This window comes from Gobius niger (assembly GCF_951799975.1).
Source record: "Gobius niger genome assembly, chromosome: 5".
NCBI lineage: Eukaryota > Metazoa > Chordata > Actinopteri > Gobiiformes > Gobiidae > Gobius > Gobius niger.
The window spans coordinates 19,312,838-19,556,630 of NC_136856.1; the positions used below are offsets into that span (position 1 = coordinate 19,312,838).

General features: G+C 41.1%; 2 protein-coding genes across 7 annotated transcripts; one reads left to right on the forward strand and one right to left on the reverse strand.

Moving 5' to 3' along the window:
• Positions 1-71,380: 71,380 nt before the first annotated feature.
• Positions 71,381-100,591, reverse strand: tsc22d3 (TSC22 domain family, member 3). Of its 3 annotated transcripts, none has more exons than XM_079556866.1 (3): positions 99,924-100,591; positions 73,172-73,223; positions 71,381-72,737 (listed from the first exon to the last, which is right to left on the reverse strand). In XM_079556866.1, the coding sequence occupies exons 1-3, from the start codon at positions 100,253-100,255 to the stop codon at positions 72,477-72,479; spliced, it is 645 nt and encodes a 214-aa protein (XP_079412992.1). In that variant the 5' UTR covers positions 100,256-100,591; the 3' UTR covers positions 71,381-72,476. The 3 variants fall into 3 exon arrangements, with proteins under 3 accessions (XP_079412992.1, XP_079412993.1, XP_079412994.1); XM_079556867.1 differs by lacking the exon at positions 99,924-100,591 and adding an exon at positions 76,667-76,890; XM_079556868.1 differs by lacking the exon at positions 99,924-100,591 and adding an exon at positions 73,665-73,992.
• Positions 100,592-115,532: 14,941 nt separating this feature from the next.
• On the forward strand, positions 115,533-242,702 carry mid2 (midline 2). Of its 4 annotated transcripts, none has more exons than XM_079556377.1 (11): positions 115,533-115,894; positions 174,513-175,399; positions 199,731-199,793; positions 201,329-201,424; positions 213,009-213,116; positions 218,765-218,913; positions 220,387-220,514; positions 221,408-221,551; positions 227,901-228,062; positions 240,372-240,579; positions 241,134-242,702. In XM_079556377.1, the coding sequence occupies exons 2-11, from the start codon at positions 174,569-174,571 to the stop codon at positions 241,567-241,569; spliced, it is 2,325 nt and encodes a 774-aa protein (XP_079412503.1). In that variant the 5' UTR covers positions 115,533-115,894; positions 174,513-174,568; the 3' UTR covers positions 241,570-242,702. The 4 variants fall into 4 exon arrangements, with proteins under 4 accessions (XP_079412503.1, XP_079412502.1, XP_079412505.1 ...); XM_079556376.1 differs by lacking the exon at positions 115,533-115,894 and adding an exon at positions 153,816-154,060; XM_079556378.1 differs by lacking the exon at positions 115,533-115,894 and adding an exon at positions 154,156-154,296.
• The last annotated feature ends 1,091 nt before the right edge of the window (positions 242,703-243,793 follow it).

Here is a 243,793-nt window from a genome sequence, read left to right on the forward strand (position 1 = left end):
AAAGCCAATGTAACCAGAAGAACGGAGGGTAGAATTTGATTACTAACCTTGAAAAAAACTCTTCCTCACCCTCCGCGGGCGGTCTCTTTTTCCTCCAAGCTCAGGTCCTCTACCAGAGGCCTGGGAGCTTGAGGGCTCCGCAGTATTTTTGCTGTTCCTAGAACTGCACTTTTCTGGACCGAGATGTCTGATGTATTTCCTGGGATCTGCTGGAGCCACTCCTCCAGTTTGGGGGTCACTGCTCCGAGTGCCCCAATGACCACGGGCACCACTGATGCCTTCACCCGCCAGGTTTTCTCCAGCTCTTCTCTGAGCCCCTGGTATTTCTTTAGTTTCTCTTGTTCCTTTTTCCTGATGTTGAAGTCGCTTGGTTTTGCTATGTCGACCACAACGGCTTTCCTCTGCTCTTTGTCCACCACCACAATGTCTGGTTGGTTCGCCATTACCATTCTGTCCGTCTATATCTGGAAGTCCCACAGGATCTTGGCTCGGTCATTCTCTACCACCTTTGGAGGTGTTTCCCACTTTGACCTTGAGGTTTCCAGCCCATACTCTGCACAGATGTTCCTGAACACTATACTATACTATATATGTACAAACTATACACTTGGTTATGGCGCTCCATGTAAGCTTTCTCTGCCAGCATCTTACACCCTGCAGTTATGTGCTGGATTGTCTCATTGGCCCCTTTGCACAGTCTACACCTGGGGTCTTGTCTGGTGTGGTAGATCTGGGCCTCTATTGCTCTGGTGCTCCAGGCCTGCTCCTGTGCAGCCATGATGAGAGCCTCTGTGCTGTACTTCAGTCCAGCTCTGTCAAGTCATTGGTAGGGTTTCTTGATATCCGCCACTTCAGTTATGTTTCGGTGGTACATCCCGTGTAGGGGCTTGTCCTCACATGACGGAACCTCCAGCACCTCATCTTCTGTTCCCCATTGTCTGAGACATTCACTGAGCACGTCATCTGTCGGAGCCTTGTCCTTGATGTACTTATGGATCTTGGATGTTTCATCCTGGATAGTGGCTCGCACACTCACTCGCCCTCGGCCTCCTTCCTTACGGCTAGCGTACAGTCTCAGAGTGCTGGATTTGGGGTGGAACCCTCCATGCATGGTTAGGGAGCTTTTGCGTCTTAACATCTGTGGTCTGTATCTCATCCTTTGGCCAGTTTATTATTCCTGCAAGGTATCTGATTACTGGCAGGGCGTAGCTGTTTATTGCTTTTGCTATTGGGACTTGTTCTTGCCATTGAGCTGGCTTCTTAGGACCTGCCTTACTCGTTGGAGGTATTTGGCCGCTTTCCTTGTCACCTCTTCGAGGTTGCCATTTGCTTGTGGGATTCCGAGGTACTTGTAACTGTCCTCAATGTCTGCTATTGTTCCTTCTGGGAGTGAGACCCCTTCTGTGTGGACTACCTTCCCTCTCTGAGTCACCATCCGACCACACTTCTCTAGTCCGAATGACATATTATATATATATATATATATATATATATATATATATATATATATATATACACTGCTCACAAAAACTTAGGGCACACTAAAAAAACACATCCTAGATGTCAATAAATGAAATTTTTCAGATGAAAATCTTTATTCATAGTGTAGGGCAATGTGTTGAGAACAAAATAACATAAGAATGATAAATGGAAATCAAATTCTCAGCCCCTGGAGGTCTGGATCCAAAATTATAGTCAAAATCAAAGTGACAAATCAGGTCACTGGTTGATCCAAATTCTGTAGAAATTCCTCCAAACGAGTCTGTATCATCCTCAGTAGTGTGTGTGGCCTCCACGTGCCTGAATGCACTCCCTACAACGCCTGGGCATGCTCCTGATGAGACCACGGATGTCCTCCTGAGGGATCTCCTCCCAGACCTGGATTAGAGCATAAGTCAGCTCCTGGACAGTCTGTGGTGCGACGTGGCGTTGATGGATGGACCGAGACATGATGTCCCAGATGTGCTCTATTGGATTTAAGTCTGGGGAACGGGCACATCAATACCTTCATCATGCAGGAACTGCTGACACACTCTTGCCACATGTGGCCTGGCATTATCAGGCATCAGAAGGAACCAAGGGCCCACAGCACCAGCATATGGTCTTACAATAGGTCTGAGGATCTCATCCCGGTACCCAATGCCAGTCAGGGAAATGTGGCTCGCACATGGAGGGCTGTGCGGCCCTCCAAAAAAATGCCTCCCCAGACCATCACTGACCCACCACCAAACCGGTCATGCTGGATGATGTTGCAGCAGCAGAACGTTCTCCAGGGCGTCTCCAGACTCTGTCACGTCTGTCACCTGTGCTCAGGGTGAACCTGCTCTCATCCGTGAAGAGCACAGGGCACCATTGGCCAATCTGCCAATCGCTGTGTTCTCGGGCAAATGCCAATCGGGCTGCACGGTGTTGGGCAGTAAGCACCGGCCCAACTTGTGGACGTCGGGCCCTCATACCACCCTCATGGAGTCGGTTTCTGACCGTTTGAGGACCAACATGCACATTTGTGGCCCTCTGGAGGTCATTTTGTAGGGCTCGGGCAGTGCTTCTCCTGTTTCTCCGTGTACAAATGAGCAGATAGCGGTCCTGCTGCTGGGTTGTTGACCTCGGTCGGCCCCCCCCAGGTCTCCTGGTGTACTGGCCTGTCTCCTGGTATCTCCTCCATGCTCTGGACACTGCGCTGGGAGACACAGCAAACCTTCTTGCCACAGCACGAATGGACGTGCCATTTTGGATGAGCATCACTCCCTGAGCAACTTCTGTGGGTTGTAGATGCTCCTCATGATACCTCTAGTGGTGAGAACACTGGACAAATGCAAAAGTGTTCCAAAAATACGGTACAAAGGATGAAGACAGGGAAATGGTCTGTGGTCACCACCTGCAAAACCATTCCTCTTTTGGAGTGATCTTGCTAATTGCCTCTCATTTCCACCTGTTGTCTGTTTCATTTCCACAACACCAAGTGAAACTGATTCACAATAAGCGTGGCTTCCTAACTGGACAGTCTGATATCCCAGAAATTTGACTGACTTGGAGTTACATTGTGTTTTTTGAGTGTGCCCTAAGTTTTGTGAGCAGTGTATATATATATATATATGTATATATACTGGAGGACGAAACTGGAGGAGGGAAAATGATATAATTATGCAGTCATTCGCTTAAAATATTTAATTGCAGTTAATCTAATGCATGTCATAATTAACTCGTGATTAATGACTGATTAATGAATCGCACATTTTATCTATTGTAAATGTCCCTTTAATGATCATATTAATACTCTTTTCAACCTGGAAAAGTAGATTGGTTTGTTTTGTGCTGTCAGCTCAGCACACACTACTCGATGTGTGTGTGTGTGTGTGTGTGTGTGTGTGTGTGTGTGTGTGTGTGTGTGTGTGTGTGTGTGTGTGTGCGTGCGTGCGTGCGTGTGTAAAAGTGAATTTCATGAGACAAAGTGGGCATTCTAAATAACCCTGTCCAGTATCTTGTCCTGGAAATGTTTTACCATAGTTATTGCCAGGCGTTCCTGAATGAGTCTCTTGTGATGCAGTTTTGATTGAGTGCCCACCGAGGTCCCATCAGATGCGGCTTAAAGGAATAAAGGATTCATTTGAAAAAGGGTGAGAAAGATTACATACACTTCTCACGTCTATCCAAATCCGCTTCCAAATCCCTCTACATCACACTTATCAAACCGCGAGTGGCACAGTGTACTGCGACTCCCATTGGAATTATCACAAGACCGACATATCGTCTGAGGGAGGTGCAACTACAACAAAATATATTTTGGATTATCCTCAGATGTAAGTGGATGTCCAAGTCATCCTGCTTTAAATGTCACACTGATACATTGAAATATTCTGGATGTGTGGCCCCTTTATTTATGAAAGATATTTCAAAATGTTGAGACAGCGATCCAGTCCAGCTGCATATGCATGAATAGATTATTTGCCAGCGTCATGCCATTAAACTCTTCATTATTGACTTTTGGGGATTTTTTGTGTCGGACCCCGACAAGTGACCGGGAGTGGGTGGGACTGTGGAGCTCTATAGTGCAGTGATATTTAAATAGATAGCCCTTGCCCAGACTTCACGTTACAAATGTAGCAGATGGGATAGTAGTTGAAGTAGAATTTAATGTTACCACAACACCACCCAGTATAACCAAGAAAATAACTTTAGCAAAGGTCTAAGGCACAATGGTTCATTAAAAGGACCAAGTAGAGGCAAATGGTTTACAAAAGATACATTGTTTTATGCTTTAAGTTAGGAAAAACGGTTCATCATTTGACTTGGTTTTGATTAAAAGTTCAGTCCAGAGCATACAGGTCGTAGCAGCAGGCAATCAACACAAGAGGAAACCATGGGGCTGCCAGGACTGAAAATACCACGTCCAGCTATACGGCACCACTCGGACCCGCATCTGCGCTGTCTGAACAGTAGGAACTTAGAAATTAACCCACATTGACACTATACCAAATCATGAGGATGTGCTTAATGAGGCATGGAAGTTGCATGCAAAGTTGCAGGCCTCAAGCCTCACGTTTGGCTTGACGCTCCAGACACAACACACAACTAGAAAACTAAGTCCTGCAGCAGATGTGACTTCGTAGTCCCTCTGGGGGTAATACAAGTGTTGATAGTATGATTTCATCTCATCTCTATCATCCCCTCCTGAAAACCATGCTTGCAACTTCCCCTGCACCGAGCCAGAGGCACAATACACACTAATGGAATGTAGACGAAGCTAACAGGCTAACAGGCAAAGCTAACTGTGGGCTAGCACCACTTTAGCAGTGTTTACAGGCAAGTTTGAGTGATTAAAATGATCTCCATTGTGTTATTGGGTTGTGGCACAATGTACAATATTCCTCTCACCATACTCTTAATGAGTAAAACAAAAACGCAACATGCAACACTACGACCCCTGCAGTGGCGCTTATGGCCTCTTGGGGCATGAGTTACTTAGTTCTGCTTTAACACACATTAGACAAAAAACATGTCATGCAGGCGGAAGGGCATCTTTAAACTCTCCACTCCCAATGCAAGGGATAAAGCTGACAATAACTCCACACCATTGATGCAATGGCCTGACCTGGACCACAGTTATTAAAACGACAACAATGGCCGACACTACCGACCAAAGTGTCCATGCAGCCAAAGTGCATTGCTGCTGTCCCCAACTCCTTTAAACACAGACGGTGATCTGAAACAGCCCAAATGACACCGATGCTATGGTGTGCACACCTTTTACCACTCTGCTTATCAGAGACAGGGGTGGGGCATTCACGGGTACACCAATGTAGGAAACTACTACTAACTGCCTGCTTACACAATGTTAAAGGGGGGGTATTTTGCAAAATCGACTTTTTCAAGCTTTACATCAATTTATTATGTCATTCCCTCATTAAAAACATGCCTGAAGTGTTGCCTTGGCACATTCACGTATTTTTGAGTAATCTGTAAAACTCTGATGCAGCCATTTTAGGGATAGGTTTGCCTGAGTCCTCCTAGGAACGCCCCCACATCCTGGAGACGCCTCCGAGCTTTCGTCACCACCGAGTAACCAACCACTGCTCCTCAGCAGAACCCCCTCCCCACTGATGCCACAGACAGCGTGTGGAGGGGGCGTGTCGGAAAGGGTCAGAGGTTCTTAAAGAGACAGAGGCCTATTTCAAAACATTTTTAGAGAGCAATTTTATACAAGGCAGTAATTCTAATTTACTGCATTTACAGACCAAAATGCACATAGAATTAAAATGATTCAAGGGGAAGAGATCTTTTCACAAACCTAGCGGTCAGTTTAACCAACAGTGTCCTGATGTGCAAAGTGACAACTGGCTGGCCAGGCAGGTCGAACACACAAACCAACAAACAACTAACTGCATCGCTGAGTTGGCCAGAGGCAGGTTCAGCTCCAGAACAAAGTGGACTGAGCTCAATCAGGCAGAGGTTCAGTGTTCCAATGTTATGGTCCAACGGCGAGAGATGACACTGACTGGACAGTTCACAGCGGCACCAAGCAGCCTGGCAAAGGTGAATGGATAAAGTTGGCCTTACGCTGGGGTTGGTTTTCAAAGCAAGCCTCAGGTAGCAGGTGAGTCTGGCACTGGCCCTGACTGGTGTTGTGCGAAAGAAAGAGTATAGTTGGATTAGACAGTCTTTTCAAAGTAGTCATTGGAAATAACAGTGATGAAATAAATTGTGCAAAAGAGAGAAGGTCACCCAGAACCAGTTGGCTGAAAGGACATTTAAATTCAGGTCAAAATCTGAAGAGGAAACTTGTCACATGTGCCTTTATAGTTATATTAACACATTTTAGAACATTAAGCCAAAACGAAGATTCAGCCAATTTTTTATTTAGTAATCTGATTTGGATCACTCCAGAGCCCCTTTGGCATTCATGGTTTGTATCCTTAATGAGTGGTCAAATGAAAGAACCATTCACAGATTGTTTGATTTGATGGAAAGAAACAACTTCGACAATCACACCCTTAAAGTTGCCAGTTTTTAAATCCAGTATGGGAGTTGAAGAATAGCTTTGCACTCCAATGTTGTATCCCATAGAGAAAACAGATTTTTGTTAATACAGCGCCACTTAAGCGATTATTAGTTTGGTCCAAATACAGAGCTCTGAAGATGAAGCATGCTGTTGCCATGGTAAGCGCAGAGGATAACGCAATGCGCTGCGACTAATACAATATTTTTTTTTATTTTTTTATCCCACTCATATCCACATTGTTTCCGCCTTCAATCACTGCCTTTTGACTCTCAAGGTTGTTGTATCATAGTGGCATTGTACGACTCTTCCCTTTCAGTCTGCGCCGCCGTGTAGGATTTATGCTTTTATTCACACAGTCCTTTGAATAATGGGAGCATGTAGATTTCACCCACCAAGGCTAATCTACTTCTTATTCTCTATCGAGCATCACACACGGCGTCTTCAGATCGTTGAGTTGTGCTAGGAAATTATGTTTTGAGAATGATTCATATAAACTATTGACAAGTGACGAGAATCAGTCACTGGTTTAATTCACATAATGTGGCTGTCTGTCGGTTTAGGCATGCACGGATGGAACGGTCGGATCAGTGCTCAATAGAGTTACTTCAACTTAATTGCAAATGGTCAAAGTAATTGCAAAGTTACTGCAACTGGTATTATATTGCTATTTGAACAATCAATATCAGTTGCTACCAAACACTTCCACTGTTTTTAGTGCAGTAGTTATTTGTTTCACCACTGCAACCAACACTTAAAGCTTGGTACAACTTTTATAGCAACCACTAATTTCCTCAGTATTTTAAAAGTAGCAACCTCCTGAAATGTTACATGTTTTCGTAGCTTTAATGAAACCTTTTTTTTTTTCTTTTTATATTCGGCGAAAAGAAACAAAACCTTGGTCTGGCCTCGCCGATGTGGAAGATAGCACACACCTCCATGCATCGTCAAAGAGGAAATGATTCGAAATGATGAGGCCGTGCGTGGGCAACGGCAGGATGCTTTTTTTTTCTCTCTCTCTCTCTCTTTCTTTTTTTATGCATTAAAATTTACTGTTGTTTGAAAGGTCAGTGTCTGGTGCTGGTGAGCTGCTGGGAGTTGTAAACGAGCCTCCTTATCAAATGTTAATGCTGGCAGACCTTATGGCAATAGGAATATGCCTTTGAGCGACCCAGGTGCCATGGCAACCAGTCATTTCATTTACATGCGGAAATGCTGGACGGCTAATTGCTTTCGGAGGAACATCAAATGGCAGTGGGAGAGCAGTGGCGCAGGGCTGAACATCGGGGCAGATATGCAAGCCCTCCCCAGGGTAGGTGGGTTTCTGTCACCATATGTGTCAGAGGGCTGATGAACAGCGGGTCTACAGCCAGAGGCAGCGGTGTGTGAAGCTAACGGGGGTTGTTTTATAGAGGGTTTTTTTTCTTTTTGTTCAGACACAAGAAGGGTCAGACAAGCAGAGACTCATTATTGTGGCAAGAGAGGGCAAAGAAAGACATTGTTAATCTGGTTAGTTTTGTAGCATGTGTGACCATCCAGTTCAAAGTTTTTCTGAAGACAAACAAGTGGCTTACAGTGGTAGACAAATAGACACTCAGAACAATGATTCACAATAGTTTACATTAACTTCCAGACAGTTCATAACTTTTTCTTGTTGAATAATAGGCTTATAGTGCAATATTTGAGCTTTTCATTGTATTGATGGAAGGCAAACACCGAGGTGACAGACTCAGCTCGTGTCAAGTGCAGTTTGCAGTTGTGAGTGTCGGGGTGGAGATGATTTCAAATCATATTTATAATGTGTGTGGTCAGGGGAGAACAGGTGACAAGTGACAAACATGTGGAACTGCTTATAAATAAGCAAAAATGTATGTAAGTTCATTTAAAGCAGTACTAGTAACTCATGCCCCTAGAGGCCATAAGCCTCACTGTAGGTGTCGCAACCTAACCCACAAATTTTCTGTGAGAGTAAATACTATGTTGACAGAAAAGACAAAAGGAGAGAAGGATAATGAATATAAGGATATTGTGCCATAACTCAATGACACAATGGAGATCAAACTTGGATGTAAACACTGCTAAAAAGCCACAGTTAGCTTTGCCTGTTAGCTACTTCTTCATGATTTGTGTATTTTGCCTCCAACCCTGAGGCAGGGAAGTTGCAAGGGTGATTTTCTGGACAGAGACACCGGGGGAGATAAAAGACCCCCAATCATCCCCTTAACACTTGGATTACCCCCAGAGGGACAACGAAAAGGATTTATTAAGTTACAGTTCTTCTTTAATTGTTCACTTCTCAATTCAAATTTCAAACTCTTTTTATTTCTTCCCCCATTTTGAGTATCAGTGTATATAGTATTGTTTTCTTTAATGTGCTTCTCTAAACTTGTATCCCTTATTGCTTGGCTCACTTGCTTGAAATAAATGAGAAGATTTAAAAAACCAAAACAAGTGTTCCACTGAGTTTGCCTTGAAAAATCCAGACTCACCTTACCAGCGATGGAATCTTAGGGTCGGCATCAACTACATTTCCACAGCGGAACATACACAAGCAAACCGGAAGTGGAGTAAACAAATCTACGGTGGGCAGTGAATGGCATTATTAGCGGTTCTTTGTTAATATTTGAACAGAGTTATGAATCACAAAACTCACCTACTGTTGATGTATGTACTCTCGCTCCCTCCTGTGCATCGCCTGTAGATTGTTATTGAGGGGAGTACCGCATCCGAAAGGTCAGCACACGCTACACGATTTTAATGCCCAATTTTGATACAATTTGATACAAAAAGTAGTGGATAGTCGAAGGCGATCGCAGAGACGCAGAAAGACCCGACTAGACTACAGTTGTAGGAAAGCAAACATAGAGGAAATACAGACAGAAAAACAAAGCAGCGCCTCCCTTTTCATTTCAGTGGTACTGACAACTAATTTCATGGCCACAACTTTATATCACCTCCATATACATTACAACGGCAAACACAGTTTAGCGGCGCTTACCGAGTGTGGAAGCGAACTATTCAGCTACTTCTCACTTGCCTCTCTCCGCTGCCCCCACTCTCTCTGCTGTCTCCTCTGTCTCGGGGCTGATGTCCATCTCCTTTTTTTATTAAATCCACTGGAAACATGTCCCACTTCTTCGTGTCGCCGACTTTTATTTCCATTTGACAGAACTATAGACAGGTTGAAGGCTTGTAGCCTGCAGCATTGAACTGTGTTGTTGTGACAGTGATCACATGACACTGTTGACCAATCAGGACACGCATGTGTTTCCCACACTCACAAACAGAAGCCTGTCTTTGTTGATCTGGGGACAGTTTTTGAAGCCAGAGGAAAAATGAAGTCATAGAGAGGACAGAGGTGCTGTGTTATAAAACATCAGCTGTTTCACAGACTTGTGTAGTGTGTCCGCTCTTACGATTCTCAGTCGCTATGTGTGAACCCCCAATCGTGCAGTGTGGACCCCCCATTCTTTGTAACATCTTTGAAGACTGGAAAAATCGTGTAGAGTGTGCTGACCTTCAGAGTGACGCCGCTCACAAACAACACGTGACTGCAGATAAACCATTCTGATTGCACAGGCTCGGCAGCAGCGGCAAAAGTGGGCGCATGCCCAGACTGATATCCCTGTGCATAAAATATATAGAGGGGTATCATTTTGGATGCCAGGTTACCTGATCTTAGTATCTTGCCTATCCCCTGACCTACAGTATTTTTATAGACTTGGGGCAAGCACAAGTGTGCACTGAAATTTGAAATGTTGTGGCTGGATTTGGACATAATCCCAGTAACTAAATTCCCATGCAAACTCATTCTAGTTTGTTATTCATAAAACTTTATTTGTCCATTCTAAATAATAAGCACAAGGCATGTCTCAGCGAACAGTTGTGGAGTTATGGGGAGATGGTTACTTAGAGCCCTTGATGTGCCGCATGTAAGCAGGCAGGCTGCATGGAGATAACACTTCAGTAATAGGCTGTAGCTCGGAGCCAGGCCGCCTCTAAAAGCAAACAATAGAAGATTAAAAGGCCTTTGTTTGGAATGGGTTGCAGAGCTGAGCTGCTAGCACCAAAATTCACTCATGTTGCATCTTCAGTGTTGGGCTGTGTGCTGTTTGACCACAACATTTTACACGCAATAATGATTGTAAAAGTATGCACAACATTGCAGTAATGTAGTCTCGGGGCAATGGTGTCATGACCTTCTTATGTTTCCACTCGGAAAAAGTCTTGATCTGAATATGATTTGAAACTACAAGAATTCTCCGTTTGACCAAAGAGTTAACCTCACTGAGAAGTCTGATCCTGATTTACATATGCACTTGCATTTCTGTATCAATTTGAACGTCTGATATGTGTTAGTATGTGAAGCCTGCCTCATTTCAATTCAGTTGAAACTGAGCTTTATTATCCGTAGTTAGAAAAATGAAATAAAGACAATACAGTTTTCATCTTCACCTCTGAGGAAACATTTTTCTTTGTTCAGAAACTCCAAAACTATGATTATATAATTTCGAATTCAGAACTAAGCAATTGTGTTATTTTTATACAGGCGTCAGTTTGGGGCTGTGACAGTTATTTCTGCACCTGTAACATTTTTCTTCCCAACATGAGCTTCTCTCAAAGACTTGTCATCGCACTCAGTGGGCACTGTACTGATTTAGTACTGCAGCACAGACGCACCGTAATTGATTGTCATGTTGCTTCACAGAACATGTCTGTCTGAAATTCCATTGAATAAAGATGTTAACATTATTAACCTGAAAGTTATTTTTCAGGATCAGGTACGCCACAAATAATAACAACTTAAATCATTATGCTTTTAAGAAAATCATTTTATATTAATGGCACGTCTCTCGCCTTTCGTCAGACACTCACTCTTTTCAGCATATAGGGTCAAGTGTGCTGCCCAAGAATGCAACAGAATGCTCCGTGTCACTAACAAAATCAATCTACCTCACTTTGTGTTGTTTTGAAAACGGTGTTAAAAATAGAACTACCAGTACTATGCCCAAACCTAAAGTATTGCATGTAAAGGTCAGAGTACCTTTCCAGTTTTTTAGGAGCAGTACTTAACTGTACCTGGTTCACAACTCTGGATGACATGCAATCATTGTAAAAATTGTTGTTATTCTTCTGTATTTGAGATTTGACACAAGCAAATGACAACAGTTGTTCAAAATAAGAAAAAGATTGTTTCACAGCAGTCGTGCAACGTTCCTGATGTTCACTTGTGTTGATGTTTTTTTTTCTGCCTTGTTGCCTTTATGTCATGCCTGGCTCCAGCTCCTCATGTGTCAACACAGAATGAATAAATCAATATTAGCGGTGGTAATGTTTGCAACTGTTTTTAGCGTTCTCGCTTGGCAGCTGACCATGTGAATACTGATGCACATGACATGTCTCGGTTGTAAACATTATCAAGCAGATAGGCATTTATTACGGCGCGTGGTAAAATGCCTCTGGTCCACAAGAAAGATGGCACTAAGGCACTTACTGTCTGTTTACCATATCTAAGCTGATAACATGATGTGGCGGAAGCGGGCAAAATTGATTTAATCTTGGCATGTGTGGCAATGAATGCTAATTTTCCCTCGAAAATGCGATGTGTGCCGCAAATGGTTTGTTATAGACATTAGGGTAAACCCTTGTGTAAGAGGGAATGTGGCAGCTATCATTTCCCCTTTTGTCCCAGCTGAATGGGAGATCAAATGATTTGTGATTACGCTTACAGTGCAATGTGCTATCCTCCCCAAAAAAATGGCAGAATCCAGGAAATGTAGAGTACAAATCCCCCCCGAATTATGCATAAATGTTATCATCTCCCGCTACTTGGATATTCACTTCTGGGGTTCCCACAGCACATCATCCTCATGTTACTCTTTAGGCTTTGGCTCCAGATGCACTTGCAATTATTTATCCATGCTGTGAACTGACAACGTGACTGCACGCTTGTGGCAGGGCAAAATTAAAAGAAAATGACATGAAAGACATACAAAATCCAGCCAACGGAATTCAGATGATCAATGGGCAAAATTACACCAGTTTACTTCTTTACTTTTTTTTTTTTGCATTTTAGGTTTGGTCCCAACTTTTTCTGAATCAGAGCTGAGGGAAATAAGACTTAAATGTAGATCCATTTTTGTCCTCGCGAGTTATTTCTACAGTAAGTTCACACTAAATGGGTATGGAGCAATATAATACAAAAATATACACTGCGAACACACCGAGGACCTGTTTTACATTTACGAGTGCCCCGGAGACGGAGCGAGCATGCTAATCACTGAACTTGAGTCTGCGGGAAAAGTAACCGTGTCAGTGGTAATTACACATTTGGAATAAGGCTTGTCTAAACACCACTCAAATGTCAAACAAAGGCAGAATATAGCCACTCTGCTGTCCTCCCATTGGCACACCGCTCTGTTGTTGCAATGCAGCATCCACTTACTCTCATCCTTTATGTCTCTCTCTCTCTCCTTCTCTCTATCCTCCTCCATTCTCCGGCTCCAGACAACCGCGTGCTGCAGCCCCATCACTCTGAAAGGACAAAAAGTCACCACTGAGTCATACCTCATTTAATACTGCCCCCTGTTGGATGATAGCGGGAAGGGCGGGCTGCAGACAGACGAAAGAGGTCGGGGTGGAATAACATGCTTTGGAATGTGGGGGTTATCGGAAATGGCAACTCTTCATCAGACGCCTTCCAAAGTCAGCCCGGGTCGAGGATTGATTTGGTCATCGGTGGAAGTTTAAGCTGTTTCTATTTTTTATTTTTTTTTCATTTTGGCAAAGCCGTTTTTGCATCAAGGTCCAAGAGCTCAGAGCAAGTGTTTGAAATTCAATAATTCATCAGCTCTGGAGTCCAGATCCGGACCTCCGGAGGATTTTGTCCAGACCCCAAAGCTTTTTCATCCTCTCAATATACTTAATTTCTAAGGCTGAATTAAATATTATGAACAATTTGAATAACACTGAAATACAATGGCAACATGATTGATTAATTGATCAGCTCTGGTATGTAAATAGACAACTTGTGTTAAAGTTTAAAAACGTTAAAACTAAGTACTTTCCTCCCCCTACATGTTCCAGCCATGTCCTAATGTGTAGAATGAGCCCCGATCTATTCACCACAACTACCTCTAAAATCCAAAAAGGTGTTACTTCGAGTCCAAAGTGCTGTCATGCACAAGCTTAAAGGAATAGGCCACCGTTTTTACATACTGAGATATGTTGTACCCCTTTTTATCTGCTTATAAAATCGACATGCTACATTTCTGCGTAAATATACTTCGGATGAAAACACTTCACGTAACTATATTTCAATAGGGAACACGTAGAAGAGCTTGGTAGCTTCTATCGTGAGCTTTTTTGGAGCTATATGACATGTGGGAGAGGCTGCGTATGTGCTCCGTTTGCGTGACAGAGCGCACGGACCAAGGCCAGACGGGGATATATTAACTCGGCTAAGGTTAGGTAAGAACATATCTCAGTATGTAAAAACGATGGCCTATTCCTTTAATACAGAAGCTGCAATTACGTGTAAGACCTGAGGTGGCAGCAGAGAGCATAAAATGACCAACTTGCATTTAGTGTCTTTAATGTTTTAACATAAATGCAATGACTGCATATGTCCGGACCCTGGATCTATCTTGAAAGTTTATATAAGAAAAGTTTGCAGACCTTGAGCTGATTTAGTTCGGGACCCCTGTTCTAGCCACTCTGTAGCAGCAAAAAAAAAATTTTGAGGCATGTGATATTTGCAATAGCATGGTCAAATACAGGTGGACTACAGGTGGAAATTAGTGCTATAACCTGGTACAATGCATCTCTCCCTTTGAGGTTAATGTATATTGTACACTGTCCCTGCTCAAATAAATAAATACACTAAACTAAATGGGTGAGACACTGGTGCCAGGAGAAAGCTTCACATTTTCAAATTTTGGCCCCCTTGGTACTTCATTAAACAGACTGTTTTGTCTAAATGACTCCAGGCCATTATAATTAGTGCTATTTGAGATCTAAAAAGTCAAAAAATAAAAAGGAAGAGAACAGAGTGAGGGGGTCATGGATGTGTGAAAGGAGGACGGAAGAAGAAGAAGTAAATCATTAAAGCAGACTCGTATAGATTTTCTGTCTGTGTTCCATTATAATTGTACAGACTCTGCCCTGTCTCTCTCCTGTGTATTGGATGTAAATGAGAAAACCGGCTTTTGAAAACCACTGTGCTGCTTGTGAAATGAGTCAGATTGTCTTAGAGCCCTTGACAAATGCTGCTTTTCTTTAGCAGCCTTGCTTAAGATAACAGTGTATACATCATGATATATGGCACATTTTGCTCATTGGGAAGGGGATTGGGAGCCACAAAAATACTTAAATTCTAGATGAAGTAAGACGACCAAATATGTGTTTTCCTCTTGTGCTATAAAAGACAGGGTGTGAAGGAGAGTTCAAGCGAAACAAGCATTTGCCAAAAAACAACAACGCAGGATTGTTGCTCTTCTGTGGATCTTCTTCCTTCAATCCCAATCGCAGGCCCTTGTCTCTTAACCTGCACTCCTTCAAATGATACTGTCCAGGAAAATGAACGATCTGCAGGGGCCCGCCGCAGCGTGGTGTCAGATTTAACTCAGGCCGTGTTGGTAAGATGTTTTAAATTGTATTCCCCCCAAAAGGTCACAGTCTTCTTTCTCACACTCTCTGCTTGTCACCTCGGCTTTTGTGGGCGGAATCCACCAATATTGATCCCGGGGCCGGCTGACGTCCCCGCGCGCAAATCACAGCAGGTGAGCGTTGGGGTGTGTTTGATAATGGGAGAGGGGTCAGAGAGCAGAGGAGGAAGGTGAGACGATCAAAGAGAGCTGCAATAGGTTCATATGATACAGAAGAAACAGGAAGCGGGTAGCCTTCGAGCGCAGTAAATTGCATATTGACTGAGAACGAGTTTCACAAACACAGCCCCGTTTTGTTTGTCCAGGCTTGAAACATCCCGTGCACTGTCTGTTCGGATTAAATGGTAAAGTTTGTGCCATTACGAAAAACAAATATTTGGAGGACAAACATGACAAATGCACTTTCTGTTGTCACTTGAATTACCATTATGAGATCAAATAAAATAGGCTATATACAAAAAGATCAGTCAAGAGTCAGGCATTGAAACAAACTGAAACACAAACATTGATCGACTACAGAGATGTTGCTCACTTCCTGGGAGTTTTAGAGCAAAGGTAGACTTCAAATTCTGCAGTCCCTGTGTCAGGTGAGTCGAGAGAATCAAACCAACACAAAATGGATCGAGTTAAAGCAGTACTAAGTAACTTGTTTGCCTTAATAAATCCTTTTCGTAGTCCCTCTCGGGGTAATTCAAGTGTTAATGGGATGATTGGGGGTCTTTCGTAGCCTGGCACGAGCCAGACTGATCCTCCCTATGAAGAGATCCTGGGGATACAGTCTGGAATTGTGCGATTTGAATCTCCCTGAATCCAGCAAAAAACCAAGATGAGCCAATCATTGAACGGGAGGCGGGAGTTAACGATGTGTTATCTTCCGGGCCGTGACCAAAACAGTGATCTTTTACCGGTGCCCTTTCTTCTGTTTTAAATTAGCTGGACTTGTCTGCTCTGAGGGCTTTCACCAGATCATTTACTCGATTGCACGTGTGGACTACAAACAATCATGGCGGAGGACGTGAACGCAAAGCCTAGGTCGTTTCGTGTTTGATTTGTTCGCTCTCGTTCAAACTGTGATCGTTGGCCCCGCCTCGAGTCTCGATTTAGAAATTGCGTCCTATCACCACAATTCCAGACTGTCTTTAATATGTATTTATAAATAGACAAGATAAGATAAGCTTCATTGTCTGTCCCCGAAGGCGACAGAAATTCGTCTTTGACAGGCTCAAAACATGCGCACACAACAATAACGAACAACATGACAATTATTTGTGACCGTTCAAACTCCAGATTGCCTTTGGCACAAAAGTCAGTCTGGCTTTATGCCTAGATCTTTCGTCTCCCCCTGGTGTCTCTGACCAGAAAACCCTTACAACTTCCTTGCCTCCTCGAGTTGGAGGCGCAATACACACTAATGGAATCACAAAGAAGAAGCTAACAGGCTAGCCGGCAAAGCTAACTGCGGGCTAGTGCCACTTTAGCAGTGTTTACAGCCAAGTTTGAGTGAAATAAATTATCTCCACTGAGTAATTGGGTGGTGGCACAATGTACAATATCCCTCTCATCCTTTGTCTTTTCTGTCAGCGTAGTATTTATTTTCACGGACAATTAATGGGTAAAAAAAAAAAACATGCTACGACACCTGCAGTGGCGCTAATGGCCTCTTGGGGCATTAGTTACTTAGTTTAGCTTGAAGTTGACACATTTGTATTTTATTTCATCAAGAAAATCAACAAACACAAGGAAGCACAATACTCAGTACATACACTACTATACATCACCAATTATAACTTGTCACCCAGTCAACACACTTACACTGAGATAGGGCAGTATAAGTTCCAAAGTTGCATTTTTTACAGTTTGTTGCCAGGACAAATTACAATTTTGCCGGCCCCTTTTTTTTCCCCATTGTCTTTTCCCCCATCCATCACTTAGGCCCCTCATCCTCTCCTCCCACTGTTCATCATGCCTCCTCGCTGACCTTTCCGCAGGTGTGCCAGTTCACCGAATGAAGCACATTTTCACTTACCATGACAAATTAAAGGATCTTTTAAAGCAAGCAAATGTTATCTTTATTTGGCGGTCCCTATCAATAAAGCCAGTATCGATCCACGTCTTTTTATCCAGCCGTCCAGTCCGCCGTACGGGAGACATTAATCACCGCGGCCAGGATTTGTGTGGTCAGGGTGGATCTTTACAAACAGCCGCCTGGGATACAAATAGGCCCCCGCGCTTGTTGAATTAGTGCCTTTGAGTTGGACGGCTGACTGAAGATTCCTGTCCACTTGTGTGTGTGAATTAGCAATTGATTAGCGCCTAGTGTGGAACTGGGGGGACAGCTAATGCCACGGTATCGAATGCTTAAGTGTGCGAGGGGCCAGCCAAAGATCATGAATGGATCCTTGATTGGTAAAGTACGCCCAAAACACCAATGATCAAGAGAGAGCAGGGGTTTTTAAGAGTAAAAGTAACCGCTTTAAAGAAGATATTCACCTAATCAACTGAGCGCATCCTTTATAGAGGAGTCTTCAGAGACATGATCACAGGAACGGTTTCAGATGTCAAAGAAGAAGCGTGTTGAGCTGGTTGGAATCATTGGGTTAAAGCCACATTCCAGAAAGGTTTGTGGCAAGAGAAAATAAAAACTTGAAAAACTGCTAAAATAGATAAACATGCCAAGTGATGCCCGAATTCACAGCAAGGCATACCTTATACTTTATTGAAGTATAAAGGGTAATGGTCAGAAACACCTGGCATCTCTTAACCACACACATTTTCTCCAGTTTTGGCATTACCCACATTGAAAAGCGTCTTGAAAAAAAAAAGCACGGATGAAAACACGATAAAAAAAAGTGACAAAAGCGAGCCAGAAACGCAACAAAATAACACAATAAGCAAGTGACCAAAACACAAGCTCCTGACAAGAAGCGTTCAGATTTGGGTAAAGCTGAACTGGAATGATCCGGTCGCACGTGCGCTCATGACCTGGAGTTCAACCGTTACATAGACTTTCAGCAAAAGGAAATTCAAATTCCATTCTCTTTTCAACCACTTCTGAACACCGTCCGTCCTCAGTCGTCGGCTCCAGTCCTGGCTCTGACGATTTGCCGAATGTCTCTCCCTGCTCGTCACTCTCTTTCATCCCGTGCTGTGCGGTGGATAAAGCCTACGGGCCAAACAAATGTTTAAAGAAAAGCTCCTCTGAACAGCGCACAAAGCAAAAAAATGAACCTCTTTGTTCCCTTGAAACTGCAGAGAGATACGTCATACAACACTGACATAGAGACTTTTCAATATTTGACCTCTTTGACAATATTCCAGTGTTGTCATGTCATTGTCTTCACCATCTTAATGCACAATAATGTCTGATTTCCTGTAATTAGCTTCATTTGTCATTACGGCTGCTCTGTAATCCTGCTTCATGGTTAAATATACACATTTAGCGCTGACATTTCTTGGTCAAATGAGGCATTGTGTGTAATTTATAATCTTTCCCCCGGTGCACTACAGTATAGTGGCTGCGCTTGCCGTAAATCAGAGCACCGCCGCCGCTGTGACTCTCTCTTGGAGGTGAACATGGCAGAGATTCAGAATGGAAATGAGGCGGGCGCTGGCACAAAGTGTTGCTCGCTACTGCCATCATGTGCCAAAGGAAGGAACTGCAGATACATGCAAAAGGAATCCGGTTATACGTATTAAAGATAACGTGATTTGCGTACATTTCAAGGATGAGTTGAGTGTTTTGGTGTTTTTTTGTTTTGTTTTGCTTTCTTATAAATTGGCTACATATATAACGGAGATTGGTATTGGGTTATAACCGCGTCAGATGAGTTAGTGTGTTGGAAGAACTGAGATTTTAAGTGAAGAAGTGCATTTATTCAGTGTTTTATTTGCCAGTACTGACCCTGCATGTGAGTTTGTTTTGTTAAAGGGGGGGTATTATGCAAAAATGACTTTTTCAAGCTTTACATCATGTTATTAAGTCATTCCCTCATTAAAACCATGCCTGAAGTGTTGCCTGGGCACATTCACGTATTTTCGAGTAATCTGTAGAAACTCTGATGGCAGCCATTTTAGGGATAAAACGCCTGATTCCTTCAGGAAACGCCCTCGACCTCCAGGATACGCCTCCGACCTTTCGTCACCAGCCGAGTAACCAACCACTGCCCCTCAGCAGAACCCCCTCCCCGCAGTGTCTAGCCCTAAGATGTAAACAGAGTCATCATGGAGGATTAGCTTCATGTGTTGTGAACCGGAGCCACAGCAGACTTTTACAAAAACACACATCAGTGTTTCTGTTACCGAAACACCCAGGATTAAAACCGGTGACAAGAACACTTATTTCAGTGTCTGGTTCTGCGCTGGGCCTTGATGATGCACAGAGCCTCCGGAGAAAGCTAATGCTAAGCTAAACCTCGAGTCATCACGTGAAAACGAGAAATATGCACAAATAAAGTCAATAAAACCACCACACACATAAAGAACCGTTTAACAATGATCACACACGGAGCCTGGCTTGTTGATTTGGAAGTTTATTGCTCACATTTCATCTACAATGGGTCATAGACGAGTGGCTTTCTCCCGGAGCTAACAAGCTAGCCGCGACAAGCTAACGGGAAAATTCACTGAATACAAGCAGCATATTATGCATTGAAAACGTCACTAAAACAGGCAACTGCTTGAAGCAGCCTTTATGGTGATCACACATGGAGCCTGGCTTGTTGATTTCGTAGTTTACTGCTCACATTTCATCTACAATGAGTCGTGGCCGAGTGGTTTTCTCCCGGAGCTAAGGCACTATTAGCCGCGACAGGCTAACAACCTTCACCTTCACAACATTCATTGAAAACAGGCAGCATACTGTGCACAAATAACGTCAATAAAGCAGGCAACTACTCGAAGCAGCCTTTACGATGATTACACAATGAGCCTGGCTTTACACATTTATGGTTTATTGCAGACTTTTCATCAACAATGAGCTGTAGTCGATTATAACAAGCTAACGGGTAACCTCGAAAAACCATTGTCCACCTGCGGAGATAATGTCCGTCTTTTGAATCGTATGGGCTCCTGCAGATCCTGGTGTCGTCCATGGGGGTATAGTTAGAGATCCATAGGGCATGGCAGATGCAAAGAGATAGCCTCCAAACAGCAGTTATTTTTCAGGCAAGAGCCCCTTCCAAGCGTCCGGTGTGCTCCTTTCCAACAATAATAATTAAAATGCACCGATCGTAGTTTCAATACTTGAGACAACGAGCGCAGTGTTGTTGTGATGCCACAGACAGCGTGTGGAGGGGGCGTGTCGGAAAGGGTCAGAGGTTCTTAAAGAGACAGAGGCCTATTTCAAGTCATTCGCTAACGCCATTTTGAAAGAGCAATTTTATACAAGGTAGTTATTCTAATTTACTGCATTGACAGACCAACAGAAGGTTTCGTCATCATTGTAGTGTGATATAGACTGGTGCTATGTGGCTGAAAAAAGCATAATACCCCCTCTTTAATGTTACTCTATGGATAATGGAATTATGGATAAAAATGGCAAATTTAGACCATTTTGTTCAATTTCAAACATACAATCTCTATCTTTATTAATTGTATTGTATTGTCAGAATTTCATCAATAGTGCTGCCACTGTACAAAAAGGATGCAGAATTTCATAGGGATGTGCAGCTTATATGAATGTCTTCTTTTTCCATGCCAATCTTGTCATCTAATTCTAGAACATCTGTAACCAAATGATTTTTTTTTAGTTTGGCTTTACCCAAATCAAAACTTTTTTTGGCTCATTTGAAAGCTAAGACCTGCAAAACTGATCGTAACCTTTTTGTCATGTTTTTATCCCATTTTGAAGCTCTTTTGTCATGTTTTCGTCTCTTTTTTAAATCTCTTTTTTGTTGTGTTTTCGTCATTTTCTTGTTGAGTTCGCGCTTTTGTGGCTTTCATGTTGCCTTTTCATCACTCTTCCGTCGTCTTTTTGCCGCTTTTTTGACACTTTTTTTGTTTTGCGTTTTCCTTCTAGTTTACGTCACTACTTTGACGCCTTTTTTCAAGAAGCTTTAGATCTGGGCAAAGCCAAACTTGGAGAAAATGTGCTCGGTTCAGGTGGTATATATATATATATATATATATAGACTGCTATATGGACAAGAAGAACATTATGCCCACTGCACACATCAATTATTAACACAGTAAGAAGCAGTGAACCTTTACCTGCAGCATTCATTTGTCAGGAACAGGCTACAGACGAATTTGATTGTGTTTATCAAGTGCCGATTGTAAAGTTTCAACGGGCCAGAGAATTCGACAGCAGGTTGTCTCTCAGGTCTTTCCAACACTCTGAAGATATTTACTCTAAGTGAACCCAGACATGTTGGCATCCCCAGCACCAGCAACTCCTTAGCAGTCGGCCAGTGCACAGATAATCACTTCTGTAATGACTTCCCAAATTCGAAGAGCAACAGTGTGCCAGATCAGAGCTGAGTGCACAGCCAACATTCGAACTAGGCAAGAGGAGTGAAGTTTTTTTGCAGTGTGGAGAACAGAGCGGGGAAGCGGCTCACACTGAAATGGAGATAGGCGGGTGGTATGGAGCTGTGGTTTGGTTCCTTAATTACCGGACTTGTTAACCCCTCTGAGCAGACAGGAGCAGACAGGAGTGGGTCAGAGAAGGGCAGCGCTGGTTTAATCCTGCTTCCCCGGATTTGTCCGCAGATACAAGACGCTCCCACTCCCACTGTCAGGCTCACCTTACCGAGTGGGAAAACTCTATAAAGAAACACACACAGAGTTCTGCTCTTGTCCGTTCTGATCACAGAGGAGTGCCGATGCTTCAGCCGCCTCAGAGTCTTCCCAGGGCTGCGTTTCTGTGTCTTTCCATTTGGAGACGGTTTTTCCTTTTCAAATAGTGAAGGTGAATTAAAGTTTTATCCAGCTTTAACCTCTTCACCCGCTTAATCAAGTGCATTTTCTCCAGTTCTGCTTTACCCAAATCTACAACACTCATCTAAACAGATAACTTTCCTCGCGTTATTGTCACTTTTTAATGCGTTTTTTTTGTCCCATTTTTGTTGCTCATTAGTGGCTTTTTTGTTGCCTTTTCATCACTTTTTTGTCATTTTTTCTTGGCCATTTGGTCACTCTTTGTCGCTCTTTTGCTACATTTTCATTCTCATTTTTGTCTTATACTCGTGGGTTTTTTGGGGGGTCATTTTTCCATTGCTCTTCTTTTGGGGCTTTTTTATTGTGTTTTCGTTAAAAATTGCACCACATTTTTGTCATTTTTTCACTACATTTCTGTCACTTTTTCCGACACATTTTTTGTCTTTTTAACCACATTTTTGTCATTTTTTTCAGCACATTTATGACATTTTTTCACCACATTTTTGTCATGTTTTCATCACATTTTTGTCAGATTTGGGTAAAGCCAAACTGTGGCTCAGTTCAGGTGGGGGTTAAGAGGTTAAGGAAAAACAAAATATTCACTTCTCACCTGAAAAGCCAAGTCAGAACTAAAAATGTCCAAATCATTAAAAAGACATCTCACTTGAATGAATTACTAAAGCGTGCTCTTTCTCTATATCTTCTACTATTATCTCTTGTTAAAATGAATAAAGTCTAAAATGGTCGATCAAGTATCGCTTGAAGTGCCACCACTGCCTGGCCTACATTCTTAAACACTCTGAGTTTTTACTTGAATACCTGAGAACTAATATCAACCGCCACATATTGTTGAGATTGTTGCTTTGAATTGCAGATGCCCGCCCCATGTTACACAGCCCTCGCTGCTTTTGACAGAACTGAGCAGATTGCGTTTGACAGCGCATGAAAAGCTTTAATTTGAGTTTTTTAAAAAGGCCTTTTGGAACGGTTCGTACCACCCTAATGTTTAACTGAATCGCCAGCGCTGGAGCTGGAATGAGTAATGTGAATATATTTCCTTTGACAGAGCTTCTTTAAAGTCTATTTATTGCTGTGTATATTTCATGTGTCCTTAGAGTCAGACGCGGCTCCCACAGCAGTCTGAAGCATTGCGCCGTGAATGGCTTGAAAAATGAGTTCAGTGCATGAGGACACTTTGTTGCATTCAGCGCCTCTTTAATGTGCAGGTCCCAGCGGACGACTGCAAATATCTCTCTTAAATGGAAGTACGCCGTTGTGTGACATGGGCCGCAGTGTCACAGCAAACGGCCGTCGATGCTGAATGACAAGGCCTTTTAATTCAAGCTGACACTCCGGTATTTGTCAAATGGGGATCACTGTGTTCTATTCTGATGTGAACACGACTTGCCCTACAGATTATTGCATTGATGTTGTGAAGGCGATGCTCGCTGTCATCTCTCACAGGCGCGCCGTACAAAACTGCTCAGTGTGATGGAAGAAATGCGGTTTTGGTAGAAATGTTCAACAAGCACAACATGCGAATTGCTAGCACTGGTTAAATTTAAACTCATGTTAAGAGAGTCAGATTCACCTTAAAGGGGCCAGATGCAAGTTTGTCATTTTATACTCACTACTGCCACCTCAGGTCTTGCTGCACCTTCTATATTAAGCTTGTGCATGACGGCACTTCGGACCCGAATTAACACCTTTGTGAGTGACAGCACAGTATTTTAGAGGGAGGTGTTGTGAATAGGTCTGGGCTTATACATATTAGGACATTGCTGGAACATGAAGAGGGGGGAAATACTTAATTTTACATTTTTTAAACTCTGCATAGTCCCTTTAATGAATGAATGGCTCATTAGTCTTCAAAGCCCTCTGTAAATTGTTGACAAACCTCGCCTGCAGCCATTTAAAAAAAAAAAAATGCTAATATGCTTAGTTTGTTAGTTTTTTCCCCATTATTGTGTTTTGTTTCACTGCAAACTTGACTTTTGTTCCACACACACAGATACACTACACCCAGTGGCCAGCAGGAGGAGACACACGCTTCTCCCCATTTGGTCTGACCTCATTTCAAAGCTTCTGGTACATTGTGTTATTCTGTCTCGTCTATCCCTCCGCTTCCTCTCATAAGTGCACACAGTTTAAGAGGCTCCGGGGCCAACCATTCAGGAGTGACCTGACAAATCGCATTTATCTTCTGGCGGAGTATGAACTACTGTATAATTTCAGTGTCCTTGCTATGCACCTCCAATTTGTGTGTGCTCAATGTGATACCTGTACAAAAAAACAATTGGGGGGACGGTGGGGTACGCTAGGTGGGATTTTAACGGTACTTTGAGTTGCACTTGAGTGTGAAATGCATTTATAAGATGAAAAAAAAAAGTCTTTATTTAAAGGAGCTATACCTGACATTCCTTTCCTTTTTGTTTGGTAAAATGATATTTGTCCCATAAAAGTATGTTGTAAAAGTAGTCATTTGTGAAAAGATCTGCCTGATACATGAAGGTTGTGCCATATTATGATTTGCTAATGGTGTGTATAGTCAACCCAAATAGTCAATATGTGACGAAATGGGGTTTACCTTTTTCGTCACATATTGACTCCGAAGGACGGCAGTGACGGCAAAAATACCTGTTTCGTCACATATTGACTAAAAGGTTGTTAATTAGGTACAGTATATATATAAGAGTATACTTGACTGGCTGACTGAATTTAGAGAGTTGAGGTTGAACATCGAGTTACAGAGGCATATGTGCCCCATCACGGAAAGTGAAGAAACAGCACGGTTTTGGTGTTGGACATAGATTCAGAAAGTGTAGTCTCCGAGCTTTCCAATGATGTGTAACACATGGAAATCTGATAATATTGGGAGAACTTGTGGCCATTTGAAGCTAAGCACTCAGAATATCTCTAAGCAGAGAAAACGGCTTCTAAAGTTTGTGCAGTTGATAACAAAATGACAACAAATAAAGGCTATACATATCTCACTTTGCATGTATGAGTCTATCATATATCAGTTTCACAGTTTAAGTTGAATAACAGAAATTAATGCACTTTTTAACGATTATTCTAATTTTCAGAGTTTCACCAAGCTTAAAGGTACACTGCGTAACATTTTGGACTGTACTGTTGCGACAAAAAAAAGCATGTTCCTAATGACACAGAAAATGCTATTACTGCAGTGTGTAATAAAAGAATGGACCTGGATGAGAAACTAACCTGTTTATATCTCAAATTCTACTGCCTTTTGTCACATCTCCATGGAAACGAGCTGGAGACGTACCCACTCCCAGTAAAGTTTACAGTCATCCCTTCGGAGGGGTGAGCCTCATAAATGTGTGTTTGTACATTTATGGGGTATTTTTCAATGATGAAAATATCTGTCATAAAATAAAGGCTTATATTTCAATTTTATTTATAGGGTAAAATTCTACACGGTGTGGCTTTAAATAAAGATACATGGGTTTGTCCTCTGCTGGCACAAAAGGGAGTAATGCAGTTCTAATAAAGCTAAACACATTTTGAAAAAACTTGTAGGTGTTCATTACATTACATACATCTTGGTCAGCTCTTACACAGTATTGACTGACTGAACAGACTGTTTTACTCAAACATGCATGAATGAACAAAACAATTTAAGCTGAGGTAATCAATTTATTTTCTTGTAGTAGAGTAAACTTTATTTGGCACCATTGATCTACATTGTAAACGTTGAAAAAAACAGACCATGTGCGTTGTGTGTCAAAATACAGCGTATTTTCCTCCAGCGCGAACCAGGAAGTCAGAGGCTTAAATTAGCATAGTGTTAGCATTGTTAGCACTGTTCACGTTTCAACTCTGTCTCGCTGTGAACGCCGACTGAGACGTGCAGGGCCTGTGAGCGCTAGAAAGGCACTTAGGCAACACCTGAAAGATTTTACACCTCCGACTTTCACGGTTGGATTCAGGTAGTACAGCTTTAATCTGCTTTTCATGAGAGACCCGCGTTACGCCGTAGCTAAAGCTCAAAAGTCTCTTTAACGTAATGGCCTTTGTTGAAGTCTTCACCTTGTGACTTTCTTTTTTGTTCGTGTGCTACGTGCCAGGCTCTATAATAAGAATGAACAAGCGCAGTGTTGCATATGCAGAGTCTACAGCCATGTTTGTTGTGGACACACTGACTGTCTAAATCCCTGTCTCTTTCCGACGACAGGACTCCTCACACACTCTTTACACGGTTCAGGGAAAGTGCTCAGGGAAGTGTATTCCTGTTGAGGATTACGTGACTTTTCTTGGGGTTTGATGCGGGTGCGTATCAGAAGTGATGCGTGTTATGAGGGTGGCTACGTGTTCTGTCGGCACGCTATTGAATTTCATTGTTTAGCTAGATAGTAACAAAACCTTGGTAATTCAGCATCGATCTTGTAAACCTAACATATGCAATCATTATGTGTTGTTTACTACTTATTCAAATGCAGTCATATTGAAAGGTCGAAAGGTCATTAACATCACCATTCAGGCTGTACTATCAAGTGTCTTGCTGCATAACATATTGAGTGTTGAGCGAGTTTGACCTTTTTTTTTTGTGGCTCAATACAGAGAGATAGCAGTTCAGAACACCGCGTCCTTGGCTGTTTTCTATGCAAAAGAGGAAGTGGCTAAAAACCATCTCGACTCTACTCAGCGCTGACGTTTGTCACCATTGGAGCATGTAAACAACTCCTGTTTATCACAGTAGATAGACATAATGTGGAGTGTATAGTATAATTCAGTTGCTTCATACAGAAAAGAGGGCATAATTGCAGTATACTTTTCTGCAGAATCAAATCAATTGTACAAGGATGCTCTATTCAAACTGTGATTCAAGGTAACTGACAATTCCCTCTTGTTACAAAGTTTGACACTGCCATCAGGGAGCACATGTAAGAACAAAGCAACAAAAATCGACAGTTAATGTTTTTGATCATCAGCCTCACCTTAAATGTCCTTTGCACTTCTTGATAGACTTGGTTTAAAAGGAGGTGAGTTATGTGTTTTTTAGATTAGTCGATCTGTTTACTGTGTACTAAAAACTCCCCTCTCAAATATTTGGCTGCAAACATTATGGCCACTTAATGAAGTATTACTTTCTACCAGTTCCAAGATATCCAACATTTTGGTTTATTATGCAGATAACATTGTTGAATCAAAGTTAATGCAAGATGAAGGCCGCAGCGCCGAATTGTTGACTTAAAGTTCTTATAAGATAACATATACTTGTGCAAGTTTTGGCAGTGTTGTTCGAATCGATGCAACATGGGTTGCTCCCTCGTCTCCTACAAACCTGCCTTAAGTATTTGATGTAATCACAAAGAACAAAAAATAATAACTTCCAGAAGTCACTGTTTTTTGTTTTTAACTATAGGCTTACAGATACATGTTTTTGCTTCATTCTTCGTGGCAAAGTTTGTCATACTCAGCCATAATTCAAATACATCTCGCAGGGGTTTATTTATGTGTTATTTTTCTATGCTAGATGCATTATCTGTCTTGGTCGAGGCATTTTTCCGGAGGGAAATGGGAAGCAATATAACGGCACAAACATTGTTCTCTCGATTTAGTAAATGCTATGCAAACGATGGCACTTAGTAACAGTCGCATTGTGCAACATTGTTCTTAAAAATAGCTTGTGGATAGAATTATGTGTTTAGTAGTTCTGTGCTGTGTTAAAGTGAAAATAAGCCCTGTAGAATGAGGTCGAGATGATGAAAAGCTCCTGTGGGGACAATAACAGCGCCAGCTCCGTTTCACTGTACACTCTGTACTCTGCAGAAAACTTTTCTCATGTTTTTTCGCACCTGGCTGTGACATCACGCAACCGCCAAATCTGTCCAATCACAGACGATGAAGTTTGTGGGTCACAATGGAGTTCAGTCTTGGGTTTATAGACACTTTGATATCAAATTACTTCAAGTGGAGGTGTTCTAGTTCGTACTTGCAGTATCTTCTGCTCTTCAATGGCCGAGGGTGAATGTGGTTCCAAAAATGGTTACAGGTATTATCGTACTGCCAGAAATCGAGTAGATCGGCTCCAAATAAAGCAAAGCCCTGTATTAGGGTCCGGTGCACAGGCACAATCAAACTACAGCGGCACATTGCACTACTTTTCTTTTTTTTAAAAGGTCCTAGCCAGAGTATCCCAGTGAGAGAGAACAAAAGCTTTCCCTACTACTACTACTACAACTACTGCTTCTACACCTATGTTAGTGCTACTACAGCCTAATTAACTTAAAGGTACACTGCGTAACATTTTGGACTATACTGTTGCAGAGAGTAATAAAATAATGGATTTGGATGAGAAACAAACCTGTTTAAACCTCAAATTCTACTGCCTTTAGTCACATTTCCATGGAGACGAGCTGGAGACTTACCCACTCCCAGTAAAGATTACAGTCATATCTTAGGAGAGGTGAGCCTCGAAATGTTTGTTTGGACATTTATGCGGTATTTTTCAATGATGAAAATATCTGTCATAAAATAAATGCTTGTATTTCAATTTTATTTTTAAAATTCTACGCGGTGTGGCTTTAAATAAACTACGGTAATTAACTTCAATACTGAGTCAGGGGGTTAATAGACAAAGAGTATGTTTCCATCTTAAGTATACTTAGATAAGTTAACTATGATAATGTATTTGAGGTTATATCAAATAAAACATTTTACAAATGTATGTTTCTCTATGTATCAGTGTAGTAATGATTTATGTAGTCCGTATTAAAACATAACTCAGTTTGTCCTTGTATCTAAATGCACGTAATCAGAATTTAGACAGTGCACATTCTTCTTGGCGATAAGATAGAGTTAGTTACGTGAAAGAGGAGCTCAGCGAGATGGCCCAGTCAGCTAAAAGACACACACAAACTGCAGTTAGCAGCCCATGAATCATCCCATTTTCTCCTCAGAACAGATGCAAATGAGGCCAAACAGAGAGGGTACGCACGCAGCAGCCACCTGGGCACCGCGCCAAAGACACGGCACCGTGGACAGCTGAGGTCACTCTCCTGCCCGCTCGCCCGTCCACTGAGTTTAATCGTCCAAGGAAAGTACTCATGTAATGCATCACATTTAAAATAAAGTCGTGGTTTGGCAAAGTCATTATATTTTACATGCGTACAGCCCAGTTTCCAAATGCAAAAAGATTTGTGGTAAGAAAGCTGCACATGAAAAACAATGTGGAGGCCAAACATCCATAATAAAACTCCAGATAGGACATCGCCATTGTAATTCATTGGAACTAATGTCTGACTCTGCCGGCCATAATGTGATTGTCCATTCTTCTCAAGAATAGTAACATTTCTTGGGGGGAAAAAAAAAAAGTTGTGACCCAGTTTGTGAACCATGCATGCACTGATATATATTTGGAGAGGGATTCGCTCATTTTACTGCTTTGGAATGTCCTTGAATTTTTGGTCATTAAACTAACGGTAAAAAAGTAGATTTGATCACTTTTTTGACCGTACTAGCACCACTCTGATTTGAAAAAACACCAGATTCGACCTTATAATTCTTATTCAAAGCTTGTATAACCTTATAATATTATGTTTGAAGCATCAAAAGAGGACGCCCGTTCTTGACACCTTTTGCCGTGAGCTAAGGAGTTAGGTAAGAGAGTGGGGCAAATATGCACATATTAAATCATCTTTGCACGTATGTGAGCTCTATCTAATCTGTACCAGGCCTATCTCTAAGGGCAGGCGGTTACAAAACCAGAGCGCAGTGATTGATGTGGATCAGTAGGTAACATATTTGCTGACACCTGCACTAAGATGAGGTATGCGTTTAATAAGTCTCACCTTTTGTTGCGTTTGTCAGAGCTGAGAGTGTTGCGCTTAGGTAACAGACACACTGGCTGGCAGTGGGCCAAGCTGTAGTTATGGCTGAAGGCCTCTAGGGGGCTCATGAGTGCAAGTATCCAAGTCTGAGGCAGTCTTTGCAGCGCCATAGGAGCTGAACAAATGAATTGGACAACCTGTTATTCACTTAACATAAATCTTAAGAAAAAAAAAAGTTGTCGATTTTTATAGTTCATTTAATATTTAATTTGACCTTAATAACAGCTTGCATTCTTTGTTTTCTGTGTTTTTTTTTCTGTTCAGGAATAATGCAAATAATGATAATAATGATAATAATGATAATAATAATAATAATAATAATAATAATAATAACAATAATAACAATAATAACAATAATAACAATAATAATGATAATAATAATGTGCTTTATTTCTTTTTTTTTCTTCCAGTAAAATCATGCATAACAATATTTAGCATTAGCATTTACTTTGTTAGTTTTAAGTTATATATAGTATGCTATAAATACGGTAATTGAAAAACAAATATTATTGTACAAGACATGTACGACTAAGAGCCTTTGTTATTATCTTGGTGACCCAAGCAGCTGTGGAGACGAAGACTAGAGCAGGGACAAAAGGTTAGAAGTCAGGAAATGGGGGCCTCTAGTACACAACACTGCCTCATATGTATATATATATAGTATATGTTCCGCTGTATTCACTCCAACAGCCAGCTGTAAGAGTCAGGGTGAGATTATTGGAATCAATGCACTGTCACTACTCTCATGCCACCTGTGTGTAGTGCACAAAACACCATTCATTCAGTCAACTAGCACCTAATATGAGAGCATATAAATGTGGATATTTTAATAATACCAATGGTGCTGTTGGCTCAAATATACATCCTGAACTTTGGATGTTTCCCCCGGATATGTAAAAGTTGGCAAAACATGAACTTTTGGTGGCATTTGAAGTAGGCACATTGAAGTCGTGTATTTGTCAGAGGAGACGCCAAGAAGAAACTCGCAGCATTACCTCAAAATACAGTCAAAACTGTATCCAGGAAAATGGGATGAAAAAGGAAATATTTTCTCTCAAAATCTGTGGACAGTAGAGTGAAGTTGTTGGTAGAATGCAAACTCTAACATATCGAAGCATCTCAAAAATGGGATCTGCTTTTAGAAGACAGCATCATCCTGGAGAAGAAAGGGACTTAGATTAGTATCATTTGCGACTATAAAGCAAAAAAAAAGTACCTTGTAACAATCAAGGACTCCTTAAAATATGAGATAATTCTAATTGAGTGCAGCACATTTAAATTTGAAAAGAACGGGGTATGTTTTTTTCTTCTGTATTACTAAAGTGTTGCTGAGGCCTGATGCAGGAAAATGTTTAGTGAATGACTTTAAACGTACAGTAGTTTGAGTTATTCGATTGTCGTGATTCAATCAGTCCTAATTCAATCAGTCTGTGTTTATGCTTCTGCATCATGGTCAGGACTCTTGCAAAAGAGATGTATCGCTAGATAGATAAAGGCTCAAATTAAAACTTGCTCATTGGATTATTTGTGAGTAACAGCTAATTCAATTCCAGTTTAAATTATTAGTGAGTTTATTTATGACGCTGTGCTTCACATTGTGCTTGTTACTGGCATTCTTGGCTGACTGGATGGTGTTATTGTAAGTCAAAATTGCTTTTCTCACTCTGATATGGAGATTTAAACCGATTATTAGGAGCTCATTTGAGCATTATGTTTGTGGTTTCCCCTGTTCTTCCTCCTTCCAAACTGATCAATAATGTTGCAGCTCATGTTGCGACTTGGCTTGTGTCTGCACAACAAAACAGGACTGACTGCCAGCCGGGCTACTGTCTCCAAACACACACGGCTTGGCTGCGATTTCACAGCTCCCTTATAAAGCTGCTTTTTTTTTGGGAGAATGGTAATCTCATACAATATCTTTTAATTGGTTTGGCTTTCAACATTCCCATAGGACACTCCTCCAAGCACCCTCCCGCCATGAGCGTGAGGGCGCCAAACTGCTCTAAGTAAGAAAAAGATGTGAAAGCTTAAGGAGCCTATTCCTGTAAGCCTAGGGCCTGATAAGAATGCACTGCAATATCTACCTCATTTCCCTGTAGATTCTCTTTCACTTTGCGCATTATCAGCTAAGTATATTATGTAGCCAATAAAAATCTGAACATTCAATTTGCAGTTCAAGTCTTGGCTTTACTCCAAGAGGAAAACATTAGTTCAAGCCGTTCACTTCAATTATAACAAAGGCCCCAAACAGGCATAACATAAGGCTTAATGATCACGTTAATGTAACTATGGCCATGTGCATAGATTGTGCACTTTGATAACCTGTATATGCGTCACATCTGTTCCTTCCAGGATACATAGGATCGATACTGACAAATGCAGACCTGGAACACACCACATATGCACTAAAAACATTTACTATTTCTTCCCAAAGTTGACAAGTTTGTATCATTTGATTTCCACACCATGGTCATTTTCACTGAGTCCTGACACATCAAGGAGTGCATATTAGCTCATAGGTCAAAATTTGCACCATAAATATTAAGACAGACTGATGTGTTGCACAATACAACGATGTTCTCATTTATTTACTATGATCACACATGTTTTATTTTGACCTTTCTTTAGATTTGATGTGATCTGTATTAGAAGTCACAGGAAGCAGTGCCACCCTGGGGTTTGGCCTCTGGGTTAGGGTCGTTGCACCACTGCTCTGGATTGCTGCAGCAGATAAGGGAAGTTTGCGGTCACACCGAAAACTCCTGGCCTGGTACACCACAAACTCATTCGCAGGGCGTGATGGGAACAGAACTTGTGAAGATGTCACATCCGTGTCACATGACATTCTTCTGCCTTCAGAGGTATAAAACGTGTCGGAGTTATTCTTGTGCACTTGTTTGTGTGATGGTCTAGTGGCTGCGGCTCTACCATCGCACTGGAGAGTTTTAAAAAATGAGTCTTTTTTAAGTATTGTGGAGAGAAAAGAGAGTATTTACTTAGTGTAGAGGGGGAACATTGAATTACTTTATTTTTATATTTATATTTATGTTTATGTTACTTTCAGTGAGATGCAGAATTTTGCCCAAGAATACTGATTATACTGATAACATTTGAATAGTACATAATATGACTCCCTGGATAATTGAAATTCCTCAGGGAGAACCTCCACTCATAGGCCAGCCAGACTCATGGTGCTCCCAGGATGACCTAAACAGACTGATTTCATGTGCTTGATGTACAGTAGTATACAATGTTCTTCTCCTACAAACGTTTAATGCACAGCATCATGAGGAAGGGTTTGATGTTGCGTGTGGCCCACAAACAACCATGTTTGGCATAATGTCAGTGTACAGACTGTGCCCACTAATTATATAGTGCTATGAGACTCCGTCCTTAACCCCATAATATGGTGGAAAAAATCAAGTTACATAAACAAAAAGTGCGGCTCTTAAAATCAAGACTTTTCATTCATGTTTTGCACAAACTTGAACAAAAAAAGAGAGCTGTTAAAATCCATTCACTTTTAGTGGACATTTCAATACAATAAATAAAACTGTTTTATGTTTTCCATTGTGTGTTATGAGCTGTGCATGTTCCTAGTGTTAAAAGACATGTATTCACAGCCAGCTGACACATATTATTTTAAGCACATTCAATGACCTGTTGTTATTATATGTGTGTCAACCCTTTTCAGTCAAACCTCTGTGAAATGTCAAAGCATCAGGCTGCTGGAGCTGGGTGTTAGCGCACTAGGCAAGCCGAGTGAGGACACATTAATGTGTGTTATGTAAGCACCATAATGTAATGTTATTAAATTCTTATACTGCCATGTACTTGACATTATTGACTTTGCCATTGACTTAACTGATATAACGGCTAATAGGAGAGTAACGTATTACATTAAGCCTCCTCTGAATCCTGAACTCTCCTCTGAATCTTAAACTGAACTGAAAGGTGAGGGTAGGAAAGGAATTGAACAGCTCAATATAAAAAAAATATATATTTCCACTTTGTTTTTTTAATTTGAAAAATGTGGTCTACACATAATACCAGTGGAACAAAATTTGAGTCAATTTGATCAAGGAGTGACATGACAGTATTTTCACTGCACTAAAATAGATTTGGTTGCAACATACAAAAAAAATTAAAGGCCATGTTTTGTTTGTTTGTTTGTTTTTCCAATGGGACCTATCCGTGCTTGCAATAGAACTCTTCATTCTTGGTAAAAATCAGTTTCTTGTGATTGACGGCACATTTACATACTTGCTTAAGAGCAAAGAAATAAAGCAAATATTGCATCCACATCATGTTGACTTTATGTTGAGATGCAGCTCCAGAATGCAGACACTTGCTCTTAAACAAACAGCCAGTGCTCGCCTGCTGACACCGGCCTGGACTAGTTGGACATGTTGCAGAGCCAGCTCTCCAGGGAGAAAACATTAATTGGTCACTTGTTTTTTCACCTGTCTGAGGACTTATGTAAGAGCTGCAAACTGGCAACAAAGTCACCACTTGAGCTGCTGTAGAAAACTATTCTTTAATCGTCCCCTCTGTTTACAACAGGCCCTCTGCTGCTGCAGTTATGAAACAGGCCTTTTGTGTTGTGGGACCTTTATGAAGGTGTAATTACAGGAAGTGTGTACCGACGGCAGAATACTATGTAATTAGATAAGGTGTGTGCACTTCATGTATTTATCAGCCTGTAGCATTACCACCTACGAGAAGACATACTATAGGCTCTCCAGGTGGAAATGTGCTGGAGCGATGGAGCCAGTCTAGTCCAGTCAACACAATAGATAGAATAAGAACTCAGCAGTGTCCTCTAGATATTTGATACTTTGATCGAGGCTGCCCCATTTGGATGAGTTCAATAATATAATCTCAAACATTGACAGACCTTCAGAGTGTTTGCTCACTGTGTTCTGTGCAGTCCACAGAAATCAGCAGAAGCCTCTGGAATGGATCAACTGCCTGTAGAAGTCCATATGCAAACATGAATGGGATATTGTCAAATTACTCATTAGTTTAGTTTTTTTTCACCGTGTTAAAAAAAAAGAAGAAGAAACAGTTGGCTGATGGGAATCATTGTTGAGCAAACAAAGAGTCTTTTCCCACACCCTAAAAGGCCTTTCACAGAGGCATTGCAAAATAATCCAGCACAGTTGAATGGAAAGTGTTTTTAGGTATGTCTTCATATTGCTATAGTATTTCCCAACAATGTTACGCATTTGTGATTTAGTTCTCATGTCTTAGATCTCGCTGAGGACAAAAACATCTTGAGCAATAATGCAGATCCAACAAAAATCAAATTCAAATAAAACATTAATTCGAAAATTGTTCATGTTTTCAGTTAGATCTAAGCGGCACCTAAAGGTAATTATTTTCATATCTTTATATGTTCTTTCGCATCTGGACAAAACAAGAAGGCGAATCGAGTCTGCCCCCATGTCGCTGCACTCATGAGCCAAACGGGACATTGTGCTCTTTGTCTCTTACTGTCTCCTACACCCCTCACTGAAGCCCGAGTCCATGGGCTTCTCGTTGGGAATTATTTGATGACCACTGTCTTTTCACAATAGCTACAAAATACAGGGAACACTTGTTTTTCAAATGTTCCCCGTAGGAGGCAGTGGGAGAAGCCCGTGACCCGTAGCCAGTCATAAAGTGTTGTGAATGGGTGAACAGCTTGTACTGGACACCTACAGAGTTGTTAGCTTGTCTGGAAGGCAGGGAGACTTTAATCCGGGCACTGGCAGGAGTTAATAAGGCTTTAGAGGTGGGAGACGGATGATTTAGGCACGACTTAAATGCCCCGGTTGACATGGCTTACAGGAATGCCCATGTGCTGGAACACGTGCGTTTCAAAAGGTACACTATATTGTTCACCATCTAGATTCATTGTTTTGGCAACTTTTGCATACCATGATGTTAAACAGAATATAAAAATGGGACTTAGCTTTAAGAATTGGCTCTGACACTGGACACATCTTTGTGAATTTACCACTGAAATAAAGGTTTGTTTACTGTATGTATTTAAAGGAATAGGCCACCGTTTTTACATACTGAGATATGTTCTTACCTTAGCTTTGACGAGTTCTTTAGGACCTGTCTGGTCTTCACCCGTGCCTTCAGTCACGTAAACACAGCGCAGACGGCGTTAGCATTTAGCCTCTCCCTCTCTCCTATAGCTCCAAAACAGGTCAAGATAGAAGCTACCAAGCTCTTCCACGTTTTCCCTATTTAAATATGGTCACGTGAAGTGTTATACTACAAAGTATAATTACACAAAATTAAACAATGTGGATTTTCTAAGCGGATAAAAGGGGGAACTATATTGTAAGGCCTAATAATACCAGGAGTAGTTCAAAATCCGCGCAGTAATCTTCACTTTACTGCGCAGTAATGTTCACTTTACTGTGCGGATGCCAAATTACTCCTGGTATTATTACGCCTTACAATATAGTCCCCCCTTTTATCCGCTTAGAAAATCCACATTGTTTAATTTTGTGTAATTATACTTTGTAGTATAACACTTCACGTGACCATACTTAAATAGGGAAAACGTGGAGGAGCTTGGTAGCTTCTATCTTGACCTGTTTTGGAGCTATAGAGGAGAGGGGGAGAGGCTAAATGCTAACTCGTCTGTGCTGTGTTTACGTGACTGAAGGCACAGGTGAAGATCAGACAGGTCCTAAAGAACTCGTCAAAGCTAAGGTAAGAACATATCTCAGTATGTAAAAACGGTGGCCTATTAATTTCAGGTGATTCCAATTGTGAGATCATTGAGATAAGGCCCTAAACTAGCAGAAAAGGCAGTGGCTCACGTTTTCTTCCCAAAACTCACTTCTTCCACAGAATCTCCTTCTCGTGCCATTTGACTTAGTGAGTCATGCTAAGCCCCATTGTCCTGCTGCATCTGTAATACAGCACACTGCTCTGATAGAGCCACTAACTGATATAATGTGAGTCATTGAACCTGCCCCAGTCCTGCTGCAGGGCCTGAAAACTTCATTGTGTCACCAAAACATGTTTTCAAGAAGGTCGTTCGAATGCTGGTTGTAAAAACAGATAGTGTTACATTTAACCAGAGTGATTCAGTCAGCTTTGTTGTTCTGCCATTGGCCCCAGGTATGATGATCAGTGTGATGCACATTAAAGTATCTGATTTGTTCGCACATGTGTCCCAGATTCGAATGCTGTTGATGACAGACAGTCCATTTGGGCAAAGTTCAGTAAATTGGCGAATAGTCAAAATGTCGCTGGATCACGAGGCACACATGGCATCAGCAGGCTGGACAGCGCGAGGACAGACACTAGAACAAAACTTGGGACGTCTGCAAACTTTGTCCTGCACTGTGGAGTCTGACGTGAAAAGCACGGACAGTACACGAGCCACACATGTGTCCGTAAGACGAGCAGTGTGCATTTGGCGAGAGCACACAGCAAGATGCTCTCCTAGAATAACCGTGCAAAGATATCACCAATGTGTTTGTGAAGAGCAGAGCTAAAGCCAGATGTTAATTAGTAATTACTGGTTAATGTTCTTTGCTGGTCAATTACCATTTTATATACAAAATACAATGATCACAAAAGTACATGGATGACAAACCTAAAACTACAACTAATCTTTATTATTAGTGTTTTATTATTATCATTTTGTCTTCAACTTTAAGACTTAAACGAGGACATTTTTTCATGTCATACTATTTAGCATTATTTTTGCTATTTATCAATAATGCAATTATTCTGTACAGAAATATAACCAGTGAAGTTAAATCCATCAAGCAGGATGTGAGAGGGCAGAGCTGACTTCCTGACTGAAACCTCATTGAGTTCTGCACACCTCTGTTGAATTAGTATTTTCCTTATTTACTCATTAGAGTGAAATGTACTGCCGTGTTGTTTGCACAGTTTTAGGTTGACTTTACCCAGGCTGCCCTCAGGGTCACACAGCTGCATCTTAACCAATGTGATTTCTTCACATTAAACTTAGTTCAGCCTGCCTTAACTATGTCTCAGATTCTGTGAAGATAGACACATCGTTCCCATTGGCGTAAAAAAAAACATGCGATCAGCCATGGCCTGTACCTGTCAGACAAGTCGAGACAGTTTGGCAATGCACTGGTGTAGTCACGTTCCAAACCAAAGTAAGGAGTCTTTCCACAGAATTGTTCAGGCTGTGTGTGTGGGCCTATGGTCACATGACTGGACAAAGTCATGAAGCACCTGCACTGGACGTTCATTTAGACATTCTTCAGTTTGGATTGAGACAAAATGCTTCATCCCTATGTAAACCAAATGGATATTAAGCAATCTATGGTTGCACCTTGAGTGACTTGTGGCCAGTGTTTTGGTGTAATCCGACTTAGTAGCAGGTTAGGTAGTAGCAGCACTCAAATAACAAGAACCGCAACGCCAAAGTTTCACGTAATCTTTCAAGATATCTTTCAACACAGTAACACATTAGTTTGGGTCATTTCCCTTCTCGGTCTCACCTTGGTCCCAGTGCGGCGGCCCTGGAACAGCTGAGAGGAGAAGCTGGAAGTCTCTTTGAGCACGTTTACATAATAAAAGCAGGTTATTCACCTTATGTTGCTTGTAACCTGTGTGCTTTACAGTAGAGCAGTTACGTAATAAGATGCTTGTCTTGAGCAGTAACAAAGTAACTATATACTTTTAAAAGTAACTCCACATTGCGCGTGACTTTGTATCTGTTTACAAAAGCACATTGGAAGACACAACTGTCTGGAGTTAGAAGTGTGCTGCTGAGTTGAGAAGGAAAGGTCTTGAAGACACACAATGGAGGGTAACATAAGTTTGTTAGGCCACGTAATCAACTTAAGCATGACTAACAAAGTCTGCACAACCCTCGGCTTCCCACTCAGATTAACTCCTCTCACGCTGCTGACTTCACATTGAGTCCTGCTTGAATGGCCTAGTTCTTATGCAACATTCCATATGACCACTTCACGTACTGTCCTGACTCCTTTTGTGATCTTGTAAAAAGTAGAAAATCTCTAACTTCAGATTTCCCTCCTCGATCCTTGTACCGTGGTGACTGGATAGGACATCAACAATCTCATCCAGCACTGGCAAGGAGGAGGCATCTCTTGCCCAGACAAAGTTTTGATAGTCTGCTGCGTGACATTATATCTGCCTGTCGTGGTGAGTTCCAGAGACATTCTGTTTGCCTAAGTTTGGCAGTGCTTCTGAAGTGGCTGTGGGTGTTTGTGCTCCTGGTTCTACGCCAGTGACCGTACTTTGAACCAACAGGAACAGCAGCTGAGTCGCTCCCTCTCCCTCTCTCTCTCTCCCTCTCTCTGGTTTGCTAATGGAGGGCAGATTTCCTCTTTTCCAGATGTCATGTTTGTTTTGCTCTTACTTAGTAAGACCAAGGAGCAGCAGAAGAGACACATAAGACAATTAGAAAAGTACCATTTGCATCACCTGCACATAAAAAAAAGAGAGTGGGGTTTTGTTTACTCTTGTCTAATAGAAATTCTTGTCTTTTTTTTTTTCATCATCCAGTGTACAATCCATTTTGTAGGATGAATAGGACCGTCCCTGCTCTGTACCCTGGGTAAATGATGCCTTCCAGTTCTTTAAAAGATCTGTATCATGCTATTTTAGCCATTTCAAAGTAAAGTATAGGCATTTATATGATATATTGTACCACTACCACTATGGAGTACTAATTTTTGTGAGAAATATTTTTACAACATATTTTCCAACCCGGAAGACAAGACACTTGGATTCAGTTAACTCTGCCCCCTCTCTCCGCCCATGCAACATTAGCAGTAGTAGAAATATATATCACAGCAAAAAGTGAAGTTACTTTACAATGCAGTTATAAGGGGTTGACGTGCAACACAGCTTCATAAATGACTTACACACTAACACGCATTTTGATTTACTCACCGCTCCATCGGGTGTTTTTGTTGTGGAAATCGCGCCGGTTATAAGAGTTAATCCACTTTGATTCTGGCCAAGGTTCACCAAAACATCCATCAAGTGACGGTCACAGATAAACACTATTTTGGCTGATATTTGCTGAATCCCGGAAAGAAATTCCAACTTCTGGCGAGTGGCCTCTTCTTCAGGAAGGTTGAATAAAGTCTGTCCTCTTGTACCCAAACGCGCATTTTCGCCGTGACATTATCATTAGGTAAGAAAAAAAACAGGTGTCCAGAGTAGGTTAGAAAGAGCTCCTTCTTCACAACTTTCGGTGCAAATATAACCTGTTCGAACACTCAGGTGCTTTTGTTTACACTGCAGGGGCAGCACGGCGCTGACACCCCTCGGGCACTTCTTTTTTATTTTTATTTTTTATTTTGACAGAAATAATGAAAAAGCTGTTTTACAAATAAAAGTCAGGCCGTAAGCCATCGCATTACAGACGTCGAGCACTTCCTTGTTCCAATCTGACGTCAGATGTTAGTCGTTCACCAGGAGAGGGCGGAGCAGCTACTCAGAGAGCAGGATTCAGGAGGATTGCTGAGAACTGCATGAATGAAGCCAAAATCCATTATAGGAGTGTTTTTGATAAGGATGATCATGTATGATATAGGACCTTTAACATTTAGGTTGTGCCTCAATGAATGTGTCGTTAAAATACATGGGTAAACTAAGAAACTATAAGCAACAACTACAGAATTCCCTGTTTTCTCATGACACACAGAAAAGACCAGGTCCACTTGAAGCTGGTTTGTCACTTCGCTAAGCCCAGTGTAAGAGTTAGGTTAGACTTATCTTACCCCGCTGGTGCACTCGGCCCATGGAGAGTGTAGTCGACCCAGTGGTGGTCCTGGCCTGTTTTATGCCCTGGATGAATTATTTTGGATATGATGGGAAAGTGTCAACAACTAACAATTTAAAATGAACAAGCACTTTCCTTTTATTGTTTAAAAAGAGGAAACAAAACCCATAGTAGCACAGTACACATGCAGGTACATTGTCATTGTTGTAAAAAACGAAGCACGTCTTTGCAGCTCCTGAGCACTTCCAAACAGTATAAATAAACAAACGCTGGAGAGGTGAACACTTGAGTGTAACGATAAGGAAACACTTAAGGATCTTTGGTGGCAGGATGTGTGTAAAGGAGATTTCTCTTGACAGTCGTACCATTCATGAGCTGGCTAACAGGATTGGGACTAAACCGTGTCGAAGGCCTGACATTTATCTGGCAGGTCTGAAGACAGAGCCCCTGCTCATCTTGTTAAATGAAGCCACTAGAAGAGCCTTAAGCGTTTGGTCATGCCTTGCTGCCCCATGTCCATAAGAGTCAGTAAATCAATCCTAACTTTCATTGAATAGGTTCTGTTCACGTAAGGAATTTTTTATAAAACGTCTTTAAAAATATGGCCCATAATATGAAGAGTCCTGTGATCTACATTAAATCCCGTAAGACCAAGCCTGTGCAGTGACCAGTGGCTGACCCATTTGTGCCACGGTCAGTCTTTTTAACACTTTTGTAGAATTAAACTGCTGACAAGGCATCGCTTCTAACATCTCTATGCTATTAAATCTGCTCCAAAATCAGAGCTTATACTGTCTGACTATTTGCTTTTCCGAAGTAAAAAGCTCCAGTTTTATGGTCCTATGCCCATTTGGAAATATTATGCCTAAAATAGACACACATCAGCGTGAGAAGGGGCTGACTCAGATAGTGGGGAAAAGCTGAGGCTTGGGCTATACAGCAGAATGCATGTATATGGAGGTGAGGTCATTGGAAACAGACGGTCTGAGGTCTTATATTTTTGTATCGGCTAATAATAGATATGTCGTTATGTTTTTCTGAGCAAAAATGAAGGAAATTAGGGTGGAACACACTTACATGTTACTGTTATCTATAGCTTTATCTAGCTTTGATCTTAATCAGCCTATTTATACTGCTGTTGTATAACTGACGTCTTCTTGCACCAAATATAGAGAATTCCAGCATGGGGTGGGGCGCACTATTTCAAGCTCGTTTTTTTGTGTTAATGAAGTTAGAGCAATTTCCAAACCCAAACATGTAAAGGTCACTATATGTTTGTGCTGAAAGGAAGGGGGAAAGAGCATGAATGAAAGTCTTATACACCAGTGTGCATAAACAAACCTATAAGAGTGGCCAGTGTGTGAATTTAACACCAAATATAGAAGCACCAAGACGTAATGTACCCGCCTTAGGAATGGCTGATTGTGACAAAGCAGTGGTATGACATCTTCAACAGCCAATCACTTTGGCCACAAGTCACACCAGTTTTTAGACGCACTTCCTCTTTACTTGTCACTGTTAATAGTAATGCTTCAATGTCATTGCAACTTTAGTGGCAAATCAGAAAATAACATTGCACACTTGCCTCTCAATTTGCTTCTGTTGCCATGCTGTTGCTATGTTATGACATCAGAACGAACCTCTATAGACTGAAATTGCTGATTTTGAATCACTTCTCAAACCATGTTGCACATTATGTGGTCATATGTAAGTGTTGTGTTCTGCAATAAAATGTTGACAATATGGCTTTGCACAGAGCAACAAAACAGTTCATTTTTATCTCCTTTTGTGCTGCAATCATGGGTGAGAAGCCAAAAACAGAAGACAAGCAGAACCACAGTCTCTTTTATTGACACGATCATGCTGAGAGCAAAAATTGTGAGTAAATTTAACTCATTTACTCGTAAAGTGTTCTATAACTGCAGCATAACATAAGCAATCTTGCGATTAATGGGTTGAATGCTGCCTTGTGCACAAATACAAACAAAGGTATAATGCCTAAAAATAGAAAGCAACTTTCCTCCATGTCTCAGACTAACTGTTCGTAGACACTATTTAACACAGCAGTTTTCCCTTGTTACAGGGGCTGGTAAAGTGTTTAGGTCTGTCTGGTCTGACTGCCTTCCGGAACATGACTCAGGCCCAGGGGGGCTTTCCCAGTCAGTCATCTACCATATCCCTGCTACTCGAATGTTTTCTTCTGAACAATGATTTTTCTCCAGAGTGCATAGTTTCTCTGTAGGAGTGGACTGGGGTGGGCTGAATGTCCTTAGAAGGCCTTCTCTGGGGTCTGGGGACAATGGGCCAGCTGTTCACATTCACTTGTTTCTCTCTATCTCAGTAGGTGTTTCCCGATGTCCCCGCTGACAGACTCTGGCACAAAGGCAGGTAAACAGGAAGCAGATAAAAACACAGGGAGACTTACAAGGCTGACATCATCATCTGTTTTTCCAGCCTCGTCTCAGACTCGGGGGGGTTGAGCTTGTTAGCTGTCTGCAGGAGAACTGTAGAAACCAAAACTCAGCATAAAGGCCTATGTGATGTCATGCCCCTATTCTGTCCTGTTCTTGTTTTACAATACAGACATAACAACAACTACACAGGGGCCTCTGACTGAGCAAGAAGAGCATAATTGGCTACTATATATGTATATTTAAATTAGCAATGAAATTCAACAACATATTCCATGTAAATGTGTGATTTACCAATTATCCGCATAATACCTGCGTTGTGGTGTATAATATATTAAGCATTTGTTTATTTGTTTATCATTGTAGGCCATGGCAATGGTTTGCACATCCCTGGTTCCTCTTGTCGAAATATCGAGCTCTACTAAGCAATAACAAAGAACTGTTTGTTTGGAAAGAAGGTGAATATGGGCCTTCAGTCAAAGATAAGTCAGTTTTGGGGAAACCACCAAAGCATTACCTGTGGACAGGTGTCTCGCTCTGTTTTCCAGATACTATTTTTCTGAACTATTTTTGTGAAGGTCAATGCGATGAAATTTCTCCAGCTTGATCCTGACACACGTGCCCTGAATAATGTCCTAATACAGTACAGTCCAAATGTGCCCTGGGAAATCCCTCAAATCCTCTAATTATCTTCTATCGACTCTCTGGAGTTAGCAGTGTGCTGCTGAGTTGAGAATGAAAGGTCTTGGAAGTATTAAATAGAACAGGTTGCACTGGAGAGCTGACCTTCTCAGATGATGGGAGTGACCCAGTTGTGGTGAAAAGATCCCACAGTGGGACGAAGCTGGAATGGAGAGGAACCAAGTCTCTGGCAGGAAACATCGTTTTTCACCATTACGTTATACTGCTTACAATTATGAAATTATTATGAAGACACAGTGAGTAATATATCCTCCTTGATACGTCATAGGACAGACAAAAATGTTCATTCATGCACAGAAATATTTTTGGTTGAGATCAAAACTGTGAGAATTGATTGACGTTACATACTGTGCATTGGGGGTTATATTTTATAACAAGCGGTCAGATTGGTTATATATACATGTAGAGATAATGGTCATTAATGTTCTTTCATTAATCTACAAATCTCTTTTATTGAAGCTGATCTCTTGTCCAGAGGGTTAATGTTGAAAATACAGTAGAGTTACATGTGTACTTGTACTAAAAAAGCAACTGTTGCATCCTTCTACACATGGTGGGGAAGATCTTTAGATAGCCTCAGAAAGTCACCAGTTTGAGTGTGTGCCGTGCACCCAAGTGAACAGGACGTTTAGTTTGGGTGGGGTCAATGGGAGAGGGCTGATAAGTCCAAATCGGTTCTGGGCTATGTGCTGCAGGATGGAGGACATGATAAGAACATTTCACACAGGGACGAGACTGAGAACTCAGGAGACTGGACACTCAGGAAAACTGGCATAATTTTACACTTTGCGTGACTGTATGATACCATGACAACGGCGTGGTCTGTTGTGGCTGTTGTTGTTGATAGTGGCAACAGGGCATACCACACAGGAAGTCTGACGCACACACAGTCATTGCAGTAACTTCAGTCACACATAAATGAAACTGAAACAATTGTCCATTTGTGGTTAATCTTAAAACATCACCATGGGAACAGTAGTGGTGTCACACTGACGGGGATGCATTTTTGATGTAGTGTTCACTAGTTGAGTGTAGAATTATTGCGCAAACACCACTTTTTGGAGACTGGGAATGGAATCAAGAATTCACCAAAAATCTGAACTGATTGAACTCTGCATTTTTTTATTTACTCATCCATTCATTTACAGGACTATACAATTTGCAGGGTCCTTATTTAAAAGCCTAACCTGTTGACACTACCTTAGACGCTTATGAAAGGTCACTGAAATATAGCACTTACATGTCAACACTAGTGCCGCGGAGTAAACAAAGCCAGATGGCACTGACTACACAGCAGCAGCAGCATGGGCCCAGTCACCTCCGCCGCTGAGAACACTTAACGACATATTGAGACGTGAGAAGGAAGCAGCCTCTTAGACCCATAGGTCAACCTGCCACAACACACGGTTATTACTACCTTGAGCCGAATCACCAACACTCTAACACATGTTGGCCTCTCTGTGGGGATTAAGAACCTCTCCAGGTTTCTGGGCATGGCACAGTGGATCATGGAAAGGTGGACGAGGCAACTGGCAATAACTATGACTAAATTTTGATTTTTCACATGGGTCAGCATTTTGGAGGTTTTTGGTGAGGACATGGTGGTGAAATGAATTTGACAGCTGTTTTGTTTTGGTTGTCCCTTCAGACCTGATTTTTTTTCTGCTGTGTAAAAAAATATATGTATTTCTGATTCGAGCTTTGTACAGCTATTCCACACATCCAAAGGTTTGAGATTGAGATCCCAGCTCTGAGACTGTTTTCGTGTCCTTGGGCAGGACGCTTCAGCCAATGCATGTGTGACTGTGACAGCCTCACTTCCGTCAGTTTGCCCCAGGGCAGCGGCGGCTCCAAAAGCAGCTTAGCACCACTGTGTATGGAGTGAGTGAATAATGACTACGTTGTGGCTCTTTGGAAAGCTTGTCAGGTCTGGAGCTGTCAACATTCTCAGACTCTCCATTTACCATTTAAGATCAAGAAATACTTTTCAACTTTATATTTTACTTTAAAAACAATACAATGCATGTAAAATGTTATCATATCTATGAATCAAAGGTCAGTGGTAACATGTTTGACCTATAAAAGTTTACTTTAATAATATATATTTTTTAAAGATGTTGATTCTCTTAAGAACAGATTGAAAGAGACAAACTTTGAAAACATCCTGCAAACAAATAATTTATGATACTTTCAAAAGTACTTTCAATATTTTAATTTGTCCTCCCTCTTACCAGCCTTGGAAGCTTGCTGCTCTTGTCTGGACTCTGACACTCTCTCAGGACACACTGGAAGTTACATTGCCTGACCAATAAAAAGTCACTACCTGGATTTAACTGTTATGAACCGGGGTTTGCTGCAGTTGGTCAGGTCTGGGTTCTGCCCGGAGAATGAGATCAGCTGACCTGAACATCCTGAATGACCAGGTTATGCCATCAATGGATTTCTTCTTCCCTGATGGCATCTGTGTGGTATTTGAGTATTTGCACCATAGATACCTTAAATAAAAGGGAGAAGTGATGTTCGATCCTATGCCTTAGCAAGTCAGCTAGTCCAGGCAACTTTTCAGAGTCCGTTAGCCTGCTCAATGTATTGTTCCTATTATTCCTATTATAAAAGAGAAGATATTGTTAAGGTGTTAGTCCTGAGCCGCTGCCACTGAGTCATGCAGGCCATTAAGTAAATTTGTAGGTCTCAAATGGGTTTAGCTTTACTTTTAAAAAGCTACTTTCTTCAGGACCATCTCTGCAGCAAAAAAATCCACCTAACCCCACAAAAGAAAAACGGCAAAGACGTACAAAAGTATCCAGTAAAACTTTGTGGAGCACAGCAACCACAAAGGCAGAAAAAGGCTTCCTGTTATCACATGGTTGTTCTATCAACCATTTTCAGATGAGGTCAAAGGCTAGTTAGAGGTGATTAGTGAATGTACAGACCTTCTGAGATTTGAGATTTAGATACAAATTGACGGATATAAGTGGCCTCTGAGCTAAATGCTAAATCATACAGAGTCAGGTTTCTGCTTTTTGTCGGCTCGGATTTATAGGAACAGGCTCAGATAGCTAGAGGCATCTCTATGATTTCTATGGTTTTGTAGCTTTAGGATATACTGTGAGTTCCTTTGTGTTCCATTAGTTAAATAGAATGTATTTGTTACAAAATTATGTTCTTCATTCATTTAGAGTTCATCAGAAAATATTTTAAACCTCTGCCGAGATGCCTTTATGTTCAGTCCATGAGATACAGGTGTTACATCTATGTAGGGAGTCCTCCAACAAGCACCCGCCGACTGTCGGACAGACCCAAATCACAGATAGTTTAAGACAATGATGGACAGTGCCTAAGTCAGCTGGGCCTTGAAACTCATCAGAGCCCACTGTAGGCCACTTTTTTTTAGTAAGGACACATCCACGGGACCATCTGGGAGCCGCAAACCCAATCTACTGCGAGGCTACAGCGTTACGCGCTCCCAGGAAGGGACCCACAGCAACACTGTCTCGGACAGAGCACCCAAGCGCCAGCACCGGGTTCAACAGGATGCGTAAGTTAAACAGGACCAGAAGACAAATAATACTAAACTAGGGCCTTTTATAGTGTGCCCCCCAGCGGGCACGCTGGAACAACACTACAACAAAATACTCGCATCACCACAGTTTGCACTCTTTCCTCACAGCAAAGGCACCAATCCCGGTCTGTGTGGGGCGTTTGCATGTTCTCTCCAATCCTATGTGTCCTCCTGTTTACAGTTTCCTTCAACGTAAAGCATGCAAAACACCAAACTTCCACACAGGTTCTTTTGATCAAACCTTGCACAAGATCAAGAGATGGGCCCCGAGCAGACCACTGCAATCACTCACACATTGCTCCAGCCGGGTTGGAGGCAAAATATATCCCTGAGAAGACAAAAACCTGCATCGTGGTTGACTAGTGATGTGGACAGGCAGAACAATGCCTTGACTTACGTAAGATGCCATGAAGGAGGCACCGTTGTATTTTGTCTCGGGACCACTGCGCAATAGTTTCTTTTTATTGTTTTCACTCACCAGAACAGTTATACAACTCTATGATTTGTGTCTGCCAAGTGTCCGTTTGCTCTACTCTCCAGGCCAGGATTCAGTTTCACAACTGAGTTTCAAATTGATACAACTTGTGAAAGGGAGCTCGTTCCCTTGTAATGAATACAGTATATAGCATAAACATAAATGCTGTGTATAGTTTTCAATGGTATTCAAGAGATAAAAAAAAAAAAACAGGTAATAGTAAAACAATGACCTAATTACGTAATCGTGAATTATTTGATCTAATAAAATGAGCAGCTTTAGACTTTGCTTATCTCAATAGTTTGCTTATGTGTTAAGTGACTGTAAGCACCTGTGAATACTGCATTTCCCACCCAGGGCAGAGGCTGAAACGGCACAGACCATAATGAGAAGTCTGTGTGTGTGTTTAGCTGCAAACGTTCTGCTATGTTTACATTCCCATCGAGCAGCCCCTGCTCCGCCACACACACGCACACACACACGCACACACACACAAAGAGCAGCTCCAGGCTACGCACTCCTTACTGTGTCAGTTGCATAACCAGCGGCATGCTAATATAGCCTAGCCACTGAACATTAGCACACATCTCAGTATGGCAGGTGCCAAACATCTTTCCGCTCGATTTAAGGCGATTGTGTCAGAGTCCTGGTGATATATTGTGTAGCACAGATACAGATACATAGGCCACACTTATCTGGCATTAAAAGGTCACCGGATAAAGAGAGCGCTGTATCTTTAGCATGGTTTGTCAAGGATTAAGAGGCATAGAGAAGGAACGACAAAATAGTCTGGAGATTATCTCTGGTATTTCAAGAATTTATGGTCAAGACGTAACATATAAGCACTTATGTTTTTGCTAAACAGCCACATTGTATTCTAAAAGACTGTAAAAGCCTGCCACTACACACAGATTTTTTGCAGGGTTCAATTTTATGACTGATCAACACAACTCTAGACGGCAAAGATCTTTCGATTTACATTCAAATGTGACTAGAATGTTTATATTCTACCTTGTGATGCTTATTATACTAGAGGGCATGGTTTTCCTGTAAAATGAACAACGACCACATACTGCTTTTAAAAATCACTTAAGGCGAACTCCTCTTTCCTTTTTTTGCATTGAATGGTGTTGCATAATAAACAGCATATGATATCTTTTATGTGCTGTTTTTAACCTGCAGGGTGCCTTTGCTTGTCTGAAGTCTTATAAATGCCAAATATGAAGATTAAATAAAACATGCACAATCAATGCTGCAGCTTGATTTTTCTTTTCTATTTCTTACAATAGACTTACGCACAATGACCTGTAAAGGCATTAATACACACAAAAATGTTTATATCTCGGGAAAAAAAGCAATGATCTCTTCCCAACCAGCTTCAACATGCATCTCAACACACTCATCCTTTTCCTTATCCACACCTAGTTTCAACTGCAGCTCCCTAAGCTATTTTAAGCCTGCTGACTCAAGCTGGGATGTGTCCTTTTCTTTCCTATCCAGCATCGTTTTGTCTGCGTAACTGTGGTCGGCTGTGTTTGTGTGGTGTCACCAGCGTTTGTCTCCATGGAAACGGCTAAGGAGGGAAACCCGCAATTAATTTCAAGCGCCGGAGAGTTTAGCGCACAACAAGGAGGAAATATGGGCAGAAGGGAGAGGGCTGAGGCAGCGCGGGATTTGCTAAGTGTTGTTTTTAACTTTTGGATGTAATTCAAGTTAGCACTTTTTCCCAGGCTCGCGCCAAAGGGGGAAAAAAACGGGTCACGCCCTGATCAGCTGTTAAAACCCTACTGTAAGCTCATGTGTGTCGCGGAGAGTCCTGGAACGGCTTATTTCTGAGGAAAAGTCGTACAAACAGTGCCGAGTGGCTATTATCCAAAGCGTGCCCACCAGTGCCAGTAGCACAAGTTCTTATTGTACCACATCGCAGGACTAAGCCTATTGCTTTGTTCAAAAGATGAAATGTATTAAGATCAGATGTTTGTTATGTAATAAACCATCCAATTGCATCTGATTTGATCATATCTGCTGTGAGTCAAGACCGGCTGATATGTGCAGCTGTCAAAATAGCCACAGTCAGAGAGGGGTGCATGGGAAGAGGACAGGGGGTGAATCATTGCATTTATTATTATTATTTCCAGCGAATTTGTGGGTCTTGCATAATTATCATCTTTGGTGCTTTGCTGCATCTGTAAACACCATTAGGTTTAGGTTTAGGTTTAGGGTTAGGTTTGGGTTTGGGTTTGGGTGTAGGGTTGGGACTATTCCCAAATGTGAAACAAAACAACCGAGCCAGAATAAACAGACTAGTAGAGATTAGTTAGAATGGTAAATCAGAAACAGAAATGTACAGTTTACACAAATGCTCAGTGCGACCATGGGATTTAGAGGTATTACACCCTGTGAATGCAGACCTGGGCGTCTTACAGAGATCTCACAGCTGACTTCAATCAAACCTGAAGCAGATTTTTGTAGATTACGAAAAATTAGTTTCTTAATTCTGGCCAGATTAAATTGAAAACAGTTGTAAAATGGTAAATGGTGCAGGACAATGTGAGGGTATTGTGCTGTACCGAAACACATGCATTGGTAATGTGGACCTATACTTGAGCTAGCGCGCGAATTAATTCATACTTTGATTTGATTTCCCCATCATACATGTTGTTCAGCGGTTATCTGGACCACTGGCATAGTGTTGGATTGCTGCGATTCACGGGACTGCCACATCATCCCAAAAAAACAAACCATTTGTACCCAAACGTTAGCATGTGGTATTTAGGACAAGGGCACATTTCATACATTGTCAGCCAGTGTGTCACGGTGGCTTACGCAAGTGGATCTTTTAACCGACATTCAACAATATTAGGCCATTAGAAAATAGTCTCCATGATGCAGCCATGGACAAAAGACCCCAGTGTTGTGTTCTGATGGCTCTTCATGGGAGTCGAATGCCATTTCTAACAAGCTCCCTGTGTGTTTCTCCTGTTACAATTGGGTCATGAGCGAAGATGCTCTGGATCACAACACGCACATTTAAATGAACTGTTTTTGACTTACAATTTAGGTTATGAGAGCAAGTATACAGGTTCTTGTTGCTGTTTTATTCCATTGTAAAACTGGTAGGAAATTAAAAATCGTCTGTGCTTAAACCTGGTGTGCATATGCGGGTCCAAGACTAGTAAAATGTAATTTGCAGTTTCAGCAGCTGTTTTCATTGGCTGGCTTTATAGGTAGTATGTAACTGGAACATGTCAATGTGTTTAGGGCTTTAAAACTACCTCACAGTCAAAAACGTCTTTGATCCAATATCCAATAAGAACTGCATAATGTATTAACATCTGCTGTGTCAATTGCCAAGCCGAGGGTATTGTAAAGGAGCTGCCACAACCACAAGACCCATGCTTTATAAATTGCAATGCATTACAGTTACCCCCTAAGCACCATGGGAAAGTGGTACATTTATCTACAAATGAGCCTAGTAAGGTAAGCGGCTTATGAATTGTAACCATGGACTTCTGTGGACACAATCTAATTGGTCCATTAGCGTTATTTATGGGGCTCAAAGACATGATTGTATAATTAACAATGTTATGTTATATTATCTTTAAAGGAACAATTGAGGTAAATAGTTCAGGTCAATTTACACACTTACATACAAATACAATACAAGTAGCTCTCACCAACCTCAATATACCAAGTTTTCTTGTCAATTTCACCAGGTCAGGATATAATGCATTTTGCAGCACTGTTTCCATAATAGTATTCAGAAAATACTGATTCTGGGTAATTGACAGTGTTTACTCAGTCAGGATTAGTCCATGAAATCTATGGTCTAATAACTCTAATCCATTGACATAGGGCCTCATTTCCCAGTTATCCAGAGTGCTGTTGATTTCTGTAGATTTTTTTTTAATTCATAAAATCTTTATTTTTGAAGAGTTTCATAGGGCTAGGCTAGCGCATTTCTACGGTATCAGCTAGTCTGCATTAAAAACAGTCTGACCCGCTCCACAGTGCACCTGAAGCAAATCACTTATAACGCCAGACCAACCATATAAATGTCTGTGCCGAGTAATTTTTGAAATATAACTGACCTTGCACCACATGAATTATCGCATTTTGAGGGACTATTTTCCAGCATGTCACTTCGTGTGACCTGTGATTTGCCTCAGGTGCACTGAGGAGTGGGTCAGACTGTTTTTAATGCAGGCTAGCTGTTACCGTAGAAATGTGCTAGTGTAGTATACCGAGGGGGCAAATTACCAGATCACAAGGTAACACAAGGTAAGTTTCTGATAAAAAGGACAAAGACGTTGACTTCCAATTCGAAGCAGTTTATTAAAAAGTGATCTAGAGTAAAATCTTCATGATTGGCTGCAACACCAGTTAAGGCAGGACACTAAATTAGGAAAAATAGGAATTTAATTATCTACAACAAAAACAAGTTTAATTACAAATTCATTTTATTTAAGATGAAAATTTGAATATTCCTATAGTTTAAAAACGCTAAAAGCGAACCCAGTTGGCTAACAAAAAATGGCAAAGATTAACTAGGGAAAACCATAAGTTACATCAAAAGGAACAAAGGTAAACTAATGGCAAAACAGCAGCAGGTTAGCCTGTAAAAAGGAGATTAGTTGTTAGAAAGGCTCAGCAGACCAAAGTATGTTCATGGCACTCTAACTTACCACCCTTGACGGTTCACAGGACCCTGAGGGTAAACCAAAACCCATTTAATTTAGTTTAAGTTTTTAACATACAGATTAAACAGGGACTTTTCAATACCTCCTTGTTAGGAACTCATGGCCACCACTCGAACCACGTTGCAAACGGGGCACTATGGTAAGCTAGAGCCAGCACCAAGGAGAAATAGTTTTAGTAGAACATTAGCATTTTTCTTTTAAAGAAAACAGGGGCTTTGATACCTCAATGCCAGGAGTGGAGACAACCAGAGAACACCCAGCTAGTCTCAGCGAAAGAGGGCACCATATTGGAACCAGGTGTCTTAAATAACCTTCCTAACTAGGGGGTGGGCTAAAGGGCGGAGCCAGGGGGAGCACTTCAGAGGCTAGAGGAAAAAGAAACCACCCCACTACACTAGCCTTGCACTAGCCTAGCGCCACGAAACTCTTCAAATATAAGGACTGAAATCAACAGCCCTCTGGATAGCTAGGAAATGAGGCCCTATGTCAAAAATCCTGAAATATCGCTTTGATATATGAATAAGATGAGCCTTAACTGAATGTCTCCAATGTGAAATTGATAAATGCTTATCTTATCTTAAATTAGGTGTGTGTCCTGTTTCCATGTAAGTACCATGTGTCACGCCGTTTACATCCAATTGCGATATTATTACTGAGATGTAACATAAAAAGTATGTAGTAAGAATCAGACGTCCCCCTCACACATACCACGTGCTTTGACAAAAGACTGTGCCCCTGCTATGGTTAAATGGATTATCTTCTTAAGTCTACCTGTCCCCTCTTCAAGTGACCCACTAATAAGAGGACACTAGACGCCTGTTATGAAACCATGACCTTAATCTGCCTTTTGTGTTCCTCCTATACAGACCAAACATACGCCGTGGTGCCTTCAAACGTATTTGTACCAACAGTGGTCAGCAGGAATGTTGGGGGCCTCATGACCCCAGCCACAAAGCCATGGAGCACACAGTTAACGTGAGCACATATAGGTCACTGGATCCATCGCTGTACGATATCACATGCCAGAACTTATAGAAGGGCAGACAAGTTTATCCAGGGTTTGTGTTTGCTCACAGAGTGGGAAATTCACAAATATGTAGGCCAACTTTTACAGCAACTGATCTCAAAACATGTCCCACTGACCTCGACACAAATTAATCACAGTGTCTTATCACATGATGCACAATGTAAGAAACAAACAACAGAATCAGGCTTTTATTGATGAAAATGCTCGTTATGCTTCTGCAATTTACGAAAGCTGCCACGATCACTAACAGAATTATCAAACTATTTGCACATTATATATTCCAAATCATTTCCAATTATTCCAGTTCATATTTGTGCGTATTTGACCTTGCAGTGACCCAGTACGGGTGGTCGGTATGAAGTCTTTACTGGTCTCTACAATGCTCCAGGATCAATCGTTATCTAGGTTTTCTGGTGAGAGGCTCCGTCAACAGTGAAAACCTTCCAAACAATTGATCCTGGAGCGTCATAGAGATATAAACTACATAAAAAATTGCATAATGCACCTTTAAATATCAAAAGTTGCACACAGGATCAATCTAATTAGCTCTTTTTTAATCTTTATTTAATCTTGAAAGTCTGAAATGTAGCTTCTTGTGGTGAGGCAGGATCACTAATAAGACTGTGTGTCTGTATGAGTTTGTTTGTTCCACTTTCAGGGCGTTGACTTTGAATAGAGACACTCAGGGCCTAAACAGAAGCAGTAGAAGATGAATAAATGTATTTCCCTTTTTTCCCAATTTTTTTGTTTGCACATTCAGGAAAACAAGGGCACGTGCCAGTTAACTGCATGGAAAAAGCACACCATGACAACTCTTCAGGTAGTTTAGCTTCACTTACGTAACACATTGAACTCCTATTGTAACAGAGTGAAAACAACTCGTTCTTAGAAGTGGGAATACCTCACCCTCAGCTGACACGTGGGAATGACCCAGTGTCACCGAAAACGGTCTGTGGATCTTTTTTTTAATGCCTCAACACACCTCTGCATAGAAAAGAAATGCACGTACACCTCTGTGCAGCCCTGTTTGTGCTGTCAGTTTGCCAGAAGCAGCTCTACTCAGGAAACTCTGTGAAAGTGCGCTGTCAGATCTCTGCAAAGTCCCCCATTGGAGGCGAGATAGGATCAGAAAAAACAGGAGGATTGCAACGTTTATTTTCAACTCTCTGATACTGTGGGAAGCCATTGTTATTCCCTGGATCACATCACTGGAAAGAAATATCAAGTGAGACCCTTTCATAATAATCACATGGAAGAAAACAGGTTGGACAGTCAATGAATTGCCTCCACTGTTACAAACAAGCAGATGTGTTCATGTGATTTCACAACAAGCCAGCATATGAATACTGAGGTGGAGGGCAAGTAAGGATTATACTGTATATACTGCACTTTTTTTTTTAAATTCTATCAGCAGAAATGAATTAGAGCAAAACAATCTTCAACAAAAGGGGTGGCATAACTCAATCACACAGAAACACTTGTTGACAGTTGACTTTAAGCCATATTATTAACACACAAAAAACAGGCCACCCCCCTCATGTTACATTGCGCCCTGCTTTCTAGTTGTTGTTTCAAGAATGCAATGTAAACCAAAATTACAAACAAACATGAGATTGGTATGGCCTCAGGAAGTTTTGTATGACCTTGTCTTGATGAACAACGTGGACAAAAAGCTCCATAGAAAAATACAATATCCATTGTGTCTCAGGTCATTTCATGGTCAACTGTTTCCTGTTTTATCAATACAAACAAACTCTATAAGAGTAGCTTCCACTGATTCAGTGCACTTTTCATATGGAATGTAGCAAATTGTTATTTCAGATCTCCCCCCCCCCCAAAAAAAAAAAAAAAAGTATAGCTTTTGTGAAACAGGACACCCAACATAATAGAGTTTTAATGCATTCAATTTTGGGACAATGAGCAAAAACAATCATTTATTTATTTATTTATTTGAAAAGGAGGGACAATACATATTAATGAACATTTTTACAAATGTAAATATGCCAGATTATAGCCTTAGGCTAATTTCCATCTGCAGACCCCCTGGCAGGTTGATGTTACACACAAGTTAGTAAAAACATACAGAGACACGATATACAAACTATATACAGACTATGTACAGACAGGAATGAGAACAGTGATCACATCATGTTAAAACAAATAACAATAACAAGAGTGGACAGAGGAGAAAATAGAAAATAGTAAATGCATCGACTGTATTGCACAAACCTCAAAAATGCACATGCCCTGACAGACCTGATATTGCACTGACCCATATTGCACCATTCTGTATTGCACTGACCCATATTGCACCATTCTGTATTGCACTGACCCGCATTACACTGACCCCTATTGCCAACCCATGTTATGGGACTCTTATTGCACAACCCGTATTACACTGATAATTGGATCTCTTTTTTTTTATAATGCACTATCATGATTAACTAAACGTGATCACATGTTTGTGTGCCCCTCAGCCACACTTTTAAATGACTCCTGAATGTAGGGAGACTCGTGCTTTCCCTCACTGACAGTGGAATACTATTCCAGAAGCTCACTCCCTGATATGACAGGACGTTCTGTGAGAAGGCAGTCCGCTTAAATGCCAATTCACAATCACCTCTCACAGTGGCTCGAGTCACTCGAGACCCCGCAGCACTGCTAGATTTTTGTTTAATAAAATCACTCAATGGTGGAGGCGCCAGACCATGTATAACCTTATAGATTAAACAGGCTGATTTAAATAATTTGAAATTAGCAAAGTTTAAAAATGTATATTTATCTAAAATTTGACAATGGTGGTATGACGAAGGTTTCTTGTCTAATATTTTCAATGCTCTTTTGTAGCATACTTCAATTGGCCCAATAGCAGCATGACTTGTATATGACCAACTTGTTATGCAGTACTCAATATGAGCCAGTATCATAGAGTGCAGGAATGTAATCGCTGCTGTATCTGTTAATGATGTGCGAATATGTCTAAAGTTCCGTATATTAACATTTACAGTTTTCACTACTTTTTTAACGTGTTTTTTGAAGGATAGTTTTGAGTCTATTAGCACTCCCAGATACTTAAATTCCTCAACATTAGTTAACTCTTGTCCATCCAGGCAAACTTTTACTGCGGCCACAGTTGTTTTAGGTTTACTAAAAAACATTGATACAGTCTTTTTCACATTAAGGCATAGGCATGAATCATTCAGCCATTTTTGTAGGTCATTTAAGGCTAATGAAAGCTGATGGGCTGCATCATCAGCACTTTTGGCTTGTGTAAAAATTACCGTATCGTCGGCATACATAATTGTGTCCACATTTTTGCACACATTGGGCAAGTTATTTACATAAAGTGAGAATAGCAGGGGCCCTAAAATTGATCCCTGAGGGACACCTTGCGTATAGTGAAGATAGGGTGACTTGCTATTCTTTATTTGCACACATTGTTTTCTATCTGATAGGTAAGACTGTATCCATTCAACGGTTTGATTACTAAGGTTAAATGTTGACAGTCTAGACAAGAGCTTAAGGTGATTCACGGTGTCAAACGCACGCTTAAAGTCAATAAAAACAGCCGCAACATAACTGTTTTTGTCTAAATAAGACTTCACCTTCTCAACAAACACACAGACAGCTGTTTCAGTTGAGTGAAGAGATCTAAATCTGAATTGCATAGGGTGCAGGCCTGGATTGGAATCATTAAGATGTTCAATAATAGAGTTGGCGACCCACTTTTCTGCTATTTTTGAAAAGATAGGGAGTATGCTAATAGGTCGATAATTAGCAGGGTCTGATTTATCTCCCGATTTATAGATTGGTATAACTTTTGCCACCTTCCAACTCAGAGGAACGACTGCCTGCGTAATAGATAAATTAATTAGATGGGTCACAGGCACCAAGATACAAGGTTTATAATGTTTCAGAAAATTAGTATCAAATCCAAAATCATCCCTTGCTTTAGAACTTTTCAATTTAGAGATTATGTTTTCTACTTCATTTTCTGTAATTTTTTGGATATTAAACTTTGAATTTTGAGTTGAGGGAACCATATGAGAGTTGGTATTGCTAATATTTTGTCTAGAGTCACAAGAATTAGGAAACAGTTGTGCAATTTCATTAATGGTACTTTGGAAAAAATCATTTAATTTAGTTGCTAGGCTGAGAGGCTCCGATACCAATTCATTGCCAAATTTGAGTTCAAGGTCTTTATCAGCATTGTGCTTACTTTTACCAAGGAGTTTGTTAATATTTTCCCAAATTAGCTTACAGTTTCCTTTGGCACTATTAATTGTAGTCATAAAGAAATTTGCTTTTGCCATTCTCAAAGTTTGTGTGACTTTATTCCTTGTAGATATAAAATTTAATCGATCAGTAGTTAATCCAGATTGTAATGATTTTTTAAGTAATTTGTCTCTGAGTATCATGAGCTGTTTACACTCTCTATTGATCCAAGGCAAGGAATAAACTCGTTGCTTTAAATGACCCTCTTTCTGAAACTGAGACAGAACCCCTTTAATAGAGGAGTATAGTAGATCACAACATTTATTTGTGTCGTCACAGGATAGTATGCTCGACCAATCAAGATTATTTAGAGCTGCAGTTAAACGTTGTTCTTGGCTCTTTGGAATAAATGTTTGGTTTGTATTAGTGCTTTTACTGACATTTCTCAGTCGCTTTTTAGTCAGCTTTCTCGAGAAGAATATGGCATTATGGTCGGACAAGCCAGTCAAAAAATTGTATGTTTTTATCATTCTATCTGGTTTGTTAGAGAACACCAGGTCTATTAGGGTTTTACAGCGACTTGTTATTCTAGTGGGGTCACTGATCATTTGTGTTAGACCAAAATTATCTGTAATTTCTTTTAGTTTCTTTCTGTCACTTTTGTTATCCCAATTTACATTTAAGTCTCCTATTAGAATAACTTCATTGTTGAAGTCACAACAATTCAGAAGTGCCTTAAAATGGTCATAAAAATCTACTTTTGCTGAAGGCGGGCGATAAAGACATAAAACAGTAAATGACATTTCTGCTGAGAGTGACACTTTAACTCCAACACATTCAATTGGGATTGCATTAGGCCAAATTATTTGTGTACATTTTAGAGAGTCCTTCATATACAATAACACCCCTCCCCCCTTTCCTTGATGCCTATCCTTTCTAAAGACATTGTAGCCTTGTACTGTTACCACTGCTTGTGGGGAAGAGGGTTTGAGCCAAGTTTCTGAAAGTCCCATAAAATCTACATTTGAGTTAACGAGAAGATGCTCCAATTGTTCCTTCTTAGGGGTCATACTGCGTATGTTCAGATGGCCACCTAGGAGCCCTTTGTTTTTACACTGTGGATCCCATATAGTCCTGGCTTGATTAAGAGTCTGAAATAACTTACACAATCGATGCTTCTTGAATACAGGGTTCCTCCGTGTATGCAGGGGTGTGATGGGTTGTGGTGACCTACTGGGCTCTGTTGTAATGGGGTCCTGCAGTGGTGGTGTTAGCCCAGGGAGCTGCTGTAGCCTGGGCAGTAGAGGTGGTGTTAGCCCAGGGAGCTGCTGTAGCCTGGGCAGTAGAGGTGGTGTTAGCCCAGGGAGCTGCTGTAGCCTGGGCAGTAGAGGTGGTGTTAGCCCAGGGAGCTGCTGTAGCCTGGGCAGTAGAGGTGGTGTTAGCCCAGGGAGCTGCTGTAGCCTGGGCAGTAGAGGTGGTGTTGGCCCAGGGAGCTGCTGTAGCCTGGGCAGTAAAGGTGGTGTTGGCCCAGGGAGCTGCTGTAGGCCAGGTAGCAGCAGTGGTGGTGTTGGCCCAGGGAGCTGCTGTAGGCCAGGTAGCAGCAGTGGTGGTGTTGGCCCAGGGAGCTGCTGTAGGCCAGGTAGCAGCAGTGGTGGTGTTGGCCCAGGGAGCTGCTGTAGCCTGGGCAGTAGAGGTGGAGTTAGCCCAGGGAGCAGCTGTAGCCCAGGTAGTAGTGGTGGTGTTGGCCCAGGGAGCTGCTGTAGGCCAGGTAGTGGTGGTGTTGGCCCAGGGAGCAGCTGTAGCCCAGGTAGCAGCAGTGGTGGTGGTGTTAGCCCATGGAGCTGCTGTAGCCTGGGTAGTAGAGGTGGAATTAGCCCAGGGGGCAGCTGTAGGCCAGGTAGTAGTGGTGGTGTTAGCCCAGAGAACTGCTGTAGCCCAGGCACTAGAGGTGTAATTAGCCCAGGGAGCAGCTGTAGCTCAGGTAGCAGTGGAGGTGGTGGTATTAGCCCAGGTAGCTGCTGCTGCTGCAGCCCAGGTAGCAGTGGTGGAATTAGCCCAGGGAGCTGCTGTAGCTGTCGCACAGGACTTGAAACAGGTCCAGGGTTTTGCTCAACATCACCAGCCAGAAGTATTATCATCAAAAGATTCACAACCCCCAGGAATGATCTAGATGCTGTTTGATCATGTATACCTGTGGGCGGCCTAGCATGTCCACAATCCAGGATTCTTGCATACAGAAGATGTTGGCTCCTCTTTGCTGGGTAGAGAGTTAAGTTATTCATTTTCCTTGGACATGTTAAACTCAAGAGAAGGTAGAAGGACAGGAGAAGACCAGATAAACATGGCAAAATCCAAGGGTTATTGATATATTTTTGTGGCAGATACACAGGACCTGCCAGACTCTGTGGCTGCACCCTGGCGGCCATCTTTGTTTAAAAGACTCTTTACACCAGATTTAGCTATGGCTAGTTTGCATCCGAGGTCACTGATTGGGTGAGTTAATACTTAACTACACAATACATAACATTTACACCGCCTGTTTATGACCACCACAATTCTGCAACACAGTCCTGTATTATAAACCTAAACAAGACCATAATATATAACACATAAGATGCCACAGTATTACAATTCCAAATTGGTTAAAGTTATACTGTACCATTACAAATATGTTCATGAACAGAAACATGCTTAAACTAGTACATAGTATATCTCATTGATTTTTTTCTGCATTTCACACGCTTTAGTTTCTCTGAACAGATCAGAACCTTGAGTCCCTGCTATACCTGGAAATATTGTGTGAATTATCATGTGACCACAGAAAAAGTTCTTTCCCACAAGAATGCTATGAACTCATCGTCACTTTGTTCAATATGTATTTATATGTTTGAGCAGAGAAAACTTTGCTGAAACCATACCGTGACTGTTGGAGGCAGGAGAGCAAGAGGTCCAAGGTAAACTGTGTACAAGAATAGAATAGAGTTTATCAACATGGACAACAGCAACGTTTCAATTCACTATTCACAATTCACTTCACCATTTAAAAAGACAGGTGAAGTCATGTGACAAACAATTAAGACACTGTACAGAGAAATATATTCACACATTATGTACAAGAACACTCTGACAGAGTTGTAATGCACAGAAACCTCACATGATCATGTTTAAATAGGGACAAAAGTCTGTGACAATAATGATAATGATAAAACTGTTTGCAACAGCACTGCTGAAGGAACCAAGATTCAAGTTCTTTATTTACTTATGATTAATGACTATTAATAAGTCCCTACAGCACAATATTCCATGTATTAAATCATCCATTCTAAGTAGCATACTTCATATTCATAATGAAGGTAAAGTTCAACAGGTGGGGCCATAGACAGACATTCTTAAGCGCATGCACTTAAGCACACAGCATTGTGTACACACAGACAGACAGCTGAGTGGTGTTGCGTGTGAATCCTGTAGCGTGTGCAGACGGCTTCTGTTCATGCCTCTGTCTTAGACGTTATGTAAGTCACAGGAGCGGGCCTGATTGGTTTTCAAAACTTCATTCATTTCACTATCGTTCCTTAAGGCCTTTTGTGTCTCGCACAGAGAGTCTTTCATTTTTACTCCTTAACTCAAAGGTGCAGCCATTTAGAAAATACTCAGGTTCATTGGTATTAAGTTGTGTATTGTGTTCAAAATAAAGCACCCTGAAATTCAAACCTTTAACAAGTTTTAAAAAGTCATTTTGCAATTACATTCCGTTTCACCTTCTTTTTATATCTGAAATCATTTTCACTGCCTTAATGGACAGACGAGTGAACGATCCCGATCTTTTTTGGCAGACACGTAACACATTGAACCGAGTGAACTGTAAGGAGACAAGAGGAGTGGACTTGAGGCTAAATCAACAGTAGCCGGTCTGGTTTCACTACAGTGTAATCAAATATGAGAGGGGCGTGTGCCTCCAAAGCTCAGTAGGCCAGACATGAAAAGTGTTTCTTACATAAGTGATTAAATTCCAAAAGTGTGCTATGTGTTGCCGTGAGAAAACTATTTTCTTTTGACCTTATGATCTAAATATCTTGACCTTGACAATAGAGCGATCTCCTTGGCCTTACCGTGCAGTTTGAAGCAGCACCAAGCTAAAAAAAACAAAAACATGAAAGGCTTCAGGAGATATTTCATGCTGGAATTACATTTTGTCTGAACGAGGAATCCTGCAGAATCTGAAGCCGAGGACATAGCAATATTTTACTGAGCACAGCACTTTGCACAAGTAATAGTGAGTAGAGTGTGAATGAATAATGACATTTAACATTTAAGAAACTTGGTAACACAGGTTTGTAAAGCACAATACAAGAGTAAACCATTATTATTATTATTATTATTATTATTATTATTATTATTATTATTATTATTATTATTATTATTATTATTAGGTGGAGTAAGGTGAATCGTGAGGCCGCTACCAAGCGATTAACAGCTACATATCTTCAAAGCCTCCTCCCGAATAAGTGCACTTGTGTCGGTGTCCATGTTTGTGTTTATCGCGCCTCGCTGCACACGCAGAGGTAACAGGCCTCATCATGTCCTAATGCTTTTTATCCCAAAGAAAAAAATATGTTGTGTAACCAAATAGTGCCAGTAATGAGTTCAAAGGAGGGCGCATTTGAAGTGACCGGGTCTCAATTGAGAAAACAAACCAAAATCCTATAGCAAACAAGAGTCTATTTTAATCAAGTCCTGCTTCATCTGCGGACGAAACCCTGCCAATAAATTCCACCTTGGTTTGGGGGCAAGTTTAACACCCTTAAAGGGAAATTTCAGGATTTTTGACATAGGGCTTCGTTTCCTAGTTATCCAGAGTGTTGTTGATTTCTATACATATTTAATTCATGCAACCCTTGCTAGGCTAGTTCTAGGCTAGTGCATGTCTATGGTAACTAGTAGCCTGCATTAAGAACAGTCTGACCCAAGCACAGTGCACCTGAGGCAAATCACTTAAAACAGTAGTTTGGCCGGCATTACTACACGTGGAATTCACAAAGGAGCTTTCTACAAATCAGATATGGCAACGTTTGGAGGACTACCCCATGATTTTGAAGAGGTTTTTAATGCAGAATACTAGTTACCATAGACATGCGCTAGCCTAGCACTAGCCTAGCACCACTAAACTCTTCAAATATAAGGACTGCATGAATTTAAAAAAAAATCTCCAGAAATCAACAACTCTCTGGAGAACTAGGAAATGAGGCCCAATGTCAAAAATCCTGAAATATCCCTTTAAGAGGATCTTTAAAACGTTTTTGTTTGTGTTTTAGTTTGAAACACCTGGAAAAACGTAAAGATCTGACTTTCCTTCTAGTACACAGCAAACAACTTACTAAAACGTTTGTACTAAACATCATAGTCTTTGAGCCCAAATCTCCGGCTCAGATGGCGCCAAGCAAATATCGACTCTAATCGGACACTGACCTATCTGGGCACATCTTATCTCCATTCAAGGCTGTGTCCGTTGCAGAGTTTAATAATTGTAGCCTATTGATTTTCAATGTGTGAATGCAGGCCCGGTGTGTTACAGTGATCCTACAGGTGTGAAAGAGCAGCTCTGTCTTTCATCACCCACACAAACACACGCTCTCACGCTACGCACTCATTTACACCTGTCAGTGCTGTGCCCGAGGCTGGAGTCATTCTGCTCACAAGTTCATCGGAGCTAAGAGTTTTATGGGTTTAGCCAAAGGTAACGGAACAAAATGTATCGCAAAGTGCTGTCAAGTGAGGTGTTGGAGCAATTACTCAGAGACTTTTTTTTTTTTTTACTTGATAGAAAATTGTCAGGAAGGATTTTGAAAACTGCTGATGTCACTGCCAGAATGTGTTTCATCGACGGCCGCTGTTTTGAGGGCAGACAGACAGTGTGACACACATCACAAATGTGCACAGTGGGAGACTTGTTCCTTGCATGGCTGTGGAGAACACGATGCAGCCGAAGGGTAAAATAGTGAATTTATGTAAGGCTCGCATGAAGCCCCAAGCGCCTGCAGTATTTGTGCGTGTCGTGTATCACTCAGCACAATCTGTTCTCTCTCTCTCTTTTAGCATTTTTTTGGAAGCTAGACCCAAAACACTTCACACAAGGCCTGCATGCTTACCTTTTATGTTTTTGTTTTTTTCTCATTGGACTATTTGACTTCATTCATGCTTCATTTGTCTCCCTTTAATCTGTGGGAAGACGCAGTGGCACCGCTCCGACACCGAGATCATGTCTGCGTCTCAAACTTCAGGGTCGACACAAAGGACGGCGCTGAAGTTTCAATTAGAAAGAATCCTGGATGAAGAACAACATAAGTACACAAACCGTCAGATATAGTGCAAGTGTAAAGAGTGGGTCTAATAATTGTGTAATGAGAAAATGATGCAGCATAAAAAAAAGTATATATGATTGAATACTTCATATCTGAACAAAATCATCGATCACCATGGAATGTTTGGTAAACTATATATTAGGAATTGCATGAACCTCTTAATCCCCGCCCTAACCAATTTTCTCCAATTTAGCCTTACTCAAATGTGCAAAACTCATCTCAACGGATCCTTTTTTTCACTTGTTCATCTTCAAGTTATGAGGTTAATTTGCCATTTTCAAGTTTCTGAATGTCATCACATCATTGCGTTTCTCTCTATGAAGAATGAACAGATCTCTTTCGCAAATGAATCAATAGTTTAAAATAACATACTAGACGCCAAGTTTCATTGTAATAACCACATTCAAAACTGTCTGTAGGATGTGAAAGCTTCTATTTGCAGCCCTTGAAAGGGGCGCATTATAATCTTAATTCATCTGTGTCATCAACAGTGCTTCATTCATACACAATGAAAAAGGCTATTTGACACTGTTTGGTGTGTGATTGACACAAAGCACATTCGGTATCATTTTAGTCAAACCTCTAAAGAACGAGGTGACAGCTCTTTGACATTAACTGTCAAATACATGCAGGCAAATAATTAGCATTGACAATCAATTCATAAATTTGTCAATACTTTTAATAGCTGCGCTTTTAATGCAATATCTGATTGGGGATTCGGAGTCAGAAAATCGGTGCAATTAATTTTCCATCCTAAATGTACATTTTTATAAATGGCAAAATGAAGCTTATACTGAATAAGGTGCAGGTCAGAAATGTATTATTGTTTGTGTATTTATTCATATTCAGATTATTTATTTTCTGCAGATATTTTTCCTATAAATGTCTCAAAGTAGAGTTAAAGAATTAGCCTTTTTTTTTTTTTTTTGAAAATCACATACAACTAAACCTCTCTGCCCAGGCTCACATGTGCTCCTGTGACCCAGTGACAGTGTGGGCCAAAGCACTCACACTATGTTCTGTATGCGCTCCTTATGTCACAGGCGTCCTTCGCGAAAGCTGTGGGAGACGGGCCGTGTGTCTCACTGCGTGCTCGCTGACTTCGCCAACTGGTCGTAGCCCCTTTTCAGCACATGTCACCTGAGCCCTGCAGCTGTGAACGTCTCTACTGAAGAGACTGCGCATTGAGAACCCAGAGACTGGAGACAATGATTTAGTGCTGGAGAAGCTGAGAATTGTGCGAGCTGTAAGAACGGTCAGATATAACGAGTTTGTCAACAACTTTAAAAGACATGTACAATTGCAACAGGATTCCAACTCCTAAATTAAAGCAGTACTAAGTAACTCATGCCCTAGAGGCCACAAGCGCCACTGCAGGTGTCGTAGCATGTCACGGGTTTTTACTCATTAATCGTCCATGAGAGTAAATACTACACTGACAGAAAAGACAAAGGGAGAGAGGGATATTGTACATCCAATTACACAATGGAGATCATTTTTTTCACTCAAACTTGGCTTTAAATACTGTTTAAGTGGCGCTAGCCTGCAGTTAGCTTTGTCCGTTAGCCTGCTTGCTTCTTCTTCATGATTACATTCGTGTGTATTGCGCCTCCAACCCGGGGGCAGCGGAGTTGCAATTGTGGTTTTATGGCCAGAAGCACCGGGAGAGATGAAAAAAACCCCAATCATCCCATCAACACTTGTAAGGATTTATTAAGGTAAACAAGTTACTTAGTACTGCTTTAATATATCATCAATTGCACAAAATTTGCAGGCGGGAAAGTTTCATTACTCTTTAGTATCATATAAGGCAAATAATGGGTCATGGGACGTCTAATTTGACATATGACAATGGGATAACAATAAAACGACAAAGATTTAACACTAAATATAATCAAACAAAATGCTTATGGCCAGACCAGTCCACACAGAAACTAATTGAAAAAAAAAAAAAATACTGTTGGTCTTAGAAACTACAGTCAAAGTCACACAGCCTCTCACTCTGCTGTGACAGTTCATGCTACTGTCTGACGCCCCAAGGGCACTTATGGAGTCTGTGCATTTACATTGACGTAAAGCCGGTCACCTGCAGCGACAAGTGCATACCAATATTACATCCCATTCAAGTGACAATTCAAGCTGCTGCAAAACCATGAATAAGAGACATTTTAAAAAATATCAAAATGTGTTGCCCTATCTGCGGAGAATCAGGCGCACATATAAAGATGAAGATTGCCTAACATGTGGATGTGACATAATAATGGGAACATTGGGTGGTAAATGCTGTGTGATCTACAGAGATTACACACAGCTAAGGGCAGGTTAAAGGGGTTGTAAATAAGGCTTTGTAAAGTTCACGAACCCGGAAAACCGGAGGGGGTTGTAAAGCTCTGAGAACACAATGTTCACTTCAGGAGAGATAGACAGAGAGGCAGGCGGTGTTTACATTTCTCGGAGTGAAAAAAAAAAAGGCAATACAGGATTTTGTTGTTGTTAGTGTTGTTCTTCTTCTCTGACTGCACAACTCCTCTTTTGTATGGTCCCGCTATAGAGTTCTGAGTATTGACGCTAAAATATTCATAGTAATACTGATAAACTTTAGACAAGCTTAACATGAGGTTAGTGGCGTTCTCAAAAACTCTACAAAGACACTCTATTTAAATAACCTATTCATATAACAAGCCAAAGGGCAACATGTTTTGTTGCTGAGCTCGTCTGGAGTTCATTTCTCATTCTGTGAACATCCTCCAAACACTTCCCTCGACACGAGCCAAAACTACAGAGGAGATGTTTACTGCTCGTAAGGCCACAGTCGCTCAAACTCACCACAATGAAGCATTACACCAGCACAAGCTCACCACCGAACAGCGGCGGGCTTACGTTTGAGCTGCATGGAAAAGTGTACGCTGAGGAGTTGTATACAAGCAGTACAATCCCAACAACTTCTATTACAACCTCCAGAATTCAAGAGACAACAAGAACAAAAAAATCTTACTTGCCCAACCTCTAAAGTCTTTTCAGAAGATCAGAATCGCAGTATTACGAGATATAGGTGGTAGACTGTAGCATAAAATTGCAATTATATGCTACTCAAGTAATCGAGATGAGAAAACCTGAAGTAATCAATTCTGAGCGTTCCCTTCACACCTATGGCCATGTTTTTGTGTGACCAGAGGATGCAGATATGGCATGTTTTCATTTTCAGCGTATTTATTTTTTACATTCAGCTTGTGTAACTGCGCGTACCCTGTAACCCCCTGTATGGCACATTCTCTGCTGGGTTCCTGAAGAGCTGCCTGTAAGTAATGTCCAGGCTCCCGCTGTGCCACCATGCCATGAACTGGGGTATCACCATCAATCTGAAACCGCACAGGTCATGACCTTTTGTCTTCAGGAATAAGATGTCCCTTCAGCTGCATTCCAGCGGCCCCTCAGATCAGCTGCAAACAAAAGCTCAAGTTCAACACTAGATAAATAACTGGCACACATAAATTAGTGGGCTTACTGCAGTGCGAAAGTACAAAACGAAAGATACAAAGAAAATAAATTGTAAAAATGCTGAATATAAAGGGCTTAGGCAGCTCTTATCATTCAGACATATTCACAATATTTAAAGTAATAATCATTGCAACTTTTTATGCAGAATAAAAGTTGATATTTGTCCGTATTTTACCTTGTCGTGACCCAGCAGCTGCATGAGTGGTCAGCAGCACTTTCCAGGATCAATTGTATTGTAGATTTTCTGGTGAGAGGAAAGTAAAGGTGCCATAATAACCACTCATATAGCCACTAGGTAACTACAAGGTCAAATACACAAACATACACTTTTTTTTCACTAGAAAAGTTACATAATGCACCTCAAAACATCCAAAAACATTTTAGTCTGTCCACGTAAATATTTGTTTTGTGTTTTCACTTTTGTAGGTGACGCTATTTTTTAATATACCAAGTATGAAGCATATTAAAAAAGAAATTTCAATTTTGGCAAAAACTGCTAAATAGCCTACTGTATAGGAGGTGAAATTTGTGCTCAAGGGGTAGAGGGAAAAAAAGAACAAAAAAACATTTTGCCTAAAAATATATAGCCGTGGCAACAACACTTTATGTTTTTTTTTGTTTTTTTTAAGCTTTCAAGGAGTCCCACACAACCGTACTCCACAAGACAGTTGGCCATTGACTCCCATTCATTTTCCTGCAATAGAATGTATATGTGGTATCGAACAGGGTAGTTATTTTTTATCGTGGTGAGTTGACCTGTTAATGGGGGACAGTTCACCAATAGGCCCTTACCCTCAATAATGAATCCTATTTATAGCACACTCAACAATAAATTCAAAACTAAAGGTACTCATGTATGTATAACCATTTTATCTAATAAAGAAGAACTTGGAAATGGAGGATAGATATATTTGGTAATTAAATCTACTCACCTATACCTAAACCTACCTGTATTTAGGATGCCACAAGCCAGTAATACCATAATAAAACCTTTGGCAAGAGAAAATGACTTGACTTGATCCACATCTGAAGGGCCAGGTTATGTTGTTTTGGTAGAGTAGATCCTAAAAGACAAATATCTGACAAGACTAAACATTGCCTTGAGGTAAAATGCCTCACATCAATGCTTGTCTGATGGGTTTAATCTGTGGAATGCCGACCACGTCAAATGTGAACAAAATGTCTGAGGCTGTTTCGTAGGCAGGTACAATAATTTAAAAAGTGTCACTTTTGTTTGGGTTGTGCGTCATGTGAACAGAACTTTACCAGAAAAATGGGGAAGAGCATTTGGTCTTTGGAGATATATTTATATAACAGTGTTATTATTTTGTTTCCTTTCTTATGTAACCAGTCGTGCACAATTTCCAACCCATCAAAATATTTTAAGAAAAAGCAGTATGCAGTTCAAAAAGGAGACCAAGTGTGACATTTGTGCCCTTTCGCTTGCATTTAGTTTGACACATTTTGATAGTGCCAACTTTGAGGGCACAAACAACTTGTATATGTGCATGACAAGAAGTCAGACCAAATTATACTTGTGCATGCAACGCTGACCACATTTAGACCCAGCCTGGATTTTCCAGCACAGCTCCCGAGGTTTTATCTAAACCAGATGTTTTGCCGTTGCATAAGGTTTTAATCCAAGACAAACTTCGACTGTGCACTGCAAGAATCCTCTTTTTTCCCCCCTCCAAGTTTTTGAACCTTCCCACACTTCAATGGTAAAGCTAATAAAAAAGACAGGCACGACACCTGCCACTGTAGAAATCCATATATGGTCGTGTCTGTGTTGGCAATAAAAAGTCTGCACATAGGCTGGACATATATCTACGAGAACAAAGATGTGATTGGTGTTTCGGGGATATACCAAATGTAAGACGTAGTGATTTATTCCTTGTGTTATTCTTTGAATGTCGCGATGAATGAAGTGTAACTATGCAGACACATAAGCCTATATCCAGCAGTTTTTCTTGACTCTTGCTGATTAGTTGCAGTTATGAACTATGCCCTGGACAGAGATTTCTAATGTGCTGTTTCCAAATAGAAGCCTCATGCAGAGAATAAACTCAAGAGCACATGGTTTCAACCCAGTCCTGAAATAGAACAACAGTGTCTCAGGACAAAGCCATAAATCAGGCATTAGAGAGCCATGTGTAAGGATGTTATCTATTACTTTTGCAGAACAGTTTAACCCTCGATAAGATGTCGCCATGATTTGAATGTCATGAATATTGTGTGATATCGGTGTGTTTTGACATATAATTTACTACTCTATTGCTATTTATTATTACTGTAGTTATTACAATTATCACTACTTACATTATTCAACAACAAATGTCACCACTATTATGGAACGAATATTTGCAATTGCATACAACTGAGGCTCAAAGTGCTGTTTTATCTTCCTCCTTACTTTAATCAGGGATCGATGCAGAGACGCTCACTCCCTCCTATCACGCACATTTCTACCAACTCTTCCCGGAGAATCCCAAAGAAATCCCTGAGACATATCGTAGTTCCTGTGTGTCATAGTGCCCAGAGCCCCTCACGCCAAAGCTGCCTCGCTTTCTCCTCTCGACATTGACGACCAGTTGTAGTTCTGCAAAGAAACTCTCCCTTGATGACTGAGCTGACTTCTAAGCCCAGCTTCCCCTAATTTCCACTGCTTGTGTCTGGGATCTTTTTTTTAGTCATAACCTGTATCTCATGTGATTCAAACATCATTAAAACGTATGCAACTGTCAAGTTCTTCAGCTGCCTTTCCAGCTCAAGAAGACTTCAATTCAGAAGTGTCGTTTCAATGAGTAGAAGCAACGTTGAACTCTGAGGTTTTGATGTAACAGAAGGGCTAAGCAGTAGGGGGAAGATTTAATGTACTGTTTCTGATTTTAAGGCCAGCGGGTGTCCATAGTGCTCTCTCTCCAAAGTGTACTCTGCTTTATAGGGAAGCCACAGCATATCTGGTTACACGCAGACTACTGACTGTCAGCCAGAACCATCTGAAAACAACCAAGAGTGTTATATTTCTCAATGTACTTCTCTATTATTAGTGGTCATACACTTTTGGAGAAAAAAAAGCATGTGATGTTTCATTGGAAATGGGCGCTCACTGTTTTTGCAAAACAGTTATTAATTTGTTCCAGTGTCTGAGGAGTTGCCACCCAAAGTTTTTTAAAAAGCACCCGCGTCAAGTGCCCAAGTGTAAGTTTAGATCGAGCTTGTAACCTGAAAACAAATTCGATAACCAAATATTCAAGTAACAGAGACTTGTAGGGTACTGTCAAGAAGAGATTTACGTCAGGGCGCCTTGTCATTCTATTCTGATTTGAAAGCTAGGGATACTTCTAGAAACATGAGCATTACTGGGCATAAAAGGAGCAATTAAAAATATAACCAGCATAGTATTTTTCAACATACTTTTTACTTGCATCTACACAAGAATTAAAACTTTAAACTTTAAAATGTTCCTGTCATTTTGTTCATTTGTAAACTCCAGTAGTCGTTGAAGTAACTCTGATTCTGGTTTATCAGCCAACTCCTAGTAGGCATCACACAGACAGCAGCAGAAGTTACTATGTCTGCAGTGCAACTTATTCATTCTCAGGCCAAATGATTCACAAAGTCACCTGACCTTGTAGCAGTAGTAGTTCCGGCTTATGGTCGGAATAATATGTATCTGCAAACAGCGTGGGAAAATCGCTGTAGAACATTGGAGTAAAAGTGTTGCATTTACATATTGATTGTTAACACATAGGAAAAATAAGCACTTAAGGACACAATGTTATATCATGTAAACATAAGGTTTATTGCAATTGTGCAGCTGTATCCAAACATTGGACGCTTTATGACAACATCACCATTATCTTTACCAAAAAACATAGAAAATTTAGCACTTCTCCCTGTGGTTTATACACATGGTCCTGGGTTGTATCTGCCGTTGTAGAAAGAACTAACAGTCTTTGGTAGCTAGCGAACAACAACAGATTTCAGTGTGAAATTCTCTCTCTTCTGCTACGACAGGCACTGTTGTCATGCCATTGTTATCAACACACAGAGACATGCAACAATCAGGAGTGCATCTGAAGTGGAAACTGTTCACTAGCTTCTATTACATCAGGACGTTTCATCATTATATACAACATAACAACCTTTTTACATTTGAGATCAATAGGCCAACGAGGTGGACATCTACGCCTAATGTTCCCAGGAATTTGTACAATTCTCCTATTTAACAATTGATTTTTGTTCATAATCAAACAAAAACCTGACAAAAAGCAGGATTACTCCCCCATAAGCAGCAAGCCCCAACTGCAGAAAATACAAAATTACTCATTATGGATATTTGTGAAGGCTGTCTCCATTGCAGCGTTGTTAGCATGTTTACTATAGTGATTGCATGAAACACATTGCGGTTTTTGCGTATTTGTTTGCGCTGAAGTGCAATGAGAGTTCATGACACTTGTAATTTTGATCCACACGTTGGAGCTCTTCTGAGACATGGAGGACTGTCTCGCATGGTACTCCCCTACCAGTGATCGCCAACATTCCAAGATGGCATCTGCGGGGCCAGCCCAGTCTGCACCCTTCTCCTTGCACTGGAGAGGGTTTGGCTAAAGGCTAATCAAGGAGGGCGCCCCCTTTCTGTCTGGACAAAGTGCTGAACTAGTCTAACAAGAGAGACTAGGTATCTGAGGACGGGTTGGACACCACCGTGTGTGCCTCCGGGCAGCTCCAGTCCTTGTGCTTTTCATCAGTTCATTCAAGTCCCATCTAGCAAGTACACGATGCATTTCCTTCGTGTGTAGAAGGATTCATCAATAAAACACGGAGGTCCGTTACTGTACTCGAAGGCTCTGCTCGCCCCAAAGCAGAGCCACTTATACAGCAGAGCCGGAGCTGTGGGTGCACATTTGCAGTTGCTGGTGGTCCATGTTCACCTGCATACTCTGATTGTCCAATTGAATGTCTGAGGGGATGCGGGACTGGAATTTCTCCAGCTGTTCAGGGCTGGCCAGGTTCTTGAGCAGGTAGTTCTCTCTCTCCAGCTGGTTGTTCTTCTCAGCAAGCTCCTTGATCTGCTCTTTGAGGATTTCTACCTCCTCCCGGACGGCGTACATCAAGTGGTTTTTGACCAGGTCCTGGGGAAACAGAAAGTGGTGAGACCTGAGGCACATGATAATAAAAACTAACTAACTACTTTGGCCGTCTGCTACTACTCCAAAAGTGTGTTCTGCGGCAAAGCTGTGTCTTTGACGAGAGCGTGTTTTCAATAATTCCATGCTAAATTGTTATGAGTTTGTATTTTTCGTCTTGTCTCCATCTGCTCCACTCTGTGTGCATGTGACTCTATGCCGCTTTTACATAACAGGGACTTCCCAGTGTAGTGACAGAGTCTAACTGCATTCATGCAAACATATATGCATCCTTTATTGTATAAAGACTGTATGTTCTATATTTGCCCCCAAACTAAAATATTACACTGTTAATAGAATATACTTTGAAGCGTATAATCTGCAGTGGTTCTTTCTGTGTCCTATTAATGTGTAGTGCAGAATGTATTGTGTCAGCTTACCATTGCTTGTTCAATCTTGTTGTCAATGGCCACAACGCTAGCACCAGAGGCACTGCAAGAAAGAAGCAAAATAACATCAGTCACAAAACTTCAATTGAACATTAGCTTTGTGCTCAGTAAAAGTCCACCGTGATGTCCTCCCTACGCTATAACAGTATAGTTAGCCTGTATTGTGTGTGGGTATTACACTTTGAGCTTAGAGAATAGAACACTGGCACATTGGCACACTGCCCCTGCGATTAGTACAACTGAAAACATACACTATCGGTTCAAAGTGCAACTCCACAGCAGCCGAGACAAATACCAAGGCAGGACATGGGACAAACAGCACAACTAGACTATGAAAAAATCTTGTTTTGTAACGCTGTGCCTAAAATGCATAATGCATCAGAAAGCACACAAGGAGAACAATGGATCTACGCTTAAAATGCTCTATGTCGCATTCACATACCACATTGCAGCGCACCAAATGCATCCATAATAAAATAAGTACCTGTTGTCAAGTTTGACCGATACTACGTCCCCTCCGAGTAGCGAGGAAAAGAACGAGATGGAGAAGTTATGTAGCTCGTAGACGGCCACTTCCATTGGCGTTTTAGCGAACATCTCTGTGCTCATGTTGAGTACTAGACTCGTCTGGATATAGCTTTTCGCCACGTTTGCGACTGGTGGGTCACCTAAGTGAAGATAAAGCTTGTTGTTGTCCTGTAGTTTGGTCGCGACGCACTACTTCAGAGCCGAAGGCTGTGTGCAGTGCTGTGTCAGTATGTTGAGCTTCGCCTCGCTTTGAACAAGCGTTTGTCTGTTGCTATTTCTGCCAGCGGCTGCTTTATATAAGAGAGCCGCGTGACGTCACCTGACGCGTGCATCTCATTATGCAAATGTGCCCTGGGGTCAGGCAGCCTTCAGTTTTCTAGGTACAAACTGGAGATGGGTATGGTGAATATTTTGTTGATCACTTCCTCTCTAACTGTCTACATAACAGGTCTGGATGGGGGTAACAACGTGTAGGAATAACAATGCAAAGCACATGAGGCCAAAACAGCACAAGTGCAGCATAACAGATGTGGATAAGATACATTGCACACAGGACTTTATTTTACCACAGATAAAGCACAGAGCATTGAGTCTCGAGATGAAGAGATCATTTCATCAAAACCACGCACAACAACGCACGAGCTCATGTGTGCACAGTGCACAACATGGTTTCTGCCCCTGTACATTTTCTGGACCTGTGGCCACAGAACGACATTTTCCAAAACAGCAGGACATCTACTTGCATGAAAAGTCAAATGCTCGTTGAGAAACAGACAAAAAGTCAGGAACAAACTTTTATAGTGCAGTAATTTCATTGTTTAAAAATGAATGAAATTGGGCTACCATTCTATGACAGGCTGTTTATTTCACCCAACATTAGCTGGCTTTCTAAACGGTATGTACTGAACCCTCATTAACCCATATTTCATTGAACACGGTGTTCCCTGGCTCGACTTTGTTATTGTTCCTTCACCATATGGCCACGTGCATGTCTCCACCAGTGCGCGTACTTTTCCACAGCCTCATTCTGGTAATTTTCCTGAACCAGAACTCTAACAGCCTCTGGTGGAGAAAATGTAGATTGCAACTGCGCGGGTGGTAAAGCAGTTTTCTCGAGGTTGTTTACTGAGGGAAATTTCCGTGCACTTTCTCCACACATTTTTAGAAGAAAATGTTCCGGCAAACCAAGGTTGTTTGTACTGCCTAGAAAGCGCATGGGAAACACATTCCCATTGGCTTCACTATGTTTTATGCAAAAATATGTTTTATTTTGTTAAACATTAATAAGTTGTAAACATCAAAGAAGGCATGGATTTATTACAGCAATGTTTGGATTCAGGGAGAATCCACTACACAGTAAATCTTGCATTCTTGCAATCTTGTATTTTTGCTTTCGCCTGACTCCTCCGTTCCCTAAAGGACAATACAATACAACAATGATGTAAGCATAAGGATTATGCTTACATATTATTGACGCGTAGTGCTGCTCATCGGTGTAGTAATTACTCGATTAGTCATAATGAGTGAGTGCATTGTATCTGGGAGAAGTGCAACAATTAAATATATAGTACTTTTTCTTAAGAAAAAATAAACAATGATGAGAAACTTATACATAGCCTTCAAAAAGTGCACTTTTCCAGGTATTCAGTCAGTGATGTGATGGTAAGCTGCTTTAGCCACAACTGCCCTGGGGTAGACTTAACAGAAGCGTGGCTGCAAACCTGCGCTCAAGTCCTTTCTAACCACCATTGTTCACTCACGCCACATTCATGGGAGTTTGGAATGTGAAGTCTGTTGCGCAAGGACTAAACAACATTATAGTCAGAACTGTGATTGAAAACCTATATCTAGATCAATGGACCATCACTCTATGCAGTGAGCCATTGACTCTCCTATAGTAACATAAAATATACACACCTTTTCAAAGTGCTACAATTATAATTCTCATTAGTATTCACAACTGGTTGTGTATTATCTAGGCTTGAATCTTATTTGTGTGTCTTCATCAGCACTATGCAAAGTCAAACTGCACCGGGTTACTCCTATTTGTTATGTTTTTTACATTTAGTACATACATCTATAAAGGTCAATGAGAATTTGAGAGTTTTTTAGGCTTAACACAAAGCATCTAATGAGCCTGCGAAGAAGGGAAATGGGCAGGTTCATTTCCTTAGAGGAACTGTATAAGGGATATGACATTTATTATTTGTCATTTCGTTTTTAATTCTTTTTTTGTGCACTTCTGAGAACATTGCATACGTAAAATTGCTATTTGCTGTCACTGCGCGGTGGCAAATTGTAACTCAAAACCAACTTTTACACCCAAAAGTTTTTTAACAAATGAGGTGCCACTAATAATCTTTTGATGGGTGAGATGATGCTGTGCCATATTTGAACACAAACTGCCTGCAAGCTTGATGTTGCCAGATTGGGTGAGTCACTCTGAAACGGGCTGAGGGCCATGGTTTTCATCAGATGTCCCACGAGAGCCAGCCTTACATAACGCTGTGATTCACTTGTGCCAGGGGCGGCTACACAAGAATATAGCCAGATATGCACCCAGCTTTGTTATGAGGAGCGCTGTGGCCTGTGCACGTACTGTAGATGCGGATAGCATTTTCGTGAAGAGGTATGTGTTTTTCTCAGTATGGTGCATGTTCTATGGACTCTTTCACAATTTGATATACACACACAAAGTGAAGACAAATGCCAAGGGAATTCTTAGGACAGAAAATGGGGAAAGTGAACTGAATGATTGTCATTAATAGGCCAAAATGCAAATATTTTTACATCAAGCAGTAATGAAATAGATACTCCTTTTTTTCGCTGGCAGACATTCATGTAATCGCTCGCATGTATCGCATGTAATTCACCAACACATTCAAGCACCTTTGGGTTATATCAAATATTGAATTAAGTATCTGTCTCGATCATTAGTTAGGCTTGACCCTCACTTACCGGCGTTCGACGGGCCTCTTGAACAGGCTGGGAGAGAAGGGGGGAGAGTAACTAAGGACCCTCTCTGGATAGGCCTGGTAGTGCTGGTACTGGCAGCAGAACCTGTGGCCAGGGTGCTCCAAGCGATGGGCGCACACTGCCCGGTGAGAGGCCAAATTCATTGGGGGAGCTTCGATGTAACGCGCCTGTCTCTGTCCCATCTCCGCTATCTACTGAGGGAATCCAGCAAGGACCGACTCTCTCTTATTGTGCTGTGTTCTGCCGTTCACGGGCACAAAGGGACAATTGAGCCGCACGTGTGAACACATAATTGTCCGTGCCACACTCAGACTGGCACTTCTGTGGCTGCAGTGGAGCAGAGGCACAATAGAAATGTGCTGCAACCGGTGAAAGAAAATGTAGCTAACTGCACCTGAATAGACCAATTACTGTGGCTTTCAATTGAAACAAGGGCTAAATCGTGGCATAAAAGGCATGGTGTTGCTACACAATTGTTACAGTGTAGGAAAACAGATACAGGCATAACATTAAGTCTACGGGCCAGTTTGTTCTGTGTTATGATGACCCATATATAGACTCTTTCAGCTCCAGCATATTGTTGCACCAAACAGGTACCTATCAACTCGTCTAAGCTTAGGTAAGAACATATCGCTGCATGGAAGAGCTGTGTGCCCTCAGTCACGTGAAAAGACCAAAGATGTTGTTAGCATTTGGCCTCTCCCAGTATATTCCTACGGCTCCAAATGGAGTGAAGTTAGAAGCGACCAAGCTCTTCCACAGACACGCACACAGACCAGACAGGTACGTATGAACTTGTCTAACCTCAGGTAAGAACGTAACTCAATATGTAAAAACAGTGGCCTGTTCCTTTAAGAGGTTAGCTTAGAGCGCAGAGATTCCTCAGTATTGTTCTCATTGGGTCATTTGCCCACATTCGAGCCATCCTTTGAAGCTGCTGGGGCAACCACAAAGCAACACCCAGGGACCCATCTCCAGATCAGTGAGGACAACCTAACTGACCTATTCTGCGTATTACACTGGCTTAATATCACCAATGATGCAGGTGATCATACGTTCCTATTCTGAAGCAGTGTTGAAAGGCCACATTATGTTCTCATCACATCTATTCTCAACATATCTGGCAACAGTTGGAAAAATCTGTTCTTATGCAACCTCAAGATGGGTGTCTGCGGGGTGATTATTAATCTCGCAAAGCCTTTCATTTTGACTCTGAAGATTTATGGCTTTCACCGAGCGTTCGGTGTTATTAGTGCTGTAATTAGCGAGTAAATGCAGAGATACACCACAATGGGCCGGTGTCATCGTCACCGGCTCAAAGGCTTGACAAGTCTGAATACGCAATCAAAAGGATTCCACGCCAGACTTTGGAATAATCACATTTATCAATGCGGTGACTGCCTGCTGCAAAAACATGTGTACCTGGAACCACAAACAAGTCAATACACCCAACTGTCACTTTAACCCAGTACATTTCACTCAACACTTTCTTGTTACATTTCAGTATCTCATCATTATGCATATCAAATTTCTTCCCTCACACTGTAATACAATGGTAAATTAGGCGCCACATGCCCACAAATAGTAATATTCACTGTTTATAAAGCCTGATACATCTTTTCTATAAAGGCTTAATGGGGATAGGTTGACAAGGCATGTGCATGTCTGAACAGATAGCAATGACCCTTGTAAACTGGGTGTCATCATTTAATCTTGGGTGGAGTATATGATTTTTTAAAGTCTCTTCTGCCTGACTAATTCCGGTGACGAATCAGACAAATCTGTTGTTGATCGTGTGTTATACAACTATAATTATATGTCGTGATTCGCGAGAAGTATTTTGGACTTTGTGTGTGCACTCGATGCAGTATGTAATCAATCCAATAAAAAGGAAACCTCAAAGCATTATTATTATTGTTTCTTATTCTGTTAGAACCTTTTCCTTTGTGACATAACAGACTTTTATCATTGCCAGGCAGACAGGAAACATCCACATACTTCCCATTTGACTTCTGTTCCATGTGTCATGAATCAACTGCTGTGCTCAACCAAACTCAAGCCTTGTTTTTTTTAAAGATGGAATATTAAAACGACTGCTAACCCAGGACACAATGTACCCCAGGGCAAGAGAGAGAAAAAGCGTAATAAATTCTAATGAGTTTTGTCATGGTACCAGTCTGTATCAACACAGTGGGGACAACTTAAATGCACCCTATTCACCTCAGCTGAACAAATGAAGCAAAATGGCGTCATGTGAAAAATACAGTTCAGGGAGGTATGTACCAGTAAGTGCTTAGTGGGTCACACTGTCGCCCCCTTGACCTAAGTCGCTTAAGAAGTTACAGTATGTTCTAACAGCTCGTAACCATAACATGCCATAAGGATCCAATCTGCGGCTAAGTGCAAACATGCAGAAGACCATGGAGACTGCACACGCTGGAGAAAAGGGCAAAGGTCAAAAGCTCAATTGGTCGTGAAGTGTTTCATCACACTAAACCCTGTCATTAGCCATGTAAAGGTCCCTCGACTAAAGAGTGGGGTCACCAAACTCGGACATCGTCTCTGCCGCCACCTCTCGCCCCAATCGAGGCTACAGTTATACGAGCACAAAGCACGTCAAGGAAATATGCAGGCCTGTGAAGCATCAAACGAAACAAGGAACTGGAGTATTTGTGAAGTGTTTTTATCAAGATATCTAAGTACAGTATAAACAAACTAGTTCAACCCATTTACAAACACCAATGAATCATGACTTCACATAAAATAAAACTCATAATGAACTCATTATTCAAACAGTTCACAAGCAAAGACTTACCGATAAATATTTCAAACTGAACTGAAACGGAAACTTGTCACTTGTAAATCTTTGGATCATGATATTTGAAAAGCATTTTTATTTGAGACTTGGTGATACTTATTGAAAGTTTACAAACAGGTTTTAAAGTGTTTTACTCATTAATTGTCCATTAGAGTAAATACTACGCTGACAGAAAAGAAGAAAAGACAAAGGGAGAGAGGGATATTGTACATCCAATTACACAATGAAGATCATTTTTTTTCACTCTAACTTGGCTGTAAATATTGCGCGATATTACAGTGATTCTATTAGTGTTTATTGCGCCTCTGACCCGGAGGCAGGGAAGTTGCCGGGGTGGTTTTCTGGCCAGAGACGCCAGGGGGAGATGAAAGACCCCCCAATCATCCCATTAACACCTATATCACCCCCAGAGGGACTACGAAAAGGATTTATTAAGGTAAGCAAGTTACTTAGTTCTTCTTCAAAATCTTTGCTTAAAAACATGTATTCGTAATAAGTTGATTGTTAGTCTTATAAGATCATGATTATGTTTGCAAATGTCTTGTTAATGCCTTATTACAAGTCATTTCTAAAGTTTTACGAATCTAAAACAACATAAGGTTCTTTTCTATTAGTAAAAAGTAAGCATTCATAAAAGTTTCGGTCTGTGGTAAACCCAGTTATCAATTTGAACTTTTAAGACAAATGGACATGAATGCTTCCTGAACCTATACAGTAGGAGAGTCTTTGTATGAAGCGATTCAAAGTTATAGGCAGTGATGGCAGAGGATCTATGCGCTTGGCACCTGAGCTAAACGCACTGTTGACTGGATCAGATCCTATAGAACAAAAGGTTAGAGAGGTCAGGGCCATCTGTCTGCATTCATCCGCCCGCTGCCTTACTCCACTGTGCACTTCCAGCTGTCTATATACTGCTGTGCGGTGTGCGGCGGTGTCTAATCTAAGTTATCTTCAGCTATGGAATGCTAACAGCGGGCAAATGGGTACATGCTGGACCGAACCCGTCAGTGCTGTGGTCGCCAAATGAAGCTCTCCTGTGAATAATGTGTATAATGTGAAAAGGAAGAGGTCAGCTCTGATTTGCAGTGATGTAAGAGGAGAGGAGTCATTTTGCAAACGGTGTGGCAGTGGAATGGTTGGCAATGTCTAATTGTTGACATGTGCCCAGGGAGTGCCCATTCTCACACCAGCACATCACAGACAGACAGTGCAGGACTTTCCACATTTCCCGTTAATCATGCATAAAAGGACATCCAGGGCAAAACTCACAACAGCAAATCTGAAACCTACAACATTTTAAGAAGTAGAAACCTTTTCATTATTTAACTCACAGCATCCAATACCTGTTAAAGAAGAACTAAGTAACTTTGTTTGTACTTTTTGTAGTGTGAATGGGAGGATGGGGGGGTCTTTCATCTCCCCCTGGTGTCTCTGGCCAGATTACCAATACACACTAATGGAATCACGAAGAAGAAGCTAACAGGCTAATGGGCAAAGCTAGCTGCGGACTAGCACGACTTAAACGGTATTTACAGCCAAGTTTGAGTGAAAAAAATCATCTACGTACATTGTGTAATTGGAAGAACAGTATTCCTCTCTCCTTTTGTCTTTTCTGTCAGCGTAGTATTTACGCTCATGGACAATTAATGAGTGAAAAACGCAACATGCTACGACACCTGCAGTGGCGCTTGTGGCCTCTAGGGGCATGAGTTACTTAGTTCTGCTTTAAAATGCGGGAAATACTATCAGTATGTTTTACATTTCCTGGCAGAACACCAGGTCATATATAATGAAAGACATTGGCATGCGCCGATAATGATTCTTTATTTTGCTACAATGGTGGGTGTTTTGGCAATGACGAAAAAATCGTCCCTTCACTAGACAAACTTGCCTACCCCTGGTCTAAACTGTCTAAACTGGTATAGCTTCAGAATCCACCTTCAACTGATCATGACAAGCTGATATAAAAGTATCAATTCCGAATTAGAGTAAAAAACTATTTATTGTCAGCATACAATTTTCCGCAGAGTTCAGTTAATTCAAGAGTTGACCATTATAACTTTAAAAACTGTGAAAGCAATTTGTGATTTTGGGCAAAGACCCTCTTCTCACTGCAGCCCACTGAAAATGTCCCACACAATGTCAAGTTCTGCTAGTTATCCTCTAACTGCGCAACACAGATTCCGTGAACTTTGGAACAACAGCCCCAGTACTCATTTATGGTCGATGCAGGCTGTGGTATTCACGTACAGGTCATCAACACAAATCTTATATTATACAGTGGAACATATTTTAGCCAACACACAACTCATTTTTATGGACAGTTCCACTTTGTCAGACGTGAGCTCTACATTTTCCCACCATTTCATTTGATCAAGTGTCCTGTTGGCCTGCAGCTGCCTGACCCGAGTCGTCACAAACTGGGACATCACAGGAGGGATGCTGGCCCCCTCTCCGCTCTTCCTGCATGAGTGTTTGTGCAATGGTGTTTTTGTTTTCTGCCCTGGTCCTGCGCACACTTTCCCCTGCCCACACGTTCACACACGTCCACGCACACTTTGCAGCCGCGTCAGCACGATCTGGATCAGACTGGATATGAGGCGTCCCGCTAACTTATGTCACGAGTGTCGCACAAACTGTAAACACGGGCGAGAGGTTCCCATAGACTCCTGCAGACCCCTCCGCTGTGAGCCGCCATCACCTGTGATAACTGACCACACAGCCGCCATTGAGTTCCCACAAAGAAGAGCAGAGCTGTGTCATTAGAGGTCGGATGCAGAGACAGAAGAAGTACACTTTGATGAGATTAGCTGAGGAGGAAAGTGGCATTTGAAATTGTGAGTGGCTTGTGGAATATGGTCTTAGTGCACGCTGTTGAAAGAGTGAGAGCGTGCTTGTGAGCACAATTGCAAGACTACAAATGGAAATTGGCCAAGGGTTGCAATATGCATGTGTTTTCTCACAGTCCCGTCCAAATAAAAGAAATGTAAACATAAACGGCTAAAGGCTAAATACTGATAACCAGTGTTGGGGAGAATACTTTGAAATTGCATTTAGTGACTGAAAACTGAATACTTCCCTTAAAATGTATTTTGCAACGTATTCTGTTATTTTGTCTTATCAGAGTACTGTATTCTGAATACTTTTAGAATACTTTCACATTGATTGTCATGGTATTTATGTATGAATACGGCATACAATTACAAAAATGAAGACTATGATTGTTGGAACACCTAAACCCACTTACCATTAATGTGGAACTAAAAAACTCTCTTGTCAAATGCAGGAGCAGCAGATACAGCATCATGTGACGCACATGTGCAGTGTTTGTATGAACTGTAGCATAAGGCCTTTTAAATCTTTCTTTATTATTGTTTTAGGAGGAAAAACAGCTCATTATTAAAAGTTATTTCTTAATTGTGTTGTGCAATATGGAGCTAAAATTAAATGATTAAGGACTGGGATGTATTCCATTGATATTTGGAAAGTAACTGTATTCTGAAAGTGTAACTTTACCAGAATTACTCAAAATGAGTGTTCTATATACGTATTGTAAAAACATGTATTTAGTTACTCCTCAACACTGACGCTGATGACCCCTATTCCAACTAAAAAACTTTGTTCCAGGCACCACCACCACAGTTCCCATTACTGTTCCTGTGGCTTCTTTTACCCATGAATATCATGTGGATAACTGCTGAAAAGTTTGTGATTTTACTAATAATCAGTGTCATGTGGTTTACAAAATTCTACGATGGAACCAGTTGCAGTGTAGTTTTTGACTCTCATTCACATAACAAAACCAGTCATAAATATCTGTGGCCCAGAGTTGTTAATAAGTAACTTGAGTTTCGTCATCTGGGTTTGCTCTGATGTGTACAAGCCACCGAAAAACAACAACCACAGGAATAACAGCAGGCGCGTTTGGGTCACCTCTACATACGCATGATACAATCAGACTCTGCTGTGACACTGTGTGACTCACTGTATCTCTGTGGCGGCATCAAAAGACCAAAAGCATTTACATAATTAGGTTGACGAGTGTAACAGACTGTAAATTTTCTTTAATAGCAACTGTGGTTTACTGTTCTTTTACATGAGTAATTAAAACTGGGAACTTGAATGCACTATGCAGTCCATTGGTTTTTATTTGCCTGCACATCACATCGGTCACCTGTAGGGGGCTGCAGTGGAGCAATGGGGAGGCCTTTTTGCAGGACGTGCGCACATGCTTTTGAAGTGCATGAGAACAGCTCTTTTATGGGAGAATTATGTGCTGCATCTGTGCACTACGAGCCTGGATAATGCCGTATTCATATGTAAATATCAACATCAATTTAAACCTATTCTAGTGCAGGCACGCAGACTCAAGCTTGATGTATAGTAGCGGTTCATTTCGTTTCCCTTGGGATAACGGGGTGGGTCTTTTGTTTTGGTGCCAAAAATCTTAACTTGCCTCTAAACATGGTGCGCTGATTTATGGTTTTAATTTGCACTTACAATCCATGACATTTTTAAATACAAAAACAATATAGGAAGTGGGTAAGTATTTACTGTACCATAGTATGTAGCAAACCAAATAAATATTGAAATAAACGTAAAATAGTTCTTCTGCGCAACTGTATAAGACTAAGTTATGGGACAGACTTTACATTTCCGATCAGAACAGACCAAAAAAGAACATTCTTCATATGAGATACAAGTTGAGTAATGTATTTTCCTTTCTAAATGTCGTACAGTTACTTCAAAAAGTCACTGAAGTACATGGACTTGAGTGCCCACCTCTCTTTTTGTTCTTTCTATTGAAATGCAGATTCGGCATGAACATAAATTCCATCTCTAAAGTCCATTCAGTGGGAAAGTGACAGTTTGATTTCAAAGAGGAACAGCTAAACGCTAAGTCAGACCTGTATGGAGAAGGCTGTCTCCTCTGTGTCACACTAAAACTCTCAGTCTGTGTGCTGACAAACCACAGTCTGCGCTCTATAGCTCGCATGCAAACACACACGGGAGACGGGGGCTATAGGAGAACACCATGTGCACCGTGTTTCCTCAGCCTGAGTGAATCAAGAGGGACTCTCAACGGGAGACACCGGGCTCAGACAGACAGATGCACTGAGGCACTTCTGCTTTTAAAAGAACACATGTTTCTAAGAAGAGCATAAAACACATTAAAGCGCAATTAAGTCAGAAACTAGAACAGTGTATCCAGATGTTGGCCACCCGCATGAACACTATAAAATGAAAAGAGAGATTCTCACATATACGTACAGTACACAGTGTGTCATGCTCCAACATAAAAAAAAAAAGCACTGTGTAAAGTGTTGCGTACGTCCTAGAAGAGAATTTTTCATTTTACTTAAAAAGATATAGTTTGGAAGGCTCGCTATTGTACAACTATTGCACAACCCACACAACAGGAGTGGGATCATTCGAAAAGGAATTAAAAAATAAAATGTACTCCCCACAAAAAACACAGCTGTTGGGAGTTGAAATTCTCCCTTATGTTATTCCATTTGTTGCCAGATGAGTCGAGTGTCATCGTGCGTGCTGCAGTCCTTTTGCTGCGCGCTAATAATATTTCTAATTATGATGTGAGGTCTGAAAGAGTTTGATGTTCCCGTGTCACAGGGTTAAGGGTGGTTGACAGGAGCTGTAATTGAACACTGTTTTAGAAGTCTGTTATTACATGAGAACAAGCACATTAATGATTATTTCCGTTTCCGAGCAAAAGGTGTCGCAGCAATGGGACTGGTAGAACAGTGATCAGATATCATCCCGTCGTCCAGAGTTGTTTCTAGACACATTAGGGGAAGAGGGGATTTATATAGACAAAAGTATGTGAACAACTGTCATATCACAACAAGTCACTGGGGCCTCGTTCATTCTGGGGCAAGAGCCTGGTTTGCCTCCCCCCATGTGACGACTCTGATTCATCAACAAAAACATATATTGGTATATATGTTGATATTGGAAAACACATTTTCCAAGATCAGGCAGTCTGAAAAAGCATTCAATTCTAAATGCAGGGACAAAGAAACGCTCGTCATTGAAGTATATTGTGACAGAAAGGTCTTTTTTTCACAAGTGTTTGCTTTCATACTATACAGACAGAAAACAGATTGCATTTCATTTACAAGAAAAAAGAGGATTAAGGCCTGTAAAATAATGACTCTTTTGGAGATACGTTTTTCACATAGTGTACGATACCACACACCTCCCACACAGCCTTTGGGCGAGAGCAAACTGGAACCATTTTACCTGAGTTTACCTTAGCCTTGAGTGGTGCATTAGTAAAGCCTGTGTGCCATCCCACTCTCTCTACTAAGTATCAGGTAAACAGTGTGTCAGACTGGCCTGGCTCCAGCTCCACTCACCTCCGCAGGTCTAAAGTTCACTTATAAAACCTCGAGTCACTCTCTGATCGGCTCGCACGCACTGCTATAGGTGTGCACTGAAGCACAGTGACACACTACCTGAAGAGTACAAACAAGCACGTAGCACTAGTGTTTGTGTCAACACGGAGACGAGGAAGACCCAGAGAGAGCATAAAAACTGGAATGTGCCAGTTCTGCAGTGTCTTCTGGTCGCAGTTGGGGCGTGTAGATTTACTGCGTTTGGCAAGGAACAACTCACATACCTACGAAACTGATACACAGCTTGTATCAACTCAGGAGTGGTGGGAACTAACTAGATACATTTAGCATTTCACTTAAGTGGATTTTAGACTAAATGAAATACGCAGCATGGCCAAGTGTTGTAACTGTAAACATGGTCAAAGCCCAAAAAGTTATCACAGCACTACAAGTGCAATCACACTGGCAAGATCAGTAACTACAGCACGAAAAGAACACAGAGAAAACATTGTTTTACTTAGTTTACTTAGTTTGGTAAGTGGAAGCAGAATACAGTCAAAAACATTTGAACACAAATATAAATTTAAGAAAATGTACCTGATTTAGTTTAGTTTTTTTTCTGTAATGGTCTATGTAATACAGTACTTGCTTTTCCTTTTTAACAATTGAATACATGTTATAATTTTGTACACCTTTAGTCCTGGTAATCTTCAAGTGCAGCGCTGATTCACATTCAAATGTTCCACGCATGTGCCCGTACACACACTGATGCTGACGTGCTGCTTTTATCAGATCTGGCTTGTGCTTTTGAAACTAGTGCGTAAGAACTGTGATTGTTTTGAAAATGTCTGATGTGGATCGTTTCAAAGAAAGAAAACTTTCCCTGTCACTGGTCTAATCTGGGCATTGAAAGACAGGGTTTTCTAGTGCATGGAGCAGACTTGGCACTGCGCCAACTCAGTTGGGTGATCTAAGGTGAACATGCTGTGTATGGTATTTAAATACATTTTCTTTCTCTTATTCTTTGAAAAGTAAGAAATCACTTCACAGGAAGGTGAATAGGGTCAAAAACGCTCTCTTGCTCTGAGGAAGTCAGCCAGGGGCAGGGTTATGTTTTTGGCTCTGGTCCTAAGTAAACATGGGTGCAGCATATCATTTATTAGGGGGATCATAATAGTTTTATGTTGCATAAATGTATTTCATGTATATGAAAGAAAGAGCTTGGGGTGAAGACATCGCTGCCATCAACCAATTTCAATATGGATAGATCTTGGAGAACAAACATCATAAATCAACTTGATGACTTTAATGTTGCAAAGAAACTATGCGATACACAAAAAAACATCTTGCAAATAGGGTTTTTCAAATTTGTACATGGGAGTTACAATAGCACCCATCAATTTTGGTCCCGCTTATGCTGCAGCAGCTTAAGAGGAGACACCTATAGACTTCTCGTTCCTGGCAGAATCCAATCCAGTAGTGGTGTGGAAAAGAGTTGAAATAATGAACTGAATGGTGATCTCATAGGTTGTGTGATCATTTCAGTTGGAGCAGGGGCAACTCAGGAGGAAGTTGCCCCTGCTCCAACAAGGTTCCTTGCAGAGATCGTTCCTTGTGAGCAGTGAATGCTACAGTGGTTTGTGCCAGGACAGAATGACCCTGAGTCCAGCAGGTGATGATTCTGTCTGTGACCTGTCCTGTCTAGTGCAGAGCTGGAGTCTCGCCTATTTTTGGCGCAGCTGTTGAGATTGCGCCATGTAATGTTGATCCAACTGTCAAACACGGGATATGTGAGGACAAAAAGTCAGAGAGGGGAAACAAGACCGGCCTTGCTCCCCATGAATGTACTTTTACAGTGTTTGCTTTATGTGAATCATCCAATCAATTAGAAAGTCATGTAAAAAAATAAAAATAAATACAAAAATAAAAATTAAAAAATAAATATATACTTATATTTTCCAAGAATTTGTTTCAGATACTTGTTTTCTTCCTGAGTTGTTCCTTCTAAAGTAACAATCGTCTCAGGGCTGTACTTGACCCATCACAAAACTATCAAAGACTAAGCAAAGAGTTACAAAACCAAAACAGGAAAAGACAAAAATGAGGAAGAGAGCCTGCGTAGGCGGAGGTTGTGTGGCTGCGTGGAGCAGAGGGCTTCCACAGCTGTTGTTAAACACTGTTTCCTCTGATACAGGCGTTGGCTGTACTCCCAGTACTTTAGGTAACCAACAGAAAACACACTTAAGTCCATGTACAAGGAGAGCAGCGCCACTTTAACCAGATAGGGTTAACGAATAACCATACCATGGAATTATGAATAATGTTTGTCAGTTTATGATTAATGCTGTGGTGTGTGGGGGATATTTCAGGATTTTTGACGTAGGGCCTCATTTGCTAGATATCCAGAGGGCTGTTGATTTCTGGATTTTTTTTATTTTTATTTTTTTTATTCATGCAGTCCTTATATTTGAAGAGTTTAGTGGTGCTAGGCTAGTGCTAGGCTAGCGCATGTCTATGGTAACTAGTAGCCTGCATTAAAAAAACCTTCAAAATCCTGGGGTAGTCCTCCAAACGTTGCCATATCTGATTTGCAGAAAGCTCCTTTGTAATGTAGTAATGTAGTAATGCCAGGTAAACAAACTACTGTAGATCCAGTAACCTAGCAGATCACTTCGCCGCTGCGTAGCTTACAACCAGGAAGCTGCTCAAATATAAGTTATTTTAAATGCAAAATGGTTATATTTTAAACATTAATCAGTCAACACAGACGTTTATATCGGTAATCTGGTGTTATAAGTGATTTTCTTCAGGTGCACTGTGCTTGGGCCAGACTGTTTTTTATGCAGGCCACTAGTTACCATAGACATGCGCTAGCCTAGCACCACTAAACTCTTCAAATATAAGGACTACATAAATTTAAAAAAAAAACATCCAGAAATCAACAACACTCTGGATAACTAAGAAATGAGGCCCTATGTAAAAAATCCCGAAATATCCCTTTAATATGCAGGCAGCATCATGCAAAAAGTGTTCCCATAGCATCGTGTAGTAAAGCTGATCTAGATAAAACATGATATCTAATGGAGCAACTGCAGCTCTACAGTGCTGACCCTGCATAAAGTCCTAGTCTTCTTATGACAGGCCCGACATAATAATCTTTAAGTCTTTAATCGGCCTCCTTATTGTGTCCCTCAGACAGGTGACACCCTGGAGGTGAGAGCGCCACTCAGATACTGTACACAGTAATTATGGTTACGGCTGCATAACTTCGAGAGCACATGGCGGGAAGTGGAAATAATAATCATGTTCAAGTCGTCCTGGAAAGTGAAGGCATAAGTCTTTTCATGTTTGTGTCAACACAAAGTCAACAATCATTTCAGTGAAAGATGAATACGGGCACAAATTTGAATTCCTAAAATACAAAGTTATCACATTATTAAACCTGCACAATACCAATATGACTTAGAATTGGTTTCTGTGATTGTTTTACATGTACTGTATGTCGCCTGTTGCATTTTATCAAAAATGTAAAAAACAATCTCCCTTTAATCCACCCATTTGCTGAAAGTGCTACATTAACAAAGGCTGTACTTTATCAGGGTGTGACTCTAAATTTCCTGTTGATAAAACTACAGTAGCGACTTTTTCTTGACAACACCATAGCCTATAAATCTAGGTTGATTCAAAAACAACATAATTTTTTTTATTTGATTGATTGATTGATTTTTTCTCTTCTGGGTTGTCTGTTTATCCGTGCCCACTCAAGACTGTAGCATAATGTTCATGGTGAAAAGGGGTAGGTTTGTAAAAGAAGTCATTATGGGAGGTGTAAAGATAAGGCAGTCTGCAGTATAGTAAGACATACAGTAAATGAACCACACATCTTAAGAGAAGCACCGTCCATCAACTTTATACGGTGTATAAAGATAGTTGTAGTTGTGGGTTTTGTTCCATACGATTGGCCTTGATGTGATGTTTGTCTCTAGCAAATAACCTCTAAACACTAGTAAACAAGCCTTGAGTGAGCGATAAGCCGAAGGTCAGAATGAGCGCCAAACTCGACACTAATTGCTGGACCAGTATAAGTAAAGTACTTTTTTTTTACAATAAAAGTAAAATTGTTAATTTTGATGAGGTTGAATGTTTCACATCTTTCAGGCTGCAATGTAGAGATCTATATTGACAACAATGCTTTTATAAATAGATAGCCTGTACTGTCTTTTTTCACAAATGCTGCTTTAATATTATGCACTCAATTTTCCTTTCACTCAAAATATGCACAGGGACTTTGAAACAGAGTTAAACGGTGAGCTTGTTTTTGTCGCTTCAGAACACGCTTTTAACTTTCTAATAAAGTTCAATCTAAATGACCACTTGCACTTCATCCTATACTGGTTTGACTGATATCTGCACATCTTTCTGCGCTAATTCATCCAAAAAAAAACCAACTAAACAATAAGCAATCTCAGCTATACGAGTGCAAGGGATTAACTCTACAAAGCACTTCTGGCAGGTTTATGTGTGAATACTGGGTCATGTGTTCGTTTCCCTGTTCCCTAAAGCACAAGACGCTTCTCATGACCTCAACTCACTTCCACATAGTCTACACACGATCCACCGGAAGGTTACGACCCGCACTGTTACATAAATTCACCTTGCCCCCCCCCCCTGTTCTCTGCACCGTCTCCGCCTCCCCTTTATATGACACTTAGCATTCAGCGTTCTAATAATGGTTCTTTGTGTGCACTGCGGGCTAGTGAAAGACAGAGCTGGCAGCGCGTATGGAACATATCTGATAGAGACAGATAGTTGAATGGGAAGGATGAAAGGGGGGAAAAAAAGCATTTGTCAGAGAGAGGCTTGCGCAAATTTGGCAGCGACAATTGTAACATCTTTTTCGCTTTGAGTTAGCGCCGTTGTTTAGCTAAATCCACAGCAGTATAAGCAAAGCGTGCAAGAGTAATGGGGACATACAGCATGAGTCAGTCAACTCCATGACACCATAGGAAAGAATGCTAACACGGGTCATTAAAGAACACCAATTAGCGATGGCAACGACACGAAATGGCGAGAAAATGAGTCGCAACACCCCGGCGGACTCCAGCGGTCCGATGTGTGGTTAACCTTTGTCCAAGTACAAAGGGAGGACTTCTTGGGCAGGATATTTCTTGTTATTTTGGCCTAGTGGAGCCTGCAAATTCCTCCCTCTCTCCTTGCTCTGTCAATGCTGAAGAGCAGCCAGAGAGAAGAATGTAGTCCGTTTCAGCTTTTGAGGCAGCAAATTGAAGCAGGGTGTGCCGCCACGTACAGTATATACAGTGCATTGTGCTGATTTCGGAGCTTACTTCCGTGTGAAAGGTCAATACAAATGTGCTGTGTTTCTGCATTAACACTTATTTGTAGTTGTTGTTTTTGTAATGAAATGTTTCCATCCTGTTTGTGCTGTGTTGCTAGAATCAAATTCAACATCAAGGGGGGGGGGAATCTTTCACACTTCCTCATTAGATGCTCCACAAAGTGCTGACTCATGGTTTAATATAAAATTGCTGTACAACTTGTAAAAACACCAAATAACACCAGTGTTTATTAACCTCTTAACCGGGTGCATTTTCTCCGGTTCGGCAATACCCAAATCTAAAAGCTTCTCAGCTGGAGAGCAACAGTATGCTTCATTTGAAATCTATTACCGACAAAACTGATCGAAGACTTTTCCTCGTGTTGATGCCTTGTTGTCAACACTTTTTCGTTTCATTCTTTTTGTTGCTTTTTAGTCATTTTTTGTTACTTTTGTGTTGTTTTTGTCTTTTTTTTTGCTTTGTTTTTTGTTGCATTTCATACATTTTTTGTTTCTTTTGTTATTTCATTGTAATGTGTTTGTAATTATATTGTTGCTTTTTTGTCATTTATTTTGTACATTTTTTGTTGCATTTGTGTTGTTTTTATTGTATTTTTTTTATTTTATTGTAATTTTATTGTGATTTTTGTAATTTTATTGTAATTTTATTGTTGCTTTTTTGTAATTTTTTGTCGCATTTGTGTTGTTTTTTTCCTCTTTTCGTACATTTTTTGTCATTTTTTTGTTATCTCATTGTCATTTCTTTGTAATTTTATTGTACTTTTAAAATATTTTGGTAATTTTATTGTATCTTTTTGTAATTTTATTGTATTTTTGGTAATTTTATTGTCACTTTTTGTACATTTTTGTCGCTTTTTTGTTGCATTTGTGTCGTTTTTTCGCCATTTTTCGCTTTGTTTTTTGTTGCTTTTTGTAAATTTGTCTGTATTTGTTATTTATTTGTAATTTTAGGGTTGCTTTTTTGTCACGCTTTTGTCACTTTTTGACATTTTTTGTCATTTCTTTTGTAAATTATTTGTTGCATTTGTGTTGTTTTTTTATTTGCTTTTTGTAATGTTTTTTTTTGTAATTTTTATGTCTTGCTTAATTGTATTTTTTATTTGTGTTTCTTTTTTTTTTATATGTGTGTATTTGTTGCTCTTTTGCTGCTTTGTTTTCCAAGGAGCTTATAGATTTGGGAAAAGCCGAACAGGAGAAAATGTGCTCTGTTCAGGCTTGGTTGTGTACGGTATACACTACATAATTGTAACCTCCAGGCATGCCTTTAAAAGAACAGAGAACTTGCAAAAACAGGGTGTAAACGTCTTACCTAACATACAACTGTGATGCAAAAATCGTGTAGCAAGTTTTTATTTAATGCCGCAATTAAGACAGACAGCTGGGGAGTTCCCAGAAGTGGGTAATTTTCTGGCCAGACCCCTCCAAAAAATGCGAATTGCAGTTTTTTTCTAAATCCATTCAGGTGTTGTCGGCTTAAATGGGGGTTGATTGGGAAGTGGACTGCTCTGATTTCAGTAAACGCCATGTTTCCTGGCAAACGCCCACACGGAGCAAAGTCCTAATGAGGAGAAACAGCGTAACGGTGTGTACGACATATGCACTCAAACCAAATGTTTCCCGATCCTAAACTCATTACCCCTCTGCCCTTTGCACGACAGGAGAGTCTGGTTTCAGAATCGTTGGCTAAAATACAAACACTAATAGCTTGTGATGCCTTTCTCTTTTCCCGGCGCAGTCCTGAAAGGTCATAAAAAAAACTAAAGAACTTCATGGACTAATTTGTCGTCTTGTGTTTGTGGGACATACTGGAAGATTCAAAACAGTGAGGCCGGCAGTTTTTACATAAGTGGTATTTCCCCGGCAGTGGCACGGTTCGAAGCAATGGAGTTATGGAAAAGGCAAGGGCTGGTGTATTTTTACAGAACAGGAATGTATCAAAAGTAGGTTCTGAAAGCCGATGAAACGTTAACAGTCATAACATATAATTTACCTCTTAACCCCCACCCACACAAGCAGATTTTGAGAGGTTAAAAGTGGAGAGTAACCCTGCTAAAGTATAGGAAAGTCCAGCGCCATACAGTTCAGGTTCTTGAAAGAGGGATGTTATATGTGCACCTTGGAGCTTTTGGGCTTTTCGCCACAGTACTTAAGGTTTCTCAATATTTTTTTTTGTCTCAACTGCAATTAAATATCTGTACAACTTGTTTAAGAGCATCTTATCAGCAAGGCTATATTAAGTCTTAGCCGTGCCAGATTATAGCCAGTAAAGTCAGTTTTATGTCCCCCTCATTAAGATGTCTGCCCTGTCGAGTACAGCATGTCCCCGACCTGCGTGTGAATAGAATAATAGGCTAATGATAGGCCATGCTCGACAAAGCTACTGTCTGGCTGAATTGTAGAGCGCGCCATTGTGTAAGTCAAATCTGACTCAGAGTGGGATAACCTCGTTGGGGATTATGAAACCTGGAATGCTGGGAGTTTTAGCCAAAGTGTGTGAAAACGGCCTCGAAAAACCTAAACAAATTCACACGAGAATACTATAGTAACACATGAGAAATCTTTCCATGCAGTCATCTTGGCATCGCTCATCTAGATCTTAATAGAAGGGCGGGTTACCACATTCTCACTCTTAATGCAGAGTGATAAAAAGTGAAATGCTAATGAAAGCGGTTCAGATCGGAGGTTTTTATAGCCCTCCAACCAACTCCCTGTATAGCTCAGCCTGGGTGGCAGCCCTATACACATGGGGCCGAACTTCCCATAGCTTAAACAGGCACCTTCAAACACCCATGAGCTCCTGTTTGCCATCAAAGAGCCTGGGAATGACATAAAGTCTATTTGTGCTGCCGTTACTCACGACTCATCGTCATATCAGGTTCACTAAGGCGGCGGCGGCGGCGGCGGCAGCAGTGCAGTGTCATCGCGAGTGCTGACAGAAGGTCTGATTATCTAAATGGGCGCCAGAGCTGTGGGCCAAACAGATAAGGCTCCAAGGGCTAGCCCTGGTCACTCACCCCGACACACTCACACCAGCTATTTCTTATGTAAGGTCACTGACTACTGCCAACAATCTAATACTCCAAGATCGACAAAAAGTAAACTAATATATGATTTGCATGAAAGTCAAGCACAGAGATAATGGGTCACCGGGTCAGACTTAATGTCAAATTCATATTTCCATTCGTTTATTTATTTTTTCGAACCGTTTGACCGACCACATCGGTTGACTATACATACATGAGGTGGTGAACTGGCATTGTTGCTCAGAGATAATCCCTCTGCATATCCTCACTGTACATAGAGCCGCTGGGACAAAAAGGATTACAACCCGATCCATTTCTGGTGATGTGTCAACAACAGGTCAAGGCTAAGGGTCACCTGAACGTACAGAAAGCTCGAGTATTCTGCGGCGAGCGTTCATCACCAAACTTACTCTTCAATTTGGGACTTAAATACTAGTATACACAAAAATATTGGTACATATTACATGACACAGTAAAAAAAAAAAAGCTAAATGAACCCCCGATGTGTTAATTAGTGCAAAAATGTACAAAAATGTGACGAAAACGCAACAAAGAAGCCACAAGAGAGCATGAGAAAAGTGGCAAAAATGCGACAAATGAGTGATAGTGAATTGACGAAAAAGTGATTAAAAAAAGTGACGAAAATGGTACGAAAATGCAACAAAAAAGCGACAGAAAAGTGTAAAAAACCAAGGAAAAAAAATGTGACAAAAACACAACAAAAACAGAATGGAAAAAAAGGTTTAAAAAAGTGGCAATGCAAGGAAAAAGATCTATTTAAATCAGTTTTATAGGTCTTAGCTTTCAAATGTCTTTCATTCAGAAGTGCGTGCGTGTTTTTTGACTCGTTGGCTGTTCATGAATGCGTTGCAAATCGAACACTGCAACAATTCACGGATTTCTCTTCTCATGCAAACTTATGGATTAGCTTGTTTGCATAGAGGCTTTCGACCAGTGAGCCGGTTTACCGCGTTGTCAAGGTAACCCGGGCCCGAAACCGCCGCCGTGCCATGTAAAGACAGGACTTCTCTCGCAGACATATGGCACATGGGCGTGTGTTTATTCCTCTATCTGAGTTACATAACACTGCGATAATTACGGCAGTAAGTGTGTCTGTCTGTGTTTGCGTAGCTGTTAACGCGGGGACCTTAAAGGTATAAACAAGTCGATCGTCCCTTTAACGGCTTCCAGCGACCTATAGCAGACGTACACACAAAGCACTTCCGCAAAGCAAACGCCCCGGCCAGACACACCAAGCACGCTCAAGGACGCACCAGTCCCAGCACCGTTAAAAAAACATTACTGTATTGTTAAACAGGTCCCTGGTGGTTTATTGTTTAGACTACATGCTTTATTATGCAGCTTTACAATGGAATCAACAGCTCCCTCGGATTGATTATAGAAAAAATAAACAAAGTATTATCCAAGTAATATTTTGACTCCTGCTATAGTGGCTATAGAACAACAACAACCATTTGATACCATTATCAGGCCAGAGATGCAGACTATATTTAGCCGGTGTCCCGAGCGTGTTGTGTCTCTTATGTGGACCTCCTGTCTGGCTATTTTAAATGTGTGCTTTTGTCCCGACATGGCTCATCCCTCGCCTCCACGGCCTGTGTTTTTAAGGACACTCGTCGGCCCCGCACACTTCCCCTCCGGCCAGTTTATCAACACTTTCCCCCTGTTTACATCCTGCTGCCCACCTGTAACCCGTGAAGTTATGTAAGCTTTTGTCTGTCACTGATTGAGCATTGGAGCATATGACATTAAGCTACAAATATTTAAAATTCAAATCATAAAAAAATATTCAGAGTAATGAGTTATCATCTGTAAATTTCCACTATTTAATTACCTTAATAACAAACATGGTGATATTGACTATTCACTGTGGTTCCCATATTATGGTGACACTTAAATCAACAATATGTGAATTTTAAAAACATTTGACTTGTTACAAATACAACATAAAAACATGTATTTCATGTTAAAGCAGTGCTAAGTAACTCATGCCCCTGGAGGCCATAAGCGCCACTGCAGGTGTCGTGTAATGTTGCGTTTTTTACTCATTAATTGTCCGTGAGAGTAAATACTTCGCTGACAGAAAAGACAAAGGGAGAGAGGGATATTGTACATCCATAATAATAATTGTTTTCACTCAAACCTTGCTGTAAATACTGTTTAGTGGTGTTAGCCCACAGTTAGCTTTTCCCGTTCTTCCCGTTCCCTTCTTCTTCGTGATTCCATTAGTGTGTATTGGGTCTCCGGGTCTGAGCAGGGGAAGCTGCAATTGTGGTTTTCTGGCCAGAGGCACCAGGTTGAGATGAAAGACCCCCCAATCATCCCATCAACACTTGTATTACCCCCAGAGGGACTACGAAAAGGATTTATTAAGGTAAACAACTTACTTAGTACTGATTTAATAGTGTATTATTATTATTTGCTATCTAAATTATTTGGTTATTAAAAAGGAGCTACAAATGTGACGGAAAATTGTCCCACAAAATACCCCAGTGATGCAAAGTTAATTTTTTAGCACAAGTAGAAGATAACCACGTCAGGGAGTAAAGTACTACTCCAGATATGCCACATGATCTTTGAGGTGAGAAAGATCGTTGAGACAGAGGACATGCAGACACAGTGAGGGGTGTAACTCTGACATTTGAGTCAACAAGTCACTTGTATGTATACTATCACTCTCAACACCAGTCAAAATGCGTGTTAACCAGTGCTTTTATGTGTCTTGTCTGCTCTCCCACAGCCTCAGACAATACTGCATACCTGCGTGCATTAGCTGAAACAGACAAAGAAGTATGACGCAGCAGTGACAGGGCATGGGCTACTCCAGATATGCCAACGGTATATTCCAACGTCTATAAAATACTTTGTACCCATTGTGATGGATAGCTGTGAATCTGCTGCAATTTATGTATAAGCTGCACATACAGTATTATGGCTGAGTCGCAAATCGTGTTTTCCTTTTTCTTTTTTAAATGTACAAAATCAATTTACCCTTGGGGAGCAATGAAGTCTTTTTGATGCTCATTCTGATACAAAGCTCCTGCAAGAAAATGGCTATCCAGAGAGAATCCTTCTGTGACTGTGTTAAAGCGTGATAAAACAGGATTCGACTCGTAAGAAATATTTACAATCGATGAGTTTATTCTATAGGAGCCACCTGACCCGTATTAACCTCACTCTCCTGAGAGGTAAAGGTTCCTGGACAAAGTGTTCTTGGCTGAAAACTGTTTGTCAGACAAACAGTGAGCTGGCACAGACTGGGCAACCGCACTGACCGACGGCAAAGGTGTGCCCACACAGCCCTGGCCAACATGTCAAGTTCGCTGACACACACACATTTGGGTTATTTCCACATTAACTACACACAACAGCACTTTTACTTCTGCCACTGAAGCACATGCAGTATAAATGTATTTTTTATCAGGGATCCAAAAACAGTAATTCAGATAATCCATTTGTTTGTTTATTTATTTGCAACAAAGCACTTGCAAAAACATATCTCCCTCAATAAACATGAAATGAATATATAAACTGAAGACTGACGTAAATCTGCCATCTGTTTATCAAACCTCACAACAGGGAAAGTTTAGAGAACAGATCAAAACTAGGTAAATGTTTATCCCAGAACTAGACTACAAATGCTTTTGAGAAAATCAAAGTTTTTTCATGTTGTTTCTACTACGTGAACTAGAGTTAGAGAGAGTGGATTTGATCAAGAAATATTTATAAAAAACATTGTTATTGTACTGTAACAGTGTTCCATTGACAGCGGAAAGCATTATTTGTAGGCCTCTGCTGATGTGTTCTCAATGACACTTATCTGTTTTTGGAAATAAACTATACAACCAAGTGTTGTATAATAAATTATCTGTATAAATAAAGAGCTCACACAGCACGAGCAGAGGAGGAGTCTATACTTGTTGCACAGGGTTAAAATGTGGCCCTCTTGGCAGAAGTTTGGCACGACACACAACAGTCAGTGGGTACATCTGATACTGTCTGATAACTTTCTGGCTAGAACATTTCTGAGATAACCTGTGTAAATAATGCTTGATGATTGGACACCAGATTTCCATAACAACTTCAAAACAAAAAATCTTTATCAGTTTAGAGCTGATAATTTATCATGGATGTGGTGAAATTGGGGGGTAAATTAGGTACACAACTTTCAGATACCTGATAATATTATTATAATCTCTGCATAATTGAAGTATATGCCCCATCTTATTTATGCGATGCATAAGTTCATGTTAACTAATACGCCCAAACTGATAAGTTGTACTGAAAACTTAACCTTTAGATCAATATGACGTATGCAAAGGTAAATTATTACCTGAACAAAATAGAAAGTCTTTGTTAGCAAGAGATAAAGGTGCTATCGTGGTATGATATAACCTGTTCTCACATTAAGGACAGAAGGTAAAAGTTCAGGTTAATACAAGAGACGTCTAAGAAAGTGTGGTGTGATGTTCATCAGGGAATGGCTGTTCACTTTGAGTGAAGAGTGGAACCTGCAGCAGACTGAGAGAGACTCGTGTGAGACAGGAGCGACTGGTGGCTGCCAAAGCATTGGGCCAACTGGCACAGACACTGTGAAGCAGCACTTTGGGTTTTTCACAAACAGTGCAAGGTTTGCTGCCAAACTTTGTTTTACACACACTCCAATGCTGGAATTGGAGTAATTGACCTCAAACTTTACAGAGCCGGGTTTAATTGAATCACTGCTGCAGTAAACATTGCTATTGTGTCAAAAGACCATTCTGCCATGACTTTATGTCCACCTGCCTCCAGTCTATGAACTCTTATTCACTTACAGTTAATCTATTCTCTATGGACCCACACACAAAAAGCAGCCGTCACACTCGTGGACATCATTTGTCACAGTACAAGTTCTTACTTCTTGTATTAAGAACTTTTGAAAGACACTGCAGACCACTGTCCACTGCAGACCAGCACATTTCTCTAGAGCTGCAGAGTTCGAGAGAATTGCCTGGAATAAAATTAGATGTCACACTGGTAGTTAGCGCTTTCAACAAGTCAAAGTTTTTGTCTTACCATTGCAGTTGATGCCAGTACTTTTGGTCATTTACTTTACTGATTGTTTGATCTGGCTGGTGATTCAAGTTATCTTTACTTCACACTCACACGCATTCAAATCCTGCACACATTTATTTATTTATTTATTTATTTATTTTCCATTTGGGCTCATAATGACAGCTCGCTCTGGAAGATAATCAAAATGAGCATCCTGCCTGCATACCCTGTACTTAATCCAAGGCAGTAAACACTTGTGTCAGCCTTTTAGGGGATGTGCTGAGAAACGTGATTAGTCTCCGCAAACCATCTGTTATTATCACTCTGCTGTGCAAATGCGCGAGGTGTGAAGATATGAAAGAATCGACAATTGAGAGCTAAACACGTTGATGTTTTTATTATTCATTTATTTATGTATGGAATGTCCAAGATGGGACTAAGGATGCATTGGTGTTTAGAATATTGTGCTTTCGTCAATTTCATCCTAAACAAAAGCTTCAGTGTGTCAAAACAAATAATATGTCATAACTTGTTGTGGACCGCCTACCCTAAATCATAACCTCTTCTTTCTACTTCCAGCTGTTTGTGTGCAAAATGATTGACAGCAGGATCAGCTGATGAAATGCCATACCTGTGAAAGAAGAGCAATATGGAAAGCATGGTCTGGTCGATGTTGCTGTTGCAGATGCCCTCATTGAGCAGGAAGCACGGATCTCGCACCACCGACTCCAGGGAATCCTGCCTCATGATGGTGTTGAGTTTGTCTGTGTTCAGGTTCTGGTACATGAGTTGATGGCGCAGCTGGCGGAAGTGGGTGACTGTCGGGCTGGTGGGGCTCCCCGGCAGCGCCCCTAAACCTGGACCACCGCTGCCTCCCATAGAATCATCAATGCCATTGGCCAAATCTAGGCAACAGCTACAACAGTCCAGACCAATCGGAGACCGGCACTCATCTTCTGACATCTCGGAGGGTTCGAAGGATGTGCTCAGGACAGGTGCACGAGAAGTGAAAGGAAGTAGGATGAACTTGCGAGGTGGGTTTCTTGAATGAAGTGTCCTATAAAGGGCTGTTAGTCAAGGCCAATCAGTCTGCCTCTCTGCCTCTCTCCCTGAGGTTTATATCCAGTGCTTTGGCCGCCTTTAGCCCTTTGTTCCCGGCCGGACGCTGCACCGCTCCCGCTGCCGCTGTTGCTACTGTGGCAAGTAGTAAGTGAAAAAGTGAACGCCCCACGCTCTCACACTGTGCTCCAGCAGGGAAGCTAAAACCCAGAAGCGGCCTGCCTACTGCTTATCACTTTTTTTTTCTGCCCAGCACTTTTCCTCCCCTCCTCTCGGTTGTTGCTGTGCTTCGAAACAACAGCGGGGAGGGAACAGGACACAGGGAGAGGGTGTGGAAAGAGCTCTGATTGGTTGTAAGGAGTGCCGGTTGGTGGCCAAGACCTGCCCTTCCTCAGTCTGAGGCTTTTGAGAAGCCAGTGAAAGAGGAAGGAGAGCAGACGGAATAGGAAAGAGGGAGTTTGGAGCACGCTTTAAACATGTGCACTTCAGCAGGCCAACTCTGCTCTAGGACAAGGAGTGGCCTGGAGAGGAACAGTGCAGCCCACACAGAGCCAGGATCATCTGTCTGTGCTATAAAAACATTTAAAGGGAGTTTCTTTTTTACTTTAATCTCTTAACCCTGACTTTAACTGAGCACATATCCTCCAGTTCGCCCTGACCTAAATCTTGAAGCTACTTGAAAAAAGTGACCCAAAAAAATGACAAAAAAGTGATAGCAACGCGAGGAAAAATCTTTGATCAGTTTTGAAGGTCTTAGCTTTGAAATGAGGCGTTACACTGGCTTACAGGCGGGAAAGTTGAGAGGCTTTTAGATTTGAGTAAAGCTGAACTTGAGAAAATGTGCTCTTTTCAGGTGGCAGTTAAGAGGTTAATAAACTAACCAATCAGTTAGGATTTTAGAAAACATCCTGGATTTTTGGTACAGCCGTCAATGACCATGAATTCACAACAACATATTGTTTCTTGGTGATGCATTTTAACCAGTTAGTTATAGCTTTCTCTCTCGTGTTGTGGAATATTAAAAACTAGAGCCCGGGCGATATGGCCTTAAATCTATATCACGAAAAAATATTGGAAAGATTGATCTACACAAGCAGTTTACATCCTTTTTCATTTGACTGTCCCCGTGTTCTACAGTCAGTGTTTATGCTGCTCTGATGGAGCTGAGTGGAACATAAATTATATCGTGTCCACACCGATATATACAATTCCGACGATATCAAAAAAATTACGTCGCAACAACGATATGCGATACTCTCGCGATACGATGTGGCCCATTCCTAATGTGCGGCTGATCGTCTTGTGGTTGGGGCTGCTGCATATATGTCGTCTGCATTGTCCGTTTGAGTCCTGCTCTGACCATTCTCTGGATGTCTCTCCCTGCCTTTCACTCTGTGCTTGTCCTGTCCCACAAAGGCACTTGTTGGACACTTGCAAACATGAGTATTTCTATAACGATGACTTGTAGATCTTAAATTCGCGTTTCTTGTGAGAAATTCTTGGATTTGCATTACCAGTAATCCATAAATCCATGCACATCTAATTTGGGGTTTTTACGCATTTTCAAATACAGGCTACATCATCTTGTGAGTTCTCCTCAGCCCATGCTAAAACACTGTGCATATCACATAATCAAATCTATTGGCATAATTCGGCATGCAGCTTACATAAATGTACCTTTGTTTGCTGGGCCTGCAGTCTGTTTGTGTTGGAAGGATCCACTATATTTTTACTGCCTTGCATAAGCAACATAAACAATCCTTATCAGGTTTCCCGTGTTGTTTGTCAATTTCCACGTTTGCATTTGTCCGGATTGGGAAAGAGCTCCTCTTGTCTCGCACACAGAATGTTTCACAAGCACTGGCAAATAGCAGCGCGGCAAGTACCATTCCAGCCAATAGAGACGCAGACAGGGACAGGAATGCACTACTGACCTCGGCCGCTGACCAACAAGTGCACTGCGTGTTGTTTACAGATGGTCTCTCAACGAGAACACCGCAACAAATCAATTACAAAGAGCACGTCTTCCTCAGAGGTATTTTTATTGTGGCGTTCAGCCGCGGCAAAATGTCACGCAACACATTGTGAAGCAGCACTGGGATCAATTAAGCAGAGAAAATGGCTGACTATTGCTTTATTGAGTGTGTAATAATGTCCTCGGGCAGGCAGGCTGGAACGGTTTGGCAGAAGTATGGATGGACGCAACAGGATGAAAATCTAAGTTGTGGCTGCCCTCTAGTGGACTTTTAGCGTCATAGAATCAGAATCAGAATCACTCTCTAAATTGAAAAAGAAAAAAAAAACTATAGCATGAAAAGGCATATATTTTTATACATTGTAATAGATTTTGGAGATTGAGTGTCAGTGAAATGGCGGAGGAAGAAGAATGCCGACACTGTGGCTGGGTGCCTTTTTTTTTTAAAGGACATTTATTGCCACTAGAGCAGATAAGCAGCAGTTTGTACTCACTCCAAAGTCCAATGTATATGTTAAATGTTCTTTGCCAATACTACAACTAAAAACTGTATTTTATCTTATTATAGTACTACTAACCCATAGAATAGCTCATGTCGAATTGAAAATTAATGCTATATCAGCTATATCTGCTTTCATTCCACTGCGATGATGTGTCTTTATAAGCTGAAAAAGAGAAGAGAAGAGAAACACTTTACATTACGGGCCGGTAAGTCCTTGGTACTTACAGTGGTAATTCTAGATACTTATGGTGGTACTTACAGTGGTAAATACTAGTAATAATAGTGGTACTTCTAGGTACTTATGGTGGTACTTACAGTGGTGCTTATGGTGGTGCTAATTGTGGTACTTACAGTGGTAAATACTAGTAATAATAGTGGTGCTTCTAGGTACTTATGGTGGTACTTACAGTGGAAATTCTAGGTAAATATGGTGGTACTTACTGTGGTAAATACTAGTAATAATAGTGGTGCTTCTAGGTACTTATTGTGGTACTTACAGTGGTGCTTATGGTGGTACTTACAGTGGAAATTCTAGGTACTTGTGGTACTTACAGTGGTGCTTATGGTGGTGCTTACAGTGGTATTCTAGGTACTTATTGTGGTACTTACAGTGGTGCTTATGGTGGTACTTACAGTGGTAATTCTAGGTACTTATTGTGGTACTTAGAGGATACTATAGTGAGAATTACAAGGTATGTACTTCTAGAAACAGTGGTAACTCTTAGTAATGAAGGTTGTACTTCTTGTTTTCCCTAATGCTGTTTTATGTTGTTTTATAGTCACAAAATCCTAGAAATTACTTCTGTTTGAAGAAGTACCACATTTACTAACCATGAATTGCTGCTGTAGTATCCTTCAATTACCAGTAAGTACCATAGTAAATAGAAGTACAACCTTCTTACTAAGAGTTACCCCTGTATCTCTTAGTAATGAGAGATACAGGGGTAACTCTGTGACTCCCTAACCCCAATTACTAGTAGTTATCATTTTTAGTGCCACAATAAGTACCACTGTCATTACTAGTAATTACCACTGTAAGTACCATGGACTTACCGGCCCGTAATGTAAAGTGTTGCCGAAAAAGTTATTATGAGCTGTATGATATAGTTATATATAGAATTTTGCACGTCTTGATCTGGAGTGAGAATTGGGCATTTAATGTTAAGTTATACATATCATATCGTTAGCCTACCACATAGCATAATTGCCTAGATCATGTTTCAATGTTGATGACTAGGCAATTATGCTATGTGGATGTCACGTGATACTAACTGGCTACGATATATCACCTATGCCATGTGTGTAAATGGGTTCTTCCACTAGATGGCGATATGTACAAACCATCTTTACAGCGTCATCTCAATACAGATGTAAAACGGTGCTGGTTATGGGTCCACTTGCTCTGCATCTATAATCAGCAACATAGGATTCTTACTTAGAGATGGCAACAATGAGACAAAGAAGTGTCATGACCTATTTCTTTAAGATCTGGAATATTCAGGGCAACAATCAGTGAAATTCAGTCCGGAAAAACTTGCTACGTCTTATCAATAATACCAGAAATAACTGCCCCTTTAATGTAGGCCTATATATATATATATATATATATATATATATACTAAGGCTGGTTGGACTGGGTCTTCCTCTCACATCTACATTGGTTCAAATCCACACTATTGGTCAGTGAGATATATTTAATCCTAATCTTCTCTCTTCTCCCCGAGGATTAAATTTGCTGTCCCGTCATCTTTAAGAGGCCAGCCCAAACGGTTGGGCTTGAAGTGACTAAAAAAAAGTCTTTAGTTGGCCAATCTGTCTTCGCAGGGCTGTACAGCGCGAGCCCTGGTGTGCATTTACTGAGCTGTGTGAAGCTGTTAGGAGATTCGGGCCACGAGTTAAGCCTGAGAAGTAATTATCAATGTCGGTAAGCAGTAGTTTGAACTCTCTCCTCCAGCAGGGCCCTATAGTCAGACGCAGTGCTATTCACAATGACTTCATTGGTCATAGCCCAGTCAAAGTTGCAGATTTAGGCACGCTAACTTTCTTCAAAAACATCAACATAATGGAACAAATACAGTGTTTGTTTTTCAATCCTTTTTTTCTATTGTTATGAATTATGATCATAACGGCATACATTTTCCCACAGTTTGGGAGGAAAGTTTTTCTTCCTGATGACAGTATTGTGTGTATCATTAAACTCTGCTAAACTGATTATGTACAGAATATAATGTTGAATGCTAGAGACAAGATGAATAGAGATTGCTGACGGACTGCCATCAGCCCCATGTAGTCCTTGGGGCAATATGGTTCTCCTCAAGGTTTTCCTTCTTTCTTTAAAGGAATAGGCCACCGTTTTTACATACTGAGATATGTTCTTACCTTAGCTTTGACGAGTTCTTTAGGACCTGTCTGGTCTTCCCCCGTGCCTTCAGTCACGTAAACACAGCGCAGACGGCGTTAGCATTTAGCCTCTCCCCCTCTCCTCTATAGCTCCAAAACAGGTCAAGATAGAAGCTACCAAGCTCTTCCACGTTTTCCCTATTTAAATATGGTTACGTGAAGTGTTACACTACAAAGTATAATTACACAAAATTAAACAATGTGGATTTTCTAAGCGGATAAAAGGGGGAACTATATTGTAAGGCGTAATAATACCAGGAGTAGTTCGAAATCTGCGCAGTAATCTTCACTTTACTGCGCAGTAATCTTCACTTTACTGTGCGGATGCCAAACTACTCCTGGTATTACTACACCTTACATTATAGTCCCCCCTTTTATCCGCTTAGAAAATCCACATTGTTTAATTTTGTGTAATTATACTTTGTAGTGTAACACTTCACGTAACCATATTTAAATAGGGAAAACGTGGAAGAGCTTGGTAGCTTCTATCTTGACCTGTTTTGGAGCTATAGAGGAGAGAGGGAGAGGCTAAATGCTAACGCCGTCTGCGCTGTGTTTACGTGATTGAAGGCACGGGGGAAGACCAGACAGGTCCTAAAGAACTCGTCAAAGCTAAGGTAAGAACATCTCAGTATGTAAAAACGGTGGCCTATTCCTTTAAAGGTTTTTCAGCATTTCCTTGCCAAGGAGGAGGGTCTAAGGACAGGGGATGCCAGGGGACAACTCTCCATGTGCTGCTTTACTGTCGGCATTCTGACAATTGTATTACATTTGCTTGTCTTTTTCACTGTTTGACATTTGTCTCTTTGTTTATTTCCAAGCTGTTCATTCGTTTGATCAAATTGGCAATATGTGGAAAGTGCTGCGAGGCAACTGTGATATTGGGCTTTACAAAAACAAGTGATTGACACAGAGAGCAGCAAAACAAGCTGGGAAATGAGAATGTCTACTTTACTGAGAGAGTTTATTTATTGTAAATTATAATCAGATGAACTTTTCCACCAGAGACAATTCCATATTAGCCTCGACTACAGATGTCCTCATTGCATCTGCAACAATTTTCCAGTTTTGTGACCTTTCCTCTATTCATTAACACCTTTGAATTTGAAATGAATGTATTTCTTATTTGATCAGGGACAATGCACAAAAGAGTTATAGCAAAAACAATGCTATTTTCCACCCGCAGTCCCTGGACAGGTTGACGTTACCCCGTTATAAGTGTTTTGATGTCAGTTCATAATCTGCTAAGTCTTTACCTTGTCAGTTTATTTAATTGTCACCAACTCCACATTTAGCTCTGTCTTTAGTCCATTGCTTGCAACCCACTGAAATCATGTTTAAGATATAAATCAAATGTGTTTACTGCAATAGTAAACCCTTGTATGTTCCGAGCGCTACTTGATCCAAGCTTCTTTGAGTGTCATACGCTGAGTTCAAACACGTCTGTAAGCTGCTGATGTTCTTTCAACTGCAGCTTTTAAAAATCAGCACACATGATCGCATCTGTCATTTTTCTGAGAAAAATTCTACATCAAAATCTGGTGACGGGTTAAAAACAAACTTCACAGAGCAAAAAACAACAACTGGAGATACCTGGAATAAATGTACTATTTGTGTTTTTATCACTTTGCTACTTGTTTCACACAGCTTTGATCCTGTTCAGTGTTGCATGGCATTGATCGCTGCAGAGCTGTGAAGTCACATTCATCTCAACACGTGCTTAGGCAGCTGTGAAAATGAGGTAAAAAGCAAACAGAAATCAATAATTCATCGATTGCATGAAATGGTGGCAAAACAAAACAGCTCTGAGCAATTATTATATTACACACTTTCACTATTTTGAGAATGATTTGATTCATTTACACAGATCATACGTTTAAATAAATGATTGCCTTGGTTTGGATGCACAATCTTGTTCCATTTCAGACTGTATGTGACCCGCTCCAGGCAGCACTCTCTTCACTAAGAGTGGCTGTGGTCTATTTTAGATGTTCACTATCTCATAGATCAGTATTGATTAGTCTTATCTGACTCTAAAGGGCCACATCCTCCTGGCTATTTAGAGCATAGCCCTCTACAGAGCATCAGCACAATGGATGTGTTTATTTACAGCATTATGCACTTTCTATATGGGCGCTGAGGGACATGAGGGACAGAATGAGTTGATATAAACAATAGTGAAAGCCGCATGACGTGCAAAAAATGAGTCTGAACTACACTTGATCCCGTGTTAATAATTGCATTGCAAGAGGTGAGTATCGAAAGTGAACTTTGTGCATAAACTGTTTAGTGGGTTGTAGTCTGTAACAAAGAACATTTAGACTGAGACTAAAACATTGACTGTGGACACTGATGATCGTTGTCATAAGGTCCTCTAAGGTTGATCAGACCACAGTAAGGTTGAATGTGAGTGGTATATTCCCACAGGCCCTTGATGCATTCAGCACTGGTGAAAGACAAGTCATGGATATGTCAACAGAGTTCACACCACAGATTAAAGCAAGCAACTACTCTGGGTCAAAATAAGGTTAACAGAGACGGCAACGGAAAACCAGACCAGTTAATAAACTTCTTTTATATAATTTCCACAGACATGGTGACAAAGTGCTTTACATGGGACAATTACATTCACTACATACTCAGTGGTGGTAAGCTACATTGGTAGACATAGACAACAGAAGATTAATTAGCCTGGAAAAATCCAGAGTTTACCAGCGATTGAGCCTGGTCAGTGCCCCACACAAGATTTGTTTTATGCAGGACAGCAGAGGAAATAATGCCTCTGATTCGCTAGGGAAAGCAGACAGCCATCTCTGATTGGTTCAATTCAAAGAATCTCAATAAAAAACCTTTAGTAAACATCAATATCCTAAGTTTAGGGTTAGGTTTATGGCCAGTTTAGATTAGTTTAGCCTGACTAGTCTGCCAATCAGACTGATCATTTTCCCCATCCCCATCCGGCATAAAAAAAAACAATTGCCGCCCAGCCGGGGACCAAACTCAAGAGATCTGTGAAGCACAGATACTAAGCACTGCACCACCGTGCTGCTCACTTGTAATACTGCAACAGCTTCAGTATCTTTTTCAATGTTGTGTTCAGTCCGAGCACTGCTGGACTGAAACAGTTACTTAACATTTGTCCAAGCTACGGCTTGGAGCATGACATCAAATATAATGCAGTGAAAAGTTTGGTTTTGGTCTGTAGACCCAAGGAGGACGTTTTATGTTACTAAAAGAATAAAATATCTTGGGCATATATTGACAGAGGACTTGTCTGATGATGCGGACATAAACAATGTTGAGCGTTGTTTGCCCAGGCAAACACGCTGGCGCATAATTTGGGTTTTTGTATGGACAAAGTGCAAATAATGTTGTTCAAATCAGACTGTACACCTCTGAACACAGTGCACCTATAAAAGAGGTACTTTGCAAAGGCTGCAGGTGGCCTATAATGGTGCTCTGCGTGTGCTTCTTAGGAGGCCGAGATCAGTGTGAGTGAGATGTTTGTCACTGCTGGAATTAACACACTGCAAGCCACACTGCGGACGCTTATGAACCGTTTTATATGCTGTTTGAATAACTCGGTGAATACAGTAATTGGTTCTATGGTTGATGTCACCTGTAGTGCCATTCGCTAGTCGAGAATGTGGAGGCCCTGGTATAGCTGTCTTTTTAAAGTGACTGTGTATTTTTTTGTGTTTTTGGTGTTGTTTGTGAAATTCAATTGAATTGTAGCTTCCCTTTGTTTTTTCATTCATTCATTTACTGCACCATTTTTGCCATGAGTTGCCTGAGTGAACGAACAGTGTTTTTCGACTTTTTGTTGCTGGGTGTCCCTCCTGCTGAAACCTGCCAGATTACTGACTGGAATTTGTGGATTAATATTTCTTACCCACGGACACTGTGATAATACACCCTTGAACCAGCACTGAAGGCAAACGCCAAAGTCAACTCCAACTGCTTAAACTCAGGTGAAGTTTTCACATACAACCTATTTTCCCAGTGAAGTTCAACAAAATACTTTCTGTTAATCCAACAATGAAAAAGCTATTTCTTTACTTGGGAACAAAAAAATTGACAGATTCTTTCCATTGCCTCTCAATACCTCACAGCTCAGGTTTTAAATGCTGAGAGATTCTATTCTGGCAGCCCACATAGTGTTTGATAGACATTCATAATAGCAGTGCAGTTTAGGCTATTATTCTTCATTTCTGTTGTGGGTGCAGAATTGCCTCCCATGACCAAACAAAAGTATTTGTATTATTTTTTAAACAAATGATAAGAAGACATTGGCAGCTCTTGTGGCTGCTGTCACTCACTCTTAATTAATTCCCCTTGGTTCAGTGAAGAGCTTATCTTTCCTTTCTTTCTTTTTCTTTTTTTTTGCCAAACACCAGTATGTTGAGCGCGCTGGCGACAGCCAGTGCTCTCCCGCTGTCAGGCTCCACTTTCAAAGGAAGCAGCACTCACAATTGTTTGTATAATTTGTTAATGTTCATAATGTACCTTCCAGGCTTTAATGAGCTCTCAGGTCATCAGAGGAGTGAAAAGAGCCCAGGGCAGTTTTTAATGGGAACGATGTTTAGTTTAATGTAATGTGGGAATTAGTGCTATTTGTGTACCCTGGATGGAAAGTAACTGTGATGTAAACAAGTTTATAGTAATGAAAGTTTGAGTTTCAGTCTCTCAATTGTGTTCATTTTGAATCCACAATTTGGACTCTAACAGGAGATTATAAACACTATTCAGTTTTACCAAATCATAATTATAATGCTCGTCATCACAGATAATATATTCTCTGAACTGTATATTTGAATTGATAGGTGTACTGTATCAGTGTTGTTCTGTCTTCTAAATTTCCCAGAATCCCCTGTTTTAATGCTCGATGCAAGCGTCTTCACTCAGTAAATTATAACTGAACATGGCATGTGTGCTAAACATGTGTTATGAACTCTCTCAGGATGTTTTTGAAACGCCACTTGCGTGTTGAGTGAAAGCATGTTGGAGTCTCGTCTTCCCCATATGTGGCCGACTCTTATTCACGCTTACTTTAGCTACTGACCCAGAGGTGTGGATTTCCTCAAATTCCACAGTGCCAGGGGCCCTCGGTTGGTTGTGGGGCAGAGTGACCAGGTTTCAAAGACTTCCTGGGTCATAGGTCAAGACAACTGCGATGGAAGTCCAACTGTGATTTAGTGCAAGGTCTCCCGTTGACGTGACTTTGGGAGTAAATAAAAATCAAAATGGCAAAAACAGCTGCCAAAAAATACAGGATCTGCACTGAATGTGACATCTGATATATTATACAGAGCCAGTTGAGAGCAATGTGTTTCGATGCATACATGGAATTCCTGAATATATACTTGTGTGCTGTGCATACGGAGGAGCTGGGGCCGCTGTTCTGAGAGATCAGAGGCTTTGATGTTCGCCCAAATTCATGACGTGGCTGTCCCCTGTGTGAGGCTCTTCTTAGTGCTGAAATCACAGAGGTACATGTCACTGGTTTGGCGCACAATGGTGTTTTAACAATTTTCAAATATATCTTTAAAACCGTATCTAGCATCTTCACTTTTTTGGGCTCTGGTTATTGTTGCACTCTTTAATAGTCTATGAAACCATGAATAAAAGTAATACCTTCCACTTGTATTGCGCTTTACAAGCCTGTATCCCCAAGTTTCTCAAAACGCTACACTGTTGTCATTATAAGTTATACTGTATTAATCTCTGTAGAGAAATTAGTTCTCTGCATTTGACCCATCCTCAGTGTCGCATGGGGCGACCTGTAGGAGCAGTGAGCTGCCAGCATGGGCTGGCGCTCGGGGACCCATCTCCATGATGTGGAGCCAGGCTGGTGGTCAGAAACACCTGGCTGGAGGATTCACCTATTGTACATGTTTTATAACCTACCACTAACCTATGCAGACACGGGGAGAACATGCAAACTCCACACAGAAAGGCCCCGTCCAGGTGAGAATCGAACCCGGGACCTTCGAGCTGTGAGGCACGAGCGCTAACCGCTGTGCCACTGTGTCCATATTATTATTATTCATTCTTGCCATACTTGGTGGTAGTATGCTTCTGTTGTAGCCACAGCTGCCCTGGGGTAGACTGACAGAAGTCTGTGCCAGTCTGTGCCATCCGACCACCACCAACCACTCACTCACTCACTACATTCACCCAGGCTTCCTGGTGTTCCCAAATGGTCTCCCATCCAAGTACCAACCAGGCCCTTCCCTGCTTAGCTTCAGACGTCTGACGGGAACAGGCAAAGCAAAGACAGCATGGCCATTGGCACATTATGACTGCCATATCGCTATCAGTCTGCGCTCTGCGCCATGCGAGTCCCTAGAACCAGGGTCAGGGGTCTGCAGCCTCAAACATAAAAGGATCAACTTTTGCATGTTTCAAACCAAATGAAAGTCAGTAGCAATTCAATCTGTAAACAACAATGGATACATATGATTTATACTATGAATATAGGAGCTACCTTTAATTGACACAACTTTTTGTGTTTTTATGTTCACGTTATGTTTATGTCTGTTATGTTTTAACTTTGTTTTGTTTGTAGAAATAAACATAGGCATGTCTCGAGGTCACTTCTTGCATCCGGGTGAATTTTAGATGCTATCATTTTGTCTGCTCCTCACCCATGTGAATTTACTTGAATAAAAGGAAGAAAGAGGCGCACCACAGACTCAAAATATTGGTAGACAACTCAAGGTGTCTCAAGTGCAACTGGTTAGTAACAGGCAGTTTAGTCCCTTACTGTGATAGTGAGCTGGGGCTGAGGGAGTGTCTTCTGGAGGACAAATGATCCCTGGGTCCACATACGACAGCTGATAGAGACAGACAGACAGACGCAGAGATAGACACAGACACAGACAGGCTCAGGGGGCATAGTGTGGGCAGACTCTCTCTCTCTGAAGGCTAGTCCTCTATCTACAGTGGAGCTTTTCCAAGAGTGCACTTTTATTAACCTTGAGATCAAATCAGGTGGAACAAGAAAATTATATAAAAACTAGTATACAGTATATTCAAAGATATTAGGTGTTCACAGTAAAGATATTTCTGTTGACAATTAAGGTATGAGATAATTACATCATAAAAACATCCTCCTTATAAAATGCCCAAGTCCAAGTTTGTTTCTTACTTTTATCTCCCTTTTCTTTTATCTAACTCTCTCTCTCACTCTAAGCCTTCTGTCTGTCACCATTTTCCTGGCGAACACCCTTATCAGAATCAAGAGCCAAAGCTTTTAAACCCATTTAATCCATCCCAATTCATTTTCAGGTTGGCTACGCCGCATGTAGATCCTCCCAAGCAGAGAGGACCCCCAGAATATCTCGGCCCCCTCCAGGTTTGCTAATCTGACCATGCTTCCTGGGCAGACGGCTCTGCAGATGCCTCGATATTTGGTTCAAGTCTGACGTGTTTTGAACAACACATCCCCAGGCCTGCCCACCTGGTAAAAGTTTAGTTGTGCATGTGGAGCGGTCGTCTCCACACTTGTATGAAGCAGTGGGCTGGGACACTTAATCAGCCGCAGAATGAAATGGCACGTCAGCCTGCACTAAACCATTACACCCACATGTCCTCATTTTCAAGGCAGTCGAAACTAAACATTCACCAGCAATATCATAGCGGCTGAACCATACACCATACAACATAATGCACTATGGCAATTTGATCAGACAGAATTGGGTTACACTACCTTGATACATTGTACCTAACTCTTGCAAATGAGACATTGAGTCTCTGAAGCCCACCTGTTTAAATAAAGAATAATAATAGTTAACTTGAGTTACAAGAACATTTAAATGTATTAAGAAAAAATGTATAAAATGTATTAAATGCCAAACTCCTACTGAATAAACACTGGTGTATAAGACATGCAGTTGTGTGTAGTTAATGTTGTCAAAACAGAACATGAGAGAATGGGCATAATGAAGTAAAAGGAAATCTCTGACTGCATTTGGCTGAGTGGTTTTATTACTATTATCAGTTTATATTTTGCCAAAAGTAACTCAAAGTAGTGTAACTCAGCTACCTTTTTGAAACCTTAATGTGTAATACAGACTTATCACATTTGTAAAGCTGTAATCACTAATATAGAATATATTACAATTATAACTTGCCCAACACTGCTCAACCCATAGCGGCTCTTGAGACTGTTGGTACATGGAATGTGAATATTGCATTTAACACACAGGGCCTAAAACAGCAAATACAATGACAAAGCTGATATGATCATATTTTTTGTTCCAATCTCAAATAATGGACTTTTAATATGCAGCACAGTGCTTTGGACGGTGACAGGAAAATAAATGGACTCCTCTCAGAGAAAGTGTGGGTATTATTTTTGCCAGGATCGTTGCTCCTGTGACCCGACCCTGGATAAGTAGAGGAAGATGGATGGTTTGCCAATTTTTTTTTTTTTTATATATAGCCAATATATAGACGTAGACAAATGAAAAAAACACACAAGGGCAAATTTGATTGTGTGGACTCATAAGCCTTATTTTACTTAAGGATTCTACAGCATCTGCCCAGAGCTCTTTCTGTGTAGCACAGTTTTCATGTTTATCACCTCCTACTGAGAACTGCTTGTGTCTGTGCCACACATCACGTCTTTATTCTGCTGGAGCATCTTTTCATGTATTGTCCTCAATATACAGTGGTATGTGCACATGTCATTGCTGCACCAGGTAAGTGTCTTTGTTGCAAATTTGATTCTGAAAACTCAATGTTGATAACTTAATAACAATGTTGATAACTTAAACTCCATCTATATGGAAAGTAGAGTCTCAAAATGGATTTCTTACTAAGGGGTAAATCGAAATGGGTAAAAAAGAGAATTATTGTGTTTTGGAAGAAAAGTGTTGTTTTGAAACTTAAGGAAAACAAATCACCTTTCTCTACTACTTCATTCAAAGAAGTAGTAAGAAGTAGTAAATGTAGTATATGTTCATTCAAACAGGCTTGAGAGTTACAGTGGCATAGCGGGTTCAGCCTTCATCAATAAACCTGATTGATTCCCTTACTGTGACCCTGCAAACATCCCAAAAGTGCCTTGTCTGCAGGGCACAGGGAAGTCATTTGGGCCTGTCTCCTCTTGTCTATGGGCTTCTTTACTTTTCACTTGACATAGTTCTCATAAGTTAAAGAGTGAAAGTCACAGAAAGCTAACAGTACACATTGTTGTTTACCGCTCGAATGTTTTGTCCAAGTTACTTTAAAGACCCTGTGAAGTTCCCGGCAGTGTCCATATGCTTCTCCTAAACTCTGTAAACAGAATTTAGAATCTCCCTCTGTTCTAGGTGCACCCAAGCTCATAAATTATTACTCCAGCGGGTTCCAGTTACCCCTCTCTCTCCAATTAACAATTTATAAGTCGCTCCATGGATTGATACAACACTTTAAAGGGATTCTTTAAGAAATGATGCACACTTTCAGCTAATGTATTTCTTTCTTTTGTTTGCGTCTTGAACTAGTGGAGCAAGTGCACTGATTAAAGCAGTTGAATTCCATCCTGGGAACTCATGATATTAAAACATGGCTCAATTCCCTATTGCGCAAACAGTGCTGTGTGCTCAAGAAATGTGCCTGGTGATGCGTGTGCTTGAGCAGGTGGATGAACTGAAAGCAGTCAGGCAGACAAAGACCACCTATCACTTTACCTTACACTTGTCTCCTTTCCTTCTGCCGAATGCAGGGCTTGTTACCGGAGAACTAATGAGGATTGCAGATTCTGGCTTAGCACAACACCATTATAGCTCATTGCACATCTGTGGGGCTTTGAACAGCGTGTGTGCATTTATATACGACTGGGCAAAGTTTTTAGCACCAAAGCTGACAGACGGACCTACGAAAGCAGTATGTGATGTTCGGGAGCTGACCATACAAATGCACACTAATTATTCTTTCTTTCCACTAGTCTCTGGTTGATGATGCTTTCCCTGTAGAGATGATGTACTGGCCAGTGTTGTAAGATTCACATTCTTTATTTTGTCAAACTTCTGCAACCACAAATAAGAACTAGAATAACACCTTTATTACAATGATGCCAATGTATTGCAATATACAAATATCAATGTAGCCTCTAACAGTATTCAACCCTAATGAGCTGTCATGACTTGTTCTGAGCCCTGTGAGAGGCAGGTGTTTCTGCTCATTCTGGCCGGACGTGACACATTGACAGCGACACCGTGAGGTCGAAGCGATTTTTTTTTTTGTTCCACTGGCACCGGGGCAGTGTAAGCGATCCCAGCTGCTGCCACTGGGTAACGAGAGCTATTCCCGTCCGCTGCTGGCTGGTCACATGTCTGTGGGGAGTGCTTTTGGAGTAAAGGAGCGGGAGTGCGCACACGCCGTTACGCACAGTCGAGTTGGACAGTTCCAGTAGCCTGTGTGTGTGTGTTTAACAAGTGTTAATGAGCGGGCGGCGGATCAAGCAGATCAGACGGCGTTTGGAGCGTTGCTTATCCACAGTATCCAGCGCTCAGTCGGGGAGAGCTCTGTCCAACTACTGACGCGCAGGGAGTGACATCTTCAACTCAGGTTCAGAGCTCCAAACTTCTGCCGTGCGGGATTTTCTACGAGCGCATAGTTTCCGCGGCTTCTGGTCAACAGCAGCACGGGGGCTGTCGGGTTGCCACGGAGCCCAGAGGTAAGTGTTGTTGTTTTTTTTTATTTCGGGGTATTCATGAGGAGAGCAATAAACGTGTGGTTTACTCACGACGGGCACCGTTACTGACTCTGAACTTGCTTGGGGGGGTGTCTTGTTAGTGCTTTGAACTAGAGGCAATAAGAGCGCAGCGTATTGAAGATGTGGTAACGAGCACATGATATCATACTGTACACTGGACTGAGGAGGACGAGGGGGTGGGTGCCCAGGCTGGCACATCTTTAATTGGTGCATCCCTGTTATTCCACATGCGTAGGCTATACAGTATCTTTTGACGTGTTTTTTATGGTTTGACGTGTGACCTGAGACGACAAAGTATAGCCTACACTAAAACCTTCTCAAACAGTCCCAACAAATGTGCATTTTGAAGTTTTGTTTTTTGAAAGATTATCTTAATATTTGTGTTTTGTGTTTTTGACCTTGCTCCTGCCAGTAATTGATGTCCCCAGCCTCTTGCCATGGGTCCCTTGTTAATGCTGATGACTATGGGTAATGAGACAGATCTGAGAGTATGGGGTCGCCCCTCAGCGATAGTAGTGTGTGCACACAGCTGACAGGCTCATCCATCAGACATACTACAGTGTGGTTTCTGCTGCCTCACTGTATGTCTCCAAGCCTGAAGACTCTCTAATGACAATTAAAGCATGATGATGACAAGAGCAGTGACTCTCCCTGTAGATAAATGGAGCGTCAGTCGTCAGGTACATGCTGAGATCACTACGAATCAACAGATGCTTTCTCAGCTGGATTTACAGCTGGGGAATTCTGGAAATGAAAGAACACGTTTTGCTTTTGTTCTTTAGTCGTTGTTTTGCGTAAACTAACCAGGCCTATGCTTTCAGCCCACAGATGCAGTTTTCTGGTACAGCCTTTAATGGAAAAAAAGGATTTCAAGTCAGCACGGTGGCACAGCAGTTAGCCTTCATGCTTCACAGCTAGAAGGTCCTTGGTTCGATCCCCAGGCTGTGTGGAGTTTGCGTGTCCACCCCATGTCTGCGTAGGTTTCCTCCGGCTACTCGGGTTTCCCCTAACCACTAAAACATGTACAATAGGCCAGATTGAGTGAGAGCGTGTCTGTGAGTGCGAGTAGCCAAGTAAAACTATGACTGAGAGTATATTCTATGACTCTCAGTCTAAAACATAAGTTTTAGTTGCTCTTATGAAGATACCTCTCTGCTAAAACTCTTTTTGACTGCTTTTTTACCAGGTTTACCTTGTGAGTCATTTTCCTGTGAGTTAAGTTCATCTGTCTGTATTGTTGTGTCCATGTATACTGGAAAGCGGATCTTTACTCTTCTTGTGCTGTACAGAATGGTACTGAAGTTATAATCATTTTAGGACAAAATGGGTAGCCTCTGGAATACAGTGAACATTGATGAACATACAGTTGATGAGCCCTTTTCTTAGTGTCACCCTTTTTACTTAAACAACTGTATTTGTGTGAGTGCCACCAGCCAAGTGCAGTTCTTGGAGCCAGTACATTGTGTGTAGCTGTATTTTTCTCTTCACCAAGATTGAGATAGTGACAGAATAACCTCGGGGTAGGCAGGACGCTCTGACAGCAGTTCTCTGGCAGTGCCACATTACTGCTCCCACTCTCCATCAGCGCTCACTGTAGCTGGTCTTAGCACTCGTCTCATCAAAGGATTCAATTATGAGGGTCCTCTAGTTTAAGTCTGGGGGATGGCAAATGAAACAGGCAGAGCAATGTGGTGACCATTTGTCCTATGATTCTTTATAGTTGGAAGAAATAGTTAACATAAATAGGCCTTGCTTTTAAACTTATTTTAGATAGCTAGATTTATCAAGGATATCAAGAATCAAGAATATTGCACATGAATTGTTTTGGACTTTCTGCTAATTGCCTATTATCTCAACAAAAATAGACAGACTTGATAGTGAACTGTATCCGTGGGCCGTTTGACAGACATGTTTTTCACTCAGTGGAAGCGATACAGTGTCACTTCATGGCTTTATTTTGTTGGAGTGACTGCCAACATGCCCACAGCTGAGTTGGTTGAACCGCCCCTCTCTCTTTATTCTGCTGACCCGTCCAGTGCAGAGAGCAGTGTCCACTACTTGGAAGGGTACACCACAGGATAGAGTTTGTCATTTCTCAGCATAGTCTGACACATCGCTCAGGTGTGCGAGTTGGACTGTGCGTGTGGGCTGAGGGTCCAATCATCGCCGGAGCAGGCTGTCAGCCAGATTAGCTGTGCACTGGTGGGAGCACACTTCTCCCAGAGGACTTCTCTGTGCAAATGCCCATTAGAAGGTATGAACACTCATGCTGCAGCACAGACACTGGCCCCGCTGAAGAGGAGGCCCAGATCCCGGCGGGTCATGGGAGAGTTTGCAGATAAACTCCTCCTCTGGGAAACGGATGCCTTTCGCCTGCCCTTCATGCACATGCAAACACTGCGTCAATAAAACACTTTTAGACAAATCGAATTCCCCATCTCTTGAAGTGGAATATTAGTCAGTGTTAGTTATGTGCATACACTGTATGTAATGAGCAAAGCAGGCATTGGTAAGAAATGCATCTTTGTACTAGCACACTATTGATGCCTTTTAACATTTCAGTGTGAGGCGTAATCAAGACTCATGCATAAATTACAAGAGTGGCACTCTCAATGACTAATTGACTGTCCGATTTCTTCCTGCTGAGTCAAGATTTCTGCATTTTCCCCTGGGAAATTCAACTTCCAATAAAAGTTGTTATTCAGAGTAATTTTGAAGTACTCAAAGTGTGTTGTGGCATAATGGTCTTTTGAAAGCTTCGCAGTGGGTCGCCTGGGCTTCATAAAAAAAAAAGAAAAACTAGTCAGGTCAAATTATGAACTGTTTCATCTAAGTTCTACACTACTGTTTTGCATGTAACAGGGGAGCCATCTCTGCATAGGAAAGTCAGCGTGCCTTTCTCTTCTGCAGACGAAGTGCTAAAGATGCTGACTGATGTTTGTGGCACAGCGGGGACCTGCTCAAAATAATCCCCACTCTTCACAATGTGTTTACCCGCTGGAGAAAAACAGATGCCAGCTAATTGTAGTGTGAACTCTTCTGTAGCTGCTGGATGGGTATTGAAACTAGATAATTGCTTTACTTCAGTTGGCACTACACAAACACTATGGCTTAGGCAATGTTTACAAAGGTTGACTCTTCACTATAGTTTTGGAACAAACAGTTATTGCACTGACATTTCTAAAAAACGTTATTTACAACACAATTATTATTGTTATTAATATAATAATAATAACAGAAAGACACTTTTAAGAAAGTCTCTTTGTATCGGTAAATATTGGATATCGGCAGATACTCAAACCCCAGTATCGGTATCAAAAAGCTGGATCGGTGCAGGTCTATATATATGTTAATATTTTACCTTTGGCGATGTGAAATAGGAGGTCAGGAGCTTTCTTCTCTTTTTTCTTTTTTCTTTAAATAAGATGATTGCTTTCTCTGTAACACGTGTGGAAGCCTTCTCCGTTTCTGTTCTCTTTGGCCAAGCGCTACCAGTGTATTTATTTCTCCCAGCTGATTAAATTAGACTTGTGCTGTCGCCTTTCTTAACCATGATGAATTAGCCCTGGGTAGCGATATATTAGAGACTTGGTGCTGAGCGCGTATGGGCCGGTGAAGTCAAATGAGATCTGAATTGAAGATGACAGTGACCCACGGTTGTCCTCTGTATCCACTTGTTCTTTATAATCCCAACATGTGGCAGAGCAGTTGGACAGTGACGTCTTCTTTGCTTGGAACCCCGCGGAACCCCGTTAAATGTAACCTCATTCTCACCTCCACTGTAGGGCTTTGCAACACCAATATTTCATTTTACTGGGTTTATTTTTAGCTCCTATCAGATTCAACCCTGCTCCCCAAACTTGATCTAAATCTTCCCTTTGTTGTTGCTAATCATTGCTGCAGCAGGCCGGATCCATTTTCCACACTCATTGGTGCCTGATAGGCTTCATGTGCGCCGCTGTGGGCAGATCTGAATGTTAATTACTTTGTTTAGACCATTTTGTCTTAGGCAAACAAAAAGTGTCTGAATTACTTAGCCCTAATTTGAGTACAACCAAATCGCTGCAGTACACTTTTTTCAATGTCAATGAACTGTTGCACTGTTGAGAACATTTTGAATTTTAGTAAAACTGTGCTTTTTGTACACTGCATCTCTTACATTTACTTTTCCGGTCATAAATAACCTTATTATCACACTATTCATTATCTCTATGGGGTGTCTTGCATATAATTAAATGATTGGGTTTTATTACGGTGGTGTAATTATACTTGAATGAATCATGCACAGGCTTCACATTCTCAGCTCACCACAGCGTAATGTGCCCTATTCATTTTCAGATGTGAACACCCATAGTTTCAGATCATTGTCATAAATTTGTCTGTGTGCAGCCTAATTTGGATGAATGGACAGTTATGAGGCCCTAATTAGAGAATTTGCTCTGGCCAAAAGTGCAGATTAAAGGCTATCATTCTACTTCCTGACTCCAACCACACGAGAAGATTGTTCTGTGGTCATAGTGCAATTGTAGTGTGTTTGGAGAAGCGATGTGACTAATGTGTGATAATGCATGTTTATTGTCAGACATAGAGACAGACCAGTGCACAACACAGGGATTGTCGATTTTATATGGTGGCTGTTATTACTAATCTAGTTCTAGGTTTTGTCCGGTTTTAGACACTCAGACATTTGTTTTGACACAAGTACATTTTATTCAGGATCTTTTGGACTGTAGGCTTTATTGGATTGAAATGTTAGTGTTGGGACTCAAACCCACAAAGCTGTGATCGGACCGGACATGGCAATAGCTTATCCGCAAGACTGACGGCTGCACCGGCAAAGGTCTAGTCAACTGTCTGCTAGGGCCAGGTACCGTTAAAAAATGTTTTCCGATACCAGTACTTTAACGATATTTGGTTTTCGATACCGATACCTGAACGATACTAGAACCAGAAAACAGAACAATGATGTTTGGAAGACCTGCAAATTTACAATATCGGGTTCATCTCTAATGTCAAGAAATGTGCAAGAAATTGGGAATCATTTTTGGGGGGGGAAATTGGAGAAAATACAGAGAAATTTTGGTAAAAATAAGGAAAAAACGTGTTTGAAAAATGGGGAAAAAATAAGGGGGGAAAATTGGAATAAAATGGGGGGGAAATAGGGAATGTATTAGTTTTTATTTTTTTAAAGCAAAAATGAGGGGAAAAATTCGGAAAACAAGAAAAAATTGGGGCAAAAAAAAGGGGGTGAAAAGGGTAAACTGTAAGCAAGAAAAAAAGGGAAACCAACCAAGTCACTTCCTGTAATGCCGTACCTGGACCAATAGCATCAAAACTCGGATATAAAGATACATGTTTTTCGATGCTGGCAGTACCTAAACTTTTTTTTCAATATACCCAGCCCTACTGTCTGCAGACAGTGCTCATTGGAGTGGCAGTTCTCTACATAGTTTTTTCATATTTCAAAATGAGATCTTATTATCAAATACTTACATATTGCTCATTTGTTTATTTGATCAGGACATTGTGCATTCTAATGAACTCATGACTCATGTATGTGAACACGCCATGCTGAACTGTAGCCATGGGTTCATTTTCATTGGTTCTCCCACACTGGCACTCTCAAACACATGCTCAATGAAAATAGAAAAGGAAAGGTAGTCAGTTCCAGTAGTTCAGTGCATTGTACTTTATAGATGGACATATAGATTTTTCTATGACTAATATCAATTCTTGAACTCATGAGCAGCCAGTTGCTGACATGTACTTTTTATCTTCATTAGATACCCTGAGGGATTTTTTTCAGTTCACATCGCTGTTTAAGTATGTTCAGGAGACTCACTGAAACGTTTCCTGGCACCAGTGCTGCAGTGTCCAGACCAGCTGCCACTACGTTCTCTCCTTCAACTTTCCCAGTTATTTCAAACATCCTCTTCACACAGCTGTACCCATGCTCTCTGCCTCGCTCTGATCCTGCTCTCAAACCCTCCACACAGAAAGGAAATCTAGCCTCAGAACGGAGCGACAAAAGGAAACTTGCGTACACCAGCAGCTGCCGGAGTATGGCAACACTCGAGTCAGGCTGACCACCCTCGGCAGTTTGCAGCTGTGAGGATGTGATGGAGATAAAAACGGAAATAACTTTCATTTTTGAGGCTGGGCCTGTGTTTTGTTATCGAGGGAATGAGGCGTGATCAGTGTGAAAGAAAAAATGAGGAAAAAGGGTGACGTGGCTACACAATATAATACTTTTGTTTGACTTGGCTCTGAAAATGAATGACATATTATGATCCGGATCAACATAATCAGTATTAGCGCAACACAAGCGCAAGCCGTTATTATTATCTTACTGATGAATGATTACTGGGTGATAGTGAAGGGCATCGGAGAGATAGATTAAGCCATCAGTTGTTCTGGACAGACGAACTGCTCAGACTGACAGTTCGCTAAAGAGAAGAGAGCGCCACATTGAGTTTTAGTTTCTCCTGCCTGTGTGTATGAATGGGCTCTGGCAGAAGTCCCAGCTTTGTTATGAGATCCTCAATGTTTTGACTGTAGGCAGTTCCACAGACAGGCGGACAGTCCTGAGTCCTCCCTTTTGGTGATTTTGGAGCTATTAGAAATAGTGGTAAAAAATAGGGAAAAAATTGGGTTAAAAATGGGGCAAAAATAGGAAAGAAAATGGGTTGAAAATAGGGAAAATGTTAGTAAAAAGAAATAAGCAAAAATTAGGGAAAAAATAAGAAGAAAAAAATGGGAAAAATGGAGTAAACATTAGGCAAAAAGGGAAACCAACCAAGTCACTTCCTGTAATTTCTGTACCTGTTTTCGAAACTCTTTTTTTCAATATCCAGCCCTACTGGTGCTACCTACTGTTTTTTTGTCATATAGGAAACTGGTAACCTTGTAATTTGGCATCTTGTATTTGTTTAGTAGCTAATATTTCAAATGTTTCAGTGTGAGATGACGGATGGAAATTAGCCCCTGACTACAATCCGGCGTAGGGTGTTTACTCGCAATTGTAATACTTGTCAGAGGAAACAATGAAATGACATCTTTTTGTGGTACCCTTCCTCAAAATGTGCCACTTTGAAGGATATCGAAAGTATCCAATGACACTCTGTGCTTCGTTTTATATAGTTGAAGAGGTTATTTATGTAAACATGCGCCCCAGCCCCCATCTGAACCAAAGGGATTAGGCCAACCATATGTCCACTTTACACAATCTATAGTATTTAAAATGTGTGCGCCTCAGCAATTTAAGGATTAGGCAGTGTGACCCAGCACAAAGGAAGAGGAGGGTTGCTGTGCATTTCTGTCACGCAACAATGGCTCACAGATGGTGCTCGGATCAAAATATCAATGAAGTTAACAGAACAACTAATTGTACCATGAGTTCAGCTGTATATGATAAACAGGTAAACAAAGCCTGAAATAATCATAATAGGAGTCATAATTTTAAGCATTTTCTTCGATCACTGTCAAGGAAAATTGTGTCAGTAAATGATTTAAGAGTATGAATTATGTACTGGCCTATCTCATTACAGTTGGCAACAGCACAAGCGCTAGTTTGCACTCCCCCTTGTTGTTGGTTGATGCCGGTTCATTCTTATGTACGGCAATATCAAACAAAAGGAAGGAATCTACTGTTGAAGGAAGAGAACTTTATCAAACAGAAGTCCTCTCTCACAACATATTAGCGTTGTCCCTTGTGATTCGAGTTCTAAAACGGACTTTCTTTTTTTTTTTCATTTCTTTTCTGCGCTGAAGTCCTTTGTTTTGCTGTTTTGATTCTGTTTTGAGTCTCTTGAATGAGGCTAGTCGTGCTGTTTAGTCACAAGAGCAACTCGACATTGGGGAGACACTAATAATTAATGTCAGTTTTTAAATCCCTTTCAACATGCACTCGAGAAAAGCACCCAAGGAGAGATCGAAGGAACATGAAGGCCTTGGAGAAACAAGCGACACAAAGAAAGAAGTTTGTGATTTTTGGTGTTTTTCTGACCCATTTTGAGACTCACAAAAGAAGCCGAATATCTGTGTGTGTGTGGGCGTAGAAATGTTTAGTCGATTAAGCTCTAACTTGAGCGCTGTGTTCAGATTGTAAGTGGAATTAATTTGTTCATGCTTTGCCATTCGTCGGCCTTGTATCATCAGTCTCCGGTGTAATTAGTGGAACGGGATATTTTTGTTCCCGTCACCGTGCGATTGATGCTCTCATGAATTTATCTCCCGCTTTTCCTTGGCATCGCTAATGACGTAGCTGTAAATATTAAACCGATTGCCTTTGGGGGGAGTGTAGTGCTTCGTAAGGTGAATGGGATATTAATATTATCTCACCAAAGATCATCCTTTGAACATGCATAAATAATCCCGCATAATGTCCTCCTCATCAGGTTATGCAAGCCCCCACTCTCGACTGCTCTATTTCCTGCGTAAAAGCACTGTCATTTTAGATACTTTTTTGTGTGTTTTTTTTTTTCAAAGCGTACAGGTGCTGATTCTAAAGCTCCCATTTTACAACATACCAAGAATATCAGCAGATTAAAAACATGTTGTCTTTGTTATTGTATACTCCGATATTTCTTTGCATTGATTAGAATTATTCAGAAATACTAAATCTTCGTATCTGTTCATTACTCTGTATTTTTGCTCTTTTTGGTGCTCAGTGTTTGTATAGCAGTGCATGAGACACTAGATGGCACTATGGATATGCAGTCTAGCCTCAACTTTAAGCGATGATGCTCAGCCAACACAGGCTTTGAATACGTGAGACAGATGCATGTTTGATGAGATGAGAGGTGAGGTGGGATTTTTATTCACACTACATGGTCAGACACGTTTGCTTGCGGTGTTGGCCCTTATTACAAAGGAGACTTTTATCCCCTGTGATTTGCTCATGTTTTACTCTCTTTCACACATAGCTAACTATTCCCTGTTGCCTTCAGTGCTCCAGTCCAGTATGCCATCCATGCTCAGCATTTCATCCATGCCAAAGACTAAAGCTGCGACATCATAAAAAAAACAAAGCACTCAATGGTTGTAACTTTTTTGTGTCTGTGCATGTGGAGGTGGTTTGAATTTTCTTACCTCTAATAACGTGAAGTGAGAAAAATCACTCATGCAACAGTCTTTCAGTCTCATCCTGATGAGCTGTTGCTTTCTTTGTGTTTTATTTGATTGAAACCTCGGAAACTTTATGATGCTGGACTCTTCCCTACACATATTTGATTCCCCACAAACAAAGAGAAGTAACCTACAAACTTGTACATGTACAGTATACTGTTACCTAGCAAAACTTAGCTCAAACTTTTTTTCACTCAAACTTGGCTGTAAATACTGTTTAAGTGGCGCGAGCCTGCAGTTAGCTTTGCCCCTTAGCCTGTTAGCTTCTTTTTCGTGATTCTATTAGTGTGTATTGCGCCTCTGGGGTGTGGTTTTCTGGCCAGAGACACCAGGGGGAGATGAAAGACCCCCCAATCACCCCATTAACACTTCTGTATTACCCCCAGAGGGACTACGAAGAGGATTTACGTGTTACTTAGTTCTTCTTTAAGGACACAATTGGACTCAAACAGTACATTCTATAATAATTTGAGTGAAAAGTCTTTACATGTGTTTTGGTTTGCGTCCATCGACTGCCGCTTTGTGGAAAAAAATTGTCAAACACATTATAAAAAACAATGTTGCACCCTCCGGTAGCTAGACATGCTCCTTGGATTCAACAACAAGAACTCAAGTCCATATTATATAGTTCATCTCTTCATCATCTTTGCCAAATTTCATCAACACATGTCTAAATTTATGAACAGGAAGCCATTAATTTCCCAAAACGACCTACGACAATATATGCAAATGATACATAAGTCCGACTGCCCTAAAGCAATGAAGACCAAAGAGCTTCTTGCACCTTGGACAGTTTGACCCATACAGTGACTGTTTGAGAACCACTGCTCAGTTAAACATTACCCTGGGCGTGATATTCTGTTTTGTACATATATGATTCTCAATATTTTCTTTTAAATAAATTTAAAAAATCAACAACATCAACATTTAGTCATTTTTTTTAAAATGGAAGAACTTAAACTAAGGATAGCCCTTCAGCAAAACTGCATAACCTCAGTCTGCATGAGATATTTGAGATACCCATTGTTCATGGGTAATTGCACTTTCAATCCAAGTAAAAAAAACATCATTTGCAAGAGCCCTAGACCAATTATTTGTTCCAGTGCAAACTTCTTGTAGTTATTACCATTTTTCTTATTTCTTTAAGAATAACATGTGCTCTGTGCTGTGCATGACGGCACTTCGGACCCGAATTAGCAACTTTTTGAGTGACAGTGCAGGATTGTAGAGGCAGTTGTGGTGAACAGGTCTGAGGTCATTCTACACATTAGGACATAGCTGGAACATGTAGGGGGAGGAAAATACTTACTTTTAACATTTTTAAACTCTGTATTGTCCCTTTTAAGTAGTATTACCAGTTAAACTAATTGGTTCATGTTTAACTCCTTTCATTCATTCAAGTATTTGCATTTCAAATATAGCCAGTATAAAATTGCTGGCCGTTGCTGAAAACTCTGGAGCAGCCGACACGCCGCCTTTCATTAAAAATGGATGAAGTAAATAGAGTAGTATGATATTTTTGAGATACACACTCGCAAAGTGCAGAGGTTCACTCAACCATTGACCATTAAACAAGTGCAGGCAGTAATAAAAGTCCACCACCAGTAATTCAACTTTGTAATATAAGTATTTGGGTGTCACTTCAGTCACTTTACATCACTGCTTTACTTTTTTTTTTATTGCTTTATATATTTTAATTAAGTTAAACCAAATCTCTCTGCTTTACTGTGGTACAAACATTACCTCAAATTGGTGGAAAATTCCTTTTAGAATGAGCTGATGTTTGGATAGTCATCCTGCCACGGTGTTTTGCTCTCGGCTACTTTAAACACTGTTAAGAATATATCATATAAATTGGTAGTTTAAAACCAACTTGTCACTCCTTCAGCCCCAAGCTACTGTTACTCATCCTCCAGCTCCAACGAACACGGCGATGTTTATTCACACTAATTAGGACACTTCATAAAAAGAGCTTTCCCAGCGCTTCTGTCAACTCATGCGCTGTCAACAACAAGGACGCGGAAACAAAACATCAGAAGGCAAGTATTTCCCTCTTGAAAAGGGATGTTGTCTTTACATTATCGGTACAAATGAGAGTTGTTTAAAGATTTCGACGCGCTCTTATAGTACAGTGTGAAGCTGCCGCATGGTGGAAGGTATCTACCATGAAAATGCCTCCTCAGCAATATTAAGGAAGTTAAAGACCTTGAAAAAAACTATGACAGGGCAATTTCAGCCTGTCTAACGAGGAGTAAAAAATAACAGCCGAGAGACGTGCCAGGAATAGGAATGGAGAATCAGCCGTAAAAAGTGTTAATGAAGCAAAAGTTAATTAAAGTGGTAATAATGTTGAGAAATACGTATTACATTCTTCTAGTATACCAGTAACGTGTGTCCGAATTAGTAAAAAGACCTATTCATTTCTTGGTAAATCAGATCTAGCTGCTGGCCCAGTTCCAGCCCACTGAACGTGAGTGGGCTGGAGTCAAATGTAGGAGTGAACAGTTGTAGATGGTGAAACAATAGTCAAATTTTTGAAGCCCACCAGCTGGCTCTGATTGATTGTATAAAAAATAAATCGTACAATGGTTAAAGTAAACCATTCATGTTCCTCTGCCTATTCGTTGCCTATAGTTCAAGCTGCCCAGATCACACTGCACTAGCCTTTTTTGCTCCTCCCGCAGGTGGGAGGTTCATGGGAAGAAAACTCCATTTACGCTCCCTCGGGCTCAGCACAATTTGGGCAACACAACCAGCCCCGTTGGTCTCCCATCACGGGGCTCCTGAAGCACTCCTCGTCTGACCCGTCAGCTAAAACCTGTTCACCATGGGAGTCCCTTCCAGGGGCACAAACCCCCCGACAACATTCACTCAAACCCTTCCACAGTGTTAAGGTGATGGTTCATACACAGTAAATAAACTAGTCTTCCCTGAATATAGTCAATTTCAGCTAAATGCCAACAATGCATTTATCATTTAGTTGAATTTTATTTGATGAAGTGCTTTTGCTTTCTTTTTTTATTTGGACCACATAAAATGGAGTCATTAATTCCAATGATCTGCAATGTTTTGCTGGTCTTGTGTTGCTTTTTATTGTGCCATGGCATGCTGGGTCTGCCTGGCCTCTGGCTCGGTTTTAACAGCAACTAATGGCTTCAGCATTTTATACAAGCCAGTGACATTTCCATGTTTTAGGTTAAATGTCTTTTAAGTCAATGGAGTGGAAAAAGCAGGCTTTCCGGGGTCAGAGTAAAGAGCATGTTCTTTTTCAGTTCGCACTCCACAGTCGTTCATAAGCATTTAGCACATTAGACAGATGACTTCACGCATGTATCACGCATGAACGTATTACTCAAAAAATAGATACATATTTGATTGTTCCTTCTGTCTTGGAATTTCTTGAAATGTAACTTGTATGGGATTAACGTCCATAGTCAATAACAGACAATATAGTGGACCTAACCTATTCTTCAATTACAATCCACATTCATGCAGAATTCACAATTGTGCGGGCCTTTCTGTGTGGAGTTTCCTCCAGGTGCTCTGGCCACCTGATCAACTGAAAACATGCGTGATCGGTTAATATTTCAACCAGGCGATTGTGGTCTTTAGTCTGGATCGACGTCTTCCCACTTCTCCCTACAGGGACAATAAAGTACACCTTAACCATACATATCTACCTTGCATACTGTATGTAACCACTCGAGATGTGGCCAAATTGTAAACCTTCTTGAAAGCTTTGATAGTAGCTGTAAGATCTACTGTTTGGCTGTGAAGGACAGTCCATTCATTCATGTCAGTCCCAGACGCCCAGTGCTCCTCAAACAACCCTCACAAAGGACATATTCTGTGACTGGCAAAGTGTTACATTAGATTAAAGCCAGTGAGCTGGGAATGCAGTGTGTGTGACTCTTTTGTAGCTGCCTGTGCCCATGCCTGTCTGTCATGTGCATATATATGACATCTATTGACTGCTGGGGAAAACCCAGCAGACATTGTGCTAGTGCTCGACGCGGTACCACACAAAGGCAGTGTTTCAGGCCGGGCTTCTGAAGCTCAGAGATCAAATATGTGAAAGTGGGGGTAATGGACTTATACAGGCCCTTTGTCCTTGGTCTGAGTCGAGAGGATCACGTGCTGCTGCTGCTGTGTGCGATGTGTCGAGTTGAAATCACATCACAGTGATACGTCCTGCACCATAAAATCGATAATATGTCATTAGAATGTCATTATGCAAATCGTTGTTGTTAAATCTATGCCTTACTCACTCTGTTGGTAAAAGTTGTGACCAAATTGACTATTGCATTAAAGGAACAGGCCACCGTTTTTCCAGACTGAGATATGTTTTTACCTCAGCTTAGACAACTTGATGCGTACCTGTTCTGGTCTGTATGCGTGGGCTTAGTCACGCAAAAAGACCAAAGATGTAGTTAGCATTTAGCCTCTCCTCCGCTCCTCTATAGGGCCAAACGGGAGTGAAGTTAGAAGCGACCAAACTCTTCCACGTTTTATCTTAATAATATCTTCACTTTACTGCGCGAATGTCGAAGTGCTTGTATGGTATTATTACACCCTACAAAATAGTACACCTTTTATACCCGCTTAGAAAATCGATCTCTACTTGGATCGTGTAACTACTCACATAACCATATTTAAATAGGGGAAATGTGGAAGAGCTTGGTCGCTTCTAACTTCACCCCTGTTTGGCCCCATAGAGGAGAGGAGAGGCTAAATGCTAACAACGTCTTTGGTCGTTTTGCGTGATTGAGCGCACGCACAAAGACCAGACAGGTACGCATCAACTCGTCTAAGCTCAGGTCAGAACATATCTCAGTATGGAAAAGCAGTGGCCTGTTCCTTTAAGTAGATTGCAATAGTTTGGCATTTGCTTATACAGGGTGTGCAACTTTCAACATTTCAGGCCAATTTCCACAATGATACAGGGCAATGGTACTGTTATTAATACACTGGGCTTTTCACATTTGGTCTCTTTCATGCCATTTACACGGTGGTTAAACTTACATGTCTGGCTACGTCCTTAAATAGTTTGCCTCAGTGAAAGGTGATCACTGCCACTTTTGTCGTATGGGGACTTAAAAATTCTTGCGTCGTGATCAAATATAAATAAACACCCAGAAGATTATGTCAGCAGCATAATTCTTGCAGATCTGTGAGTGGTTTCAGCACATTTTCCAGACGGAGCTGCAGTGCCATGTGAATATTAAAGCCAGAAAGTGAGCTTTGACTGCACAGCCAAAATGCTTCTACAGAGAGATCTTACGCAGACGCTGTCCTTATGTTATCTGACATTTAAAAATCTAGGTTCTAAAATTAATCATTTAATATGACATTTCAACTACACAAAGTCATCAGTGGGGTTTTCCCTGGTGGAGGAATCACAATGTGTACCTAATAGTGTAATTTCTTCTTTGCCAGTAAGAACAAGAAGTATTTGCTTATTTATTTAGTACAATATCAACACCAAATGATAATGTACTTTGTGTGAGCTGTTGAGCTGAATGTGGAGATACAGTTGAAAAGTACATACAGTGGAAACCATATGTTTGCATACACTTCATAAAAAGACACATTTGCATTTTTTTTTTGTCACTGTCTGACATGAAAGCAGAATTAACTTTTTAGGTCAATTAGAATAAATAAAAAAAAAAGTTCTTTTTGTCAAATACCAGAAGAATGAGAGATATAATTTTCTACCAAATTTTGTATTACTTTTTACAACCCCAAAATTACTATACCTTTCAACAATTTGGGAAAGCCCAGATCACGATGTCATGACTTTGAAAGCACGAGTCTGGTTCGTCCTTTCAAGACACTTGAGGTTCCAGGTTTGTTAAAACAATGATGGAAATGCATCATTTCCAGGTATTATACAGATCAGAAAGGAGGTGGGTTCTGTTTCCCAGAGATGAACATGCTGTGGTCTGAAATGTGAATATCAGCCCAAGAACAAATGCAAAAGACCTGGTGAAGATGCTGAAGTTTGTCATTATCCAGAGTGAAACAAGTCCTGTACCGACATGGGCTGAGAGGGTACTCTGCCAGGAAGAAGCTCTTACTTAGAAACACAAAAAGACAGATCGGAGATTGGAGATTGCACACAAAAAAAAGGATAAAGACTTACATTTTTGGAGACATATCCTGTGGTCTGACGAGAAAAAAAAAATAGAAAAAAAACATTGTCAAAAAGGGGGAATCTTGCAAGCCTGAGAACACCATCCCAACTGTGAAATACGGGGGTGGCAGCATCATGCTGTGGGGTTGTTTTGCTGTGGGAGGGACTGGCGCACTTCACAAAATAGATGACATCATGAAGAAAGAACAATATGTGCAACATCTCAAGACATCAGCCAGAAAGTCAAAGCTTGGACACAGATGGGTCTTCCAAATGGACAATGGCCCAAAGCAAACTGCCAAACTGGTTACAAAGTGACTTAAGGATAACAAAGTCAATGTTTTGAAGTGACCATCACAAAGTCTTGATCTCAATTCAGTTGAAAATGTATGGGCAGAGCTGAAAAGGCATGTGCACGCAAGGCGGTCTACAAATTTGGCTCAGTCACACCAGTTCTGTTTCAATCAATCAAACTTTATTTATAAAGCGCTTTTCATACCGAAAGGTATCACAAAGTGCTTTGCAGACTTACAACATTTAAAACAATATGCCTGGCACAACCTCCCATATATATATTTATATACTAGGATTAAATAAATAGATTAGTCAGTTAAAAGCTAAGCTAAAAAGATGGGTCTTGAGCCTGCTCTTATAAACATGAACGTTCTCTGCAGCCCTTCGCTCCTCCGGCAGGTCGTTCCAGAGGCGAGGGCCGTAATATTGGAAAGACGCCTCACCATGAGTCTTTTTGTTGACTTTGGGAATAAGTAGTTTGGAGGAATAGACTAAAATTTCTGCCAACTATTGTGAGAAGCTCAAAATATAGTTTAAAGGCAACGCTACCAAATATTAATGAAATGTATGCAAACCTTTGTTTTGTAAAAAGTAATATAAAACCGTGTAGAAAATTCTATTTCTCATTCTTCTAGAATTTGACACATTTTTCTGCCAAAAAATAAATAAAGGTTAAATTCTGGTTTCATGTCAGACAGTGAAACAATGCAAATGTGTCTTTTTTATGAAGAGTGTGTAAACATATGGTTCCCACTGTAAGTTGTTTAAGAATTGACATATAATGAACAAGTACTGAAAGCTTTACCAGTACAGTGGTGGTAGTACAGGATTGGCAACTCTCCACTGTACGTCTCAATGATTGATAAAACAGCTGAACGGAAGACTAGTTCAGTTGCATTATTTATCGACTTGTCTGCGCTCCGTGAGCTTGGGTCCTGATTGCGTTTTCCTCCGTGATGAAACGCTCGGTGCCTAACTCCAGCTCACAGAAACAAATCAATGTCATTCAGCCTGATCAAAGACTGGGACACATCCCGAAGTGCACCAGGCAAAGTTTAAAATATTAACAAGATGCAGCAGAAGACAAACCGGGCTGTGGTGTACGACCTACCTGTTATATCACATTTCACTTTTAAAACCACTGTACCCCTCTGTCACAACTCTTTCCACATTGAACATAACCCGCACAAACCGCTCTCTGACCCAGCAGATTCTTGCATATTCAATTACTCCCTTTTCTTTGGAAGTTGAAATGATGTTTTGCTGCTCCAGAGTGTTTTTCACATTAGAATAGAAGTCATTTGATGTTCTTTTCAAATTAGAATCACATTAATAATGTAGCAGAACTGAACTGAGTTGCATTGATGATGTGGTCGCTGGAGTTGTTTGTTTCCATTCTTAGGAAACAAGTTATGTAAAAGTCACTGAGTTATCACCCAATCTATGTGGGTGATGGCATTGTGTTGACTTGTAGTTGGCTCCAATTACCTGCGACTTAAATGTAAATGCACTTGTATGCGATCTGACTGTGAGTATGTCTTTCCCCAGTCATCAATGGGTCTATGTCAAAGTCGTGTCAGTGGATGTTTCAAATGTTACCTGGCTGACTGAGCAGGATCCTACGATTATCTAACACAGCGGTTGTGCAGAAAAACAGCCACAGGCCTGAAAGTGCCTTTGCGCCTGCTATTTTGAGGATTAACTAAAAAATCAGGAGTTTGTCCTCTTTAAACAACCACTATCAAACACAATCTACCCAACAAAACAGCCCGCCACCAGCCCTGAAGCTCAAATAAACTCAATCTCCTACTCAACAAGCAGTTAAAGATATCATGTTTGTCTGACACATATTGCCGTTATGAATTATTAAAAGTGTGCAAATATAGCAATATACCCATGGCTACAAAACATTGTTTCCTCTTGTTTTTCTGCTTAAGCATCAAAGCAGCTTTTTACACAAGAGAAAAGAAAAACACAATCCAGACGCTCGACTTAATAAATTGTCTGGATGTGATTTAATTACAGTTTGAAAAGGTCTCTCAAATATCTAATTATCCCGAGGTCAGACAGGAGCACCCTCTCAATTGTGTTCAGTTTGTCTTCTGGTTACTTTTTGTTTTTTGTTCTTTTAAATCAGACAAACGTGTAATTGAAGGACAAATCACCAGCACATCACTTACAAAGAACAACAACCAGGCAGGAGCGCATTTATAACCAGTCTCCTGCAATTACATTTTCCAAGAAGTGACACATAGTCGCTGTTCTGACGAGGTTTACCTATATTTTGAATGAACCAGCAGTGCAACGCTGCTGTTGACTCTTGGTTAAAGTTAACCGTGTCATCGGCTCATAATTGCACGTGTGTCTGGCTGAGGTGAAAGGGAGGTTCAGCCTGGACGGGGGCCACTCGACAGACGGTTCACACTGGGACTGACCTGGATGTGGCTGGATCATCATCACAGAAGCGAAAGCTGCAGAGGCAAAGACCACAGAATCGAGGCAGCGAATCGGCGATGTTGCATTGAGGCACATGACTTGCATGCAATGATTTTGAATCAGTGGGAATAATGTGTCAAATTGTGTTGAAATTTCCCTTTTTCTCGGCATAATAGCTCATATTTAATCGAATGAATGCAATGGGTTCGGATGAGAAAGCAAAGAGCTGAGAAAATGTTTTACTAAAGTTACAATCAAACCGCTTGAGTGAGTATTTGCTTCAAGCTGATTAATTAGCACTATTTCACGAAGATGGGTTTGTGAAAGCTACTTTTTGGCTTTTCCAGGAGTGTGGCATTGCTTAGTGCCAACAATCGAAAGATAAACAGGACATTTGTTACAGTTCTTTGACATATTGCTTCAAAGGAAAGTTTTCCCAGTCAAAGTAATTGATTGCAGTGGTGGCCTGCCAAAGAGCTGATTTCATGATGTTGCCTCAGATTTCGGAAAACAGTGAGACATTAATTCACTTTACTGATTAGGTGTCTGAGTTTGAAGGGAAGAAGACAAGTTTACCAAAAATCCAAAAGTTGTTTTGCTTGCTCATGTTTGCTTTGCTGAGGTTTGAAAGTCAGGCTCATCGGGGCAAAGAAGAGAATATTCACTACAGCTACTAGTCATGCCTTGCACACCACCTGTTCCACCTGCTGCCCTCAGGGATGAAGATACAGGTCGGTGCGGGCTGGAACTACTGAAGGCCCTCAACCCCTGTCAGGCTGCAAAATGAACACCGCAGTTCCCGCTCTTCTGCATTCCTAACTCTCAGGTGATGATCCACAGTCCATAGTGATCTTTATTTGTCTAACTAATGTGTACGAGAGAAATCCACCTGTTTCGCTCAGCCCTCTTATGACCTGCTTGTGTTGCGCAGTGTGAAAAAACTGGCTCTGACGTCCACTACTTGTGTTGTGTGAGCGTGAGGTCATGTCAGGAAACACGAGGGCGTGAGAGAGTTTCCCTGTGATAAAAAATGGGCACAGCGAGGTGTGGTGGACTGATAATGGACACGTGTGGGGCTTTGTGAGGCTACTTGTGGATGTACCAAACTCCCTCGCTCGTTTTCACCTACTCTATTTCAGTTTCGTACATGAAGCTTTAGAAATAGTTTATAGTCGTGGGCTCCAGTTTGTTTACTTGTGCCTTAAAGCAGTACTAAGTAACTTATTTACCTTAATAAATCCTTTCCGTAGTCCCTGTGGGGGTAATACAAGTGTTTATGGGATGATTGGAGGGTCTTTCATCTCCCCCTGTGTCTCTGGCCAGAAAACCATGTTTGCAACTTGACTGCCCCCGGTGCGGAGAAAGCAATACACACTAATGTAATCACGAAGAAGAAGCTAACATGCTAACGGGCAAAGCTAACTGCGGGCTAACGTCACTTTAATCAGTATTTACAGCCAAGTTTGAGTGAAAAAAAATATTTCTATTGTATAATTGGATGTACAGTAACCCTCTCTCCCTTCGCCTTTCCTGTTAGCGTAATATTTACTCTCCAAGACAATTAATTAATAAAAAAATCGGAACTTGCTACTACACCTGCAGTTGTGCTTATGGCATCTAGGGGGAAGAGTTACTTAGTACTGCTTTAAGCATATTAAGTCATGTTTTGTCTTTTTTCTTTGTTTTCACTTCAAGAACAACCTCATACAATACAAGTACCTCCAGGCCTTGATCGGGAACAAATCAGGACTAAACAGGGTCAAAAAAGGGTTTAGTAGACCTGTTTGCATTGAGGGGAAAAAATATATACTTTTACTATTAGCCTAGATCAGGGGCCCAAATTGGGAGCCGGCATAGTGAAAATATTTTTTTGCGAGATACCATGAAAGCATAGGCCTCTGTTAACTATGATCTGTCCTCTCTTTTGGCTCAGCGGCGCTGTCATTCTTCCCAGTCAGACACGCTGGGCCGACCTGCACCAGCCCAGTCTGTGTTTCAGCGTAAATGTTTCTGTGCACCGTTCTCATTCATCTTCCTGCTTTCACTGAATGAGCCAATGTATCTACACAACTGTAGTCTGTTTATGAGGGAAGATATACTGTATCATTCATAAACTTTTTGGGACTGGAGGCATCTCTCAAATGATGCTTGAATCGATGTCAGGAGGAGAAGCAGTGCAAGCTTCAATCTACTCGCTCGTCACCTCGTGCAGCGCAGAAAGCAAATCATCGCCCCACTCGCAAAATACAGAACGTAAAGTCACAAACGCAATGTCAAACACGTCTTCAAAGGTCCTGGCAAAGGAGTTTGTCGCTTGGAGCAATCTGGAGCTGTCCCCACAGCGCAGAGTGATGAGAGTGAGGGTGCAGACTGAGGAGACGTCGTGCAATGAGTACGGTGAAGCGGGGCGGAGCAGAGAAAATCAGGGGTTGGAGACCTTATTATAACTTATTAATCTAAAGACTGTTGTTCTCATGCTGTTCCCCCTTTATCTGTAGGAGGTACTCACAGGTTTGCTCCATCTGTACTGTACTGTAGATCTTAGTGGTCATCAACTTATCAAGTTCAGTAATTCAAGTTCAGTAATGACTAACACTGGTTTACTGGTCTTTGTTTAAAAAAAGGTTTTCGATTTTCTAACTTTTACCAAATAAGTAATAAACTTTTTATAAGATATCATCTTGTCAAAGATACATTTTTGGTTGTACCCTTCAAAATACTGACCCAACCTTCCCAGGTCATGGGGAGGGTTGGGTCAAATCATTGCAATAATTAAAATTTGTTTTATTCTGTTTCTATTGAATATTAAAGCATCATGATTTAGAGGTATCTACTTTTTGCTCTGGAGAGTGTGCATACAATGTCTCGTGACCAACCCACCCCGCTCTCCCCTACTTTAGTGTGCTGTGCCTCCATGTTTTTGGATGGGAAGTTTTGTTATCGTGCCTTTCCAGTCATGTATAAAGATTTGTCTGAGGAAACCATTATGCCGTAAAATAGTGTGGCTACTGCTGCTCTGACAGGTAATTTACTCTGCATTTGAGATGATTTGACAGTGTGAGCCGCCAACCTCTCAATGAGTGGGATAATAGAAAATACTGAGCCAACTATTACTCATATCCCCTGTGCTTTATTTGTCTGTCACTGGCTTTCAAAACCTATTAGCCTGTGTACATTGGACCTGTAACATTAATTTCAGTTTGTACTCCTTTCAGCGTTTTAGTCGAGGCTGATTTGAAAAGGTTGGATCAAAATGAATTTACATGTAATCAATGTGGACAAGTTGTTGGAGAGCTACATCTTATTGTGCAAACTGTGCTGGGCGCTAAAGTGGTGAACAACCAATCGAAATTATCAGCTAATGCAATTGTTGCGTCACCAGGATTTGAAAGGTGTAATAAATATGAATTTAGCTTGCAGTGTTTGTCTGCGCTTAACTTAACACTTTATTTGTCACAGGGTGTTTTTACTTAACCTCTTAACCCCTGCCTTAACCCAGTGCATTTTCTCCGGTTCGGCTTTACCCAAATCTAAAAGCTTCTCGACTGGAGCCATTTAAAAGCTAAGACCTACAAAGCAAATTAAGCTTCTGTCTAGTTAAGACATGTTTTCATCCTCTTTGGTTGTGTTTTCATCATGTGTTCATCATTTCTTGCTTTTTTGTTTTTCACACAAAAAACAAAACCTGACAAAAATCTTGACAAAAAAGCACTGAACACATGTCAATAATGTGACAAAAACATGACAAAAATTTGACAAAAACATAACATTTGACAAAAAAGCAACAAAAAAGCAACAAAAAAGCAACAAAAAAGCACTGAACATATGACAAAAAATGTGACAAAAGCATGACACAAAAGCAATGAACACAACAATAATGTGACAAATAAAAGCAAGAACGAGACAAAAAAGTGTGACACAAAAGCAATGAAAACGTGATAACAAATACAAAGAAGAAGCTTAGATGAGTTTTGTAGTTCTTAGCTTTCAAATGAGGCGTTACAATGGTCTGTATAAGCTGTAAGCTCTGGTAGATTTGAGTAAAACTGGAGAAAAATTAAGTTGAGGGTTAACAACATACAAACATACTTTACTGCCTCTGAATTGGCTGAACCACATACAGTACCAACAGTCTCAATAAAAGCCTTCAATACTATAAAAATGTATAACTATCCAAATAATCAGGGCTTGATTTTAAACTACAACTTGGCAAAGCACTTCTACATGATTGTAGCCTGGCAAAAGCCAGACTGACTTTATTTATGTATTTATAAATACATATAAAGACAGTCTGGACTTGTGGTAATAGGATGCAATTTCCAAATCGAGCTGGAGGCGGGGCTAACGATCGCGGTTTGAACGAGAGCGAACCAATCAAACACAAAGCGACTTACGCTTTGCGTTCACGTCCTCCGCCATGATTGTTTGTAGTCCACACGTGTAGTCGAGCAAATGCTCCGGTGAAAGCCCTCAGAACAGCTTCTTTCTGTGGCTTTAACGTCAGGGCACTGGTAAAAGATCGCTGTGTCTCGGCCGCCGCCTTTTTCACTGTTTTGATTGCGTGAAGAGCGCAGGTGTTAATGGGAAATCCTGGCATGGAAGATGACGCACTGTTAACTCCCGCCTCCCGCGTTATGATTGGCTCTGCCTGGTTTTGCCGGAGTCAGCGAGATTCAAATCACACAATTCCGGACTGTATCCCCATGTATCTCTTAAAGAGGGGGTATTATGCTTTTTTCAATCACATAGCACCAGTCTATAGCACACTACAATGATGACCAAACCTTCTGTTGGTCTGTAAATGCAGTAAATTAAAATAACTGCCTTGTATAATTTGTTCTCTCAAAATGGCTGCACCGAATGTCTTGAAATAGGCCTCTGTCTAAGAACCTCTGACCCTTTCCCACACGCCCCTCCACACGCTGTCTGTGGCATCAGTGGGGAGGGGGTTCTGCTGAGGAGCAGTGGTTGGTTACTCGGCTGGTGACGAAAGCTCGGAGGCGTCTCCAGGAGGTGGGGGCGTTCTTAGGAGGACTCAGGCAAACCTATCCCTAAAATGGCTGCCATCAGAGTTTTTACAGATTACTCAAAAATACGTGAATGTGCCAAGGCAACACTTCAGGCATGTTTTTAATGAAGGAATGACATAATAACATGATGTAAAGCTTGAAAAAGACGATTTTGCATAATACCCCCCCTTTAACATGGAGCATCAGTCTGGCTCGTGCCAGGCAACATGATTGTGCTTCATGGGAGGTGTACAGTATACACCTGTGTTTGCTTCACACAAAAAAAATCCCCCCGATCTTTGTTGCTCACTGCCAATGATAGAGTAAAAGTTCATCCAGTAATATACTTGAACCCTTTTCCGCGTTACGTTCCATTCAGAGAAGAGTCAGTCGTTCCTCTGTCGTCAGCAGCCTGATGGTGCGTGCCCAGGTCTGAGTGCCACACCTGTTCCTATTCAGAGGCCACTGTTCCACCAAAACCAAATCCAGCTGTTTCCTTTTTAAAGGCTCTGGGAAGATCAGAGAGCTCGAACCGCATGACGCGTTCTCAGAAGTTTCAGCACCGCAAAAATATCAACTCCATTGCTACAGTTTGCACAAATGATGTGTTAGGTAATTTGTGTCACTTCTAAATATGATGTTTGGGGGGGGGGCTTTACCTTGAAATGTATGAAAATGAAAATGAAATGTAGCTTGGAGGTTATCTAAAGGTCAAATGCAGGTTCAAAGTGGATTTAAAATATACAGACATGTGCAGGATAAAGGAGTCACTCTATATAGCAGTGTTTTGTTTCAATAAACCAGTTTTTTTCTGGTTTTGCATCCTTACTAATCCTACTTGTGTTGCTTTTATATGGCTTTTAACTTCTGACACATAGAGCTATGCCTTTGGGACAGTCTCCATAACCGACAACCGATAACCTTTTTTGAATGTTGCAGTGGCTTTTCTTTGTTTAATCTAAAGATAAACAACTTTTATCTCATCAGCAGCCATTGCTCAACAACCAATGTGATAAGATTCTCATAATCACTAAGAAGCTTTTTTCCCTTGATTTGAATAAAGTGACATAAGAATGAAAGTCCTGTCTTGGTTAACATTTTGCTGTGCGTTGTATTGGATTAATCACAACAGAAATATCGACTACTAGCAGAATAACTGTCACTGATCACACGCTGTCTCCTAACAAACGGGAGTGTGTTTTGTGTGTTATTACGAGCAGTATCATCATGATGTTGGAACACAACGGAAATGGCCCATCTTTTATGTAACAATGAAGTCTCAAACTGCTCCGGAAAATGATGCATAATTAGAAGGTCAATGATTTCAGCTCTCTGCTCGATCACTGCAGATAAACTGGCTCATCGCTCAGCCTGTTGTCTTCATGCATAAAAGCAAATCCGTTCTGCTTCTCTGCCCGATTCAGGGGTCAGACTCCCTTTAATTAAATCACAATGGTGAATCAGGGCTCACTGATACAACATCATGATGAAAAGGAGCAAATCATGGATAATCCTTTGAAAAAAACATTGTAAACAAAATGTGATTATTTTCTATCAAGGTGATTTATAGACCGTATTTGCCATTTTGACATAATGGAATATACCATTATTTTCTGGACTATAAGTCGCACCAGCCTTGGAAACTACCTGGGCCTGGAGGTGTATATGCAGTGTTGACAAGCCTCTCCCGGCATTACGTTGTTCAAGCTGTCATTTGAGAAATCGTTCCTCTAGCTGTGGCCATCTAGGTTTTAGCCCACGATTAGCTTATTTTTCTTGTTTTCTTCATTACTGTAAAAGTAACCTCTGCTTTTTGCCACTACCTCACAAGTTTCTGTGTTCAAATTTCAAGCTGCTCGATTACCGTTTTCGGCTGCATATTTCACTACTTGCAGCTTGCTCAGTCACACCTGAGTATAAGTGCGACTTATAAGTAAGTAAGTAAGTACGCGCTTTATTGTCATTGTACAAGCGTACAACAAAATAGTATTCAGGTGTCAGTCCTGTCTATAGTCCGAAAAATACGGGAAGCTATGTAAGAAACTGCAAGCTATAAGTCTGGTTGTGGATTGCAGTGTGTGTGTTCCCCTGTGGGTGATGTATTGGATTTACTAATGAACCAAATTGAAACAATAGCTTATTAAGCACCAAATGTTGGACCATGTGTTATATCCTTTTGTCATAGTTTTGTATGAACAAAAAAGTGGCTGTGCACCTGGCTGTTCCACAGTAAACAGTAGCCAGACTCTGTGGTGGGACTGTACTGTTGACTGCTGCTGCCGCCGTCTGCTGTCAATATTTAACCACAGTCTGTGTGTCTGTTCCACGTCTTCGAGGAATTGATACAACATGCATGTAGCTCACCATGCCATATAATCTATCTAGTCTATACATGTTATAGCTTTACAACAGAGGCAGGGAAATGTCTCTTATTTAATGCTATTCCACCTCTATGTTTTTTTTTGCCACGGCTTTGCCTTTTCCAAGTTCTCATATGTCCAAATCTCTGTGGTCCTTACTTCCATGTATTCATTTGTCAGCTGTCCGTTGCTTTTACTTGAAGCCCACAAGCATCCTGATTATGGAAGTTTCACTTAATCCCACATTTGATTTTACTTTTCACACCTGTAATTTGTTTTTAGTCCCCCCCTCCCCCTCCCCCGCTGTTTTTGAGGCTCCATTTCTGAGGATCATCTCCTCTAGTTGCAGTAAAAATAAAAAAAAGTTGTGTCAAAAAATCTGCAGTGTAATTTAAAATCCAATATAGGATCCCTGGAGCGGTTCATTACAGTAATAAAGGAGTGCGCGCTGACTTGTTCTTCTCGGTGGAAATTGACTTCTCATACTGTTCAAGATTTACATGGAAGAACTTTTTTTTATTGGTTGTTGATTGGTTTCTCATCTTGGTTTCCTTTTAATATCTGTGGCGCGGTGGCTGTGTGGCTGACTCTCTTGCCTCACTACCAGACGGTCTTTCTGTGTGAAGTTTGCATGTACTCCTCTTGTCTGGAGTACAAGACAAGAGGAGCACTCAAAGGGTTTCCTTTGGTTTCCCATCAAGGTCTTGACAAAATCTTGATTCAGGATCTTGAAATGGGCCCTGAGGCGCTGCATTGGGGACACCCACTGCTCCTAAAAGGTGAGGGCACTGGTTCCTAGATGGGTTTATTTGAACAGGGACAATGCACATTGATCAATATCACTGTAAATGTGCCAGTTTTAGCTCTAAAGCTAATTTTCAACCATAGTCCCTTGTGCAAGATGTAGATTGCCAGCAGCAAACAATAAAAAAAAATGGATATTGACATTGTACAATTCCTACCATTAATTTTATTTTTATTGCTCACTTCTGAGTAAGTTGATAGCCTTTGATACAGTGTTGTGTGATGTGTCTTGACAGCCTTACATGCAATGCAAAAGGGTCATTTTGTCATGTAAAGGTTTGCTTACATTGTGTCTACACAGTGGCTCATGCGTTGACGGCACAACAGGGTCAACACAACTATGTGCATGTGTGCGTTATTCCTTCCATAGTCATAGACGCCGTTTTATTTTTTCCCCCCAGTGGGTGCCCACCCAGTCAAAAAAAAAAAAAAGACAAAATCATGCTTTTGAGTTGGGCGCTCTCCCTATAGAGCTAAATGAGCGATGCATCACTCTGACGCTGCACCTGTATTAATGTAATGGACCAACCCACGCAGGTTATATTGAATCATTTTGTAGTTAGGGCAAATTTACTTGGGTGCCCAAAGATTTGGATGGGTGCTTGAGCCCCGCAGCACCCACGGGATCAGCGCTTATGACTCTTCCAGAGGGACACATGTGAAATAACATGTGAATAATAAATGCACCATGGATTTTTTCTGAGTAGACTGACCTATAAAGTAGCCATAAATAACACTCACTTTTTCCTAATGATTTTGGTTGCAAGTTTCTTTACTCAAAATTTGTTTTTAAATACTTTTATAGTACGAAGCAAGATTTAATTGGGGCTCATTACAAACTCAGTGGGGTATCGCTATCAGCAGGTTTGAATTTAATGATAGCCCCAGAGAAGATTGCAGTTGAAGTACCCCATAAGACCGGTTTCTATTTTCGTCATGGGCTGTGAACATTCAAGAGGATCGGTTTGTTCAGATAGAAACACCATTCCGTGTGTGCGTGATACTATGGCTGCGGTGAAGGAAGTAATCCAAGTATTTACTCATATAAAAGTAATCTTACATGACACTGTTTGTTAAAGGCAATAAATGAGATTTTTAATGCTGACATATCTTTATATTTTTTCGAGGGCTGCATGATTTTGCTATTATTTTTTGAAATGGTGATTGTTACTTACCTCATCTTTAATTATCTGCGTCTATGTTTCCAGACATGCAATTTAGCTCCAAGGTGCAACTTGCCCGGCTACATTCACAGTCGATTATCTCGTGCAGAACTAGCCCCGCTACATGCCATTGAGTGGATCTACCTGTCAAAGCCTCGATGCCTCTCAGTGATAGATGGCTGCTGTCAATGTGATGGCCTGAGCACTTATGGGCCTTAACAGAAGCCACGTCCTGCCACTTTACCGCAAGCACCTTTCGACACGCATAAGCAGAAAAAAACACACATTAAGCCTGGCTCCTCGCGCTCCCTCTCTCTCCTCGTGTCAAGTATAGGTGCACACTGCTGCAGGAGCAGTCAGACCAGCAGTGACATGTTTACTGAATGTGCACAGGAACAGCCAGGGATGTGCTTCATGCAGGGCTAAATCCTGGGTATGATTGAGCTGTAATCATGATGGAGGATTCTTGTGGTGGCAGACTTTTTCAATTTGAAAATGTTTCCTCTGGGCATAAGTGGTGAAAAGTCAGGTGCGCTCCCTTTGGCTTCTGAATGTAGTTGTGTGTATTAGGGTTGAAAAACATTTTTGATGTCACAGTACTAAAATGTAAAAGTTAGTAGAATACCTTTGCAAATGAGTTCAGATGTTAGTTTGGGCTCGTGGCATACATTTTGGCCAGGAGCACTAACACTTAAGAGAGGACTGAGAGAGAGCTGCTAAACTAATACAAGCATCATGCATTTCATGTTTGAGGCCTATACTTCATCGTAAATACTTAATGAGACCCCATAGACATGTTTGCAGAGAACATTAATTCACAATCACTATTCGGGAGGCACAGTAGCACAGCGGTCTGCTTTATAGCTAGAAGGTCCCGTGTTCAATTCCCACCTGGACGGGGCCTTTCCTTGTGGAGTTTGCATGTTCTTCCTGTGTCTGCGTAGGTTTCCTCCGGGTACTCCCGATTCCCCTACCACTAAAAGCATGTACATTAGGCCAGGATGAATGAGAGTGTGTTTGAGAGTGCGAGTGGGGGACGACAATCCGGTGTGGCGTGTTTACATGCATGAGTCTTATGTGTGTTCATTAAATGCACTGTCCCAACCAAATAAACCAACAAAATTTGCAGCTGAAAGCAGTACTAAGCGACTCGTGCCCCTAGAGGCCATAAGCGCCGCTGCAGGTGTCATAGCAAGTTGCGTTTTTTTTGCTCAATAATTGCTTAAATGTCCGTGAGAGTAAATACTACGCTGACAGAAAAGACAAAGGGACAGAGGGATATTGTTCATCCAATTACACAATGGAGATGATTTTTTTCACTCAAACTTGGCTGTAAATACTGTTTAAGTCACGCTAGCCCGCAGTTAGCTTTGCCCATTAGCCTGTTAGCTTCTTCTTCCTGATTCCATTAGTGTGTATTTGGTCTCCGGGTCGGAGCAGGGAAGGCTGCAATTGTGGTTTTCTGGCCAGAGACACCGGGGAAGATGAAAGACCCCCCAATCATCCCATTAACCCTTTACCCGAAGAGGGACTACAAAAATGATTTATTAAGTTACTTAGCACTACTTTAATTGTGACTATTGAACTTTGTGTTTAATCACTGAGCTTGTCCCAATTGCAAATGAATTGAATGGGTTGTAGGCTCTCAATGCAAGCCACGTTTCTCGTTAAACCATTTGCAACCGTTTGAGCTATTTGTAGAAATTCACCCAGAATTATGAAGCACGACCCGGAGCCAGACACACTAGGAGGTAGATCATTGGCTGTGCTGAAATGAGCCTGGGAAAATTAGACAAAAAAAACATAGGTTTCGGTATAATATCCAATTCTTTGTGTCTTTTTTTATTTTTGCAAACAGCAGGAGTTGGTGCATTAGTAAAGCTCTGGTAAATTGGCTCTTCTCTCTATGAGTCTCAAGGGTCTGTCTGATATTTGTGCTCCACTTTCACTAACCCCGTTTTCCTGCACTGCCTCTCAATCCTCTGATGATTCCTCTTTCCCTTCTGCGGCTCCAACTAAAATATAAACAGATTAAAAATAGAGTCAGGATTTCCACGCCAAGTTGCAATTTCACTTATTGCAGTTTTTTTTTTGTATCTCTTGATGATGGTCACGTTCAACATATAGTGGTTTGCATGTCATTTTGTGTGGATCTGCTGTCTTCCCCTTTTCTCCCGGTTGTTTCAGCCTAAACAAAAGAGAAAAAATACACTGTACTACTTCACCTTGACCTTGATATGTGAAATTGTGAAATGTTGAACGCATGATAAGGGATGTGTATCAAGGTTGTACTTTAATACAGTTAGAATGAAAACTGGCCATACTGGTTTTTCCATAGAACACATTGCCAGTACAGTGTTCTACCGCGGTAACGCAATATGCAGTGGTCACTCCTCAGAAACCTTTGGTGTTGGAAAAATGCGCATGAGCAGAAGTTTGGAAAATAACCTGGACTGCGGTCAAAAACCTTTCTGGACTTTCCAGCTTGATGTCATTTCTCATAGAGCATAGGTTTGTACATATTTTGACTTCAGTTAGGTTTTACATTTTGCCATGCCCAATTTGTATTCTCAGATAAGCACATCAGCATAACCACGTCTGAGAATATTTTTTTATTAAAGCATTAGTCGATTCAGAAAAATCCCGCTCACTGCCTAACTTGCAAACAAGTTATATTTTACAAGGACCTACTCTCAATGTTTCGGCGCTACGGCCTCCATCAGGCAAACGTGGTGAAGGCCACAGCACCAAAATTGTTACATTCAATTATTGTTATTTCGGTTGAATAGACTTTAAAGAAGCACTAAGTAACTCACACCCCTAGAGGCCGTATTAGCACCACTGCAGGTGTCGTAGCATGTTAAGGTTGTTTATATCATTAATTGTCCGTGAGAGTAAATACTACACTGACAGAAAAGACAAAGGGAGAGAGGGATATTGTACATTGTGCCACAGCCCAATTACACAATGGAGATTTTTTTTTTCACTCAAACTTAGCTGTAAATAATACGAAAGTGGCTCTAGCCCGCAGTTAGCTTTGCCCGTTAGCCTGTTAACTTCCTCTTCGTGATTCCATTAGTGTGTATTGGTGGCTTCGACCCAGAGGCAGAAATGTTGCAATTGTGGTTTTCTGGCCAGAGACACCAGGGAGAGATGAAAGACCCCCCAATCATCCCATTTTTTATTAACCCCAGAGGGACTATGGAAAGGATTTATTAAGGTAAACAAGTTACTTAGCTCTTCTTTAAGGTCCTAGACAAAAGATCATTAGTCATAGCATTGTCCAAAAATGATAAAATATGGGCTCATATATATTATTCAAATAGAAGTGTTCAGAGCACATTGGATTGTAATTCTACAATTGTGCGCAACATCCAAACAGACGGTGATTTTCTGATGTGTGAAATGACCTTCCAGTGACTCCGGCTCCTCACAGACGTCTTTGTTCAGCCTCTACAACAGACGTCTTTGTGCTTCTATCTCGAGACTTAAACAAATGCCAGCGCATAAGGGAAGAATATAAAATATCCAAATGGTACAAAGTGTGATTGTGGCTCACTGAGGCCAGTGTAATTCTGATGTAAATAACTAGAGGATATTCCCTAACAGTGAGCAGAGAGATGGATTTTACCCGGAGAGGAGAAAGAGCTAAAACAGTGACGGCAGTCGGTAAAGCAGTAGCAGAGAGTCAGGTGGGCTGAGAAATCAATCTCACAAGACTTGAGGTGGGCTCTGACAGACAGCTCCGTGCATGGACGATGAGCGTACCAGGAGAGTAGGGGCAACAGGGAATCAAAGTCTGGACGTGTGATAAGCAAGAGATGAGAAGATGTGAGGCTGCGAGCAAAAAGCAGGAGAAGGGTGAATAATATGTGTATGATCTTGAATAACAATCTGGAAATGTTGATGCTTTTGCAGTTTAGAAAAAAGGACAAGGCAATGTCTTTAATCTGCAATTGTATGTGCATTGTTGTATATGTAGCCTTAGATTTTACAGTAAAATAAAATAAAGACACAGATTTGGCCAAACATATCATAGTTCACCATCATTTATTTGTAGAAAAATATATAGTTTATTTAACTTTAAGTTGTCTTTAAAGGGGCTGGAAGCAAGTTCGCCATTTTATACTCACTACTGCCACCTCTGGCCATATATGTAACTGCACCTTCTATATTAAGCTCGTGCATGACGGCAATTCGGGCCGAAGTGATACATTTTTGAGTGACCGTACAGGATTTTAGAGGCAGTTGTGGTGAACAGGTCTGAGCTCATTCTACACATTAGGACATGGCTGGAACATGTAGGTGGAGGAAAATACTTAATTTTAACATTTTTAAACTCCTTATAGTCCCTTTAAGTTAAATTGTTGTTGCTAGGTTGCATTTTAGTCAACAGGGTTGAAATTACTCTTTGAAAAACAAATCACATGATCACGAGGAGGAAAGAGACAGATTTATAATAAGGCGGGGAACAAGCTCGAATGGGGCAGAATAGCAAGAGAAGCAGCACTGAGAGGGTTTTTATAGTAAAATCTAGCCCCCAGCAAACAGGCGGAGAGAAACCTCCCTAAAACCCTCACTCTGTCACATGGCCATTAGTGGGTGCCACTGCTTGTAGTTGAAGGGAACAACAATACAAAATACTAATGCATTATAACAATGTGCACATGGTTGACACAATGTAGCATTTTGCCAATTAATGGAAATTCATAACTCTCGTTGGTTTTGACGGTGATGTTGGGCGTTAAGAAACAGACTTACCGATAACTTAGAAGTTGTATTAGCAATAGGTCATTGATCAACATGCTCCTGTGTTTTAGTCATTTTTAATAGATATATTCAGTAGCTATTAATGCAGAGAATGATCTGACACATAAGCTGTCAGTCTTTGAAGCAAAAGTGCTAACCTTGCCCTTTCTTATATTCTATAGCATGTCAGAAGAAGCTGCCTGGCAAGTCTTTAAAAAGTCATGAGGCAATTTGCTGCTGAAACAAGAGTTCTGTGCCTCGACATGAGTAGGACATGCAATCACTATAGAAGCTGAACACTAAATTGCTTTTGTAGTGCAATGTTGTTTCACATTGCCAGTATTCTCTGGATAAATAAGCCCTTATAAAGAATAGCCTCATGTTACTATGGCTCATACTATAGCCTTGTGCTTTGATTGATGGTTACATAAAGGTGAGTGTCTGGTGGAATCTCCCTGTATACCTGCATTTACATCCCCGCTCTTGCTCTTTCATCTCAGTCTCTAATCAAGCCCAGGATCTGAGCCCAGGAGAAAAGGGGCATAATGAGATTAGGCCTGTGCATGTACACAGTCCTATTTACATGGGCGCGAAGCTGCGTTTCTCTGTCTGACCCACATCTCTCTCCATCCCTCCTCCGTGTTTGGCTTTTTCTGTCTGTAGTCCTCGCGGGCTGCTGGTGATTCACACAGCATTGCTTTACTGTTGCATTATCTCTGTATCACTGCCATTGACGACTGTGTAAATGATTTCTGTATTGAGCCTGTCACTCTGGGTTCCTCCTGTATCTCCTGTCTACCTTAAAGCATGCTCAATAGGGTCATCTCCAGCTCCTCCGGCTTGTTACTCATCCTTAGGTTTCCCAAGCTACATAGAAGACTGGGTCAAATCCAGAGAACAAATTCCGTCATGCGTCATATTATTAATAGATTTCTTTTTTTTCCCACTGTTACTGGGACATACTCATTTAAAATGCCAGTATGTCAGGTACCTCAAACCAGCCCTTACAAATGGTTGGTGCTGCAGGGGAATTGAATTATCGCTGCTTAGAGAGAGCCTCCTATTGATCCGGAGTGGGAGAGATTAAATGAGTGAGCCTGTTCAAATTGCCTATAATCCTAAATTATATTGTTCCCCCTGGAGTCGAGACACTCATTTTGCCTAATACTGCTTTATAGTTCAACCCAAAAGGAGAGCCTGAAGTAGTCGTCAATATTCAGATTGTGCATCCACATAATACAGCAGCCGCGGGAGCTATAAAACGGTTACAATGCGGTTTATCTGTCCCGCTGGGCCTGTATTGTTTAAAATTAAAGGGGGGGGGTGGCACAAAAGCGGCAAATTTATCAACTCAATCCCACCTCACGTTTGTGTTAAACCCAGCGTCACTTGTTGCATCATTAGAGGGTACAGTGATGTGCACCTTGATCTTACAGTTTGTCATTTGACATCAGGCATCTCCCACAGGAGGCGTGTGACATGAGAGAAACAGGAGATGAAAGTGAACATTGACTGGAGATCTTTATTTATAAGATCTAAAAATGTCATGTCAGTGTAAAAGTTTGTCAGATCAATAGGGTTGAAAGAAGTCATATGTACTGATACTGAGATGAAGATGTTTCTTTTCTCCCAGATGCAAATAATGTTGCTCTAAAAGTGGATGTACATTTGAATATGAGTATTTAACACCACTTCTGTTTTTTATGTTTCTTTTTGCTGCAGAAGCAACTCACTCTCTGGTTCCTGAATTTAACAGTGTAATAGACAGAGGCCAGCAGTATCCTCTGCATATTTAATGCCCAACATCCTTCTCTGGACCAGTTCTGTGCTCATTGTGTTCGTCTGATTTGTTAGCATGCCCTTAGCTAAAGAGGGAAATCTGATATACATTTTTATGATGTGTCATTCCCTTTGCTACCTGCAGATGGCACTCACGTGGTAAAAAAAAAAATCTGGACGCGATGAACAGAGGATGAGGAGCGCCCCTATTGTGTTGTAATCTTAAAAGTAGGGCTGTCAACATTAATCGCGATTAATCAAATTAATCGCAAAAATAATTAATCGCGATTAATTAAATTAATCGTGATTAATTTAATCATCCTATTGCAACAAAAAATATATATATATTGTCCTTATATTCTATTTCATGAACCTTAAAGATTGCAGTTTCTGTCCTAAAGGTTCAGCACAAAAAGAAGATGTCTCTAAAAAGTGAGTTATCAATCCCGGGATCTTCAGAAATGGCTGAAGATCCCGGTTATCAGCTGTTGGGCTTCTCACATAAATATGAAACTGTGGATTTGGTCAATGAAATGTGCAATCAGTAATCACATGCTTTAAATGTAATTGTTTTATGTTGGATAAAACATAAAAACATAAAAAATGAATATAATTATTAGAAAAAAATTAAATGCGATTAATCACGATTAATCGCATTTCACAAGTGCGATTAATCGCGATTAAAAAAATTAATCTATTGACAGCCTTACTTAAAAGCTATATAAAGTCAAGAGATTGTTTTTATTTATCCCAAATTACAATACCTATCTAAATTAATTCTTACTTTTTATAATGAAACTTACTAAAACTTGATTTAAACCTTTTGAGTTTTCATCTGACTAAAACAATCACATTTAGAAATTACCAGTACAAGTATTTTCGTCCAAAAAACTAAGCAAGAAAAGAAATCCACCATATCTTCTATTTCTTTTTACATAACTTCTCCTGTAGTATCTCATGACATTGTGTTTTTGAAAAGACCTGTCACTGCAGTCACCTGTAATTATTATATCTTCCTATATAAAATATTCCTTTCACTTTGGAGGTTTGGATTCTTCGAATCTTGCATTCAGATGAGAACAAAAGACCCCATGTCTTTAGTTTTGAGTGTGTTCCCAATCACTGGATGCTGAGGCAGTCCACAGACAGGCAAGAGCTGCACAATACGTCCCTGATGAGGTGTGGGCTGTGAGGAGAAGCGGAGCGGATGCGTTTCCTGGTTGGCACTTTCTGTCATACCCACACATTATCTCTATTACATTGCATAGTCCCATAATTGTACACTCTGGCTAACTCTTAAGCTCTCAGCGCTAGCAGGTGGTGGAAAGAAGTCGTTGTGTAAACTGACCCATGTCTGAGCACAATACACAGGCCAGGTCTCCAGTGGCCGCAGTGTTTAGGCAAGGCAAGGTTATTTGTAGAGCACAATTCATACACAAGGTAATTCAAAGTGCTTCACAGTTACATAAAAATACAATGAGGCAGATAAAATCAATCCATAAAACGTAAAAACGAATGAATGGATTTACTGTCCATTTACGTCTATGGGCCTGACCCTGTACTGTCACTGTCACATTCACCGGCTATAACAATTCAGCATTAAGCTCAAAGTTGTGACTCTCATGTAGATGCACAGATGGCTATCAATATAAAAAAAAAGTTGTGTAAGTTATATTTTAGGAGCCTATTTAATATAGCCTATACTAGATTGAACACTTGTTTTTAATGACTATTAAAACATAGTGTGCCAGCCCCAAAGTTAATGGGTTTGCTAACCATTAAGAGCAAAGGACATAAGTAAATTACCACTTTCAACAGTATAGGTTATAAAATGGTATGGAAGTGATAGCAGTTAGCTCAAATGAAGAAGAAGATTCATATAGTGCCTTTCACAGACAAAGAGGGTCACACACCATTTTTATTTACTTACACCATATCAAGAATGTGACGTTTCGGGCGACAAGCCCTTCATCGTTTCATACACAGGTGCATCACAAAGTGCTTTACACTTAAAACAACTTTTAGAAACATTCTCGCCCGTCCAACCCTCCCGTCCTCTCAATTTATTGCTCTCCCTAATAATGTTATCAGTTAAGTAAGAGAAGCTTGTTTTGAATCTGTGATAGTGGACTGTTAAGTGGACTATAACATTGTGTTTTTTGGTGTATATAAAAACAAGCCCAGGGCATATGCATTAAGGCTTGTCAATTCATTCCATTATAGCACATAGAATCCTTTCCAGACTGAATTAAGTTAATTCAAATGTTTCATACCATGAAATAACATAAGATTAGTGCCAGTCTGTAACACAGTAGAGACCAGTATATCACAGTGAGGACAGCTTTGATGAATGCCCAGAGCTGAATCCAGAGCAATCAGCCTCCCACTCGCTCAGGCTCAAAGGATATTACAATCATACACTGGAATGAGATTCTGTAATACACCTATAGCGGGTGTAACATCATGTTCAATATTACAATATCAATCCATAGAAACGTTGATTGAATTGACGGGCATATTACATTGCAGTTAGAATGCCTGATATACACAGTGATAATGTGCCGGCTTCTAGCTTCAGGAAAAGTATAAATATGATTAATTTAACATCTCAGATCTCCGGATCTTGAGCCGGGCTTATGGTCACAGGCTCCAAGCTGGAGAATTAACCTATTGTGCATGTTTTGTGTTTTTTAGTTGCAGAAAGAAAATGTGTGGTAGTTACTGGAGAAGTCCTACAGAAACACATATTAGGATTTGCTTATGTTTCTCTTTCTTGTGGATATTTTGCTTCCGCCACCTCTGGATTTAACAGCACAAAAGTTCACTCTTCTTGAGACCTGGACGTTCTCAGAGGCAGCAGTGTGTGTTTCTTCAAAGTGCTCTTTGAAACAGGCTCCTTGGTGCTGTGATGTGTTTGCTGAAATGTCAAATGCACATTACATTGACTGTCTACAAGTCTGGTTTGTGGTCTCTGCAGATGGTTTCACAACCACATTTACATCAACAACTCCCATGTTTCTCAGAGATCCATTGGGCAGCCCATATGGAGGAAGTTTTGCTACATGATGTCAGGTCAAAAAGGTGCCGCGGCTGCAACCCACAACTTTCTGGAAGTTTTCCTTCCAGAAAGAAAGGAAGTTTGTGTCAGCAGATTGAATGGAAATAGAAAGTAGGTACAGTTAAAGCTAATATTGGTTGTTCTAATTTCTAATAGTGTTGTGGTTGTAGTAATAAGAATAGCCTGAGTTGTCGGAACAGGTCTGTTGTATTGCTGTGATAGTGGAGTATATAAACCACTGGGATGTAGCAGCAAAAAGTGCATTTAATTTGCGAAAATTACAATTTTTGTGTTAACAAACTACATTTGCAAACTCAAGAATGTATTGTAACACACACACACACACACACACACACACACACACACACACACACACACACACACACACACACACACACACACACACACACACACACACACACACACACAAAACCATTATTCATATCTCTACCCGGATATTAAAAAAACGATACCATCTTTATTTCAAGCCACTTTTGTCTGGTTCCAATCTATGCCTATTCTAATTATCTCCTCGGGCATTCGGCAGCTGAACAAGACGTTATACCTCCAATGTTGGAGTTATTGATTTAATGTGAGAATGTTTTTGTTGCATGTACTTGCATCATTCTGCAGACCATAAAACGATGAAAAGGCATTATGTTTTTTTTTTTATATATATATATATGTGGAATAGTGCGCTGTGGTTGTAAATACTGTAATCAACATATTTTAGAGCAAAGGTTGATAACATGATAACGTTTCAGGCTACAATGACACAAACGGAATCACATGCTGTTGATGGCATGATTTGGAGTAATCGTTGTCTCGCTGCTGTTTGTGCGGGTAGGAGGAGCTGCTTTCCTGTGATTCTCTCGCGCGCGCTCTCTCGCTCTCGCTCTCTCTCTCTCTCTCTCTCTCTCTCTCTCTCTCTCTCTCTCTCTCTCGCTCTCTCTCTCTCCTGCGCGCTCCCGTTCTCATTTCCCCCAAAGTTGAATAGTGCGTTTTGCCTCGGAGCTATAGCTGGCGGAGCAGCCTGTGACAGTACCACCGGGACGGACGAACGGACTCACGTTACGCGGAGCGGGGGCAGGAGAGTTTCCCTGGGTCACTTCGTCGCTCTTGTTGTCCTGCTTTCCTCGTGTTTCTCCCCAACTTATTTCCCCCCGTCTTTTTTTACAAGATGACAGCGGAAAATAGAATACGACACAAAAAGCTGGTAAGGTGTCTGAAACTCCTCCCCACGCAGTGTATAAGTGTCTAACTGTTTTTTTTTTTTTCTTTTTTTTTGGGGGGGGGGGGGATCGGTTCTCATGGCCAATGCGCTCGGATTGGCACAAGTGCGCAAAGGGACCGGCGGTTATGTTTTTGCGCGGACATCAGCTGGATTTGTCTTGACGCGCTTTGCCGCTGGCTTGAATGGACGCGAGTGTAGGGCGCGCGATCATGTGTGAGGTAGGATGGCTACGGGGATATTAAACTTGAACATTCAATATTGTGGACGTCCGTAATGTAAAAGCCAGTTAGCGTTTTACTGTGTGGCTTTTGTGTCATGTGTAGGATAGAACATACAGTGGTGCGCGCAAACGGGACGCGTTCTCTCATGTAAGCCCGATGTTGCTGTTAGTTGACATTTTTGACATACCCGCTTCATTTGATATCAGATTCTGAAGTTTGATTCCCACGTAGGCTAATTTGGGGATATGTGTGCCTTAGTGGGATAACCATGTAGGCTACGATTAATTTCATATGTTCAGAAGCTAGAAATAATGAACGAGCTGGAGGTGTTGAGCCAAATTTAGGCTATTTCCTTATGTTTTCTGATGCATTTCCTTCCTTCCTTGAATATATATTGACATTACTTGGCCACCATCCTGCATTGCAAACATAAATACGGTATTGCGAGATCATTTGCACAAAACATATATTATTATTGCCATATTATATTTGATGTATGCGCGTTGTTGTTTTTTATTCTTATGAGCCTATTAGCTTCACGTCTTGTATCTGGGTGACAGAGGTTGTCTAGAAGTTGCGGTCTTCCTTTAATCTTCACTTAAATGATTGGGCCTCTAGTGCTAAATTGACTGCTTTAGAATAGCACAGGATCTATCAGCCCCGGACCCATACCTGCCATTCTGCATGGTCCGCCGACTCTGCTCATCAGACTGATTACATGTCTTCAGACATGTGTTGCAGGCTGGCAGAGCTTTGGGCTGCCACTACTACATACGTTCTGCCTCAGCGTGTCAATTTTTCTATCTTTAGACGCGCTTTCTTCTCCGTCCTCTATCATTCAGCCGCTGTTGGAGCTTCCATGCATCAATCATGCGTTGTTCCATCCCAGATTGCTGTTTTGTAAGTAAAGTGTCTGTCTCTTGTGTAAGTCTGTGTAGTCTTGGACATTGATGTTATGTATTTGAAGATATGCACTTGTAAAGTCATCCTAACTCAGCCATTAGATGGGATGGTAATGCTGGATTATCCATTGAACTACCAGTTTACATCAATTTAAGAAAGTTATAATCTGTTTTTTGTTGTGTGAAGAAAATGAGGGCTTCACTACGCAAACGAGTGTGCTTGAGAATGTAAAAAGTTGTCGTCACGTGATGTCTCAACATTCTAAAGAGCCTAAGGCTTAACATTGAGGTGGTGGACAGTTTTCAATTCTACAGCAGTAACTATGGTAACTGTCAAAATGCAGATGTTTTTGGTTTATAACTAATAATCTTTGTCATTACTGGGAAAAAACTGACACAGATTTCAACATCTTCTCTGTCAGCAAATATAAAAATAGGGTTTCATTATTTTTCTCATAATGGCCTTCAAAAAATGGTGACAATATTCAAAAACATGTACTTAATGTTGGCCAGTTGACTTTCAGCCATGATATTTACGACAGATTTGTGGATCCAATCATTACCAAATAATGACCAGGCTCAACATTTGTCACTTTCCTTTTTAGAGATTTCTTTTTGTTTTTCTTTCCCTTGGAGTTGTGTGTTGGTCCTTGTCCTTCATCTAAGATAATGACGTCACCACCTTCTAGAACGTGAATACAACCTATGGCCAATGTCTGGGAAACATTTTTAAAGATTACTTTTAGATCGTTTTTTGGGGTTTGTTTGTTGTTGTTATTTTGCTGCAGCAAGCCTTGTTATTGGTTGAGGAGATTTAGTACTTTATATCAGAAACAACAGACGGTCCACTCATTTAGTCAGCCTCTTTGCGCTCTTGTTTGACCTATTGCCCTCATCCTTTGGTTTATTTTAATCAACCGCACCAACTGTTAAGCCACCGAAAAATGCAAGAATATTTTCTAGCAACAGTCAATGCCACAGAGACTCATTACATTGAAGCTGACAGTTATAAGTGATCACTTCTCCAAATGAAACTTGAACAAGCTTTAGTGTGGGTGCAGCCCCTTTCATTCATGTACCGTTAGAAACCAAAGAATCCGCACCCCTGATGTTTTAAGACCATGCCATTCCAGACCAAATCCGGCACAATTCGTCACGCTTTCATGGCTTTTTGCAACAAATCTTGACCACAGTAATGCTGCTAATGCTCCTCAAATAAATCTGTGGAGAGAGCCAACATGGCCCGCTTTTAATAAGCAATGTTTCCTGAGGTTCTTTGTCTGGGCCATTGACCCTGTGTGCTTGCACAAAGTAAATGATCTGAGAATACTATTATGTTGCTGCGAATAATAGAAAGTATAAAATCACATGCCACTGTAAGAAAGGTCACTGTTTTGCATAATATAAAATGTCAATTGATGTTCTATAGACTGTGGGTGTTGTGAGCGGGGAAAGTGACCGTAGGAATATTTTATTGAGGAAGATATTAACTGTAGTCTTGAGTTTATTGTGAACTCTAAACATTCCCCATTATTTTGGAATCGGAGGATGGATGTGCATTATGAAGCATTTCTGAACCTTGACATACTATAGCCATAGTAACTCCACTCTACTATGGCTATAGTATCTAGTAGGGCATTCACGACGTCATCATATTAACAGTGGACACAGTTCATGTCCAAATTTGTCATGTAATAAGGTAGACTCACGTGTAAGCAAGTTTGTGTTTGTAAGTTAACGTACAATATAGTGGCTTATTTCCATTTCCTAGGTTTTAACTTCATTTTTAGGCAACGCTCAGTCAGTGTTTACCTTCCTCTGTTTGTCTCGTAACTCCACTCCTCCTGGCCTCATCTGTACTCCTTTGTACTGTTAGGATCATCTTCATTTTAAATCCAAGGTCTGAAGTAAACAAACTTTCGGTCGCAGAGTGTTAGATCATAGTGGATTGTATGTGAATTAGTTGACATTGAAAAGTTTGCTTTAATGTTAAAACTAGGCAGAGAGAGATTAACACACGACTCGTCGACTCGTCTAAACTGAGGTCGACTAGTCCCAGTTCCTCAGTGTCAATAAAAGTTCACATTCTAGTAAATGTATGCAGCTTGTTTACTGATAAAGCCCACAGTGAATATTTGGTGTAGAGGTGGCTCATGTCGAATTGGAAAACGCATAAAACATATTGAGGTTGTGTTGTATAGTTTATAATAGGTGGGCATATTGCAGACATAATTTGAGTGTTGTACTGACTGTAGCCTTCATTAACAGAGTATATTATTTGATATGTAATTCTGCTTTGACCCTGGGGTTTAGTGTCTGAATGGCAGCTGACATGTCCTGGATGTGACAGACTGCCTGCTGTCTCCGTCTCCAGACGCGTTTGATCTCTTCATCCACAGAAGGCCCCTGTCTGCAGCAGCGCCCTCTGCATGTAGATAAGGCAGGGGAGCGCTCTTGCATGTCAGCGCACTGTCGACTGGGGGCCAAAAAGAACCCAAGGATTCTTTCAAAAGTTGGGGGTGCATTTGTTTCCACATAACACCTAGCACCTTGCAAGCCATTGCCAATATGAATGTAGACAGCTCAAATAAACAGCTCAATCAATCAATCAATCAATCAATCAATCAATCAATCAATCAATCAATCAATCAATCAATCAATCAATCAATCAATCAATCAATCAATCAATCCATCAACAAGAGTGATTCAACTTCTATATAACTCAGATTTAACTTTGATCATTGGTTTCTGTATAGCTCTTGCCAGTCACAAACATTGATAACTTGAGGTTGTGCCGTCAGGAAGGGCATCCTGTGAAAACATGGGCCAAGCTCTCTTTATGGAGGCTGATGGTGTTGTGATAGGAATTCTAAAGAGACTATTACGAGACTAATAAGTTTGCTGATGTAGAACATATTGTCTTATGTGATGAGTGTGGAAAGCTAACTTTTTGCCTAGCATCAGTTTGAACATTAAGTGATAGCAAATCACTGTGTGCACATTGCCAGAAGTTTATTTAAATGCCTTCATTAGCATCACATACCAAGAGAATGGACCGGGAGAGCAAGGCTTAATTGGCTGTCATTTCCTCCGCACTGTTAGATTAAACTCTGCTGCACTTGTGATTAGGTCAGATTGTACATTAGCAAGAAACATTGTTTGTTGTTTTGTTTGTTATCATGGCAGCAGATTTGTTGCATTTTCTGGTTTAATTTTTATGATAGCAGTTAAGGAGCAGCAGCCCTTCTATGTTCCGTTTTACACTTCACGAGAACCAGCTGCCTCGAGAGTTCACCATGATCTCACCTGCTGGCACAGAAGCCCTGGATCATACCGGCTCTGCTGTCAGAAAGACCACCGAAACACTTTTCTCCCGGGCACAGTGTCGCTCTGCATCTGCCTCACAACAGCACTTAGGTGCATAAGATACATGTAAACAGTTTCATTCACCAGGCTATCAGGAAGCTGAACTCTCCCCCTTCCCTGCCCTCCCTTGGCTCTCACCCCTTACTCCTCACTCACCCACTCCACGACAAGGACGAGAGACTGAGAGATGAGAGATTGGATGTGCGTGTTTTTCTTTTTTAATGCTAAATAAAATCTTTGAATCTTGAATGTTTAACCTTACTGAGGGAGAAAAATGATTAGACTCTGTATTGGAGAATAGTTTTGTAAGATATGGCTTAAAACAGGCCGAGCAAACTTATCGATTTAATTTTTGAGTTATTTGACTAAATAGAGTCTACCTGTGAGTAATCTAATGTCAGTTCAAATTGGGGAGCAGACAGCATCATAAAGTCCAAGAACACACCAGACAGGTCCGGGATCAAGATATTGAAAAGAAGAAAGCTGGGTTAGGTTATAAAGATTAGAAGATAAAGATTTCCAAAGCTTTGAACATCTCTCAAAGTACAGTTAAATACACCATCCAGGAATGGAAAGAGTATGGCATCACTGCAAACCTACCAAGACCCAGCCGTCCTTTATGGCAGAGTGGCATTTTTAAAAGAAAACCATAAGAAGTACCGTCTTCTGTTTGCCAGAAGCCTCCATGTGGCCTCTGGCAAACAGAAAACAGGACTTCTTATGGTTTTCTTTTAAAAATGGCTTGTTTTAGCCACTCTGTCATAAGGCCAAATTTGTGCAGTGTATGACTAATAGTTGTTCTGTGTACAGTTTCCCCCACCTGAGCTGTAGCTCTCTGCAGTTCATCCAGGGTCATCATAGGCTTCTTGGTAACAGCTGTGGGTCAGTGCTGTCCTTGTTCGGTCAGTAAGTAAGGAGGACGGCCGGGTCTTGGTAGGTTTGCAGTGATGTCATACACTTTCCATTCCTGGATGGTGTATTTAATTGTACTTTGAGAGATGTTCAAAGTTTTGGAAATCTTTTCATAACCTAACCCAGCTTTATACTTCTCAATAACTTTATCCTGGACCTGTCTGGTGTGTTCTTGGACTCCATGATGCTTCTGCTCCACAATAGTCTCTTAACAGACCTCTGAGACCATCACAGAGCAGCTGTATTTGAACTGACATTAGCTTACACACAGGTAGACTCTATTTAGTCATTGGGTCAACGTGTGATCATTCATTAGGCAACTTCTGAAGGCAAATGGTTGCCCTAAATGGAAAGGGGGCCTATTCTTTTATCACACATTTCAGTTTTTTATTTATAAAAATGGTCCATAGTATGGCAAAATGTGGAAAAGCCAAAACTTTTGCATACCACTGCATTTGGTGGCATAGCAGTACATCTAGTGGTAGCAATAGTAGTTGTAAGTTTATTTATGCATGTATAAAATATATGTATCAAAATATAAAAAAATACATTGATCTAAATCTATATATTTTCATTAAAAAATATATATTCTCGATCCATTCAGAAGTTTTAGTGCTGCATTTCCTCTGTGGTGTGGGACTGTCCTGCTTATGTTAATTACTAGTAAGAGCAGAGAGCAAAGCCCTTAAAGTCAGGATTTAGGGATTGGGAAAGAGGAAACCACCCTTTTTCCTGGACCTGACTCATGCACTCAGACTTGCATCATGTTCATAGCAGCTCTTAGAAACACCTCTGTAAAAACAGCTCTGTTCCACTCAGCTGCTGGGGTCAGTGCACCTCTCTCACTGAAGCCACTGAGGTCTGCAGACAGCGGGTGTGGCTGTGCAGTGGTGCTGCTGTTTGTCATTAGAGGTTTTTAAATGCCTTTGTGGTGTTGACAGAGGACGCCGGTTTGCAATGCATGTATGATCCTATGGCTCTTGTTATTAACACCTTTTAATATAAATCTTAAAAAAAAATAAAAAAAATAAAAAATGCCAGAGTGCCCTGTAAAAAATAAGGTATTGTGATTATGCAACCATATATTTTTTGTAATTTGACATTGCATCTTGCCCTGATCAAACTTTGGAATCAGAAAAGAAACAAAAGCAGCCGTCACTGCTTTTCAACCTTTATTATGCATGGGTTTTGTTCATGTTTTTTTTTTTTGTATACTAAGTTCTTATATTTTCAATTAAAATAATTATTATCATTATTATTATTATTATCATTATACATTTTTTATTATCAGCAAATATCATATTATGTGAGCTAAATCCATCAATACATAGTATATTGTGACATAACTGCTGATTTAGCCTCCAGGTTCCATCTTTTCAATAAAAGTGTGCTGCCACTCGACTTTTTAGCAATATATGAAGATTATTTTATTTTAATTTTATGTAACCTTTATTCAACCAAGAAAGTCCCATCAAGATTAAAAACCTCTTTTTAAAGGGAGTCCTGGCAGAGAGGCAGCAAAATATACAGTTACTACAAATCTCTAAATAAAATTACATACACATTTATGGAGAAAAAGTTACAATTTAAAGGGGTCGTCTTAAGTGCTCTCAATCTGCGCTCAATGGAATAAGTTCAGTTTCCAGTGTTTTTGCAGCATGTTCCATGCGGGCAGAGTAAGAGAAATGTTCCCTTTTTCCCAGTTCTTTTTCCCAGCAGTGGCACATGGAACAGCGAGCAACAAATGATCATTTCTCAAAGTAAGAGTCAACACTCCTCTGTGTGATTAAGTTACAAATGTAGGAAGGCAGTAGAACAAGCATGGCCTTATAAATGACCCAGCCTCCTGGAGGACAAAGAAGGCCATCCCACTCGAGAATACAGATCACAATGATGGGCCAAGGCCCTACAGTTTGTAATGAACCTCAGAGAAGCATGATATACAGACAATACAAGATTGTACAAGAACATCAACATTAATGTACACAAATCAACAATCGTGCACAGTTGAATTGCAGACGTCTCTCTCATTCCACGCAGCAGACACATCAGTTAAACCTTTGCATGCACTAAAGCCTCACTGTAGCTGAACTAATATAATTATGTCTCATAAAGGTAGTGTGATCTTGTAGCGCCCGTACCTCTGCACTGTTTGATAATCATACAGGCGCTATAAGCCATATGAGGTCTTTGTTAACTTGGTCTGAATTTGCGCCGTGGGAAAAGCTATTTTTAAAAGACTGACGTAATATGCTTGTTGTGTACCCTGTATTGATTGTTGCTCGGTAAAACTGTGCAAAGACAATTTAAAAGCAAGTGTTACGTTAAGTACAGTGTTCTCCTGTTGTTGCAAGATTATGTTTTTATCTTTTAATTAATGCCAACATGGATGATTCATAAACATTATGTACACGGCTTAGGCAAAAAGACGGCTGACTTTCCCATCATCAACACAAGATCTTTGTGAAAAATTAATGAAACACTGTTTGGAAGTGCGGCAAATCTTTCACATTGCAGAAGCTTATCAAAACTATGACACAACATATGCGTGCCATAATTATAGCTATAGAGGTGGTCAAATGAATTATTAGAATGTTTTCTGGGATGGGAATTTTTTTTGTCTAAGCCTAAAGTTAATATTTGTAGGTAGTTGATTTGGCACTCTATTACATATGCATTATGTGTTGCAATATCTCCATTGTTTCAGCTGCAATAATCAAGCCTAGATTGGCTTTTGGCTTGAATCCCTGGTTGTAGCACGAACAGTCTGCAACATGCCTAACAGTCACAGTAAGTCTTTGCATCTGATGGAAATATGGACTTGAAAAGGAACAAACACAAGTGTATCTCTGCACTCAAGACGGGCTGCACAAATATGAATGTAAAGCCGGTAACACCTCGCCAAGCCAATCAAACAGCAGCCAAACAAAACAATGGCTCTGACGCGCTCCTGAAGGAAATGCCACACATAAGTGGTTTATAAATAGCAGGGGCTGACTTTGTGAAGGCCAGATAGAGGACAGGAACCCCCTCCCAGGTCTCCCTCACCGGGCTTTGCTCCTTTGTTTCTCTAGTCTCTGCGATCTATTTGCAGCACAGTTCTCTTGACCTCACACTGATTTTGTGTTTTTCTCCCAGGGGTTATTTAAGTTTGTGGTCTGCCCCGCTTTACCGTGGCAATCGCTCATCTTGAATAACCAGACAATTGTCCAGCACCTGCAGCTATTTTTTGTACTACTTTTACTACTTTTGAGCAAATGATGTTTAAGAAGTGGTGAAGTTTTTTTTGCATCAATATTGTGGTTCAAACTTCAGTGTCACACTGTCACTGTGAAAAATGTACCGTTTACTTTACAGCAGGCCTTCTCAAACTCTGGGCTCAGGTCCGGATATGGACCTCGAGGTGATTTAGTCCGGATCCTGGTGGTGCCTCTATGCTGTTAATTTTATTTCCATGGCAGAGCTTGCTGCATTCCCGTAAGTGCAGTTGCAGCTTTGGCCTGTAGGGGCAGCGTATAAAGAGCCACACAATCTGCTAATAATCAGCTCTTGAGGTCCAGTCGAGATTAATGGCTTGTATGAAAATCATTGAATCATTGAATGAAGATAGCATTATAATGTTCATGGCTGAGAAAGTACATTCACTTGATAAAGTTGTTATTAAAGAGCTCCAATCTCAGCCGTCTGAGTGTCCCACGTTTTAGGAGTTTACAGACAACAGGCAGTGCCATGTCCCTCATAAGATCTCTTGTGTGTCCCATTATAGGACTGCTTTTATTCTTGATATATGTATATTTTTAATAAATTCCCCAATATTATGCATTTTTTGCTCATGTTACAATACACTCTACACACTATTGAAATGTTTACAGTTTAGTGCAATGACAGAATACATTTTTTGGACCTTTGGCATCTGTGAATTAGATTTATAGCATAGCATGGTAAAAGGACAGAAATAAAAAGCACGACAACTAAGTGCGTAATGACATGGAAATTGTGGTATTTAAAGGAAACCAAAGTACGTTATACCTTGACATGTTTTGGCCAAACTGCCAGAAACCTTTAAGACTTGAGTCAGTCCGTCCTCTCATTCACTATGGACAGTTGGACACTTTAGAATCTGTCTAAAACTTTGACACTGGAAGGATCCTCGGGTCCTCATCCTTCATGCAAAGACACGTGCCTGCCCTTCTCTCTGATATTTTCTCATTGAGATTCACTGCTAAAGTAAAGAAAATCCATCTATTGTATTATATTGACACAAAGATTACATTTTCTTATCCCAAAGTGAGAGATGGTGATAAAGGTTTCTCCTGAAGATGAGGTTAGTGTCTGTAATATTGTTGCCAAGAATTCAACGGAGACAATTCCAACAAGTCTCTGAGGCGTGCTATCTTTCCTATCAGTGCTACAAATGTGTTTCCCCGGCGGCGGGCCACACTCGGGGCTGAGAGATTGAAGCGCAGCTGCAGTCGCTGACCGATTTAGGGAGCGGCGGGATCATGACATACCATCATACTAAAACACAGGGACAGAGCCGTGCATTTATCATCAGTGGTGCTGCATTGCTTTAGGCTCCTCTTCGCAACCCAATAAGCAGCTCATCATCATCTTCAGCAGAGCGTGTAAGTCATGTAAACAGCAGATGCAATATGCTTTGGACCTTGTGTAATTTAATGTTGTCAACTTGCTCTCCTAGGGCAAATAAGAGCATCATTTTGGTAATATATCCATCCAGTTGGTTAAAAATGTGTCTTCTCGCTGTGTTGCATTTGCCTGGCCATGACGTCCACTGCTGGTTTTTGTTTCTATCCAAAAGGACCGTCTTGATATTCCAATCACAGGCACACATCACGATGCTTTTCCAGAAATGTGCTTTAAAGCAGCACTAAGTAACCTGTTTACCTTAATAAATCCTTTTCGTAGTCTCTCCGGCCAGAAAACCACGCTTGCAACTCCCCTGCCTCTGAGTCGGAGGCCCCAATACACACGCATGGAATCACAAAAAAGAAGCTAACAGGCTAACGGGCAAAGCTAACTATGGGCTTGCGCCAAGGAAAGAAATATTTCCATCATGCAATTGAGTTGTGGCACAATGTACAATATCCCTCTCTCGTTTTATCTTTTCTGTCAGCGTAGTATTTTACTCTCACGGACAATTAATGAATAACAAAAAACGCAACATGCAGTGACGCTTCTGGCCTGTAGGGGCATGAGTTACTTGAGTAGAAAATATGTCTTCAATATGACTTTACCATTGTATCAAAAAGATAGACGAAGAACATAGAGAACATAACCTGTCACCCGTATTAATTAGTAATAATATTATGAGTCAGTACTTGAATCAGGAACCTGTGCCGCATTTATTAAGTGGAGTTCATGGGAAACTCAGTATTCTGAGTTTGCCAGAATAAATGCATCTGTGTGATTATTTGTGAGGGTGGGGGGGGGGAGACCTTGATCCTAACCTTCGGGGTGGTTTGTATACGGATCATTTTGGTTTGATCCATTTAGTATTACACTGCTGTATATCAGATTTATTGAGCCGTGTCATGACTGTAAATGCTCTGAGATCCTAATCAGTAACCTCAGTTCTCAAGCCTTGACATCCAGGGCTTTAAGTTTATGACCCGCAGAGTATCACACATTAAATCTGCAAAGAGGTTTCATATTTTCCCCTCAGCCTTCAAAAACCTGCATGGCCACCGTTGCTTTAGCTCTTTCTAAATATCGTGTGCTGTCCTGCCAATCTCCGATAGTGGTTCATTCTCACCTGGGCAAGTGCACATGAATAATGGATGCAGCGTTCGGGGAGGGCCATGTTGCAGACAGTGTTATGTGGTGAAAGTCTGATAAGCAGTCCCACCTCCACTATTACCCAGAATGCCAAGCTCTAACTGCTTGAGGTTGAAATAGCTGGTAAAATAGATGTATCGTTGTCAGTGCAGTGAAAGCCTCATTACTGTATGTCAGGTAGTTCCAAATGTGCGGGTTGAGCTGGTCCTCCACTTGACAGGAATTGATCGTTTGTTTTATTTTTCAATGTCTAATGTGACACAATGTCCACTGCATAGTCCTTATCGCTGTGTAGCCGACAGTCGATTAGACCACACACACAGACGGAGGCTAAATGAGTGTTGGGATTTGTTGCACCTTTGGGAAAAGGCAAAGTGAGCAGTACTTTATAGATATGAAAATGGAGGTATATGATTGTGTTCTGTTGGGTCACCATTATAACCAGTAGTAGTAGTAGTAGTAGTAGTAGTAGTAGTAGTAGTAGTAGTAGTAGTAGTAGTAGTAGTAGTAGTAAATCTGGTCAAAGTTTAGTGAGCTGATTTAGGACAATTTTGATGTTCTGAATCCAAAAGTCATATTGGTTTTGCTCAGGTAATTTTTTTTTTTACCCTTGTCTTCCGGCCTGGTTCCTGTCTGTCCGCAATTAGGGGTAGTGGTTTCACTTAGTGGGGATTTTGAAGTTTTGGTTTTTATTTTTATTTTGCTTTTTCAAAAAGAAAAAATCTTTTGTGAGAGGACTGTGGATTATATATATCCAATCTAAGAATAATTAAAAAATATATAAGTTAGTAACAATACTTATTTTATTTTTTTTGATTAACCTGAGCATTCGGGTTTACAGTGTATGGGTGCCTGTACATAGGTAAAGCTGGATGATATTTTCTTTTGTTGTAATTTGGAGGTGAGCTTTTGTTTGCCATTACATCATGGCGTGAGAACCAGAAGTGAGTCACAGCCCTCAATTCTCTGTAGAGATACTAAAGACTGACCTTCAAAGCTCCATCCTGGAAACAATATCTCTGTGAGCCTCAAAGGAATGGCCATCAAGTTGGATAATTGCATTTAGTTCTTTTCGCCCTGGTTTGAGTGTTGGTCCTGTAATGACAAACCTACTGTAAAATGCGCCCACTTGCATCAATTCATACATGGTTTAGTGTTGAATTTGGCTCTGTAATGGGAGGATTGAGAGGGTTAGGGTTAAGCCTCTCCGTTCGGCTGCCTTGAATGTGAAATGGAAACACCGGCTTGGCAGCTTTTCTGTTTACATTCTATGAATAGGAATCCCATGTTTGATGAAACCAGCCGCTGCTCTGCGTGCCGCTTCAGGGACAGGAAAATCTTTGAAGAAAAAAAAAGACGGCGAGAGAGGAAACGATTGGACAAGTGGACAGCAAAAAGAAGATCAGGAGTGAAAGAGAGCGATGGAAGAAATGACGGAAAGGATATCGTGCCAGTGGCTCATTTGCAGAACTACCTTTTTTATCCATAAAGCAGCAACATGGGAAATGTCAAAGAGTCTCATGTTACAAATGCAAAATCATATGTTGGGTTTGGACATGTTCCGGTCATTTGGAGGGCTCTCGTGCAGTAGGGAGCTGACCTATTTCCGATTTCTAAACCCAAATTGGACACGAACTGTTATCTTTCAGTGTCTGGCAAAGCTCACTGGTGCAGTAACTTGACATATGACTGTGCTTGTGGCTATATTTGATTGTAATTATGATATTGCCTTTCTAAAAAAGACAAATTCGCTTCACTTATACACTATGCAAAATGGGAGGAGAAAAAACAAGAAACCAATAACAGTTTCATCTTCTGTAGCAATTAGTCAAAGCCACACAGTTTGAATAATATAAGAGCATTTATTTCATTATGAATGCTTTTATTGGTGAAAAACTTGTGTAAGCGGGCTCAACTCACCATTAACCTGACTCTTAACCTTGCGGGAGCGTCACCTCGCCAGCTCGTCTCCATGGAGATGTTCCTGCTTTGTTTTGACTAATAGGAAGGATACAAAATTGACATTAGGGCCTCATCCACATGCTTTATTTTGAGTTTTAGTTGCTTCTGTGGAATCTATCTATCTCAATGGCCGCCGCCTGGGCGCCGCCATGTTTATTTCCCATACCGACTTTGAAGCTAAGCAGGGAAGTGCCTGGTTAGAACTGGGATGGGAGACCGTTTGGGAACACCAGGAAGCCTGGCGACAGTACTGAGTGCGTGGTTGGTGGTGCTGCTGTCCGAGGACAACCCGCTGTCACAAAAACGCGAGTGCACGAGATCTGACTGCCGTGCGTGTGCGCGCATCCAAACAGGGCGATGTGTGTGTGCGCGCGTGTGTGTGTGTTCGTGCGTGTGTGTATGTATGTGTGCGCGCGCATCCAAACAGGGCGATGTGTGCGTGTGTGTGCGTGTGTGTATGTGTGTGCGTGTGCGTGCGTGCCCAAAACCTGCTCAAACACGAGCCTCTAATCAAACGCGCTGCTCCGACTGATTTGTCCTCCGTGTGAGTAAAAGCGAAAATGAAACCACTTAACGAGCGCATTGCCTGCACTGCGTAGTTTTTTTTCTTTTTTTTTTCTTTGCTACTGTACCATTTCTTTTCTATTTTGCTTTCACGTATTGTGAGCCCAGAGGTACATTTTATTCTAAAGCCGCTTTGAACGCATTGCCAATTTTATTGTAAGGTTATAAATACTGTCTAACAACGATCATTAGGCTATTTCAGTTCAAAACCTACTCATTATTTTTTTTATTGTACACGACCGTGATGCACCAAACCACGGGTCCTGCACCGTGAACCAAACCGTTAAAGCTGAACCCCTAATATTTATCCATAATTATTCCACTGTCTCTTGAATCCTGTTCCCCGAGTTTAGCGAAAATATTGTCGTTGTAGTTTATAAGAAAGGAGTACGGGTGCATCAAACACTCCAATTGCAGTTTGTTTGAAATTGTTTTTTGCCTTCATTCTTTTACTCATTTGTAGTGGCCATAGTTTTTGGAATGGGTTGGGAACCACTGGTCTACAGCTGAACTGTGTGACGGGTTGGACATTTCTTTGTAATCACTCACAATCTCAGAATATCAAATGTGGAGACTAGCGAGGCCCGGCCAAAGGCCGGGTCTCAGCTAGTGGGAATATAAACAGCAATGTTCCAAAGTGCGGCTTTAAAAACAAGACTTTTGAGTCCTTTGGCACCTGGTAAACCTCACTAATGCCTTGCCTTTACAAATGTCTTTTGCTTGTGCCCAATTTTGACAGCAATTAGCCAAATGCACTGCCGTTTCATCTGCTAATTCAACACACTCTCACTGGACGACTCATAGGAAATATGTTTTGGAGTCTGCGGACACTTTAAGTAATGAAAGCGCGGCTGTGTGGAGATGTTTTTACTGGCCCTTTTTTTAATGTGTGTACTCGTGATTAGTACCTGCGGCGTTCCAACTGTGGGAGGGTCTCTGTGCTGTAGCAACACTTAACAAACAGGTCAGCTTTTCTCGCAGACACGCGTCAGGCCTACTGTGGTGTTTGGTTAACTCATAAAGGGTGTTTTCAAAAGCTTGGAAAATAAATCACACCAGGCTCATGGTGTCATGCGATGTTTAAAGCATTTTTGAGGTGGTAAATATTTAAAAAGCTATATTCACATTTTCCAGGCAGTTCAGTAATAAGGTTTTCCTTATGACTGCATAAATAAGTCTGGTTAGGAAGGTTAGAAATGTGTTTGTACTCTTGACCTTTTTGCTTTTTCATGTGGCAATTTCTTCCGTCTTGGATCATTTTAATAATTTTCTAAAAGAAGGTCACACCTCAGGTCAGGTCTTTGAATAAGTCAGAGCAGCCTCTGACTCTTTTTTTTTTACCAAAAACTATGATAATACAATACAAATACAAAGAATCAAAATGAAGCATTTGGACAAGACCTGATTGTAGCAGTTTGTAGTTAAGAATGAAGCAACTGGGTTGGAAATCAGCACCTCCAAATCCAGGCCATGGTGCTATACCAGGAAAAGGTGGCTTGCCCTCTCCAGGTCAGTGGAGAGTCCTTGCCTGAAGAGGAGGAGTTCAAGTATCTCGGGGTCTTATTCACGAGTGAGGGATTAACGGAGCGAGAGACCGACAGACCGACAAATCGTTGCACTGTTGGCAATGCGGTCGCTGTATCGGTCTGGGGAGGTGTTCCGGGCATGTCCCATTGGGAGGAGGCCCCTGGGAAGACCCAGGACACTCTGGAGGGATCATCTCTCTGAGCTGGCCTGGTGTGGCCTTGGGATCCCCGAAGAACAGCTGGAGGAAGTGTGCGTGAAGAGGGAAGTGTGCGTGAAGAGGGAAGTCTGCTCAGACTGCTGCCTCTACGATCCAGCCCCATATGGATGGATGGACAAAAGTAATGTTTTTTTTCCAGATAACGTATCTGACTGTGATTCGATTTAAAGTTGATTAATTTTACTGCTCAAAATTAAAATAATGATTGCTTTGCCAGATACATAAAAGTATTTCAATTTGCGTCACAGAATAGTGCGTGTCTTGATACTTGAGGCAGGCTGTTCTGTTTCCACTTTAATAGTCTTCAGCAGCCACATGCCAATACCAAGATAACATTTCAAATATTGACACAATGAGAACATTGAACCAAGAGGGACATGTGTTGTATTTGATCAAATTCACATTTGCTGTTGCATATTTCACTCCTTTATCTCAGCTTGACTTTTGCTGGTGTGTTGAGTTGTGATTGGCATCTCCCCTGCTGTGAATATAGATTCTAGTTCAACTCCAAGAGCGAAAAGAAAACTGAGCGAATGGACTTAAGGTTGTAAGGATAAGGGTTTTTAAAACGGACATTGATATTCTTCTTTGATTGTTACTTTGACGAGAGGTATATATGTCGTAACTAAGAAAAGGCGGCCTTTGAAATCACATCTGCGCTTCTGTTTTGTTTAGACCTCCCTATCCCTGGACCTTGTAAAACTCACTATAATCCACCCTCACATCTTTTATCCAGCCCTTGATGTCAATGATAAATGCACTACATCTGGCTCTGCACCTGAGCTAATCTTTTTGCAAGTCTGAAGTCTGAATGTGTTTGTTTCTGTAATCTGTCTGTTTTAGTTGTTTTAAATCTATGCTTGTACTTATTTCATCCCATGAGAGTGTTATTAGAAGAGTGGAAGTGACAGATGAATGGAAACACTTAGCGACACAAATCAATGCTTTCAGATAAACAGCTGTGATAAAGATTTCGCTTGCAATGAGAAAACAGCAACATCAACTTCTTTTGCTGTATTGAGGAGTCACATTGCTTTGAGAAATTAGTACAAAAATCAATTCAGAACATCTTTACCAAAAGGTGTCATTCAAGGTCGTACTTAAAAACACTGGCCAAATCTGCTTCCAACTGTAGCGTACGCTGACAGCCAGTGTGGCAGATAGTTCACCATTTTAATTGTTTCATTGTGTTTAACAAAAGGCCCGAGGTTGGCTCCCTAAGTGTCGGCCATCATTCCTCGCACCATTTCCCCAGAGTGACATCGCTTAAGCGCAGTGTCCCTGTTGATGGTGTTATTGGGCTCAGTGTTAATTATAGCTCCATGCTTCGTCAGACACGCTCACTTTAGCAGCACTGCTACACGGGGGGACACAGTGTGACTGCTGGGATATTGTGCACAACATGGGTCAAGCTCCTGTCTGTGCTGATTTGAAGGCCTTAACGAGTAAATGTTTTGATTCTGTACTGTTTCTATTGTAAGAAATGTGGCTTTTTGCTGTCAACATACTCGTGTCGATATGAAGGCAGTGACGAATGTAATCTTGTTGATCGCATACGAGGACAAAGAGACAGTGCTCATTGTCAGCTGAGGTGAGGTGTTTGTGTGCCGGCGTGGTGAACTGAGAGCAAAGAATGTCCCGAGCTGTGGGAAAAATGTGCAACATGTTTCCTGTTGTTGACAGGCAGAAATGTTGCCTTTCGGATTCATTCGGCTCAGTGTTTTGTGGCTCAAAATTAAGAAACTGAGACAATCACCTTTGGGACTGCAATTCTGAATAGAAAGTATAAGCAGTACGCAATCATTGTCTCTGCCATTGCACCATTAAAGCAGAACTAAGTAACTCATGCCCCTAGAGGCCATAAAGCGCCACTGCAGGTGTCGTAGCATGTTGCGCTGTTTTTACTCATTAATTGTCCATGAGAGTAAATATTACGCTGACAGAAAAGAGGGAAATTGTACATTGTGTCACAACCGCATTACACAATGGAGATCATTTTTGTCAAACTTGGTGGCGCTAGTGCACAGTTAGCTTTGCCCGTTAGCCTGTTAGCCTCTTCTTGATTCGTGATTCTATTAGTGTGTATTGCACCTCCGACCCGGTGCAAAGCAAACAAGCTACTTAGTTCTTCTTTAAGAAAAAACAAAGTAATAATGCAATGATATCTGAAGAAAGTCACATGTTTAATCCAGTTAAATATAGAATGCAAGGAGAAACATCAAGATTACTACATACAGTGAATCACTGCATGAATGGAAGCAGTTCTCAGGTGAAAGCGAGTTAAGGAAAGAAATTTGAGCCGAAAAATGCAATATGAACAGTACAGGGGGGAAAATTCCTCTGCTGACTTATTTCCATTTCCTATTGTGTCATGTGATGTCTTCTGGATGTAGCTGGTAGCAGTAGGTTCACAAGTTGTAATTAGTGCAGATTCTTCCAGTAATACTAGTCCGTGTGAATGGGTATTTTCACACGGCTCACATTTCTTTTACCTGCGTTCACTCACATCCATCTGGGAGTTCATGAATGTGCACGCAAAGCCCTTAATTAAAAAAAAATGCTTTAGATCACATTTCAACATTATGATTCTTTACCGTATGGAATGGAACAACACCTTTTACCTGTTTCTCTCATCAGTGCATTCCGTATTAGACACTGTTGTTTGTCCACACTAATCACACCCACTCTAATATATCTTTATTTCTGAGTCACTGGCTCTTACTAATCAAGCATCCGATCAGTCCTATTTTCAAAGTGACCAAGCATAACCTCAACATCCATTTACATAGATCTGTGAACACATTATTTCTATGCTACCTTTTTAGTGTTATTAGCAGTAAGTGTGCACAATTAATTGCAATCTACCGTAATCAAAATTGTACTTTTCATTTCTTTAGGTGATCTTATGCCCTCTGAAACGTCTCAGAAAGGATTTACATGCACAAAATCTGCCAAGTTTAGTGAGTTTAGATCTCTGCAAACATGTTCTTAAAGCAGTACTGAATAACGTGTTCATCTTAATAAATTCTTTTCATAGTCTCTCTGGGGGTAATACTGCTCCGACCCAGAGGCGCAATACACACTAATGAAATCACAAGGGAGAAGCTAACAGGCTAACGGGCAAAGCTAACTGCAGGCTAGCGCGCCTTTAACAGTATTTACAGCCATGTTTGAGTGAATAAAATGATCTCCATTGTGTAATTGGATGTACAATATCTCTCTCTCCCTTTGTCTTTTCTGTCAGCGTAGTATTTTCTCTCACGGACAATTAATGAGTAAAAAAACACCCACTAGGGGCATGAGTTACTTAGTACTGCTTTAAATTTATGTGATTCTTGTAGTTTCACAGTAGTTTTCCAAAACTGTGCGGCCCTAATTATTAGACATTTCAAACATTTACTTTATTTGTATTTTCTCATAATGAGCTTTCCAAAAGCTTCCAGTGTGAGTCAAACTACTTATTTGAAACAATCCCTGTTTGAACTTGTGTTGTAGATGTTTTGGGTTTTTTTTCTCATGGCGACAAGAGGATTGAGAGAGTAGAAATCTTGTGGTTTTGTTGCCAATTCTCCAAACAATACAGTATTGATGCATGGAGAGTGTCTCAGCTTGTTCATTCAAGCTAATGACCGCCTCTGCTAATCCAATATTTTGTCATATGAATAACTTCTGCGATAAGGATTTCCCACTTAAGGTCCTGTTTTGACAACTTCAGCATAATTGCGTAACGCTAAGTGCTGTAACTGTTGAGCAACTGCTATAATGATAGAATTGTTACTATTGATTGCGTTATGAGTTATTGTGCGCATTCATTTATTCATTGTCTCGGTGCTTTAAGTCTAAAACTATAAATAATGATCTTGTAAAAAATTATGTCATGAGCAGCAACAATGTATTTAGGTCACAAGACAGAGTACTCCTTGTGATGGACTGGATTCTTTGAGAAAGTTGCACCAGGAAAGACGTGCACTGCCAAATCAATATGCATATAAAGTATGCCATGTTGTGCTAGACTGTTTGCATTATTAACCTCTTAACCCCCACCTTCACCGAGCACATTTTCTCCTGTTCGGCCTTACCCAAGTCGAAAAGCTTCTTGATCAAAGCGTCTAAAAAACTAGAGAAAATGCTGTGTTCAGGTGGGGCTTTAGAGGTTCATATTAAGGTGAAATATACATCGCGGATTTTTTGTTTTTTTGTTTGTTTGTTCAGGCTTCTTCTTCATTCTAGTTGCAAAAATGGGATCATATTTCTGTAAATGTTTTTAGTTTGGAAGGGAAAACAGTATGTAGAGGTCTGTACAAAATGTAATTGCCCACTGTTCCCAGAGGTCATTCACAGAACTGAAACCCAGTGCCAGATGTGCCATTACCAATTAGATGATAATGCGCAGAGACTGCATTAGAGGTGTGGATGAAAAGACCACGTCCCACCAACAGGCTGCTTTATCAAGTCCTGCTATGCTGTTTTTTTCTTCTGGTCTGTTTCACGAGGAGATCCCAAAAGTTATCAGTAGCATTCCATCTGAGTGGATTTAAGACCACACAGGGAGACAGTTTGATATGTTGGAGCAAAGACTTCAGTGAAATATAAAATCAATTGTTTTGTTTTGTGCATTCTCTTCCCCATAATGTTGTGATATTGGCACAACCCTTGGCATCTGTAGACTCCTTATCTTATCCCATACAGAGCATAAAGAACTGTCCTCTCACATTATTTCTTTTTAATGACTACTGTGAACTGAGTTAGCCCCTGTGACTTAGTGCTGGCGCGCTGACTGTGCACGAGCCACTCCCGCTCACCTGAATTCAATAACTCATGACTGTTTGAGTTACAATCAGATAGGGGTGAATGGGCGAGTGTACGATTTCTGCTGTGGTATTCAATAAAAAGTAGCACAAAAGCACACAAACAGTACAGGGAAACTTTCAACATTTTAAAGTGCTTATTTTTGCCTTCTCTTGCAGGTTACTGGCCAGCTTCTGTGGGAATTGATGCCACTCTTGGATTGGTTTAACTGAAGATGGAAACATTGGAGTCTGAGCTCACGTGCCCGATCTGCCTGGAGTTGTTTGAAGACCCTCTGCTGTTGCCCTGCGCCCATTCTCTGTGTTTTAATTGCGCCCATCGTATCCTGGTGTCTCACTGCTCCAACAGCAAACCACTTGAGTCCATCTCTGCTTTTCAGTGTCCCACGTGCCGATACGTCATCACGCTGAATCACAGAGGTCTGGAGGGCCTAAAGCGCAATGTGACTCTGCAGAACATCATTGACCGCTTTCAAAAGGCCTCCCTCAGTGGCCCCAACTCCCCGACCGAGAGCCGCCGCCTGCCGCCTCCGCAGCGGCCCTACACCGCAACCATTAGCGGCACCATAGGCACCCTGGGCGGCGGCAGTGGCACCAGCGGAAGTAGTGCCCGCGGCAGCCCGGCCACTTCCAGCCACTCGCACTCACTGGCCAATCACTCCAACCACACTAATCACACCAACCACAACAACGCCAACCACAGCCCCGCGGTCATCGCCAAGATGGACTATCGCATCAGCTGCCAGTTCTGCGAGCAGGACCCTCCCCGGGAGGCAGTGAAGACGTGTGTCACGTGTGAGGTGTCTTACTGCGACCGCTGTCTGAGGGCCACACACCCAAATAAGAAACCCTTCACCAGCCACCGTCTGGTGGAGCCCGTCCCAGATACGCACATCAGAGGCTTGACCTGTATGGAGCACGAGAACGAGAAGGTCAACATGTACTGCATGGTGGACGACCAGCTCATCTGTGCCCTGTGTAAGCTGGTGGGCCGCCACCGGGAGCACCAGGTCTGCTCACTCACCGAGCGATTCGACAAACTCAAGGTGAGAACTGTTTACAGAGCATACAATGGTTTGTATCAACACTACTGTGTGCTGCCCCTATCATTACCACTATTTAGACAGGTAGGTCATGGATAAAGGACAGAGGTGAAATAATGTTCAATACTGTATATTTATCAAGCAAAAACAGAAAACATCCATTCTGTGCTTCTCGTAGACTGAACCTTATATAGCAACAGATAAAATGAGATCAGCTTTTGTTGGAGCAGGAAGGCCAGAAGGATGGCAGAGTGAGAGGGACATTTGGGCTGGTTGGATGAGAGAAGTCTGAGCTGGAGCGCAGTAGGGAGGCCGTCATTATAATAGTCGATGAGCTGGCATTCCCTGTGGCCACTGAGCTTACAGAGGAAAGAGCAGGACTGCTGAATCAGGCTGAAAAACAACAGGCAGAGGCACTGGCTCCAGCTAATACCACCTCTATGGACCAGCGGCTTCCAGCATCTGTGTAGAACTGTCATATGACACAGAATACCACAGTCATTCAGTCAGTTTATTCTGCTCTGCGATCTCTTTTTTTAAGACTACAGACTTCATCTAGTTTAAGCGTTCTCAACATCTCTCCAAAAATAAACCAATTATTGTCAAGCACAATGGACTGTATACTTGACTCATTGTTTGTCATGATCAATCAAAGTTTATTTTTATTATAAGTTAATTTGGGCATCTTTTTTTTTATTTTGTTGTGCATTGTACAGTGACAATTAAGGGATTCTGATTTCTAGAGCACTTTATAACAACACAGACTAGTGCTTTACATATAAACACAAGCGAAAACATCAACATCAATAGAGCAGCACTAGGCATTATGGAAGGCCTGTCTAAATAATTGAGTCTTTAAACACTGGTCCAGACTAAAGAGTTACTACTCAAATTGGAATTATTTCGGATTATGTTGTTTTCAGTCAAATCTGTGAATATGGGAGTATTTCAGTTTCATTTTGAAAACAACACTTCTAAATTCTGGATAATCTGAGTTTCGTTGACCACTGTGTGGAAATATTGGCAGAATTCTCAAGGTGGGTGTTAGGAATTAACTACTCGAGGGTTTGCGAGGCAATAAAGGTTGGGAGCCACTGGTCTAGATTTAAACAGTGGCAGGTCACTGATGACTCGCAGCTCGACTGGGAGCGAGTTTCACAGTGTTGGCCCCGCCATGGCAAAAGCAAAGTCCACTGTCCGAAACATCTGCGAAGAGCGCAGGGTTCTGCAGGGGCAGTGGATGAACCGAAGCTCGGACAGATATAGGGAGCATGAAGAGCTTTAAAAATGAATAACAACATTTTAAATTGAGCCAGTGGAGGGAGGAGAGGATTGGGGTGATGTGGGAGCGTCTGGATAAGTTTGTCAAAAGACAGGCAGCTAAAAAATCGCTGGTGTATAATCCCATAAGATCAAAGTTGCTGTGACCACATTCACAGTGCTTATTTATAGTTGCCTAATTTGATTCATACATTATAGAATAACGCAGTGTGCATAGAAAAACATTGTTCTGAATGATTAGTGAAAATGTACCGAATGTTGGTGTGTTGGTCTCTAAGAAGCACCACTCCGCAATCAGACACTGTATGACCTTCCTTTGTTTCCACATAAATCTCTGACTGAGGACATGCTCCTTTGTCCTTTTCCAAAGTCACCCAGATAAAGGAAATTCCAAACATGTTTGTTGTTGTTGTGTTACCGCAGTGTGATTGTGCCAAGGCAGAGAACAGAGCGGCAGTGACACAAGAGGCAGCTTTATATGAACACGCTGTGTAAGGGGACACTCTCTGTCATCAAAGTGGGATTTGATGAACAATAAGGTGTTTTTCTCCAAAGCAGAATACTTTTGTCAGTATGTGTAATCATCATTTAGAATAGTGCATTTTGCTAACAGGATAGATGTGAAGTGAGAACTGCATGCAGCTTCTCAACTGTTTTTATTTTTATTTTTTCAGTGATTTAAAATGGAAGGCAATCATTATGCATGGTTATGTATCTTATTTTGCTCACCGTTCTGTTAACAGCGCTGTTATCATTTCAAAGCTCTACCAAACCCTGCAGGAAGCTCTTATTGACAAGCCCAAAATATCCTTGAAATCTCTCGCCTCTTTCTACCCTGAGAGGACCCATTACCCGTATTAATTCTGACACTCTTTTCAAGTCTTCTTCCTTTCTTTCCTTTCTCTGCGCTTTACTTTAGGAAGCTCTCTTTGCTCCCTGTTCTGGCGGCTCCCTGGTCCACTGTGTTCTTTTGAGCGTTTCGCAGCCGAGTCTTTGAACTTACTTGACTTTGAAATCTCCAATCGCATTCAAATCTGGCAGGAGACCAGCCCTAGTTCAGGCTCCAGCTATACAGCCATGGCAGTGGCAGGGAACTTCTAATCTTCTCACTGAGAGCAAGGCAAGAGGGAAGGAGGGCTTTTTTGTGCATAGCTAATCATGGAGATGTAGGTCAGGGTTTTTTATTCTACTGTTTGAGCACTTTGAAATCTTTCGGGCGTACAGAAGTCATGTGCGAACTACTTAAGGTTAATGATCCCTTTATTCACTCATTAGAAGTTCAAGATATAGAGGTGAGTAGATTATCCATTTGCTCAAGTTGTGTTACTGTAAAACAAATGTACTGAAGTATAAGTAAAAAGTTGGACGAAAAAAAGTAGAAAAGTACTAAGAACTGAGAACTATTCATTGCAACATATACATTTGTTGTGTGATCCAACTGACAAACAATAAAACCGCCTACTTAAAATAATATATTAGAAATCATTCAAAAGTAGAGGTCAAGAAAAACAAGCTTTTTTTTTGCTATCATATGTTAACAGGAAGCTTTTTTTCCTCATAGATTTGATAGTAAATGTACTTGAATAAAATCTAACTGATCACTACATTTAGCAAGATACAGAAATCAAGATAATAACAACACAGGTTCTCTTTCATTGCACTTGAGCATTGAGTTTTTAATGAAATGCACCAAGTGAACATTTTGTATCCCGAGCACGTGATACAGCACAAGCACGAACATTTCAGCAGGTTTGACAGGAAACTTCAAAACTACAACTCAAGATTGTCCATGAGAGGGACAGATAATATAACGTGTAAGAATCCTCATTCCTGCGTCGTAATTTCACCTCAGTCTGAACTCCTGAGCTCGGAGTTACCCTTCACATTATGTTGACGGCCCCTTGTGTATCAGGGAGAGTGTGCTGGTGCTAATAGATCTGTCTCACATTAAAAGGAAGGTAAGCTCCCCTCAGGCGTTGTTTTGTGGATATTTTGAGGACAGAAAATGCTAACAAGTGCCAAGACGGTGAAAAAACAATGCAGAGCTCAAAGTGCGGCGAGCTAATCCCCTAGGCTGTTCTTAAGCACAGCTCTTATGCACCGACGCTGAGTTTTATAATTGGTAGACCTTAGTAATGGTGTTTACTTTGATATGCCTTAAATGCGCTATTTGAAAGGAACTATACCTGAGCGTGCTCTTGTTATCGTGCTCTTAAAAGGGGCTCTTGATCCTGTTCGGCTGTAAATGTTTTAACTCTTTGATGGCACACTCTGAGATAAGAAAAAGCGCACTCCATTTAAGCACATTTTAACCGCCAGAAGGATTCATGAGGTTATGTGACTTGACACTCCAAATGTCACAATTTCGTCAGAATAGCATACTAACATTTAGCAACATGTATCTACACAGGAAACAGATTTCAGACTCTCTTTTTTTTTCAAGAGTGATCTGGCCCTGAACAGGACCCTATTGTACATGTTTTAGTAGCAAGGGAAACATACGAAGAGGTACAGGCACAAGAAGAACATGCAAACACAGAAAGGTCCATTCTGGCCTGCAAATTGACTCTGTGCATAACTTCAAATCAAAACAACGCCGCCCAAGAAGTGACTTCCTGTTTCGATCCAGCACGCCAAAATAAAAGCACACAGCTCGTCTCATTGATAAGTTCAGCAGTCAGAAAGTTGGTCAAAAAGAAAGTTGAACTACTGAACTGCTGAATTAATGAATAACATGTTGCTTTTATTTTGATGTGGTGGATGGAAACAGGAAGTCACTTCTTGGGCGGCGTGATTGTGATTTGAATTTATGCACAGAGTCAATTGAAGCCGCAACCCCTTTTCTGTTGAGTGAGAGCACTAACCACTGCGCCACCAAACAACCTCCGAGGATAGGCTAGCAATAGTTACGATAGTTTTGTGTGGAATAAATGTAGATTTCCTGGTTGAAAGTGCATGTCTAACGCTGACACCTGCATTATTTTTTCTGTTGTTGATGTTTACTCTGGATTGCACTAGTTTCCTCACTGAATCATTCATCACACTCACAGGAGCAAATGTATTGTAAATACCTGAATAAATCTGAATATATCTGGAATTGTACACTGTTTGTCAAATCTGCTCATATTGTCCTGAGACGCTGCAGAGGCACATAGAATTTATTCACAAAAAGTTTGAGTAAGCTGCTGTAAGACATTTCACAGAAACAGGTAACTTGGGCCATAGAATGACATGGCTTCTTTCCTCTTCATTGATAGTTGTCTAAATATTGATTTGCAGCCACTTGGCAGCTCAGAGTGAACTGTTTTCATCAAGTTTAACGAGCTGACACGACTCCCACAGCATCTGACATTTGTGACATTCATCCCGTCGTCGCGGCGTACAGGCTTAGTCACATGTGTGCCAACTGTACAGGCATTTACTGCATGACAGGCCTCACGCAAAACTTCAGATGAGTCTTGTATAAACAGGAAGAAGAATAGGGAAATATGCAAAACATTCCCCGGTGATTATTGGACTAATTCCTGTTTTGGAAGAGGAGTCCTGACATCACCACCCTCTTTTCACTGATGTTTTCCTCCCAAACTTTCTGCCGCTCATCCCTTCCCACTGCCATGTCTAAGCTGCTTATGACACTGGTGAACTGTGCTATGGGAAGCGTGAGTCATGCCAGACTTCCCTGACTGTAATTACTGACATTTAGTTGTTTAAAACCACAGCATTTTTTATTAGAATGACATATTTATGTTTTCACAGATCTCTTTGTGGTTTAACATCATTTAAACTTTGAAATTATTTTAGATTTAGAGCAGAACTAAGTAACTCGTGCCCCTAGAGGCCATGAGCGCCACTGCAGGTGTTGTTGCATGTTGCGTTTTTTTACTCATTAATTGTCTGTGAGAGTGGATACTAAGCTGACAGAAAAGACAAAGGGAGAGAGGGATATTGTACATCCAATTACACAATGGAGAGGATTTTTTTTCTCTCAAAATTGGCTGTAAATACTGTTTAAGTGGCACTAGCCCCCATTAGCCTGTTAGCTTCTTCTTTGTGATTCCATTAGTGTGTATTGGTGGCTCCGACCCGGAGGCAGGAAAAGTTGCAATTCTGGTTTTCTGGCCAGAGACACCAGGGGTAGATGAAATATCCCCCAATCATCCCATCCACACTTGTATTACCCCAAGATGGACCACAGAAAGGATTTATTAGGGTAAACAAGTGACTTTGTGGCTACAGTGAACTTGAGGGGTACTATGGTGTTAGACTTACCAAGCGTTTGCTCATGGGCAAATCGACTTACAAAAGTGGATCAGCAGACAAGTCATTTTGTGCATTTTCTTTTACCCACGTAGCATTTGGGGCCGTATACTATAACACAGGCAATTTCGAATGAGGTAAATTAGCCGCAACATGCCCACAAAATAGCCTATTTTATTTTTCTGTCGGCGCTACCTATCTGGCAGCTGTCTTGATGAATGACCCCCTATGTGTGTAGCCGAGGGACTCTGGTCTAAAAACAGGTGTTGAAAGTTTAAGGATCAGGTTAAGGTCTTCATTGTCCCCATTGAGAAACTTGTCGTCTGCTTTCAACCCATCCTTCACTGAAATAGTGAGCGGGTGCTGTATCTTTTTGCAGTGAGGACACCTTTCAACCAGCAAACTACAATTAGAAAATATCATAAGCCAAAGAAAATTCTACTACTATTCTCCCGCTCACAGTCAAACTCCCACCATGTTTTCCCTCTTGCCCCCCTTCTGCCCCTGTTTTACATGAGCCACACATGCTTCTGTTCTCCCCACCTGGTTTCTGTCACTTCTCCTCTCTCCTCGCTCTCATTTGGCCTGTAGCCAGCCTGTCTTGTACCGTACGCTGCACCTCCTGACGGCCACAAAACCCCCAAACCAGCGCCGGCGTTTATTGCCAGTGAAAGATGCTCTCAGCGCTCTGGTGTGTCTGTAGTTGGCTTCAAAAACGCTTTCCGCTTTCTTCAGTATTTACAGGTGCCTGCTTTGGCCTGTAGCTTACGTGGGTGCGCATGGCTTGTGCATGAGGAGTGTGTGATGCCAGGGGAAATCAAAGTGAACAGCGGAGAGATGCAGCACACTTAGTCATGCTGACAGAATGGTCAAGGAGGTAGTGAAAAGCTTTTACACCTATATGCATTTATATAGTCCACATATAGCCACAGAGCGGGCAGCAAGTGTGTTGTAGGTTGCTTTGTGAAATCTTGTGGTAAGATGAAATGTCTTGCACTCAACAGTTCATGCATATGCAGCATTTGTGAAGAAGGAAAGTGAAGGGCTTTTAAAAGCTTGGGGAAGAAGTGCCCACTGGTTTCACAAAGAAGGAAAAAGGTTACATTTGCTGTTATCTGTGTGCATGTTAGTATGTAATGGGCCAAATACAATAAACTACTCTTTTATTCAATATGTATTAAAGTCTAAAGGCATGGATGTACTATAAGTCTCAGCTGGGTCATGTTTCTTAATGCATATGTAGGCAGGTTTGCTTGGTGCCAGGACACGTTTATTCCCAGTCAGAGGTTCAGACTCCTGATGGGAGCCTCTCATTCATTTCCTCGTTTACATCACGCTGCCTTGTGTACTCCCTTAAGCATTATAGGCTCTCACAGGTCAAACTAAACACTTTATTAACCCCCATCGTGAGCTAAGCAGTGTTCGTGTCTCGAGAGAAAGAGATGTCGCCTTCAGCCGGTCCCGCTGTGGCGTGGATCGGCACTTGCTTGGCCGTAAACGCAAATAAAACAAAAGCACATGCTTACCCCCTCACCCCTTGCCGGGCACAGAGTCTGGTTGGAGGAAAAAGGCTCTAGTACACAACTCCACCATTGGCCATGAGTGTTTCTCCACCACACGTATCCCCCACTTAAATGTGTGTGGAGTCTGGAGTGGCCAGATCTGAAAGTGCGCTCCTAATAAGCGTAAAATGTTACGCTATAGTCTGCGTTTAGAAACACAAGATCAGACCAATGGAGTTCTTCCAATACATTACTGCTAATACAACACTATTTCTTTTAAACATCATGGGACATAAGGCTCTTTCTAGATTAAGTAGCTGTGCAGTTTATTTATTTTGCCTTTTATGCTGAATGGATTGCATTTACCAATGATCTAGAAGATTCATGGCTGTTTCTTGTGTCTTCAGCTTTGTTCCATTGAGAATGAAAGTAGCTGACTCTCCAGAGTCCCAGCAGCTATATTTCTGCTTATAAATAATGATCCATAATTCTATTATAAACTAGAGTATGACCCATTTCAAGATTCACTTTCGCCACATTACATACTGTGATGGCATTTGTAATGCAATGTGCATGCATTTTCTGCTCATAATAAATAAAATAAATTCTATTTAAAGGCTTCTGTCTGGCAGGAGCACACAACAGAAGATTTAAACATCCGTCTGCTCGTGTCATACTATTGTATCTTTACTGCACTTTTAGTTAAGTGCATGTTTTTCTTGCTCTACCCAATATGCAAACCTCTTTTCATGCCCCAGTAAAATATGGCTTTTTGAGTAACGTGATGGCAGTATTGTATGGCCATAAATGTCAGCATAAATAACATTTTAGTGTTTCTCTGGAGCAGAGTGGGGTTGTGGTTTGGTGCAATGGGCTGAGTTTTCTAATTCTATGTATATTTAAAAAATACATTTTGGATCATTGTAAAATTAAGATTATCTAAAGTGCATTGATTTATTTGTTTGTTTGTTTTATTGTTGTGAAATCAGTGCTTATTGGCTCATTGGCTATAGCGTTTACCCCTGAACTAAATTCTGCTTGCCTTTGTGTTTTGAAAGACTGAGAAAGATGCCATATTACAGAACAGAGGCGTTTACATTGACTGGAATGTCCACTGCATTCCGGTTCTCTGGATGTTTGGAGATGATTTGTGGATGTTTGGGATATTTGTAAAACAAGACATGGTCTTCAGCACGTCCACACTGGCCGCGTGACAACAAAAATATCTGAATCACATCTAAAATGGGATTTATTGATCAAATAAAGTAACCCTAGATGAATCAAATTAGCATAGACTCAGTGCTGGAGTTTTTTTGACTGAACCAGAAATGGCTATAATTTGTTTTACTGCTTTGCTTTTCATTTTTTTCAAAGCACTGGTTTGGTGTATTGTAGCTCCAAGACAGCTGGGCAGCTCTGTGTGTACACGCTTCAAATGGAGCAGACAGGATTTCTGTATTTGGAGATCTGAAAAGCTTAAAATCACTGTCTGCCTGCACATAGATCGTTATAAGTGTGCCTGCTTTGTTGTTGTTGTTTTATGTCACACAAGGATTCGTATTTCAAAGAGCATTTGTCAGTGTTATTGCGGCTGGTTCAATGGATGCTATAACAATCATACGCTATCAGTGAGTTCTTATGTATCAGAAATATAGTCTTGTTTCTGGAGTAAGATGATATGATTTAAACTGCAGCGACAAATTATTCAATGTATAATTATGTTTCCATTATTATTTGTATAGAGTATGTCTCAATAGAGAGGCTTTGCATATTCAACAATAATCATCTTTAGTTTATTATAAACATACTTTTATGAGTGGTGGGAGTTAATGAGGGCCTTTGTAATTGCATGTATTCAGGGGTTGTATTTACTTGTTATAGGTGTATTTTAGGCGCTTCTTTGTATTTTCCCAAATTTTTACTTTTTTTAAGTGGAGATGTGAGGCCTGTGTGATCATTTCAGCAGCATGGGGCTCTTCCCTCTGAGGATTCTGTTCTCCTCACAGACACAGAGCTGAAGAATATTTGTGCATTAGATTGTTCTAATAAGAGCCTGATGCCACTGCTTGATTATATGTTATTATGTTGGTAGGCCATGAGTGCAGCTCCAGCTTCATTGATTGCCTTTCTGCTTTTAAAGCAAAAAAAAAATACTCATAAAACATAAGTCATTGTTCAAGGACTAAATGGGCTCTACACAGGATAAATCTCATGATGCTTAAACTGTGTCTCTATTGTGTAAACTGGAGAGTATATATTTTTTTTTATTTGTGGATAGCATATCCACTTTCAGCCAAGCAGATGTAAGAGAGTACACCAATAATCACTTGAAGTAGATTAAAATATAAAGGCTGTTTTTCCCCAGGAGCCTGTTGAGAACATAGGTTAACGCTCCCCTCTCTTTAAGTGGCTGGGGTTGCTGATGCATGTTTAATAATATAGGTCCACTTTTATGGCTTCTAAAAAAGGATGCAGGGCCTACAGTATCTTCTTCCTCCTAAACCACAATGACAACAAACTGTCCTCGCAAGCTCCACTCAAACATGTTTATGAATAAGTACTGTTAATCTGTTTGATATGCGTCTGTAAGCGCATACATAATGGACTTTTGTGAATGTCAGTCTAATGCATAGAATAAAAATGCATTAAAGCATTTATTTAGTCATTATTTAGTTATTAAATAAACCTTTAGCATCTTTTTTTATTTGTCAAATAAATAAATAGGTTTGCACCAGGAAGGGCATTTGACATAAAATATTTGCTTTTCAAAACAAACCATGCACATAATCCGCTGTGGTCCCACAAAAGATAAGACAACAATGAAAATTAGCTGATGCACTTCTTTAGTCACTTTTATCTGTGACATGGATTAACCTCATACCAAAGTCTTTATCTCCAGTTACAGGAAGGAAGTTCATGTCCCCAGGGAGATGTTGTAATTGGGAATCTGTGATGCTAGAAAGTTTGCAGAGTTTGCAGAGTCATGGGAATGACAAGAATGTATCTTCCCTATTTGTGTTCATTCTTGTTACCATCGGAGAAGCAGTCCAAATCAAAAATACTTGTAAATCTTCAATATCAAAATAAGTGAAGAAAATGAATGACTGATTGTGTAACCATCATGTCCTTAAATTTAGCAATACACTGGGCATCAGAATTAGAATAATTTTTCCCCAAATCCCACTATTGTCTGGATTATGATACATAAAACATAATGTGAGCCAGGATTCTCCGCCAGTGATATCATAGTGTGTCAGATTCATATTCAAAGCGATATATCTTAACACATGTGCGGTGATAGCCCCTCTTTCTCATGCTGTCAGTGCCTCCTCCATTTCCCCCTCTCACTATGCAGCCTGTCTCATTTCATTTGGGCGCCCCACCAGGCCGCTAAGTTGGTAACAGGTGGAGTATATGGGTGTTATACAGCGGACATTGGGGCTACTGTTACACGATCTCATCTATAAATACTAGGGGTGTAACGGTACGCTAAAATTGTATTCGGTTCGGTTCACGGTTTTGGAGGGCTCGGTTCGGTTAATTTTCGGTACAAATAAATAAGAACTAACAAAATTTTTCTTTTGAAAAGCTGCCAATACAAAATAGAATTCTTGCATAAAATAAATAAAAGCGACCCCCTGTGTGAGGACCACTAACCACTAAACCACTGTGAGACTGGGATTTAGGACTACAACTAGTCTATTTCCCTTTTTAAAATAGTAAATGGCAAATGGTCCCATTCTCTCACCTCTGGTCCCTGACCCACAGATTGGGAACTGCTGATTTAAGAGACTGTTGTCTCTGTCTGACCGCTGAGAATTAGCCTGTGAGTCGCCCAATCCGTTTTAGACTGTGCACATTCAGAGAACCAGAGTTACTGTAAGTAACTGCGCTCATGAGAACCATGTGGATTCAACTCAACAAGAAGGGCACGGAGAACAGCTTTACTCTCGTCCATTCGCCAAACTACTGTCCTGATACTCCAGACTCACCAGACACAATAAGAAGAGAGTTTAAATGAGAGTGAGGCCCAGAGTCCGCGCAGAGAAAACATGAGAGCTGCGCCCGGGACACAGGTGACGTGATGCAGCCGCGGAGGAGCCGCGCATGAGGCGAAACACCGGGAGACAGACGGCCGAGCGGGACACGAGCGGACAAGCACTCGCGCTTTGGAAGAGACAGGGGGAAGGCGGTCGGTCTCTCCTGCTCATTCACTTCAGCAGACTACTCCGTTTTGGTGTTATATGTGGCGAAGTAGGCGGAGAGTGAGTGCGCGCTGGAAGAGCCTGTCCCCGTAACAATGCGTTGGTTAATCAGTGAAGCAACACTACGCACCTTGCGTAGTTTGCGTATAGGAAGAACCGGCTATGAGCGCTGGTATAACTTTTTGGCTGAAGTGCGGACGTGATGGGATATTGTAGCGAGGCTCAAGACTTTTAATCAAATACTTAAAGCCAGCGCCTTCAACGACTGCAGTTTCTCGCAGCTACTCATGCAGCTTCAATAGCGTCCGTGCGGAAACTCGCGTAGGAACTTTGTTCCGCGGCACTTAATATGACGTTAATAATAAATTTACATTATTTAATGATAATAATACACCGAAACGGTACGCAAGTGGACCGAACCGAACAGGCCGAACCGAAGCGGTTCAATACATCCCCGTGAACCGTTACACCCCTAATAAATACGTAATGGTGACATGATTTACTGGCCTCTTTTCTGCGTTGGTGGCATCAATTAGATAAGGTATAAAGTATAGTAGGGATACAGTGAATCATTTTTCCACCTTAGAGGAAGAAGAACCATCTGTCAGGCCGACACAGCCACTTTGATGCTAATAGAGACACTCCGTCTTGTCACTGACCACTGTCACAGGCTGCAGGCACTGTGTCTGTGTGGGTGTACTACTATCACAGCCGGGGCAGACGGGCTCCTTTGTGCTGCTTTAGACTTGAAGTTAGACGGAGGCACTGAAAATATTAAACTTAACCAATCTTGAGGTACAGAATATCGATGCAGAAAGTCAGCACTAACCACAATGCAATCAAATTGAGAACACTATGTATGGATCAGGCACTATACCTGATTTATTTTATTTTTTCCAGTGATGGAACAACATTTGCTTTGTCCTCTTTTAGTGTATTGTAGACACTGTGCATCTAATTCTAAAGCATTTGGAACAATTTTCTAGCATTTCTGAGAAAGTGACCCTGAAAAGTAGCCCTGCAAGTTGTGAAACGTCCATGTGAAGAATAGGGATCCTACAAATATGTTTGGAAAGTTAGGAATGAGTTTGGAATTACAGTATGTGGCTTCCTCTATTATTGTTTCTTATAAAAAAGGAAAAAAATAAACAGTTATAGGGGCTTTAAAGGGACTATACAGATTTTAAAAAGGTTAAAATTAAGTATTTTTTCCCCCCTACATGTTCCAGCCATGTCCTAATGTGTAGAATGAGCCCAGACCTGTTCACCACAACTGCCTCCAAAATCCTGCTCTGTCACTCAAAAGGTTGTTACTTCGGATCCAAAGTGCCCTCATGCATAAGCTTAACATAGAACCTGCTGTTACGAGTAAGACCTGAGGTGGCAGTAATGAGTATAAAAATCACCAACTTACATAAACATATTTGTGTATACTTTTGAACACCAATTAACTGATAATTGGTGTTCGAAACACTCAACTTAGTGTAATGTGTGTATGAAAGAGCCACTTCATCAGCAAATACACTGGGAATCGTCCATGTGTAAAATATTATTCAAGCTTTCATTTTTTTGCTAGCAGCATGCTAACGACTCTGATGGCTAAAAGACTACAACTGCAGATGACCTGTTTTCTATCCTTTACGCAGCTAAATACACTAAATATAAATTGGAGGGATTTGTCAAAGAAAGAACAACCAAATTAAACTGGATTACCCAAACCTCCTCCCACAGGGCGGGAGTATGGGGTCCGGGGCCCTCTGCTAAGGGCTGTCCGTTCCCTGTATGACCGCAGCAGGAGCTTGGTTCGCATTGCCGGCAGTAAGTCAAACCTGTTCCCGGTGCGTGTTGGTCTCCGCCAGGGCTGCCCTTTGTCACCGGTTCTGTTCATTACTTTTATGGACAGAATTTCTAGGCGCAGCCAGGGGCCGGAGGGTGTCCGGTTTGGGAGCCTCAGAGTCTCATCTCTGCTGTTTGCGGACGATGTTGTTCTGATGGCTTCAACGAACCAGGACCTTCAGCACGCACTGGGGCGGTTTGCAGCCGAGTGTGTAGCGGCCGGGATGAGGATCAGCACCTCCAAATCCGAGGCCATGGTTCTCCACCGGAAAAAGGTGGTTTCCCCTCTTCAGGTCGGTGGGGAGTCCTTGCCTCAAGTGGAGGAGTTCAAGTATCTCGGGGTCTTGTTCACGAGTGAGGGACGGATGGAGCGTGAGATCGATAGACGGATCGGTGCGGCGTCAGCAGTGATGCGGTCGCTGTATCGGTCTGTCGTGGTGAAGAGGGAGCTGAGTCGGAGGGCAAAGCTCTCGATTTACCGATCGATCTACGTTCCCACCCTCACCTATGGTCATGAGATTTGGGTAATGACCGAAAGGACAAGATCGCGAATACAAGCGGCCGAAATGAGTTTCCTTCGCAGGGTGGCTGGGCGCACCCTCCGAGATCGGGTGAGGAGCTCAGTTACCCGGGAGGAGCTCGGAGTAGAGTCGCTGCTCCTTCACGTCGAAAGGAGCCAGCTGAGGTGGCTCGGGCATCTGTTTCGGATGCCTCCTGGTCGCCTCCCGCGGGAGGTGTTCCAGGCATGTCCTAGTGGGACAAGGCCTCGTGGAAGGCCCAGGACACGGTGGTGGGACTATGTCTCCGAGCTGGCCTGGTGTCGCCTCGGGGTCCCCCCAGAACAGCTGGAGGAGGTGTGTGAGGATCGGGAAGTTTGGGCATCTCTGCTGAGACTGCTGCCCCCGCGACCCGGCCCCGGATAAAGCGGAAGAAAATGGATGGATGGATGGATACCCAAACCTCGATCAAATAAGTTTGATACATACTACTCCAGATATGTTTAGTGAACAACTTGTTTAGTTAAAAACCGAGGGAGAAATCTCATCCAAAGTATTTTTAGTGCTCCTGTCTGTATGTGTCCCTACAGCATAAATCCATCGCCCTTTAAGAAATCCAACATGCGCTTTTAGCAGCATGTACAGTTCATAGATCAATAGCCATAAATGTAAAGCTTTCAGGACAAGAATATGGTAAGATACCAGTGGCATATTATCATGAAATCTCCACGGCAGTGGCAGGTCTTCATAGCATTCTGTCATTCGCTAACCAGAACTGCAGTCGTAAATGGTGAGGGTATGAGGATTGTGTGGTGACGACTTCTCACTGTCACAGAATGTGTCAATGACAGACAGCTCTATTCAGTCAGCCTGAGGGAGAGCCAGAGGTAAGACTTCAGCTGGTAACACTATACACCAGGCCCCTGTACTTACAGTATATCAATTTTTACAAATGCCAGTGGCTGAAAATAATGCACCCAGTAAACAGATTGAATGCTGCACTTCATCTTAAAAGTTCCATTAATATTGTGGCACTGAATTTGAATATATGGAATAAATTGCTTAGATATTACAATAAAAACCCTAAGGGCAATTTGTACTTCTCATTAAAATAATATCTCTCTGTACACTTAGAAGCGCTTATTAAATGGACCCTAATCCGTGGAGGCTGGTGATGTAAACTCTAGGTGGGGCTGCACAAGGAGTTTGTGTTTTTTATCAGATCCACTAAACACATTTACCACGACTTGTCAGACTAAAAAGAAACATCTAACCACAATCAGCAAATACCCACAGAACAGGCAATACAAACAACGCTTATTCCCAGTGCATCAGGACAACAACAAGGCAGACGTTTACCCTATAGACGGTAGTCAAACAGCTCCAAAACATAATTTAAAGCAATACTAAGTAATTTGTCTACCTTAGTAAATCCTTTCCGTCCCTCTGGGGGTAATATAAGTGTTAATGGGATGATTGGAGGGTCTTTCATCTCCCCCTGGTGTCTCTGTCACAAATCACAATTGCAACTTGACTGCCACTGGACCGGAGCAACCAAAACACACTAATGGAATCATAAAGAAGAAGCTAACAGGCTAACGGGCAAAGCTAACTGCGGGCTAGCGCCACTTTAAACGGTATTTACAGCAAAGTTTGAGTGGAAAAAAAAAATTTCCATCATGTAATTGGATGTACAATATCCCTCTCTCCCTTCGCCTTTCCTGTCAGCGTAGTATTTACTCTCACGGACAATTAATAAGTAAAAAAAATCGCAGGTCTTGTGCTGCTTTAAACATCTACTAAGCAGTCCATTTACCCTCAGCACAATGATATGAAAGCATAAAGGAGTTGTTTATTACCTGCTAAAGTTAACAATAGTTGAACCCGGACACCATGGTGTAAACATGGACTCACTTCGCTTCCCCACTCAATGTGTCGCCAGCGAAAAGGACCATTGCGAGGAGTCGTCCAAAAAACGAAGAATATCCAATGTTTGTCCGCGGTGTTTGCTAGTTTCCTATAGAGTTTACAGAGAGCGCGTGCAACATATGCGTGTATGTGCTGGAGGTGGGACCTGCGGCACTGCCATCTGTCGATCACTGTCATATTCATGTGCGTTCTCGGGACTAATCACAACTAGCCCTTTTTTTGTTTTTTCTGGTAAAATCATGATCAGATGTATAAAAGTACAATGATTATACACAGTAATGACATTAGGCAATTAGTTATGATATAAAGTTAACTGTAATAAATGAAAAATACAACTAGCCCACCTAGGCCATTGATACCAGCCATCCCTGACCCTAATAAATATAAATGTGAGGTTGATTGCTTCTTTGTGTGTGTGCACTTGCTGCATTTTGCTCTAAAATGCAGGAGACGGCAATGAGAGATTTTCATGTAATGTATTAAAGAAGTTGCAATCTTACACCATTTCTTGAAATACACCGCAGTCCGCAGGAGCAGTACAGTATTTCTCCAAAGTGTGGACTTGTAAAGCAAGTCATCCATAAAACCTAAAATCTGTAAAGTGCGCATGAATTTTGCACTCGCCCAAAATGTGCCACGGTTCTAGTTTGCAGACATGCGATTATTCCCCCGTGTTACTGCGCCGAGAGAGATCCCGTAAAACACCAGCAAATGCTCTCAAGCTGTGGGGCCTAAACTTTAACTGTCACCTCAATTCATCACGTTTTCGGTCCCAAAATGGAACTTTCCATGTCCTACCTCGAGGGTATAAAAATGGTAAGCGGCTGTTCCTGGTGGCTCCAGATAACCTGATATTTTATCTTCAGGATAAGAATCTATGAAGCACAAACACGCACTATGGGTATATCAAATCAGATCAGTGCTGAGTCTCCGAACGCTGATTCAAGGTGACACTAGATCACTCGATATGCAAGGGATTTATCTTTATCGGGACATGAGTAGAACTTGTATCGTTTTGAACCGTCACCATTTGCCTCAAAGTTTGTGTCAGCTCTCTGCCATCCAGGAACCAACATCATAGTGGTGGTTTGCAAAGTTGCCACTTGGTTTTTTTGAGGGTGTTTGGCATCTCTTTTAGGAGGCTTCTTCACACTCATCTGATCAAACTGGATAATCGAGCGGCTCTTTTTGTAAAGCCATTGCTTTTGCCACACAGTTCTTGTTTACACTCAGCCAGTTTCAGTCATTTATCCTGTTCCCTCAAGGCCTGCAAAGCCTTTTCTGCTGGCCTAAACAATTTTACAATAACCTAAATATATTTTATAATGATTATAATGATCCTAATATTAACCTCTTAACTCCCACCTGAACCAAGCCCCTCTAGTTTGGCATTACTCAAATCTAAAAGCTTCTTTAAAAAAGCGTCAAAATAGCGTCAAGAACAAGAGCGAGAAGAAAACGAGCATGAGAATGCAACAAAAAAGTGTCAAAAAGTGATAAAAGACCAGCAAAAAAAAGCAACAAGAATGTGACAAAAAAGCGAAGGCTGTAAGCTCCAGTTAAGAAGTTAAGAAGCTTTCAGATTTGGATAAAGCCGAACTGGAGAAAATGCACTCAGTTTAGGCGGGTGGTAAAAGGTTTTGATTAGAATAAAAATATCATAGATTGTTTAGCCCTTTGTTGCCAATAGCGGAGAGCTCTCTGCTTTGGCCTTCAGATTCACTTTGGTGGGCTCTCCTCCTTAAAATTCCACAGGTGAATACAGCAGTACACTAGCGGACCCTCCAGCCATGCCTGGGTTTGCATGTCCTCAGGGCCTGCGAGGAGGCTCAAGGTGATGTTAACGTATCTCATTGGACAAAGTCGTTGTCAATCAATCACACGACAGCCTGTGAGTAGTCTTAACTGGGCAGTAAAATAGTGAAATTCATAGTGTGGTGCTGTTTGCTTCTGTTTCCCGGTACACAGAGAAAGGCCACCGTGGCATCTTTTACATATCGGTGTATAATTATGTGAAGGCCCATGGACTCAGCAAGCCAGTGTATTTACCTGACCATGGAACTGAAGCGAATAAATTCACTCTGCTCTCTAATTTCCTATTTTCCTTAGCTAAACTTCCGACCTTACTGTCGTCACAGGTGAGGTTACTGACTCTTTCAGAAAGTTATTAATCAAGGGTTATCTAATAGCTAAGTCACTGTCACAAACAAAGAAATATGGTGTATTCCATTTATTGGAATGAAGAGTGCAATGAGCTGTTTATCAGGGACATAACGCAGCCAATGCATCTGCATCTTAAAGCAGAACTAAGTAACTCATGCCCCTGGAGGCCATAAGCGCCACTGCAGGTGTCGTAGCATGTTGCGTTTTTTTACTCATTAATTGTCCGTGAGAGTAAATACTACGCTGACAGAAAAGACAAAGGGAGAGGGGTATATATATTATATTGTAGATATTGTACATCCAATTACACAATGGAGATAATTTTCTTCACTCAAACTTGGTTGTAAATACTGTTTAATTGGCGCTAGCCCGCAGTTAGCTTTGCCCGTTAGCCTGTTCGCTTCTTCTTCGTAATTCCATTAGTGTGTATTGGTGGCTCCGACCCGGAGGCAGGAAAGTTGCAATTGTGTTTTTCTGGCCAGAGACACCAGGGGGAGATGAAAGACCCCCCAATCATCCCAATAACACTTGAATTACCCCCAGAGGGACAAAAAGGATTTATTGAGGTAAACAAGTTACCTAGTTCTTCTTTAACTTCAACGGTCAAAGAACTGAAGCCACAGCCCAGGAGGTGTCAGTAGGCTCAAAATAATATTGTTTTTGTTTTTTGTTTATCCAGATCTCCCAACATACTACAACACCGTTAGCTCTGTGACATTTTACATGATTTTATTCCTACAAAGTCTCCCAAACACCAGCATTTCTACCTATTGTCTCATATTAAGCCACATTGTTGTCACCCACAAGCAAGAAGATAGTTTGGCCCAATTTCCTCCATATATGTAAAATCTGTTTTGGCAACAGAAGCTCATCAGCAGGAGATGGGACAGTTGCTGCGGGCGGCACTTGGAGCTAATGCGGAGGACAGGTTCAGGACGCACCTTAAAAATACCTCTTAATGAGCACCCAGCTCCGCCATGTAACCAGTAATTTATTTATTTTAAGAAATTAATAAAACATGAACATCTATTCTGGTCGTATGGATTGTCCTTATCTGCACCGCCACATATTAAGGAACATTGTGATCTTTTGTGAATACTGAGATTGGATCATTATCTGAACAAGCCGTGTGTGACGCTGCGTTTTGTGCAAGCTGTAATCATCTCAATGCATTGTAATAAAAAGTAATGAGAACGGATTAAGCCAGATGATATTTTTGTCATGACACCTGATTCTGGGTGGAATATTTTAGGCAGAGAGCGAACGTTGTGTCCCCAAAGCTGATGTGTTTGAAGCAAGAAAAGTGAGCAATGATGGGCATTAGCAAAACTATCTTGTCATGTGCGAGTCTCTCCCACGCCTTCCACCAAGTCATGCTTGATTTAACCCGAATGAAACCTAGGGCCCGGCGTACAAAATAACCTGAAAAGAGGTTTGCATTACACTGATTAATTAGAAAGTGGTAATTCTTTTGATAACACCATTGGTCTAAAGCCTTGTGTGCAACTCTCCTATAAAGATTACCATCCTCATTCTACCCACATAAAGCAGCGCAAGGAAAAACAACTATGACGTTAATATCTTGAGTCAGGAGTCACCATGCTTGGCTCTATCTCCAATCTCAATGACAGTCTCTCCATCCTGCCTGCAGCTACATGTACCGACCTAATGATATCACCCAGCAAATAACAAGCATTTGCCTTGCTGCTATGTGATACTATTTTAAGATTGAACTCATGCAAACGATAATTCATCATATGAGCCCAGGTGTTGTTGGGAGGGCGCTTCACAAATCAGTGGAATGGAGAAGATGTGCTCTGAATGATACACAAATAAGTTGAAACAGCTTTCAGGAGACGCGGGGAATGGCCTAGACAGAAAAACAGAAAAACAAGCTAATGCACGAGACTGCGTTCTCTTTAGATATAATTCAGTGCTTTCAGGTTGAGTCAAAATAAGCGGAGCAATTATATGTTTAGAAGGAAGATTTTCTTGTTCTTATCTGACAAGCCAAGACTTCAATTATTAGCATTTCAATATGTAATGCCCTCAACTAAATCTCAAATGAGCGAGACTAAAAGTTGTACTTTTATATAACTGTGAAGCACTTTGAATTGCCTCGTGTACGGATTGTGCTCTATAAATAAACTTGCCATATTGTGCACTTGTACTCCACATGAATCAGTAAGACGGATGAGCTCACTCATCCATTTGTTTAACTTTTTGAATTATCTGCTAGTTGTTTGTGTGAGTTCTCTGTCATCCAGGTGTGTTTCATTGTGAAAGGTTTTCAAAACGTAGTCTTCTGGACTGGGTTGTTATAAAAGAGTGTCCTCTGGTCTGAAAATTGGAATTTACCGATGTGGGGAAGAAACACATGTTACTATAGCCCAATAGCCTCTCACTATTGTTTTGCCTAAACCTACTTTCAGCTTGTGTCCTATATAGTCCGGTTCACTGTGTAATTACGCCGGATTACCGCCGGAGAGTATCAAAACTGTACATTTTTTAAATGTGAAAAAAAAAGAGGTGCTAATAACATTTATATGGGGAATAAAAATAGTTTGATAGAAATTTATGAAATTTGACAGAAAATTCCATTTGGTGGTTCCAATCAAAAAAGTCAATGAAACCCTTGTCATATGTTTCATGGAGTTACCGTAGCAATGACCAGAACTCCCCATTTACTGTGGAAAAATTTATTAAAATGACAAGTATGAAAACTATATATTTTTGGAAACCTTATGGCATGAGCAATGAGAAAAACATCATTACTTTTGCCATAAGGTTTCCAAAAATATATAGTTTTCATACTCTCCACGAACATCCCACAACAGTGGAAATCTAAACATAGTGCACTAATAGTCCGAACCTGGGGTTGGTCACTTGAGGCAGCAACATGGCCATGGTCATGGCCATGGCAGCAACATGGCTGGTATGACGTGAGATTGAGAAGGCTGCTGTAGATGGAGAGGGGATTGAACCCTAATACTCATTTCTGTTTTACATGTCTAAGATTTTTAGTAATATAATTTACTTAATCAGAGGACAGGTAATGAAACTTGTGCTTGAGTTAAACTAATGGGAGGCACAAGTAACTCAGTAACCCCTCCTCACCGTGGTGTGCTTCCCAGCTAATCCCCAGCATTACAGTCAGATCTTTTTGGAGCAAACATGACACCGCGCTCACCCTGCAATCTGATATGAGACTGTCTAATAATGGTTTAGAGAAAGTGGATTGATGTTTTCCTTTCTCTTTGTTCCTGCATGCTCATATTGCCTTTATTGTGGGGTAATCACTTTAATTATATCAAGTTAAGATCAAAATATCAGCTTTTGATCCAGAATTCTCAGCAATTGCAAGATAGGGCAAAGGTTTATACCCGAGACATGGGGAGGGTTTGGAACTTTCCGCTGTGGTTGGTGTAATTTTCTTTATATCATTACTCATAATCAAGCAAAGGCTCTATCTGCAGCAGTCAAGCCACATCCAGCCTTCACTGCCAGGCAGCACTTATGGCATTATCGGTACCAAACATAAACACAAATAAAAACAGATTTGTGTTTTAGACAGTGCTCTGCTCTTTTCTCCTCAGTATTAAATCATTATCACAAGGCCAAATTCGAACCCTTTGAGATTCAGCATTCAATCAAAAATGAATGAGGCTACCCAAGTTTATTCATTGTGAAATGCCTACTATGTTCACTTTTCAATGACAGAAGCTTGCAAATATATTTAAAGGTGTTCCAGTTTCATAGAATACAATTATAAAGGTAAATGCTCCCTCTCAATTAAGAGCAGAGAAAGCATAATCGTTCGAGTGCTTCTTTGACAGTGGGACTGAAAGAGGTAGCCTCCCTGTTGGTCTCATTAATTGGGCCATGGCCAGCAGACAGCCATGGCTCTCCAAACTTCTGCCTGGTGGAATATTATCCGTGCACACACAAAACAGTTTCCCAGAAGGCTACAGTTACTGACACATCCGCCACCCTCAAAAGCTTCTTGTTAACAACAGCTGTAAATTGAGCTTGTTCTATTCTGTCGGCCTTTCTCAAGTTTAATCTCCTTGTTTTTTTTGTTCACTGTGTGTTTGGGACCCCACGTCTTTCATGTGCATAATAATATACCTAATTAATTAAAATTTTAAGACTTTGAAGTTGGAGACTTGGCCTGAGGGTGCCATTTTGCGGTGCAGGCAATCTGTTGTTGTGTCTGTGAAAGGAATTCATTTGCTAGATCTTTTATAACAATGAAGACTTCTATATAAAGCACAATACTCAACTACTGAATGCTGTATAGAGGTCAAGAGAATGCAGCAGGTAGTGACCTAAACTACTGCCTTTTACTAAAGAAAAAAAACAGCATTTCTACAGCATTGAAAAAAGCTGTGGTAATTGTAATAACTGTGATGTATATGCTAATGGTGACCACAGTGTGTGAAATGAGGGTTAAACTCCAATAAACTTTACAAAACCTCGGGTCAGGGCGGCACGGTAGCACAGCGGTTAGTGCTTGTGCTTCACAGCTAGAAGGTCCGGGTTCGATTCCCACCAAGGACGGGGCCTTTCTGTGTGGAGTTTGCATGTTCTCCCCGTGTCTGCGTAGGTTTCCTCCGGGTACTCCGGTTTCCCCTACCACTAAAAACATGTACAATAGGCCAGGATGTATGAGAGTGTGTTTGAGAGTGCACATGGGGGACGACGGATGAAAATTAGCCTAAGGCTACAATCCGGTGTGGCTTGTTCATTAACTTGCACTGTCCCTACCAAATAAACCATAATAATAATAACCTGCATGGGTTTGAAAAAGAATGCTCAATCTAATAGTTTCTTGTAGAGGTCGACTGATACATAAGGGCAGATATTTGGAGTTTTTACAATATCGGCTATCAGTATCTCCGGGACCGAAGTGATAGAGACTCCCCGTTTTTTCCATTAGAAAGAGCAAAGTCAGGGCTTTAAAACGAGTCCCACAATTTCCTAGGCCTCAGGGGAACAGAGAAACATCGCAATGAAAATTGGTTAGCTCCAAATTTGCCTAGATTTAGTTATGCTAATGCTAACGGCAACTTATCAAAGCTGGGACAGAAACTAAGATTGAATCCTAAAGTAATAAAATTAACTTAAGTATAGTTTCAAAGTTTTTATAGCTTATTTTTAACTGAATTCTGCGCTATATGTTTTATGTTAACGAGAGTACCAAGAAAAATTCCTAGTTTATGAACCTGTTCTCAAACAATGGCAATAAAAACTATTCTGATTCTGATTCTGAAAATCAGCCACTGCCAAGTATTTATGTTTTTACAGGATTATAGACCAGACATTTGGAAAAAACGGCCAAAAAAATCAGTCAAAAAAATCGGCCGAGCATATCGGCATCGGCCATAGAAAAACCCATATTGGTCGACCACTAGTTTCTTGTAACATATGCTACATTAATTTGTATTGTACATACATAAACCTAACAAACAAGTCTTCCTTATGCTATAACCAGTGGTTCTCAACCTGGGGGTCGGGACCCCCAAGGTCACGAGACAAGTTTGAGGGGTCGCCAGATCTTGTAGATAAAAAAATATATTTTTCTAAGCATATAATATTTTATTGTCGCATGTGTGTGCTATTTTTCTTATTCATTTTATTTTAGCCATTTTTTTCATTGTTTTCTTATGAATTATGTAGGCTAATTTTTCTATTTCTCACGGCGTGACCGGGGCAGGGGTCACAAACCCCTTTAACTGTTATAATGGGGGTTGCGGCTCTAAAAGGTTGAGAACCAATGCTATAAACATTAAATAAGTATTCAAGCCAATTTATTATCTGTTGTGAAATTACTTAAAGGAATAGTTCACCGTTTTTACATTCTGAGATATGTTCTTACCTGAGCTTAGACAAGTTGATGCGTACCTGTCTGGTCTGTGTGCGTGCTCGTGGAGGAGCGTGGTCGCTTCCAACTTCACCCCGTTTGGAGCTATAAGAATATACTGGGAGAGGCCAAATGCTAACAACATCTTTGGTCTTTTTGTTTGACTGAGCGCACGCACAAAGACCAGACAGGTACGTATCAACTTGTCTAAGCTCAGGTAAGAACATATCTCAGAATGTAAAAACGGTGAACTATTCCTTTAACCACTGAGAGTCACTGAGTCTCACAATCAAGACTCCTTTTCTAGATTCTCCGTTCATTTTTATTTCAGCATTGTCCTCTTTGAAGTGTGTTTTATAATGATTTTCTTGATGACACTCGCTATGTGTCTCCTTGCCACTCATCATCAGTGAGTGCTAATCCAAAGAGCCAGCCCTTTTTAGCATCTATAGCTCACCAAAGCTAACATAAATAGTGAAATGTCAGGATGATTAGATGTGCATGCGTGGAAAGGACACACGCGTTGTACTTCAGTCTCCTGGGAGCCAGCTGTGCCGGGTTCTATCAATCAGTTTCATCTCCAGCTTGCTAATTAATCACCCATCTGGCCTCTTCATAAACTCTGCCACACACACAATGGGACTGCACAAGTCTTACACAGCATCAGAGGTAAAGCAAATGTGTTCACGTTGCAAGTTATACATTGTCAGTCTGATTTGCCGCTTCAACCTTCCAGAATCCGCTTGCCCCCTTGTCTGAAAGTGTGTGTTTTAATGTTGAGTATTAATTGTGTATCCGTAGGCCTATCAGAGCCCGGGCAGAGTGTCAGAGGCAGTTTTGGAGGCTTCAAAGACAAGCGCTGCGGTGAGTTCCCCGGACGCCTTCTACCCCTCCCTTTATCCCCACTTTGTGGCCACGACAAGCGAGAAGTGCATAAATTTGTAAATTCCAAACTTTTTTGAAAACATTGGGTTATTAGAAAAGGCTCAATTAAATCCTACAAGTGTAATGTAAACTATCCCAGCCACAAAGAGTGTTTTACCAGCGTATAGTGTATAAATGGAGGGGGATTTGTCCATTCAACCTACGCCAGCCCAATATTTATTGTGTTTACTATCTTTTATTTCATTATATTTAACAAGCCCCCTGCAGTTGTGCTTATACTGTAAGACACTTGTTACAAACATGGCCACAGTCAGCCATTGCCTTCCAGGTGCCCCAGCTCCTGTCTCCATTCACTTGCATGAGTAGAGCCACTTCAAACACATGCCCCGCACTCCTCCGCCTCTCTGTCCCCTCTCTTCTGCACAGCTGTGTTTTTGTTGCCGCTGTTTTGATGCCCGTCGTTACAGCCACTGTTGATTTGCTTCACACAAACGCCACCGCTATTTCTGACTCTGTGTGCCTGTTCCTATCTTTTATCCCTTTGTGATGCGTTCGAGTGTGCTTTGTATTTGCTCTTGTATGGGTTCACATTTCACTGTTTGTGCAACAATGGACTGTTTGATTATTGTTGCATTGTCAAAGTAGGTGCAGCAGGCCAGGTTTTGATGTAATTGCATTAATGGTCTGAATGCAGATCATGTCCAGTTGTGTTCCTTAACTTCAAATTTATCATAGAAAGTTGCTCAAATATTGTCCAAACATATTAGAATTGAATAGACAGGAACACTATTTGTCCCCTCTATTTTAAGGCTCATTATAGTCTCGTAGACTCTTACAACTGCATTGTCAGAGACTGAAATGACTGGCCACCGACCAAACAATCATACTTCACTACTTTATTCAAAGAAGTCAGCTTGCATTTGAAGCTGTACAGTGATTTGGAGGGATTTCATATTTCATATTGTTACACACTGACCCTGAGGCCACACAGAAAGAATGGACTCAATCAGCATTTAGTTTAAATCAGAGACTAGACGTGCACGAGGCTGGACAGTTAATCAAAGCGGTCCTGTCTTGAAAGGCGTAATAAAACAATGTAACTTGGTGGAGAAGCCTCAAGGCACAGCGCTAAACACTGTTTCATCCTAAATCTATAAACTTTCTTGGTTGCAGCATCATTCATCAACTTTCTTTTCTTTTATACAATATTAACAGTATCTTCATATCAAATAGCAGGTGTTTGCACTACTTCTTTTCACTGTACAGAAGTTACTTTGGGAAAACCTCACTCAAAAACCAACTTGTACATATACTGTATTGCACTGCCTGTATGGACTATAAAGTTGTCCACAATAATATGTTGATGTGATGATATACATAACAAAGACACTTGGCAAAATCGTTATTTTCTTTGACGCCTGACATTGACTATTTAAGTTATACTGCTTACATTGTTACGTAGGTATACTATGTTAGATGAGTATGTATAACCATGATGTTTCTCTTCTCAACAGCAAACCTTGGAGAACAACTTAACCAACCTAGTAAAGAGAAACAGCGAGCTGGAGAACCAAATGGCCAAACTCATCCAGATCTGTCAGCAAGTGGAGGTAAGCAGCACTTGTTTATGGCTGAAGTCCCAGTGTTTTAAATGAAATCTCACGCATTTCTCTCTAATTTTGGTAATAGATTAGTGGTGAGAATAGCAGTGCTCAAACCAAGACGGATATTGTGTTCTGAATGACCTCTTGTACTTTTCAACACTCCAGACGCTGAGTCAGAGAGTTGTTCATGGACAAAGAGTGACGCTGAGTTGTTCTCAGCCGTCACCATTGTCAAGAGTGGGTAAGGCCGTATTATGTAATTCAGAAAAGACCAAATTATTCTGTTTCAGTGTGAGCCTTGACACATCTACTGCATCAGAAATGAAGGAGTAGTAGGTGACCAGATCTTTATGAAGAATTCTCAACCGTGGTACACAACTGAAGAAATTACCTAGGTTTTGCTTCGGAGTAAAGATTTTCCAATATCATTGACTGGACAGGATTGATTGCATTGGGACAGTTCAACATCTTTCTTCAGAGGATTCTACCTTCTCTTAAGTCAAGATTGCCTATTTAACCACCCGAACTGCAAGAACCCCACCTATTTCTAAGGGCAATTAAAGCCCCCTCCCCACTTCAGAGCAGGCTTATGTTTTGTTATTTTGCATCTAATCATGAAAGCGGAGAGATTTCTGTCACCTGGCAAAGTGGAAAGAAGATTTGGCCTGTGACAAACCTGTCCTGCCCAGCACTCACTCTGTTTGATTTATTCATTGAGTGGTGTGTTTCTTGCGTCCCATACCTGTCTGTGGAAAATTACACCCTCAGCCAATCTTGTCGCTGTTGACCCCTTCGTTTTGAGCCAATTCTGCGCTTTAATGGAAAAAGAAGTATGAAGAATGGGCTAGACGGTGCTAATGCTTACCGAGGCGTTGCTAACACGAACACACACTGACACATACTTCTAAAACACTCCCCGCCTAATACCACCATCATTTCTCGGTGCAATTTGACATTAATGGCCGTCCATAACAAATGCACTTGGGTGCCGCCAGTGCCCCATGCACAGTTCATTTCTTATTACATGCTGCCAGCTGCAATTTCCACCCAGCATTCAGAGGTCCATGCACAACAATTTGAGCTGATCAAAATGAAACGATTGCAGCATTATTTATTAACAATAGATAAAATGTTCATTTGTGAACAAGAAAAAAACGTTCGTTGTCTCAGTGTGCATACAAAGCTGAGCAAGACTTCAATTATTTGGAAAGGAATAAAGAGTGATGGTATACAGACTAGACCATGCTTTTGTACTCCTTTTTTTCCCCGTCATGGCAACGTGTTAACAAGTTGCAAACTCCCTCTCTCTTGGTACAGTTGTGTTTTTTGTATTTTTATGCAAACTGCATTTGTGGTTTCTGTGTTCCACACTGTTTTACTGGATGTTTTTGTATGTCTTTGCCATTTTTTTTTTACTCCAGAGAGTTCATGATGGTCCTGAAGAAAGCAGCTTTTTAAAAGTAAACAAACTGCTAGTTTAGTTAAAGACATTTGAGACCTACAAATTTCTTCTTCTGAAACAATGAAAAGAGGCACCAAGAGCCCCCCACAGCTGCAGCACAGTGGAGGCATCACAAGAGGTGCTACAGGAAACAAAAAAGGGGCAAACAAGGAGGTGTCCGGGCAAGACTCACAGCTACACCACACATGCCTTCTGTCCCTACTATTGTTCTGGCTAATGAACGTTCACTGGAGAATAAAACAGATTTACTGCTAAGCACTTCCCAGAAGATGGTGAAAGACTGTTGTGGAGCGGATGGAGATGTGCAGGAGGAAGTGGAAGGAGGAGGTGGAGGAGCTGACCAGTGCAGGACACCACGCTCTGAAACAGGAACAACACAATTTCAGAGGATCAGAGAAGTCTAAAGGCAGCCAGCCGGCAGCCAGCCGGCAGCTACGATTTCCCTGAGCTCCAAAAACATGCTGGTCAGGTTGGTTCACAGTGGTGGCGCGGCTCAGGATTAACGCCACACAATTTTGTTTCTATGGTTGTACAATGAGAAATAAGGAAAGACTTCCCCCCGCTCACTTCCGTCAATAACCTTTAGGAGTTACTGCGCGGACGTTGTGCTCCTCGTATCATTACGCCTCACAATATAGTACCCCTTTTTATCTGCTTATAAAATCGACATGTTACATTTCTGTGTAAATATACTTCGCTTGAAAACACTTCACGTAACTTTATTTAAATAGGGAACACGTGGAAGAGCTTGGTAGCTTCTATCGTGAGCTTTTTTGGAGCTATATGACATGTGGGAGAGGCTGCGTATGTGCTCCGTTTGTGTGACAGCGCATACGGACAAAGACCAGACGGGTATATATTAAAGGCCTATTCATACTCCACAAGATGCGAGAACTTTGTTCTCGCACCCAGAGCTGCGAGAACAAAATGACGTCATTTTATTCTCGCAGCTCCTGTTCGGCAGGTCTGGCTGACGCATCAGCCCAGCAGAACTTTGTTAGGCAGGGCTGCGAGAACTCTGGCTGTGATTGGCTGGATTTTTAGTGGGCGGGGTTATTTTAGCGGAAGCGGGAAGCGAGAATCCAATGTTTACGTCCTAACACCGGTGCGGAAAACGGAGACAACATGGATACTTTTGAGGCACCGCTCGCAGCAGTAAAATACTTCGCTGAAGGATTACAAGGACACGCAAATGGCAACAAAGTCCTGGGGAGACACACGCGGACGTTTTGCGCGAGGACGAAGAGGAAACAGAAGAGCCTGGCGCTACCTGCGTAAAAGAGGCGAGTGATAAAGAAAAGAAAAAGTGGTTCAGGCTTGTGGACGGAGGAATACCAAGCTTGTACATCTTAGACCCTTTCATCAAACACCGGGAAACATCACCAACATGTTCAGTGAAGGTTCTTGGATGGACAAAACCTGTACTGAGAGGCTACACAGACGTGAAACTATTAGATATTATAAGACTTGTTCTTCTGCTCTGCTCCGTTTCATTCAGACCGTGTTGGCTTGGCGGTTTTATTTATTGTGATTGCACAACATCACTTTTGAATGAAATAAATAAATAAAATGAAATGAAATGAAACAACATGGTTTTACCGAGTGACACGGAGGTAAGCTTTTAACGTTAACGTTTTCTAACATAATAAACCAGCGTGAGATGTGGCTAAACATGAAGTCAATCTTCAAAATGTTTGCAATATCGTGACTGATGCATTTTATAATAGTTTGAAGTCAAATGGCTTGTTTTATTTCGGTCATTCCTTGTTTGTTTTGGCTGAGGAGAAAGGGGGCGTGGCAGTTCGGCAGCAAAACGTCTTGTGGAGTATGAAATGTCAGAGCGCAGACGAACTTTGTTCTTGTTCTTTTTGCCTCAAGAACAAGAACAAAGTTCTCGCGTCTTGTGGAGTATGCAGAGGCCTTAACTCGTCTAAGGTTAGGTAAGAACATATCTCAGTATGTAAAAACGGTGGCCTATTCCTTTAAGTTAAAAAGATACAGTACAACAAAACGGAAATGCTAAAAAATATACAGGACAAACAAAATGTAATACAATAGTTTTATGCGCCAATTAAACCTGGATAAATGAAAGAGAGGATTCAGGCATTAAAATGTAACCATCTGTGTTTGAGCGACTTGAGGACCCCCAGACCCAACAGATGAGTTCTTCACTCTTCAACTGCTGTCCTGAAGCTTCAGCAAGGACTGGATGTTAGCCCACTGCCCTATTTGCAGATGAATTCCCATCAGCTCTGGGCACGTCTACTGTATATCCTGTCCATCTTATTATTATTTTCTCCTTTTTTCTCATTGGCCTTTTTTTGAGCTCAAGAATAATTATCCATCGGCAGCTTCACTGTAGACTGTTGGACATTTGAACATTTGCTGGTTTGATATCTGTCTCAGTGTCGATTTTCAAGCTGATCCTTGTGTGATCAAATCCACATTTTTGTGAGTCAGCTGGTTGTGATAATGGATGGGACAAAAATGTGTTGACTCTATATTAATGTTGGGATACATATAATTGTTGATGTTCCCTTAAATAAAGATAATAAATAAATATGCAATTATAAATAGCAGGGTTGTGAGGCCAACCATAGCCTGCAACAACACATTTGATTGTGGAACCTGTTCAGAGAAAAAACTGCAAAATTGCAGCACCACTGAATAGTAATAAAATGGTTTGAAAGAACAATGTGCAAAGTAAAAAGTCTCGCAAGGGTTCTCAGAGTGTGACCTGGTTTCCTCTTCCTCCTGTTTGCATCATACTGTATCTGTGCCAGAGATGTGATCAAACAGCAGAGCGAGCGCGCGGTGTGTCAGCACATGCCAGCGGTGCGTTCGTTTCCTCTCGGCTTCTCTTCTGGGAATGTGCTCCTCCTCCAGCTCAGGAAAAAGATGTGTTGAATCGACGATGAGCTGGATGTGTCTCTCAGCAGCAGAACGTCTTTACAACAATATTTGGAGGCTTTTGAATGTAGGATTGTGAAACAGCGTTAAGAGCACAATGTGCGAGGATGAGGAAGCATGCTTTTGAAGATTCACCTCAAGCTTTAGCATCGCTACTATAATAACTCTAGTCAACCCAGACACTGAAATAAATACACAGTTTTGTGTGGTTAGCCATTATAAAGTCTGAAATTAGTTTGCCAAAACAAGTTGAATGGAATGAAAGTCTGAAAATGTTTTGACCTAATGAAATAAAAGCTTGAGAATGCTGTGTCCTTTTAGAGATAAAAGTGTACAGCACAGGCGAAGGACGGATGTGGACATGTGCCACCACTTTTGTGCAGAGACAATATCTCATTGACCTCAGGTGCCCATCATTCAAATGTGTTCATTCTTAAAAACTGCAAAAAAGTAAAGTTCAGAAGTCTGACAAAAGGTAAAGATAATATACAATGTCAATTGAACAGGTTATACTTTACTTAGACTATTGTTGATAAATTTGGCAGTAAGTATAAGTGCTTTAATTGTTTTTGTACAACCGTACAATAAAATTGTGTTCAGGTGTACCACCACTGCAGGCCAACCTGAGCAGCATGTTTTTGGAGGTCAAGGAAACTATTGCATCCGGAGGACACCTGGCTGGCTGCCTTCAGTCTCCTCTGAGCCTCTGAAACGGTGCAGTGCCTCCTGGGTTTGTCCCTGTTTCAGAGCATGGTGTCCAGCACTGGTCAGCTCCTCCACCTCCTCCTTCCTCTTTTTTCTCTAGTGAGCATCCATTAGCCAGAACACAAGTATAAGGCCTTAAACTATATATAACATCTTAGTTGGCAGCAGAGTCTTGCAGAGGTGTGGCCAGTGGGTCATCACCTGCAGTTGTGTTTATAAGCTCGGAGAATTCCAGTCTGCGTTTTCTTGCTGGAATGACTATCTTTCACAAAGGTTTTTCAACAGTTGAGGCTGAGAAGCTCAGTGATTCTCCTCTAAGCAGGAACGAGAGCAAAGGTGAAGCTCTCACACTATAGATAGGGCTATGATTTGGTTCCTCTTGGATACAGGACATTTAAAATATTGTAGAAAAAAATTGCCTATAACAGTCTAGCCAACTGAGGAATTAAGTATTCTGCGAGCCCCGTGTTTATAAAGCTAGATTATTTAGCCTGAATAGATGTAACTTCTAGTTCTCGTGCCATGTGGCGTTTTTTGTATTCAACATTGTCATGCAGTCTTTACCGCCATATTGAATTGACTTCTTCTGTACCCAGACCCCTCACTCCCCTAATGTAGCTATCTTTTTTTTTTTTTTTTCAACCACAGTGTCATAACTTGTACTTGAGAACAACCTTAATAACTGTCTCTGCTCAAGTCGAAGCGCCCAGATTGCAGAGTTTGAGCAAAGAAACCAGTGTTAAAACCCAGGGAATCAAGCTTGTCAGTGAAGCCACATTAGCAGGCAGTGGACGCGCTAAGCATAGGAGAATTAAAAGTATTATTAAAAAAGTCACTCTGGCAGACACCCATGGGTTTAGTGCACGAACGTGTGTGTCTCCTGATTAAACAATGAGCTTTAGGCCATTAGTGGAGACCTGTCTGCGTTTATGTACACCAAAGCTCATCGGTCTGTGCGGAGAATCTGAATGAGGATTGTGTGATGCTCCCTAATCCCTGTATCAGCACTCATCGTGCCTCACCTTACCTTTCCTCTGTAGCTTCTTCTGTTTGTCTGCAGTATTGTTCTAAAGCTGCCATATGGCATTCTGTTTTGCATGGCTACTGTCTGATGTGATCACTTCCATTTTAGTTTATAGTTGAGCTATGTTGAGCTATAATGAAGCGCTGACATGAAAGACATAGACATTTTTTCTTATTGCAGTCAAACATTTTTGCATGACCTTATCAAAATTGGAGGGTATACCCTTAAAGCCTAAAAAGAAAAAGAAAAGAAAAAAAACAGTGAAATTTACACCTGCAGGTGATAAAGTATGCATTTTTTTTTTAATCAATTATTGTGTTTTGCTTCTATGCCTTTCAGTCATGTGACCTTTGTTGTTATAGCGGCCATTTTAAATTCCGAAGTAGAATTATGCAGTACTACAATGTGTAACAATATCTTTACTCAGGATGAAAATGAAACTGATTGACAGTGGCATTTTTATGTACTCGTAATCATTGCTCAAGAAGATAAGTGTAAAAACACGGCCCCAGATTACGTTTATGTGAAGAAACCAGTGAGTCAGTGTTTAAGCTGCTCAAAACGTTAGCATGCTACCAGTTAGCATTTAGCTTCAACAGCTCAGCTCTAACCTCTCCAAGAGAAAGCCCTGAACCACACTCCAAAGATCTAGCCTTGGATACAACATATGACAGAGGTCAGTGTTCATAGATGTGAGCCACACATGTGTTTATCGTGTTGTAGGTTGACAGTTGCTAACTGGTAGCATGCTAGCATCTTGAGCAGCTTAAACACTGATTCAGACTGAGACTCTGTCAACATTACAAACTCTTTGATGTGTGAATTTAGTTCTTCAGATCTTTAGTAAATCCTGCTGTAGCTCGACAGACAGAGCTGCTATGTCTGTGCCACATTTGCAGGTTATATCACAAATACGTGTGTGTTTTTACTCTTATCTTCATGAGCAATGATCACGAGTACATAAAAAGGCTACCGTCAATCAGTCGACTTTCATTTTCATCCTGAGTAGAGATATTGTTACGTGTTGTTGTGCTGCACAATTCTATTTTGGTATTCAAAAAGGCCGCTGGAACTATGCATGATGTCATGGCATGTATAGACTTAAATATTTATGATATTTTTCTCACCGAGTCTCTCAATAATTACACAGTTTCAGGGCACATTATAGTGATTATTATAGTGGCACATATTCCAAACAGTGCTGAAGAAATTATTTTCATGTAAAGCTTGACATTAGCAAAGACACTTTAGTTCCCTAAACATCACCCTTTGCCTTTTGGTAGTTTCTTTTGTGGAAATCCATCTCATCTGAGAAATTCACATGATAAAGTGCCACATCCCCTTGCCTTGAATAGTACAGAACAGATGCAAGGCACTGAATTTGAGTGATCAGTGAGGTCCAAAATGGTGTGAGGCAATCCACACAGAGCTGGAATGGAAAAGCCGAGGGGCAGTGTAAAGAGAAATGGGAGCAGGAGAAGTTGATGGTAGCGGAATGAACACAGAATTGATTCAAGGTGTGAAGGTTTTGGCTATGGCCAGAGGTTAACTGCTCTGTTGGACCCTGACCAGCACTGGACAAGTCTGGTTGGTTGGAAAACATTTACCCCCCATGTTCAGTAAGATTCACTTTTGGACCTTTTCCCCAACTTTCATCTTAGATTGTTTGAGTGAAAATATCTCGCTTGGTTTCACTGCCTAACGATGACACAATCTGGAAAGCCTGTTCAGGGTTAACAAAGTCTTAAAGTCATTGTATATATACAGTACTTACCTTTACCTCTTGGCCCCCGCCTTCACCTAGTGAATTTTCTCCAGTGCAGCTTTACCCAAATCTAAAAGGTTACAGCCTGTTAGATTTAGATAGGCCAGTGTAACACTTCATTTGAAAGCTAAGACCTGCAAGTCATTTTTGTTTTTACTTTTTCATCACATTTTGGTCATTTTTTCGTCACATTTTTGTCACTTTTTTGTCACATTTTCATCGCTCTTTTGCTGCGTTTTTATCTCATTTATGTCACTATTTTGACACTTTTTTCAAGATGCTTTTTGGGTTAAACTGGAGAAAATGTGCTTGTTTCAGGCAGGAGTGATTAAAGTGTAAGTATTTTGTTGTATATTGACCTTATTTTGTAGACTTAATTGTTTATCATACATCACCTGCAACTAACATAAGGCTCTCAAAGTAAAATTGCCATTGACGTTTCTCATGTCTCAAAAGGGCAATTTGTTTTAGGGTCCAGACACCTTCACTTAAATTTTTCTAATCCTATCCATAGGCAACATCCTGTCACACACATTCAAAAACCTGTTTACGTGCACGTCTTTACATTTTGTATATTCCACAATAATATGAACAAACACGCGACGTGACCAATGCAGTCAGCTGGAGATGAGTGTGCTCTGAGTTGAAGAGAAAACAATTTAGGGTTTGTTTTGGCGGAGTGGGCGGTTAATTTAGCTGCGCTTTTCACAATCTGCGATGTTATTGTGCAAGTGTGATAAGGACTGACACACATTTAGCTTTCTGCTGCGAGTCAACACGACTGGTGGGACGAGGCTTTTGTAACTCCTGTGTGCAGCTCATCATGGGACTTGTTCTTGTGGTCACATAGTAAACCATGCTGAAGCCATCTGTGCTGTGGCAGGTGGAGGATACGTTGAGGTTAATGGATAAGTGAGTGATGATGCTGTCAGTCCGTGCTCAGCGCTGGACTTGCAAATGAGGGCCGACAAGATACATGCACCGAGCTAATAATCACACACAATAATTAATTTGCACTGGACACATTCAGGAAGTAGTCATGCCCCAGTGGTATTCCTGTAATTGTGTTGAAAATTTAAAAAGTTCTACTTATTGTCCAGTATTCTTAACAAAAATCTGCCCTCAGGTTTTGAAAGAGGCTGTAACTTTCTATCTCCTTGTTTTTTTATGGTCATTTTTTTAAAACTTTTTTCAAATTTCTACTACCATACATATTTGTATGGTATTTTGTGTATTTTTACACAAAAGAACAAAAGAAATGTAACATAATAAAACAGAAGTAATTAAAAGAGGTCTGGAAACTTTATGAAACTGTGTATGAAGTGACCTCTAACTGCAAACAATATGTTTTATGTATTATATAGTACAGTATCATTTGCAGTGTATATGATGCTGCTGCTTATTGTAGGATCTCAAACCACCATAAATCTCTATTAATTGTCTGTGAGAGTAAATACTGCACTGACGGAGAAGACAAAGGGAGAGAGGGATATTGTACATTGTGCCACAACCCAATTACACAATGGAGATCAAACTTGGCTGTAGATACTGCTAAATTGGAGCTAGCCCACAGTTAGCTTTGCCTATTAGCCTGTTAGCTTCTTCTTCATGATTCCATTAGTGTGTATTGGGGCCTCCGGGTCGGAGCAGGGAAAGTTGAGAGGGTGGTTTTCTGGCCTGAGACACCAGGGGGAGATTTAAGACCCCCAATCATCCCATCAACACTTGTATTACCCCCAGAGAGACTATGGAAAGGACAAACTGTCAAATTTAAGCCTTTCATTGGAGTAGTTAGTGTGCATGTTGTGAGACGCTCTTAATAAAGACTATGGTTAGACAAACATATTTGCATATCATGATACAGCTGCCTCAATAAGATACGCGTATTGTCACATACAGTGGGGAAAAAAAGTATTTGGCCAAAATCCAATAGAATGTCTATGTGAAACTGACCAAATACTTTTTTTCCCCACTGTATTCCAAAACGATATATTGTCGACAGTATATGGAGCACAGCCCTAGTGGTTGATTTGTCTTTGTACAGTTTTTATTGACATAATTATTACAATTTTTAAAACTTTTCTGACTCAAGCGATGAATCAGTTTCCAATTCACAAGGTGCCATTTTACTCCACATGCCTGTAATTTGTCTCCGCTGTGCCAGTCAAAGTTGTTCTGCAGAGGTGGTTGATAAATCCTAACGTGCCGGGGGTGATGACAGTGTTTGTGTTTTAGTGGGCGTATAAAAAACTAACTCCGGTGCAGGTTTAGAGTCAGGTGAAGATAAAGTTTGCATCTCAGTCTGTGCATTTCTCATGTTTAATTAGTTATCCGCAGCCATGAGTGGGCTCTTACAGAATGAATTGCGCAGTGTGTGAGGGTGAATAATGAGACTTAAGTGGCTCGGCATCTTGTAATAGGCTTTGTGGAGGCAGGATATGATCTTGCTTAGCCGTAGTGCAACAATAGAAAGATTAAGGCTTTGGAATTAACCTGAAACACCAAGACAAGTAGGTTTTAGAGAGAGTCTTTGGCTGTGGTAAGTGAGAACGGTCTGACCAAGAAATTACGGTGGCACTTACAGCACAGTAATAACTTTGTATCACTGTATTTTTTTAAATAGTGGATGTTCTACCAGACTTTAGAGGAAGGAATAGTTAAGTTTATCATTATTTTTTATTAAATGATACTCTCAAAGAAAGTGCATTATGAAGATTGTAATCATGGGAAAAAGCCAAATGCACTTTGTCACAAGGTATGAGTAAAGGTGCAAATGGATCCCCTACCAACATGAAATATACTGGGGCTTTTTCAAATGAATAAACAACATTTAACCCTGTACTAGAACATGTTTCATCTCGAAGTGTGGGTACCGCTGCAAGACAGGGCTAATGTTAAAGCTTTAATTTACCCAACCTTCACGGTTGGAGCACACGTTCTTAAAACGTTTGCCCTAATTGATCTCTTAGATTAGTTTGTGAGGTCTTTCTGTTGATATTCCACAAGGTTCCTGGGGCCCCTGCTGCGTTGCTTGAGTTCGGGGAATGTCATTTGCGAGTGCTGCTTTCTATGGAGACGCAGTACCTGGAAAGTCAAACTGCAGCAGGAGCATTTACACAGTATTTCCCCGTGTACTTAATCCACAGTGTTATTTTTCAGAAAGTTTGTGGTTTCTTGGACTCTTCACTCGTTCTGAAATTTGTAGTATTACGGAACCACAAATTCACGCGCTGTGGAGAGCCGTCTGTGCAGCGCTAGACTTGGAGACAGTGTGGCAAGTTTATTTATAGAAAGTTACACTCCCATTAAAAGTTTGGCAATACGATAATGAATCAAGACAAGAGGCCCTTTCTGTGAAGCCATTGTTTTGCACAAAGATGTATTTTAGAATGCATTATATTTCACAAGGTCGTTTGTGAGGTTGCTTTTTATTTTATGCCTGACAGACGCAGAGGCAGTTTATGTACAATTGAATAATGTCAATGACAGCGTATGTTTTTTTTCTCGGCTGTTGATTCTAATCCAGGGGAACATCTTTGATTAAGTTAGTGATGCGCTGTGCATTTGCAAAGCCTCTGTATTTGATGGTGGCATTTTACACTTCACAGGCTTGAATCTGTCGGAAAGAGTAACGCGATGTGAATGATAAAAAAACACAGTGCGCTGTAAAGTCTTAACATGTGTCAGTATCTCTCTCTTATGATGTTGTATGTGTATTGTGTAGGTAAACACGGCCATGCATGAAGCAAAGCTGGTGGAGGAGTGCGACGAGCTGGTGGAGATCATCCGTCAGAGAAAGCAGGTCATTGCTGTCAAGATCAAGGAGTCCAAGGTACGGCAGCTGAGGGTCTTACTTTTAATGCCTTTACTCTTATTACATACAATATTACTTTTATGTTAACACAAATATCTTGAAAAGGAAATGCGTTGAATATGGTGAGAAAGTAAATTTTGCAAACAACATGCTTGCGATTTAGAGCTTGAGCATGTTTTGTTGTTCTAGCAGACAAAGTGAGAGGTTAAGTCTCCTGAGAGTCTGGCAAGAAAAAGGCAGTGCTCTGTAAAGCATGAGCAGATCAGCGAATAGAGGAGAAGAGAGGCAGGAAGTGCACACGACGAAGCCTGATTGAAGCTGCTCGGAGCTGATGTGTTAATATTTAAGGGTCAAGGGAGGGATGAATCAACTGCACTGCGAGTAATTCGACTAATCACAGATGGACATGCCGCGATGTGCATCGCCCTGACTAAAGAGGGTTCTTACCTTTCGATGACCGATGTGGCATTTGTTATGCATGCATAAGAGTGAACTATGCCATGATCTTTAAAATTTCAGAAGCACTGCATTTAGATGTTGCAGTATCTCCCCACCGCATTGTATGGCTACAGTAGAGTATAGTAGTAGATTACACATTCATTTTGTATCTAAAATTATGAAGTCCAATATTTTAAGCCTGAATTCCTACTAGTTATTATTGAGACTTATAAGCAGTATACTAAGTAACTTGTTTTCCTTAATAAATCCTTTTTATAGACCCTGAGTCTGGGGGTAATACAAGTGTTGATGGGATTATTGGGGTCTTTCATCTCCCCCTGGTATCTCTGGCCAGAAAACCACAATTGCAACTTCACCTGCACGGAGCAACCAGCAACTTTTTTTTTTCTTTTTCGCATAAAAAGTTACATAACGCACCTTGAAGAGCCAAACAAGCTTCACTGCACTTGTATATAATGACAAATAATATTCTTTTCATAGCTTCACAAGGACAACAATCCTTACATACTTGGAGAATGGTTTTACTTGTTTCAATTGCTGAACAGAAGTAAAGAACAGTAAAACAGGATTTTGTCATTATTAGAATTTTTTTCAATGCTTTATAGCCCATCGTTAGTTTCACACGTCTTTTATAATTCAATCAGTGGTAATTTCATATATTATGAAATATTTCAATCACATGAGGTAGGGATTCTCAGCAACTGGATGAGCTCCAAGTTAGATTAGTTGTAGACAGATGAAACACACAAATAATGAAGTAGATTCAATAGTTAGGGACATGGTTCTTTGATAATGAAGGCATAAATTGTGGGTTTAGCTCACTGCCTAAACATGACTGGGCTACACATTGTTTGGTTTGTGAGACACCCTGTCAGATTATTATTGTACATAACGAACACCATATATAGACAGTCGAAATGATCCACCGCATTGTTACTGACCAGTGTTTTGGACAAAGGCAACTCAGCCAGACACAAGTAAACAAGTCCCTTCTCCCAAAAACACAGTAATGCTTCCATTTTGGGGGTAAAGCTCTGCAGAGGTGACTGAAACAGCATAACAGGATTTTTATGCCCGATTATGGTGAGCGGTTCCATGAAAGGTGCTCCTTTTCTCTCTCCAGTTTCATGTTGTTCTATCACAGTCTCTGAGGAAAGTGTGCCCTTAGCCAAATCATGCCCAAACAAAACAAGCACGTCCTCCAAGAGTCTTTTCTGCTTGACTTTACAAATTCACAGCAACATCGAGGCCAACAACATTGAAATACTTACATAAGGTGCAGTAGCCGATTCAGTATTAAAGGGTGTTGTCTGGTAGTGAAGATTATCTCTTAATTATGGCACTTTTGAGTGAGAAAGGTGACTGTGAATTAGGCCAAAATGGGGTGGCTGGATCTTCAAAAGCAAAGCTCTTCAGGGGGTTTCTCTGTCAGCAGTGGTGGGTAATCAAAATTGACCACTAATCGGCGATTATAATAATGTGCTTAATTTAGAGTGTTCAGATCACTGTGTGCTTAGAGGCAGACATTTTACTGTGACACCCCAAAGCCTGAAGCGGATGAAGTTGTAGTTCAGTCACGTTCAGGCTGTTACTGAAAGATCACCGCCCTGTGAAAACTTCTTTACTCTTTTTACTCGGTTCTCTTATTGGGCCCAATCCCTATAATGAAAAGTAAATGTTCAAAGAAAGTAATTTTGTGCCTTCAGAAGGACCCACCATGTATAAGAGCCTAAAACTCTGAATACTGATGAGACAGCACTGCCAGATTTAGGCTGAATGTCTAAAGAGTATGCTCCATTTCAGCTACCCCCACAAACTAACACACACACGCCGCGCTTCTGAGGGAGAGAGTAATCAAGGCTAAAAATGTTGTTTGAGGCACATGTTGCTAAATAATAGGCCATCATTAAAGCCGTTTCGCTTCTCTTCTCAGCGCGCTCAACAGCCGGCTCAAAATGACAACAACAGATTATGGCTACTTAAAGGAAGCGGCTAAGATGTCAAAGAAAGCTCCGCTCTCAGCTTAAACACTTTTGAATAAAGTTTAAGTACAGCTGAAACAGGGCTTGCGTTCTGGACTTTTATTGCAATTTTGTTCACCCTACCCCCACTTTAATCCGAGCGCATTTTCTCCACTTCAGCTTTGCCCAAATCTAAAAGCTATAGCCCAGTGTAACACTTCATTTGAAAGACCTACAAAACTGAGCTCAGCACTTTTTCTCTCATTTTTGAGGCATTTTTCGTCGTGTTTTTGTTGCTTTTTCATCACTTTTTAGTTTTTTATTGTGATATTGTTGCTTTTCCGGCTCTTCTTTGTCACTTTATTGTTATGTTTCCATCCTTGTGTTCGTGCTCGGTTCAGGTGGGAGCTAACCTCTTAACCAACCACGTTCTTGTCACTTTTTCATCCCTTTTTCATCACTTTTCTGTTACTTTTTTCTTGTGTTTCTTTCATTTTTCTTTAAAACCATGTACTATCTATTGCAGTACGTAAAACTCAATTCTTGCCAGATTCGTAAATTCACTTGGCAAATGAAGCCAATGGTATGAGGAATTAACAGGGATGTAGCCTTGCAGGTTTCGCAGACACAAATTTGAACTACTTAAAACAGCAGTACAAATTTCCAGGGCAGATCTGACTGTACAAAGACACTTGAGTCATTCATGTAATTGTTAATTATCAAAACAACTTTTTGATTTATTCAAACCCCTACCCTCTGAAGCTTGCTTTTTACCTCACTTAATCTCCTCTCCTGCACTGTATCTCTTGTGGCTCATACACACTCCACTTTAGATAATTTGGTGAATCAGGATATGAGAGGTAATGAATGTAAGTGGATTAGTTTAGCTTGAAATTGGACAAGCGCGCTCTCTGTGTAGACAGTCGGAAATTGCATTACAGTTCTGCCATACAGAAATTACAAGCAAAAGGAGCAGCATTATACAGTAAAGGTTAAAGATGACGTCAAGCTGTTTCAGCTACTTTGTCCGAACATTTTGGCCTACCTGTGAGCAAATTTAGAAAGTATGTATTAAAGCGACATTTCAGGATTTTCTACATAGGGCCTAATTTCCTAGTTTTCCAGTGTTGTTGATTTCTGGAGATTTTTTTTTTTTTTTCATGCAGTCCTTATATTTTAAGAGTTAAGTTGTACTAGGCTAGTGCCAGGCTAGCGCATTTCTACGGTATCAGCTAGCCTGCATTAAAAACAGTCTGACACACTCCACAATGCACCTGAGGCAAATCACTTATAACACCAGACTACTGTATAAATGTCTGTGTCGATAGAATAATTATAACCATTTTGCATTTAAAAGAACTTATATTTGAGCAGCATCAGCTCCGTGGTTGTAAGCTACGCAACGGCGGAGTGATCTGCTAGAAAATAGTCCCTCAAACTGCAGTAATTCATGTGATGCAAACTCAGTTATATTTCAAAAAATATTCTATTGACACAGACATTTATATCGTTAGTCTGGCGTTATAAGTGATTTGCCTCAGGTGCACTGTGGAGCGGGTCAGACTGTTTTTAATGCAGGCTAGCTCTTACCATAGACATGCGCTAGCCTAGTACTAGCCTAGCGCCGCTAAACTGGACTGCATGAATTTTTAAAAAAAGAAAAAACTCCAGAAATCAACAACACTCTGGATAACTATGAAAAGAGGCCATATGTGAAAAATCCTGAAATATTCTTTTAAACTCCTTACTTTTCAAACATTTGGGTTAAAATGTCGCTTCCACAAATAATGAAGCGTTGGCTTAAATCATTGGCTGTGAAGTGTATTTTCAGTGTGATGTGTGGCTACTAGACTTGCACTCCTGTTGTCGCCACATGATTTGCCGTTCGAGACGTCATGCATTTGGTCTCATTCCAAATCCTCAGTAGCTTGTTTTGAGGTGGTTGCAGCTGTGTTGGTTTTCATATTTTACCAGGAGTCAGGCGTCACAGCGGGCGTCATCCCCCTGAGAGGCACACACACTGCTGACTTTGAACTAGAATTTAGGAGCTTTTTTGCCAACAATCTTTCACAGACAGTATGTGGACCGATCTGAAATGATGGACTATGGAATAAAATCGAGTCTCTGAAATAAAGTGGAAAATAAAATAAAAGTGCCCCCGCTCTGAAACAACTCTTTTCCAGCACAACTTCCACTTCCACCACTGCTGAGTGTGCTGCTATTTATGCAAAGCTGAGCTGCCATTACTACTTCTGTAAATACGTTTAAGCCACACATCCTCACCACATTTCAGCGGTAAAATGGAAAATATCTGTTCATTGGCCATTTAATGATTTTGTTTTTTGTTCGCATTTATCTATAAAGCACATTTACAAACCGACAGAACTTTCCCAAGTACTGCACACTAATATTAATGGTTAGACACAATGTAAAAATTATGAAAAATGCAATGTCTTGTTCGAGAATTGGGTTTTAAGCTGTGACTTTAAACTCTCCACTGAAGTGCTTTTAGTGGGTGAGAGATCCACAGTTTAACCTCTCAACCCCCACCTGAACCGAGCATGTTTTCTCCAATTTGGCTTTACCCAAATCTAAAAGCTTCTTGAAAGAAAGTGTCAAAGCAGCAACAAAAATGAGACGAAAACAAGGACGAAAATGCAACGAACGAGCGACGAAAACATGATGAAAAAGTGATGGAAAAAATGGGGGGAAAAGCAACAACGTGGGGAAAAAGATATGACACTGGCCTACATGCTGTGACCTTAAAGGGACTGTACGGAGTTTTAAAATGTTAAAAGTATGTATTTTCCTCCCCCTACATGTTCCAGCAATGTCCTGAGGTGTAGAATGAGCCCAGACCTGTTCACCACAACTGCCTCTAAAATCCAGCACTGTCACTCAAAAAGACGTGAATTCGGGTCTGAATTGGCATCATGCACGAGCTTAATATAGAAGCTGCAGTTATGCGAATGACCTGAGGTGGCAGTAGTGAGTATAAAATGGCCAACTTGCATCTTGCCCTTCTAAGAGTGTGGGGTGTCAAGAGGTTAAGGCCTGCGATTGGAAAAGCTCTGTCAGAGTTTCTACAAGACAAGTTTTCCTCTGCCACGATGCACGAAGAGCGTAGCTAGTGCTAATTTCTGACGCCTTCTTTGGTTGGGCTTTTAAGCTTACATGTACCTTTTACCAATTTAGAGACTCAAAGCATGTAAAGGAGTAAGAGTAAGTGGCTTGTGTTTGTTTCAGGTAATGAAGTTGCGTAAGTTGGCCCAGCAGATTGCCAACTGTCGCCAGTGTTTGGAGCGCTCCAGTGCCCTCATCACTCAGGCAGAGCAGAGCCTGAAGGAGAACGACCACGCGCGCTTTCTGCAGACCGCCAGGAACGTCGCTGAGAGGTACGGCGCACTCACCCACACACACTCAGAGCCAACCCAGGGGTTAAGTGAGGCTAAACTGTGCCTGCCGCAACTTTAATTGGCTTTGCTGTCCGGCTACGCTGCTCTATAAAACATTTTTCACGAAGCTGACATTAATGTTCTTTTCTCCACAACAGGCCGGTTTTGATTTAAACCTTTTTTCCTCCTTCTTGAAATCAGTGTTCTATATTAAAAACTCTCTGGCTCTACTCAAATCGATGTCATGTCTCAGTCGAAAATCATTTATCATTTGTAAGACGGATCTTCAATTTCTTTTTCTGGACTGCTGTAAAGTCCATAAATCTCCATGTTTTTAGCTAGCATCAAAGAGTAATGCCACTCCTCACTGAAACATGGACAGAAAGGGTTATGCTCCATTTAATGCCAAAGACTAGATTTGTTACTGAGCTATTCATGCAAGGTGTTTTTGGAGACGATAATTGGGTTTATTTTTGGGCGTACACCTTGTGAATGCCTGATATCAGCTAAGCACAACTAATTTCATTTGTAAAAGTACAGTTCCTCCTGATCAAATTATGATTTAACTGAAAGCACTGCTACCTAGAGGTCGACCGATATGGGTTTTTCTAAGGCCGATGCCTTTTTGTGGATTTTTATTGGCCCATGCCGATATACTCGGCCGATTTTTTTGACCGATATTTTTGCATTTCTCAACGGTCATGCAGTGTCTGCTGTGACACCTGTCCAGCCTTGATATTTGTGTGTATTTGACCTTGTAGTGACCCAGCGGCTGTATGAGTGGTCAGCATGGCACCTTTACTTTCCATCACAGTGGCCTCTAGGACGCTCCAGGATCAATTGTTTGGAAGGTTTTCACTGCTGACGGACCCTCTCACCAGAAAACCTACAAAACAATTGATCCTGGAGCGTTATAGAGACAACTGTGACAGAAATGAAAGGTGCCATGCTAGCCACTCATACAGCCGCTGGGTCACTACAATATCAAACTCACACAAATATTAACTATATTTTCCACATCAAAAGCTGCATAATGCACCTTAAATGTAAGATATACTATTACTAATATATAGAACTGCAGAGCATGTTTTGCAAAGCACAAAGTTCATTTGTAACATATATATTGTACTGAAAGCACATAGTCTTACTTGAATGAATATTACTTCAGCAACTTGATTAATGTTTCAATCAATATTGACTAATATCTTTTTGTGCAGCTAAATCAGTATAATAATAGGTCAGACGCATTAAGTCAAAACGCGCCCAAGACCTTTGTTTGCACATACGTCTTGAACAGTCCAAAAATATCATCCAATATCGCCCACCCACTCCTGTGTGCCCTTCATCTTTGTTTTCCTGTGTAACCTCTCCGTCTGACTTCCTGACCTCCCCTGTACTCTCTCATCTTTCCCTGACATTTGCCTACATTTTTCTTTTTTTTTACACACAAACTCTTGTCTGCACTCACTGCAGGGTTGCCATGGCAACGGCTTCCTCCCAAGTGCTCATTCCCGATGTCAACCTCAATGAGGCTTTCGACAACTTTGCGCTGGACTTTTCCAGAGAGAAGAAGATCCTGGAAGGACTCGACTATCTGACAGGTAGGCGGACGTGTTGCCAGTGTGTGTGAGTAGAATTACGGCCACGTCATATTGGAATTGAGATTACACTGTTAAAACATCAATTGGCTGCCCCTCAAACTCAAAGGAATGCAAAGCAAAATATAATCGTCTATAATTGTGTTCAATGGTGACCTCATTTGCAACATGTATTTGACTTGACTCTGTTTATATGAATTTTAACTATAATGTTAATCTATCCACTGCTGAAAACACTTTTATATGTATTTTCTGTCTTTTGCTTTTGTTGCTTAAGCCCTTCCACTATCAACTGTCTAATCAAAAGGCCCACACAACCCTTTGCTTTGGGTTGACAAATACTATAACTTAAAGCAGTACTAAGTAACCTGTTTACCTTAATAAATCCTTTTCATAGTCCCTCTGGGGATAATGCAAGTGTTAATGGGATGATTGGGGGGTCTTTCATCTCCCCCTAGTGTCTCTGGCCAGAAAACCACAATTGCAACTTTGCTGCCACCGGGTCGAAGGCCGCAATACACACTAATGGAATGACGAAAAATAAGCTAACAGGCTAACGGCAAAGCTAACTGCAGGCTAGCGCCACTTAAACAGTATTTACAGCCAAGTTTGAGTGAAATAAATGATCTCCATTGTGTAATTGGATGTACAATATCCTTCTCTCCCTTTGTCTTTTCTGTCAGCGTAGTATTTACTCTCACGGGCAATTAATGAGTAAAAAAACGCAACATGCTACGACACCTGCAGTGGCGCTTATGGCCTCTAGGGGCATGAGTTACTCAGTACTGCTTTAAACCAGTACAGCAAACCTGAATACAGTCAGTCCTGCCTGTCCTCCTTTCTTTTTATTAGGGATGATACGACACTCCATGACACTGTAAATCTTTTCTGTGCAGCGCCGAACCCTCCTTCCATACGTGAGGAGCTGTGCACGGCCTCCCACGACACCATCACTGTTCACTGGACGTCCGAGGATGAGTTCAGCGTCACCTCCTATGAGCTGCAGTATACGATTTACACCGGGCAGACTAACTTCATCAGTAAGTCAGCGCACGTACTACGTCGACTACACATTATACAGAGCACAAGGCTGTCATGGGAGTCTGGAAAGCTCACTCATGCAGCACGCTTCCCCTGTTGTAAATACACTCATGCGCGCAGAACATGGGGAGAAACCTTAAAAAACTCGGTGACCTTTTTGCCCTAAAAACAGAGGAAAGTAGAACACAATACATCCCCGCTGATTTCCCCTCGTCAATATTTCATGCAAACCCTGTTACATAACACAGCCACACTTTCCATGCGCAGTTTCCATCCTTTATTTTTAGTGCAACGAGGCTGGATTGGCCCTTGTGTGTTAGAGGAATCTGAAAGACAGTGCAGTAAAGGTCTTTAAAGACGATTTTTCAACTAAAGCTGTATGTCTGACATCCAAGAAGCTTTGACACTTCTGGAATCAAGGGCGTAGGTTTTGTGTGAACTTTAATGAGGGCAATAGCCTTTATAAATAGTTTGTATAGGAAGATCTCCATAGTTATATTTAGCTGTCAACACAAAATAATAACAGCTGGAGTTTTGACACTCTCTTTCAGCTACAAAAAGTGTGTTTATTGTCTCTTTCAAGCATCACAGAACAGCTATAATACTCAGTTTCAGATTATGGCTGCATCAACTTTGGATTTTGCATGATAGATGACTATTAACCTTAAAGGAACAGACAGGTACGCAGCAACTCGTCTAAGCTCAGGTAAGAACATTTCTCAGTATGGAAAAACGCTGGCCTGTTCCTTTCACCCCCACCTGAACCGAGCACATTTCCTTCAGTTTGTAGAAATCGACAAAAACGAGACATACATGAGGAAGAAAACGTATCTAAAAGAGCGACAAAAACAAAACAAAACAGGCTACTAATAAAGTGACAAAAAAGCAACAAAAACGCATCAAAACAGACAACAAAAAGGGATATAAAGTCAACAAAAAGGGGCAAGGCAAAGCGACAAAAAAGTAACGACAACACTGCAAAAAAAAAAAATACAAAAAAAAGGGAGTTCGATTTGGATAAAGCTCAACTGGAGAAAATGTGCTCAGTTAAGGCGGGGGTTAAGAGGTGAAAGATCAACGTCTAGTTTAGTCATTGTGAATTATCTGGTATACACTCACTAACACAGGTTTTATCATAGTGAAAGGAACTTGAAAAAACTTGAAAAATCCTGAAATATCCCTTTAACGGCGTTAACGTGCTACGTTAACGCAAGACTCTTATCGCGCGATAAAAAAAAATATCGCCGTTAATCTATTTTCAAAGCTGGGTTGGGAGCTGGGTCTATACTCTGCAAGCTATGATGACTTTCACCGTGATATTTTATTCAGGGCTTAAAGTATTCCGGCCTGAGGCCTCTGGCGCAAGCAAAGTGTATCAGACTGAAAATTATTTGTCCGGTTTATCCGCGCATTTGTGAAAAACTCCCGCACTTCTTACGGTCCATGAATGCATCTCACACGCAGCCTCGCTGTTACGTGATTCGTCTGAAACCAAAACAACTGCCACGCGGATGCTGGAGCTACTTTTGTTATGGATTAAGTTTTGCCAAATGGACGCTATGACCAGACGAGTGAGAATCGGATAAAGAGGCGAAGAGCAGCAGGTTCTACGACTGATCCACAGTGAGTTTATTTACTTCTTCTGTGAGTACAGTCGGGCTAACGGGGTCGCATCACCCGCGCTAAAAATAATAAAATAAGCACTAAAAGCCCCGAGCCACGAGAGCGCGGTGTTGGACCTGCCCCGCTCCGCGCCTCTCTCTGCAGCCGTGCGCGGTGAGACAGGTGTGCACGGGAACGACACGCTGCGTAAAAAAAAAATATTGGCCTAAGCTACATTGCCTATATACAGTAGCCTCTATCTAACGTTTTTCTTTTTTCTTTGAAAGCACCGATAAGAGCACCATTAAAGTCCCAGATCTTTTTTCTGTAGCAGGTCATAGTTGCAGAAGAGGAGATTTAGTTTGTCACCAGAAAATTGATTGACACAAAGCTACTGACTGTAAACAGTTCATCAGGACCTCTAATGTCGGCCTACAGTTCAAAATTAATGTTTAACTGAATAAACAGTTAGTAAACACAAGTGCATCTTCTTGAACATGAATTATTTTCATCACCAATTATCATAGTAGAACGTTCTCAAGCAGTTTGTGATGCACTTTGGAAACAGGAGATGAGCCCCTGGTCTAACGCACCACCTGACTTGAGAAACTCATTCTCAAAGACTGCGACGGTGGCGCAGATGGTAAAGCAGGTCGTTTCATGATCGGAAGGTCAGGGGTTCGATTCCCACCTCCTGAAAGTGTACACTGTCGTTGTGTCCTTGGGCAAGACACTTCACCCACATTGCCCCCAGTGTCTGCGTACATTGGTGTATGAATGGGTGAGTGGATCCTTGCTGTAAAGCGCTTTGAGTGCCTAATGTAGGTGGAAAAGCGCTATATAAGTTGAGACCATTTACCATTTACTTTTAGTCATTTTTTGGGTAGCACACATATTCTGAATGGCTTCGGCAGAATTCAAGCGAGACATTTTAATCTAGATTAATCTAGATTAATTTCAGAATTAATCTAGATTAATCTAGATTTAAAAAAATAATCTATGCCCACCTCTAATATATATATATATATATATGTAAAATTTTGGATGAAAATCTGGTCTAATAATGCATATCAGTCAGCATATGTTTTACCTTTTTTTGGTCATTTTACTGCAAAATGACCCAAAAAACAACACTCAAATGCAATAAATACAATTGTTTCAAAATAATCACTTATTATTCGACTCCTGAGATGGTCATCAGCTGCACTTTAGTATACTTAATAAAACTATCATTATAAATTATTGACAATAATTGCTGAGTCTTAATTGCTCGAGACAGGATCATGCACAAGTGTGAATTAGACTGGATTACAGGTCCGCAGGGCAGGTAAATTGCCTCTCGTCGGCTCTTGGAAGGATGTGATTAAAGTAAATAATCCCGATCGTGCACAGGCCTACACCTGCGTACACCACTCTTCTGTCCTCCTTCATACTGTCATCATCTCTGCTCCCGCTCCCCAGAGCCTGGCATTTCTCCATCTAAAGTGCCCTAACCATTTGAAACATCAGGATCCATTTCATCTGCGCTAGACGGAGTGGCTCACATGCAGCTGCCGCACAACGTCCTCCGAGATCACGGCTGAGAACGAGAGACGTCCTCACTTAGTCGACCGGGCCATTTGACTTTTACTGCAGATTTAGCTCTCTCTGATCTGTCTCTCCCATGAGAAAGATAAAAGGCGTAAGGTCCAGCAAGTTTGTGTGATCAGTGGACCAAAAAGTAGAAAATGGAATCAGAGAGTGACACCATATGGCCTGATCTGACAGATTGTTTTGTGCTGTTTTTTGTTTACAGCCAAATTTGAATTGCTCTTTATGATTGCATTGCTCAAATTGCATATATGAGTTTACAAGCACGTTTTAGGCAGTAATGATGTTATGGTATTGTAAACAACAATTGGCCTGCTGCTTGGATCAACTCAAAGATTTTTCTTTTTTGCAGAATTCTTCTAATTTAACTCATCACTCAGTATATTTCATAATTTCAGTGAGCACAGCGGGTATCTGGAGCCATCTTAGTTCCACCTGTATCATAAGCAGTGGCCTGTGGCGACGAGTTGATTTAATGATGATGAGTGAGAGTCAGTATCACAGCGGGCAGGATGACAGCACTGAGAGGGTAAAGTCTGTCTCTGCAGATCCCCACAGGGCTTTGAGTAGACAAGCAGCAGGATCAACTGTCAGGCACCACTGAGGCGCAGGTGAGACAACAGGCAAAGACCCCATGAATGTGGACTTAAATGAACATGAAACAATTATAGTGGAGGTTTTCACAGTTGTCAACTTGATTGGGTTGAATTGAGGACATTTTTCCTTAAAATACCTGGATGGCTGAGAGCTCACAGTCATCGAAAAACGGAAGAGCATCTGATTTTTTTTTTCATTTGCTTCTTTTTTGTAATCTCACAGGAATTACCGTGAAGATGAGGACTAAATAATGCTTTGCTTTCAATCAAAACCTTCGACGTGTGCCAGCATTCATTCTGTCTTATCAACTGCAGCAAATTGCTTCTGTGTAGAGACAAGAATACCCCTCTACTGCATATATGCTAAACATAAGAAATAGATTCTCTGATGCAAATTGATCAAGTTCTTCCTCCCGCTTTAAATCCACAGTCCCTTCTAGATCAGCATGTCCTCTCGAGTGTCCAAAAGCCCATCTCCCCTCCGCAGCTGGAGCGGTAATATTACATATAGCCGTGTGCTGACCTAATTTGATGTAGCTAAAAAGGAAGAAGAGGTGCTGCTGAGATCAAAAGCTTCAGAAATGGAAAGCAGCGTTTTTATGTGAGCTTTTAAAAACCCACAGAATGTTGTAGCCTCCCCAGTTCTTTTTTTTTTTTTACAGAAAGAGGCTGAACGACAGGTGGGCGGGTGCATTTTCATAACAACAGGGACAGCTGTCAGCGGAGAACAATGTTGAGGGAGCTGGAAAAGGCAGTTCTTGTTGACGCTCAATGTATGCTTGTAAATGAGGCTAAAATAACCTGCATGAGAAATAATTCATGCACTTGGCTTTTAGAAGCTGGGGAGGCAACAGAGGAGAGGCGCACTAACTAGAGGGCTACTGATACTGTTGGCATATATGGGATTTCTTACAAGTGCAAGGGCTTTTTGCTTTTAAAACAATACTGAATTCCTTTGTAGTTGACTTGCTGTGGCTTAATAATTCTATGACCAAGTAAAACAGTGTTATAGGCTCAATCCCAGTGCCAGCTTCAGTCGTTGCTCCATGTCTGTGTCTTCACACCTGTAACACTGCTGTCCTGTCTAATAAAGCCTGTGGGTCAAAATACTGATATTAACTGTACACACTGTTAGCGTGCTTACACATTTTCCTTTCTTTTTTTTTATAAGTCTCCAGCAGTCTTATCATGGAGAGAGCCTGGGGGAAAGCTAAAAGTGTCCTACATTGTGTCGCTTTAAACCCTTTCCCTATAAAAGAGATGAAAGCCCCTCTTACTTCGTCTCGGCAAAATCTTGTGGAAGTCATCAGAAACGTATAGCTTTTTTTACGACAGCGGTCCCACTCTTCTCATTCATACTTAAAGCCGTTCACTCATAAAAGCCCTTATTTGCGTGCCGTGAAGTATTTATATTTACAAGCAGACTCGGGCCTATTACTTATGCATGCCGTTGCCATCTCGCTCAATAATTCACCATGCATACAAGAGGGCACAGGCACAAGGCAAGCGTGGTCCAAAGAGCACGTCCTCTGATCGGCACTGTATTTCTAACACTCTCCTGCCGGGCAGAAAACAACAAGTTTACTCCACCCGTGCAGATATTCTTATTTCTTAGGAGTAACACAGTGTTCGGTGTTGTATGTATTCAATGAATTGTTTGTCATCCATATGTGTGTGTGTGTGTGTTTTTTAGCACTGAAATAGAATACAGCCTACGCATTATTCATATCATTAACCTCTTAACCCCTGCCTAAACAGCACATTTTCTCCAATTCAGCTTTACCCAAATCTAAAAGCTTCTCAACTGGAGCGTACGACCTTTTGTCCAGTGTAACGCCTCATTTTAAAGACCTATGACCTACCAAACTGATTTTTCCTCATTTAAATTGTCTGTGAGAGTAAATACTACGTTGACAGAAAAAACAAAGGGGGAGAGGGATATTGTGCATCCAATTACACAATGGGGATAATATTTTTCACTCAAACTTGGCTGTAAATACTGTTTAAGTGGCGCTAGCCCGCAGTTAGCTTTGCCCGTTAGCCTGTTGCAATAAGTTGCAATTATGGTTTTCTGGACAGAGACACCAGGGGAAGATGAAAGACCCCCCAATCATCCCATTAACACTTGTATTACCCCTAGAGGGACTACGAAAAGGATTTATTTAGGTGAACAAGTTACTTAGTTCTTCTTTAAGAGGTTAAATGCTACTCAAGACATTTTTCATCTTTGTACCCGTCCCTAGGCTTGTTTTCCCTATTCCCGCAAAACAAGTCACTCACATTCAGTATAGGCATCTATAATTCTTTTATTGGACAGGAAAGTTAAGCATCAAAGGGGATGAAGGGTGGAAAAGAGACATTCAGCAGGTTGTTGGAGCTGGCAGTGCAAAAATATGTGCTTCAGCTTTAACCTCTTCTATACATCAATACTTTTGCTCCTTTCTGTGTTTAAGATGGAAAATGAACAACACACTTTCAAGGTCATGTGGAAGCGAGTGCATGACTGACTTCTTAGGGAGGTTCTCAAATGTTGTTTTTTTTGTTTGTTTTTGTGTGCCAGGTTTGTACAACTCTGCAGACAGCTGGATGATCGTCCCAAACATCAAGCAGAACCACTACACGGTGCACGGTTTGCAGAGTGGCACGCGCTACATCTTCTTTGTCAAGGCCATCAACCAGGCAGGAAGCCGCAACAGCGAGCCCGCGCGCCTCAAGACCAACAGTGAGTAAAGCCGAGAATTTGGTTATGCTTCTCATGTTGGACCTGCGGGGGGGCAACTCTTTTAAGTTATTTCTGAGTAAAAAAATAAGCAGATGTGATTATTTTGAGGCGCTACGCTACGTCACTGTCATTTTGAGCCAAATATGAAGAGAAAGTGCCCAATGCTACTTCAAAATAATACACATTTTTACTGCCACTGCAATCAATTTGACTAAAAGAGATGAAATACTGTTTAGCCTCTTACTCCCCACCTGAACTGAGCACATATTCTTCAGTTTGGCTTTACCCAAATCTAAAAGCTTCTTGAAAAAAGCCACAAAGAGCACAATGATAGATAGATAGATAGATAGATAGATAGATAGATAGATAGATAGATAGATAGATAGATAGATAGATAGATAGATAGATAGATAGATAGATAGATAGATAGATAGATAGATAGATAGATAGATAGATAGATAGATAGATAGATAGATAGATAGATAGATAGATAGATAGATAGATAGATAGATAGATAGATAGTTAGTTATAGTTAAATCTTATTTATCTTGATCACTTCCTGGCTCCAGCTGATGTCACTGATGATGTAAGCAGTGAAAACATGAAACACATGGAGAAACACATAATAGAGACACATTGAGAAATTGCGCTTTGTTCAGGTTAAAAAAAATAATAATTTAAAAACACCTACACTCCACTATTGCTGTTTTGTAGCTATAAACAAATAATTCCTTAAAAAATAATGATGATAATGATAAACCACACGGGTCAGAAATCTTAAAAGGAAAAGGAAAAACGTACCCATTTATATATATACTACCTTCTATTTTGCAAATTACTTTTTTCAATTTCCTGCTAAAGTGTAGTGCTTTGCCCATGCTTGTTTTTCCCTCTTCCTGCTGCACCTGCCAGAGTGAGTGAAGCTTAAACCTCAGTCAGGATCCAGGTGTGTCCTCCTCAGGCAACTTTAGAGATGAGAACAAACTTGCAGCGTGCAGACAGAACCCAAAAAGCTGCTCAATAAAATTACCAAAGATACACAAACTGCTCTGGTGTGTTGCTTAAAGAGCTTACACTTCTTGCAGACTCCTCAATTGCTTTTAGGAGTGTGGCAGCCAGTCGGGATTAACCGCTATCTCTGCTTCTCCTGGTTAAAAATAAATAAATAAATATAAAAAGCAGGATCATTTGACAAGAACAAGCCATTGGGTGTAACTGTCGGTGGGGTTTTATAGACAGGCTTTGCACGACAGTAGAAAAGCGACTAATATGAGTACTGTTCAAGTTCAAGTGAAGTTCAACGCCATTTCTGTTGTAACTCTTACATCAAAAAAACATTTTAAGCAAGCAGCGACAGGCAACTTGATTTTACACTGGGGGCTATACTTTCTGAGTCTTGCAGAATACAATTTATTAATGTGTCTTAAGAGCTCAATTAAATGTTCTGCGAAAGTATTATGTTTATTGTGATAAGCACACAGTAAAAGGTTAACGTAAAAGGCCCACATGGTTTGGGGATTGAACCAGGGGAACTTCACACTGAGAGGCAGACCACAGCTTAACAATATGTTCTTATATCTATAGTCATCTAAGTCAAAGTAAGAGGTTATACATTTGCAATTGGCTTAAACATAAGGGATATTTCTTCACATATGGACTTGTATTTCTTCATTTTAGAGCGTTCATATCTTAATGCTACAACTGAGGATTGCGTTTTATTATTCAATTTCCCGGCAAGCTGTTGGCTCCGAAGTGCAGGGCCCGTAATCTATTTTTTATATCCGAGGAGCGATGAATTTTACAGTTGGACTATTAGTCAGAGGTGCCCTTAAAGATAGTAATACCTGTGCGGATGTATTGGGACATCTGCTGAGGTTACCCTGTGCCCTCAGCGAGCTTCAGTCTGCGAATGTGTCTGCGGGACATGTAACTAATCGAAGCATTAGCTCTTTTCTGGGGTGTAACTGATGGCTGCCTTCACTTGGTGGTGGGCTGGAGTGTACCTCTGAGCATCAACAAATCAAGTGAAAAAGTGAAAACTTTTCAGTTTGCCATACTGGAGGCGTCTCCTTCCCGTTTTAATTTGTAGAAGATAAGGCGTATGGAGGAAAAATGCAATATGAAGTTTAACCTCTTAAAGCAGTACTAAGTAACATGTTTACCTTAATAAATCCTTTTTGTAGGCCCTCTGAGGGTAATACAAGTGTTAATGGGATGATTGGGGGGTCTTTCATCTTCCCCTGGTGTCTCTGGCCAGAAAATACAATTGCAACTTTGCTGCCTCCGGGTTGGAGCCACCAATACACACTAATAGAATTATGAAGAAGAAGCAAACATGCCAAACGGGCAAAGCTAACTGCGGGCTAGCACCACTGAAACAGTATTTACAGCCAAGTTTGAGTGACAAAAAATCTAATGATAATAATAATGTGGCTGTGGCACAATGTACAATATCCCTCTCTTTTCTCTCTCTTTTCTGTGAGCATAGCATTTACTCTCACAGACAATTAGTGAGTAAAAAAAACACAACATATAAAGACACCTGCAGGGGTGCTTATGGCCTCTAGGGGCATGAGTTACTTAGTACTGCTTTAACCCCCCCTGAACCGAAAGAACTACAAAACTAACCGTAACTTTTTTCTTGTGTTGTCGCCATGTTTTTGGTTCCTTTTTGAAGCATCTTGATTGCGTTTTCGTCTCTTTTATGTCTTGTCTTATGTCATTTTTGTAGCTTTTTTTCTTGTTTTTTTGTCGTGTTTTCGTCTCATTTTTGTCACTTTTTAATTGTTATTGTTGCTTTTCTGGTACGTCTTTGTCACTTTTTTTGTGTTTTTTTTTGCTTTTTCATCACTTTTTCATCATGTTTTTGACGCTCTTTTTTGTTATTTTTATTTTCTTTGTGGTATTTTCATCCTCCTTTTGGTCTAAAAATCGAAATGACAAGCGTCAATCAAATCTATAGTTTACAAATTGAGACTCTTTGATCTTATCTCTACGGGGGGAATGGCCATTGAAACCAACCTAAAACAGAAGTTCTTTAACTGATACATCAATCCATTTGTCTTAAGCTAATAAAAACAGGGGCATGCATGCTCTTGGATACTGTGTTTTTAGTGCAGCAATTCTAATGTTAACCATTCGAGTTTGTAGAGTAATAAAACCCTCAAGTGCCAGTCTTGTCTGTGTTTTGTTTCTTGACACATCGGTATCCATGGCGCTTCAGTCGTCTGTTCTGCTGATGGAAATGGGTCACAACCAAACTGATCAGAAATATCCCTGACAGGCGTATTACAGTCCCCTCCCCGTCGGACCACCAGCCCGTACCTGCTGTCGTACCCAGAAGTATTCCATTCCTTTTGCTGCTTCCCTTTGCACTTGGAAGTTGCCTTCTCTGTCTGTGGCTAGATTGCAGTCTTTTTAGCTGTCACATTTTTGAAGATGAGAGACTCTGGGGGCTTTTGGCTAAGCTCATCATATTTCAGACAGCTTCAAAAGTACAGAAAGCAGCGACAAGCAGTACCAATGCTGCAAAACTCACGGGGGGAAAGTGTTCATAATAGCAAGTGCAAATACTAAGCTGCATTGTGTGCTGCGTTTGATAGGCAACACTGAATAGCAATTCTGAGTTTAGTGAAAAGTACCATTTATCTAGTGCTAAAAGTGCTGAGGCTAAAGTTGTAAACATTCAGCTATGTCCTGTCTCTTTTCATCCTCCACCTGTAGTACATAGCAGCCAAAGTAAAGAACAAAATAGAAGTAGTACACTCATATATGTTCTCTCTAAAATAGAAAGATAAACATGTGTTACACTCACTTGAAACAACAAGAACCAATCATTTCAAGGTAATTTTAACTGCCTCAAAGAGCTCAATTTGGGACTGGATGGTGTTGTGCAATAGTCTTTTCTCTTTGGCATAAAATGTCCCAGCCTAACCCGCTTGTTGGCCCCGTGATCCTCGTTACCCCTGGCGCCGGCACACGGGCTGCTCTTTTGGTGCCCTCTCCTCAGTTTCTGGCCCTGGCCCTTTACCATCTGTCTGTTTATCCCACGGGTAAAGCTTCTCCGATCAAGATGCCCCAACTCTGTGCTATGGAGTTTGAAAATAGGGCAACGTGGTGAATTATAAACACAGGCGGGTTTGAAGAGAAATCTTAACCATGTTCTGCTTTATTTTGTTGGTGGCAAGCAATAAAAATAATAATATAAAAAATGATATGATGAAATTGGTTAGATTTTGATCAATTGTCCAGGAAAGGACAATTCCCAGACTGCTTTGAAAGTACTTTTGTATTGCTTCATATTGTTACATCTTTTAAAGGGGGGGTATTATGCAAACTCATCTTTTTCATGTTATTTCATGTTATTATGTCATTCCCTCATTAAAAACATGCCTGAAGTGTTGCCTTGGCACATTCACGTATTCACGTAAAACTCTGATGGCAGCCATTTTAGGGATAGGTTTGCCTGAGTCCTCCTAGGAACGCCCCCACCTCCTGGAGACGCCTCCGAGCTTTCGTCACCAGCCGAGTAACCAACCACTGCTCCTCAGCAGAACCCCCTCCCCACTGATGCCACAGACAGCGTGTGGAGGGGGCGTGTCGGAAAAGGTCAGGGGGTTCTTTAAAGAGGGGGTATTATGCTTTTTTCAGCCACATAGCACCAGTCTATAGCACACTACAATGATGACGAAACCTTCTGTTGGTCTGTCAATGCAGTAAATTAGAAGAACTGCCTTGTATAAAATTGCTCTTTCAAAATGGCGGTAGCAAATGACTTGAAATAGGCCCCTGTCTCTTTAAGAACCTCTGACCTTTTCCGACACGCCCCCTCCACACGCATCACAACAACACTGCGCTGTCTCAACAGTATGGGCTATATGCACAGTGACCCCACGTGATTTCCGCCTGGACAGTCAGCCAGAGGCTGTCCTTCCTGTCTGTTATCTCTTCCCATTAAAAATTAGCAGGTCCCACAGAAATGAAGCAATAGCTTAAGATTTGGTAAAGGACAGCGAGTAAAAGTTCGGATGTGGCTGAAGCAGGTTAAAAAATATTACGTGAGACGCAACGACTTCACTGGAGGAAACCTCCGTGTTCATAACGGTGGATGTTTTTGTCTTGAAGCTAACGCGGCTAACAAAATAAAAAATAAAACTAGCGCAAAGTTTTGAACGAGCCTGCGCAAAAAAGAATCGTCCTGTTAGTAGTTTAAATAATATTTACTTGTTTACATGTTATATTATCATTTTTCAACACTAGCCTTTAGCTCTAAGATAAAAGCTCCTACCTTACGACAGCTGGCGTTTCCTTTGGGTGCTGGATTCACAGCGAACATGATGTTTGTAATACGTTGCTGTGACTGTCCATCAGTAACTCGTTGTCCTTAACCAGATCCTGAGCTATCGCTATTTTTGTGTGGGAACCTGCTAATTGTGAACGTAAACGACCAGCGACAGGAAGTGCTGCGTCTGGCTGACTGTCCAGGAAGACGTCACGTGGGGAAACTGTGCATATAGCCAATTGAAACTACGATCGGTGCATTTTAATTTTTATTGTTGGAAAGGAGCTACTGTTTATCACTTTGTGAACAATGGCCACACAGGATGTGATTTGAAGACGAACCTTCCACACCGGACGCTTGGAAGGGGCTCTTGCCTGAAAAATAACTGCTGTTTGGAGGCTATCTCTTTGCATCTGCCATGCCCTATGGATCTCTAACTATACCCCCATGGACTACACCAGGATCTGCAGGAGCCCATACGATTCAAAAGACGGACATTATCTGTGCAGGTGGACAATGGTTTTTCGAGGTTACCCGTTAGCTTGTTATAATCGACTACAGCTCATTGTTGATGAAAAGTCTGTAATAAACCACAAATGTGTAAAGCCAGGCTCATTGTGTGATCATCGTAAAGGCTGCTTCGAGTAGTTGCCTGCTTTATTGACGTTATTTGTGCACAATATGCTGCCTGTTTTCAATGAATGTTGTGAAGGTGAAGGTTGTTAGCTTGTCACGGCTAATAGTGCCTTAGCTCCGGGAGAAAACCACTCGGCTACGACTCACTGTAGATGAAATGTGAGCAATAAACTGCACAATCAACAAGCCAGGCTCCGTGTGTCATCATCATAAAGGCTGCTTCAAGCAGTTGCCTGTTTTAGTGACGTTTTCAATGCATAATATGCTACTTGTATTCAGTGAATTTTCCCGTTAGCTTGTCGCGGCTAGCTTGTTAGCTCCGGGAGAAAACCACTCGGCTATGACCCATTGTAGATGAAATGTGAGCAATAAACTTCCAAATCAACAAGCCTGGCTCCGTGTGTGATCATTGTTAAACGGTTCTTTATGTGTGTGTGGTTTTTTCATTGACTTTATGTGTGCATATTTCTCGTTTTCACGTGATGACTCGAGGTTTAGCTTAGCATTAGCTTTCTCCGGAGGCTCTGTGCATCATCAAGGCCCAGCGCAGAACCAGCCACTGAAATAAGTTTTCTTGTCACCGGTTTTAATCCTGGGTGTTTAGGTAACAGAAACACTGATGTGTGTCTTTGTAAAAGTCTGCTGTGGCTCCAGTTCACAACACATGAAGCTAATCCTCCATGATGACTCTGTTTACATCTTAGGGCTAGACACTGCGGGGAGGGGGTTCTGCTGAGGAGCAGTGGTTGGTTACTCGGCTGGTGACGAAAGGTCGGAGGCGTATCCTGGAGGTCGAGGGCGTTTCCTAAAGGAATCAGGCGTTTTATCCCTAAAATGGCTGCCATCAGAGTTTCTACAGATTACTCGAAAATACGTGAATGTGCCAAGGCAACACTTCAGGCATGGTTTTAATGAGGGAATGACTTAATAACATGATGTAAAGCTTGAAAAAGTCGATTTTGCATAATACCCCCCCTTTAAGAGACAGAGGCCTATTTCAAGACATTCGCTACAGCCATTTTGAGAGAGCAATTTTATACTAGGCAGTTATTTTAATTTACTGCATTTACAGACCAACAGAAGGTTTCGTCATCATTGTAGTGTGATATAGACTGGTGCTATGTGATTGAAAAAAGCAAAATACCCCCTCTTTAAAGTAAAGGTGTGTTTTGGGGATCTTTTTGGGTCCATTCAAAGCTACACTCAAGCGAAAGTGGGCCAAAGTGAACATTTACACTATAGTACAGAGAGCTATCGCAGAGCGTTCACAAATAACACGTGAAGTCACTTGTATGAATTAGGAATGATGGGGAAAGCTGCCTCTGACCCTTTTCCCTGCATTGACCAACAGAGTAAAACCATGACCGGGTTTTACAGAGGCACGCTACAAAGAGGTGTGGGGGGATGAAAGTGGATAAAAAGTGACACATTGTGAGTGCAAGAGGCAGAGTGTTGAATGAACAGGAGACACAGAATAGCTCTTTGCAGGATGAGTGTATGCAGACAGAGCCTCCATACAGGGCTTTTTAGCCATTAATACACTACTGTCCAAAGGGCACTCACACGTGGGTAAATTCACACAGCACTAGGACATTTTCAGGTTGAAAACAGACTCTCCTGGGCAGTGGGCTCAAGAATGAATATAGAAAAATACAATTTTTGCTTGAGTAAAAGCCAAATAGATACAAAAGATGATTCCAGTTCTTTGGCTTGTCTATTAGTGGTGGTACAAAATGAATGCCTATCAGCACTGCAGCAGCTGCAAATTATGTTTCTCTGTTTTCTCTCCAAACTTTTGTTTGAAAATAGGTGTATGTTGAAAACATGAAAAAATAATTGTGTCTCGGTCTTAGTTAATTGGAGTATAAGAAACTACTTTCATTTACCATTCAAATGTGTTTGCAGAATATAAGTTATGAATGTTATAATTATGTTAATTATAGGAGCAGTAAATGCCTGCTGTTTGGGCGAATATGTGATGCAGTGGCTATGGCTCACAGAAAAGTCCTAGTTTCTGTTGCTGAGCTGAGGGTGGCCTTATGTGGATGTATGCATTTTGTCTGTGTCTACTCTGTGTAGGTTTCCACTGGGTGCTCTAGTTTTCCGATATAAAACATGTACAGTAGGGACTCCCCTGAAAAAGAAACTGCTCAATTAAAGGTCAAAAAAGACATTTTTCCAACAAAATCATCTTTCTTCGGAATATGAATATATTGTACCCTGTATCTTGAGGGAAGAAAATCATATTAGCTTCAGTTTTGCATAACTTTAGAATTCATGATCTTGTCTGTAGTCCACTCTTATACTTACAGTTAATTTACGTGTGCACTCAGTATTGTTTTCCCAAGGTCATTAATGTAGCACACATCATTAATCTGACAAATTAAAAAATAATAATAATAATTAATTAAGAGTTTTAAATGTAGACATGACATTGCTGAAATCATTTCCACTTCGACTACAAATGTGTGCCTTTGACTGACTTTGAATATTTCATCACTAAAAGGATCAACAAAACTTTAAATGAGTGTGCTGCCTGATCCAATTTATTATATGATGACAAATGCTCCAGGGTAGAATTTATTGGCAAATTGAAGCTGTTGAGTAAATCTAAAGATGAGGCATTAGGCAGTAACTGGTGAAGGCCTCCACTCTGAATGTAATAATCCAGCTCTGAACATTCACCACAACATCTGCACATGATCCAGACTCTGATCTCACCGGAGTAAGAGCAAAAATCTAGCCCTAAAAATCACATGTCAAGGAGCCTCAGGAGGCCACACTCTTAACAGCCTGCTGAAGGAACCTGCAATAATATTTACCCAGCATGCATCTGTGATGACAGGCCTCAAGCTACACACACAGTCCCTAAAGTAAACAGTAGGAGGCAGAAGAACATTGATGATGCGAGAAGCAAGAAAAGGACCACAAAGTGCAGCCAAAAGAGAGTCAAATGAAGAAAAGGTTACGTGGACTTTTGTTCAAATAAAAGTGAAGAGCTCCAACTCAAGCACTGACAAAGTGTCACCTTAAAACACTGAATCAAGGCCAGTTATCGATGTTAAATGAATTTCATCTAAAAGTCAGAATTAAGTCGCTTCTCCAAGACCAACCAGAGTCAGCAATACATTTTAAGATGAAACTGGAGAAATCACAAAATGTACTTGGAGGCAGAATATTCACAATGGTTCTGTAATTTCATTTACTTCAGTCATGTTATTTAATGAAGACAACCTTTCAAGTTTCATGCTTCATTATTTCCATATTTCATACTCTATTGCTCAAATAAGTAAAATGCTTTGATACAATTTGTTGCCAGGTGAAGAGATGTTTTTTGGTCTCTTACACAGAACTTCCGTGGCCTAGTCGTGCGATGCCTTTTAAACCTGCAAAGACATTGGATTTCTGCCTGTTCTGTAAGATGTCAAAAGCGATTACATTTGCATCAGTCAACACAATGGCCTGCAGCCACACATTTTAATGACATGGGATGGCTTGTTTGAGTGCCGCTGGTTGGGAGGAATGTCAGTGCAGGTAAAAGTTGTGTTATATTGCCCATGAGTCAAAGCTGCACTGAGGTTATACAATGAGGCTGAATTCTTTTTTGCTGTAATTGTTTATTCTGCCAGAAAAAGTGTTCCTCAGTAAAACGCAAGGAATGAAAAATGGTTTGTCAAAAATGATTGTGTTTTAGTAAAGGTGATTATATCAGATCGGTGCATCCCAAGCTTTTTATTTTTTTTATTTAATGTCGAGTAACTGCCCTCTATTTTAATGTGCTAATTTTATGTGTGATTTTATTCTTGTTTTCTGTAAAGCGTCTTTGAGTGTCTTGAAAAGCGCTATACAAATAAAATGTAATACAAATATTATTATTATTATTATTATTATTTTATCTTATTTTATCAATAGATGCACTTTTTAACTGCATTCTAGATATCAAATCCTGGTTGGCAGAAAACTTTCTCCAGCTTAACCAGGACAAAACTGAAGTTTTAGTCATCGGTCCTGAGGCCTAGAGAGTGAAACTTTTCCCCAAACTACAGTCACTGTCAGTCCTTCCTCACAGGTGAAAAAAATGGGCGTGATTTTTGACTCTTGAGCTGACTTTTATTCCACACATTAAAAATGTCACAAAGATAGGTTTTTACCATCTAAAGAACATAGCCAGAGTTCGCCCCATTCTCTCTCGGGCCAACACGGAGACACTAATGCATGCTTTTATCACCAGTCGTATCGACTACTGTAATGCCCTGCTATACGGTCTTCCTTAAAAGAGTATCTCAGGTTTACAAGTTTTACAAAATTCAGCAACTCGTGTCCTGACCAAGACCAGGAGGCGGGGCCACAACGGTTTTAGAATCGCTGCATTGGCTCCCTGTGTGTTTCAGGATCGATTTTAAAGTTCTTTTAATGTTTTTTAAGTGCCTTAATGGTCTTGGTCCTTCTTATCTTATCTTATCTTATCTTATCTTATCTTATAATTGCTTATACCTTATGAACCTTTGCGGCCCCTTCGCTCCTCCGGCAGGCGTCTCCTAGTTATTCCTAAATTGCTCCTTTGTCTGCACGTCTGATTGTCTCTGTTCAGAGAGTGTCATCAGTTCCTCATGTATCCCCGACCCCGCGGCTTTTCATCCCCACAACGCCGTGGGGATGAAAGAATGGAGTTGGTCATCATTTGTCAATAGTGTGATAGACTTGTAGCGGCCCAAGTTCAGACTCTGGTTGTGCTGCTCCTTTGCCGAGACGCAGGACGAACAGAGTTGATCAGAGCACCACAGCTATGAACCCTTGTTGTTACTTCTACGTATATGAGCCTCATTAAACAGTGAACATTTCATCAAATTGCAGGGTGTGGAGAACTGATTGCAGCTATTGCTCTTTAATTATGTCTTGATTAGTCCACCATGGTGTTCTGCACTTGTATAGTATGACTGCAGCAGAAAACTCATTTGCTGTGTGACTGATTCAAAGTACCAGCTTATACAGCAGCAGTGTCCAAGTCTTTCATGTTGTCCTACTGGTGATGTGGCTTTGGGACCTTTGGGGAACACAGTGAGAGTCTTTAAAGACTTCATCCGAACAAGACGAGGCACAGGTTATGATGTGATGATGTGAAGTTAAGATAGGAAAGACATCTAGGGCGGGGGATCTTGCAAATAAGTAAATAATCAAATGCTGTGATGTTGTAGCTCCTTGAAAAAAGGGAGCAGCTGTTTTTCCGATAGGAAGTTATTTTGATGTAGAAAGAGTTTTTCAATGTGATAGGGTTAGTTATGTTACACGCATTATAGAGGACATGTTCCCACATTGCATAGGCCTGGTGCCCCAAACACCTCAATGGAGTTTTAAATTTTGTTGTATACAGACTTTCAGTGTAATGAACTTATGCATGACCTTGTAAAAATCTGTCTTGCAAGCTTTAGAACACAACATTTGCTTTGACTGTTTGAATATGTTTGTGTGATGTTGCCTGTGCCCGTTCTCAGCCTCACGTGCTGCATGAACCAGCCACTGTCTCCAGAGTCATCCTCAAAAGCCATGACTGAGCGGCAGTGTTTGGAAATGGCTGCGCTGGCAGCGATAAGCAGATCAAAGAAGAGAGCGCATTAATGTAATTGGCTGCCAGCAGCACATTGGCCTTGACGTCTCATATCCACATGCGTTAACACACTCTCACCACATGGATTATTGGAGGAGAGAGAGGCAGGATGAGAAGCAAAGATGAAGGGAAGGATAGAGCGAAGAGAGAAGAAGTCGGCCCTCATTGTGTCATTAAGCTCTGGGAGTCTGAAGGAGGAGAAAATGAAGGGTGTCATAGTTAAATGTCAGGGCTGGGAGGACACAGGGACCCAGCCATGATCTCTCCTCTCGTTCTTTTTTTTTCTTTCTTTTTTTTTTTGATCAATTCATGTGGTACTAGTATCTCACTCACTTTTCAGTCTTTGCTCCAAAATGACGGTTGTCATTGTAGGCTGAATGGTTGTAAGTCAAAAGTACCTATTGCCGTGAATGGGCCAACTCTGACCTGCCACGGTGAAGGCTGTTTTCCTCAGCTCATTTTCCAGTCCATGTGCTGGCGGCTCAGAGCAAAGTGCCGGGTGGCTTCCTCTGCTGTTAGAAAGTCTTTTTATAAAAGGCAGCGAAGAGCTTTGAAGTGCCGACACTTGTCCTTGTATTTCAAACAATCTCCTCTTGTGTCTCTCCCTTTGCGTTCTCAGACAACGCTTCTCATCCCACTTTATTTGCTTCTCTTGCTGTAATGAGATCTAAATTTTGTCACAGCTTATGCCATTTATCTCTTTTTCAGTCCTTTTGTCTGAAATACAAACTTAAACTGGAAATATCTGCTTTATAGATTATACACTCATGTGATGTTTCGTCCCCAGGTCAGCCCTTCAAATTGGACCCAAAGACGGCTCATAAGAAGCTGCGCCTCTCCAATGACTGCCTGACTATGGAAAAGGACGAGAGCTCTTTGAAGAAGAGCCACACTCCCGAGCGCTTCAGCGGCACGGGCTCTTACGGCGCTGCGGGCAACGTCTTCATCGACAGTGGATGCCATTACTGGGAGGTCCTGCTAGGAGCATCCACATGGTAACAGCAACTCCCATATTGTTCTGTAACCATGCGAGGGGTCCCTGTATCAGAAAAAAAAAATAGGAAAGGAAAGGAATAGTAGAGGAGAACTGCCTTCATTTGAAAAAAAAAAGAAAAAGTGTAAAAGATAGCTGTGTTACATATTTTTTTATGCAACCATTAAGTTTAAGTGTCTGACTCAAAGCAATTATTATTATGTTAACAGACCTGCAGTATCTTAAGTTGGGAAATATACTGCTTGGCCAAAAAACAACCTTTTGGATCAAACTTTTTTGTATAATTTTTGCAAATACGTAGTTTAGACTTACTTTTAGGAGTTGAATCTAGGCCATTATGCAAAACGTATGCGTCTCAGTGTACACTCTTAGCCTAATTACTTTCACTAATTGGCTGTAAAGTGAAGCCCTTGACGCTGTAGGTTCCCAGCAGGCCAGCCTCTGCCTCGTGTGTCCCCAGCATGAGGTAGCCTGACTGCGCAACACCAATAATTAAAGAGGACACATGGTTTTCAACATCACTAATGCGACCTCACAATGTTCCCTTTCCTGCAGGTATGCTATCGGCGTGGCTTACAAATCAGCCCCCAAAAACGAGTGGAGCGGCAAGAACTCCTCCTCATGGGTGTTCTCGCGCTGTAACAACAACTTCATGGTGCGGCACGACGGTAAGGAGATGTTGGTGGAAGCGAGCCTGCAGCTGAGGAGGCTGGGCGTGCTCCTGGACTACGACAACAATTCACTGTCTTTCTACGACGCCATGAGCTCGCAGCACATCCACACCTTCGAAATCTCCTTCCTGTTGCCCGTTGTTCCCACTTTCATGATATGGAACAAGTCGGTCATGATACTCTCAGGACTCCCTGTGCCAGATTTTGTGGAGGGCACCTCTTTGGACCACCAGGAGCAGCAGCAGCAGCAGCAGCAGCAGCAGATGGGGCTGTGCAGGCAGGAGTCACCCTACTTGACCGGGATGAAGAATTGCCATTGAGAGAGACGCCAGTCGTCATCTGGTAAAAGGGCAACGAGGTCAGAGGTTAAGAGCTGGAGAGACTGTGCTTGCCCTTGGAAAAGTGGACACAAGTGGGAGGAAAGAAGGAAACTAAGGAAGGGCTGGGAATATGCACGTCACTGTTCTCTTTAAGTTCATGTCCACTCAAAGCTTTACACGTTCATCCGTAAATTAGGGTTTAATGACCTTAAATGGTCTGTTGTTATTAGGCTTGGACACACTTTATCTAAGTTTGCTTTTCTGGTGAGCTTTGTTTTTGCCATAGAAAACAAGACGGACATGTACAATGAATTCAGCTCATTGCTTTCGGTTAAATGTGGATGTGCCTTCATTCACTCCACAGTTAGATGCTGAACATACACTAATCTGACTTTTAATCTAACCTGACTCCTATTTATAGATTTTGCTTTATTCTGGTATCAGTGGCATGTGTAGCTGGTTGTTCATGATCTTCCTACTGGAATTGACCCACTTGTAATGGTTTGCATTGAAAGTTACTCCCTGATTTTGAGTCATGGGAGAGATTTGCATCATGTGACTACTCAACTTGTATAAAAGATGATCAAATTCTAAGGTGAATGTGTAATGTGTCATTTCAAACACATTACACATGTGTGTAATTTAAAACAAAAATGATAGTTTACCTTTATTATTAACCACAATAATATTTGTGATGCACTTTTACAAATGTTTGCAGCCCTTTGTGTAGGTGCGGTTTTACTGAACGGGGGCTCGTGGCACCGGCTGCTCGTCGTGTTCAGCCACCACCAGTATGAATTATGGTAATTTATTATTAACCATAATCAAGGCAATAATACAGTCTTTGCTCTTACTTTGTAATTGCCACATTCTTAAAAAAGGGATGATCATGTTTTAAATCTTGGTGATAAAAGAGTTTTATTTTGAAAGGAAAGGGTTGTCACTAACTTGCTGTCTGTCCGTCACTGTGTCATGGCATGATGGTGTTTCCCTCTGTGCTTTGTCCTCACACAAAACATCTTTTCTTTAGCTTGTCTCGGCAAATGCATGATACATTTTTTACATTTTCCAAATCACTGGGCTCTCTATACTGAGACATTTCATTTAACTTTGTCATTAACGTCTTTTTCATTCATTCAGTCATTCACTTTAGATTAAATCAATCATTTCTTGCAGTTTGGAGACTTGGGTAATCCTCTGACATAGACAATCAAATGAGCAATGTTTTGGTGAAGGAACTTTAATGCATTTTAACTGAAGATGTGAAAATTACACTGGAGTTTGTGTGCTAAAACCACAGTCAAAATGCAGCTTTTTTTTTTTGACAGAAATGTTCCGCAGCATGTACTTGTTGGATGCTGTGGCCTTGCTGTGTATCTTTTTTATGAAGAGTTGCAACAGCTTTCATTGTTGGATTTTTGATCGACATGTTGATGAGTTCCTTATTTAGATTGCAACCCTTGTACAACTGGGGCTTTGCAACAAGGAGAGATGATATTTTTACTGCCAGAAAGATTAGAAAATGTTACCTGAGTTCAAGATATTTGAACATCTTGTTAAATAACCTCGGTCAGAGAGGCTCCAATTGGCAGCGTGTTGATTTATGATCTGGACTGACAAGCTCAACTCATCTGAGCAGGCATGCTCAGCCGGGTCAACGCATGATTTTCTGACCTTGCTGCAGATTCATGACTTTTTATCCATCTGTAGACATGTTTTTTATCATTCATTTTTATGTTGAAGAATTATCATTTGAGTGACATTCAAGACACACTACTTTCAATCATATCCAATACTTTGCATTGCTCTTGGTTGTGTCCCATCTCAAATACAGTAATGAATGATCTTCAGTAGCTCCCCACTCCTCCTTGTAGTGCAGTGTAAAACCCTAGAGACAATGCAATAGATTTTCTGTTTCTTTTTGGTGGGTGTAACTTGGGAGATTATTTTTTATGAGAACAAAGAGAAAAGCGTCTCCTCTTTTGCCATTTGGACCTTGATAAACAGCACAAAAGCATTGCTTTGCTTGGAGGCAAGGCTTTTTGTTTCCATATATTTAAAGAGAGAATTCAGGCCACAGAGGGATAGAAATCATGTGGGGAAAATATATATTATATAAAGCTGTATGATATTCAAAATATATATGAAACAATGTTATTTATGTGAAGTCCATTAAAAGTCTGATTTAAACTTATCTGCTGTGGAAGTGTATTTTGTCCTCATT

Excerpts from the sequence above, each read along its gene's own strand:
- mid2 (XM_079556377.1), top strand. The coding sequence starts at position 174,569 with ATGGAAACATTGGAGTCTGAGCTCACGTGCCCGATCTGCCTGGAGTTG. Across the intron at positions 201,425-213,008 it reads AGATCTGTCAGCAAGTGGAG|GTAAACACGGCCATGCATGA; the intron begins GTAAGCAGCACT and ends TGTATTGTGTAG. Across the intron at positions 228,063-240,371 it reads CGCGCGCCTCAAGACCAACA|GTCAGCCCTTCAAATTGGAC; the intron begins GTGAGTAAAGCC and ends TTTCGTCCCCAG.
- tsc22d3 (XM_079556866.1), bottom strand. The coding sequence starts at position 100,255 with ATGTCAGAAGATGAGTGCCGGTCTCCGATTGGTCTGGACTGTTGTAGC. Across the intron at positions 73,224-99,923 it reads ATATTGCTCTTCTTTCACAG|TGCCTCTGGTGCTAGCGTTG; the intron begins GTATGGCATTTC and ends TCTTTCTTGCAG. Across the intron at positions 72,738-73,171 it reads ACAAGATTGAACAAGCAATG|GACCTGGTCAAAAACCACTT; the intron begins GTAAGCTGACAC and ends CTGTTTCCCCAG.